Below are 288358 nucleotides of genomic sequence, written 5' to 3'. Positions count from 1 at the left end.
ACAATATTATCACTGAAAAAAAGGCCAGAGTTAGTAGAAGGTAACAGTTGGAGTCAGGATTAAATGGGTGTGATCTTTCACCTATTAAGAAAGGAAAAAAGTATGTGGGTAAAAATTATTTGGAAGCTTCACAATTTCTGAACCCCAAAAAAAGTATTCATTTTTTAAAATTATCTTCTTGAGAAGAATCATTGTTGAAAGAAACAAAATACTGAGGAAGAGTTTAAGGATGCTTTCCAGTAGATAACATATTTCTCAAAGGAGTACCTGCCAGGTCTGGCAGAACTGACAGTTCACACTTCCAGCAAAGTTCTGCTTACTGTTAGGGATCCACAGCATCTCTTAGCTGGCAGAAATAAGCCTGTGAGCAAGACCAGAAGCTTTGTGTTGTGCCAGACATTACCAAAGATACAGATCTAAAACCTCACAGTTTAATTTGAGCATAAGGAACAGAAGCAAGGGATGAACATGGTAAAGCACGTGGGTAGCCAGCCCCTTGCAGGGGAATGTCAGTCTTCTGTAGTTCCCAGAAGCGTCTGTAGACCAGAGGAGGAGTCCATGGGGATCAGAGGAGGAGCCTATCCCCACTCAGCCACAGCCAGAGGGTGCCCCTTTGCCCCACCACCCAAGAGCCCGTGGCGTTTGAGGTGGCTCTGCAAGAGCACATCTGAGAATTGACTTAGAAATACATAAAGACCCAGGCCTAAGGTGTCAGGATCCTGAGGGCAGAACCTTTTGGATTGCCCATGGACACTGAAGAGAAGATGATTCATATGTATGAGAGCAGAAACTTACAACAGCTGTTGTCATGGGACGTTTCCAGGATATCTCAAACTACGTCTGTTTATTGGCCATTCCAGTGAAAAGGGAGAGCTCAGGCCTGGGGAGAAGGTCTGCAGAGCTTGTAGCCATATGACTAACAGCTCTTCAAAAAACACCGCCTCATCCCTCCTTTCCTATTTGGAACAGGAACATTTGGAATGTTCCATGGCACCACGGTCCTCAGGATCCTGGTCCCCTTCCCAGCGCTGCCCCACCCTGCCCATGGCCTGTGACACCATGTGAGCCCCGAGCCAGCAGCGTGTGCCCCAGCAGCATCAGTGCCCCGCAGCTCACACTCCTGCCAGCAGGACCATGGCTCAGCCCAGCCCCATCCCCAGGGAGGACCCAGCACCCTGGGACAGGCTGTTCTTGGCTGGGACAGTGGGATGGGGCTGGTGCCTTGCTATACCCAGGAGCCTGGCCCCACTGCACCTCAGCACACCAAACAGCATCCAAAACCAGGATTAATGAGACAGCCCAGCCCCTCTCCAGGGCTGCTTAGCAGGAGTTTATCTTGAACCTGTGTCCTCTAATTTCTGCCTATGAATAGAGACATGACCTCTAGTCTAGTTGTGCTCTGCTGGTATCTTGCAGATAGGTGGGACAATATTTTGAAATTTTTTGCTGCATCAACATGGTTTTCAGTTGTTGATTTTCAGTTTACTTTCAACTGGGTAAAAATAGTGGTAAGGAATTAAAACTTCAAGAAGCACTTTTATAACCAGAGCCATAATCTGTCAGCATGACAACTTGGTTCATGGCTTGCTGCTCAGCTCGAAATGGTGCAGGAGTGAAAAGAGCTCTCTGCCAGGCTTCTTTAGCACAAAACCAGAAAAGGAGTTGATGAATAAAGGATCTCATTGAGAAACTGAAATGCATTTTAGCTGGTATCTGAGTGCCTGGAGTTGAAGTTCCGTTACCCAGAGGCAATTTTGTTGGTATCACATCTGAATTTTAGGGACTGAAATTTTAGGCACCCAGGAGATCTCGGTACTAATTAGTACCATTAAGGGATGGCAGAATCAAGCATCTATATGCATAGTAAACCATCTGCATCTCACCAGTGTGAAAAACTCCACAGATAGGATTTACTTTCCTTAGTCTTTCATATTATTTATACCTGCTCCCTTATTCATTGTAGAATTCCCCAAAAAAAGGTCTACAGTTTTTCTTGCAGAAAATTAGCAAGGACTGCTGCTGGCTTTTAAAATATGGGTAGCAGGTGTTATTGTGTTATAATCACATAACAACTTAGGCTGGAAGGGACCTCTGAGGGTCAGCCCCAAAGCAGGGCTGACTCCAAAGTCAGCCAAAAGCTAAGATGAAGAAGATGTAGCAGTCTCCATTTGTCATGAGAGTGGCCAGAACACAGCAGGTGGTGGGGACGCAGTCTAGCCATCCTCACATCTCTTGGGCTGCTGAGATCACAACTGCAGCAAAAAGAGAAGGAAAAAGGGAGACAATTAAACACCTGTTTCTCCTGGCCATATTCTGAAGGGATTTCTTGCTTCACCTGTGTGCTGTGTGGACTGCAGGAATTTCAGATGTGCTCTGAGAACATCTCCCAGACCAGTGCAACAGCCTCGGGCAGACGCTCCCAATTCCATCCCTCCAGTCCTAAATTAGATGGAGCACCAGGCGCAGACAGCACGGCTTAGCCCTGCCAACAAGAAATACGTGTGCACATGCCAAGAATAGGAGCTACAGATATCAATGGAAAGTCTGTGATGAAAACAAGAGTGCCTACAGAGTTTAAGCAAATCCAAGCTCTGTTAGCAGCTGCGCAGAGATTCACAGGATTATATTTTTGTACATTGGCACTTACACCTGACCTAAATTTCACCTGGAACCGTGTCCTTTTCTGGTGTCTGCATGCCACATTGTTTCTGGTTGTAAGAGCACAGCCCTGTGTTTATGCAGGTTTGTCTCTGCAGGTCATTAGCAACACTGCACTTTCCCTTCCAAATTCTATTTTCAAATTGTAATTTACAGAATAAGTTTTTGACCTAATATATATGGAATTACTTTTGTGAATGATGACAAAAAAGACTGCTTTTTCTTATAAGTATTTAATCGCTTGAGATTATGTTCTTCATTTTTCTTAATTATTTTATCATTAAAAAAAAAAAGGACAGTTTTTATTGGAAAACCACAAGTTAAAGTCTTTCAAATTGCTTCTGCAAAGGAATTGTGTACTGCTTTCTATACCTCTAGCACCTGATTTGTGTGCCCAGAACACATGCTTCATTAGCCCCTTTCACCAGCTAAGCATCTGCAGCTCCAAATGTAATGCAAATCACTTTTTAATGGTCACATTGACTAGATAGGAAATGCTTTTGTTGGAGCTATGACTTGTAGTTAATTAAGCCAATTAGCATGTGATATAAGCACTTCTGAGAAGACAAAGCTCAAGAATAGCTCTCGAAAAAAGGTGGAAGACTTTCATGCAGATAGAAAGGCTACAGAAGAGGAAGGGAATGAAGTAAGAGGAAATTTAAAAATAAATTCTAAATGTATTCACTACTTTATCTAGTTTACAGCAGTCTCAGCTGATCTTCTATGAGAAACATATTTGTGGGGCTGAGAATCTACTTACAATGTCCGTGTAAGGACATAAAAACGGACTTTTTACTCAGCAGAGATGATGGGCAATAACATTTCTGCTGAGATCTTGCTTATATAATGAAATTATCTGATTTACCAACTGCACTTTTGACTGCCTTCCAAAATAAGACTTTTCTGCTTAACACCAGCAAAGAGTCTCAGAGTCTGGTAGTGAGGGTAAGGACTGTCCTTCCTTCAGAGTAGCAACGAAGAAGCCTCCTGAGCCTTTAAAATGGAAATGTATCCCATTCCTTCTAGCACTGTTTCTCAAAGTAATGGTTAACAGTGAGATATTTTATAATTTACCCATCCTAGAAATATGCAGTCTATATATGAAGACTTAAAAATAAGTCACATTGGTCTTTCAGATAGTCTGCTAAATTGGGTCCATATATGACCTGAAACATGCAATGACCAAGAGGTGTAAGTTATAATACATTCTTTTCAGTGTGCATGATACCTGGGTTTCATTTGCTGGGAATTTTCAATGCTTTTGAGAAACCTGCTTTTGCTCAATGTAAAATCACAAATCTTTTGCAGTCTTTCCTAAAACAGTTTGAACCTTGTTATTGTTTTGCCAGTTGCTTTTTCTTTTATATCCTAGAATGAAACACGATTATCAAAGAAAAGTCTGATTCTGTCAGATAAAGTAGAAGTTCATTAGGCTGCTAAACTACTTAATTGCTATTAGTAGTTAATTTTTATGCCCTTCTAATTAAATTAATAAGAGGAAAAGTGTCAAATCAGTTGGTAGGATTTTGAACAAAGGAAATGAGCCTTTATGCCTACATTGCTTTCTTACACTTACATTGAAAATCTGCTAACTTCTGCTGCAAAATTTCAAACTAGAAAATTGATGGCTATCCAGTGTTCCTTCCGCCATGTAGTTTTGTTGCATCCTTCCTCTTATTTTCCCCTCTTTTTCTTCTTTCCACCCTGAATACTGTTTGGCTTAATTAATCATAAGCCTGCAATTGGCTTTATGAGACTGGACTTGACAGTCCCCAGCTGATGTAGAATTTCATACAAATACAAATGATTTATTGTGTGAGAGATATCTTTTGCAAGAGGGAAGCTTGGACAATTTTAGTTGTTCAGTCTTCATCTAAAAATGAAATAGACTCTGCTCTAGTTCTGTCATACACATAAAGCTGCCCTGCAAAGGCACTCCCTTATCAGCTATGTTCCATAGTTGCTCCACAGCTTCTTTTCTGTTTTTTCTTATGAAGATGTTGAATGGCCATCGTCATTTGATCCATAATTTTATAGTGCTCAGTAGCAATGGCTAAAAGGGTTTCTGTTCCTCACCCTTTGGATTTAGGAATGGAGTGTTTTGGTTTCTCTAAAAGTAAATAAAAAGGCTGGGTTTTTTTAGGAACATGTCCTAATCAAAGAGGTTATAGTGAAGATTCAACTCCTCTTAGAAACTCCTATATGATTTTTATAGAACATTTAATTTTCTTTCCTCACAGAATTATCCTTGATCTTATCATTCAGTTCTGCAAAAGAGCAAAATACTCTTGAGTTATATTGACTTGAAAAAAATGGAGGGGACTCACTGCACTACAGAGTTGTGACCAGAATGTGGTAAATCACTGTTGGTCTCTCAAACCTTGCCTATAGACACAGTTAAATTGTATTTAAATGTGCTAAATTCAGTAGCTCACAAGATTCTGTTCATCAGTGTAATTCATTGACATTCTAAGGTACTTTCTATTACCAGGCCATCAACTAGATAAAGTCTTTTCATTTTTAGAAAGTCTACAAAATACTAAACTGAACCTCTGTTCCTCACTGAAGGATCACACAGTGCAAATTAGTTTGGATATTTTATCCATGGTGCAATACTGCTTACAAATCAGGATGCTAAAAAATACTGTACTTGTAGTTGTTATGTTACCTATTGGCAGTGCTACTGTACAATAAAAGATGTTTGGGCATTCTAATGCACTACAGGAAATGACATTAGGAAAAATAATTACTTAATTTTAATATCAGTTTCAATTAGAAACAGACTTATGCAATTAAGGAGAAAGACAGTCTGGAAGAAAATATTTCAACCTGCTGAGTAGGAAATTAAAATCAGCACAATGTAAAAATCACCAGCAAAATAGTTCATCATATTCAAAGCTAGTAACTTTTTATAACACTCTTGCACATCCACGCTTGAATTTTTGTGCCAGCTGTTCCCATAGTGCTGCAGCTGCACATCCAGCTGAGACATGCCCTAGGAATTGTGTTGGGCAGCAGAAGGGAGTAGATGTGGACCATCCCTATGAAGTCACTGCTGCTGGTTTTCTCCCTGCACCTCTGCAATAGGATGAGCAAGAAGGGGCTCACAGAGGTGACAAAGGTCATCAGCCAGCCAGAAGGGGTTCAGAAATTACGTGAGTCATGACATGTATTTACTCTTGGAACTGGGTGCTCTGACAGTTCAGCACACCCAGCACCTGCTGGTTTTGCAAAAAATTGGATGACTCTTTTGCACAGCAGACCTTACGTAAACAACTGTGTGCTGTTAAATTGTTGGCTCTCCTTCCATATTGACTGGCTTTAGAGACTAAAGGTTGAATTAAACAAATGTTTTATTCCACTGTGGCTTACACCACTATGGTATCTTTACTTCCAGATGTCTGTGTTTTCTAAAGCTTCCTATTTGCCATTAATCTTTCTCTTACAGGCTTTCCAGAAGAGAAGGTTTGAGTCAATCTGAAATGTGGACATAACAGGATAACTGAAGCCATTTGACTGTTCATACCATGTAGTTTTAGCAAAGAATCTGTATTTTGTATGTAGCAACACTTAAGGACTGGGAAAGGATATATAATATTCCACTCAAGCCAACCCTGTATCTTATCTATACAGAGGCTGAGATGGACTGTTTTCCTGCTGATTGAGAAGTCTGAATGTGACAATTACTCAGATTAAGATTTAGGAATATGACAGAGGAAATTTTTAATGGCATTTTTCAGCACACTGGCAACAGCGCTCATCCCAGAAGATAAATGCTTCAGATCCAATTAAAGATTACTGCTTAATAAAGATTCCCTTTCCAAAGGAACGGGATACACTATTAGATGTGCTGACTGCAGAATCACAGAGTGGACCACAATAACACACAGCAATTTGGTTAAAAAAATCAAACAAAAGAATCACAGGAAGACTGCTTTTCATTTGGACATGCATTTGCAGTAAAAGTTTAAAGTCCCTCATAGAAGCCTTTTAGTGTATCACAGATTATATTTCATTCTAAACTGTCAAGTGATAAAAATGGTTTCACTATTCTGCAATCCTGTGCCTTCTGTCAAGAGTATTTTATAACTTTGTTCATTTCGGTTTCCATGAATCCTGAATTTGTGAGTCCTCTCTCACTTATGAGTCAGGAAGGACTGGCAGCTGTGAATGACATGTAATTACCAACTCTGCATTAGTGATTGAACTGCTAAAAGTCAATAGACAAATCAGAGCTTCTTTCTAAGTGCACAGTGACCTACATGTAAAGAATTTTGTACAGGGTAGGAATCTGAGACTCAGGAAGAGAAAAATTTGGAAGTGGTAAGTTGGAGGAAAATAATTATCAAAATCATTTATGCTCTTAGATGCAAACAGTGCAGAGAAACAAAGTGACCAGAAGGTAAGAAATTGTGTTGAAGCCACTGACCAAGATGCTGTTCTGCTCTTCAAGAACGGTAGCTGTAGATAATTCATCAGCAGATGAGATGTTCAGATATGTACATGCACACCCAAGTTTGGTAATGATATTATCTAGCTAATAAATCTTTGTAAGAGGTTTAGCTGTGACTAGAAAGATAAGAGTGATCAGGTCACAGATAGCTGTTCTCTTAGTCTTTACTGGTGTTCATCACTGAATACACCTCACACCAGGAAGTGTGATATCACCCTTCCTAGCTATTGTTAACTAATTGGTTTAGATTAGTTAACAATAATTTAAGATTTCTACCTTGAGGAACTTTCCACTTAGGTAATTTTTTAATTTAACTGAAAATGCACATTAAAACCTGTGGGACCTGGCCCAAAATGGTAGATATTAATTTTAAATGGTCATTTAAGCTCACGATTTTGAGTTAATTTAAAAAAAAACAAAAACAAAGCATGAGAATCTGAAATAACAGTCTTCACATGGTTGCAAGTGATTGTTAAAGGTTGAGTAAATTAGTGTGACTTTCTCATGTGCTGTGTCACCTCATCTAACTTAATGGGACAGTAAAGAAAAGCTATGGAGTAAGGGAATTTTAACTCAGAAGATGGAATTTTTATGTACCGACAAACCTAGATGCAGTCTACTTGTGTTTTGTTTTTTTTTTTTTTTCCCAGAAGAAAGGCTGGAAAAATAGTTTCACAAATTAAACTCATTTTTTGTTTTCTGCGAAGGTAGAAAGTTTTGGCTGTGGGCTGAGAAACTCTCTGCTTCCATTTCTGCTCCTGCAGAGTCATATGATAGACATTAGAATATTTTGAAGGCCAGACTTTGGAGTGTGAAATCATCTCTGGAGAAGATCACAAGGGAAAGTTTCTCTTTTTGTATAAATATATATATCCCAAACAAAGGAGTGTAAATGCCTTGCTAACATTCTACCACTGGTATACAGATGTTACAAATCATGTTTATATTCATGAATATTCATTGCCTAAACAGTAGCAGGCATGAGAAGGTCTGAATGGGAAGCTTAATAGGAACAGTGTTGCTTATTATTATTATTATTTATTATTTTTAAAGTGATTTAATTTTAAAAGTGTCTTAAAATTCTCTTTAAAAAAATCTTTAATAACTATGAACACTGTATTATGGGGTATTTTATTATTGGATATTACTGGGATTTTTTCCTGATCTAAGTGCAGACTATCAATCTAAAGCAACTGCAGTGTCTCAGATCAGTGTTTTTGCACTAACTTCTACAATGTTTCATGGAAAGCCCTGAAGGATCTTGACTCATATCCTGAAAGAAAGAGGCAATAACAATCTGTCTTGGTTTAAGACAATTTAAAGAGGGGAGCACTCTAAAACGAGTTTCCTCCCCTTAGTTCTAAGCAGTCCTCGTCCATCAATAAGGAACAGATACCAGCAGATAAAAGTGAAAAAAAAAAAACAAACCACACAACAAAACACTTGACTAAGAAGCAAAACTGAAAATGAAGTAAATAATATCTAGACAAAAAATTGCTAAACCTCAGGAACTCCCTGAGAACAAAGTGACACCCAAATTGTTGGGGTACTGCCCCCTCCCGAGACAGCGGCTCCCGCTGCTGGTGGCACGCAGGGAGACAAAGGGAAAATGGTGGCTGGCCTACCCACAAAATGGTGGCTGGCCTACCCACAAAATGGCAGCTGGCCTACCCACAAAATGGTGGCTGGCCTACCCACAAAATGGCGGCTGGCCTACCCACAAAATGGCAGCTGGCCTACCCACAAAATGGCGGCTGGCCTACCCACAAAATGGCGGCTGGCCTACCCACAAAATGGCGGCTGGCCTGCACACAAAATGGCGGCTGGCCTACACACAAAATGGTGGCCTCCATGGGTGCCTGCATGGCTTGAAAGGCAGAGGGAAAATGGCACCAGCTCTCTACCCCAGGATGGCAGCTGTCACAAGCAATTACCTCCTTTCCCCGTACCTCTCACATGCCCTGTGTGTGCCCAGCCTGTGGGCAGAAAAGTGTGCTGCAGAAACGCTCCTTTTTCCACTACAGACTCCTTACAGCTTCCTTAAAGGAAATGTTCCTGACCTCTTCCCTGCTGCAATCATTTTTCAGAAAACAAAACCAAGCCAAACAAACTCAGAGATCCACAAGCACACTTTGTGTGCAGCATGGAATAATCTTGGGGATGCAGTTCTGTCCTAGCTCTCTAGAGGTGTTGCATATATGATATCTCCTTTGGCGTCCTACAATAATCTTCAAGTGCCCTTGTTGTAATCTTTGAGGATTATTTTATACTGGATGAAACAGGCTGGAGTTAATGCACAGATGAAGGACTAACCTGCAATTAAGCTGTGGAATCACTCATGAACCTTAATCTCTTAGCCATGTGAGAGTTTCAAGATTTAGAAACAAATTTGTTTTTTCTCTCTTCTTTCCTATCCCATGATTTTTATCACTTAAAAAGGGAATAGGAACATGTAGAAGAATAAAGCTGCAAAATGGGAATGTAAAGGCGACATCAATTCTTTAAAATATTTCTTCCTGAACAGAATGTTATTAAATTATTTTTATTTTGTGGGGCTCTAGTAATGCCAAATGACTTTGTTGAGGCCTTGCATGATATAAAATGTGCCTGGAAGAGATGCAGCATGTCAGATGTTTTAATCTTGAATCTGTTGAGGTATCCTATGCAAATATCACAGTCCCAGCTACTGACTCTCACTAAGCAATGGGTGCTGTCATACCTTCTGGGAAAGGATATATATAACCTTACTAACTGGACAAGGAAAAAGACAGGTAGCCTGGAAAAGTCTTCTGTTCCAGAAAGAGAATGAAATGGTAGCACTGTTTATATTCACTAAGGCATTCCCATCTTTTAAATCATGTGTCATTTCAGATTTTGAAAAGAGTCTGAAAGTTGCAACAAAACATATCTGAGTGCAAGTCATGTATCTTGTCCTTGGTGTCATAATTTTGTACTGATACAATTTTCTTTCTGAGATAATATTGGGAAGTGAGAGTTGTATGGAAAATCTATGGGTTGCTGATAAGCTGTTGATAGCATTTTGCACAGAGAAAATACTTTGTAGCATGCTTCTATAGCTTATTGCATGCTAAATCTTGGAATTTATAATTTAGAAATCAATAATGAAGGTTTTTATCACAAAATCAATTACAAATATTATATTTTATTGAATATGCACAATTTTCATCTGGGTAAACAACAGATGTGGCCAAACACCTGGAGTTACACTGGACAGCACTTCAGCTGAAATGTTCCAACATTATTATAAATCTGTGAAAGAGGCACACCCTCTTTGATAGACACTGTTTTTTCTAGACTCAAGTGGTTTATTGTGCAGCTGGTCATCTGAAACCCTCCCAAAGTAGTCCAAGCTAATATTGCAGAAAAAGTATTCTATGTTTTCTCCACGAAATACTTACATTTGTTGCAGTGCTGTGCTCTTGTTAAACCTTGTATGACTAGAGCAGTGCACAGGAAGCAGAGGTCACCACGCATCAAGCTCCACCTGCCTCCAAACTTCAGCTGGGAAGTGGGCTGGGCACCAATTCACATAACATTGGCTCGAATTGATCTGAAACTCTGAAGGAGTACTAGTCAGCAAATGGCCCCATATGGTGGGAGGAACACTGTAAATGCTGCAGCAATATTTGACTTCTGGGAAAAGAATACAAACATTAAAGTGTTTGTAATTAATAACCATTTCAAGATGCTTCCCATGAATTGGAAACCTTTTTGCAAACTGTCCTGCTTAACTAATCATCCTATACTAGTCCCTGTAATTTGTCCAGTGCCTCTGAGAGAAATTGCAAAATGTCTGATCCGTGCCCTTTAAAAGACATTAATAATAAAGTGAAATCCAAATGTGTTCATTTTAGCTCTGAAGTAAAGCTCAAGCTCCATGCTGAGCACAATTACAAATAATGTATGAACTACCATGATGCTAACTACAGATGTCCAGCTGGTGAAAAAGAGGGTAAGCTGTGTTTGCGAGCACATATGCTTACAAAGTTTAAAAAGTATGATTTACCTTAATGTATTTTGCCTTCCTAACAGTGTACAACTTCTTGCTGATACCACAATGTACTCAGCTGCAATTGGGTATTTTTATGGATAGTCTGTAGAAGGAATATTCTCAGACTAAGGACCCCAATATCCATAGGACTTTAATATATCTACAAAACATAGGGTAAACTGATTTTGTTTAAAAGGGGGAACTCAATAGTTAAATGCAATAGCCATGAAAATGTTGCTAACACAAAGTTGTCTAAGTAAATGTTAAGTTTTCTGAAAATATTGGAGTGAAGCATTTTGTATGTAGTCTCTTATAATTCTTTGATTGAAGAGGCTCTTCCATTTGTTTTTTAAATTAGCATAAGATGAAAGAAGAATGAGTTTTAAGCCAAAGTCAAGGTGTTGCTTCATCTCATAAAGATGACAAAATTGCAAATGCAGCTGAAATTTTATCCATAGGTTATGTTGTGTTCTGAGACTGGTGCAGAAGCACAGCAGTCAGGCTGAAGAGGGAGAGACCAAGCATGCGTCAATGAGGAGCCTCGAGGGAGCAGTTGCAGAGAAACAGATTAAATTTGAGATGTGAAGCCACAGCTAATTTACAAAAGATATTTTAAAAATGGTTTGTGAGTGAAGTGTTTTATCAAAGACAGTGGCTGTTTTGTATCTATTTTATGTCTGAGAACAGAGGGGTGCAAAACCTAATGACTGATAACAGTTTTGTTCCACTCTCTCTGAACGTCTGTTTTCAGTGGTCTTTTTTTGGCCATTTCAGTAACCCCAAATTGTACCTCACTGGAACATTCCTTTAAATGAAGGTAAAGCTTTAAATGAAGGATTATCACAGTCTGTTAACCATCAGTTTAGACTTGTAGAAATAGCTAGTGGTATGTCTCCTAAAATAAAAGGGGGACATGTGTGTCTGTTTTTCCACTGAAATACCCTGACTGGATACCTACTGTATGCACATGGCATCTCCACTCAGTGTTCTTTCGGTGGTTGGTTGTACTATACACTCATTTGTGTACTACATCCTACACAGGATAGACAGGAGGAGACATAATTCCTAGATGGGAATTAAAGAAAGACTAGACTGGCTAAAGAAGAAGTGAATGGGATGGGGCTTAGGGATATGGCAAACATCCATTCTAGCCACAAGTGCTTTAGGGTCCTGGTATTATTATTTCTTCTCTGCCTCTTTGGGGTTTTATTAGGGTCAAGTGGAGCCAGAGGAAACCCCATACAGTGCAGGTACAATACAGCAACTTTGCCAATAAGCCAGAAGTCTTGCCTGAGGCCAAAGCAAGCAGGAATAGACATAGACATCTGCTTAACAATTTGAAAAAATTAGTAGTTCAGTACCTTTTCTTACTGAAGAAAACTGGGGCTCTTTTTTGACTGAAGAAAACTGGAGCCTGCATCTCTCTCCAAATAAGTTCTCACCAAGTTGTCTTCTAAAACTCTTTTGAGGATTGTAGCACTGAAGTGGACAATGTGGTCCAGCTGTTGTAAACAATAATTAAAAAACATAATGTTAATTAATCCAATGGGGAAAATACAGTAGAATGCCACAGGAATTAAATTACTCAATCTGATAAAATTAGTATTGTAAGATATTGTAAAATAGAATAATATTGTAAAATAGAACTAATTTCCAAAGGTATCTAAATTCAGTCTAGATAACTTAATGGAGAAATATGTCCATTCTGTTAAAGGTGTATACTAGTTCTACACTGACTGTAGCAAGATTTCTCTGTAAAGACAGAAAAAGATTAATTCACATTTAAAATGATCTTTCATCCTTATGACAGTTCTTGTAACTGCTTAAAGTTTCCTGTAGTTTCACCTTTTCTCCCCAAAGTAGACACTATTAATGCATTTTGCATTCATTTACTATACATTCCCTCTGGTCCATATATACATTATAATATTTGCAGGCAGAACATTCTATTTAACTAGTAATCTAAAGTCTTACAACTCGCCAAGAAAACTAAAGGGGTCTGAGTGGTGGAGATTAAAATAAAGAAGAAATTCCATCACTGTAAATTGTAAAACTTTACACCTTACAGCTGCCAGCTGTAATCCACAAGGAGACAGCGTTCTTAAGCTCCCAGGAACTTAGACTGGGCCATTTTTTAGCAAATACTTTTGTTGTTCCTTCAGAAAGGGAAGAAAAGGGAAGACAGAAGTCCCAAACCCCAGAAGAGCCCTTACATGTGGAGTACATAGCATTCATGAGGAGTTATTTTGTCTTTGAGTGTAGAAGGATTGTGGTTATTTGATAAGATCTGTTAAGATTACACTTTTCTTGTTATTGCAGTTGAAATATAACAGCTGAAATGTTACACAGGCTAAGTCATACTAAGCCTGAGAGGATTTTCACAATGTAACATTTACATAAGATAAGGACATGGTGGTTTCTAGTTCTTTTTAATTGAAATACCTTCATCTTACTATTACCACATGATTTCTATCTTAAACCAGCTTTTACCGTAAGATTAAATGTATTTTTTTTAAATCCATAACAAGGCTTATTTTAATAATCCATTTTCTTAATAAATTTAATAAATTAGTATCAGACAAAATTCATGATGCAGTAAAGATTCCTGAAGTTACAGCTAAATTGCAGAAGTAAAGCAATACATTCAGCACTGAGGGATGCTGGGCTGAGACCTTCAAAAAGGAAAACCACATCTTCTTCCAAGTAACAGAGGCCTAACAATTGCCTTTGTTTTCTTATAACAAAAGAAGGAGCAATGGAAAACTATTTTGGGCAGGTCCAGGGAAGCCTGAATTGAAGAAATGTGGCAAGGCAAGGGAAAGAAGGGGAAGACACAGGACAACTCTATGTATCTGTTTATCATACTTTGTCTGCCTGTATCTTTGTGATGAGAGAGAGAAAAAGGGAAGAAAGAGGCATAAGAAATACCAAAGAATCAGTCAAAGGCCAGATCTCAAGATGAAATAGTCACAAATGCAGAGCTCAGAGGGAATACTGGAAGACAAGAGAGAAAAACACCTTCTGAGCAAAACTGAGTGATAGTGTGTTCCTTGCTAGTGGCTATACCTTATAAAGTAATATATGGATACAGAATGAATTTGTTTTCCTGGTGCAAATATCCTAGAGAAGTCTCTGTAAGAACTAGATACCCAAGGCAAGCCAAATAACCTAGAGCAAACAAAATAACCCTTACAGTTCATTAGTTATTGGGGGAAAAATGTAATCTTGACAACACTAAAGTGCATTAGACAAGAAAGGGGCTTAGTAATCTCTGTGTTCATTAGTTTTAAATAGTGGTTATTTTTTCAAGTACTTCTTGATTGTACCTTTAAATTGCACCTTTCTTGTCAACTGATCTGGATTTTGTCTGAGGTTTGTTCCATGTCCATTTCTATGGAACACACTTTTTGATTAGTACCGTAAAACACTTCTGCAAAATGAAATAGAAAAGAAATACCTTGTGTTATGGAAGAGCTCCATGAAGTCCCTGGACTTAGTTTGCTTTAATTCAAATTCACATAGGTAGCTCTAGTGCTAGTCAAGTCTGTAGCAGAATTAGAGGTACTTCCTTTAATCATGCTTAAAAGATTATAATCTCTTCCTCTGTCATTTTCAGTGCAGCTGTCTCTTTATTACTTTTCTTCCAGCTAGAAAAGGGAGGAAAGTTTCATAGGGACATCTACTGCTATTCTGTGGTTATTTTGGTCTGAAGTAAGCCACAGGAAAATGAAAGTAGTAAACACAAGAGAAAATGGAGTCCTATGCTTCTCTTAAGCTGCATTTACTTGGTTTGACCCAGGAATAAGCACACGAAATCTAAGATCCAAAGGAAACTTGTCTATATAATTCTGAAATTTTCTTTTTGGTCCTGAAATCCTATGAATCTAAGTCCCTTCATGGGACTTTGGAGATAGATCATAAAAACGAAAAACCCTTTACACTGGGCGTGGAAGGAGCCTTTTCCCTCTTAGTAGTCCATATGGTGTGCCTATAAAAAAGGTGACTCCACCACCAGGAAGCCTGACTGTCCAAAGAGCCAGCATTTAGTAAAAACATTTTCCTTGTAGGCAGTGGATGAACCTGCAAAAAATGTCCTAATGCTGGAATACAATCCTTTCCAGAAGTCAGATTTTTACACAAATTTCCCATCAGTATCACTCTAAGAGAAGGCACACTGCATTGAGTGTGAGCCCTAAAAAGCATGAACCAAAGTATAATTTGAATCTCATGTCAAAACCAGGTACTCAGTGAGGAATTATCTCCTGGCAGTAGTAAAGAGAAATGTAAGAGAGACACAGATTTCAAAAGACTTCAGGATAGTTATGCTTTTCACATTTTAATCTTTTCTGACACAACAGAGCTACCTTCCCTGCCATCACTTTTCATCATTGAGTTCCTGTGGCAGGAAAACTGCATACAGAAGAGCTCTTATCCTCTAGTTGAAATCACAGATAAAGGGGTTTAAGTTGGAATATCTTAAACTATGAGTATTTTTCTACTTAAATATTGAGAAAAGCTTCAGAGAATGCATCACTTTGAAGCAATTTTGATAAGGAACTGTATATGTTTTGTAGAAAGCACTTTTAAGATTTTTAACAAATTTCTGAGGGTTTGGGAAAATATGCTATTTCTTCAAGTTTGCCAGGCTTACCAGTTAAGCAAGACCTGTTGAAAGTATTACTTTAATAAGTGATCACTTCTACTCAGCTCAGTGAAGTCATTATTTCTCCATTTATCTTTTCTCTGTCAAATGCAAAATCCTATCCAAGTTTAAAAGGTTTATTTATTTATAATTATTATTAATATTACTCTTGCATGTTTTGGCTATTATTTACAGTGGCTACATAGAGAACTTTTACACTATTGAGCTTTATAGTGTGCAAAACTTATGTCAGTTGAAATACTTACAGTATTTTGAGTGATGAAGAGCTAGAAGAGGTGTGGTCAAGGAAAAGAGACTGATACACTGCTTTATTCACCCAATACAATTTAAGGGATAATTTGCTCATGTAACAGGTTCTGTATATTTTTCAAATACATCCTTATTCAAAATATTTTCAATTTGTCAGTAACTATGCTTCTGTCTCCTTTGTTTGATCCCCTAAAACTGATGTTACATAGCTGCATTTCAGAAATGACCCTGTTAATAATTTTTCATCTTTTCATAGAAGGATGTAAAAATTGCTATAAAAACATTCTGAAGAAGTTCTGAGTGACATGCTGGAAAGCCAGGTGACTGGAAGGAATAGTTTCACAGTTGGCCCACTTTTATTATCTTTTCCAGTATGTGAATATCTCTTATTTTATTCAAATGAAGCATGTTGTCATGCTAATTGCTTTTAATTTTCCTTGCTAATGTACTGTTAATGTTTCTTCAATAGGTTTTCCGGGGTTATGCATTTTCTCTTTTTCTGCAGCTTGTGTCAGTCACCAGATAAACTTGCAGGTTACCACAATATCCTGGACATGAAAATAGCCTTAGTACATTACTTTTTTCCAATGCTGCTAACCTGGCATGGGTAGTTTAAAAGATATCTTTGAAAAAAATTTGTTCTTTCTTTGACTTCTTTTCCTTTTCTCAACACCATAGTAATCTGTCAGGTTTATAACTGTATTGTGCATGGATACCTCTCCTCCTTGCTGTTTCATCATGTATCATTTCCAAATGCTCTGGAAGTGCTCAGTAAAGCTGAACAACATCCCTTTTTTGAAGACTTATTTCATGCGAGTTCTAAAGCTGCACATATTTTCTATGATGCTTGAGTGCTTTATCACATCTCCCTCTCTTTTTCCTCTTTCAGTTCACCTGTGGCCCAAGACATCTCATTCAATACATTTTTGTTGGGGCTCATTACACTGACATTGGTATCTTTATGGAAGTTTTCCTTTGATGTTGACTGTGAGATGAGTAGATTTCCTAAGGAAATGTACATCAAAGAATTTGCTCACTCTTTCATGGATGTTCTTTGGAGAGAAATGAGGGAGAGACATCTTGAAAATTAGGTTTAAATCACTCCTGAAAATGCATAAGCTGCAAACTGCTCATCTCAGTAAAAGTTGTAGCCAATGGAAAAGGCCAGCTGGGAGAGAAAGCCAGGTTCAGCCCATGTGAGTGGGAAGATGGAAGGGGTTAGTCAGGCCCTTCCCCAGCCAAGAGCTTTAAGAGATTTTCGCACCCACTGTCATCACTCTTCCCTCTCCCCACTCCCTCCAGCTATCCTTGAGCTTGTTTTCCTTGAGCTCTTTTCAACCACTGCCACTTTTTTTTCTGGAGCAGCAGGAGCCAGCAAGCCTTATCTGCATTTGCCCCTTCTGGCCATGCTTGCTCTGCCTTGTCCCCCCATCGTACACCATCAGCTCCCTGAGCACTGACCCCTCCACTGCTCTCCTGTGCTTCCAGCTGCCTTTCTTCAGCCTCCCCTTCCTCCCATTCTGTTTGCCCTGCCCTGCATTTTCACCCAGCATCGTATTCTCATTGACACAAACTCTTCTTTATGTTTCCCCTGGCAAAATAAAGGACTCACTGAGTGAATAAAAATTATACCTGAATGCATGTCCATGAGAGACAGCGAGAGGATAAAAAGTAAAGAACAAGGAAAGCTACAACAAGGCCCGAGAGAAACAGTGATACCCACTGAATCCTTTTCAGACTTCACTAAGCTAGTGTGCAAGGGAAAAGGAGACATGGAAATAATTCAAAGTGGGAAACAATAGGAGAAGAACCTTAATATGAGAGGAAAAATTCAGCATTTCATTGTCACAGACTGGGTTATAATACTACATGGAGGACTGAATCAGGAATTTATGTTGAAGGAACATAAATTTAAAGGAGTATTATTAAGGGCCTATGAATATGGGAAAAGGGAACATGATAAGGTCATTATTCACCTGGAAGAATAATGCCTTTAATATTTTGCTATTAGACTCTGACCTAATATGTAGCACATTACAGAAAAAAAATTATTCATCTTATAATAATTCTAGATAAAGAAATTCAATAGTATTTTTTGCAGGGATTGTAAATATTATAGGTGAAATATAACTTTAAAAGGAAAGTAGAGAAATGGGCAGATGATTTAGATCCAGTTTTTGCTTTATACATAATCGTATTGATACTCAATTGCAAGTGACATGCCTGATTATTTTGTTACATTAAACAGTAAGTGCTTCATAAATCTAGGGAGTGAATCATGGTAAGGACACACTTCCAAAATCATAGACTGGGAGACTTGCTAAATACTTTTAAAAGTTGCTTTTTTGTGTATCTGCATTGAGTACTAAAAAATGGTTGTATCACACCTTGTAGCAAATAACTTCAGTGAGGAACTAGGAATACCTTTCTAGTAGGAACCAGAAATACCTTTCTAGTATACCTTTCACACATGGAAATTAAAGCTCTTCCATTTTAAATCTGCTTAAATTAAAGTGGGGAGTTCCATATAAAAAAGTTGGACAGTCTGACTGTTTGCGGAGAACATCTGTAATAGAGAGGTCCAAATCTTGTGCCATGTTGATAATTGTGTTCAGTTTGATTTGCAGAAAGTTGCCCTGGTAGTGGTAACAGCTCATCTTGGTTAAGTTATGCAACTGCTCCAGTCTGTTCAGCTCTTTTTTGGATCATACCTGAGTGGAGGCACTTAATCAGTCTCCTGACTTCCATGTGGACCTGGAGAGCCATTAGGAGATAAAGCTTTTGCTGAGGAAGGGCACCAAGCTGACACAGGCTGAGCTGTGGTTTTAAAAAAAAAGATATTTTGTTGCTTCGGGGTACTGACATATGATAAAAGCCCTATTGTAGTGGCAATAGTGTCAGAACAAAGAAAGAAATAATGGAAACCTCAGGTCATATGCTCATCTATCCTAACATCTGTAAAGGAATAACCTTCTCTGAAATCCAGGTGGTCCACAAAGAGAGACACATAAAATGCCTAAATCAAAATACAAACTTCAGATAATGGCTGAAAGAGGTCCCCAGAGGATCTCCCTTCCTCGAACCAACTCTGTACATGACAGCCTGTAAAAGGGAGGAAAGAAACACAGATAATTTTACAATACTAGTTGCGAGAGCTGAGCGTCGCCAGCGGATGAGACTGCTTCAGACCTACTGTTGTTTTAGGAGAATCCAACACTAAACGATGCTAGCAATGGCACAGATGAATCTTATAAAACACATTTAACTATTAAAGGTCTTGACACAAAGGTGAAGTAATTCCAGCTGTCCTGCTGGACCACATAAAAGTGATATATGATGTCTAACGAAGATATTCATACCAGGTGCAAGTGACAGATGCAACCAGCATGATGGCAGATCAAGAGTTCTTGTAAATCTCATCAGGAGAGGCCATTTATTAAGGGCTTCAGCATCTCCAGCTGTTTCACGTCAGCAGATCTGGCTGAATTTCTCTGTTAATAGACCTTACAAAGTTTCTGTGATTATCTTAGTCCTTTTTCTAAATTTTTGGTTGTGGATGATGAGCTACAGGAATGATAGTTGAAACGTTCCTTGACACACAGACCTTATTTCCACCCCCATTTTGGTTTCTAAGTGGCTGTATTCAGACATTTCCTGAGGCAAGCCTTTTCCAGCTGAGGAGCACAGATATTTTGAACAACAACAACACAGCATAGATATTTTGAGCAACAGCAGGAAAGTATACGTGGAACTGCTTTTTATGTCACTTTTCACATGCAGTAGTGATCCTGAGAGCAAGAAGCTGAACTTAAATAAACTGCATGAATCGTCCTTTTCTGAACATGTGGAGAGTAGACTGAGGCATTAATTCACATCTTCCCCAGTGAAGTTATAGTATATATATATGCAATCTGTGAAAGCCATGGGCTGCATTAGTTGCCCTGTGTGACTCTGCAGTGATTTTCTCATAGTCCTAGAGAATGAGTTCCCTCTGAACTGGGCCTGACCTAGATATCCACTCCAGTGTCATTGCAGACATCTTAAGATATTACAAATTAATTATAATCCTGGCCAAATTAAGTAAAGCAACTGAGCTAGTATAAATTGTACAGCTGGGGTGAAAAATTAGTTTCTCAAATGATATTCATGTTATTGTTATACCCATTATCTGATTATTACAGATGACACTATTTATATGTAATGAAACAAATGTGCTTTTTCTCAGTGTTCAGGCTTGTTCTGTGTTTTCAGTTAAAATGCTTAGTTTTGGGAGTAACTATGAAGTGACGAGGGCAGACCTGGGGTCAGCACAGGCTGGGGGATGAGCAGATGGAGAACAGCCCTGCCCAGAAGGACTTGGGAATGCTGGTGGATGAGAGGTTGGACATGACCCAGCAGTGTGCACTGGCAACACAGACATCAAACATATCCCGGGCTGCATCCAAAATGGTGCTGGCAGCAGGGCCAGGGAGAGGGTTCTGCTCTGCTCTGCTCTGCTCTGCTCTGCTCTGCTCTGGTGAGATCCCACCTGCAGGGCTGCATCCAGCTTGGGGGTCCCAGCACAGGAAGGACATGGAGCTGTTGAGTGGATCCAAAGGAATCTACCAAGATGGTTAGAGGGATGGAGGCTGACACAACGGGGATTGTTCAGGCCGGAGAAGAGAAGGCTTTGGGGCGGCCTAATTGCAGCCTCCTAGTACCAGAAGGGAGCCTACAGGAAATGTGGAGAGAGAATTTTTACATGAGCCTGTAGTGACAGGACAAGGGGAAATGGCTTCAAACTAAAAGACAGTAGCTTTAGAGTAGATGTTACGAAGAAATTCTTGAATGTGAGGGTGATGAGCAACTGGAACAGGTTGCTCAGAGAAGCTGTGGATATCCCATCCCTGGAAGTGCTCAAAGCCATGTGGAATGGAGAAGGACTGGCATGAGATGATCTTTAAGATCGCTTCCAACCTGAGCTGTTCTATGATTCTATGATTCTGTGGGTCTGTGATTCTATGACTCTACCCTGAACAGTGCAGACTGTCTGATGTGAGTGGCACATCTTGATCCTGCAGTGACTCTGGCATGCCAGCACCAGCCATGGCTAGATTATGCCAGCTGCAGACCACAAGATTTCATAAGGCACAGGCCTGACATAGTAACTCTATAAGACTACAGAAAACAATTTCAAGAGTCCAGTGAAAATGACACAGCAAAGAATCAGAAAATGGGGCATTGGAGGCAGAAAGGATAGACTCATTGGACTCCCTAAAAATCAGTTCTTTAGCTACACTGAAGTAGCTCCACTGACTGCTGAAAAATAAAGGTTGTAAAACTAAGTTGCATCTTGAAGGAACACAAATTGGTATTCTTATTTATTTGGAGTTTTTGAAAAAGAGTGAGCATGGTTTTTTATATACATAAGGCTGTAACATGATAAAAAAAATAAAGAAAATCAACGGAGGTGCAAAACTGATCCACTACCTAGTTAGTGTTATTCTAACCTCCTCTGAGATTCCTGGCTCCTGAGGAAGGATTTGTTTATAAGCTGGTGATACTTTGCTCTCAATGCTACTCTAGTATCTATTGATCTATTTAAATTAAAGTTAGCTTGCCTATCTCAACATTGTATTGCAGTCCTGTACATGATGCCAGTGTAGATGTATACACCTCAGATCTCCAACATTCAGGTCAGTTATGGTTTGTCAAGAAATTGTTAGAAGAGAATTCACAGGGAAAGAACTGTCTTAAAAATTTCTTCTTTCATTTCTGTTTTTTCTTGCACAAAGGGCAGTCTTGTATTTTCAGTCTTCATAGCCTCAGGCAATTCACACAGCACAGAATAATACTATTCTATTGAGAAATGAATTACAATGAGAGGTATTGGAGAGCTCTGTAACCTCAGAGAACACCAGAAAGTCAGTGTTTCACAGAGGTGTTGCAAAACTCCCCTTCAGCTAGGTATTACAAAGGCACAGTAATACCTCTGTGAGGAAACCTACCAATTACTCACTGAATACCTATCCAGGATGTTCAGGAAGGACACAGGCTCAGAATTATATCTACTGAAACCTTGAGAATGGATTTAAGCATGTCAAGATCCATTTCCTGCATGTTTTCTAGCCATATTAGTAGCTGTTCTGCTGATGCACTAGCTTAAAGTCTCTTTGCTCTTGGGACACTTTGCCCTCCTTCCTTTTTCAGTGACTTTAACATCTTTAGCTAGGGCAAAGGAGAGGATAGGTGTCTCACTGCACTGCTGCTAAGCAGTGGTTTTGTGAATCTACTGACTTGGCCCAATTAGGAACAGGATCATCAGGAAACCAAACGTGTGCTGAAAGCCTAACAGGAATTTGTAGACCTGTTAAGGAAACTACCCAGTCTGAGCATTCACAAGACTCTCTGGCAGTCTGGGGCCAAAGCTCCTCCACAGTTCCAGTGAGCCCACAGGTGTCCCACACACCCCACTCACAGTCAGACCAGGTCTCCTGAGCAGTTTAACCCCAGATTTTCCATAGCAAAGTCTGAGATGTCTCATTCTATAAAGCCATTTATTCAGAGTACAGTAACACAAAAGCAGCCTGGGCTGGTGCCTCTGAGGAGGAACCCCCAACAAAGGAACCCCTGGGCTTTTATACCTTCACAGTGTACCCAGGCAAAAGTCTTGCTCTTTTCCCTGAGTTCTCAGCTCCTGCTGTGTCTCCCAGTGTCCATCCACCTGGCTGGCACCGCCTTCTTTGTGCCATTTGGTAACCAAAGGGCTGGCACTTCATGGCCTCTTGGGCTTCCTCCCAGAGCTCAGCCTGCATGTTAATCTGCAGCTGGCAAATGGAGCTGCCTGCACCAGATGTGTTCCTCAACAGACCATGCCTTCAGGTTGACAACTAAGGTGCTGCCACCAAAATCAGCTCAAAATCAGCTTCAGCAAAATATCATTATGTGATCATCTGTGACTGCTGCAGACCCTGCGCAGCTTAGTGAGGAGCAGTTTCAGCCAGTTTCATTGTAGGAAGGCAGATAACTTTGTATAGCTCTCTTCTAGATGACTTGTAACATGTCACTGTTTCTGTACACTGAAATAGTGCCAGTACATCTTACCCTTGATAGATCTCTCTTGGATGCTTTTTAATTTCTTATAACTAGTCTCTAGGGCACATCATAAATTTGCAGAGAATTATTCTATCTCTTTTTCATTTGTCTTTTCTTCTTTGTCCCTGCCTCCCAAAGCCCTATGATTAGAATTTTGAACGCACTCTTTATACACCTTAGTTTGCACATTACAGTCTTTAGCTTGCATTTCTTACTTGCAACCTTCTGAAGTCACACCAATGACAACCAATTGTTGTATGATTCAAATATAATGAAATATAATAAATTAATAACATTTTTGTTTACTTGACAATATGGTTAGCATCATATAAAGGCTTAATCTGGAGATAAACTACTCTGATTAATTCATTGTCTCTACCCCTGATCCCCACCTTTAATTTTAGAGGGACTCCTACTGTAGAGTCTTCATGAAGAACTTCTTTGGAAAAGTGTACAAATGGAGGTGTCTTGCAGTGATGAGGCCTTATTCTCATTTTTGCTCAGTCATATACTTTCTTCCCCTCTCTCTCTGTGGGCACCTGAGGTGGATTTATGTTCTAAGCAATTATTTTTATGTATTGGATGAAAAATATCTGCCTGATAATCACCTGCAGATGAAACTGGAAAGTCCCTGTCCCCTTAGATTATTGTCTGTCATCACCTACAGCCATTCCCTCTGTCAGAACTGCTAGATTCATTCCCTTTCCCAGCTCTCTGAGAATGCCACTGGGAGAACCAGTGACACTTTTCTCAGCAGTCAGATTTGTCAGTATAGGAATACTTGGTAAAGTTTTTGTTTTATTGCAATTTTTTAGAAATATATTTTTAGAACTATCTCTGATTGAATCACCATAGTGCTCCTTATCTTCAAGGCTCATGTTTGTCTCTCACTGTCTGTGCTAGTGCCAAGTCAGAGTGGCTGCAGTGGATAACAGAAGGGATGTGTTGAAGCAGCAGCTCAACCTTTTCTTGGTCCATGATGCAGTCCTGTGCTCTGTCCTCAACTCTAACACTACTTGGGCCTGCAGGTGTCCATCCTCAAGCCCCAGAACAGACACTCATACCTGACTGCCTGCTTATTTCCTTCACAGACTTATAACCTAACTGGCATCTTCTGTGTCTCTCAGTGCACAGGAAGGTTGCTCACATGGAAAATGGTGCACAGGCTCTAGCGCCTCCTGTGAGAAGCTTGCAGCCCAGCTGAGGACAAAGTCCTGACAAGGGGCTCTCTGAAACAGACATGGAGAGCCCTTATTGAATGTACAAATACCCTGAAATGTCAGTTCACATCGCTGCTCCATGCCAAAGACTGAAGGATCTTTTTTCTCCACCCTCTGTTACAGGGCCCAGGAGCCAAATACCCTCACTGAACAGACTGTCTCTCACTCTCCAGATGTTCGCCCACTCCTGGGCAGTGACACAGGAAAATGTGTCATGTAGCAGGAAGTTTAGCAGTTCCTGCACATTCCTGAAGGCTTTTAATGAGGCTGAGGCTCATTAAAACACACCCAGCTCTCACACCATGGGAGCTGAAGTAAGGGCATAAAATACCAGATTAGTGTTACAGCAAGTGAGAGGATACACCAAGCCTGGTCTGGAAAACCGGGAAAATCATTCTGGCACTACAACATTTAAGATGTCTTGTGAAGCCCCTCTTGGCTACACAATCTGAAGAGAGAGAAGTGTGATGGAGGCCATAAGTAGGCAGCAATATCTCAATGAGACAGCCTGGCTGTCTGTCTCCTTCTTAAGCACAAAGCCTGAAATTTCTTTATTCTCCCTCTTCCATCAAACCACTGCCACCACCTTCAGCAGGTGACCAATAAAGTCTGCAAATCATTCACTGAGATCTGAGTCCATGCCCCTTCTTATCTGAACTGATCACTCTCCTTTTGTTGTTTAGTCAACATGTGCAGAGAGCAGCATGGAAATCAAAGGGTTCTTTCAGGTGCTGCTTCCTGGATGAAAATGTTCAGAATAGGGAAATCAGTTCACAGATCTTGTCCAGAGGATGGACTTCAAGTGAAGTGGTTAAGCAGACTAAATTCTATATTGACTAGGAGGTTCAAAGGGTCTACAAATGTAGATTTGTGTTTATAATCTGTTCCACACGGGACTGCCTCTTAGGCCTGCCTGCCCTGGACCTATCTCCATGACTCAGATAGAGGACCATGAATAAGGACAGAAAATACTGAGTTCTGCAATAAGGGAGAAATCAGAGAACTTTCACAGTGGCACATGATCTCTCTTTGTGATGAAAGGGCCAGGTTGACGTACTGTACATTTCACTGAGAATGATCAGGTGTTCCCAGCACAAGAGGTTAATGTTCAACTAAAATGGAAGATATTTGTACTTTACAACCACCTTTTTCTGTCCTTCCTACAGTGCCTGCAACACCTCCTCCATGTGCTGATGGAATACACCTCAACTGGCTGCTTGTCTCCCTAGATTGTCACCATCCTGCCCCTACAAGAGCAGCTGAATATAGCACCTTGCTGCAAGCCTGTCCAAACTGGGGGGGCCACACCACATTGATGGGGTGTGAAAGCATCTATTGCTTGAAAATCTCAGGTTGAAGCCCTAGATTTTATTAGGATTTAAAACTTAAATTTTAGAGGGTGTGCATCCTTCATTCCTAAATTTTTCTTCCTGCTCTGAAGCAGGACAAAAAGCCAATTACTAAGTCTTGTTTTCTTTCCAAACAAATCCTAGAGCTTTAAGCACACTTTTTATTTGTCATATTACTTTAAATAGGAAGATGAAAGGGGCTGTCTTTATGTTCCCTGTATATCTTTCTGCAATTTGCCTAGCCCAAGCAGGAGTGCTAGTGTTTACATCCTCTATATTTCACATAGTACTCCCTCTGTGGCCAGAGGGTCTATGTATTATTGTTATTTTTGGTTCAGCTTTCAGGACTTGCAAATTGCAAACAGCGCCTTTTTTTTTTTATAAGGAGACAGTAAAAAACTTTGCATTTGTCAATGTCTGTGTCTCTCAACTCAGTGCACTTTTGGAAAGCCATCTCCTCTGGTATTCAGACTGTATCATCCTCCACCACAAGACAATTTAAAATAAGATATTCCCAGTCCTGCCAGCTTTCTCTAAACAAAGCCTGTGAGCTGAGAATGAGCTCAGTATATGCATGACATGTATTGGCATGGACACAGCAATGGCAGGGGAGCAGTTAGGGTAATTTGGGATATCCTAGGAGACTTTGGAGAGAACTGTGGACCTCTCACTGGTATTCCTTCAGGGACCTTCATTTTCATTCATTTCAATAATGCACTTTCACCCTCAGACCATCAGCCTTCACAGACCCCAAATAAAGCACTGATACAGAATGCCTGGACAGCAGGGCTTCCTATTTCTGCAGCTGCCACAGAGAAATGGGATGAGAAGGCAAGAGCAAACATTTATTCTCCATGAGGTGGTGGTTTGAGATGCATCTTCCTCTGGAACAGACAATGCATGTCCTCTGGCAAAGGTACAGTAAGGGTTCTGATGAAGGAGAGAGCTGCTGTAGTTTTTATACACAAAGCTGGCCCTGAACCTGATAAGGAGAAATGTAGTATTCTTATATCTTTAGCATGGCTAAAATCTCTATTTATTGTTGATATGAGTCAGTAAATGTACTGAAATGTACGCCAGAACACACACCTTGGAAAAAAATGACACAGTTTTAAAAAGTGCCTAAATGAATAACAGAGTAACATGCAATTCTTATTTGGAAGTGTCCATATAATTTAAATGCCATGAAAATATCACTAATGGTTTGAATCTTGTAACATGTTTCAGAAACATTCACCCGCCTAATTCTCTTTAACATCAGAGCCTATAAGGCATACAAATATATTTGCAATAGTTTTCAAAGGTCTCAAATGCATATTAGCACTGAAAACTGGTTTGTGGTTTTGTTGTTGAGAACTTTTATTTACAGGCTGCTTGTCTTTACCAAAAGTTTGTCCACTGGTTGCTGGCTTTTTTTTTTAAATGTTCAAGCACTTTGAATAGTTTTGTTTGTCCTCAGTGTAACTAATCTCACAGATGGATTATTAGGCTTGTAGAATTTGTTTACATTTATAACTATTTTCCCTCATGGCTGAAACAGTTGGAGAGAGAAGTTTCTACTGAAACATTCCTTTTCTTTATAGAAAATGTACTTGCGTTTTGTTTGAAGGAGGCCATGTGCCCTGGCTAGGCTGCCATGAACTGGTGTATGGCTGCACATACAGTACACAGTATACTTTTCTTGGTAATTTTCTTCATCTCTCCCAGTCTCTTCTTCTTTTAATCTTACAAACTTTAATAAACTGAAAGAGAAATCCTATGAAGGCTGGAGCTTTCAAACCAAAAATGCAGCACTTGAAAGGAAATAGTATGATCTCATCCATCCCTAATTTTTAGTGCCTTTTCTATGCCTAGTAGACAACTTCACTTTTTAAAATTTGAGTCCTTGTCAGCCTTGAAAATACTATTTATTGACTTTGTCACTTCTATTTACTACAAGCTATTGCCTCTTCTATATGGTCATGCACAATGAGTTTCCAAACAAAATATTAAGTATTTTTTATGTTGATCAGGAGATCTAATTCCAAAGTCAAACTATTCTCCAACTGTGCATAAGTGAAGAAAAAGTTCTTCAATGTACTGTGGTACAGTTTTGTACTCCTGTATGTCTGACATAAGAATAATGTGCACTGGGCTTGATCCAACTGAGAATGGCTTTGTGTCTGTTGATCCTGGACATTTCCAGAGCCCCCCAGGATCTCTAGTCAAAAAGTCTATTTTTGATTCTAATGGGAGAAAAGTGCTTCCTTCTATGGCTGCAGACTGCCAAATTATGCATCCCATGCTGGCTTTTCCTGACTGGCACTGCAATAATAGCTGCAGTAAAGATTTTAGTCTTTACCTCTAAAGCCAGTTTGGCATGAAAGATTGATAAGCTGATGACTCAAAACTAAATGTAGTATTTCATAAGAGAACATAGGCAGAAAGAGCTGCTGATTGTTTCCCCCTTTTGCACAGTAAATGAACTAACTAGCCAAATCCATTGTTAGGTATCTGTTAAAGGGCTTTTGTTTTCCCATAAATAATCCCTGCATGTTTTGAAAATGAAATCAGCCATCACAAGCAGGCTTTTGAACATGCCATCAAGGCTGAATGCAGTCAGAATGCTCAAGAAATCATTTGTCATGATTCAATCAATGGGCCAGAGCAAAAATCTAAAGAAAGTCTCAAGTAGAATAAATCAGCATCAGGTTCCATGCATACAGTCACTTCAAAGCATGATTAATCCAGCAACAATTACATACTTATAGTATCCTGCATATTAAAGAAAAAAATACTGAAATGGGAAGAGTATTTTATTTATCAAAATAAGATGATAATAAAATCATAGCTGGAGCCAGAGATGTAGGCAATAACAGGAAATTGCTGGCCTGCCTGTGTTGATACCTTCCAGTACTGTAGATCCAAAGCTGGAATGTATCCCTGGTTCACTGAAGTACTTAAGCATGTGTTTCATTCCCAGTGAGTTCAAAAAGACTTAATCTTGTCCTTAAAGTAAGCATCTGCTTAAATATTTAAACTGAATGAGGACCTTTTTATTGGAAACATCCACTGACTTCCATAACTGCAGAATCAGACTCCTAAACAGGACTTGCAGAACTGTGGAGATGGGCTTTAGTCATTCACCTATTTCGCTCCAGGCATGTGTCCTGTGTAGAGGTCCATCAGGAGTAGGTATTTATCCAGTCTTGGGACAGCTAATGGATCTCTTCTCTGTAGTGATCATTGACAGCCTGAAGTTTTGCTGGGGGGCTTTAGGCTGGATGTTAGAAAAATGTTCTTCACTTGTTGGGCACTGGAACAGGCTTTCCAGGGCAGTTGCCTCAGCACCAAGCCTGACAGAATTCAAAAACTGTCTGGACAATACTCTCAGGGACATGGTGTGACTTTCAGGGATGTCCTATGCAGGGCCAGGAGTTGGACTCACGAATCCTTGTGGGTGCCTTCCAACTCAGCTTATTTTGTGAATATCCTTACTAGAAATCTCAGCTGATTAGGATGGTAGAGCCTGACTCAGCAAAATACGTGAACATGACTGCACAAACTGAATAATAAGATGATGTTGGGTGGTGTTGGTCTAGGAATACTCTGAATAAATACCACAGTTCCACTTGCTCCCAGTCCATTTTCCCAGAGGCCAGATCCAGCTGTGAGGACACAGTTGGTTGGAGCAGGGCCACAAGGCTCATGGGGTGGCAGAGCAAAGGGGGCTCTGGTGTTCTGCACAGGTTCAGAGCAGAGGCCCTGCTGCAGGGGCGGGCAAGGTGGAAGCAGCGGTGAAAGTGTCACGCTCAGCACACAAGGTTTGATGGGCCTTCATGTAAGCCCATTAAAGTCAATGAGAACGAAACACACACTTTGCTCTGCAGAGATGGGATTACTCATGCACCTAAAATTAAACATGTGGTTAAGTGCTCTGCTGAACCAGGGCCAGAGAGATGGAAAATGAGCACTGCCAGCGCTGATTCTCCCCCATCGTCTTTTCCACACAGCTGCCTCCTGACGCCTGCTGACTCTTTGGTAAATATGGACTGTAGCTGTAGTACTGTATTAATTACTAAAAGAAACTGGGCCATATCCAAAGCCCTGGCCTCCCTGAGGTCTTGGACAAAACTTCCATTAACACCAAGTTAAGATCATAAAAATGGGATTCTGTAGCATAAGAATGGAGTTGTTCCTAACACAGTGGATGGAGATGTGCTTTCCTATCACAGAACCAGATTAGTGGAAAAGTACAACTACCAGATAAGGCTAGAAGAAAGGTAAATTTTCTGTTGGGAAATGTACATTAGAGAGCTTCTTCTGCAGTTTTCTTTTGTGTGAACTTAATCAGTTGTCAAATCTTTTAGCATAAATAACTCTTACAGTACCAGAGAAAATTACATATGTCTGTGTACAGCAGATTTGTTATTGAGACATTTGCTTATTTACCAGGTGCATTAATTTGAGCCAACATACAAAAGAATTGTGGTTGCATCAAATTGTTTCTTTAGTTTTAAAACAAAAAATGCAAGCTAGAATGGAATCTCTCTGAATCAGGGAAAATGTCATATGTTTGTGTTTGACATAAATGATTATTCATTTGACAAGCATCTGGAATTTATGTTACATAAATTTGGTAAGTCACCATATTCTTACATTTCCTCACCACTTTCAGAATGACATTCCAAGAGTTACATTCAATCGTCTTTTAGAATAGGCTATACTTCCTCTATCCATGTATGCATCCTATGAGAAAACATATTATATTGATATATCAAATTAACTCAATATCAAAATTGAGGTAAAATATATCATACAAGAATATAAGTGATACTACAGATATCTACTATCTTAATAAATTATAATTTATTTTTGTATAAATTAGAAAGCTCTGGGTTCTCTTATAAACATTGATGATGAAGCTTTGATGTACATTTTAAGGAGGAAGTATTTTACAGAAAGAGTGGTCAGATACTGGAATCATCTACCCAGGGAGGTGGTGGAGTCACCCTCCCTCGAAGAGTTTAAAAAAAGGCTGGATGTGGCACTTGGTGCCATGATCTGGTTGAGGTGTTAGAACATGGGTTGGACTCGATGATCTTACAGGTCTCTTCCAGCCTAGAATTTCTGTGATTCTGTGATTCTGTGATCTTTGGAAATGTGGGCATTTCTGATTGAAATAAGCACTGAAAAGTAGACAGGATGCAGAATTTTAGAAAATTTTTTCTTCCCCTCTCACAGTGCAAAAAATTTTAAAATATTTTTAAAACTGCTTACCATGTGGTTTGTTCTGTTAAATTAAATCAATATCAGAGTAAAGACCCAGGAATTCCAAGAATTTTTGCACAGGTCATTTAACTTATCTGCTCCTCTGCTTGTTACTGTGTTATCAGTGTTTTACTGATAACTGCCTTTGAACCAATAAAGTAAAATAGAATTGGAATTGTAAAAAGCTTTATGATATTAGATAAAAACTGATAAGAATAAATTATTATGTCAAATATGTACTAAATATAACATGTAGTAGACACTACATCATAGTTAATAATAACCAATAATAATAATGCAATGCACAACAATCCTTTAAAAACCTGGTGTCTTTCATTACTGCCAGTAGATCTGGGTGTACAAGAGAAGATACTCCAGCTACTTGCTTTTTAATGGAAAAGGTGTGTTGCCAGGCTGGACACTTCTCAGTAAGGTTTTGTTAGATACAGACTAACTCCAGGAAATGTAGAACTGCTATGGCACATATTCCTGCTATGCTCCAGAAGACCATAAAGCATCTACAACTGTGCTTCAATATTTAACTTCTTCTTTCTTGGTTCTTGCCTAGATAATCATCTTGGAAAATGCAAGCCAAGACAGTTGGTCTGTGTTGCTTTTTGTCAGTCCTTAAATATTAAATGCATAGATGTTAGGTCTGAGGTGCTTTAGGTGTAAGGGGGCAAATACAAATGCCATATAAACAAAAAAGTAATTAATGTCCTTTCCCAAAATGAAAATAACTCAGCCTCCACAATGTCCGTATCTTGCAAGAACCACTTTTCTTTAGTCATTGTTCCATATTTACACTTATCCAGTTGAAATCTGAAGACTGAGAGAAGCAAATCCATGTTAAACTTCTTCCCTGTAGCAGGCAGCTGAAGAACGCAGTAGCTAAAACTCAAGGCTGCTGTCTGTCAGACTTCCCTGTTGAACAGGAGACCTGGGAGCTTGTATTTGCTTTTTTTGGCTGTAAAAAAAAATCACCTTAAGCTGAGCTCAAGTAAAATGCATTTTTAAAAAACCCACGTTTTTCCCCCCCAGCATTACTGCTTATAAGGGAATGAAGAGTGTTTAGGGAATGCAATCCAGGAAAGATGGCAGAGGATTTTTTGTGGCTGTGGCTAGATTACTATTAGAGTGGTTATAACTCTTACATGACCAGCTTGCTTTAAGAGATAGTGATATTTGGATGAATAAGCTAAAAGGCCTGGAAAGAGATAAAAGCGAACAATGCTGCACTGTGATGAGCAGCAATGGATGCCCAGGCATATCCTGGGGGAAGTACTGACCTGTTAGAGTTTAGTCCTGGCACTGGGGTGTCAGTTTTCTCTGCTTTCATCAGTCATCTTCTTCCTCACTTCCCCTAAGCATTTTACCAGGCATATTTTTATTATTTTTCCATATATTTTTATATGTGTATTTTTGGGGACATTCTGAGTGTTGCAGAAAAATCTACTGTACAGGACCCAGGATTAAGAAGCCTGCATGATTTACCCATCTGATAGCTCAGTCTATCAGTTTTTAGAGTGGCTTCGAGAAGATAAGGACCCTCTGTATAATGCAGCTGAAGAAGCCATTTAGCCTGCAAGGCAGACAGGACATGTCAATTAAGAATGACCTAGTTTCACTGGACTGGTGGAGATTATGGGTATTTTCTGAACTGTGCTGGAGAGCAACCACAAATCACATAGCTCTGCTTGGGAAAACTATCCATGAGAAGTGGGAATAATTTTGGCCTGAAAAATGAAGTTTTGTCAGTTTGGACAGCTATCTCACAGAGACAGGCTGTGCCTGTGGTACCCTCAGCTTACCAAGCAGGTGCTGAGCTGAGGGGTCACAAAGCTAGATTCAAGTAATGGAATTAAAGAGTGGCTGGTCATTTTATCTTCCTGGTAGAGGGAGAGCAATACAAGAGCAGGAAGTATGAGGTAAGAACCACAAACAAAGCCTGGAGGGATGATTTGTTATGGTTTAGGATCATATGAGAAGTCTTGAAAGAGCGTCAACAAAACCTGGGTGTGGTAAAAGTGTGTCCTAGCAGAAGGTCTTAAAGCAGGCAACAAAACAATAGCAGGAGTTCATGTGGTCTAGACCAATGGCCAAATACAGGAAACCACAAAGTGTGCTTGCTGGCAGAGAGGAAGCAGTGCCTGAGAGCGGAAAATCACTGTTACAGCCAAGCAATATCCAGGAGGGACCCAGACACTTCCTCATAGAACACCAGGAATTATGTGGGCGACCCTGGCTCCATGTTCTCAAGGATGGATCAGGATAGATGCCAGCAGTGAAAGCAGCATCCCTGTGGGAGTTTATACAAGGGGGGAAAAGCAGAGCAGCAGGAGGGATAGTTGAAGCTAGACAGAAATACCCATTCCACAGATACCTATCCACACAAAGTGGTCTGTAAGATCAATTGGGGTCTGAAAGCAGTTTGTCCTGCAAATGATGTTATGAAGGAGAGCAGCTGGCTAAGGGCCCTCTGTCAGTTAGGAAAACAGAAGTCTTTGGGATTATGTCAGAAAGTGATTGGTGTCTCTAGATGCTCACCCCTGGATCACCGTCACCCAGAAGAAAATCGAAGGGTCACACTGGCTGAGAGCTGCATGGTCCAGCTGCACAAGAGTGCAGGTGAGCCTCATGACCCAGCACCTGGGCAAAGAGTAACACTTACTGAGGTGTCAACAGGACTGAACAGAAAGAATCACTAGGTGGACTAGCACAAGATAAACTTGCAGCACATGTGAGTGTTGCATGCTTTCTTGGTAAAAACTAACATACTGCAAAATAGAGTAAAACACAAAACATTTAACTTTGATTTACAAGACTTAGGTAACTCTGCTGTTCTCAGTACATGTGGTTAACCTAATGGTATAATTTCTGGTTAACTTCTCTGATAGGGCTGAGTGGCCAGAAAGCTACAGCATGGGATCTGCCAGAACATCCCTACAGAAAAGCACTGCTTTTTTTGATTGCTGCTAGCAACTTCGTGTTGTCTGAAGCCATGCACAGCAGAAGCATTTGGTATTTTGCCAAAGCGAAAAGGAACGGGTGTTTTACCCAAACTGCTTGAAGGATTCAACTCCCTTTGTGTTTCATGCATACCTCTGCAGTATACCCCGAGCACCATGGAGGCAAAGCAAAGTCTGTGTGTGAGTCAGAGAGGAGACTGACACCGAGAAGTGATGGAAGTTGGCTGGATTTGCCTGAAAAAACAGGGTGGAAGCAGGGACTAGAATCCAGTCCTTTGCCAGTCTGCCATCCAGCAGTGATAAGGAAGGAGTGACCACCAAGAGGCAGCATTTTCTTAATAGTTTTTCTAAGCTTTTCTGCCCTACTATCCCCATGACACCATTCAGATATCTGAAATAAATAAATAAATAAATAAATAAATAAATAAATAAATGAGTGGTTGTGAAAATGGCCTTGAGAGCCTGTAAATGACAGTTAACAGGAGAGTGCCTTTCTGGAGAAGATTTGTAAAATGCCCTGACTCATGTGGAAGGTACCATTGATCGATATTTTACACTTTAGTGTCACACAGTGCAAATGTGTGATTAATGGAACAATTAAATTTCCTTGCTTCCAGCAGAGACCTGAACCTTCATTTTGGTGGGGTTTTTTTTCAGTACCATAATGTTTAGCTAGTTTAAAGGTGTTCTTTAATTTCTTTTTGAGCTCCTATCCAAATTTTAAAGAGATACAGTGAAAAACTGTGTCACATTGTCAGCAAAAACAATTAGATTATGATCCTTTCATCACTCATATTGAGCATGAAGTCCCTGATTCAGCAATGCATTTAAGTGTGCTTTGAATTTTAATTATGTGTGACAATCATTGTTATTCAGAAAGGTGTTTAGGTGTATGCTTGTATGTTTTGCTGAACTGAAGCTTGAGAGCAATAAGAAGGCATCTGGCACTTACCTAAGAGCAATCCAGGGTGAGTCATAGTAGTGAAACTGAAGCTGTGGCCACAGAGAGTTACTGCATAGAGCAGTCTTCTAACCCTGTACTGTAATAATCAAGAAAGAAAAAGATCTGCTTATCTCAGTCTTCAGATTCCTGAAGTGTCTTTTTTTCTGGTTGAAACTGCATCATTTTACCAGGGTCCTTTCATTTCTTGTCAATCAAGGATGACGAATATGGGAATGTTTGTTTTTTTCATCACACTTTCCACTGGACAAATAATTCCCTGCACACAGGGGTGGCTGTTGAACAAACTCCTGCTGTAAAACCAGTTGAAAGGCTCCCATTGATTCTGAGGAAAGCGGCTTCAGGCCCTGGGTGAGTCACTGCATGGGCAGCACTTCTTGTGTTGTCTCTGTAATACAGCAGCAGATCAAGGTCTCCCAGCCCGTGACTAACAAGTGCTGAGATTGGAGAATCACTTCCCCATCCTGAAGCCTTCTGACAGCAGGCTGCTGCCTCTTTCTAGCTGCTTCTTTCTTTCTAGCTGTCTCAGCCATCAGTGAGAGCTACCCTAGGACAGCAGACTGTCTCTAACAGCACCTGGCAGGGCTCTGGCAAGCACTGTACCTGGATGCAAGGCACCCCTGCTCCACTTGCCTCATCATGATACTACGGGGAGAATTTAACCCCCCTGTCAAGTCAGAGTAATAAATGAGACAACTCCCCAGCTGATTATCAGCTCTTTTACCTGCAGTGTCCCGGACCATTTAAATCTTACTATGACTGATTAAAAAACATAATGGAAAATTGATTTTTTTTCTGTGTTATAGGGGGAAAATCAATGCAGATTAAGAACAAGAGACACAGAGAAAGGGAAGAAATACAACTGCAAATTCCACTGGACTCAAACCCAAAACCTAGGGTATATATTCTAAACTGCAGGAACACACACTTTCTAAAGCCTCCTAAGTCTCTGCACTGGTAAAATAATCTCAAACAAACTTGAAAGCAGATTGAAAATAGATGGGGTATCTCTAAGTGAAAAGAGACAGTTATCCTCTCCACCTGCTAACAAACACAGTTCTTTTTTTGTTATGAAATGTCTCTAACTTAAAATACTGCCTGAAAGTAAACTCCTTCATCAATTCATGATGAATTCTTCAAAGGCATTTTGGAAGACACTCTAAACCACTGGCTTTATTATAGCTTTATTTAGGATTTGAGGAGAGAGAATACTGCAATCAGAAAGGAAGAAAGACAGACAGAGGAAATTATTACCTTTCAACCCCTGTGATTTAGAAAGAATAACATGCTTCTTTCTTGCTGTTATATTATATACTTACAGAGTAAAATTTGGCAATGTGGCATTGAACTGTAACTGCCTGCTGAAGTGATATCATCCTCTAGTGTATACCAGGAACTTCTGGACTTGGAAATTCTGTGCCCTTTCTAGAATGTATCTTCCCACTGCTTTTGGATTAATCACTGTATGCTCCCCTCTGTACTTTCCAGCAGAAGTGATTAATGGAAAGGGTGGGTAGCCATGCCCTCACTGCTGTGTAATCACTTCTCTTCATTTAGAATAAAGGTCAATTTTGACAGCAATACTATTTTTTTTAATTATTGTTTTCCTAAGTTCCTCAAACTCTTTTGACAAACCTAGGTAAGTTTTCCTCCTTTCTGAAGTTGCGCAGCCACACATATTTATTCCTCATGTAAAGGAGAAAAAAGTTTTTGCTGCAGTGCTCTGGGCATTTAAGACCTGCTAAAAGTACAGCACCAAGTACATACTTTTAACCCTGCTGGTGATGAGTGCATATCTGTCAAAGGATGTAGAGCTAAGATTGCTGTTCAGTTTTGGAGGCCTTCCCAAACATTTCACCATTCCACCTGATAAGGAAAATAGGCTGGGAAAAATGCTACACATTAATTGTGGCAAAGATTGTCCTGTCTCCATTTTGACAATGGGATTAAGAAAACATGATTTCTAATGGATACACTGAGAATTAGGGATGTTTGACATCTGTTTTTGTAATTCTGTTCTCCCTAAATGCTCTAAAAAGCATCCAAAGGCACCAGATTCTGTGATAGGAACACCAGAAGAAATACCTTGAGGAATACAACTGGGAAAATGGGCACTGCATTTAATGGGTACCAGCCTCCAGAATTGCCTGCAGCAGGACCCTGAGCTCAGCATTGCAACCCTGTTCTCTCTTTTTTCCATCACGTCCTCTGCTATGTGAGTGTTTTTGTCTATCCGCTGCCAAACTTTAAACATCAGAAAACTTTTAAACTCAAACTAAACCATTTGGCTTAAAAAGCTGCAATAAAAGTGAACATTGGAGAATATGAATCAGATAAATGTGTCCCTATGACAAGAGTTTGTTTTCTCTACTGAAAAATAATTTGTTATTCCATATGTTTTGCCACTGAAGGTTGGCTTTTAGAAAGCACGTTATAGAGACTATCAGAAGTTTTCTCTGAAGCCGAGTTCAAATATGTGCAAAAAGTGGACATTTCTCTTTTTTGGTGTGTGTATAAATAACGTTATAGCACTCTCCCCATAGACTGTATGGCAAAGATGGAAATACATTTACAGATAACCTATGTGAGCCACACCAGTTTTGGTGTCTTTGTACCAAAGGAATGATGATGTAAGTTAGCTAAGGATTTGCTCCTCCTTCACAAAATTGGCTCGTGGCTCAGTTCCTTTTGCTGGTAAAGCTCTTGGCTTACCAACAGCAGTTTGGAGTCGTGTTTGGTAGTCCTTTTGCCTGGCTGGTGCTGCTTGGTGGCCCTGGGGCAACGCTTATCTGGCAATATTCATGACTAACTTGTCGGAACCCTTTCAAGGTTGAATTCTTATTGAAGGAGGGTAGGAATTGCAAATAAGGAACATTTTTTCTTATTTGATTTCAGCCAGGGCCAGGGGAAAAAAGTACTTTGTGGGTTGTTTGTGGGTTATTTGTACACACAGAGGATTGTGTCACAGGATCCTTTCAGCCAACTACCATCTGCTGCTGCTAATGGAAACTGTCTAAAGTAGCCCAAATTAGGCAAGTCTCTGAGATCAAACTATAAGAAGAATGAAGAATTTGCAGTCAGTTTAATTTTCAAAATGGCATTCTAAAATGTGTGGGTTTCTTCCAAGTCCCTCGCTAAAATATGCTGCAATGTACAACAGTGCAGTGCCGAGGGTGAGTCCAGGGAAAGAGGGGTAACTCTGAGGTAATGGAAAAGACAGTTTCTTCAAAACAGTTGGAAAATTGTGCTGGTTTAGGGCGTCACCCCAGGACAAACATGCCCAGCGATTTGGATGGGTCTATATGTAGTGGGTGCTGGGAATAGGCTGTAGAGGCAGGAATCACCTGGGAGAATGTATTTCAGCAATGGACTTTAATAGCAACAAGACGACTGAGCAGACCTACCTTGCATGTTTGTGTGATTAATAGCTGTGGTGAAGGGTTAGTGAGTAACAGCCTGATGCCAAATGGATATCAATGGGATCAAACCATGCATTTGGCAGATATAGGAAGGAGCATTCATTGTTGCTCACAGAATAAAGGAGGGTGAGGCAGCAGTGCCCCGAACCCCCGGCACAGCTCTGGCATGCGGACAAGAATCCGGCTGTAACCCTGCACAATAAGGACCACGCATGTACACATGTGCACACAATTACATGGCATGAATGTAACAAGAGAAAATTGAATATAAAATATCACAGAAAGCCAATAATTCTGGTTTATATCCTTCTTTCTCCTTGATGCATAAGAGAACCTGGCTATTTTAAAATCTGGGTTCTATTTACATTGCCAAATTTAATGCGCTTTCTTCTTGTGCAAAATATGATAGGAAGGAATTTAAAATGTCAACATTCTCTAGACCTGTTTATCTCTTTCCATGCCGCACTCTGTATTAAGGAATAGACACTAGATGATTGAAACTGCAACAGTTCTGTTGAAGATGTGACAAGTTATACCAGCTACAAACATGATCCAAAATCTCTCACAATGTACCTGCCCTACAAAATAAGGACTTAATCACATGGTAGCCAGCATATGGGAAAATCCTGTTATTGATCATGGAGGCTGCATCTCTTACTCATTAGCAGATTGAGGAAATTAAATTAAAGACTTAACACAGGAAGTCGTGAGATGTATTCAGTAGGACATCGTTGTTTTCCAAAAATACCTAATGGAATTAGAAAGGAATAACATTCTTTTTACCAACTTTATCTAAAAATTATAACAAAAACAATCTGATGATAAATTGTCCTCAAGGTTGCTAGAGATTGATCAAAGTCCAAGTTTGCTATTACCAGTGTGGAAACACCGTGGTGTAGACAGGCCAGTTTGGTGATGGTAAATTTCATGGGAGATAGCACTAGGTATATTTTTCAAGGTGTACTTTCCCAAGCAAACAAAGTAAGCAAACATTACTAGAATAAAAAAATAAGAAGATATTAAACAAATTAGAAAGCTGCTACTTTGCAAAAGACAGGGAATTCTCTCCTCTCTGCCAATGTACATGGGAGGGAAAAGTACTGGAATAGAGTCTACAAAGAATTTTATTTCTGGTGTACACACTGGAGATTATAACCTTCATTTCATTGCATGCTATGGCACACATCATTGTAACTGGAATCCAGAATGTATATGCAATAGCCAGTAGTCAAGCCGTCAACCCATTGTTCACAGAAAGTATACAATTCCGTATTTATCTGTTTGTGTGACACAGCAGGGGAGAAATCTGGGTCACCTGCATTTCCTGAGTCACTGCATCACTTAAAAGCTGAAAATGCTCCACAGGATTGATTAAACTTCTGCTACAAATCTTGTGTATAAAAACCCTCACATTTCATATTTCGCATTTTACCATATTTGAAAATAAAAGAAGAAATTGCTTTATCTCCAAATTAACATAGAAATGTCCTTAAACCACTAAAAATGCAGTGTGTTTATTTCATTAAAAATTAAATTTAATGTGACTTTATTGCTAGCATGTGCTAATTATATTTTGAAGTATGGAGACAGAGGCCATCCGAGATTTTAATTCAGGATTTCATGTATACAGAGAAGGTTTCCTCAAATTGAGCAAGCAGATGAGAAGAAACATTAATTCCTGCTAATTTAGTTGCTGTTTCTGCTATATTGTTAATTAAGAACCTAGAACTACTTGAATTATCCTCTCTGGGCTTGTCTACATTGCAGTAAAAAATGTCATTTAGTTCCAATATTATTATGAAAAATCAAACTGACTCTGTTTAGAGGGGTTCAAAGGTTTACTCCCTATAATAATTTCCCCTTGTTTATTTAACTCTCGAGAATTGTGCTTGTGACGGTGTTAGATATGTTTTGGTAATGTTGACATATTCCCTCTGAAATAAGAGTAATCATGGTTTTCCTGGCTTTACTTCATGCTTATACAGCAGGAAGCCAGGATTGTACTGAGGTAAAGAAGTAAATTAGGTTATTCCATAGAAAATCTGCAGGGATTGAGGTGGAAAGTAGACTTGCATCTTTGGCTGCTTTTGCTCTGCTGTGGGATGAAGATCTGATCTTGCTGCCATAGAGATGTATCATTTTTTGTCCAATTTTCACAGCCAATATCCCAGGTTGTACATTTGAAGGACAAATAAAGTAGAAGTAGACAGATCTAGAGTAAAAACTGTCTTTCAACATCTGCATCACAAGGGAAGTGTCAATAGCCTGAAAAGTAGAGGACTTAGAGACAGCACAATGATTCGCTTCTTTCTATGGGAAGGAAGATGACAAGGAACAGATTTTCAGCTGCTGATGAAACTTTTCCATCTACTGAGCAATACAGCTGCCAAGAAATGATGAGAGGCAGGATATGATACACAACTCATATTCCCTATCCTCCACCTGCACAAAATCTAGGCTGCACACCACAGACCTCTTGGTTATGTTGCAGGCATCCATCTGTCAAGTAGAACTTTTCTCAGAATTAGTGTCCTAGGCCAAATTAATCCCTGAGATAATTCCATTGTGTTTTGTCTAAGGAAATATCAATTACTGTGAATGGAAGGATGATCTCATGATGAAAGCAAATGAATGACTTGGAATCATGGCTGGGACCTTGGATAGATTCCTCTTCTGCTGTAGAGTTCTCATATGATTTGGATAAACTGACACAAATGCCAGTTGCCTTGATTTCCACCTGTATAAAATGAGGCTAATTCTAATTTACTTCCAGAGCCATCTTTTAAGAATCTGTATTTCTTTGAGCTGTTTTGATAAAAGGAACTACAAAAAAGCCCAACCTAACAAAACCAAATGAAATCAAACCAAACAAATTCCAAGTACCAAAACTGGCATATTACTATTTTTATAAAGCATGAGAAAAACAGTAAGAGCATCATGTTCTGGGAGATGACAAATAGACATATCTGCATTTAGTAAGTTTATACTGTCAACTTACTGTGAACAAGAAGGATTAAAAACTCTTTTTGATCTCTCTCTGAGCTATCTCAAAGGACAGGGGAGATAAATATGGAAAGCAGATTAGGATTAGTCTAGAATGGAGTAATATTAAGAAAATAATCCTTGAAAATTCAAAAAAGACTAAAAATTACCTTTTTCTCTGCCACTGTGATATGCTCACCTATGAGTCATACAAATGCTCCAGCATGTTTTGTGCATACAAGAAACTTCCCTTGAAGAATCTTTTTTTCTCTGTAGAGAGAGTTTGCATAATTAGATTAGGTCAAGTTAAAAATGCATCGCTTTTCTCTCTCCCTTTCTCTCCCCCTCTCTCTCTCCAGCTCTGCAGCAATACTCTAGCTCCACTGACTGATCTAAAGTAGGAACTGGTGCTTCTCAGAAATGTACATCCTTAAGAAATGTGTTCAGTTAAAATCTCTTCCAAGTACTGATGAAAGTCCTGTGTGTGCTTGTTTTTCCTGCATCTATTTAACTTTTACTGTCATATCTACAATATTTCATACAGATTTCCATGAAATTTTACAGTTTTGGAGTTGCAACTTATTTTTACTTTGGCTGTCATTGCTGATATTATTATTACCATAACACTAGCAAAAAAACCCAAACCAAACCAAACCAAACAACAACAAAAAAAAAACAACCAAAAAGGAATTTCTTAGAGAAAGCAGAAACACTGGTGTCTTTGAAGATTATCATGATCTTGTTAGCATGAAAGGAAAACAACAGCTTGGATCCTAGTCCACAGAATCCAACAACATTACCTCTATGGATTAGTGACTAATTGTGAAAGCAGCACTTGGCTAAAGCATTCTCCTCTACTCCTTTTTCTGCATTTTTGATCAAATAAAATATTTTTTCCTTCCTTAGATAACACCAGTTTATTCTTGACTGCATGGGTGTTTCAAAATGGACCAAAGTTTACATTTCTGAGGTTCATTAAGCCACATCTTTGGGTGTCATTTGGATTGTTCAAGATTAGGCACAGTATGTTATGACATTTCTTTGATGGTATCAAAGTGTAAGAACTGGCAAAAAAAATCCACTTATTATCCAATTATTCCTATAGTAACATTTAATATCCAGTTGCCTCATTCTAATAAAAAACCCCAGCAGTTTTCAAGGGGTTAGCCTTTTTCTTCTCAGATGCTTTAAGGAAGTTGGCACAAATATTTTTTACAAGCTCCAGCAAATGAACCCAGTGTATAGAAATTGAGGTGTCTAATCTAATCTGTTGAGGGATCTCTACCACATGCATTACCCTGACATTTAAGGTCTCATACTCAGTGACCGGTTAACTAAATCTGTCACTGTGACAGACATGTATTTCTACATGCTGTGCCACAACTTAATCTTTCAGGCACCGTTTAGGTGGAATATCTTGTAGCACGGTGACTCAGAGTCCATATTGTCTTTAATGAAGAAATTTCCCAACTGGTATTAAAACAGATAACTTTGATTGTCATATTTGCAATAAAGCAGAACAAAGTGAATTTGTCTACTAGGCTCTACACAGTGTATCAGCTGTTAGACCAAGTAACTCTAGTTATCTTTATAATTACTGTTGTTATTATTATGTGTTATTACAACCCTACACCTCTTCCCTCTTCCCTGGCACCACAGCCTGTGACTTTCTGGAGGTGAAGACTGTTTTTAAAATGTTTGCTTAGTGACAGATCTGAACTTCTAAATTAGCTCTTCTGACACCTTGTGGTTCCTGCACATCACATTGTAAATCTGCTATGAGTCAGAATGTTGTCTGGTATCTCTCAATGATAAAGTAAAATATCATGTTGTTCATAACTACATGCACTTAATACTTTTAACTAACTCTAAGAACAGAAGGAATTCTTTTATCATTATTTGATTTCTACTCTCTTATTTTCTTTTGTGGTGTTGTTGTTTAACAGCATCAATAATTTTTATGTTCAATTTGTCTCCAGGTTTCTGTGCTGGCTCTTTCTGGCTGCTGCCCCTGGCGTGGCCCTGGCTTGTGGAGTCCCAGAGCTGACCAGGGGGGTGCTGCATGCACATGTTGCCATCTGTATGTTTCTACAAAACAGGTTATCTCCACTGGAGACAGCTCTTGCCATTGGGAGGAAGCCTGCCCTTTCTTTCTGCAAGAAACAAGAAATGTGTCTGCAAGATACAGACTTTGTAGATTCTTGTAGGGTAGATAAATCTCCTTGGACAGGCTGGTTCCAGTCACCCTGGAGCACTTGGGCTGTCCTGGGGAACAAGCACTCTACATGGTTACACATTTTATCCCACCCTTTCTTGACACTTGCTTTTATTAGACAGTGCCTGCCTTTGTTAAACTTTTTTCCCTGGAGGATTTATTTTGTTTCTAAAGCTTTTCTGCCAGACCCCATCCAGCCCAGTCTGTAGTCCTACCTCTTTGAAGGAAAAATACATATGCTTTTGATGGATAACAAGAGGCTTCTGCCACTATGACTCAGCAGCAATTATACTGCTTTTTATGCAGAACTTATTAGGATGTTCTACAGAAGGAGCTGTACAAACCAAGTGTGTGAATTCAGCAATTCCACTGCAGCAAGGAGGACGAAGTCGTGATGACTGGGATCTTGGCAGTAGCTCCAGAAGCATATTGAGAATCGGTGTCTGAAAGGAAGGATCACAGGTCTTCTGACAAAGAGTACCAACTCTTTAAAATCTAGGTTACTATATTCAGTGCTTCAGGCTGAAAAGTTTAATGCCAGATCAATGTGATGTGCTAATGGGTTCAATAAGGCCCCTCAAAGCTTTAATGTTCTGAAAAAAATGCACCCTCCCCCCATGTCTGCAATTACTGCCACTGATGGTGATAACACACTCCCTGAATCTAAGTAGAAGCAGCTGAGATGTTTGTGACACTTGGGGCAGACTTCCCAGGAGCACTTTGAGCATTGCTTGAAAAGAGGTCTTAATGCATTTCGTATATTTTGAGGTTGCAAAGAAGAGCATTAAATAATCACATAGGGGAGAAAGAAAACTTGTTAAAAGTTCCCCAATTTATTAGACACAGCTTGATGAACAGACTCCCATTCTTCTGGGACAGCATGATGTGCCACTTAATGGCAATCATGAGGAAACAGTTACATAAAAGGGTTGGCTAGCTGCGAAAGGAGGCAATGTTTAAAAAACTTTCTATAGAAAAGAAATAATCAGCTTGCTGGACCCAAATCCTTTCCATAACTTCATGCCTCTATATCCCATGAATTCTGGAAGATTGCTTCAGTGCATTATTTTCCAGAGCTGGCTTTCCTTTCCAGTCTGAAGTGTGCATCTCTGGCTATACCCACCCCTCTTCTCGAGGGCTGCAGTTGTGGGGATGTCCTGAGGGAGCAAGGGAACACCAGCTTGCAGCACTCCTTGCCTTGGGGTGTCTTTGTTTCCAACCCTCTCTGCCAAGTTTCAGTGATTTTGCTTAACTATAAGCTAAGCTAAGTGCTCCCTATGGATGTTCACACTGATAAACAGCACGCTGTGGGCAAGTGTGGAGCCCCCTGCTCTGGCATCCATCCCCAATAGAGGTAGAGCCCTTCTCTTTGCTACTACTCTGACCTATTCAGCACGGCTGAGTAAAAAGAAAAAAAGCGGGGGGAAAGGGAAACACAAGGAAAATAATGACGGGAAAAGGAAGAAGAGAAAAGGGAACAGAGAAAAAGGGAAAAGAAAGGGAAAAAAGTCAAAGAGAAAAGCGACTGGAACAGGAAAATGGAACAAGGAGCAAAGGGGAAGGGCAATAAGCCCTGGCTGTGCCCAGCGGGCACCGGGTCACGGCCCGGCCCAGGGCCCAGCCCGAGCCCCGGGCCGGAGCGGGAGCGGGCCCGGCTCCGCCGCCGGCGCGCGGGGCGGGGCGGGGCGCGGGGCGGGCGCGAGGGGCGGCGCGGGGCGGGCCCGCACGCAGGCGCGGTGGGAGCCCGGGGCGCCCCACGCGGGCGCTCCCAGAGCCTCGGCGGCGGCGCCCGGCTCGGTAGCGAGGGGGGTGCGGGCGGGGAGCGGAGCTGCGGCAGCGCCGGGGCGCCGTGGGAGGAAGGCGGGAGCCGGAGCCGCGCCCCGCTCCGCTCAGTCCCGTTCCGCTCAGTCCCGTTCCGCTGAGCCCAGCTGCGCTGTCGTCGCCGATCGCCCCGCTGCCATGGGGTAGGAGCGGCGGAGCGGGGTCGCCGTCAGGCTGTGGCCGCCGGCGGAGCGCGGAGCGGCGCCCCGTGGTGCCGGGGGGCGCGAGGGGCAGGCGCGGCGGGGCTGGAGCGGGAGGCCGGGCAGGGCAGGCGGCTGCCCCGGTGCGAGAGGCGGCGGCGGAGGCAGGCGGAGAGATGATCGCGGAGTTGTTGAGCAGCGCCCTGGGGCTCGCCCTGTACCTCAACACCCTGAGCGCCGACTTCTGCTACGATGACAGGTAGGGCGGGGAGCGGCGTGGCTGGGCGGGCGGGGGTTGCTCACCTGTCGGGAGCAGAGCTTCGGCCGCCCCGCTTATGGTGCCCGGGGCGGCGCCGGAGGGTCCCGGAGCTTTGATGGCTCTGACTCGGTCCTCGCCGGCCCCACGCAGCGGGAGGGGACCCGACGATGCAAGTTGGCATGTCCTGGGCTGGTTCCTCACGCTCGGTGTCAGCGGGGTGCCCGGCCGCCTCCCGTCCCGTTCCCCCGGCACCGAGTGCTCTGCCGGCACCGAGCGCCCGCGGGAAGTTGCCGTGCGCTGCCGGGCTGCGCTGGGCGGCCGCGGGGAGCGGAGCGCCGCCGGGCTGGCTGGGGCTGCCCACCTGCTCCTCTCCTGGCCGTACCTGCCCGCCGGAGCTGCGGAAAGGCGATGTTCTTAGTCGGGGGAAATTCCGATTTGTGCCTTTTCCGGTGACTTAATCCGATCGCATTTAAAACAGATGCATAATTATAATGTATTGTTAGGGAGAACAGCACGCCTGGCTAAACTTATTAACCGTCCTGGGGTGATTCATGCTCCATTGGAATTAAACCATCCAAAAAGTGAGCCGGGATTGACTTTGACAGCGTTTCATCAGCCTCTCTCCTCTGAGGCCGGAGACCGTGTGCCCCGGGGTCGGGTGGGTGGCTGGGGGGCCCGGCCCGGCCCGGCGCGGCTCTCCCGGCCTCGTCCCGTGCCGGCGGCGCGGCTGGAATCCTGCGGAGCCGGCGGCTGGCCACGCGTGCGGGGCTGCCCGTGCGGGAGCGAGCGAGGAGTGCCCTGGTGGGTGTGTGAGCGGAGGGTCTTAGGGCACGGCTCAGGTCCACGGTGCCAGCCAACTCCCTGAACGGCTATCCGGCAGGGTTGGTGCCTTGGAGCCTGTGGTGCGAGAGGAGGAAACGGGAGGAAGCACGGCGAGGTGGGATGAGGGATGTGCCTGATCAGGATGATGAGTTGAACTTCCCGGTGCGCTGATGGGATGCGAAAGGGTCAGATGCGTCTTTGATTAGGCATTTGCCTTGGAAAATAACCTGCCTGTCCTGCCGTAATTAGTTACTAAACTTGGAATTTTCCTCCCTTAAGCGGTATTACAGTGCACCTGCCGCGTTTAAGATGTCACCGCTTCCAGAATACTCCCCCGTTTTCATGGCTTGCTACTATTAAACCTATTATACTGGAAGCAAATGCCAAGTGTTAGTCCTGGTATAGGTCTCTGGCTGGGAACAGAGTTGGCTGCAGAATGTGGCAATTCAGGCTTCAGCCCTCCAGGTCATTTACATGTACTTGAAGCCGTGTGAGCAATTAAATGGTTTTAGGTTTCTGTGAGTCTTCCAATTTTCTAAGTGATTTTTCTTAAGCCTATTTGAAAGTTTTGACGCTTCATTCATAAACAATAAAAGAGAAAAGTCTGCTGTTTCCCTGAAATGTGAGGTCTGAGTTGGATCAATAGGAAGTAGTGAATATTTTGATACAACGACGCTATTTTAAACCTGCTTATTATAGTTAAAAACTGCAGGAGCTGTGGAATATTTACATAACCCTTCATAGCATATATTGCAATGTTTGGGCAAAACCTGGATTGTTTAAGCACAAGCCTAAAAGCCTGTCCTGCAGGCCAGTTCAAATGGACTAGGCATGGAAAGCAGTATGAAGTACTTGCTGGGGCTGTTGATGTGGAGGTCAGGGTTACTCTTGATCTTGCCTGAGTGTGCTTTAATACAGTTAGAAAAAAGTGGTATTTGAGTGTCATCTCTGAAAGTGTGGAAAAGATAATCACACACAGATTTTGCTAGTACTAATCTCACACTGTTTGAAAGGTATTCTAAAAGATTGCTGTGTTAATGTGTTTACCTCCTAACTAAATAAAGTACTTCTCATCATTGTAGCTAAGATTTAGGCATTGAATAGAGTGCTGTGAAAGCCAGTTAATGGCATATCTGTATATGAGGTCATCTAATTAGGATGTTTTTCAATTGCAGCACAGGAAGGGACAAGGCAGAAAGGGCTGTTTCGTGCTAGTAATTGTTGAACTAGAAAGGGTTATCTATTCAAAAAGGCAGGCTCAGACCCAGAGTATTCTTTTAAGTGTAATCACAGAATCTTGCTGCCCCGCAGGAGCTGGCTTGAAATGTAACAGTAGAAAAGGAGGTCGATGCTGGAGCTGCAGGACACATGCAGGAGATGGATCATGCTACTAACTTGAACTGAACCAAGATTGTGCATTTAAGCTAGGAACCAGCAATGTCTTGTTTCAGGAGGGCAGCATATTGCCATGGTTTTTATTCTACTTCCTTTGCTATTATATTGAAATTACATCAACTGTTCTCTTTTTAATATAGTGATCAAACTTACTACATAAAGAGTGTCTGTAATTGCTTTCTGTATTTTTTTATGTAGGTTGGGCAAGATTAAGTGGCATCATAAAACTTCTTATAGCAAAATCAATTTTCCAATGGTAAGATGTAATATTTTAGCAGCAGCACGGCACCAAACTAAAGACTCTATGGACAGTGATATAACAAACTTGCTTGTAGTCTGGGCTTTGACTCTGTACCAAAGGATTCAATATTTTGTTTCTCACCCTTTATCCGCTTAAAGTGAAATAGCATGAATTTTAAGCCTGAGGAAGTTGAGTGAGCAAATGTACATGTTCTTACCTTTTGTCATTAATCTGCTTAACTCGTTTCTTTCAGGCTATGCAGATATATTGCACATAGTCAGTGCAATCCCAATATTTTTGAGCAGTTGACTTATTGATTGCCTTGAATGAAAGTGTCACTTGTCAGTTTCTAAACACAAAGACCAGTTGTTGGATGTTTATGTGGGTTTTTTTTTTTGTTTTTTTTTTTTTTTTTTTTTTTTTTTTTTTTTTTTTTTTGTTTTTTTGTTCTGTAGATGTAGACCTAGAAAACACAAGCTTTTGCCACCCTTGTCCCTGCCACTGTGATTCTTACAGACAGCTATGATATTTCCTAGTTATGTGTGTGGATTATTACTTAGAGTTTCACCTCCCCAGCTCAAAACCTACTTGTTCAGCTAGAGCTAGAAGCAAATAGATATATTTTCCCCCTCTTTTTACTTATTTATTTTAAGCTGAATGTGGTATGTAGAAACCCAAAACAAGAGATGAATGAAGAAGAGGGGGGGAAATACTTGATGCTACTCTAGCTCACATTGCTTGTTAATAAAGGTTTATTTATTGTTAAGCAAAATCATCTTAAAACTGGTAACAGAGTAGAGAGGAATGCAATTTCCATTCCTGCAGATGTGTTGAAGATATTGCTTCTTGCACCAAGTTAAATTCAGTTTCTTGCCAGATTAAAGGCTGGGGGGGCTAATCTCTGCGCACACAGTTTGTGTTTCATGTCAGTGTCTCCCTCTTACAGGAGGGAGGCCCATTGCTACAATTAGGCTTGCACATAGGCATGACCATTTTTGCCTGGCATTTAAGCCCCACCAGCCCACCTGGCAGTTTGACCTGCAGGTGCCTTACACGGAGGCTGTCATCCTTCATGTGGCCTGTGCTGACTGAGACAGGTCACTGCCAGTGCATGGCTGGGGAGGGGAAGATTTAGTGCTCTGTGTATCCGAGGTCATGCATTGTTACAGTAAACGTGGCAGAAGCAGCTCATCTGTTGAGGTGGTCCTTTCTTCTAAATCTCAGAAGAAAGGCATATTTTAGGGGGAGTATGGTAGGAAGCTTTAACCTTGAGTGATGTATTGTCTCAGTGACATATTGTCAAAATCAGTGTTCTGGAAAATGAGCACAGATTTGTCTCTGTCTGTGTAGGGCTCTTCCATGAAATTTGGTAGCACAGACCAACTTTCTCTAGCTTACACTGCATTTTATTTAGCAGGCCTGAATGGGGCAGCCTTGCTGATCATAGAAAATATCCATCAGCCCTGTTTCAAAGTCACTGGGCTATATTCCAGACTGTGTTGCAAAAATCCTGTTAAATGTTTTCACCCTGTAGTGTCAGACTTGCATCATTTTAAAACAGGCTGAGCTCATACACATTTGACAGTACCTCTGTTGGGTCTGCCACATGAGATTTAATCTAGCAAGTGACCCAAATACGTGCACTAGAAGAACAAGTGTAAGTGCATGGGGAAAATTACTCGCCATCTGTCTCCTTGTTGTGTGTGTATATTTGATTATTAATTTACATTTGCGATTTTTATGGCCCTTTTTTGTTGTCTTCTCAATTTCTCAGCTCTGAGTGCACCTCTCCAGTAGCTTTTAGTAGCTCCAGTTTACAGGTAGCTGCAATCTTCTGAATTCCGGGAGTGAGGTGGGTGATGGGGAGACAGGGGCTTGTGTGCTTTCTCTGTAGTGTTTTCCCTTTGTCCCCTCTGTTCCATCTTCTGCATGCTAATTTCAAACCACCATAAAGATAATTTTTATATGAAACAGGAGCTTTAACATATTCATAGAGGAGTAAAGATAACTTGGAGAAGATGCTTGAGTAACTTAGGCTGTGTAGTAAAGGTTTGTAGTTGAGTTTGTGTTGTAGCTGAGTATTAAGCAAGTGAACTGATAACTGATTGTCTAATGGGATGAACCCGGCACAATAATATTCTATTAATACCAATTCTTTTTTAAATGTTGAGCATAACCTAAATATGTATTTGGCTTTTGATTTAAAAACGATTTCTGCATAAAAAATTGTGTTGAATGAAACACTTTGATCCAAATGTGAAATCTTAGTTTCATCCAAAATATCAGTGGGTGGTTTGTTTTGGTTTTTGTTTTTTTCCATTTGAGTTGCTGTAGTATAGAGATTACAGAAAGCAAAAAGGAAGTTGTGTCCCCACTGGCTTTATTTTAAGATTCTTGTTGCATATGTAACACTAACATAAAGCATGTCACTTCTGGTAGCTAGTTCAGAGATAAATTCATGCCTGTTAGCAGACGGAGAGTCTCCCTGAGTCGCTGACGGGATGCGCCTCATCTGCAGGAAGTTCTTCCAGCACACAATGGAGTTACAAATTCAAGTGTTCAGCTTTCTCCAACATCTCCCATATGTATTCCAGCTGCACTTCTGAATCCTTTAAGTTTGCCAGAGCGAAAGTCGCTGAAAGGCTCAGAAGTATCTCATCTCAATTTGTTAACCATCTGATTGCTGCAAGAGTGATGAATTAGAGCTCCTTTGCTTCCCTCATCTGGAAGTTTGCCCTTCCCTTGTTGTTTGCTGCTAGGTTCGTTTCTTTCTTTTATTCTTTTTTTCTGTGAAGTTGACTGAATCAGACTGTGCTGTTTGTTTATGTAGTTTCTTTCTTCAGCTGAAATATTTGATGCTGAAACCGATGCAAGACTGCTGGCAACCTGTGGTGAGAGTTGCTCCGAAAAAAAAAAAGCTGGAGAAACAGACTAAATCTGAAGGCAGAGATGCTTAGTGTTATTGTTACTTATGTAGAAGTGAATCTCTTCTTTCAGCCAGTGTTTTATGTTTGATTAAAAAAAATACATATTTCTGGATATTTTATAGTTTTTACTCAGATTTTGGGATAACTGTCTGCTTTTTGGAAAAGAAGCCTTTTGTAAATGCCCATTTCCTTCTCTGTTCTTTTGACCCTAATTTTTGTCTGAAATGATTGTTTGAAAGGTGGAAGCATTTTATTTGGACACCTGAACCTTATGCTAAAAGTTTTAAGATAAATTTTGAAATTTCTCCTGATTGTGGAAGCCTATTGTTTGCCTTATGCCTTGGCAACCTTTGACTCCTGGTTTTCTCCTTGGGGTGACTGATGGTGTAAACTCTCCTTATGATCCTTTTGAGTGGGAGCTTGTTCTGTGGGCAGGTTAAGTCAGGATGCCAGTAGGATTTCATTTCACATCTGCTAGATCAGGTGCTTATCCTGTCTCGGGATGGTCATCCAGAGTTAAGATGTGTTATTTTTTTGTACAGGCAGTCCCTCCCTAGTAGGAGGGTGTCAATTTTGCAATTTCTTTCCCAGATTGACTCTCTGCCGAGCTCCATGCTAAACCATTTTTACCAAAGGCTAGCCTGTTGGTGAATGAAACTTGAAGAGTCAGAGGAAAGTGTTTCTTTGGAATGGCATCCTAAATATTACTTAACATGTCAACACTGCTGCTGACTCTGTTACTTTAGGACAATTGAAATATTTCGTGAACCTGTGAATGGCTTATGACAGACATCTCCAAAGGCAGCAACACGCACTTGGCTCTGTCTTCAGAGGATGCTTCAGGCTAGCACAGGGTTGCTGCTGTTTGTGTATGGCAGCTGATTGTGAAACAAAGAAACAAGCTGGATCACTGGGGCAGCAGCCAAGGATCGAGTAATCTCTCAATTTCTGTTTTACTTCAAGGAAAAAGCAAATTGGTAAATCAAACTGTTTGAAGCCAATAAAATTTTGTCACCCAGCCTCTGTAACTGGGGAAGGTTCCTTGATGATGCTTCACTGACCATTCCTGGCCTCGTTAAGCTTGCCTTGTTAAGCTTCGAGAGGGAGAAAAAGTAAAAGTGGCTTCCTTGAATACTAATCCTTGTATTTCCTAGGACACTCTGAATTACTCTGTTAGCCTTCATTGTCCTAGTGGCTTTGTGAGGAAATTTTTCAAGAATAGTGGCAGGTTTCAGTTGGAGGTAAATAGTAGTTGTTTACTGTGTTCATGTCCCTTATTTCCTTTATCTCTTCATCTTTTAAATTGCTTTTTGTTTTATTGGAAATATTGTGCTTTCAGTATAAGATTTTTTGTCCTTTATATCTTATTCTGATTTTTGTCCAATAGTTTATTCAAGTGGCCCATATCAATGCTTAAAAAACTGTTTAGAGTCAATGTAATCTGTAAAAACACTTTGGGTATATATACTATCATTATATTAAATACAGCAGAATTCTGTTGTATGTTAAAATTTGAGACCCTGCCTTTTATGGCATCTTTCTTCCAACAGAGCTAGACAGGTTTGCTATTAGCTTGCCACAAAGGCTCCTTAATATATTCACGGGGGTCACTGTTGACTGCCTCAGATCATTTCCTTCTGTCCAGGATTTAAGCACATTGGCCTCAGCAGCATTCCCTGTCCCAGCTGGCCCAGCAAGCCAGAGACTGACAGATGATTGAATGGGGATTTTCTGTATGATTGTACAAACCATTGCTTCTAGATGACTGGACTGATCTGTGGAATCTTTTATTATTCACCAACTTGTCAGTAGACCCCAGAAGCCCTGCCCTGACCTCTGACCTGGGTTTCAAGGGAGGACACGTTTTTCTGAATTTAGCATCCTGTGTCCAGGATGGGTGTTTCTGAATTTCCTGTTACCCTAGGCTATTTTGCTAATGAGAGGATTGTATGATTTTTAGCTCCTACATGCTTCAGTTGGCTAGGCCAATTCTCATTCAGGGGAACAGCGCAGTAATTGGTAGCAGAACTATTGCTGTGAAGTCCCTGCCAGTGCCTGTGTGCTATTTTCATGCAGCTTGGTAATTTGCATACTTAAATCCTAAAAAAGACTTGAACTCTTGAAACAGGGTCACTATTCAGTGACCAAAATTGTCATGGAAACAAACCCACTCAACAGCAGCCAATGCCCTTCTTAGGTTTCTGTGCAGTCTTCTCACCTCTATGGCTTTTTACATATAGCAGTTAATAATTGGAAGCTGGGCCCAGGAACCAGACTCCAGTGTGCCACTTCCACATCATTGCTGTTGAATCACCTGCACTCAGTGCTTAAGTGGGAAATCACTCTGAACACTCTCAAATACCTAACTAAAAGATATTCCACAAGTGTTTATCTGCAGCCCTAACTTAGAGATAGCATTTCATTTCTGTACACAGTGTTTCCAATTGCTTGGCTGCCTGCTCAAAGTGTAACTTGAGTTAACTGCTTGTCTAAGATTTTTCTCTCCCTCTGATACAAGGGAATGTATCTCAAAGTGGTATGGCTCTCTGTGAATCAGGTATTTTTATTTAGGAGGTGGTGTGTTTGGCTAAGTGTGTGCGCTTCCAGTGTCATGATGTATCAGGAGCATCCAGCCTCCAATTTCTATGCAGGAATATTTCTCAGTTGATGCTTTTTAAAATAGCTTTTATGTCTCAGCAGCTATTGAAGTTGGAGATGGCTGTTTACTTTGATACTAAAAAAGCCAGCATGGAGTTCCAGTGTATGAGTAAAGTATTCAGAAATACTCTTCCACTGAAAATAGTTTCCTAAATTTGATGTTTGAAGCAGTTTTAAGGTGATGTAATTACTTAGTGGGGGGAAGAGGAAAAACCTCTGAGTCACTGGATGTTGTCCATTATAAAGATCTTTAAGAGTTAAGGAAAATAAAAACCTGTCTGTAGATAGGGGTCAGCCAAGCCCTTTATTGTGGAACATCACAGTTAAAACCAAGCCCTGAAATCCAGCCAACCAGCACAAAACTGTATGCATTTATTATGCTCAAAGAGCCCCTTGATATGTCTTCATCCAGATTCCAATAGGAGATGAAAGAGTTCAGGAGGAAACCAGCTTGTGTGTAGAAAAGATTGCTGTGTGCTGAAGTTACCTCTAGAAGGCAGGCAGAGGAGGTCTGTCCCAGTGTCATTTCAGTTGTAAATATTCAGTGTATGGCTGGTTTTGGAGCCATGGATGTTGTGGTAATTCCTGTGCCTGCATTTTACCCCAGAATGTTTCCCAGAGGTAGCATGCTTAAGGTTCAACCTGCTCTAAGTGAGGTTGTGAGTGGTTGAGTTGAAGTTCTTTATTAATACCTATACATGTAATAGGGTTTTAGTAGACACTTTGCATTGAAACGTGCTACTAATTAAATTATAACCAACATCTTGGAGGCAAACTGGGAAGAACTGGAATTCTTAATCTGGGATCCAGGATAATTAGATTTTTTTTAAATTTTTTTTTTTGTAAACTATTGATTTGTTTCAGTCTGTCACATGAAATCTTGAAGTGGGAATAATTTCAAAAGTCTGCCACTTCTATGACTTTGGTTTCTCCAAGTCTTTTGTGTGCATATATAATTTAATATTGTATTCAGTGGTGGGCCTTTGAAAAGACATGGGAAGTTCTTGCTGCCCAATGTGCAAAGGAGCACATTAAATAGTACACTTAAAAATCTTCCTTTTGAAGCAGACAATGCCTGTGCCTTTATAGTTTGTTTAGTAGTTTCTCCTCTGCAGATTGATCCTGTTGGTATTTTTAGTCTTTGTGATATTGTAGCACTTTGGAAACATTGGAATCTTCTTGGTTTCATTTCACAGCCTGTCAGCTTTCCTGGGTCAGAATCAGTTATGCTTGGCTGGCTCCTTTGTTGGAGGGGACTTGTACTGGGCTACTTTGAGAAGAGGATAAGATCCAGTTGGAAATTCAGATGAGATGCCTTTAGTCAATTCTGGCCATTAGAGTAACTTTCCTAAGTTTCCTGTCTCCAAATCACTGTGGATTTCTCTTACTGAAGTAGGAGCCCATATTGTGTCGGGTGTGACTCTGTGGGTGGAACGTGCAGCTGTTGTTCTGTAGGTTATGAACCTTCTGTGCTATACTCTTTTTTTCATTCTTCATATGCTTTTTAAAAATAGATGTTTTTCTTTTCAATAAAGAAAAATTGAAGGAACACTGTGACTTGTTTTATCCTTTCATTTCCAACAGTTATGTGACACTGAAGGTGCTGTCATACCTTCTCTTGTATTTGATACTGTATTTATTTGATATTACTACTTAGTAGTAGCAACAATGTTGATAGTTCTAATATTTTAATAAGAAAATGAAGAAATTAGACTCACATATGAGGCAGGATCTTAACAAGCCTTATTTTATGTGTTTTATATCAGCACTCTAGGCCTCACTAAAATGATAAGAATATTTATATCCTGGATTAAGCCTCTCTGTATTGGCCCTCTATCTGACCTTTTTGGTGCCAGTATTTAGTTGGTGAATCATCCTGGGCAACTCTGAAATAATTTCTGGTTTGGAAGTTTAGTTTGTGAGTCTCTAGCAAGGTTGCTCCCATTCTGCTATCCTCTCTTTGGCTTTCCAGGCCTCCTTCCAGCTCTCATGCCAAAAAGAAGCACGGTACACCTCCTGGGAAGATACTTCTTGGTATGGTATGCTTCTGTCTATGTATTTCCTTAGTGCAAAATCTTGAATTATAACAAGAATTTCTTTGTAATAAATTCCATGAATTTTCAGTGTATGTGTTTCATTTTCTTCAAACAGTTTCAATTGTACTTGAGGAAACTTTTAAAGGTCATTTTGTCTGTGGGGGCGGTTTTGTTTTGAGTTTTTTTCTTTAAGAAAGAAAAGAGTGTTGCTCTGGCAAAATTAACATTAGTCGCAGAAGAAAGGTTTCCCTTTTTTAACCAATTATTTATAATTAAACTTCTGATGTCTTACATTTTTACAATTAAATGAGAAGAAAACTTAGGTTTTTAAAATCACTTTGATCTGAATTAAGGTTCCAGTGCCAAAAAAATAATTTAAATGCTGCATGGCTGTATAAATAAAGCCTGCTGAAAGAAAATGTACTAAGCAAAATGAAAAAATTTAATCAAATGGCATTTTTGTGTCTAGCAGCTCTTATTTTGTAGCACAGTACTTTGTAGCTTCTTTGTAACACCAGTGTACTTGAATAAATTTTCTATTTTTGTGAAAAGATGTAGTTATATGTTCTATTCCATTTCACAGTACATTACTCATCTCTTGCATGTAAATCACTTGGCTTGTTAAAAATGTTAGTATTTCTCTTTAGTAAACATCACGCTTCTGAAGAGTCCTCAAAATATACTTTTATTCAGAAGATGAAAGACTTAACAATGGGGAAAGGCCACAAAGAAAATGGTTCCTCACGTTGTTGGACTCATGGTAAAAAAGACAACGCCAAGCTGGATCACCTGGAGTTGTGTCTGTGCTGCTGTTTGCTGCCAGGCACATTCCTGCTCTGCCTGGCTGTTGAAAGCAGCTCCTGCTGTGGAGGTGGTTGTGGTGATGTGGCTGATGGAGTATGGCTGGCAGGTGAAGCCTCAGAGGAGTGCCTGCTGCACCCAAGTGAGCCTGGGGCTGTGTGTCAGGATGGGCCCTGAGTGATGCTGCAAGTCACTAATCTCTCACTGCTTGGCTCCTTCCCTTCCCGTTCCTGCTCACTATCATGGCAAACCTGTGGCAGCTGAAGCCACATCTTTGACTGTCTGTTGTGCTGGATGGTTCAAGCCTTCATAAGGGGTCTGGCAATTTGAAATGATGGCTTGGGCTTTAAGAAAATAACTTGTTTTATATTATGATTTCCCTTTCACCAAGAACTATGAGGTGTCTAGATGCTGTTTAGCCAGAGCAGTTTTGGTTTCTCTGGAGTGTGCTTTGCTGTAGCAGTGTACTTGCTTTAATTAAAAGACAAGAGGAGTTGTGGAGAGTCTCCTCCTCTAGAGGTAATTAAAACCACCTGGACACAATCATGTGCAACCTGCTCCAGGTGAACCTGCTTTATTTGAATGGATTGTGGTGGGTCTTGGACTAGATGACCTCCAGAGGGCCCTCTAAAAGTTGCAATTCTGTGAAAGTCTCACTAAAGCAGTTTTGTTTAATGTTGAATGGGTACGTTTGTATGTGTTCTGAGTGGAACCTGGGATTACCCTGATGGAGTTGAGTAGCTGGAGTTTCGTGCCTGATTAATACAGGGTTAAAGCAAAAGGAAGGGTTGAATGTCCAGTGAGCAAGGAAGCTAGTTGGTCTTCTGGAATTTAGAGCCTGCATGTAGCACATGACAAAAGAAAATAGCTTATTAATGAAAAAGGTGATGTTTATATGTTAACATCAGTAAACCTGTAAGAATTTTCAGGAAACTCTTCTCCTCTAGGAGACAGTCAGCTCTTCCATTTTTTTTTCCTAAATGTTCTGTTTCAATCAATATGAGTAATCCTGTCTGAGAACATTGAGGGCCACCTCATTTAGGGTCTGGGCAAGTGTGTGGTGAGGTGAGGAAAGAACCCCACAAAGAAGAAAGACCTTAAGGAATATTGACTTTCACCTATTTGTGTGGCATATACCTAGTCTGCTAGCTTGCCATACTAATAATGAGCGATATTTGGTACTTTACTCTTGAAAAATGATGAAAATACAAAAGGTATCTGAATACTTCTTTAGTGTTTTGTCCATATATCGCTAAGATAAGTGTTAACCCTATTGTAATTCTGAGCTGTTGGCTTGATGTGTACAGAAATAAACTATTTTTGTAGGAAAAAAGGTTTGCTCATCTTTGCAGGTCTGGATCTTGGTGCTGCTTGACGACAGTGTTGGAGAAGGCTTCTCAAAGCAGGAAATTTGGAATAGTACAGATCTGCAGGTACCATGGTGTTAAGTACCACACGTGTCTTGAAAGGCTTGGATGCAGTAGCCTGGAGCAAGGTACCACCCTGTTAGGCACAGTTGGTGGTATTTCAGTCTATCAATTTGGTTCTGTGCTTGGCTTGTTCTGAACATCTTGCAGACTGAAATTTGTAGATTTTCTTGTTCTCTGTGTTGTAGCTTACTATAGGCAGGAGGTTTCAGTTTGTGTTGACGCTATGCTCGCTAAATGTTAATGTTTTGAAAAAGCACAGGAGTTTATTTTACAGCAAAAAGATTTAAACCTCAGTTTCTTACTACTGAATCCTAATCGTAGGGTATTCTCTGAATAAGTAAAATGACTCTAAAGCATAAAAATAAAGAACTAAGACACAGGTAAATGTAAGTATGGGGAAGATTACAAGATTAAAGAGAATAAAGAGTTATTTTATTAATTGTGCCTCAGTCTATCTGTAAGTATTTCTGTAAGGAAAAAATCTAAGTGATGCAGGTGAGAATTTTCAGTGATGAGAGTGATAAAATAATTTATCAAATTTTTTTCCTGCTTGTCTAGTGGAACTGAAACAATTCTGCTTCAAAATACAGATTGCACTGGATCTTAGTGTGGTCAAGGATTTAAGGACAGCTGTTCTTTGTGTGGCACAGTGGGAGTGATGGCTGAAGGTTTTTGCTTGAACGGGGCAGTGAGAGCACTTTATTTGGCATACTTCTTTCAAGATAAGAAATCATGGGGAAACATCTGCATGTAGAGTATGGAAATGTACAGTGTTGTGCTTTATATACTCCTATATGCTGTATTAGTGGAGAGTGTGTGTTTTCTCTTTGCGTTTTTCTTGGTCTGAAATCCTGTATAAAGTCTGTGCAGTAGCAGAGACTGATCCTGTTAAGAAAAGAGCAGATACTGTGATAATTCTAAGAATGAATCTGAAGTTGTACCAGTTAGTGCTTTGCCAAGACTAAGTGAGCACACTTGTAGAATAAGTGCTCAAGGAAGACCTCTTGTTGTGGTGTATTTTGTGTTGTAAAATGCAAAAGAACCCTTTTCATAGCAGGATGGTTGCATTTAATATGCATACTTAATTGTGCATCTTGCTATATATATATATACACACACAAAAAAAGAAGACATAATTTTTCATTCCATCTGTACTTGCATGCTGTCTTACGTCAGCACCAGAAGCACAGGTCATGGATAAAGTAAAGGGATGGGCCCTACAATCAGTGACTTTTGCAACAGAGTGATTAAATTATTATCCAGTTATGCCCTTGGGAGTTTCTGAGCTTATAAATATAGTAAGTAGTATGAAAAAGCTTTTTCTGATTACTTACCATACTTCTGAGTATAGTAAATAATCGGAAAAAGCAAGATGCTTGTTTTGTGTTTAAAGAGTTCTTATTTCTTTAGTCATTGTTCTGAATTGCATCAGCAACTGCTGCATTTTTACTTTCTGTAGTGAAGGATCTCTTCTGACTTTGCATTATTTGGGTTTCCTTTTTTTCTGTTCAGAAAAACAAAAAACCTTGGGTCAGCTAACGCTGTCCATGTTTTAAAATAAAACTAAATGAGGAAGCAAATGCAGAGATTGTAGTTCAGATGTTGCTTCAGAAATTTAAACTTTGATGTAATTGAATTCAATTTAGATGGGTTGAATATTGCTACTGTTCTAATTAAAGAAAGAAAACTACACCTTATTAGCTATTATTCATGTAGCTGCCAAAATTTATTCTTTTTTGAAGTACAAATGAACAAGTGAACTCTTCTGCTAAGCAAAGTCAGTGTTTGTGCATAGAAATGGTTAATTATGCATTGGAAAATAATTATTTAATTTAAATGAGTTAATTATGCTTTTCTGCAGGAAATAGTTAATTATGCATTATCTATTTCCTGTGGATTGGAGAGGATAACTAGCTTAGTAATAGTCAAAAAGAAGGAGAAATATAACTTAATAATCTGCTTTAGTGAAGATGTGTTTATTTTGTCCTAACTTAGTTAAAATCAAAAATAAAGCAAATAATTCTGTAGGTCTGACATGCTAGTAAGAGATAAAATGGCAGAGCAAGCCTTCTCTTTGCTGTTGGGACTTCAGTTTTACAAACACTTGGACATGTGTTCAGCTTTTCAGATGTAAATAGTCCCATTAGATGAAATCTGGGTCTAAATGGAATCAATGGTAAAACCTGTGGCAATTTAAATGGGGCTAGAATTTCATGAATGAGTTCAGTGAGACTACATGCATACATAAAGTTGAACACATGGCTGAGTGTTTGCAGGATAGAGGGCCTGCAAGGATATGAGAGTAAGACCCTTGCAACACAGTTTGAAGTCTGACCTGTCTTGCTGCTGAACAATGAAGAGCCACAGTGAGGAAGTAGGGAACTATTTTGTGCATAACCAAATGCAGTATATAAAACATCATAAATAACTACATTGCGTAAAATGCTTGGTTGGTCCTAAATAATGAAGCAGTGAAAATGTTTATGGGATGTGCTTGTAATATGTTTTTATTTTATATTTTTTTGGCACAAATGCATATAAGTATCATTATTATGCTTCATTATTGAGAAGAATTTAGTAGCAGGAGACTTGCTTTTGGAAGAAGGAAGGTAAAATAGAAATTACAGGGCAGCCCCCCCACATTGTCCTTTCAGTAGTCAGTCATGCAACATTTGATAATTGTGTCAACTGTTTTAATCATCATGTATATTAACTACTTAATTTTACATCACACTTGGTAAAGAAATGCTGTGGGTATTACCATAATTGTGATCATTCTCACCATCTGAGGCTCTCCCCTCCAGATGTTTCACCAGTTTGCAAATTTGATTTGGAGCTGCATGTGCAGCAAAGCAACTGCTATATACACTACCAGATCTGTCTCTTTGTGCAGAACATCTTTGCAGAGTCTAATTTTACATTTCTTGGTGAGAAATATTATTGAATGACTGCCCTCTTATAATCCTGTGGGATTTAGGTAAGTGCAATTTTCCAGGTTTTTGAGGGAGTCCTAATTTACATTTCATAACACTCACAAAGCAATTAGCATGAAGTCTTATGGCAGCTTGACAGTCCTTTGTGCCTATGGAAACGGTTACACAATAGTGCACGTGCAGATAATATTATCAGGTGCCCTCTGTGCATGCTTACTTCTTTTACCTGGGGCATACTAAAGAGCTGCTTCCTAATTCTCATTTAAGCTCAACCTGCTCTATTGTACAATGGACTTGCGTAAAGAGAGAAATGTTGAGGTCTTAACAAAATAATAGTTACCATTCATTGTTGTGAGTGACCTCATTTTGGCATGCTCAGGCTGTTTTTCTCTATGTGCATGGCATTGAATGCAGTGATGGGAGGAACATGACCTCCTAGGTGAGGTCAGACCCAGACTGCAAAGTTTCCTTCTGTCTTTTGCTCTCTCTCTCCTCACAGGTAGGTGTAGAACCTTGTCTCTTCCCCAGCTTGGAGATTAATAGTGTCTATGTGTTTGGAGAATGGAGAAGGACTATCCCAGCTGTGTTGTCCTGCTGATTGTGCAATCCAACTGATGTTGGGGAATAGAGAGGGGAGACTTGGTGTCGTGGGCAAGAAGGCAAAGCAGCGAGGCAGCAGAATGTATGGCGCTGGTACCAAACTCTTGGGCTGTTGTGTGCACGGAAGATGACTGTGGCAAATACTTCTGTACCTCTTACTCAGTCTTTGTTTTTGCCTTTTTTTTTTTTTTTAAATTTTATTTTATTTAAGGTTTAAAGCGTTTTTGTTTCAGTCTGATAAAATACCGATGCAATTTCATTCACTTCAGTTGCTTTATCCAACTGTGTAGGGAGCAATACCTTAGTGTGCTTTCAGAAGCTCTTGAGAAGAGATTTTCTGCCCCAAGGAGTTTTGGACTGAAAAGTATGAGAAGAGTAATGCATGGAAAAGGGCAGTGGTCCTGTGTCCTAGAGACCAAGTACTGTGCAAGAGTCATCTAAACATTATGGTGTCAAATAGGACAGGTCTGGCAAAAGGAAAAGGTAAGACAGAGGACAAGAAAAAAGGTGAAATAAGATACAGACCTTGTTGGCTCTGAGATGTGTGAGATGCAAAAGATCCAAACCCAGTACATAAGCTGTGAGAAGAATTGCTCTCAGAGTATGAATGCTGCTGCCTTTGCTGAGAGACATTATCCCTAGGCTTTGGCAATCTCAGCTGTTCCTGTTGTTGGAAGCCAGGCTGGGTCAAACTGCTTAAGCCTGTTTGCTTGATGGAAACAAGCTAAGATTGATCATGCCATCAGCATGGTCAGCAGGTCTGAAGGGATGACTGTTAGTAGGGTGAGGGTAAGCAATCAGTGTTGATAATCTGGTCAGAGGGTACCAGGGAAGCCAGAGAGGTCTCTGGGGATTTCACTCCTGCCTTTCATGTGTTTTCATCTTGCTCTTCAAACCTGTTCTCTCTGTCTCCCTGGGTGGTTTTCTCCTCTCGTTTGCTACAATAGAAAGTTATTAAGATATATACAGAAAACAGATATTGGAACCAAAGTAGGAGCAATGAGCAATGACTTGCTTGATAGATTTAGGCCCATTCAAGAAGACACAATATGGCCTAAAAAAGGTATAAATTGTTTGGGAAAGGAAAATGGATAAAACAATGTGACTGAAGACAGAGACTTAGCTGATGCTGTGCAAAAGCTTGATTGCTACAGAAGCTACAGTTTTGTGACAGCCTTTTTTGGCTATTCCTCACACTAATTCCTAGTTTGGGACAGATGGTGATGATGCAGAGCACTGCTGCTTTGAGCTGTCCTTTGCCAAGGCTGCTGTGTGGCTAATGAAGCGTGAGGCTTTAACCTCGTCTTGGCAGTAGTGGTTTGGATGGAAGTCCAAGCTGAGCTATCATCAGAGACAAGGCTATTTTTAGGGCTATGTGTATGAAGAAATAGTTGATATAAAGCTGTGGAAAACTCTCGAAAAGTGGCCCTGTGCCTTGTGCTTTGTATACTTCATACTGAAGAAGTTTTCAAATCCCTCTCAACTTGAGAAATGACTTTGAGTGTCAAATGTGGCCCTGCACAGCATGTGGCATTCATTTATTATCCTGTTATAAGATTAAATCTTATGAATTAAACAAGTTCTCCCTGTTTGCTGAGGTTATTGTTATAGTAGACACACATCTTTAAGTCCAGGTAGATAGGCTTTTCTCTCTCTTTTTGGACTTACTCTTCTTTCCTGCTGTGTCTTAGCTTCAAGGACAAAAGAAAACTTAATTTTTACATTAAAGAAGAAATTATTTTTAAAGACACATTATACTCCCAGGCTTCCAAGACTTGTGGTCTGAAACTAGAAATGTAGCCACAACTAATTTATTCCGAGACCAGTTTAGTGTGGAGTTTTACTGAAATGTTTGGTAAATGGTCTCAAGAGCAATAAGTGAAGCTTTATGAGTTTTCTTGTAGTTCCCTGTATACTGCCTGATGTTTAATGTTGGCATGATTTTGCTAGAAATGCATTATATAATTAGACCTATCAATTTACCATGAAAAATTGAACGGAGATAGTGTTCCCCATCCACATTAGCTTGTTTGTATATCTCCCTCTCTCATCTTAAACCAGGAAGAAAATACTGAGATTTTTGTGTTGTTGCCATTTTTTTTTTTAATATGCCATTTTCTTAGGTAAGAGGAATGCTTTAGAAGTGTTAATGGCTATGGCCTGTGTTCACCTTTAGCTGATTCAGCATTTCTTCTAATGCATCTGTGCTCTGTGCATGGTGAGATTGGCCTTGTACTTAGTGGCAGAACTGGTCTGCACGTGATATGGGACACCGGTGAGCCAGTAGCAATTGCAGAGAAGGTTTTCTTGTACCTTGGAAGTGCTGCTCCCACCAAAGCTCAAGGTAATGCTATGAAAACAATTCAAGTGGTAGTTAGATAACGGCAAAATTCAGAAGGCAATAACAAGACCTATTATATGTAAAAGTAAAATAAAAAAAAATAATTCTAGTGGGCATTCAGGAATGCTAGTTCATTTTATAATGATTGTATTGCTTGTTTTGGTTAACTGTCTTACATTCATGTGGCAATAATGTTCTATTTTAAAGGTGATTAAGTTGGAGTTTTGGAGACTCTGTAAATGTGAGGAACAACTGCAATCTCTGTCTGACCTAAGAAAGGAGTGAAAGCAGGAAATCATCCAGGGTGACATATGGACAGTGTGTACTCTTGAATTCTTCCAAGATTTAAATATACTCAGAGTCTGAGCTAAATGAGCATTGCTTTTGTGCTTCCGTGTTAATCTGAGTTATATTTCTGGCATGTGCTAGAGTTTTTGCTCTATCTTCAGGGCAGATGTAGCCAGAAAACTGAGAGAGACATCAGCACCAGACTTAGTCCAAAAATGGCTTATCTGCAGTATGGGTGGTTCAAAAGCATAAACTCTATAATTTCTAATTTATTATCATAACATGATTTCTGAAGCAGTCTGATCCTTCTAGAGTTGCATCCTTGAGAGACTATAGAAATTGAAGCTATCCCAGCCCTAAAACCTTGTTGTTCACGCCCCTATTCTGGAACAAAAGCCCCACCCAAAACCAACATACTCCATATCTGCCCCTACCCATTTTTTGTTTTATTTAGTAGGATTGCTTGTATAAGCCTAAAGATTGTTGACTGTCTTATTTTTTCAAGGACATAAAAAATCTCAGAGATTTTGCTCATGATTTATTTCTGATTAATTCATGCTATGGGTATTGATGAAATAATGAAAATCTGTATCTGGAGCATTGTTGTGGGGAAAGCAAATTGTGTGCAATGTTTCTCATCAACCATCATTAAAGGATTGACTATTACAATTAAAATTAATTGTGCTTAATAAAAGATTGCTGTGCTTTTTTGGTTTTTTTTTTGGTAATGTGTATAAATCACATGCTCGTAACTTTCCCTTCATGTTTCAGAAAGCTTTTGGAAAATTCGGTTTTCCACTTTCAGGGAGAAAAGGGATTCAGTATTTCCTGAAGGTAGTTATGTTTCTTAAATCACTGAATCAAAATGCAGTGGTTCATGTTAATAAATATTTACTTTGGTTTTCAGCTTGGAATCATCAGTGGTGCCACCAGCTAATCTGTGAATTTGCCTGAGGTGGTGATGTGAGCCTTCAGAGTGTTATATTTGAAGTTGCACTCATCCGTTGATTAACTGAATAAAATTTGCATCTTAAACAAAGACTAGCCTATAGCTTTCTCTAGGTAAATAATTCTGTGCATGCTTTTCAGTCATAGTTTGCAAACTTTTTCTCTTTTAATTGTTTTAACAGTATTTTCTTCTGTGTGTTGGTTTTTTGGTCTTTTTTTCCTTTTTTTTTTATCTGTAGGGATAGCTTGTTTTCAATATCAAACAAAACCCAAACACTACCAGAAAAAATGTTGGGAATAAAAGCAATTTCATAGCATCATAGACCATGAACTGTGAAAGTGATACAAGCTCAGCTAATCTTCTCACAAGTCAATATTAATTTTTTTTCTCTCTCCTAGTTTTTGTGATGCTGTGCTTGTTTTTTAATATATCTTTTTTATTGTTATTTGTTTTGTCTGTGTTCACTTATTCTTTCCTACCTCACTCTTGCATCACACCTTCTATGGGCCAAGGGCAAACCTGCTTGGAGCTTGTACTTGTCTTACAGGAAAACATCTTCAGTGATGGGTTGGATTCTTTAACTGTCATTACTCTCATCTCGAAACCTGATGCTTTTATTGATTCTTATAATTTATGAAATCTGCTGCCCTCACTTTTGTAAGTATTTGGTCAGAATGAGTGTCAGGGTTGGTGTTGGTGAATACAGGTAACGATGTCCCTTCTATATTACATGAAATTATTGAACACTATGAGATGATAAAATAGAAAAATAATAGGAAACCATTGTGTTTATGTAAAATGTGTTCTACTCATCAGTTTTGCTCATGAGCTGCGGTATACTCTAGGACGCCTTTGCCAGCCAGGCAGATCTATGACAGTCTTTCTGTTGTTGAGGTCAGGAGCCCTTTTACATCTGGAGCATCTGCAGTCCTGAGGATGTGCTGCTTTGCTGCAGAACTGGTGTGCCAGCCTTGCTGAAAGCCTTCGGCTTGTCCTGCCCTGCCTGCTTTGCTGGGATAATCCTGCAGCAGCTGTCGGAGTTCCCCTTTGATTCCTGTGGCTTCAGCAAAGCTGCAGGGACACTGGAAACCTGGCTCTGACCCCTGCTGAGCTGGTGGAGATAAGAGCAACATCATCCTCATTGAACCTGTGTACCATTGCCCTATTTCAGCTAAGGGAATGGTCAGAATCAAATCCCACATTTGATTTCCAAGGATGAGTGGCAGGCAGTCCTACCCCATAACCAGTGCCCCAGGGATGCCAGCTGCATGTGCCCTGTCCCCAGTACCCCTGTGGGTGGGATGTGGAGTAGTGATGTGGTGTCAGCAGTTCCCTGTGATGGCATCCCTGCTTGTGACAGCTAGAGGGAAAAGGTGGGTATTTGTAGATGAGGTTGTACTCAAATTTGATTGAGACCTGCTGTCTGTTGTTGGGATCCAATGCAGAAAGTGTTGTCAGTGGATATCTGGTGAGGAGCTGGGTGCTAGGCAGCAAGAGATCGAAAGTACAGAGCTGCTGAGTTGGTCCTGTTGTATTTGGTATTGTTTGTGAGGCACAGTGGAATGCACATCCCTTGTTTTAGATGATGCCTAACTGTCCCTGGAAACAACTCTCTTAAAAGTTTTACTCCTATTATTTTCAGCTTCAGCATGCATTTGTGAACTAACTGTACTCAGGAAGGGTGCTCTGCTGTGGATTCAGTTCTTGTCCTACAAAGCATCCCCGCTGAAATGTTTTGGAAATGGTTTAGGGTATAATCTGCAGTGTGAGGAGGCTGGCAGTGAGAAGGGTAGGTGATTAAATCATCCCATGAATACTGAGAGACATTTTGAACATATACTGCTCAGATTAACTGCCTCCACTTTGTGTACATCATTTTCTGTTAAATAATTTGTTTTCCCACAGGTAAAAAGTTAATCTTCTAATTTTAAATTAATCTAGGTTTAACTTCTATTAGTGCAATCTACTTTCTCTTTTCATTTTGACATTATGTTTCACTCTGCTAGGCAAATTCAGTAGTTTCACTGGAACCTGGTACCTGGGACCTTTTCAAGTGTTGTAGGCATTGCAGACTGCCTTTTCTACAGTTTCCACGTCACTTTGTTTAATAGCAACTTTTTTCAATATCTAGAAATAATAATGGGATTATACAAAGATTATGCCTTATTGTTTCAACCTACAAACACTCTGAGGAACTGGGATTAATAACCCTTGTACCTTCAGCCCCTCTGTGCAGTATGAATCCCTGTGTAACTGTTGAATGGTACATGTACAAGATTGAAATGTATTTTTGCGAAGTCTTGTGATGTCATGAGATTAAACATGTCTTCCTCCCTTTAGTTTTTTTTCTAGGTTGTGGCTTTGATATTAGGTGGCCGATGTTGGCTTGGCTTTGACCCTTCAGTGAGGTATCAGAAATGCCTGTCTGAAGATGTTTTCAGCTCCAAAGTCAGCTAGTCTTGAAGCATTTCTCTTTGTCCTGCTGCTGGCAGTATTGATCTGAAAAGCTGGAAGCAGCAGCCTGAGGTCCCCACTCACAGTGTGTCTGGGGACCTCAGGAGCCACACTTGCATCTGGCTGCCGAGAGCTAAAAGCCAGGCATGAGTGTAGGAACCTGCTTAGCAGTGCCTGAACTGCTGGTGCATCTTAGAAGAATTAGTACCTGAGTGCTTTTTGCACAAAGTGTTATGAATACCATCCTGTCAGCATTAAAAAACCCAGAGTGAAACAGAGCCCTTTGTGATTGATTGTTCCTATGTGTGCCTCATGGCTTTCAAATTAAAAAAAAAACCAACACCTAATGTGTCTGTTCTGTTTTTTCTTTCAAAGCAAGAAATAAGCATTTATGTGGTGGAAAGGGGAGACCGTCTTTTATCCCTTTCCTTTTTCATCTGAAAAAAGTGGCAGGAAAGAAAGGAATACAAATGCAATATTTGAATTAATTTTACCCTGATTTTGAAGAGGGCTTTTCTCACGTATTGACTGTAGTTTGTGCTTTGAAAAGCGATGTTTTAACTCCTAGTGTGCCATACAGTCCTTCTGTGAATGCTGGGAGGGGACTTAAATCCTCCTTTAGCCATTTTTTACTGAGTCTAGTGCAGCTTTACTTGCCTGTCCAGTGGATATCTCTGGGTCTTGCAGATTTACGGTCTTTTATCCAGGGCAATTTTCAGGAATTCCAGTTTGTGGCATTCTTGCTACCAGAAGAATTGCCCAAATATTGAAACTTCTAAATTCACATCTGTTCCTCCTGTTTGAGGAGATAATGTACAAGGGCGGAGAGTATTTTTAGCCTCTGTAAAGTTTCTCAACAGCCTTATTTTTTTGTTCCAGTCTATTTCATAGATTTTGAGGGTTCTTTGTTTGTTTTGTTTGGGTCTTTGTTAGTTTTTTGGATTTGTTTTGTATTTTTGTTCTGATGTGTGTATTGAGTTTTCTAGGTTTTTCAATTGTGCTGCATTTCAGTCTTCCTCAGATTTTTCTTCTTTACTGTGGAAGAACTAGCTGTTAATTCCCTGTTTTTTATGACAGTTTTGAAAATGAGCTTGGAAAAAATGACACAAAAGTGCTTTTGGTGAGGCAGCTTTACCTGTGTCTTTGCATTGACACAGCTGGACACTGCTGGCTATAATGCAGGCAGACCTACGAGCAGGTGCTTTAAGGCAAATGTTTATTTTTTTCCCCTCTTTTACAGGTATTTTATTGTTTTGATACTTACTCAGTTTTTCTTTGTAGTGGTTTTAATTTTGGATTGCTGAGCAGTATTACTGACAGTGCAAGGCCAGTACTGCTTAGTTATTGCAGTACTTCTGTTAATAGTTGATAATATATTTGCAAGAGCAGCCTTTTGCAGAACACTTCCATTTATTTATTTATTGAAGACAACAGGCTACTCACGCTGTCAGCTTTAAACCAGCATCAGTCCAATGCACAGATGGAGAACACCAATTTTTGTGCCTTTGCTTCAGGGTAGGATTTTCCCCAGCACAGATGTGTGTAAGCAGAAGTTGTAGATACATTTACTTAGTTTTTGCTTAGAATTTGATTGTATCAAATTCTGCTTCTGTTTAAAGACTTTTTCTTGACCTCTTTGGAGTTTCTGTCCTGAACATGTATGAAGAAGAACCAGGAGGTGAACTCCTGTTTTCAGAGTAATGTACTTTTAATCGAGTGGGGTTGTAAGCTTTTAAATTGTGTATGACCTGTTTGGCCTTACAAATCCCTTCTAGAGGAGATAGTCAGCAGATGTATTGTAACTAGAGTCTATTGGAAAGGTTGCAGTCTGGAGAGGAACGTGTACACTGTACTTTAAATCTCTTTCCATTAAAAGTTTCCTTTGTTGCCAAGGAAGTAAAGCAATGATCATGCTATGGGGCTGACAATTTTGCTAATGTTTCATATTTTCAGAACAAGGCTGTTCAGTTGTTTCCATTAAAAGTTTCCATTAAAAGTTTCCTTTGTTGCCAAGGAAGTAAAGCAATGATCATGTTATGGGGCTGACAATTTTGCTAATGTTTCATATTTTCAGAACAAGGCTGTTCAGTTGTTGAGGATGATGTAAAATTCAAGGACTCTTACTAATCTTTTTGATGGGACTAAAATATATTTTGACACCTCCTCCCTCCCTAAAAAAACCCTCCAAAACTTTTCTCAAGGTGACAGAGGAATGGACTCCCTTTTTAATGAATTTTGGTAATTATAGCATGTAATTAGGTGCTCTCTGCCCCTCTGGTGGTGTAAAAAGCTCCACAGACTCTCTGAGCTGGGCTCCCTTTACCGAGGATTAAGTGTGTTGGAGTTCTCCCTGCTGTGTTTCCTGCTGCTGCTTTTTACAGCTCCTTTGGTGTTGTAAGTCATTGCCGGGGAAGAGCTGTTACCCATGTCCCATTCACAACTGCCTTGTTCCTACTTCATCTCTTCAAAGTGAGGTGTTGTTTTCATCCCTTTCCTTTTTCCTTTGGTCCACGCACTTAGGAAATAAGATCCTGAGACTGTGGTTGCTCTCTCTGTTGCTGTTACCTTTGTGTGTTTAAGGGCATTGGACTTAAGAGTTCTACTACATGCACTGGGTATCTCTGCTCTTGGTAAAGTGATGTTAACTCAGGTACTGATGACTTTTCCTTCCTCTTCAAATTCAGGATATCAGTGAAAGACTCAGGAGTGACAAATCTGCAGTTGGGACCATGATGCTGCATCCTCATCCTCTTCCCTTAGCTGTTTCTGAGAAAGAGACAGGAAGTGATATTCTTCCTTACTTTTGATGTTGGCAAACATGGTGATATTCTTCCTTACTTTTTTATTGAATAAAGAGGAAACATAACTGGAAGTAATTTGAATTCTACTTTTTCCTGCTGTGCATGTTCTTGTGTGTGTGTGGGTAAGTGGTTTGCAGTGCTGATACTGATAGGATAGCTCTTGCTATGTAACCCTGAATTTCTGATTTGAAAAGTTGAGCCTGATGTCATAGTAGCAGTATAAGCAAGATTTATTTTGCCTAAATTCATCTTCTTAAAATATTTAGGTATATTTTAAATTTGTTATGGGGGTAAGAATATTGCTCAGAGGGAACAGAAGTGTGCAGCTTGTGCAGGCTCAATGATTTTCATTACCAGAGAGACTTCTTCCCTGCCTCCATTCATAATGGTTTAGTATTTCAATCAAATGTTTTCAAACATTTACTTCTCTTACATGCATGAAAGGATTCTCTCCTTTGAGTATGGTTGTTTACTAATAAACTTTAGAAATAATCATCTTGGTTGATAAGGAGTAGATACTGGTTTCTTGCTTTAGAGGACAAAGATATTGGAGATGACCAAATAGTGTTGCTAAAATATGCAGAATATATCACATTAACCTTTGTTTTAAAAATCTTTCTTTGCCAGTAATACTGGATGAGAACACTTACATAAAAAGAGGGATAAGGTAGAGAGAGACTAGCATTATTGTTGATCTACTGTGCAAACAAATATCAGTCTTTTTAAAGCAGGATTCTAGAAAAATATCATCACAAAATCAGTGGTATCATCTTTTATCCTCATTTCCTTCCCCTGTTCTTTATGTCTAACAAAAATTTTAAAAATCCAAGAAAATACTCTGCTGTTATATCTGAGCTGCTGTAAGTTAATCATAGATGGTTAACAGAATTAGGCTGATACACAACAAAAAAGATATTCCTTATTTCAGCTTTCTGATGCAAGAAGAAGGCAGACTGATTTTTAAAAACAGCTACAATTACAACAAAGGAAAGAAATCAAAATACTCTGTAGAAACAAGGAGAGTTCACGGAGTTGTCTTTTCCTAGGCGTGCAGGAAGACAGAGACATGATGCAAGTGAAGTGGTTAAATTAGGTCGTGGCACAAGCTTTAGTAGGGATTGCTAGGAAATAATTTGCTGAGTGGAGGAGAGCTTCCTTCCTTAATTGTTTCCACCTGGTAGCAGGCTATTGTCAGACCAGGGACCTCTCTGCCCCTTGGAGCAGCACTTGGAATGAGAAATACACTGTGCTCTGCGAGTAAGCAGTGTTTGGATAATAGCTAATTCTGCCTGGCTTCGTTTTACAAAGCTGTTTGGAAATGTGATAGAACAGCATTCTCCTTCAGAGATACATGCTTTCCCACTGTGGTCTTACTTGGGAGACTGTTTTTCTGTGTTTTTGTTTTTGTGTTGCTGCTACTGCAATCACCATGGTATGTTTTCAAAGTCCCATATAAAAATGTGAAGTGTTACATTACCTGTTAAAGCACTGTGACTTCTTTGTTCTGAAAAAATGTACCCAGAAGTTGTGTAGGAATGCAGTGCCTTACTAGAAGACAAATTAAATAGAGAGTCCTTTATTATGCCCTAGATTTAGCTGCTAGGAAGGAGAAGAAGCCTTGCCTAGCACTAAAAAAAGTAGAAGGAGCAGGCATGCATGTGAAGTGATATCACCACCGATCTTGAAAAAAATCATAATGACTTCTAATGCAAGCCCTCACTCTGTGGAAGTCAACTTATCACATCTAATGCAGCTTAGAAATTCAGTCCAGTTTTAGTACCTGAAGGCTAGAATGGGAAAGTCCCTCCTTTTGTAATCTGTGCCTCTTTAAAAGTGTGCTTGATTTCTGCCTTCAAAGTCTGGGAGACATAAAAGTGAAATGGAATAAGCTTTCATCAGAAATCAACTGAAATGTGGATTTCCAAGGTAAGTGTGTAGGATTTACTGCAGCCTGCCTGTGTACACCTGTTGTAATTTTAATCTTATTTAATTATTCTCAAACGATGGTACTGTATCCTAATTAATAGTTTGCTGTGTTTGTTGATGGACTTGGGAATCAAAAATTCAAAATGAGATTGCAGAGATTAAAAACGTCTCAGCAATGAGACTCAGGACTCTGTGGATCCATTAGGAAGTGCAGTCCCATTGGCTGCTGGCAGCCCACTGCTGGTGTTGCACAGGTGGCTTTGCTGGGACGGAACACGCGCATTCCGCACGCGCCCGGCATCCCTGGCATGGAGCAGGAGGCGGGCAAACGCCTACGGACTGCTGGGGACGCTTCATCTGCCAGAGCTACCCTGCATTCCAGAAGCTGCTTAGTACTAGCTGTGGAATATTAAGCAGGGTTGAATCTGCCTCAGTATGTTGGAATGAGATTGCATATTTCATTAAAGCCTAATTTGTTTTTCATGGGGAAGTACTAGAGGCTTCAGCAATTATCATACTTCTAAGATTGGGAGAAAGATGCTTGGATGAAATTTAGCAAACAAGGCTGTCAGTGCTCATTTAGTAACTCCTTTGTGAATCATTTTGAGCCGAATTTGCATGATTGTAGCAGACCCAGAAAACCTTTTGCTGCAATTATTCAGTGATACCACTATATAATCAGCTGGAGGTAGCGGGTATGCTTCTTACAAAGCTTTTTTTCACCATTTCTGGCCTTTTCAGTGCCTTTCTCAGCCTCCCTGGGGGCATTCTGAGACAACCTGGGCCCATTCTGGCACCGACTCAGAGAAGGTACATACATCAAGGATAGTGGGTTGGATGGAGGAGGGATGTTGGCCTTTTGCCAGAAGGATAAGATTCTGGTTTTTCAGATTTGACCCTGCATTTCTTGAAATCTGCAAGGTTTAGGGACGAAAACCTTGTGAATTGCTCACACCCCTTATACTGGAGCCTGGATTGAAAGTTCTTGATATATCCAGGGTTAACAGTCTAATGTAGGAATTGAATTGAACCCGTGTAACTTGCATGCTAAATTTTGAAATGCTTGCCAGATGAGGAAAAAAAAGAGGGTAGGGAAATTAGAGAGTAAGAAGTGCCAAATAAACTTCAAAGTTGTCTTGCTTTGCTCTTTATTTCAAGTAGTGGAGTTGGAAGCTGTGTCTTGAGTTACAATGAAAAAGGAGTTTGTGCCTCACAGTATCATTTTGAAAGTCAAGTATTTGTAAATGACAGAGTTCAAGACTGACAGGAAAAAAATAATTAAATCTGAAACAGCAGCATAGATATTTTTGAAGGTGATGGGGTAGGGTGGAAAGTGCGTGTGGAGCTCTGTGAGACAATGTAATTCTTGTTCCCATCCGTTGGAAGTGCTTAGCAGCTGCTTATTGCCTGTAACAGTTTGTTCTTAATTGACAAGGTTCTCATCTTGAGAGTTTTGAGTTGTATGCTTATATCTCCTCTGTCTTGGTGTTCTTTAAACAGTTTAATAAGCCTGGCATATCTTTTCCACCACAGCAGCAGAAATCGAATTGCATTAGAACAATCAGACATTGTGAAGTGAGATGTTAGGAAGTCTCTTTGCCTGAGATACAGCTGTTTCTTGAGCATATGTTATCACAACAGCTACAAGTCTCAGTAATGCTGCATGGGAAAGAAAGAATTGTCACTGAATTACTATTCAAAAGAGAAATAAAATCCAAGTTAACACCCATCTGAAATGCAGCATGGCTTGCACTTACTGCCTTTTGGGTGTGCTTTTTTAAAATTTATTCTGCAGCATAGATAGATGGCCTGAGGAAAAAACAATTAAAAAGGCACGGACCATTTTGAAGGATGATGTTACTGAACTGGCTGGTCTGTTCTGTGCAGATGCAGTTCCAGTATGCTGTTGCACATGCGTTCATGCATATAGGAAATTGACTTCAGAAGTTTAATGCTGTTCTTAGTCTGCAGTTGCTTTTGTAATCACTTGGTTTGATGCCTGGTATCAAAGCTGGGATTAACTCTGTCGGTGTGCCTATAGCGTTAACTAACATTCTCCTAGTGGCAATTTTTTAACAATTCAGAGACAATTTAATAATTTTTAAAGATATCATCATTGTTATATAAAATATGTGTTGGCTAAGCTAAAAGAAAAAGGAAACATAAATGTTTTGAATACATACATCTGAGCACTGTTTCATTTCAAGCTGTCATAACACTTTACCTACAGTACATTGGTTTACTGAATTTCAGTAGCCTGCTCTGATCCCTCCATGAACTGAATCCTGCTGGCAGCACAGGGATCTTCTCAAGTGTTGCCATGCCATGTGCATGCATTTCTGCATTGTGACACTGTTGCTTCCACTAATGTTTTTAAAACCATGCCTCCATGTCTAATATTCTTGGTTAGTAATTTAACCAATCTCCTATATAAATGTGATCTTTTTGTTTTCACTTCATTTCTGTGCAATTGCATGGCCTACTTAATTTTATGGTTAACGGACAATGTCTCTTCAAAGGATTTGGGAATCCTTCCACCAGTTAGATATCATCTGTTTCACCATTGTGCTTATATAATGGTGTATGATAATGTAAAACTGAGGCTCCTAAAGCAATTTGATTATTTGTTCAGATAAAAAGTCTTACCATAAGTCATTGTTGACAGCGAAATGGAAACAGGGTGGTTTTAGTAGCTAAGGTGAATGTACAATTGCTCCAGCATTCTCTGAGTGTGCTATGAAGTGGTTCCCTATAAGAGAATTCTTACAGGGTACCCTATGGCCATATGTTATTTGTGTTTTTGTTTTTTTTTTAAATGAAAACAGTTTTTTGGGAAGACAGTGGCCTTGTATCTCTTGCTAGGCAAAAGCACCATTTTCTCCTGCAGAGCAAAGATATAATGAGGGAATGGGTTTTGTGGTGGGGCCTCTGCTTTTCCTCTGTGGAAAGACAGTGTGAGGATATGCAGTGCAGAAGAAATGGAGATGGGCAAAATCGCTTAAGTGCTCGTGTTCTGTAGTGAAGGAAGCGTGTAGCATGAAGAGTGCACTTGAGCTTAATGATGCTCATGTTGTTGCAGAATAAGACAAAAAATGACCTTTTTAGCCTTGCAAGCATCTTTCTCTTGCACCTTTAAATGTCACAGTTGGTGGGAAAGGAAGGAAGCTGCACGTGGCTGCTTCATTACATAGCGGAGAATGTAATTATGACTTGTATTCTTGATTTATTGTTGAGCACTGATAATGAGTGACAGCATGAAGAATGCTCTTAGAAATACAGTCTGTCTCAAACTTTGTGGCAGGGCTTCAGCTTGTCTTTAGCATCTGTGTTACGTGTGTTGGGTGGATGCCCAGGTTGTCAGAAATGTTGGTGACTCTGCTCTCTGCATCTTCATCAGAGCATCAGGAATCTGAACAAGTGATTAGGAGGCCAGCCTGGCTTTATGGCTTCTCCTCCTGCCTTTTTTTTTTTTTTTTTTTTTTTTTTTGATTTTTTCTTAATTTTTTTTTTTTTTTTTTTTGGCCTGACTGATAGCATCCTTTATTACAGCTGCATTCTGCTGTCAGAAGTGAGCTTGGCTAGCAGGGAAGCTATCAGCCCAATTCCTACTTTCTGCCTCCTGGAGGTGAGGCGGGACAGAAGAAAATCAATTAAGAGATGAAAAAGCACATTTATTAAAATAAACTGATTCGATGAAACTCCCAAAAGGATGGTACTATTTGCAGGACATGATGAAGGTTTTGACATTTGCATAATTACATTAACATTTGTAAATCAAATGTATTTCTTGAGTCACAGTGAGAGAGGCTGGTTTTAAATATTCTATGAAATTTTGTTTAATATTTGATAGTGAAAGAATTTTTTTAGAGCGTGTAATTGAGTTGGATTCATGGATAAACAAGTTAAAAGTGATTTCCATCTGTGTTTCTTGTTCTACATAAATCCCCAATTTTCTATGCTCTCTTGGGTTCTCTTAGCACTTTAGCAGTAAAACCTTTATTTTACCTGACATTAGAACCGATTTCTCAGTGAAAGCAATTTCTACTATTAAAGCATCATTCATTTGTCAGTAAGAATATTCCTTAATTGAATATCCTGTCTGTAAATACTAATTTGTGCTTCCAGGTCACTTCCAGGTATGCTTTTAATCTCGTATGGAAGAGTGCTTAAAAGGCCAAACACAGAGGGAACATTTTTGGAGGGACTATGTTCCCAGCTTAGTTACCTGAAGATAATTTCTTCTGTATCACTTAGGACTTGGTGTCCTTCATACATGATAGCAGCATTTTCTTCCAGTTTTGTTTTGCAAGATTGTTAACTGATGTATTCGTGATTTGTGAAATAGGCATATATCTGTTGCATATTATGTTTTTATAGAGGTCTGTTATTTTGACAGTGTTGTCACCACCAGTAATGTAAGATTGATTTGAAATTTAATCTCCACTATACCAGTAAGTAGTGCATCCAATTTACACATGAACTAATCCATTTGTGTTCTGAACTCAGGGAAAATATAACCTTTTCCAAAAGAAGGCCTGATATCCAGCATGTTAATTATCTTTAAAATTTCTTTCAGAGCTGTATGAACACCACTTAATAATTATGAGATTTATTTAGAAACAAATGTGTTAACCTCCTGGATACTGGAAGCCTTGCATAGTTCTTGAGCAGAGATTTATATCACAGTCTTCATCAAGCTAGGCTTCCGTGGATTGTTCTGAGCTGCAAGCACAAGAATCAGCTCTGTAAATGGACAGTTTCACATTTGCTTCAAAGGTAGCTTGTAAATGAAATGGTAAGTTTTAGTTAAGGAAGGTACATCAAAGATTTATGTGCTTAATCTTGACATTGCTGAATTCTGATGTTTGGGGATAAGTCCTTGCAGCATTTTGCTTTGATAGCCAAGTCAAATCCTTGGCGGTGTATCACATTGCCGTTGTTCAGTGTGGAAGGACTGGAAACTGCTTTGCTAGGAATTGTTTGGTATGGTATTAGTGTCTCTGCCCTCCGCTGGAGATTATGCTTGCTAAGTACTATAATGTTCTTGGTAAGGAGAAATAACATGCTGTCAGGAAAAAACTAAAGAAAACTGTATAGCATACCATACACTAATTGTAGGGGGAAGCAAATTCTTGGCAAGAAATTTGGGAATGTTTCCATTTAAGACTGTAAAGGTCTGAATATTTATTTTTCTTTTCTTCCAAGAAGGAAGAGAAACACTGGCTTTTCAGAAATTGTTAGATGTTTTGTCCAATTTTGTAAAGTAATGATGCTATTGACTCTCAACTGGTGAATGTAAGCTCTCACCTCTCATGGATATGGTACTTAAGATACTGTGTACTCTACGTGTTAGTCATAGTTAGAAGTTCCTATCAAGGAAGCCAGCAAATGAGGAGATAAGGCTGTATTTAAAATGTACAAAAACAATTGTAGACTCATTTATCTGACTGCTCTGGTACGCACTGCATTAAAGTACATAATGAATAGCTACATCATGGTTCATGTAGGGTTTAACATTCTTAGGTTAGGCTTTTATCAGAGGCATTAAAAGAATGAATCTCTGTCGTATGTATAAATCATATGGATAAGCAGAATGTAAAGCAGAAGTGAAATATGCTGCACTCCTTGGTGGCTAATCTGCAAAGGATAACAGCATACTTCCCCTGTGTGGTTATATAGCTACCCCTTTGGTTTGCATATGTCCCATCATGAATCTGCAAACTTCAAATCATATTGGTTTATTTATAACATCTTATTTTTGTCTGAGTTTGAAGTTACTATATGAGAATAATGGAATAATGTAAAGTTTTCTCTGTTAAGGATGAGTGCATAAAAGTAATTAGGAAGAATGTAGTACAGTACTGTGTCTTTTGTTTTCTGTTCTCTGCTCTCCACCCTTTTAAAATTTTTTTTTCCTTCTGATTTCGTACTGGATAAGTAAGGATCTTACCAACTTGTTTGGTGTATACTTGAAACAAAGGAAGCTTCTCTGGTAGAGTTTGGGAATAAAAGAAAGCATATTATCAGTATTGATGGATGGTTACCTGGTTTTCCATGACACACTGAGAACAGTGAAAAGAAGTAGCTATGTTAAGTTATGTATTTTCATCTCCTTTGCTTCACACTAGGGAGATACCACCTTGAGTTTTGACTGGTGGCCTTTCACCTGAACATAATGTTTTGGTCATGAAGTTTAATCGAGATCTAGATCTTGGCCTTGATTTCTGTGTTGTTGCACTACTGTTCTAAATCACTCCTTAAATTTCTTGAAAGAATGAAGTTGCTGCAAGAAGAGAGTGTGCTATTTGTTAATGATATTCCTCGCTGTTGCTAGGTGGCCTCTACCAGTGTGTATGAGTGCAGAAATATAGCTTGTACTTGTCTGCAAAGTCTGCAAGAGATTCTCCAAATAGGCTCTCAGAAGCAGGTATCTTCTGCTGCCTGTTACATTGAATGTAACAGGAATTGAATGTAATAGGTAGCAGTCTTCAGGAAAGGCACCAAAATTCAGGCTGCTTGGGAGGGGACTGGGCTGTTGGTTCTGTGGTTTCCTTCACTTTGGAATTAGTTTCTTTTTACCTCTGACTGGTGTGAAAAAGTCCAAGCTAGGATTAGCTCTAAAGTGGGCTCTGAAGTCATTCTGTTTTTCCAGACTTTAGGAAGAGAAGGTTATGTTGACTTTACTCTCCTTAAACTCTGTTCTCATCCATAGTCAGTGTGTTCTCTGGGTTTCTGGCAAGGAGCACACCTTATGGAAGAGAATTTATTTAGCTGGTAACCTTTTCAGGAAACCCTGAAAAGGAGAGCTTTTGGCTATGTATAAATATAAATCCCTGTACATTATGCTACCTGGGGTAATGTCTGAAAATTACTAGGGGGGCAAAGTTTTTCTACTGACTGAATCTGGTTTTGATGATAATAGAAGGAGAATTACATTGAAGCAGAAATAATGTAGACCTTTAAACCTTCAATTGATATTAAAAATTAATCAAAAGTAGTGGTATTCTTTGTGTCCTTTTCTTCTGCCTCAGATTTTAAGATCTAAGCATTAGAGGCTGTGGGTTGTATAAAGACACAACTGTTGGCTTTTGTACCTTCATTTCATTCTGTTTCAGTGAAACAAACAAAATGAGAACTGATCCAATCGTAATACTCCCTCTGAACTATTGCAAACTTAGTTGAGAGACATCTCTGACTGTGCTGATATTTTGGTAATATGGAGGTGCTTACAATCTGATTAACATTTGCTGCATTTTTCTTCTCTCCTACTGGGAATAAAAGTCTGGGGCTAATAAAATGTTTTCTGACCTGGAATAGGAGAGTATAATATTTTATTTCTTCATAAACATATGAGTGCTGACATTTGCTGATTTTGTTTGAGAGGTATAGTAAACAATACAACTTGTGAGAAAATATGCATACTAAATTTTACTCATCTCCTCTCTTTTTTTTTTTTTTCATGAGAATGTCTTACTCCATGAAGGAGTAAGTTAAAACTAGCTATATATGTAGCTACCATGTAGCTAATAAAATAAAATGCTTGGTTTGGTTTAAAGAGCTTTCTATTCAAAATTTATACTTAAAACATTGAATTAAAAATAGGATAATTGTTTTTTTTTTTTTTTTGTGTATACATCTGGAAATTCTACTTTGCATCTTCTTAGCACAGTAAATAAAGAAGGAACTAGAGCATACCTGAGTAAAAGTTTGGTAAAAATGTGTCTAAAAAATTTATAAAGACTTTATCTTTTCCCCCTTTTATGATTTCCCAAATACTTTTTAATTCAGTGGTGCTTTCAGTTTTTTTTGAGCTAAGTGATTTCCTTTGAAGCTAGCAATGATAAAGGTCTGCCTACAACCATGGTTGAATTAGGAAGTGCTGAGAGTCAGGAGACTAGAGAGGAGAAATGCACAGCTGAAAGCATTTGAATTAGTAGATTTTTAGCTTTTCATAACAATGAAACAAAAAAAAAAAGTCATGACATGTTCTTCCTTGCTGGTTATGCAGCTCAGATTCCTTAACAGCAAAGGTTATCCTAGTGTAGCCAAGGTCTGCTCCTAAAGAAGCAGCTTTCTCAGCTGCAGGTGGGGATGGATGGATCAAGGCACAGAGGGAGATATAGATGCAACTCAAGGTAGGAAGATGTTTGCCAGTTACTCTGTTATCCCTCCCCTCCCTGGTATCTGTCTCTTTGAAGTGCTGGCTCCAGATTTTGTCCAGAGTCCCATTTGGCTTCCATTCAAATCTGATCAAAAAAAGATGAGGGAGACATTTACATCTTGGCTATACCAGACATTCTCTTATGGGTATTTGTTTTTGGTGGCTGGCACACCCTATTCAGGAAACTGTCTTTGAAATGCTATTTGCACTCAGCACGTGACATCTTTAGTACAGTATAACCCGAGACTTCTCTAGCAGCCCTCAAACTTCTTCAGGGAAGGTGGGAGCAAATTCCATGTCTTGAGAACCAAGAGGTCCTTCCCAGCCCTAAAGAAGGGATTAGTGTCATAGTCACTGTTTAAAACCAACACAATGAATAGCTAGCACAGCCTTATGACAGTCCTAGAAGAGAGAGGTTGGTGATCACTGAAAGGTGAGCCTGGTTTTGTTCTGATATGTAAGAGATGGCAGCTTGTGGCCAGCTCTGGTGATGTTGACTTTCTGTGGGTTAAGGAAGACAGAATGAGAAGAGCTCTGGGAGAGGAGCCCTTTATTCCCGGAGTTGTCTGCCATTTAAGGTTATGGAGAGCACATCTACACTGGAGATGACAGCTGAGCAGGAACTGTGACTTGTTGTTATATTGTTTTTATAGCTGGAGGAGGAAGAGAGGAGGGATGCTTGTTAGAGGTGCTTTCCTCTTAGGGAGGATGTTTTTCCTGTTTGAACCTGTGACTACAGCAGGAAGGAAATAAAGGCCATAGAAGATGAGACATGTTTCCCCAGTAGAAATTGCTAATACGCAACTGTCAGCTGGCCAGTCTCCTAAAATGCAGTGCTTCCACCCTAATGGCTCCTTGTTCCCAGTGATCAGTAGCTGGGCTGTCAGCTTCTGTTTTAAGTCATTGTAACTATCTCTGTTCCTCCTTCTGGGGTCGGTGCAAGATGCAGACATGGCAGTGTCCTGTGGTATTTATTTGAACAGTTGGGTTTTTGACAAGGGAAGGCAAGGTTTACTGAGAAGTTCAGAGGGATTATGTGAAATGTCATCTGCAGCCTGTGCCTGGAAGGTGGAGGGAGGGATTATAGGATTTGCTGTGGGTGATGTGAACCTGCACATCTGCCTGGTTTTGCTATGGTGAAGATCAAAGGCTATTTCTGTATACATTTTGGGGGCTTTGAAGTGGTGGCCTTGCTTGAGTAAGTAAGCATTGCCCATGTAAACATTATGAAGATCATTCATGTGACACAGGACTACATAAATGAAATATACATTTTTTTCCGTGATCACATTGTGGCTGGTCTACTGGTGCTCTACTCATCTAGAAGCCTTTGGTATTGGCCTGGCAGCCTATTCGGCTAAGAAAAACCAACCTTTCCCTGCTTTTTCATGATGTCACACAGTTCACCATTTTCAGCTTGCTATTGTAACAACAACAACAACAAAAAGGTTAATTCATGTACTTAATAATGTGTCTTTGAAAGCAAGTTTCTGAGCATTTTTGGTCAACATTTATGGCTCTGAACTTCTAATGTGATGTTTATTAGAAAATATTTTAATAGTCCTCCAGTTGTTCATTGCAGACATGTTTGGTTTGTTCTTTTTGAGGGCAGCTTTTAGCAGATGAGTGTTTTTTGAAAATCATCGCCCTATTTTGTGACTGAAATTACTTCATGTCCACCTTTCTGCTGTGTGTGAAATCAATGGTGCTGAGATGGAAGCCACTCTCTGGAAATGTACTATTTCTTGTAAAGTCCTCTGAAGTGATAAAGTGGTCTTAAACATTTGGTTGGGGTTGTTTTCCTCATCAGTATAGGAAGTAGAAGCAGCATTCTTTTTTTTTTTTTTTTCTTCAGCGTTCACAGTAGAGTATCAAAGAATTTGATGTATGCTTAAAAGCAAACATGCAGAAGAACAAAAAATATGAAACAAGGCTTTGATGTTTTTTTTTTTTCCCCTGGACTCTAATACTAACAGGCAGAAATAGGGCTCTGAGCATTATCTTGGGGGGCTTTACACCTGATAGGAAACCAGAGTGCGTTTTGGAGGACAGAATGACTTTGTTGTCTTTGGAATGGTTACTAAGCCGGGTAACAGCATGACTGTTTACAGGGAATAATGCCTCCAGGCTTTAGGCAAAGGAGTGTGAAGGATGTGAGAATAACTGGCCCTGGGAGACACCAGAGAAAGCTGGAGCCTGTCGGATAGGCTTCAGCATCCCCAGGCATCTGATCCACTGTGAAATTGAGCAAAAATAATCGTACTTTGTAACTCAGGTAGCAAGAATTTAGGATCCAGTGCTGCTGCTTATTTCTTTCCTGAAGTGGCCTGTTGACATTTATGTTGTTTCCTTTGTGTGCAGATGTGACTCTCTGGGTCTGTGGGAAAGTCTGGTAGTAAGATATGTATGTATGCTGTTCATTGTGTCTTTGGCTCTGACACCTTGCATGTTTCTTATTTAACCCTTCGAACTTTTGAAATGGAATTTTTTTATTGTGACTCATTTTCAGAAGTCGAGCTGTATGATTGCATTAGCCTTATTAATGTTTGTTGTAATGTGCCATGATTTTAGTAATGGGATTTGCAGCTCTGGAAAGATTTTAGTCCTGCAGTACTACTTGGAAATAAAAGTGCTGAAAATGGTTAGCAAAATTATTTATATGCTCAGTAAGCATCAGGCTGGAGTCAAGATTGCTATTCTGTTACTGAGCATCCTGCTTCTCCCAGTCTGCCCTTCCAGCTCTCTTCCCACCTTTTTATCTCTCCTCAGACTGCATGCTTAGTATGTTTGGACAATAGGTCCAAAAGGAAAGAGTCTGTTCCCTGCTGACCCCTGGAAAGCCTTCGAAGCTGGAAGTTACAATATTTTGCTGAAAAGTAAGAGATCATATTTCGAGGTTAAAAAAAAAAAAAAGGGAGGGGGCAGAGTTTGAGTCTGGCTAGGATCTGGGAAGAGAGTGCTGGTAGCTGTGCAGTGCAGTGTCCTTCCTCATGTTCTCAGCATCCTTATGCCTCTCATCTCTCTAATCTGTTAAAATCACTTATGCTAGGCAGCCACTGGAAGGAGGCTGATTCTCTGAAAGGAGTACTTCTTGCATGAACCAGAGGAGTGAGACACAGTATTTTATTTAGCCCCCAATTAACATTTATTAAAAGTGAGGAGGAATAGTTTATACTGACCTAGGGGAAATAACCTATTCTTAATTTTCAGTATGGTTCTGTGGTGAAGTTGATGTATGATAGGGCCTCTGTCTCATCCTTGAGCTCTTTTGAAGTCCCTTGCACAGAATGAAAAGAGGAAACAGCTTAGGTAAATATTTTGTAATAAAATTACTAACAAAGACCTCTTACTGAGAAAATGTTCGTGTCCGTTTAGGGTGTGCCTGAGGTGATTCCACTACCACCCTGTTTTTAGTATTATCTTGTGTGTTTGCCTGTGTGGGGTCTCCTGTTTCTTCTGTGCTAGCTCTCAATAAGTGATGTCTCATTGGTTTATGTATGCAGGGAATCATGCATAGGTAACACAATAGCTCCAGTAGGCATGACACTTTAGGTACATTGTTACAGACAGGTGACACTTATATGAGAATAATATCAATAATTAAAGTCTTTCTTGAAACACTGATTTGAAATTGGTTTGAACCCACACTCAATTAAGTCAACTGTGCTGAGAAAGAATGTTTAGTTACATGACTTTGAAGTAGCAGCTATACACACACTCTACAAAAGTATCTATGCTATTATTTCCTTAAAAGTAAACCGAAAATCTCCTCCTAACCTACATAGAGAGTAAGAGGCAGATGCTTCTGTAGCAGTGCAAGGCAAATAAAGGAGAGTATAAGGCTGGTTATGCTTTCACCATGCCGCATGAAAAAGAGTGTGGGAGTGGCCGCAAATTTGTATTTTTGAGATGGAAAAAGTCACCTTTCTGCATTTGAGTGTGTAGGGATGCTGAGTACATTTAAACAATGGGTTGCTAGTTAGTGATAGAGGGTCTGATTGTGACCTTGAGCTCTACTGGTGTGTTTTGAGGTGTGGCAGGGTTGAATTAGCACTTTTGTTAGTGAGGGAAACTTCTGGCTCAGTATTTGCTTTTTAATGCCAAAATCTAGCCCACAGGGGGAAAAACTTCTGTTCTCTAAATTGCCAGATGCTATTTTCTGGAAGAAGGTAATATACAGATGAAAGACAGTTGTTCTTGGAGTATCTGCTGTGAAAGGTTGTATGTCAAAAAAATGTTATGTATGCCTAGTGTAAAAAAGAAAAAAAAAAAAAAAAGAAGAGGCCAGTATGCTGTTACCTGAATGCTCTGCTAGAAAATATCAAACTGAAGCACTGTCAGAGCCCAAAAGGACTTTGAGTAAAATCATTAAAAAAATATATTTTCACATAAATTCACAATGTAAGGCACCAAAGAAATGTTACGACATCCTGTGCTCTCAATTATACTAGATTCTTTTATCTTTCAATCATTTATTCCTTTTGTAAAAGTGTTGAATTACTGGATAAAAATGTAGTCTAGGGCTATACAACACTTCTGCTCAAGTGCTTTGTTATTTTTTCAGTATTTGTTTTTAATGAAGACCTGCAGTCTGTGCATCTGTGGCTCCTAGACAGCTGAAGACAGATACATTTGCTTCCGTGCCTAATGCATAATTTCTGCAGTTGCGATCATTCCCATTCACTTCACTTTTTGTCTTTCTTTGTATAGTGTGAGAAAGAGGTGAGTTGGTTTCTTGAACATTTGTCTGTTAAAATCTATAGTCTCTGGGTTTTGCACAAGTTCTGCATCTTCACTAAAGAACATTGGAGTTTGGAGGAGGTGTCTTAAAAGAGCTTGAAGTGAGTCTAAGAGGTGAGTTGTTCTTATAAGAGCTCTTCCTGCCATTCTCTCATCCAGAGGAAGGTGAAATTTTGGTCTAGAGAAAAGGACCATCTTGTGCCATCAGAAAAGTTGAAAAAAAGACAAACTGTCTTTCCTCCACTTCTCTTGAAGTGCTCCTCAGTGTTCACTTCATCAGCTTTCTGAGGGGAGAGGGAGCAGGGGAATCAGACTGCCTAGTAAGTACAGCAAGTTTCTATTTAGTTGACATTTGAGTTGCTGCATCTGTAGCACAAGTAAATAACAATAATAAATGAAGTCAAACAATGCAATCAGAGGGCAAAATTTTACAGTCTGACTCTCTACAGGAGAATTAGTACATCAGATATCAAACCAGTCACACACATCATCAGGTTATTAAAAGGCCTGATATTTGCGGTTTGTTTATGGCCAAAACATAAATCCATAAAATCTGTTTTCCATAGAAAAGTGTAAGGCTGTAAAAGCAACCCTTCTACGTAATGTATGTAATGTTGTTGCTTCTGCATATTTTGATTTTTTAAATTTATTTTTAGTTCATACTGTTTTGAGATTTGTGATGATGCACAAGGCCATAATCCTATTGAATCCTGAAAAGGAAAAACATAGTATTTTATTCACTTACTACTTTTTTTTTTTTCTGTTAACGTACAGCAGTAGAGTGGGAAGCTTAGTGGCCAATATCAGTGCTCCTCTGAGGGCTGCTACCAGGTGGGCTCTAGCAAGTCACTTACATGATTGTCCTGCATGGGCCCTTGTCAGCTTTTGCTGCGGGAGGCAGAGCAGTGACTGTGTGATGGGGGCATCCTCTCCCACCCTGGACACTCTGGGAAGCTTCAGGATGTGCCCTGGCTGGGGCAGGGCATGTGGGTGAGGCTGGTCAGGAGACCTCTGGTCAGCATCCTCACTGGGGTGGTTCTTGGGAATAAGAGGAGAGTTTGAGGATCTAGAAAAGTGGATATACACCAACTATTGGAGCAAATCAAAGCCTTGTGTTATCAGCTGAACCATTTGCTATCTTATTTTCTCTTTCTTTTTTTTTTTAAACTGTTTTTTAAGATCAGTATGCCTTTCTTTAAAAAATAAAGAGAATCTCTTAGTGATGAGATCCAGCATTGCTGTATAAGTGGGCACTGCAGCACCCTCACTGCGCTGAGGGGCTTTTTGCTTGTTTTTTTGAGTAAACTACATTTCTCTGGTTGCTGACTAGCTTTCACTTTTAATTGTACATGGATAAAGGCACGTCAAAAACTGGAATACAAAAGAAAACTTAGGAAGGGAAAAGCTAAAGAACTACTGTTGAAAACATGATGTGTATGAAATAGTGAGGCTCCTGTAATGTTTTACAGTATAATAAAATGTGTAAAGGTTTTTATTACAATGTAGGTTTTTAGTGCTTTCCAGTGCAGGTTGTCAAAGATGCTCAGCTGATATTCCCTCTCATCTCTCTAGTCTGAAACAAGTTAAAATCACTTACAATATTAGGTGAGAATCAGAATATCTGTTTTAGCAGGGCTTTCAGCCAGAAGCAGCCTCTGAGCAGAATCAGTGCTTGATACTTCATGTTTCATGAAAAAAATATTGAATGAGAGAATACAGATATTTCAAAACGTGGAAATAGCATTTATGAATGTCATATAGTCCAACATCTTATCCTCCCAAATGTCCAAAATCATTTACATCTAAGGGATACAAATGTTGTTTTTGTACAGTGAACAGAACCAAAAAATGGCTAGAAACATTTGTTTCAGAAAGACATCGTAAATCCTTTTTGTCTGATTTACTGAATAAATTTTGCTGCAGCAGAACACTTCAATATTGCAAAGCTAATATTCTAAGCATTATGAGCAAAATCTAACTTCTAGTGTGAATAATCATGTTTGTTGTGATGTGTTGAGATTCCAGAAAATCCCTGATGCAGTGCACTGTCTCTATGAAATCCCAAGTTAGTCCAGTGGTACGTACACATGATTTCCACATAAGTAAACTGACTGCTTTATTATCTTGCCAGATTGTTGTGTTCTGTAAAGCTGGCAGAATTGCTATCTGACACCTGCTAAAAAGCATTCTTAAAGGATTTTTCCAGTTCTCCTTTTTATCTTATTTTTTCCTGGGCTGGTACCATAATTGATGATTTTAGGTCCTTGTTGATGGTGATAAATTTGTAATTTTCATATTGAATCCCATTATCCTAAGCTCAACCATTTGCAAAACACTTCTCTGCAACACCTAAGTACTAGTCTTGTGATCTCATGCAATACTATCCTGTTTCATTTAATTTCATCAGGATTGATTTTTGAGTAAGCAGATGGCTTAGTCTTCTCCAAGAGTCTATAAGGAAATGCCTTGCCATAAATACTTTGTGTTTCATGATATTTAAGTTAGCTGTGATTTAAGGGTTTGTAAGAGTGTATTCAGCTTTTTTTGTGCAGTTCATCAGTAGGGTTTCATTGCTGATCCTTGGACTCATAAATGGAGACCACAATTCTGTTGCCAGATGCCTTTCAGAGCAAAGCCTGTTTGGCCGCCAGGACGCTGGTTCCGTGCGTGCCGTTGCTTAGGCTGCTCAGGCAGGCTCTTCCAAAGCTTAATCCTCTGTCTGTTTGCAGGATCTGCATGTATCTAGTGCAGCTAATAGGAACTGAAGAAAAATAGCACAAAAAAGACATTCTCTTTTGTTTTTCCTACACAATAGATAAATCCAAATAGAATGATTCTAACATGCTATTTTAATTGTCCAAATAATTCTCTTTTATGAAAATCAAGAAATATTAAGTTTAAAGAGTATCTAATTCTTTTTGACCTCTAACTATCATGACATAATAGATAGCTATGTATATAATTATTTAGTATGAAAATTAGCTTTTTATTACTTATTTTTTCCCCAGTGTATATGTTCAGTGTTAATTTTTCTTTCATTATAAAACACTTTGAATTACATTTTTTTCCTAGGGTATTTTTTTTAAGCTTTTATCAGGCTACTTTAAATATTGTTGCAATATTTTGGATATTATTGTGTTGCATTCTTGAGACAGTTAAGGCCAACCAGGTAGTGTTCCGTATGAAGAAAAGTGCAGCCAGAAGGTAAAGGTAAACAGTGGCTCTCCTTTAGCCAGTGCCTGGGAGCTTGCATCTAAGGAATTGCATCCAGTATGGGGCTTCCCAGTGCAAGAGAAAAGTTTATGAAGAAGAGCAAGTCGAACAGAGGAATGTTGAGGTGGTTTGGGGGTCAAGGTGTAAGTGTAGGAGGGGAGGCTGAGGAAATTGGATTGGCTCAAGTTGAAGATGAGAGGACTAAGGGGGATCTGACTGCTGACTTCAGCTCTCTAAAGGAGAGCATTTAGAGGAGATAAATATAGGACACATTTAGTGGAAATGGCAGACAGCAGTCATGTGTTGTTGAAGGAAAACTCTGATTAGTTAAAAGGCAAATAAGTGTCCACAGTGTATGTAGCTAAGCACTGGAAGAGGTGTCTCAGGTTCCTTTGCTCTTGGAGCCCTTAAGCAGCCGAGACTGATCAAGGTAATGGCAAACTGATCAAACTGATCTTTGCAACCTGAGCAAAATGATCTTTCTCCAAATCAGCCCTGTCTGGTGCGATAGCTTCGACAAGATGGCCTCCAAAGGTCTCTCCCAACCTAGAGTATATGCTGATTCAGTGAATATTCCCATGAATGGTGGGTTCTTTTTAAGTTCTTGTTGCCTTATATACACTGAATAACTAAGAGAAATTATAGCAGCCCTCCCTTTAATGTCTACTTACCAAGGGAGGTATTTGTTGTTAAGAGACTAGACCTAATTAATTTTGCTTACCATTGTCCCTCCAGATTTGTTTGTGGAACTAAGAGAGATCACACTTTCATTTTACTGATGGATTGGAAAATAAGCTCTCCTGTTTTTGCAACTCCCTGGAGGTTAATCACTTTTGAATAAACTGGTAACTGAATGGAGCTATTTGTATGAGCCAAGATAAAAAGAAAAAATGTAGAGCCTTGCTGTATTCATAAAATATGCTATAGCTGTCAAAGCTGGTTTCTCTCTTTAAGGATCTACACGTGCTTAGACAAACATGTTATGTGGGTTTTTTTAATAGAAGCTCACCAGAAAGTTTTCACTCTTGCATTGTCATGCAGTCAGATTGTTCTTGGAAGTCTTAGTACATTTTTGCATGCATAAAAATTCATCTGTCTTGGTCATCTCTCTTTGCCAAACAGACCAGGTGCATTATATATGTGGAATAGAAGTGTAAGGAATATGTATATGAAAAGGACCTTTTAGGGGAAAGGGATCTTAAAAAGACAGGAATTTTGTTTTGAAAACTTATAGCAGCTGGTATAGTGTAGCCTTTAAACTTAGGCTGTTTGACTGGACTTTATTGTTACATTTTCCCTCTGTGCTGCTCGTTGCTCTTGAATTGACTATTTGCTGAGAAAGAGGGAAAGTTTTAAATTGGTGCTATGACCAAACTTGCGTGAGCAAAGTTGTGCCTCAGCAACACAGTAATTTTGTTTTTCAGTTGACTGGGAACTAAATGTAGGGAAAGAAACTTCATTGGACAGCACTGTTCATCAGTACTTCCCCTTCAATAGGGCTCAAATTAATTGTGATTTGGATTGTTTTCATGTGTCCCAGATCTTACCTTTTCAAAGCAACTATCTGGCTGGACTGTAGAATGTTAAGGATTTTTTTGAGTCTATGTGGAGTAGAGCAAGGGATAGGATTGGGGGAAAAATGCTCATGAATTATTTTAGTATCTTTTCCATTCCCCATTTTTTTCCTGTTTTGTGTCTTAGCTGTCAATCCTGTTAGTCTGTCTGACTGACCTAAACCAGGGGTTAGGTTCCTTTAACCTAAACCAGGGGTTGTGTTCCTTCGTTTCCATCTTCCAAGTTCTTCCTCCTTCTCCTGGGCCTCAATCACTGTCATTGTGTGACTATATGTGTAGTTTAAACTATACATTATAGCTCAAATATCCTTTCTCCATTACATGAAGTTTCTGTGGGTGGTTAAATTAGGAGATTGTGTGGTGGAGAAATAGTTCCATAGAAATGAGTATCCCTTGGTTTCTGTTTCTTCCTTATTCAGTTTGCACCATGTGTGTTTCAGGGATAGACACCTCCAGGGGGTGTGGAGGTGCTGGTGAAAACAACACTGCTTCCTCTGCTCATGGACTAAAAGATGTCTTTAAAAGCACTGGTGTGTACCTAGAAGTGTAATAATGATAGAATCCTGCTTTCTATCTTAACATGGGCTGAGAACACTGGGAAATACCATAAAACCTCATCTCATTTTTTTCATGTTCAGGCTATTGCCATATATACACACTTCAGCTATCCTGCTTCATTCAGAGGGAAAAAAGCCCAAACAAAAAAAAAAAAACCTCAAGCAAACAAACAAAGCAATCCCACCAAACCCTCTAGAAACTGCAGAGAGAAAGCCTCACACCAAACTTCTTTGTAGTGGCATTGTGAGTGTCCTGAGGGCTCAGTCTGGCGAGGAGAGTGTATAGCAAGAGGGGTTTGGCTATATATTGATGTGAGGTCACACCTGCCAGCCATGCATGTGTGTTTCTGCAGCATGTTTTGCCCTCTGGTCATGTTCAATGATTTGCTCAATGCTCGTGGTTGTAGATGCTCTTTACTATTAAAAGGTAAAGCTTAACTGGGATGAAACATGTTAAGGGGAAAACAGACCAGTGATTTCACCCAGCATTGCTTTAGCAAAATGGTACACAGTGTTCTTTTGTCTCAGACAAACTGTCCTTTCTGTTTCCTTAATGTAATTAGGAATGGAGTTCTGTTTTATCTGCTTCTGAAATATATTCATGGTATCATTTTTTTTTTCTTGTGCAGAAAAATAAAACTGCATTTCCAGGGCCAGATCAGACCACAAACTTAGAAACAATAAAGTTGGATTATAAAGAATATAACTGATATAGTGTGTTACAAATAGTATTGTTCTGATAGCTTCATGGCAAAATAGGAATCATCACAACCACAATTACATATTTCAGGTGCTCCAATTTATGGTTTTTGCAAATGAAACCAAGCAGATGCTATCCTGTAGCAAAAAAGGCATTAGACTGAAACAAGGTGTGTATTATTGTCCTTTGCAGGTGTCTCTAGGTTGTGCATAATGTTAGATTGATTGGTCTTCCTCCTGGCTTTAGGGCTCAGCGGTGGTGGCAGGCACAGCTTTGGTGCTGTGAGATTTGTCTCTAGCTCTGCTGTAAAGTTCCTGCAGTGGTGAGGGGGTGGGGATGATGTTGTAGCTGAAGGTCAACTGAGAAAGATGCAATCTACTGGAATTTTTAGCTTATTTGAAAAGCATTTTTATCCCATAATGGCTAAAATGATGGCACCAGATGCAGAGTAGTGGTTTTGAGATGATTTGTATTGATCATCTTTGCTGATGTCCTATTTTCCTACCTAATAAGTACTGCTGAGCTTTTTTGTCCTAAGCTAATGATAAGATAGAAGGGTTGTCAATACCTTTCATTATCATTATTTTGAATTTGCATATTAACACACACATCATAATTACCCTCTTCTTTACGACTGTTTGTACAAGGGGAGAGGAAACTAAAAAAAAGAAATCTTCATTTTTCATTTTGGTGTTTAAGTCTGGACAACAGGATGGATGCAGTAACATATAATCACTAGGAAGGGCTATAGATAGCAGTCTTAGTAACTTAGCATTTTCTTCCTTTGTTTTAACACGTGCCCTTTTCATCTCTTTGATCTCTTAAGCTGTGTACTGCATAACCTTGGATTAGCAGAAACAAGAAATGCTGTGCATCATCTGATGACATACGTCTTCTGGCTACATCAAAAGAAGGTTAGATAATATCTGTTGTAGAAAATCTGTGTAGTCTACAGGAGTGAAGGTTGGTAGCCAAGGATACTATGACTTCCTTTTGCAAAGAAGGATAAAACTGAAACAGTCTGCCATGCTGGCTTATCTTAAAATGCTTAGGGAAGCCTTGAACATACGTGAAATCATGTTAATTGTGTAAGAGTAGAGCTCATGAGTTCTCTTTTCCTACATGCTGACACTGGAAATACTAGTTAGAAGTTACTGAGGATTGGTACAACTTGTATCCCTTTCTACATTTTTGAGAAGTTGCTTTTAATTCACTTGCTTTTGATAGTGTGGTGTTCAAAATTCTTCTTGGCTGAAGGTGGTGAAGTGTTTTTTCTTCCATCTGAAATTGAAATAGTGGTAATATATTACTTTTCAATGTGTGTTGCTGTTGTGTAGCCCTGAAGGGTAAGTAAGTTTCATTGTATATCGTAACAGAAATGGATGGCAAATCTGGCTTCATTCCAGCCCCATCTGTAAAATGGAGGTAATGTTTTTGTGGTTTGGAGATGGTGCAAAACTGGCAAAAAAGTTAAAAGATGACATTAATTTTTAACCATGCATGGTGCTTCTCTCCTCCTTGTTAATAAAATTGATATTCGTTTCTATCAGGAAGAAAAATAACCAGTGTGAGAAGGAATCTTTAAATGAAATTACTTCTCTCTTGAAAGGTTAAAAACAATGCTGTTGTCTTGCAGAACAGAAATGTGTAGGCATTGTGCAGAAACATTTGAGATGCAATTAATTATTTTAAATACTATGTACAGGGGGAGACAAGCCAGTCTCATTTTATGTAGAAGTTCCAAGGTGCTTCAGGTTGGAGTTGTTTGAAGTACTGTGTGTAGAAATAGTAAAGGTAGAGGCTGGCTTTGATGCCAGGCTGCATCTTCTGTCCTCTATTTGCAGCTCTTTCCTCCTACTCCTGGCACAAGGAGAAGTGACACCTGCATTGAGTGACAGCCCAAGAATTGGTGCAGGGTGCTGAAGTGCCCTGCAGTGAAATGCTTCTCTTTTTGACAGTTTGCTTCAGTCACACGTTGGCCAATATTATTGAGTGCAACAAATCTATGGTGGTCTTCACATTTAATTGATGGCTTTTCAGAAATCTGTGCAAAGGCATGTATTTCAGCTGTACCATGTTGTGAGTGATACTTACAGAGCTGCTCAGTTGTCTCATTCACAGGGTGGGCTTGATGAACTACAGAGGAAATACCCATTTATTACTGGCCAACAGAATTAAGGATTTATATTTCCCATTATTATAACTGAAAGCAGCAGCTACATTCTTTCTCACATAAGAGAAAGTGTAATGATTGTAATGAGATGATGTTACAAATGTTAAACTTCTGTGCATAAAGTTATTTGACAGCTCATCTAGTCTGAATCAGCATTTTCTTTCCTTTAATCTCAGAGTGTACCAAAGGGATTCTGCTCCCCTCTGCCTACGTACCATTACTAAATATCTTGTCAGAGTCTTTGCATCTATTTGGAAGAAAAAAGGTGTGAGAAGAAATTTTCCTACAGGTAGGCCTTTAGACTAGAAAGAGATGAGAATAGCTTTTATATGAAAGAAGTATCCTTCAGGATATAGAGGAGGGGAAAAACTGACACAGGGAAATTCAATTGTTCAACCTAGATTTTTTGTAACTAATGTTTTCAGAGGTAGACAGGATAACAGTTCAGGAATCCAGTTTGAAAGTGCTTTTGCAAAGCTTCTTGTGGGAGAAGTGAGGACGGACTGCTATTTTTGCTCTGGCATTTTAGCAAGTACAAATCTTTAGCTTTGGCATTTCTTATCTTGAAAATCTATTCTTAGTTTAAACCCAAATAGCAAAACTCACATACATGCACTGAAGTATTGGCTGTATCTGATGCTGAATGAAAGCACCTACAGTAACAATGGATTTTAAATAAATAAAATATTTAGGATTTTTTTTTTTTTTACTTGGCATCAGAGCTCCAGTTACCTCAGAGCAATACCTTTTCATCACTATTCATTGTGGAGGAAAATGCTTCTGATTCATTGCTGAAGTGGAAGCTCTCAGTAGCCAAACTGCAACCCAGATATCTAGGGTGTGAGATCAGAATTTTTAATGAATTTTTTGTTTACTTCAGACAACTGAATGGTAAAGATGTGAGAATTGTTTAAAATTTACTCTTTCATAGAACTAATCTCAAACCGTGTTATGAAGTTCTTTTCCATGGAGTCTAGTATACCTGTTTGAAGGAGAAGCTAATCACATTGCTTGCAAATATAAATGATGTTCTTGATCTCCAAGCTGGATCACTGGGAAGAAGACATGAAAATACAGTGAAGACTGTCTACATTTAAAGTATATTTCCACTGGTACTAATTGAAATGGTGCAAATGGTTGAAGTGGTTAGTTGTTAGTTGTTTAGAGCCAGTTCTTCATCTCTTTTGGCTGGTCAAGGAGCCTACAGCTGCTCAATGTGTCTAAGTTTAGTACAGAATGGAGTGAAAAATTATGAAAATTATTTCATTAAAATGCATATAGCAAGAAAGGAATTCAAGGCAGCTAATAGTAATCGATCTCTAAAAAGATTTCTGTAAACAGAAAAGAAAAAGCACAGACTTAAAAATGGGTTTTTTGTGAGACCATCCAATCTCATGAAAAATGTCTCTGGTGCCTCCTAGTTCATCAGGTTTATACCTCTGCAGCATTTCACATGATACAAACAGAACAAAACTATTGGTGTGTAGTCATTTAACAGAAAAAAAATAGAGTGAATAAGCTCTTTAATGTACTCTTTTTTTTTCAGTTCATTCTCTAGCACTGAAAGCCTTTCCTCTTCCAAATGAGCATGGAATCACAATTTGATCATATCCTTTCCAAGATTCTACTGTTTAAACAGATGGGGAAAAAAAAGAAACAGCAAATACAGCTCATTGCAGCAGATGACTCCAGCCGGTGTGTTTAGAGGAAGTTTAGCTGCCAGAGAGCTTTTCTGTTCCTTAGTGATTCATTTTAGAACAGCCCTGCCTGAAGCACTCATGGTGCTTGCTGAGTTTCCTTCCTGGGACTTACTGGTTTCAAGTTTCTTTTCTGTGTACCCTTGTAACCCTGACATGGATTCTGTGACTGCAGGGACCATAAAAGATTGGTATTGTGCTGCTGCTCTGGAAGGCATGAAGGTGTTTGTGGATGAGACTGAATCAATCAAGCAGTTTCAGAGAGTGGTCAGAGTATTACAAATATCTACTTTCATAAAACTGAAGAAGTGGGATGTAAACTGTAGATATTTGTAGTATTCAGAGATTATATTTAAGTATGTGGTCACTTCAAGGCTAGGCAGAAATTCCTGGTTACCTTCATGTGTGATCTTTTTATCTTACTAGAGCTGACCCTTCACTGATCTTCAGCTGGTGTGGTTGATGTTTGTCATTGTGGAGAAGGTCTGCTCAGAGCTAGCTTAGGAGCTTTGCTTTAAAGTGTGATGTAGATGTTTTTGCCTTGGAGCTGTGGCCCTCTGGAGAGTAGCCCTTAGAGAATGACAATGTAAAGCCTGGGGGTCATGATTCTTTGCTCTTAAACATGATACTATATCAGGGTACAGAAATGTTCTTTAATGACTGAAATGAAAACAAGCATAGGGAACATTTCAGACTCCTAACAAACTGCATCTTAGTAAAACTCTTAATTCTCTGTAGTATACTTCATTTGGGAGGTGTGCAAAGTAATGCAAATAAAATCAAAAGACTGTTCTAAGTCATAATGATGAATAGATTAACGCTTACTGTGCGTTTTGCTGACAGCTGGGTAAGATGTCATTCAAATGTCAAGCACAATTTTCAATATCAGCAGTGTTACTGGAGGCTTTTTGAGAATTTTGCTGTCCTAAAAAGTCTAGCACATAATTTCTCAGTCTTTGGACATGAGGAACACTGGAAGACTAAAATGAAAACAGTGTGAGGTTTCTGAATAGCACTCTAATAAATGAAGTTCTAAAATAACTTTTGTTTTAAATTTGTAATTAAGAAAATGTGCTCAAATTCATCCTGTGATTTAGTTTTTCCATCCCCATGACAGTAAGTAAATAGCTGCTGTCAGATTTTCTTTTTGCTGTATAACTTGGTTAGATGGATCAATATGGATCTTCTGGCTACAGCAACTTCCATGCTTAAGTTATGGATTTTTTGTTTTGACAGTGACTTTTGGCCCAAAGCTGGTTTATGCTGTGGGGGTCTAATGTGGCATGAATTTGATTCAATACAAACTGGACAATGGGTTCTCCAAAAGATGAAAAAGCAGAGCTGAGTAAAACCTAAAGAGTCCAGAGCCAGCTGAGTCTTAAAAGCTGAGCTGTGCACTTAGCAGTTGAACTGAAATGACCTCCACAATTTGTGACTGGGTTTATTTGTTGGAAAAATTTGGCTAGAATCATGTCTGCTATGAGAGAGTGTGGTACATGGCTGGTCTGGAGGGATTCATCTGCCTCGTATGCCAGTATGTAACCACAAACCATATGTTCTTAGCTGTTGAGTACATCTCTTACGGCTTTTAGGAGTTGGGAAGGAGCCATTAGCCTCAAAAAATGGAGTCTGAGGTGGGGGAAATATCTCTGCAATGGTCTGTTTCATCACGGGCTTTTGCTTAGTAAGCATATATACCATGTTAAATAAGGATGTGGAGAAATACGTACCTATAAATCTCAGTGGCACTCTGCCAATCTGACCTGAGAAAGAGTTTTATCATGACTCAGTTGTGGAGATTTGATAAGATACTAAGAACTTGAGCAAAGAACATCAGTTTAATGTAACTAGAAACAATAAAACATCCGCTCTATAGTTGTGATAGATTGCTCATGCTTTGGAAGAAGGTGAAATCATCCCCCTCCTCATTAGTGTAAATTAATTAATCTTCCTGGCTTGTTAATAAGAGGAATAGTGAAACATTGAATGTTGTCACCTTCCTTTAATGTCTTGGGTAAAAATTCTGGTTTGCCCCTCATATTGCAGTGCATACCTGAAAATCCTCCTATGTTCCCATTACTAAACCCACTAATAAGTTCAGGACAGATAAGTTGAACTTTTCTTTCCTGTATGACTTAGGAGAAGCACGAAGGGCTCTGTATAGAAGAGATGCCTTTTAGAGGAAATGCTCTGAATTTCTCCTCCTGTGTTCCATGGTCTACATGGTGATCAGTGGAGAAGCTTGGCCTGCATAGAAGAAGTAAAAATAAATGTGACTATACCTATTTAAATATTTTTGAATGTGATATCTAGCTCAGAGGTAATGTTTGGATATACAATATTGTTCTGTTCTTAAATTGGCACCGATTTCTTTATTATGGTAATTTACTTCTGTACATGGTACAGAAGTACCATGTCTTGTGCTGCATTGTGCACAAGAATCTGAAAAAAGATGCTTGGATAACTGATAGAATATCTACATATTTTGAGATTTAAAAAAAGAATTTGCAGACAGAATTGTACCTCAAGGTCAGCTGTCAGACAAGCAAATGATGAAATTGAAGCATTGACCGGTGACAAGAGAAAAGTTTGTTTTCGTAGCACCATAGTCTGCCTTGTAGTGGATGAAATAGGTATTCCTGAATTACACAAGTGTTGCATCTTACTGTTCCTAGCCCAGACTTTTCTGGGCATATTATAATTTGGAAGATCTCAGCATGGACAGAAAGAAGAGGGATTAGAGGCCGTTTTTGTTGTTTTTTAACATTAGAGTGGAGAGGCTTACTGGCATATGTAATTTGATAAAATGAAATGGACAAGACCAGTTGGAATAGTTAGAGTTCTTGTAGACCATCAGGCTTTTCCTGTTACTGTATAAACCCAGAATATTTATCTTCTTTCTCTTTTTTTTCCCCCTTTATTAAATACTCACAGTATACACTATTAGTTATCCAGATCCAAGACTGAATAATCTTTGTGTTTGTGTGGGAATACCTATTCCTGCTTTCTGACTTCCAGCTTCTATGTAAAATGTAATGCCATTGTGATTATCAGGCCGTGTCAGTATGATCAAGGTTTGTAAATCACTCTGAGTGGAATGGCTGCAGAAGGCAAATATTGGAGTTATTTATTGCTGCCATCCAATATTTGAAGCACGCTAACACTACTGGTTCACGATATTCTGTAGATGAGCAATAAAATAAGTATTTGACCAAAACCTGATGGTGGAAAGCAGTAGCCCTTGAGAATACTAGTCAGTGGTATTCCCTTGGGCTGGAAGCTTTAAAAACAAACTGATGTGGAAATAGTTCTTAAAAGGAAAGGTTGAGACAGTAACTTGAAACACTTTATTATTAAAACAATAAAATACTTGGACTCCCCAAATTTCATTTAATGGATGCTTAATTTAAACATTTCAAGAACTAAAATCACATCTGAGAGTATTGTAGCTAGTATGTGTAACCAGGTACCCCCATAGCTGTTGTCTCACAAGCACTAAATTTGTAGCTTGTCTGGAAGCAGTCACTGTTTTTAAATTTGATTTCTAGCATTTGGGAGGCAATGAATGCAGCTTTACTAATCAGCTGCACTTGTTGGTAAAATATCATTTAGACATTTTGCAGTTAAAAGTGTCTAAATAAAATTCTTACAACAGGATAAGTATGGAAAGCATCAGTCTGTCAAAGCAGCAAGGCTGTCATTGCTACCGTGACAATCTGTTCCTGTTTTACAGATGCTGACCTCTATTTGGCTTTGTTTTCTGAAATTTGGGAATATACCTCTTTTTATTTATCTCAGAATACTAAAGGACATTGTTGTATGTCCCCTCTGGGGACATATAGTATTTAAAAGAATTGCACTCTCATTCCCATAAAATGTAAGTTATGTTTTTCAGCAAGATGATGGTGATTTGGTTACATATTGAGGTAATTTAGTACCCAAATAACTAACTTATGGTGTAAAAACTTCACAGGAATTTCTTCCTAGTTCAGTTCAACTTTTCATTTTTATATACTCAAGTAAGCAGATTAACAGCTAATCTTAAAGTTTAAAAAATGAAATGCTTGATCTCTGGTTTATAGAGGCCACAGAATTTGTTTAATCATCTTCTAAAATGTAGGTAAGCATGATGTGTCTCCTGATGGACTGAAAACTACTTTTCTTCCAGATGAAGCTAGTAGGCTTTGCTGTGACATTTTAAAGCAACTTCTTGCAGTGATATAGGTGCACTAGTTTTGGTTTTATAATGCAGAAAATAGAAGCAAATAATTTATTACTACAGTATGTAACATCTTAGAAATTTCTGGTTTGCTATCGTGTAATATATTCTAATCTTTACAGGTGAGCAGAGGTGTGATCTTGCTACAGTTCCTCTCCATTTTGCATGATTTGCACAAACATCTTTGCTAAGTAATTACTTGAAAATTTTGTGTGTAGTAATTCTTCCTGAAAATATTGGATGGAGTATTGGATTGTTTCACTTCGACACAAGAGCTGAATTACATGTGTTGAGCTTTTTTAAGTATAAGCAAGTTTTTTGACTACAACGTCTTACTAACAGTTTGTATGATTTGATGTAGCTTTTGGAGACTGCAAGAGCATTTGCCTGTAGGGTTTCAAATGAAATGAGCTTTCTACAGCTGTTGGCTTCCAAATGCCAAGAGTCGACAAATTAAACTGTTCCTTGTTGTTTTAAAGAAAGATCTTCAGGCATGCTTGTAACCCTCTACAAAACCCCTCTCCCATGATATTAGCCATATCTGAGAATGAAAGCAAGATATGTCAAATGAAAAATATGAAAATATGATCTTCTGTATATATTTCAATATATATTTAAGCTTGAAAATTGATGTTGAATGTACAAGTCTTGTTCCCATCAGCTGTCTGCATTAAATCATGTAGCAGCTTTAGCTTTATATTTAGGATGTGGAAAAATAGTTCTGTCAAAACAATATGAACATTTATTATGCAAATAGCCAAGACGCATGGTTTGAACTTTTGAGTCTTAAACTTGTCAGCTTCTGGTGTGCATTGTGGGAACAGGCTCTCCAAGAGGATGTTAGGATCCTGGAGTAAGAGGCTAGGAAATAATTCATTCTTCCTGCAGACTCCACTGGAGCAGGCATTCTCTGAGTTCTTACACGTGTGGTTCAAGTACAATCTTTCCAAACCTTAAAAAGCTTTTATGCTCTTTTTTCCCCCCTCCAAACTGTGTGTGTGCAAATTAGAACAGAATCATTAAAATGCGTGGGCACATGCATGAGTGCCGATGCATTCCCTGTTCCCTTGTGTGCTTTTGAGAAAGGCTATTGACAATTAAAACCGATGTTGTATTTGGACCAATTTTAATTTTATTGCTATGTCCAAATATACATATCTGCCTTACCTCCTCACTTTATTAATGCTAAATATATGTATTCAAAAGGAGACTTAAGCTGTCTAGTTTTCAATTCCTGCTTCTTTCTCTCTCTGTGGATTATTTCAATGCTCTTCATTTAGCAAATGAGGAAAACAGCATTATTTAGTGCAGCTCACCCACGTTAATGAAGTTGGCAACTAAAGAATTTACATGTTATAATGATGTGCTTGTGTACAGCAGGTTTTAAAAGAATACATAATGAACTGTAATAGAAAAAAGGTATGATGGGACAGGTAATATTTGCAGTGAGTGTCCAGTCTGTTAAGACTGCGGTTTCCCTCATGGGAAATGATACAGTTTCTTCAAGTATTTTAACTTTTCTGTTTTTTAATCTCAGAGAAAAAGTTTTCATTTCTTTGTTGTTTGTTTTTTCTGAAATACTAACCAGTTTTGTACTTTATTTCAACAGAAGGTCTCATGTAAGTCCAAAACACAGGTTAAATGCCTATTTACTTAATGGGTAAGATTAAATATCAGACAAAATGGCTTAAACTTAAACTTGCTTCAGGGAAAACAGTCTTGCTGGGTTCAGAGCTGATGTTCAAGTATTGTAAACAGTGGGAGCAAGTGAATTCCAGGGAAAGATTGCACCAGTGGAGGTCACTTACTCCAGGTTTAGGCTTGTTGCAGTAATGACCTGGAATGCTTCTCAGCTGCTGTTTGTTTTAAATCTGAACAATTATGTCTGTACAATAGGATGCAATGAAGAGCAGTATCATACTGTTTTGGAGGATCTCATCAGATCTTGGGTTCAAGCCCTAAAGATTTAAGTCATCATGTGCAGTTTGCAGAGAGCACTGAACAGACTTTGTGAGAGGTGGGTGTTGCCAGTCTGAGCCTTGCTGCCTGAAAGACTCTCATATACTCACATTGTTGCCTCCTCATGGCTTAAGCAAAGCAGAGAGAGGGAGTTTCAGTGTCCTGTCAGTATTTCTAGACTGAGAGGTATCCTCTTTTCTTTGTTTTGTTGGTTAAAAAAGGAAAACAGAAAGGTGCCATTAGGAATTGTTATACCTAGATGTATTCACCAGGTTACTTCACTGATTTGTAAATTCTTCAGATCAACCTTGTTAGAGATCACAAGGTTAAAAGAAATGTCAGAATTTGAAAAGGAGATAAGAGTAAGAGTTATGGCAATGATTCTGATGGTAGAGGAAATCAAAGTTTTGAAGCCTTATGTTGATGATGTAGAATTCCCTGCAAGTTGTCACAGCTTCTCTCATTTAGAGAAATAAATCCAATTTATGCTGATATTTAAATTTCAAAGCATATTGCATGTTACAGTGATGTCTTTTGATCTATATACAGAGTATCTGAGACTTTGAATGCAAGTGACACTCCTTGCTATAACTAAATTAATAAGGAGGAATCAACATAAAAGTAATTAGCATCTTCATGTCCTCAGCCTAAATTCAGAGGAACTGGCTTGCAGAAACAATAAGAATCAAAACTTCTTGTGTGCCAAGGAGCTGCAAATCAAAAGATATAATGCTGAACATACTGTTATAAATAGGGTTTTTCCTCTTTGAGGATCATGTAATTAAATACAAGCAGCTGCAAATACATTAATATTGTTAGGGAAATAGAATAAAATTTTTACTTGCCTACTTGCAAAAAAGTGAAAAAAAATCTCTTTACCCCTTCTCCCCCTGCAAAAATACCCCAAACAGACCTAAACCTAATTTTTTATCTTACCTTACCTTCCTGCAATCTGTTTTTCACGATGTCTTGGGAATCCTGGATATAATCTATAATCCAGCCATACAAACATTTCTCATCTCACAGCTTTATTATAGACCTAGTCTGCTTCCATGCATAAGAAACTTGCCAATTAATTTTTCTTCTTAAGGTTGCAGTCTGTCTTTCAGACTTCCTTGTGATCACATTCACCTAGTCTGAATTGAATCTAGGACAAAAAATTGGAACTATTTACTTCCTCCCTAGAGACCTCTCATTCAGTGAGGTTGATTTTGCTTAATCAAAATCAGGCCTTATGATTTTAAGGAAGTGCTGTGATTTCAAAACTGGATTCTTTGTTGTTCAGAAGAAAAATGTGAATGAAACACTGGCCTCTGTTCCGTCTGTCTCTGGGCTATAATATGCAAAATACAAGTTCAGTGAAAAGGGGGCAGGGTTTGAGCAGTCACAAGGTCAAATTTGTTAAATAAGTTTATTAAATTCTGTTTATGGACATTCTTTTTTAAACCACTTCAAGAAAGGAATGTGTTGAGAAAGCTGTACCAACCACAAGCAAAATCACTTGTCATTTAAAGAAGCTGAGGGGAGGATTTGCTTGCAGGTAAGGTGGAGGTAGAGCAGAGTCGTGTTGTCTCTGAGGGAAATCCCTCACCATTCAATGAGTTGTCCATCACAACTCTTAGCCCTGGACTCTGGAAAAACAAATTGTATATCTTCTCTTACGTTGCGGAGTGGAACTAATGTGGTAATTGTACTGTGGAAAGGCAAGACATTGCTGAACCTCTGGAAATAGCTCCTGCAGTATGATGATCTGAGATCCCAGGCACTAATTTTGTCAGATTGGCGTGAATGTATAATCATGCCTAATGAAGGGCAATTTAGGGCTGAGATAGACATTGCATTGCCTAATAGTTGCTATCTGTAGCTATCAGTATATAAATTATTTTGTTAATATATACAAAATAATTCAAACATAGAAAGCAATTTTACAATATCATGTTAATTGACCAGTTAATAAAATTACCCTCTAAAAGTCTAGCTGTAGCTTGAGGTCTAGGAAGCAGTGAAATGTTTAAACTTCTCAAACCATGTAAAATTGTATTTCTGGTGACATATGCAAAAATCCTTTTTTCATTTGAAGTGAATTTGCTGTTTCTTTTCCCCATGTGCGATGGATCTGATCGTGTATATTTATTGTAGTGATATCTATAGAAACAAATAGTAAATTCAGGAATGCCTTGTTCCCTTTAGCTGTGAACGAACTGTTTAATATTTAAGAAACTATTGGAGGGGCTTCAGTGTGTTGTAAGATGTGTTTGCAGTGTGTTGTGCTCTGGAATCTTGCATGTAAGGTTTGTGTGCACGTACCAGCAGCAGAGCTGTCTGATTTACTAGGGGTACTAGAAGAGTAAGGATAATTCATAATACAAACTAGAAAACATTCAGGGTAATGTTATGATCATCATGATCCCATTTCCATGATCCATGTCCCATATTTCTTGCATCATTGATACACTTTTTCTGTACCTTCTCTTTCCAAAATAGCAGATAACCTTGATGTCCAACAGACAGCCAGTGGCTTAACATTTGTTGTCCATGCAATCTGAACTGGTATCTTATGTTGTTGGCTTTTGCAGAAGTGTTTGGTACTTTTGTGGTGTGAAACGTGTTGTTTTATAGTCTGAGCAGTGGTCAGCAGATTCACTTCAACTTTAACCAGAGCCTGACTCTAACCAATAACCCCAGAGGATGAATCCTGGCACCTTTATGCCAGTTACGGTGACAGACATCAAGAACAGATCCAGGCAGCTCTGCAGCTTCAAAGTTAATAATGTTGTTTTCTTGTTCATCACTGCTGTTGCTGTAGACACATTTTTGTTCTTTGTGCTTGCTGAACAGAAGAAAGGTGAGAACTAACTACTTAGTTAAAATTAGAGGAAACATTTTCAAGAAAAGCTCTCAAAATGTGATTCACTTCGAGCTTGTTTGCCTCTCATAAGTTAGAGTGCTCTTCATTGACTGAATGTTGTGTGATATTTTTCCTGTGTAGACCTCTAGGGAAAATTTAAGTTAACTAAGAGAAAAATGTTAATACAAATTAAATACCTTTCTTTCTTACCTTGGTTGACATGCCTTCTTGCTATCCGCCAGTTGCAGATAACCATAGAGATGTATTGTTTCCAAAGTCTAATTGTTATTTTCTTTAGCATAGGAGTGCTTTTCAAGCTGTTCTCAAGAGCTGAGCCTTTGTGTTTGCTCCAGAGTAGTTTTATATAGCGATGACTTTAACTTTTAATTAAATGATAGCTTGTTCTTGCTTTTTCTTCCAGCAGTGGCACTTCAGCACTTGCAATTTTGACTGTTTTTTTGGCTGGACTTCACATGAATATTAGTTCTGTGTAGTCAATAGTCTTTTAGCTGTGTTAAGTTACCTACCATATTGCCAACTTTCACAGTATCACAGGACATGTTCTTGATGTTCTTGCTGTCTTCTGCCTGCTTGCTGGCTTTCCCTAGCTCAGGTGATAAACAATGTAATAATTTGCTTGGAAAATATGATCCAAACTCCAAAGTTTATAAAGAAATCCATATTGCAGGAATAAAGCAACTGTACTCTTATTACGTGTCTATCCTGTGATGGACAGACAAACTCCTGAAGACGTTTATCATTCTGTTTTGATGGTTGCCACGTCATAGTTGCTTGGTGATGTCATAAGCAAACAATGTTCTAGTATTTTTTCTGTCATAAAAGGTATTTTGAGGAGTGTGAGCTAAGGATCATTGATGCTAGCATGCTACAAAAATGTGTAGGGACTATTTTAACGTTGGAATGCTTCCTGCTTTTTCTACCTCATTGGATCCATAGAAATGGTGGTTCTAAGCATAAAAAGCAGCATATAGCTACATTTTGCGCTGCCATTGGTATTGTGTGCCACTTGCTTATGAGAACAATGAGAGGAACAATATTTGCTTAAGTTTACTGAAGCTATGCCATCATGTAGAGAAGGAAAAGTTGGAAATGACCAGTTCTGTCTGTGCACTAAGAGTTTGAGTGAACTAGGAGAGTGTTCTTCCTGGAACTACCCATGTAATGGTTGTGCATGTGAGCCTACTAAGAGAGACTGGGAAGGAAAGAGCTTCTCAGGAGTAGAAGAGCTTATTGGAATGCTCCTGTAGTTTTGAGTATTACAGCTCTGGAACCCAGTTTCCAGTTTTGAGGCATGGATCTCCATGAAAGCTAAAAATCTCACTTCTCCTTGTAATATACTCACTAAAATGTCCCCTGCTGGTGTCAGCATTTTCCACTGATCTGCCATTGCAATAGCCAGCACCAACCCTGCTCTACTTGTTTGAGGAAATGCTGATGTTTGAGCATGGATGAGTGTCATTCACTGTGTCTTTTACTTTTGGAAGCTGTTCTTAACCAGGCCAGAGCAGATGGCATTAGGATAACAACCTGGAAGAATCATGATGGTGAAGATTGTTTCTGTTTATTTTGTTAAACTGGGAGCCCAAACTGACACACCTGGAGAGACACAAGAAGTAGAGCAGGAAGGAAGGGAAATCTTTTATCTGGTCATGAGGATGATGAGCATCAGTCTCCCTGGTATACCATGGCATCTGAGATTTAAAGTCAAATTCTTGTATTTTCGATGATTCCTCCTCAGAACAAAACAAAAATTCTCTAGAGTCTTAACAAGAATTTTACCTTATGTATTTATTTTCTCTTTAAACCCAACTGATGTTTTTGAGCAACTGAAGTGCTTAAAGACAGTACTTGTGTTGGAACGGCTCAGTAGCTTAAAGTAGAAAGCCTTGTGGGATCACGAATGAAAAGGAAGGGAATAATGTATATCTCCTCCAGCTTTCAGTGAAAATGGTGAGATGCAGAATTTTCTGTCAAATGCCAATCTCTTATTAGGGGAATAAATATGAAATGCTGACATGTGATGGAGTACCTGCTTGTTCCCCTAATGATACAATGAGAAACAATTTTTAATATCCATAATCATATATGACTCTAACCTTGTCTCTGAAGTACAGGGGCTTTATTACTATTGTTTTATAATAATAGCTTGTCTTCTCTTTGAAATGTAAATTATTATTATTTTTTACCTTATGTGGTATATTTTTATTTTTACTTTAGGTTATGTGTGGTTTAGATTCTTGTAGGTTTGCCAGCTAGAGCTATTTGTGTAGTTTAAAAAGGGTGAGAAAAGGGAAGTTCTTTCTGCTCTCTCCAGTTTGACTTCTCTGTGGTTCCTGGAGTGATGCAGAAGAGAAAGTAAAGAAAAATTCTTGTTATTATAGTTTTTAACATTGAACAGCTGCTCTTGAAATTATTATTATTTATTTATTCTTATATGTATATTCTGGCATCACTCACAAGTGAGGTAGAGTTTATGGGATTAATCCCCTTTGCTCTGGGGACATTTGTCTGCATCAGAGAAATAGCACACACTGTGAGAGCATTGGCAACCTGTCTTCTGCAGAGACTCAGGGCTGGAACCAATGGGTAGTTGTAGATAGGGACTGAGCCATACTGGCAGAGCTTTCTCATGCTTGCACAGCACCTGCACACCTTTACTGTGTCTTGATGTGTCCCAGGCCCTTAGTCATAACAACAGTGCAGGAACCAAATTAACAGTCTGCTTCACATGAGGGAGGAAAGAATCGAGTCATTCTTTCAGGGTCCTGCAAAACTCCACTAGTGGCTTCCAGAGTTAAATTTCTAAGCAGCCAACGTGCAATTTGAGTGCCCTAATGAAGACACTGTAAGGAGAACTTAAAAAGCACAGTCCAATAAGTATTCTCACTAAGTTTATGAATGGCATCCATTTCCTCCTTACCTTAATAAGCGAACATGCTAATAAAATGGTTTTGTAGAGGACAGAAGAGATTCTTATTACAGTCTGTTGTGGCCTCTCTGAAAGACAGAATATCCTTGAAGTCATTTGAATGGTATTTTGCAAGCAGAGCTATGTTTCAGAAGAAATTACGCTGATAGTCAGCAAACTGGCAGGTGAGGAGTGAAGAAGTGCTACAATCAGTATTCTGGTTTTCAGCCTGCTTGTACAAAGCAGGCTTCTGTCCAGATTTGTGAAGACTTTTGGAAGAAAAGTCTCAAGCTTGTGGAGGGTTTTTTTATGTAATTGCAAAATACTAAGCCTGTTTTTCCTTTTTAGAGAATCTTGCTAAAGGCTGTCTTCACTCTGGTTTGCAGCTTCATTCATTCCCATTCTGTTTTTGCTCTTTTAAAGGTTTGGTTTCGCTGCAGTATAACTTTCAGCATCTGTAAGGATTCTCTATGGATTGGTGAACAATAGGGGGGAAGTGAAACCTTTGCCAGCACCATATGAGCTGAAGCCTACACTTTAAAATGTTCTGGGCCTCAATGCATCCATCTAATGTCAAGGTCCTGATTGATCAGTGCTGGGAATAGCGTAAAATTCCAGCTAGTTGTGATGTGCCAGGTAATATTGAACTGTCTCTCTTGGAAAGGGGGAAGGAAAAGGAGATGAATACATACATATTCTGCAATTCCTTAAGTCAGGATTCCTGTAGCTCTACAGGTGTGGAATAATTTTGGCCTCTTATTCCTTAGTACTCAGAGCTTTTCTGTGCTGAAGTCAGTGAGGAATGGCCTTATGGGATCAAGCTGTTGTTAGAGAAGTTGGGGTATGTTGCTACCTGTGCTTTTTCTGTATGAAACCCAAAATATTCAATTCTGGATTAGCAAAATTCTGAACTCTTGTCCAAGCTGTGCTTTTGCCAGCTGTAGAATAATATTGCAAATAAGATTTTGTATGCAACTTAAAAAGCAGAAAGATTGCATTTTGTTTTGTGTGATTAGATGAGGAATCCTTTAGTTAAAGGGCTGTCCTAAATGAATCCCTCTCAACAAATTGAATTACATTAAGGTTTTGAGTATGTTGTTTCAAAAGTTTTTCTTCAATAAATGCTTTTTAAGGAAAAGAAAATTGAATTTTGGGGTTATTACATACGTTAAATGGAAGTCCTGTGTAGTAAAAACTTCAGCTCAGCATAAAATAATGCATTTGCTTTAATTCCTCCAAAAACATAAAACTAATATGTCTGGAACTGCAGATCAGAATGTGAATGTAGTGTAATGTTTTTTAGTTGAAGTGTGAGTGAATTCACCAGCAAAATTAGAGCAAGTTTTTAGATTTCCAAAGTACACTTAACAATATATGGTCACTTCTTGTGTCAAGCATTAGAAAATAGGAAAAGCAATTATAAAGAAAATGAAGAAAATTTGTTTCCCTTTTTGTTGATAGGCCTATTTCACAGAATCACAGAATAGGTAGGGTTGGAAGGGACCTCTGGAGATCATTTAGTTTAACCCCCCTGCCAAGGCAGGGTCACCTAGAGCAGGTTAAACAGGAACCCATCCAGGTGGGTTGATTTGTATTTAGAGAGGGAGACTCCACAACCTGCCTGGGCAGTTCTGTTCAGTGCTATGCCACCCTCAGGGTAAAGAAGGTCTTCCTCAGGTTGAGATGACTTCCTGTGTTTTAGTTAATGGCCATTGTCCTGTTGCTGCCCACCACGGCAAAGAGTCCATCACCACCCTCTGGGCAGCCTTTGAAATAATGCAATGCACTGATGAGATCCTGTCTCAGTGTACTCCAGGCTATACACACCCAGCTCCCTCAGTCTCTCCTGACAGGAGAGATGCTACAGACCCCTCATCATCGTTGTGGCCTCTGCTGGACCCTTTCTAGCAGCTCCTTGAACTGCTAGAGACCAGAATTGTGGAGGCTGGAATTATTGATCCCAATTTTCCAGATATTCCAATACTCCAGATTAGGGCTGAGCAGAGGGGGAAGATCACCTCCCTTGACCTGCTGGCCACACTCTTCTGATGCACCCCAGGGTACCATGGGCCCTCCAGGACAGGTACCATGATAGGTACCATGGTACCAGGACAGGTACCAAGGGCGCTGTGGGCTCATGGTCAGCTTGTTGTCCACCAGGACACCCAGGTCCTTTTCTACAGAGCTGTTTCTAGTAGGTCAGCGCCAAGCTCCAAGTCTTTCAGTTTAAAGCTCCTCTCACCACTCTGTCCTTTTTAGGCAGGTGGATGCCATCCCTTCTTACTGGGCTACAATCATTAAAGTACAATTTCTGAAGTTAATTTTAAAATCTGTGGTCTTCCTTTTCAGCCCTAACCCAAACTGCTGTTTTTAAATGTGCTGATGAATTGCTTAAACCAGAGGGTATTCCGCTGTTACAACATTTGTTCTTTAATTTCTTTGATTGAAATATTTAATGCAACTTGCTGCTTGCTTATCTTAGATAATGCTATGGTTAATTACCACCTCCATTCTCTGTCTTTTCTTCACCTCAACTTTGCTTAAATCATTGGTTTTAAGATTCATGAAAATAAGTCTTCTAAAGCTTCAAAATAATTAGTCTTTTCACTTTAATAATAGTCTTTGAAAAGGGAGGTTAGATAGGCTTTCCCTGAGGTTTAAATTCTCCTCTATTCTTTAAAGCAGCATAGTGTGACACTGCACATAAGCAAGGATAAAAAAAATATTTTTTGCCCCGTTACATTCAAAACTGCTCTTGGAAAAGCTATTAAAAACAATTTGCATTTAAAAAAACAACTTTGTTTTTCAAGACAAAAAGGTAGTCCAAAATCTGAACTGTTAGTGACTTTTTAAAAAATTCCTATGACTGAAATGAGAACTGAATGCATGTTTATCACATTATATATATGGCATGTATTAGGCATATCTAGTACTACAAACATAATTTGGGTTTTTTTCTCCATGGAAGAAAATTTCCTGAAAGTCAGGCACCATGTTAGTTATCATTCCGAAGACTTAGCAGGAGGTGTTTCTTAAATTCGCAGCTCGAACCAATAGGATCTGTATTTATAGATTTACAGATCTATATCAAATATAGATCTGCATTTAAATGTTACCACCTCTGGAGCATTCACTGCAATTAAAATGTGTAATGTAGAAAATAAGCCAGGTAGTAAACAGTTAATATACAGGTGTTATTTTAGAAGTGGCCCCATTGCATTGCTCTATTTAGGAAGGTTATTCCCTTTCCAATTCATCTGTCTGTAAACAACACTCAAATGTGAAAGCAGTGATTTATTTTAACATGCTGAGCTGCTGTTCCTGACCTATATTATTCTGGAACATCTGTTGCCCTAAATTTTTAGGTTTTGAAGTAGTCTGAGGCCTGCAATATTTAGTCAGGTCATGTATTGACTTTCTCTGAATTATGTCTTCAATGTTAATTTTATTTGAGTGATTATGTCAGATTTCATTCTTAAAAACAAGCCTTTCTTTCATCTTCCCAAGGCTTAATTTCCCACCTCCCTCTGTGAATTTTGAGTTTTAGAACGATCTTAGTGTTTTGGTCAATTCCTCTTGGTTGTTGAGCTCTGCTCTGTTCATGTGTATCCTTCTACTGTCTATGGAACAGTGACCACCTGTTCACTCTAACTGTCGCTATATTTTTAGTGATCTCCTCATTTAGTCACTTAATTATTTTTAAAAACATAGTGATAATTACTGAAGTGTCCCAAAATGTGGAAGTATTTTGAAAAACACATTATTTTATTTCCTTTTAACCTAAAATAATGTTTTTCTATTTGTTTATAGATACATGGCTTACAGGGTTGTATACGTTCTTAAATAAAATAATTTCATGATGTCTTGCCTTTTATTCATTACATTTCATCAGAGTTCCTTAACTGATTAGGAGAAGACTGGAGTCCTTTGTGGAAGTGCTTTGTTTGTTTGTTTGTTTGTTTTTTTGAATTTGGGGTTTTTTTACCCCCTCCAGTTAACACATGGATGATAATTTTTATTCTACACTTTATAATAATCACTACAAAACCAAATACAACAGGACTCATAACATCTTTGGTATGTAATTTCATTTCCCATTCAGGGTTTTTTTGATGCTCTGCATTCCTGAGCCTTTCACTGCTCTTGCTCTCCTACTGCCTTAGCTCCCTTCTCCTCGCCTGTGTGCAAACCTGGTTTTTGCCCTCCACATCTCCCCAGCATACACTCATTTCCCATTGCCATTTCCTGCCTTTGCTGTGCATTATATTGAGGTTGGGCCCTTTGGGCTTAGAGAAGTTTGACTTGATGCCAGGGAAGCAATGAGAAGTGATGGTCTTGCTGGCTGATGACAGCTTGTTCCTGAGCAAAGCAGCTGCAGGTAAATTTAGTTCTCTGATGAGAGCAACACTTTTTTCCTTCCCCTTTTAAATTTTTTTTCCACAGGAAATTTTGAAAAAGGACAAGCATTTAATCAAAGTTTAAGGAAGATGTGAAGTTTATGAAATGTCCTAATTGTGACAGTTTAGCAAAACTTAACAATGGTGTGTTTACCTCAAGTCTTCAGGAAATTTGAAAAGGAAAAAGAAGTCTACCAGCAACAGAGCTTCAGTGTATATGTTATTCTTAGGTAGGATTCTGGACTCCCTTCAAAGCCATCAGAAAATAGGTAATCTGGGCATGACTTGTTTAAAGCTGTTGTTCAAAATAGTTGGATGAGTGCTGATTTCTCTAAGGTAGACATCTAAACTTTGAAGTATGTTATCGCACTGGAGAATCTCTTCAGGGTGAGCAGTTTTTACTTAGGAGCATCAATAAGCAGTAATTTTGCTTTTGAGAAACAACCTTCTGAATTTAAATTGCTACCTTAAAAAAAATCATTAAAGCATCAGTCCTTCTAATTAAATAAATCAGTGTCGTTGAATAGGTATGATTGATTCCTTACAGAAATATTTCTTTGTGTTTTCTATCCTCTGTATGATGGGAAATGTGAAATTTTTGAGGGAATACTTTCTTAATGATCAGCTAATTGGGCCCTTAAATATAACATGAACATTTTTGGCTGGAAGGGATGTGGACTTGTCCTCTGTTTATTTATATTTTTTTCAGGAAATTGTGACTGCAGATTAGTGATCATGTCACACTAACAACAGAGCCCTTTAATTTTGTTTTCCTCTTTAGGAAGGGTAAGGCAGTGAGAGGGAGGAGGAGACTTTAGAGCTTTTAGCATAGCTTATTGTCTACACAGATGAGAAGTTTTCGTGCCCTGTAGCTTCTGTATTGTCCCGTAGAGTTTTGGTGGCTTGACCTGCTCTTCAGTCTGTTTGACCCTTGTCTTTCTGCTCAAGCTTGTGCCTGTCTGATGCTAATTAGAGAGCTGTTTTCAGCCATGTTCTCCTGAAAGCAGGATGTTGTCTAAAGACCACATTGGTGGTCCCAAACAGAGTGATGCAACGCATTTTCCCAGTGAGCAGTTACCATAGGAGGTGCCTTCTGTAGTTATTAAGAAATGAGGTTAAGGTATCAAGTGCTCAAACACTGTAGCATTGGCTGGCTCTCTGACTAGCTGGGTAACACATTGGGCAAGGGGCATGCTGGTGTCCTGCCTGTCTGTGCTCACATTCTGGTTTAATTTTTTTAAATGTAGCTGTTGATTCAGAACACAGAGAGTGCCATATAAAAGACTATTATGTTGAAGATTCAAATAGTGCAAGATGTTTTGTATGCTGGGCTGCCTTTGCAGCCCTTGTAAAAGTAGCACAGAGGAACTAATAGGCATTTGGTGTCAGGGCTTCAGAAAATAACTTGACTGTTGTGAAGCAGCTGCCCGAATAAAACCAAAAACTATATATAAATTACCCCCGAATGATCTGTTTCTATTATTCCTTTATTGTGCAGGACTTGGTTAAAACTATGAATCTCGCTTGTAGAATTTTTGTTTTTTGAATAATTAGTACAATGTTGTTATATTGCACCAGTCAACTAGAATATACTGTAAATATATCATAAAGTATTTTGATAGAATACAGAGTTGCTTAAGTCCATTTCAGTAAGGATAGTATCAGCTTCACAGGTATATCCTTGGATAGCTAGGATGGCTTGGAAAGCATATAAACTAAAATTTCTGTTTATAATTTTCTGTCTTTTTCTTTGCATCATGATTTCACATTTTGAGAAAAGTTGATGATGGGATTCAGAAACTGCTGATGCTTTGGATTTTTTCTCTTTTGAGTAGTGTTACGTATGATATGATAAGTTTGCTTATGAGTCCATTATAAATTGAGAACCATTTTCAAAGTCCAAGCTATTTTGAATTAACAAAGGCACAAAAATTAATTTCTGTTCTATTTGTTTGTGTTTATCAAATTATATAATATTTTGAGTATATAATATTCCTACTCAAAACAAGCTGAAACAGTTTCAAATGCATATTTACAGGTGGATAAAGCTTGCTTAGTCAAGGAAGTAGACAGTCTGCAAAGACTTGAAAAATGTGACAAGTTTTGGTTTCAGAAATTTTCTTAGTGAGATCTAATTGCTTTTTGAGTAAAGTTTGTGAGCAAAAAAGACTGTGCACAATCCCTTTTTAATTAGAAGCTGTGGGCCTTATTAGTTAGAAGTGATTAGATAATGCTGAAAGACTCAGCTAAGATGGAAGACTTACTTTCCTGCTGACTATGTTTAAAAATTGCAAATACAATCATAGAGTGCAGTATGCTAAGGGTGATGATTATTCATAGTGTTGTAGAATAACTGGATTTGGAAGGGACCCACAAGGATCATTGAAGTCAAACTTGTGGCCCTACAGGAGACTCTCAAGAATCAGAGTGTGTACCCAACAACATTGTTCATATGCTTGAAATCTGTCAGGCTTGGTTCTGTGACCACTTCCCTGGGGAGCCTGTTCCAGTGTATGGCTACATTCTGGGTGAACAGCCTTTTCCTAATATGCAACCTAAGCATCTTCTGACACAGCTTCAGGCCATTCCCTTGGGTCCTGTCATTGGTCACCAGTGAGGAGAGATCAGTGTCTGCCCCTGTGCTTCCCCTTTTGAGGAATCTGTAGACCATGATGAGGTCTTCCCCCAGTTTCCTCTTCTTCAGGCTGAGCAGACCAAGTGAACTTAGCTGTTCCTCATAAGGCTTCCTCTCCAGACCCAGGCCCATCCCTATCTTGATAGCCCTTCTCTGGATGCTAATAGCTTTGTATCTTTTTTTTTGTTGTGACACCCAAAACTTGCCCAGCACTCAAGGTGAGGCTGCCCCAGTGCAGAGCAGAGTGGGACCCACTCCCTTGCCTATCTGGTGATGCTGTGCCTGATGTCCCCCAGGACAGGGTTGGCCCTCCTGGCTGCCAGGGCACTGCTGACTCATGTTCAACTTGCCATTGACCATAACCCCCAGGTCCCTTTCCACAGCTCTTCTTTGCAGCATCTCATTCTCCAGTCTGTCCATGCATCCAGGGTTGCACCATCTCAGGTGCAGAATCCTGCACTTCCCCTTGTTGAAGTCCATATGGTTGGTCATTAACCATCATAATTTGTCATGGTCTTTTCTGCAGGGCCTCCCTGCCTTCGTGGGAGTCAACAGCTCTTCCCAATTTAGTGTCTTCTGCAAACCTGGTATCTCTTCCAGTCCTATGTCCAAGTCCTTTAAGAAAATGTTGAGCACAGGGCCAAGGATGGAGCCCTGTGGAACTCCACTAGTGACAGGACACCACTTTGATGTCACCCCATTCACTGTGACCCTTTGTGCCTAACCCATGATCCAGCTGCTCACTCATCATATGATGTGTTTATCCAGCTGTGGGCTGGACGTTTTGTTCAGCAGGATCCTAACAGGGACAGTATTGAAAGCTTTACTGAAATCCAAAAAGATTACATTGACTTGCTTTCCTCCTGCAGCTGAATAGGTCACCTTGTTGAACAAGGAAGTAATTTTGACAAGTAGGGCTTGGCCCTCATGAAACTGTGCTGGCTGTGACAGATGACTGTGTTGTCCTTCATGTTTTTTTTTTGATACTTTCTGGGACAATCTTCTCCATGATTTTATCTGAACTATTTATTACTCTGTTTTGTGTGTGAACATCGTTATTGTGTTCAGTTTTTGTTGGTGTGCTTGAATATTTAGAGAAGTTCTATAATAGTGGATGGCTGTGAGTCATCTTGGTTGTTCATCGGACTGAAAAATTACTCTACAGAAGAAAAATTGCAGGAGTAAAAGCTTCTTAACACAAGTATCTGTGGTTTGTAATGTAGGAATGTGGATTTCATGTATGTGCGTTTTATTTCCTGTATCTTTGCTGTGAGTGATTACTGCTGAGCTTTCTGTGATTTTATCATAGCCCCAAATTGCTCTTTAGCAGGAAATCTTGTCCAGTCATTTTTAAAAAAGAGTGCTTTGGCTGATGTATTGTCATGCACCTTGTCTATTACTACAGTTATAAGATACCTTATTATTAAGTGAACAAGAGGAAGAATTGTAATAAAGAAAAATGTCATGACACTTAAGACCTCTTCAGGTGTTTTTAATCACAGGGCTGCTTTTCTCTTACTAAAGCAGCATCAAGATTTTTACCCCTTCACCACTCTCTGGTTTGCAGATGTCTTCATGAATGTTACTTCACTTCCAAACAGCTTCATTTTTACTTTATTAAAGAAAAAAGCATTTACAGTCTTCTCTGCTTAGAATCTGTGACTCTTTGAAATATTACCTGAACATTTTGATAAAACATAAGATAGTTCTTAATGTTGATCTCAAAAGGGATATGCTGATACCATTTGATGTAAGGGCTACTTTAAAAGTTTGCTTAAAACTTAAGTGGGAAATGTACTGGAATACTTCTTCTCTAAAAGTGAATAAAGTTATATAAAGACTAGTGTAAAAATCTGTTTTTATAGCTAAGTATAGATTGCCTAGGGGTTGTTTAAAAAAATCTTGGAACTTGAGTATTGATACCCTTTGTAATTCTACTTTATTTTGCTACAGTTATGGATGTTCTAATTTATCTCTGTTGCTACTCATACCAAACTGTTGGAGTCAATATCTTCAAAGTGTTAATTCCACCTACTTCACTTTCTTGTTTCTGCAGTGAAATCTGTTCTTTTTAATTTTCGTCTAAATTAGAGAGCTCTCTTCCCACACTAGTTTTGTGTAAGAGCATTGTTTCATTATTCCTATTGCATCCTGAATGTTTTATTTATTTATCTATTTTTCCAGTGGAGTGGAATTAAAAAAGGTCAGTAAATAATTGGGCATTTTCTAGCTCCTTTTTCTCACACTAAATCAGGTCTTAATGCTCAATTACTCTGCAGCTATTCAGACTATTACAGAGTAGGTATAAGTCACTATGCTCTAATTTGGCAGCATTTTAGACTTTCTCTGTTGGCTTTTCTACCAACACTACTGCTATTGGTGAACATGACTGTATGGTGCAAGGCAAAGAAGAGCTAAATTTGAGGTGTAACAGAACCTTTCTTTAATACCAAATTTCTAAATCTGAATCTTTTGCTGAAGTGCTGGTGCCTTCAAGTTGTCAGTTGTGATGCCTTCTGTATGACTATGTTTAAAATTATTAGTAAACCTTTTAAGTTAAGGAGAGTAAGTTCTGTAATGCTAATTAGCAGCAGCATTTGACTTTTACATTACAGGACTTAAAACACAGAAAGGCTATTTTGTGTATGAGGCAAGTTATTGTTTTTTAGTGCTATCTCGTACAAATTTTAACCTCCAAGTTGTCATTTCTTTAATGATTTTCCCAGCATTCTTCGACCATAAGCTTTTTTCTCCCTAATAAGAATGTATGAGTGGTCATACTGGATCAAATTGCTTATCCATCTTGTTATTATGCTCGTAGGAGTGAACAGCAGGTGAGTAAAGGTGTGAATGAGAGCAGAGGAAAACACAGTAATTCTTTCTTGGAACCTTAATACCAAGAATCTGTGTTTTGGATCTGCACTGAATACCTATACTATTAGTGAGTGTTAGAAAGAATAAAGCAAAAACCTCTCTTTGTAGTTCACTTCTTGCATACCACCAAAAGTTTACATGTAGCTGTTCCATTACATTTTTGTGGTATTTTTTTCCAATTTGAAAGTTCTCAGTCTTTTGACTGCTCCTTGTATGAAATACGTTTATCTTTTTTTCTATCTGTATGATTTCTTGTTTTCTTTCTAAGAGAAAAAACAAAGAGAGCATGGGCACTCCAAATAAAATAAATAAATATTTTGGTGCATGCACAAGTATATAGCATGACATTTTTTTTTTTAATATCCTTATATTCTACTTGAAGTTTGTAATTAATCAGCATTTAAAAAGTTTGTAATTAATCAGCATTTAAATTCAAGCTTATGAATATCTAATAACTCCTGAGATTTTTTTTTTAGTTTTTCATGGGCAATAGCTAGGTCCAAGTCCATTATTTTCTAAATAGGTATACTCCAGATATGTTCTGCTTGACTAAATGTACATCTATATAATATGCTAGGATTTGCTAATTTAATAATTTTCGTGTAATGAATTGCCTGCAAAATATTGTGAGGGCTTTCTGCAATGCTTCAGAGCTGGCAGTAATCTTTACTATTGGATTTAACCCAGCAAACTTTTTTTATTTTCACTGTTACTTCTTTTTGCTCTTATACCTGTTTTTCAATAATTTAATAAAATGAGAACAGCAGAGGTGCTTTTTTGATTTCTAAAGACATTCCAATCAGTGTTAAAAATATTTTGAGCTTGTCATAAAGTTTGTCTTTTTTTCTAGCTGTCTTGTTTTAATAGCATTTTCTTTTAATTACATCCTTACATGTCAGCATTTTGCTCATGAACTTTTTTATCAAAAGCAGTGTGTGGTTCTGGAAATTCCCTGACTTTTTGGAAGAAATCACCAAAATTGAATTTGTTACGGGGATACCAAGCCTTTAGTTTACTTATTAGTATTATGATACATGCATTTTTAATTTTAATCTTTCTTCTATTGCATTTAGGTATATTTGAGAGTATTATATCTGGTTCTCCTGTTGAAGTTTATCAGAATTTTAATCAACATAAATGGTTACTACCACTTTATGCAAATTAAAATAAGACTCACAATCTTGCACTAGCCATGGTAGTGGACAGATTTTTGAGACATAAACTGTAAACCTAGAAACGTATATGCAGTTTGTCTTTCATGAAGGTACACTGGCTTTATTTAAATATGTAGGAAGATTTACCTCCAGCTTGGTTTTGCTGGGCTGCTTTGGAACTTTGTGCAGTGCTGTTTCATCTTGACTAACCTACATAATTTCCTGCCATCAGCATTTTTTCCATCTCCTCTAGGTCGTTAATAAATACATGGAACAGTGTAAGTCTCAGTACAGCTCCCCAGGGCACGCTGCTGTTAACTTCTTTCTGTGCTGAGAGTCTGCCATTTATTAATTCTCCTTTGCTTCCTACCTGTTGGCTGGCTTTCAGGCTATGACAGGACTTTACTACTCACTCTGTGGTTACCAAGGATGTGTTTTGTTTGTTTTTTAAACAGCCTCTGATGTAGGACATGTAACCTACATTCAGGGCTGCTTCCTTGCCCACTGTTTTCTTAACTTTCCTTAAGAGTTCTAACTGTGGAGGGAGGCCATATTTCATTTATTAGGGCTGTACTTCTTTTCATCCCTGTAATGCTCATCAAAATGCTTTATCTCTCCATGTAAATTCAACCTCACAGTCCTCAACATCCAGATATTTTTCACTTTTAAGTGTGCTACAGCTTACCCTTCAATGAAAGAGGGTTTTAGCAGAAAACAGTAATTCAGGTGTGTGGTGATGAATGATGCAGCTAGATATTTTCCAGTGACATTGTAGTACTGGTGTCCTCTCATTCTGATGCCTACTAGCAAAGAAAGTGAAATTACATCTACATAGGTTTAGGCTTTTTTTCAGTTATCCTATTTCGTAAAGTATATACATTTTGTTACTGAAAATTGTACCCTGAAAGTAACTTACAGGATTTTAAACTTCCTGAATAAAGAAGCCTCCATCTTCCTATACGCTGTATTTAATCTAGCACATTACAAACTGTAAAATAGTTTATTTTATTAATTTGGTGTTATTGTGGTGTTCCTTTCATGTAGTATTTTTCTTATATCATCCATTTGGCTTTGAATTTATTGTCTCAGCTTTTCACTCCTTTCATCTGTTAACATAGTTGCTATTTTTTATTTTGAGTTCATTGCCCCATTTCTCACATCCTCCTGATTCTCTCAAATGTGAGAGCTAAGTAAGCTGTTTGCTTGTTTTAGCTGAGTTGCAGTTTATGGAAAGAAAAACTTTTCTCTTTAGTAGCAAGGGTAGACATAGTAAGTTTTATAGCTGCTGTGTAGGAAAGCAAAGCTGGGTTTATCTTGCTTTAAAAGAGTTTGGGGCAGAACTATGGTTCTTCAGAACCATCAAAATTCTGTCTTCAATCTGTTCTAATGTGATGTCAACTTCCAAATCGGTGGTTCATGAACAAGAGCTTTGCTACCACAGGATTTGTATGCATGTGTGAACTAAATGTTGCCATATGCAAACCCCTTACTAGTTTAATATTTAGAGATTTTGATTATTTTGGGGTAGACCATTGGTATTTTAAAGCATGGTGGATGTGTTGCATACTTGAATTTCTCATCTGATGTTACTGAGATGATAAAATTTTCGACTTTAGAGAAAACATCACGCGGATTAATGGATGATGGTAACTTCAATTGGAAGATCAGGTGCTGCTGTACATGGGTGTATCCTTGTGTTTCATTATTTAAATATATTGTGGCATTAGTTACATGTGTGTATATGTGTATATGTGGGGATATAAAGGCATGGAAGCATGGATCAATTAAAGCTTTTTTTTTTTTTTTTTTAAGTACTTTAAAAGCAGAAGAATAATGATTTTATACTAAATGTTATGATGGATTCCTCCCTGAAGAGTATGGGGAAAATAGTTTTGAGGGGTGGAAGGGGTTTAGTTCTATTTATAACCTGGTAATAAATTTTAATGTCAGAAGGCTGCTGGGAAGACTTTGTCCTTTAGCTTCATTTGCTTCATTCTTTGTAGAGTCTGTTCCTTTGGGAAATACTTAGGTAATACCATTTATTTAGAGTGTTTGAGGTAACGGAGTAATTCATAGCAGATTGCTTTGATTGATAATGCGTGCTGCTGCTTTTTGTCTTGATATGCTGTTTGCAGTGAGATGGTCAGAGATACATAACTGTTCTTTTACAGGTGAATTAATGTCTTAAATATGTTAAAGCTTGAAGTTGTTCCTTGTCACCCTCCTTTGCCTCCTCCCAGCTGAGGTACCACATTCCAGCTGAAAGCATCCAGCCTTCTCAATAACTGTGAGCAAAATAAAGAGGTCTGTTGTCACTTGTACTTGCTCTGGAGTTGTGAGGGGTTCCAGTTAAGAACAGACTTTGTTGTATGATATCGAATGTGATCACACCCAAAAGAAAGACCTCGTGTTGAAGAGATTCATTCAAATAGAGATAGATAAGTGCAAACCAAGTGCCTTACTTTTTCCTGGCATGTTATGCTCTTCAGCACTCAGAGGTGACAGACTGCCATCTTCATCCTGTGAGTGCAGTCAAGAATGGGGGCTGCCTCGGGGGCGAGCTGATGCTTGAGGGGTGGTTGTTCAGGTAGCTACGTGTGCATGGAAGATGGAGATGTTAAGTGTTGATGCTTTCAAATGCTCCTTCAGAAGACCCAGGGTGTAAAGCTAGAGAAGGGGTTGTGCAAGTTGTTTCTTCCCCATTGTGGTTGGAGCCCAGAAGCAGAGTTGAGAAACTGTGTGGGCGTGCAGACGCTGAGCATGAGAATGATCAGTCTGGGCTGCCAGGTCCTTCCTGGATATGCACACCCTCACTGCTTGAGATGTGGAAGTGATTTTAATTCTTGGTTTTTTGTCAGCAGAATTACAAACAAACCAGCTTCTCTCACCTTTTTCCTTTATTCAAGGCTTGATTGATGGTTGCTGGGTTTTTTCCTCCCTCAGCTTTTATAGTTTGGTAGTGGCTGGGAAAGGTGGCCATGCAGGTGTTTGTGATTGTCTGGACAGTCCTTGTTGAAGGAAGATAATTAGGTATATGTGGCTCCAAGCAAGTGGTGACATATGTGAATTGGAGAGGTGTGTGCTGGGGGTGGCACAGTGCTTCTTTCATTTGTTCAGCTGTTAAAAGCTTCCAGGATGGGCATGTTTTCTGTATAGTGCTTGTTTGCTGCTCACTTGCTGTTGCTGTAAAATTAGTTTCTTTTTGTTTCTGCTGAAAGCTCTCAAATAGTACATGCTCATTCACACCTGAATCATCCTGTTTTTCTGGCCAAAAAGTAATTCTATATTTTCATAATGAAAAAAAAAAAAGCATAATAGTCATCTTGGTCATTTGTTAGAGGATGACATCTTAGAGGTCAGGGCGGGCAAAGAGCTGGCTGCTATATTGATTTGGAATGCCACAGAGTATTTCTTGAAGGCTGGAAGTCATTGCTTTACAGACCTGTTATGTCTTATGTGCTCAGCATAAGCTTACTCTTTTGGCCCTTGCTGCGTGCTCTCCTGCTGTGGTCCAAGTGTTTCAGACACTGGCTGCACAGCCTTGCTACTGCCCCATGTCACACACAGCTGATTCACAGATCTGTGACCTTTCACTCATCTACTGGTGTATAGTCCAGAAATGAGGGAGGGACAGAGGGGTTCTGTTACGCTTTGGAAAATGTGCTAAAAGAAACAGACTTTCAGTACCAGCTTCATCAAGTAGGCATTCCCTTTCAAAGGGTCTAATTTGCCTTTGGCACAGCAGCCTCACAACTCTGCAAGGGCTGTGTTGGGAGCCCATGCATAAGTGTGTGTTTTTTGTGTGAATAGATGCCTTTTTCCCTGGATGCTGCTTCCGTGGAATGATGTGTTAGACTTTTACATGAGACTTCTAAGAACTGGGGACATTTGCTTTTGTGTGAAGTCATTTGGGTAAAAGTCCTTTTGAGCTAATCTAGGGAGACATTTAACAAAGATGTCTTTGCTGCTTATTCAGAAATTACTGAGCTGCCACTTCTTCCATGGTCTGAATAGAGAGGTAGGGAATAAACTTCATAGAAAGTTTAAGAAAACAAAGCAGGAATTTTCAGGAGTGTAACAGGCATAGTTCAAGCTGATTATTCAAAAAAAAATGATGTGAAATTAACAGTGCTAGTACCGATAGCTTTTGCTTACAATTGTGGATTGTTAAATTATGCTGTTATCTGTGTAAGCAGAGAGCAATACTCTGTATTGCTTTCTATACTTTCAATTTTATTAACTGGATAGCCTTTGCCTTCTCTCACCTGCTGCTTTTTCCAGACAGTCTTTGAATGTCATGAGAAATGCATGCCTCTTGTTTTTGTGCTCGAAAAGATTTTCATGTGCCATCTCACTTGGGATGCCATAAAAATGCTACTGGTTTGGTAATTGCAGACTTCAAGTTATTTCAAGTGCATGGTGAAACATGAACAATTCACATAGTAGTTAGGGAAAGGATCAAATAAGGTTTTTTTGTCCTAAAAATAAAAGTCATGTTTTGGTATTATAAGTAATGTACAATCCATTATTTAAAAATAAAGTGTGACTACATGAAATATATATGAATAAAGAATTCTGTACATACCGGACAGACCCTGGGTATATATGCTCAGTAGCAACCACTTCCAAACTTCTATCAAGTGTAGTAGATTTTAAAGAAATTCATGGCTAACATGACTGATATTTTATTATTGTATTGGTCATAGGCATAAGCACAGAGCAGCAACTCTTGCCCTATATATAGCGTTTTTAAAGCCTATACATTTCTTTATTTGCTACTAGAACACAAGAAGTCTTTGAAAGGAGTATTTGGTATGAAAAGTGATTGTTTGCAAATCCAGCTGATTCATTCATGCTGAACTTCCATTTTTCATAATGCTAGGCTATTCAGAGAAATCCAGATCTTTCTGAAACGAATTCATTGACAAAATCCCACTGACATCAGTGAAGTAAGATGCAGATATGCACTTCCATGTAATCTTAAGTCTTTTACGTGTCTTTTCAATTTGTCTGCCCTGAAATGTTCAGCGGAAATATTAGCACTTGATATTTTTCTTCCAGGGCTATTATGTTTGCTTACATAATCATTTTATTCCTCTCCATCCACAACAGAATAAAGAAAATTCCCAAATGGAATCCTCTACAGGGATGAGTACCTTCAGTGCAGAGCTTGAGTGGAAGCCCAAACATTGAGAAGCTATTTTTCTTTTCAACAGGAGAAAAGCATGTAATGTCTTAGCAGTATTACTTGTACTCTTCCTGTTATTGATATAATCCCTCTGCATTCCATCAAACTAATGTCTTCCAACAAAAATTCATGAAGGAAAAAGGAAGGACTATTTGTAATTATTTTCATTTGTCAAGCAAGTTAGTGCTTGTTCTGTCTTCACTTTGTGCATTTGAAATTGGGTTCTCCATCCTGCGTCATTGTAGCATTTGAGCTCCTCACGGTCTTTTTAGTGCTCTTCATTGGAGCACAGTAAATATTTTTTTTAATTGCTCTTTTACAGAGAAGTGATTATGGGTCAAGAAGTTTTTTAAGGTTACATCTTAAAGAGTTTCTCTGTGTATTTCAATGACTTCATTGGGCATTAAAATTCTGGCAATACGAGTTATGTTCACTACCAAGCCTAGAACTGCATCCCCTTTGCTTGATGTGAGCATGGCAAATGGTAATGATGGGTACTTGGCCTCTAAGGAGTGTTTCATTAGACCACAGAGGTAATGTGTTTGGCAAAGCCAGCTACAGAAGCTCCTGCAGGCTGGGAGGTTTATGTTGGTCTTTGGGACATGGAGACATAATTTCCTCCTCTTCTAGATGGCTCACTGACCTGAAGCTGCAGCAATCAGCTGATGTTAAGGGACAACATTATTACCCATCTCCCTAACAAAATGTACAGCACATATCATTTAAGGAGTGAACTGGCAACAAACTAAATAGTTTTACTGTTCGTGACAGAACCTTAATTAATAAAATCTGATTCCAAGTGAGCAATTCTGCCCCTAGGCAGAATCCTAATTAGATGTTTAAAGAATCATAGTTTTTTTTCCCCCCGTATGTTGTTATTGTAATTATTATTTTTTTGGACTTCGGTTTTCATTCTTGCATTCGAGAATCCTGAAGATCTGAAAACTTAAGAGAAAGGAAGCATTGCTATACTGTTGTGTGATAAAGTATTGCTTACATTTTTTTTTTGTTTGTAACTCAGGAGTTTTATTTATCCCCTGTGGTTACTTGCTGGTTTATTCTATGCCTGTTGTTGATATTTTTAAAAGGAAACTGAGAGTGAAGTAAAAATTGAATGAGGGATAGATAAACTGCTTCAATAAATGGGTCTGAAGATTTTTCACTTGGCGCTCTGGGGCAGATCTTGCAAAAAGCCTGGGACAAGTGCACTATACCATTGCTACTATCAGGATAGTAGCATTATTCAATCAACTTCAATTAAAAAAAAAAAGGTGCATGAAAAGGCAGGGACTTCATAGAGATTTTAAAATACGTTTTTATTTTAAAGTCAACATTGTAAAGTGAATTTATTTTTAGCATAGTAACAGAAAAACTCTCTGAGAGAACAACTACCTTTTGGGATTTTTATATATTCAGTTTTTCAAACATTTTGTTTTCATGTGGAATGACAGTGAAAAGTAGTGTAATGTAGTATTGGGGTGAGTATTTAGCTATAGTTTTCCAGGAGTGGTCTAATTGCCATTAGACTATGATAATCACTCTTTATTCTCCAGTTGCTTAGATTAGCAATCTATTAATCTTTCTAAAGGGAAATCTTACTCTGAAAATACAACGGGTTATATTCAGTGCTGATATTCACCATTTTTGGCCCTCTATTCTGGCTGTAGTTAATAGTGTTCTTTCTGCCAGACTATGATTTGTACCTAAATGTGAGAAGACCCCGGAGGCTCAGAGGTGCCAATAAAATGGGTGCTGTCAGATGTGGTGGACAGATTTAGGCTGTAGAAATCGGGTGCGTAAATAGCACGGCGGTAGTAGGAAGTGGTGTGCGTGGCTTGTCTGAGTGGTGATGGCAGGAGCCAGCCTGTGTTTAGGTGTCTTTTCAGGTAGGGGCCCCTAAACAAACATCTGACTGACTGCTATTGCCTTCTATGAATGTAAAACTCACTGGTGGTGAAAGTTGCTACTAAAGTCTTAAGAACAGAAATGATGTTCTGAAATGAAGTCATGACTCTTTAATGTTAGTATTGAAGCCAAGCATCTGGAACTAGAGATTTAAGTGAAATATGAATGCCAGGAACCCATTTCTTGTTCATGTTGCATCAAACTTTGGCACTGCTGTAGAAGTGCCGGACATTTGAACTGTGAAATGTATTTACTTCTGCAGAATATAGAAGGCTCTATTTGGGTTATCTGGAAGTAGTAGCAAAGAGAATTGAGCTGAATTCCTAATGATTTTGTGAGTGCATATTCAAAGTATGGTATTTTTATTTTTAATGTGAATTTGAAAATGTGAACTCTTTGGTGTAGCTTCAGATCAGCTTCAGTTAAGTGAAGCTCTTTATTATACAGCTATGAGAAGTTTAAATTTAGGTATGTTTCTGCACAGACTTCCAGTGCATTTACTGATTTCTTTGCTGGAGGCATGATGGAAAAGATCAGTAATACCTCTATATGCCTATGGAGAACAATTTTAATGTTTTCAGTCCTTTTTCTTTCCACATGTGTTACTAGAAATCTTTCATTTATTGTTTCAGTTGTAGGTACTCACCTCTGGTTCTGTGTGCAGTTTTGGGCACTGCAGTATAAGAAGGATATAAAGTTATTAGAGGGCATCTAAAAGCGGGTCACGGGAATGGTGAAGGATCTGGCAGCGAAGTTGTGTGAGGAGCAGCTGAGGTCACTTGGTTTATTCAGCCTGTGGAGGAGACCTTATTGTGGTGTACAGATTCCCTTCTCTGTGGTGACCATTACAGGACCCGAGGGAATTACACAAAGCTTTGTCAAGAGAGCTTTTGTCCTGATGTTGCGAAAAGTTTCTTTCCCCAAGGGCTTAGTCAAGCACTGAAGGGCACTCTCCAGAGAGGTGGGCACATCACCAAGCCTGGCAGAGTTCAGGAAACACTTGGACAGCGCTCTCAGGAACATGGTGTAGTATTTGGGGTTGTGTTGTGCAGGGCCAGGAGCTGGACTCTGTGATCCTAGTGAGTCTCTTCCAACTCAGAATATTGTATAATTTGAAGTAGTTACATTTGTATATCTATCCTTACTTAAGTTCACCTGGTAGTAGTCCATGCAAATTTTAATTGAATTGCCAGTTATAGTTAAACCATAATAATCAGAGACTGTTTAATATTGGAATAGAATAAATCCTGCTGTTAGAGGGTTAAAATGTTTTTTGTAAATAAGGCGTAATGGAGTGTTTAACCTCTCTGTTGGGAAGCATAGCCAGGTGGATGATGACCAACAAGAAGATGGGACACAGTGTATAAAAATGTTGGTCCTTTCTTGCAGAATCATTTTTTCTATTGAGGAATTGGCAGTGCTGCCCAAAAGGGATGTTTTTCTCCAACTGTACAGTTTAATGCAAGGTTGATAAATATTCTTCTTGATTTGATTCCTTGGATAGATAAAGGAATCTATTTCTATGTGAAATGAACAAACATGCTATAGCATCTACCTGTTGCATATAGCCTATATAACCATAACCAGATGGTTATGTAGGCTGTATACAACAGGTAGATGCTGTAGCATGTGTGTTCATTTCAGGTAGCCCTTGATACTTTAAAACCTGGACATTTTTACAGCACAGGTGCAGACTAATCAACATCATATTATTGTCAGAAACTGCTGGTGGGGAGGAAGGAGAAGGTACCATGGAGCTGTTAAGGAAACTTATTTTTCTACTGCAATGAATTTTTCAGGTAATGAAGATACATAGCTTCTTCTTGTTACTCAGCTAATAAGTGTTGACCTCTACAACATCATTCAAAGTTCACAGTAGCTAGAGCAGTCTCATTGTCCTCTATGACTTTTTGGGTTACAGCAGCCAAAAAGGCACTAATTCCTTGTCCTCTCATTTGGGAACTGTGATTTTGTGGGGGCTTCCTATTACCATGAAGTGACTGCTCTGAGTTGACTTAATTCAAAATTGATTGCAGAAACAAGTTGAGGCTGTCCATGCTTTTAGTTTGCTTGTCAGTGCCTATTAATGTATTTGTCAGGCTTTTTATAGACAGTATGTGAACTTTAAAACAATAAAATGCTTATATCCAGTATGGTGAATGGGATTTAACTGAACTGTTCTTATTACCTGGATGCCTGTAGTATTTATGTAGCATTTTACACTTTTGAAGTGCTATACTAACATTAAGTAGTTTTCAAAACACGCCTGTACTGTACTCTAGGTGAAAAACTTGGTGTGTAAATACACATCAGCAGAATTGAGAATGTCCCCACAAGGCTGTAAAAAATTACAAACAAAGATGTTATCAATTAGAAACCTGATTTATTTAGTTTAATGCAATTTGCTTACTCTAACTTTTGTTCATAAAGAACAGTAGATGACTGTGCCTGCTTTTAAGACTCTTGGCTCTCCTGGGTATGATGGGACAGTAGTATACAAGAAACAATCTCATGTTTCTTTGCGTTCTCCCCTCTAAATTATGCTGACTGGTTTCTGTGTAAGTATATTTATTGTGTTTGTGGTGCCTGGAGAGGGACGTTCTAAGGTGTGAAGTTTATACATACATTAAAAAACCATAAAACAACAATGTGATTGATGATAAATCTGTTGATGTAATTGGGGAAAATGAGAGGGTGTGTATTCACAACAGCCCACAGTCAGATGTAAATGTTTTCTGACTGCTTTTAGGAGCAGGATTTTTAGAACTTGCTATGAAGACATTTTTAGCCAGACTATTAAGAAGTGGCATAATCAAAAAGGCAGATTGTTTGAAATTTTGATCACTTGCTTAATAGAGTGTTTTAGTTCATAAGACTGATCGCTACATTTTAAATTAACACTTGGTCAGAGAGGGAAGAACCTCTAGCACTCAGTCCAACTATCAACAAAGAAAAAAAATATTTCCTGTAAATTGATTAATTTTAAGATATTGTGGCATTTAAAAGGAAGTGATTTAGGGGGAAAAAAAAGTCCCAAACATTTATTGTATGGAGTTTTTGTTTCTGACAAGGACCATCATATATTTGGACAATTTAATGAGTTAGTATTGAAATTTCATTTCCTTAGCATGGGGGAGTAATTGTATTATTTATTATGTAACATTTTTCCCCCCATGTGGTTTAGTAATCCTACATTCTTAAATGGAAATGGGAGAATATAGATGACAAGGGGAAAAAAAAGCTGGATGGGAGGAAAATGCCTTGTAATCTTATGTAGAGCTGAAGAAATGTTAAAAGATTTGGCCAGAGCTGAGTAAGTCAGAAGTCTTATAGCAAAAAAATACTTGATGCTCAGAAACCATAGTTCTTGAAATTATAGTGTGTAAAGCCAGTTTGCTATTATAGTATTGAATGTTTTTGTGCATGAAGGCATACTTACAAGAAAAAAATTTACTGAACATTTGATTCCTGCTGCTGCTGTAATTTTCTTCCTTTAGATTACCTTTGTTTGGCTAGATGAGTCTTACAAAAGGAAAATTAGTCAATAATGCATCAGTCATGTAGAAATAATTCTTCATAGGAATATTTGCCTTGGAACACCTGAATTTTTATTTATACTAACTGCTTTACCCCAGGAGCTAAAGAGCTTACAGATACCTAATCATTTGGACTTGTCTCCTGAACACTATTTTCTAGGGGCTGTTAATTTATTTTACCTTTTCCTAGAAGTCATGAAATTACAGAATCCTTTAGGTTGATAAAGATCTCTAACATCATGGAGTCCAAGACCACCACTAAATCATATCCCTAAATGCTATCTGCATGGAAATTGGATCTAGCAAACTGGTGAATATTTTAGTTGTTCGGATTAAAAAAGAAATAATCCCCAGCATGTTACTTTTCTGTAAAACAAGATCAGATTTACTCTTAGAAAGAAGTTGGAAGCTTAGGCAGTGTTAATGGCAAAACAAGGAGATGTAATTTTGCATCATAATATCCCTTTGGCAGTGAATTTTGAAGTTCAAAAAGTGGTTTCTGTCATCTGACCATAACCACACTTTCAAAAGGGCCAAGTGGCTGCTTAAAAATAAACCACATCAGCTTTATTGAGACTGTTGAAAAGTGGTGCTCTCTGTCTTTATGATTCTACCTATTATGTCAGTTTTACTACTACTGGCCCTGCAGAACAGGTACTGCCATGGGAGGCTGAGCTGGTTCATACATGACTTAGAGAATTGCTAATGAAGTTTCACCTGCCAAATTCTGCCTGCAAATTAGAAGCATAGAACAGTTTCACCTTGTTGATGTGGCTATTTAATATTCTGCTTTGCCTTTAAATTTCTAATGAATGTTTGTTCAACCAAAGCTTTACTCGTTTTTATGTTCAACTCAAACTGATTGTCCTGTACATTAATTTTCAGTGTTACTGTTTTGAGCACAGTAGATGTACTCCTATGCTTGTCTTGTTGTGATCTGTGATGTTTAACACTGCATTATATAAATGTCACTGCAGTTGTAATTAGTCCACCAAACTTTGAGTCCTAAATCAAAGGCCATATAGACTTCAAAGGGGAACAGTTTGATTTGCTGCTTGATTTTGTAGAGCTACCAGCTGGCAATAAGTAACTTCTTTTTGTGAGCACATTGATCTGGATTGGAAGGCTGTAAACATAGAACCAGTCAGTCATTTTCACAGTGGCTTTTTGAAGAGCAAGTACTCTTTCATTTCTGGTTAAATGACATAGAATTAAAGAATTGTGACAGATGAGGGAATGTGTCTATGTGCAGTTCTTCTGTTTTATGAATGGGAGCTATGATTCCAGGCATCAGTGTGGATTAGAACTTCCATTTTGTAGCAGAAAACATGCCATGCCTGAAGACTGGAAAAAGGGGAATGGAGGGAATTGTCATCGATGAGTAGCTGTGAGTTTGTAGGACATGGATTGCTTAAGGCAGTCGTTTTTTGCATAATTTCTGTCCCTCCTGTTCTCCAGCATGGGAAAACCTGAAGAATGAAAAGAACAGAGAACAGAGTTAGACTGCTTTTAATACTGGTGTTTTAGGACTGAAAGCCAATGACTTCTAGAGAGAAATAGGAGCAGACAGAACCTGGCTTCTCTGAAATCTAGTTCTAGCTAAAATCCTTGCAGTTGCTTCCCATATTGTCTTTCCTTCTCTCAGATTAATTATGAGTTTGATAAAGAGAGTGGATGAAGTTTGAGTGATTATTTTTGTTGTCAGGGATGTTATTTCACTGCTCAAGAAAGAGGGTGGAACAAAGCAGTGGCAAGATTTTGCCCTACTCCAGCCTCATGAGAACACTCTCTAGACCCATTGCATGTGTGCTGTTCTCTCAAGATAAGATGCTCCACTGGAAAGATTGTAACACAAATCTTCTCCCACTTTCCCTCCCTTTACTGAGCTGATAAAATGAGAACTAAAGTGGTGCTCGGTAGCTCTCCATTCAGAAGAGCTACAAGCACCTGGGTTTAGGAAATCAGTTGCAATGCAATAAGGATTTCACTTTTTTATGAGGATCATAATAAACTCTACAATTTTACAATATGAAGGTTTCCTCACTGAAAATCTGTACCTGTAAAAAAGGTTCAAATGTTATTGCTGGTTAGTGTGTTGTTTCTGAGTTGTTGCACCTTCTCTACTGGAGGATTTCTGGCTACATTCAAAAAAACAGTTATCCACTTAAGCAAGGGGTTTTTTATATTAGTGCTAAGGCACTGAAATGGCCTTGAAATATGTACCCAAAAATACTTTTATAATATTATATTTAGAGAGATATCTTTGTGTATTTGTAAGGGTTTCAGAAGTGATGGGGAGACATGTCAATATTTGAATGCTTTATTTATTTGAATAATTCTATTTATTTTTCTTATAAAATCACTCTCCTGAAGCCAAGGAGTAATTTGTGTATATCAACACCACAGACAAATTTGCTTTGTCTTCTTTCCAGTCACAGATACCTGGGCGTATGTATGGAGACCTGATCTGAATGGCAGAGATAAAAAGGGCTCTGCACTTACAGGTTGATTTTTATAGGAGTTTTTACATCACAACAATGAAGTTTTATTTCCTAGAATTGAAAAAGCCTCCAACAATCCATGCTGATAATTTTCTAGTAGCAAAAACCCCAGAAACCTACAACTAAAAAGCCTAATTATAATTAATTGAACAGGTTTTCTGTAAAAGCTGGTGGCAGTGATTTGCATAAATTCTTATTAAGGTGAATAATATATTTTCTTCAAGATCCATTAAACAAGTTTAATCAGTTGAGCTTGAAAAACATCACCATGAAACTTCCGTTTAAAAGCAATTACACAGCATCTATTTAAGTTCTGAAAAATTAGAAAAAACATTTCTAAGAGACATCAGTGTCCTTCACAGAGTAAGAGGCCATGTAATAATGCTGAGAGGAAAGGTGGATTGTTGTTCCTGGCTTTAAGTTAATTCCACAAAGGCAAAACATACCTGGTGGGAAGGAAGCCCAGTGGGGTGTCATATCAGAGTGAGGTATCTGCAAACTACTTTTTGTGGTTTTTTTAAAGAGAACATAATGCACTGCAGGTGTGCTACAAGAATCAGTACTTAACAACTCTGCCTTATGTGGTGAATACCCTACTGCAAGTTTGATTTTTTTTTTTCTTCCCTTTTGAACAGTTAAGCTGAGCTGGCTATTGAAACATTTACTTATCTATGCAACCTAAATGTTTATGTATGTTTCTATCCTGTTTTGGTTTTCAGCATTAAGTCAGATGCAGTCTTTCAGATCAAAAATGCTAACTGGTTAGGTGCAATGTCTTTAGCTTGTGTTTAATTAACAACTTTCTGAGTTAATCCATTTGATGTTAGAACTCTGTAGAATTCAGTTTGGAACAACCCATTATCTTTTTGTAGGAGTCTTTTGGATGCCAGGAAAGGTGGAGTTTCAGGAGCTCAGAGTGTCTGCTGTTCTTGGCAATACTTCCCTCTCTTTATTTAAGGCCATAAAGAAAGGAGCACTTAAAAAAAGTTACTCTAATAATTGTAATAATAATAATAATAATTTGGTTTTAATAATTGATATTTATTATTACTGAAAGTTGCACTGAATCCCTTCCTTGCATTTAGTGAGAAGTCATGCAGAAGTCAAATTGAAACTTCAGATGCAGGCACTGAACTATCTGACACTGTAATTGAGGAACTGCTGTTTATGTCACACTTGTATAATTTATTGCACACTGTTCAAAGTAGTAGTTGACCTGGCTGGAACTGGTACTGCTGGAATTGGTACCTGCCAACCTTTATTATGGTGCCTGTTCAAAGAAAAAAATCCTCACAATTTTGTCCTATTTTAGTACATTTTTCCTGCTGCTTTCTTTTGTTAGATGACTTTTCTTTACAGTCTGAAATATCGACATGGGGCATGTGTTTTAGACTGGATAAGGATGACTGCTGTTAGGAAGTACTAAAAACTTCATTCTCTTTATTTGGGTCAATGTGACACTTGTTGTCTTTGAGAGGTACTTTTTATGGTAGATAGCAGTATCACCATCAAGAAAACAGAGCAGTAAGTATAGCTTTTGTTATGTGTGATTACAGGTGTGAGGCATCTTTCTTCCTGCTCATCATTTGACGTGGCTTTTTTCTCTTGTGAGTTTCTCTTATTTGAGAGACCTCAGCTGTAAAGGGTAAAATAAGATATTCTGATGTTGTCTTGTACTATGAAAACTCCCTTAATTAAAAATTACCAAAATGTTTGAATGAAAAAGTAATTCATGATTACCTTGGGGGCTCTGGAGCCCAGAATGAGAAAATGATTGCATGTTTCTTCAGTTAGCAGGGTGCCCCTAAGACTACTATTATTTGTGAATGTTCAAATGTTAATTTGTTTTTGATTTTCCCACATCGTTGTGGTGGTCCTGATAATATGAGTTAGCTCTTGCAGCTTCTTTTCGTGACTCAGGAGAAGAAAGGGGAAAAAAGAGTTTATTTTATTTATTAAAAAACCCCAAAACCCAAACAACAAAAAAACAAACCCAAAAGACCCCAAAAAAGCACAGTATGGTGACCTGAATTACTTCCTTTGTTTTGTGATAATTATCACCATTATTTCTTGTTTTATTGTATTTGTGTATTTCTTTTGACTGTGTAAGGGCATTTAGGTTCTTTATTCTACTATTGTAATTAAACTATCCCCAAAACGTTGCCTGCAGAGGAATATACACATTAAAATAACTCCAGACAAACTCTCTTGTGATGTTTTTCCCTGTTGCTTCAACTTTCAATTATTTTGCATCATGTTTAAAGAGCTAGTGTCCCAAGGACAACTGGTATATGCTAAGATCCAGTTGATTCAGCTCCTTTAAATGTTATGGGAGGTCTATAAGTGATGGGTGGCCCAAAACCCAAAGTCACCATTCTATTCAAATAAACATACAAAGAAAGTATGTGCAAGACCTTTAACTCTTACAGGAGCTTGGCTTTGTGCCATGCTTCTGACTTAATGGAATAACTGATTTCAGGGTTGCCTGGGGCCATAACCACAAATAAGCATATGTATCTCTGAGGTCATTGAAACCAATTTTATTATTTTCAGACTTACTCGAAATAAGTCACCTGGCTTGATTTATACATAGAATTGCAGAATATCAGCCTACAGAAGGGCTGTTTAATTAAAAACTTTCACCTGTTTGGTTGCCCTGTAATATTAAATTAACAGCTGCTTGTGTCTCTAGAAGGACTGTTTTATCTTTCTTAAAAGTTGATGTTAAGCATTCACTGTTAGGTTGGGATTTAAGTTGAATGTCTTAATTGAAATAAGTGAAATAAGGCTCATATTCAACGCTGCTGCAGTTCCAAGTTAGATTGCTGCAGGGGTGGGACTTCCATCTTCCAGTGAGTTGGAAAACATGATGGTGAAACTTTTGGGTTTCCAATAGACTCCCAGTGCCTCTTATGAGCCAGAAGCTACTTCTGTTCCACAACAATTTCTGCATGCTTTTGTCCTAAAACACTGAGATGAAGAAGGAACTATAAGAGGCAGTGAAGTTGATTTGAATAAGGTGTTTATGGCTGATTATGTTCATCATCTAGGTAATTTTTTCCAAATTAGTTGGATAGCAATATCTTACTGTCTCAGTATTTCTTCAGATTTCCTTGAAAGAACGTGGCAGCCTACACTGAAACCTTCATAAGCCTTTGCTGCCACTTCGTCTTAGTGGATGGTACAAATGGGTTGCATAGCTGTAATTATTTATTGGCTATGTCATAATTAATTTCTCAGTTTCTTTCTGTGTACCACAGCATGTGAGGAACTTGGGAAATTTATGATGCATACACAGCACTGTATTATTCCAAACAACTAATTTCCTGTGGTAAGAAATAAATCACAAATTCCTGATTATTTTGCAGCAAGATCAATGCAGAGCCCCAGAAAGAGAAGCATGTCTGGTAGAGCAGAAACTGCTTATTCCTTATACTATTCTAGGTTGATTTTATTATACAGAAATAATACATGCTGGTGTTTTATATGGCCTGGCAAACTATAATTTTCTTCATGAAACTTTCAGTGGCTTACAGTGCTAGGGAAGACAGTATATAGGGCTCCTGAACTCTAAAGAGGTAATCTTCCCCTAGCTTTGTAGGAAATAGTATTTGCTTAGTTTATGTAAAGATTCAAATGGACCATTGCTCTTTCTAAAATGGTACATAAAGCAGCATGTGTTTTATATATCATCATATATCATATAGTATCATACAGCATTATATATCATATCATATCAATCATATCATATCATGTCTTCATGCCCTAGCAAAAAAGAATCCCACTTCAAGCTCAGACATGTGAATTTGAAGCTACTTCTCTCCAAGGTGAAATTCTGCATTTCTTGTCTTCTCACATATGGATAGAAGATACTTGAAGAGAATATATTTGCCTTGTCAACAAATGCAAGATGTTTTAGGCTTTTTTTCTTTTTGAAACCTGAAAGTGCCTGCTGACCTTTCCAAGGCAGCCTGTTCTTTGATTCATTTGGGTCAGCTTCATTGCACAGAGTTGCATGTTTTTCTCTTAATCTACCTGTGGTTTTCCCCCCATGTTTGGAATTTCTTTTTATTGTGATCTCAAGCATCTTCCTGCTTTGGCAAGAGGAGCAAAATTATTACTGTTCTTTGACAGTGCTGGGATTTTGAAAGATAACATACAATTTCTCTTGTGATAAAATGCTGCATGAATTTTACTCTCATGGACCATTTTTTTTTTAATGAAGACTACTGAAAGAAACAAACCACTTACTTTTTTAAAGTTTTCATAAACCTTTGTGTGTGATCAGCTTTCCTCTGTGGGTCTCTCTAGGCAGAACTTAGAGCTGTCCTTGTCTACAGGCCAGTGTTATGAAATACCATCATGTTTTGTGGCACATGGGTTTCTCTCATCCGCCAGGAAAAAATGCAGTCCTGTGTTGTGCTGCTGTCAGGGGTGGTTGTACTTAATTGTTAGAGTGGGCAGTTCAGCCTAGCAGTTAAATATTGTTTTGATCTTCCAGAAGATCTTTAGACCTTCATTTATGGAATGGCTGGTGACATAAAGCTGCTTGGAGGAAAAAAACAAACGTAAAGCACAGAAATCACTAGTGGAGAGGAGTGCAAGTGCTTGGCTAGCATAGAGCTAGAGAGACTTGAAAATCTGGGATTTTTCAGTTAAAAGTTTCCTGCTTTTGTAGTTCAGCTTGACTTAGCTCTAGTTTTATTGTCAAGAAAGGTTGATCAGTTGTGTGATTCAGGTAATGACTAAAGTTTACCTGAATTGCTGTCTGAGATCCTTCTTGCTAACTGCCTGCTTCCTGATAGCTGTTCTAAAACATAGAAAGGAATGGGGTTTGGTTGTTTTTTTCTTTATGCTTGTAAGTCTAAAAAGTGTAGAGAAAGGCTATAAAAGCTTATGCCAATTGCAGTTGATTGTAAAACCTACTGGTTTCAGTGACATAAAGTGCAGGTTATTCCAATACCAATGTGAACTAATATAGCAGAAATCCTGTGTGTTCTGATAACATATTTCAACTAATTTGTCATTTCCTGCTTTTTTACCTCAGTCTTTGACTGCATCCAGTAAAATCCTCCAGAGTATGCTTGATACAAACTTGCATATAATGGTAACTGTAAAGCACATTTTTATTCCAAAATAACTGTGATTAGTTATCTTGATGTCACTCCCAAACTGTTGCTTGCTATCTGGGTGCTCCAACCAAGTGATTCTGAGAAAATAAATTGATTTTAAACATTGCTATGGTTTCAATTTCTAGTGTTTCACAGTTGCTATGGCATGCCACAAAACTTGTTTTACTCCTGTGAATCCCTGCATCTCTATAAACTATTGAGGCACAAAGATGAAACAAGTCAGTAAAAGTAATTTCAGCCTTTTTCAGTAGGATTCACACTTTCCAAATGAGTGGGTGCCATCTGCTCTGTTAAAGCACATTTTTGAAGGGCATCCCACAGTGCCTTCTGTAAAGATGCTGAAGAGTAGAAAAAATATAGTTCATTCATAGAATCATTAAGGTTTAAAAAGATCTCCAAGATCATCAAGTTCAACTTTTGGTGAAATATCACCATGCCTACTAAACCTTTCCACAGAGTGCCACCATGTCTACTTATTTATTTAGTACTTCCAAGGATGGTGACTTCACCACTTTCCTGGGGAGCCTGTTTCAGGACTATGCTGAACAGTCTCTCTCTTCACTAGAAGTCATTACACATCTTCCCATGAACAAATATTGGTTTTAATTATCTGAGTTGTTTTACTTTTTTGTGAGAATTTGGTTCTCAAAGAAATTGGTCTTGACATAAGTCTCTAGCAAGTTCTTTTTTTTCCCTGCTAAAAATATAAAATTATAAAAATGTTTACGGGAATTTGTCTGACATGTCTGTGGCAAAGGCTGAAGATAAAATCTAACTCCATCACAAATGCTTTCTGGCCCTCTATATATTATGTAGGAATTTTCGTTAATAGGAAGGAAAAGTACTTTTTTTTTTTAAATTTGGAATCCTCTAAGAAGGTACTTGAAATATTTTGGTTGATTCACTGGTGAGTAAACTATCATCACAGAGAAATGCAAGCCTCAGCTATATGTTAACATTTCTTGCTGCTTTTTCCATCAGGTTAAACTTGCTTCGCTTTTTATGTTTCCTTGAGACTATTTCACTGAAATGGCAGTACATCTCATGGTTCATGATAGTGTAGCTGGACTTTGTAGCTGACACAGAATAAATTTTGGTAATCCTCAGGGAGGATTCCCTTGCCCTCATTATTATTTAATATCTGCCTTTGAAATGGGACTGTGACTACAATCATCGTTGCTTGTATATCAGGCAAGTTGATAAACTAGACAAGGAAGATAGTAGTGAAAGACAAGTGGTGTCTGGTTTCTTAGATCAGACTGATTTCAGCAAAAAAAGATTCTAAGCAGAAGTTGCTGTCTAAAAATGGTGCCTTTTATAGTGTGCTAATATATTTGTGGGCAATCTTTTATGTACATAATTGGGTAGCTTGTGAGGGCTGTTATACTTTAAAATGGACAATACTGCAAGAAAAAATACGCAAGAGTTCTAGTTTCTTGCCATACAAAATAGCCTTTTAAAGCTTCAGCATCAATATTTGCAAGATATCAAAACAGAATAACCTAAATGGAAAATGCTTATTCTGTACAGTATTATTGAAATAAACCCCAAACCCAAACAACTCATGCCACAAATTTGCTAACATGATACCCTTTGGGTAGGAAAGGTGATACAGGGTGTACAATTGATGTGTGTCAGAGCTTTAGTTTTATGCATTTATGTATCTTATAGTGGGGCTGGAGGGAGGGAAGAGGATGCTTCTTGGTGATGTGATAATTTTAAACGAGCACGTGTCTGATAGTTTTAGTGTGGCACAGTCCAGACTTGCAATTCTGTGGATAATTTAAGTCAGGGTGGGTCTGACTGTTCTCTGAATCACTTGATTCTTACAGTGAATAACATGAACATAGCAAGGGATAGCTGGGTTTTTTGTGATAGGGTTTTTTCCCCTCTCCACCAATATGGATATTTCTTCAATATGAGTTCTAAAGACAGCGTGAAGGTTAAATTGACCTCTGTGGATATGCATGCACCAAATTGTTTTCACTGATTAGATTTTGAATAATGTTTTTCAGTTAAACCAGTAAAACTAAGTTTAGATCAGCCCTTGTTAATGAAAGGTTGTTTTACTGCTAGAATAAAAGACTTGAAGAAGGAAACTTATGCACTAAAACCCTGTTGCATTTCTTTATCCTTCATCCCCTACAAAAAATAAGAAAAGGAGAATGTCTCTATGTTGTGTTGTGGTTCAGTGGTTTTTCCTCAACTTATTATTTCTTTATTTGTATGGGAACGTGTTCCTGGTTATGCTCTTCAATGCTTACCTAAAAATAAAAATCAAAATTAGAACCTAAGAATTTTTTCAGACTTTAAATTTAGAATGCGTAAGAGTCATGGGCTTAGGGACAATTCAGTGCAATCTCCTCAAACTTCCTGAAAATGCACTAACAAAAATAGATTAAATACAGAAAAAAATAGTTTTGCTGAAATTAAATTGCTTAACTTTGTGGAGAAAATTAACTCCACAGTGTGCCACATACTGAAAAAAACCCCAGAAAAGTGAATAGTCATGGGCTGTTCTGACTGATGAACTCTTTTTTATACTACTACAGTATGTGTGTCTCTATGTTCAGATAATGGCCTAAAATGTGTGCGTCTTGGAAGGGCTTTATGTATATTCAGAAGGTGACCTGTCAAAAAAATACTTTGATATCCATACTCTTTATTTGGATAAGAAAATCAACATTTTTACTCGAATTGCTAAAATCTCAAGCCTTTAAATATCTATCCTTTTACTGTCGTGAGTGGCAAAAATTATTTATGTTTAATTTTTTCAGTGGGAAGTGGGGAAGAGAAATAATGTGGTGCCATATTGTACTGCAGAACAGTAAATCCAATAAGGCCTGCTGGGCCCACTTTTATAATCTAAAATAGATTTGAAAAGGGCAGTAGGGGTTCCAGCTATGAATTCTAACCGTGCTTCAGAAGCTGACATTACATACATATATAAAATAAACAAATTGTGAATTATTGCTAGGCAGTTGTTTGGCACAGAAGAATGTTTTAAAGAACAACTTCAGATGTATATTTGAAAGAATATTTATGAGGTAAAAGCAAAGTATCTTGTATTTTCAGAAGAACACAATTAGAAATTTTGTGTTGTAGGGTGTAGTTGGGAGTGAAGCTAGCTTATAAAATAGCTGTGGGTGTAGCAGGAAGCATTTCCGATGTAGGAATGAAAGTATCTTTTCCCAGACCTATGGTACATGCTGTGGTGAAGAAACTCAGAGAGGGAGCAGAGGCAAAGACAGGAGCTGTTCTTCTCCTTATGTTTTTATCAGCTTCCTCTGAAGAGGACACAGATGGTGTCCAATTGTTCAGCATATGAAGGTATTAATTACTTCTTTAGTTTCCCTCCATTGTGTTTTTTTTTTAATCTCTGCATGAATAATCAAATAATACAATACCAGGCAGTTGGAATTAATTAGGGTTTCAAATTTCACACAGTCCATCTTTTAGTGTTTGTTATGTCAGCTAAATCTTAAACTGAGGGGAGTGAGGTGCATTTAGGGTTAATATTAAGGCCATATTCTTTTCCCATAGGAGGATATACATAGAAATGGAAAGTCTTATACAATGGAGAAGGAGATCAAAACCTTTACAGTTGGCTTTTAAAATATTTATAGGCCAAAAATTTTAAGGCCATCTCGACCTTCTTGTAACCAAAATGTTTTGAACTTCTAGTTACATTAAGATTTCAAAGCTCTCTTAGTCAATGAGAAAATCAATCGATGCAGCATGCTTCAATGTAGTTAAAGCAATTCCTAATAGCATTCAGTATTATATCTAAGCATTGCCACCACTTCCTACTTTTGAATAACATTCTGCGTCTTTAGTTGCAAAATTATGAAGTCTAGAAGTGTGCAGCTGAGGGGCTGCTGGATCATAGCCAGTCACTGGCAGACAAAGTCAAACCACAGCAGATAAAGTTATTGGTGGAAATAAACAAGGGACAAGTTATTGCTTATTTTAAAAGATCAGTTTTTTTTAAAAGACATAGTGCAGTACAGAAAAATCTTGAAAAGTTTGTGTGTCTTTATACTGTGATATAAGACTATAACCTTTGTGTTCTTACTGGTTTTCCTTGTGATTTTACTGTTTTGTTTTCTTTAGTATTTTTGTGTCTGTTTTTAGCAGTGACTGCAATAATCTAAGGGTATAGTTACAGTTGTCTCACTCATCCATCTTTCCACTCTGTTTATATCTAATGCAGGAAAGTCTCATCCAATGAAGTTTTACAAATTAAACACCATTTACAGACCTGTTACTTGTAGCTCCTGTTTGTTCTGGTACTAAACTGAAGTTGGCTGTACAATTACTTTCATAGTCCAAAATACAGAATTAATGTATTAACATATTTTAACATTATTAACATTTTAACATTAATAAATTAACATATTTTCCAGGAGTCCTGTACTAACTCTGTAGAGTGTTAATAGCTTTCACTAGTAATTATATAAGATAGAAAAATTATTTTAAAACTATATGCTGCCTTCAGTGTTTGAATTTTGAGTTGAGCTCTTTTTATACAATTAGAAAATTATTATTGGCAGAAATAAACTAGATACAAAGTTCTAGTAGGCTAATTTCCCTTTTGTGATGTTATGTTTTCCTTTAATTTGTTTAAAATATTACTTGATCCTAGGTGTTTCCAACAATCTGTATGTACAGACCCATGCTCCGAGCCAGCTAGCACCTCAGTGTCCTATATGTCACTTAGCTAGTTGTTGCTTTCTGAAAACATCTGAATTATTAGATTTTCCTTACAGATTCACCTAAGAACAATTTTTCTTAAGAGAAACCAAAAGCTGCAACTTGAAACTCAGAGGATGCACAGATTTCTCCTGCAGGTGTCCCTTGTTGCTATACACTATAAAGTTTTGTGGTTTGGGGTTTTATTTTTGGGTATTCTTTTTTTAGTGGGTAGTGTTATTTTGTTGTCATTTGTGGTGGGTCTTTTTTTCTTTTTTTTTTAAATTTTTTTGTGAGGTGGCATGGGTAAAACTTTACTACCTGCTGGATTTGAGGGTAAATTCCACTTTAACAACTGAGAAAGATGAACTTTAATATACAACATGTCAGACATAATTGTCACCAGAATTCTACCAGAATGGCAAATAGTTCCCTAGAGTCTGTAATTAAACATTTAGATGGATGTGTTTTCATGTACTTAAGGTTATTACTTTCTTAAGACGTCTCTGCTATTAAGTGATATTTTCTGACTTTTACTTTATCCTGTCAATACAGACAATGTATGTGTGTGTATATGTATATATAGTAGTCTGCAGGAAAGTATGACAAGCTCTATTTCCCTGCTTTCTGACCACCACCTGCCTCACAGCCTGTAAGTAGTCTGCAGGATTTACTTGGCTGCCGAATGTTTTGGGGATGTGAAGCTCTTTGTACTCAAGCAAGTAGGCTCTTGGCTGTGTTTTCAGTCTTGTTGTCTATATAAGTAACATATAGTCTTGAAAGCATCCTCAGGGTGTCTCATTAATATCCACTGTAAAAATACCCTAGGGTATTTTCCTATTGCTATTCAAGAAAAAAGCACTAAATTAATACTGTTTAAAAATGACTGAGGAAAAACAATGATGAACCTCCATGTTCAATGTTGCCAGTCCATCACTGACTATCTATTTTATGTGAGAGATGTCTGGTCAATGGCTTCCTGCATGCACAGTTGGGAATTTTCGTTTTCCTTTAAAATATGTTGTCTACTTCAAATGCTGATGGTAATTTTCAGCATATGGGGACCATTAGCAATATTGAAGCTGAATATAAGGCTTAACTCGTTAAATCACTTTAGAATGTCACATCTGTTTTTTTACCCTAGTGTTAACACCTGGATCAGTTTAACACCAGCACAGAAGTTTAGGACATATATAATTTTGAAAACATCTGGAACTTTTTGTGTGTGAATGCATGTATATGTGCACGTGTATGTATCTCTAGCATTTTTAGGTTTGATGAATAAAAGCTCAGTGAGTCGTGCTCAAGGTGTGTACTGACCTGTGGCAAATATGTGATTTATGGCAGGAGGCAGAAGCATTGTTTCAAGGATTAGAAATGATGATTTTGTCTTGACAATTTTTTTCTTTCTTCAGCTGTTTCTGAAGAACTGATAACTGAATCTAATTCTTACCTTCCCCCTGCCCCCAGCATGTCCATTTGTTGTGTACTGAGTGAGATAGCCTATTCTCCTGGGATGTGTGAAATGGGCAGGCATTGCAAATTGAAGAAAGCAAGTTCCCTGCCTGAGTGTGCAACCCTGTTAAGAGGCTGTTTGGAAGTAAAATGCCACTTGTGTTGGAATTTTGAGAAAAGACTTTCTGAGGTGACCTGCTGCCTTTTAGCGAGAGCAGAGTTTGCAGCTCTGGGGAAGAATGATGAGTTGCTTCTCTTATGCCCATTAGCGAAATTGGACTAATTTGTAGGACATAACCTCAAGGTAAACTGTAAGTGAAGCTGGAAGCAAGGCTAATACAGCATTTTGTAATTTCCTTTATCCCAGAGTCTCTTCCAGAGCCAGCACTTAATTTAATTTTCTATCTGCAGAGAGTGAGGGTGGCTGCTAGCACAGGAGGCTTTACTGGAGACAAGCTGGCACTGCTACCAGAGTGAGGAGGTGTTGGTTTCAGAATTTCTGCTGGAACTGGAGACCAAGCAGGGTAAATGGCTTGGTGATTCAGTAACTAGAGAAAAAACAGAGCCTTGCCACAGCCAGGAGCCAGAAGCAGCCCAAGCCCTGGGCATTGGGCACTTCCCTGGGGACAAGGACAGGCTGGGATACAGGTTCAGCTCAGTAAGACAGACCCATGTCAGGGTAGGGCCTGGGGAGCTGGAGACTGACCCTGCTGAGGTGTCCCTGGGGCAGAGGCTGATTCCCTTGGGAGACTCACATGGGGTCCTGGGCCCTGGGCAGCATCGGGGAAGTCTTTGGAGACGTGACATGAGGTCCTGGGAATGTGGACAGGGTGTGGGAACCTTGGGAAGGGGGTCAGGCTGTCAAGGCTCATTAATGCCCCTGGAACCATATGGAAACCATACAGAAACAAATTCTAACTTTATTTAAAACTTTGATCCGTAGAGAATACAGCATTTGATGTGACTAAACACTGAGTAAAGTGGAACTATCAACTTCTGTATTCTTCATGCAGACGGGCAGGTACTAGAATGCATTCACATTCTAGTAAGAATGTAATGTAATGCAAGAAACTAGGAGTATTCTAGAACTGCTTGCTGAAATCTGTACCCAAATACAGTTTGATCAATACTGTATCTTCAGGGCTTCCTTTTGATTTTTTTTGTTGTGTGCAGGACTTCTTTCATTGTATGTTTCTTTGTTTTAATTTTTAATATGGACATGTCTAAACGGGAAAGGGTCAAGGATGCATGAAATTTGTCACTAAAACTGTGAATAAGATTTGACTGAATTAATACCTTTGGAATGTACACTAGGTTTCTTTATGATAAAAACAGTTTACTTTTGGTGGGGATGAGTTCGATATGAGTGTCTGCTGCATGAAAACTATCACCTTAGAGAGAAGGCAAAATAAATACTAAAAGCTGCCATTTCCTGGGAACAACCTGGGAACTGTCTGGGCTCTTTGTGGAAGAATGCTTTGCCTCCGCGGAGGGTGGTTGTGCTGGCAATGTTGTTGCCACTTACTTTTTTATTGTTTCCCCAAGAAAAAACACTTTTGCAGTTCAGGGTTTGAACTCTAAATCCTGACATCTGATAGCCATTCTTAGCCTTTGGGAGCCTGTCGTCTAATATATTATGTTTTTCTCAAAGAAAGGACTCTGTCTTGCCTGACACCTGCTTTATTTTTGCCAAATTCCTAGTTTTCTGATAGTGGTTCTGAGAGTTATACTACAAATGGAAATCACAAACAGAGGAATTAGGTTTCAAGAAAGGATAAATAATGTGGAAACAACAATCTTGTTTTCCTCCAGTGTTCTTTTGTGACTCTCCTAAAATGAGAAAAATGTGTGTGGGGTTGGGAAAACAAATACAGGCAACCTGATACACTGCATAAGCAGAAATCAAAATGAAAATTTTAAAATATTCTAAAAAGCATCATCATATCTGTAGAGGATTTAAGCTGACCTCTCTGTGACCTCTGTGGGCTCAGAGACAAAAGGACATGCTGAGAGGAAGCGTGTCTGAAAGCATTACAGCAGGATGCTCTGGACAATGGAAATGCTGAGCTGTGTGGTATTTGGAGTATTTGCATGGAGGTTCTGTGGTGCAGTATATCAGTTTTGAGCATTTTTCATCCTAGAACAAGACAACATTCCTGAAATGAATACCACAAAAAAAAAAGCGGGGGGGGGGGGGGGGGGGTGGAATTTGCTTACAGGTTCTAAGGAAATGGAGAATGTGACGGGATTATTGGAATATGAATTAGTCATGCATTTTAAATGTGAGCTTGAGTTTCACACCTTTTTCTTTCCCTTCCTTGTCTGAATTGAAAAATTATTAATTATAGGAGGGTATTTATTGGTAAGGCAGATAGGGGTTTTGAAGAGAGAATGAGATAAAAATCATCTCTCTTGTTTGGTTTTTTGAATATAAGAGTCTTGAGTTGGCTGGATTCTTAATTACCCTAATAAAATAAATTTAAATGAGTTAAGCTTGATAGTAACAACAATGCATCTTTAAATAATTGCTTAAATACAAGTAACTAATTAAATTCTAGTCATCTCTTTGCACTAAGCAGGTCTCACACCTTCTCCCACTGCATAAATTTAAATGCAAATCTTTGGATTTGTACGAACACTATGGGAGACAGATTTTTACAGTAACGAATTAGACTTGGAGACTGCTAATGGCTGGCATGAGTTCTTGCCAGTGTGGTTGTAAGCATAAATGCTGAAAGCTGCAGCATTTTTTTTAAATCAAACTGACAGACTTGAGTTCATAAGCTAATACAATGTAAAAATGTTTTTCCCTCTATTGGAAATACAAGAAATTTAAAAAGAAAGTGTATTTTTGTATGTGAAATATTCTGCTGTCTTCAGCAAGGTGTTGCAGAAAATGTTGTAAGTCAAAATTTGCACAAGACAATTATACAAGGCCCGTCCAGATGCAGAAAATTGCTCACTCCTAACAACTTCTATATTTATTGTTCACCTATGTTAGCAAAATCCATTCAAAAATCTAAATTAAAATTTCAGTATAAAATGACAGTTGAGTTATTTTTTTTTATATACTGGAAGATCCATTGTCTCAACAATAACGTTTGCAAGATTTTTATATTTCTTTTACATTTTAATTATAACTCATCAAATCTTAACTGATTACTCCTGGGTTAGACTCAGAAGAATGTCACTGAAGGGTGTTTTAATTTAACAGAAACAGTGTAATGTCTGTTTCTAATGTTTTAAAAGCCAATTTATATGGAAATTTTGCTCTAGAAGGAAGTCAATACATACATAGTTTTTAACACCTCCTGTTAAAATTCAAAACTTGAATTGAAGCAGCACCAAAGCAATGTCATTTTTTTCATATAGCAGTGTGATTGCATTTTCACAGCCTTTTCATTTGTAGCCATTTTCTAGTGTTAAAATGAAGTTTTTATTTGTCTTTTGTAGTCGAGCTATCAAGACAAACCAGGACCTTTTACCCGAGACGCCGTGGATCCACATCTTCTACAATGACTTTTGGGGGACCCTGCTTACTCACAGTGGGAGCCACAAGTCCTACAGACCTCTCTGCACACTTTCCTTCCGCATTAACCATGCTGTTGGGGGAATGGACCCATGGGGCTACCACCTTGTAAATGTCCTCTTACATGCTGCAGTCACTGGCCTTTTCACAAACTTCTCCAGGATTCTCTTTGGCGATGGGTACTGGACCTTGATAGCGGGCCTGCTGTTTGCATCTCATCCCATCCACACGGAAGCCGTAGCAGGGATTGTAGGGAGGGCAGATATTGGAGCCTGCCTCTTCTTTCTGCTTTCCCTCATGTGTTACGTGAAGCACTGCTCTACCAGAGGTTCCTCACCAAGTACTTGGGGCTGGATCTTGGGAGCAGGGCTGTGTGCAGGATGCAGCATGCTGTGGAAGGAGCAAGGAGTGACTGTTCTGGCCATTTCAGCCGTGTACGACATCTTTGTATTTCATCGACTGAAAATGCATCAGATCATTTCTGCTTTATACAAGGTGAGTCTCCTTTGCAGTAAGCTATTTGTGAGGCACCATTCACTGTTAAACAGATGCTAAATGTCTTTTTGAGTGCACAGTAATTCTTAGTAGTTTAGTCAACTCCCAGAAATAAGCTCAGATGTTTAATGCTGAAAGAACATTTCAAGAGCTTTAGTGTGGTCTTTTTACATTTTGTTTAAACAATGTGTTATTAGCCATTGCTATTACTTGATGCTGAGGATGGGTGTTTTCAATTACTTTCCGTACTTCCAGCAGCTCCCTTATTCTGTTTGCTGTCAAGCACTGGATATCTGAGTCAAGCACTGGATATCTGATTGCCCTTTGCAAAGAATTCATTCGTGCTCTTATCCTCTTGTATCTTGCAAACTCAGCTTAGTTTGGTCAGGCGTGCAAGTTCGGCAGCTGATACCATCAGCTTTGCTCCCTGAGGCAAAGATAAAACTCTTATTGTTCTAGTTTAACAGAGATGCATAAGACTTGGTGCATGCCTTTGACATGTATTTTTTTCTTCACCTAGTATTATTGCCTTAATAAAATAAGTATTTCCAATTTTTTAACTTCTTCCCCAGAACAAACAAGTAAAATAAGCAAACAAAAAAACTCACCAAATCCCCTAGCTTCCCACTCAAAAAACTGTGTGTATTTTAGTGGTACCCAGAAACTCCAGTTGAAATCAAGAGTCCTTTACAGCATTTGCTGTACAAATGAGTAAGCTGAGTATACATAATTTTCTTTTCAGTAAAATTACCATCTTTCAGAAAAGTACTGTCTTAACAAAAGGACAACAGCGTTCCATTTGGACATGAGTTGTCAAATTTTTCAGTGAGATGTAGATTACAAAAATGTATTTTGTTTCATTGCTTTGCTTATCTCAAACACCTTGATTTGAAAATTTTGTTTTCTTTTCCAAATGAATTGAAAAGAAATTGTAGTTTGTGATAAAGCAGTGATAATTTCTGTTTGTACAGACTACATAGCTGTAATATAAAAGAAAAGTAGTAAAACACCTAGTCACTTGTAGTTTCCTCTTAAACTGCTCTAAGGTGTTAACTTAGTTATTGTGCTATTTTCTGAAAAAATGGAAAAGAATAATTTTGTATATATACACACACACACAAATTTGGAATTTTTTACTCATGTATAATGACATATGTAAGACCTCTGAATGTCAGTAGCCAAATACTGTATGGTACATTGTGCATCTAACATTGAGCAGAAACAAAGAGGAAACTGATTAAGTTGTTCCATTTATTTTTTCCTTAAAGTACATCTGCAGCAGCAGGCTTTATACTGAAAAGCACAAAGATGAGACTTTTTCAAATGCTTCAAGGAGTTCAGTTAATAACTCAAGTGTTACCCTGTCCTATGGAATTAAACAGTCATAAAAACATTCATTTGACAGAATATTCTGAACATCTATAAAGTTTTTATTGTTAGACACTCATTGCTCAAATCCAAAATCTTTGCAGATGTTTCTGATGGACTTCTAATTGAGAAAAGCTTGTTCTCACATTTTTCCTCCTTTTCCATACCAAGGCCAGAGTAAAATTGGTCCAGAAGAGACCTGAATGATGCAAGTGAAGCTTCCACATCCTAACTCTGAATGATGCAGGTGAAATCCAAGCTTCCACATCCTAACTTTTTGAACACAAGGTCTCTCTTCCTAGGAACCCTAAATTTGGACCCCTGGCTTTTGGGGTTTTTTTGCACCCAGTATCAGAGTTGCCTTGGACAGAAAGCTGTTGTCTTTAAGAATTTATTTTTTCATCTGTAATGCTAGAAATAGTAATTTTGAATTTTGTAGATTACAGCCTTTATGTAGATTTGTTTTTTCCTGGAGACAATTTTATGGGGAGAGACTACATTGAATGAAAATATGAATATTTCACTTATTACTAGGCTGCATGTTTCTTGCACACATGTTCAGGCTGAGTGCTCCTCAGCCTGAAAAAATTAGAAAGAATTGTGTCCATGTGCCTGTTCTGGAATTTGTTCTTCATGTTTCCCTAGTGTAATATTGGGAGAGGGCAACTTCAGGAGAAAGGGGAAAAAAAAGTCAGTCAAGGAAAAAGTTGTAGTCTTTTGCAGTGTGATGGAGGGCAAAAGTGTAGAATGGAGCCAAGAGAGAAAAGAAAATAATTTAAAAGTTGGTTAGCTCAAGCCTGTACTACCTAAGTGATCAGTAACTGAATGCTTTGTAATGGAGCAGTAGAAAAGTTCCTGTCCCTTTCAGTCTGCCTAACCTTTAGCTCAGCCCTGTCCAGCTGAGCTGATACAGCTGTTTCCTAGGCCGTGCTGCAAACTGAACTGAGAGGGAATGCATGTAAAAAAAACCAACCTTTAAGCACCACACCCCTCACCCCAAATATCCCAGATACTTCTTCTAGGAGTTACGTTAAAGCTGAATCAGTTCAGTTATATTCAGTCCTTGTCATTGCCCTACAAATAGCTGTACTGACTGGCAGTGAGAGGATAGATGCATCATGGGCACAGAACCAAGGCATGGAGAGAGACAGATTTGGAGGAGTGGCTGGTTAAGGACCTGGGATTGTGTGATGCCAGACTGTGGCTTTCAGCTTTGAACATTGTGACATTTTCTAGAATATACCACTGGGGAAACTGAGACACAATTATTTATGTTTAAGGAATAGTGAAACTACTGACCATCTTCACGATGCTCAGTAAAGTATGAACTGGTACAAGCAACTTGAAGAATGCTCCAGCAGATGGTAGGATATGGTGTATTGTGTGACCAGCCTATTTTTTTCCATTGTGTTCTCATCTTTGAGCCAAATATCCAATGGTAAAAAATGATGGCTACTACACAATCCAGTTATCATGTGCATTCTGATTTATCACACTGAGAACATGAAAACATCCCAGTGTGATTTGAGTAGACTGGCAGGCTTCTAAACAAGGTAGCTGCAAAGCTGGACCACTAGCTGAGCAGATTAATGCTAACCCTTATTTAGAAGCTATTCTTGAGGCATCTTAAAAATTTATATTGTAGACACTTATTAAACGATCCAGCTCTTTTCTCTATCATCTGTTTATTGGTTATTTCAGTAGTCTTTGGCTGCTGATTTTTTTTCTGCTGCCAGGTCTTGTATTTCTGTCTGCCTCTGATGCTCTCACTCGGGCTGGAAAAGTTGTCAGTCTGGACTGCATTTCATTTGGTTAGCTCTATTTTATTCTGATTGACAAGAACGTATTCACTGTCTTGGAGTCAGAAGATTTTGATGGAATTGTATTTATTGTAATCATAAATGAGTTGTCTGAAATTAGAGTAATTGAGAGTTGTTCTACTGGGGTGAAGCATTCATTGTGGAAGTAAGTTAAACTTCTGCTTCATTTTTCAGGATTCTAGACCTTGAGTAATTTCCAGTGTAAGTTGCACAGCAGGTATGCAGATTGATTGAGTTGTCAGGTGTGATCGGTATCAGAGATTGTACCTGTCAGCAGCTGGAGTTGTGCAAGTTAAACCAATATGGGAGAGAACTGTGATCAAGTTTGTTATTACAGAAAATGTGCAAATACAGAGGCTTAATTGTTTTGAACTTATAATATTCAGCTTGAGTGCAGAAGCATTAATCAACAGTCTTCTGTGCCATTAATAGTACAAAGCTAATACAAATCCTGTTGCGCTGCTCTTTTTTCATCTTGTGGGATTTTTAGGTTTTCTTTTGTTTGCTTGGTTGTTTTGTTGCTTTTTTTAAAGCGTGAGTGGATCCGAATAACATTAGCAGTTAAAAAGATGGGCAAATGCATTAAAAGCTCATTTTTAATATAATGGTAATGATAAAGTATTTATTGCTCTGTGGCTGATGTATGCAAACTGCTGTACAGAAATAACTAAACCAGATGTAACTTCTACTAATGTTGCACTGCTAAAATACAGTAACATTTTACCAGATCGACATATTGTTTGTACAGGGAATTTGTTATACCAAAATAAGGAAATGTATCTTTTCCCATCACATGTTTGATTAAAATCTCCCTCCAGGAGGTCTGTCTCACATGTGGAATTAGTTATTGGTGTCTGCAGCTGAACATGAACCACAAATTGGATTGAAGGATGCATTATCTAGCCTCCTATGCTATTATAACAGTATTGGTTTTGTAAAAGGCAATTTTATTGGAGGCCTATATTTTATTTAAGGTAATGATGTAAACCTGGGGCCTCCATGGATGACGTGGTCAACCACCAAACCATATTTTATAAAACTCTGCTTTCTTTTATGGTCTTGGAATGGTCTTAGTTGTGGGTGATATGCTGCTGGGCATTAGATAAAGCTACTGATTTTTGAGAGCACTCTAAACTTCAAGTAGGCCACTTTCTGCATTCTTTAGTCTTTGAAGTTGCTACTTTTAGAACTATTGTGCTTTGAAAAGCAATATCAAAACAAAATGCTGCTCTTGATTTAAATTTGCAGTTTTATTCTTTTCTTCTGAGGAGCTCTGAAGCCTTTGTAATGTAGTAGTCAGAGTTGCTTATTGCTCATCTCTTCTCCATTTGCAAGTTATGCTGTTTTGCAGTAATGTTTCATTGTTATTTAAAATCCGACTCAATGGTTTATTTTCCGCTCATTTTCCACCATCTAAGGAATTTATTATGCTGAACTTACCCAGAGGTCTTGATATTTTGGCACAACTGATTGGAAGCCTATTATTTTGTAAGTTATTTCTCTTTTGGGTGGGCATAGTCCAGTTTTGTCTCCATGTCTTTGAAGTATAGTATTTACAGTTTTTAGACTGTTAGGGCAGTAGCTACTCCCTTGCAGGACAGACTTCATCCTTGGACTGAGATATTTAGTAAATATGCTTTTCATAGAGACTGCTTTTATTCCAGTTAAAAATAATAAATAGCTTACAGCTTCAAAACATGACTTGACCTTTCATGGGGTTCATTTTACCTAACAAGAGTCACATATTCAAGTGCACTGAGCTGTCACATATTGCATTTGTGGGCTGGGTAACCCTTAGCATTTCAAGAACTGTGAAGAGATTGGGGACTCCATTGCCAGCTGGGGCCCTGTTTATCCCTAGCATCTCTCATTCTGCAGTAGTCAGCTGGGGGTTAATTTTCCTGTCAGCTTTAGGGCTGTACAAAATGTTGAAAACGGTGAGACGAATGTGCCTGTGCATACATTGCTCATATTTGGGGATGAGCCAGCCTGATGCTTTTCTCTTCACTCTGCTGGATGGCAACAGCATGAGGCCTGTGTGGTCTTGAACATCACTCCTCCCACCAGATATTTCCTAGAAAAAATAAGCTTTTTCCAGTTTACTTCTCCCTTGATAATTTCAAGTAGCTAATACTGCTGTTTCCTGTAGTTCCCACAGCTCCTTGCTGCTTTTCTATTTGATCCTGAAATAAGAAAAGCAAGATTGGTCTCCACTGTCTTTTCAGAGATATTGATCTCCTGCAGGTCCCTGTGATGTCAATGGAGTGGTACTGAATTGGACATCAATATGTATAAATAGCTGTTGTTTCCTGAAAATATTTTCATGGGGTGATTTAAACCACTGGAACGGATCACATATGACAGAAATACAGCATCTTAGGGCAAATTTATCAGAGTTGTATCTTGTGAAAAATGAAAAATCATAAGATGTCTTGCTGAAGTCACTGACACTGGCATAACACAGATTATATTTTAATATTAAATCTTTAATATCTTCATTGGAATCCCCATTACTTTTATCTGTCCACTTGAAATCTACAGTAATATTTAGGAGCCTGTATTTGAGAATGCTTCTCTAGAAGAATGAAAGAGGCAAAGTCTTCTTTAATAAATAAGTAAATAAAAATGAGAGATGGCTTTTATATTTACAGGAACTGTGGAGAACCTTCAATTTACCAGAGAGGTTAGTTTGCCAGAGAAAGTTTGTTACTATCTTCAGTGCTGCATGAGATTATATTGCATGGTATCATACAAAGTTACGCTGTGCTGCTCCATTCTTCCCTGTTGTGGTTTTTAACCTCAGCCCCACACAGCTGCTTGCTCACTCCCTCCCCTTAGGCTGGAGAAAGGGAAAACTCAGAGACTGAGATAAAGGTAGTTTGACAGGTAAACCAAAGCTGTGTGTGCAAACAAAGCAAGGAATTCATTCACTGGTTCCCATGGACAGGAAGGTGGTCAGCCACATCCAGGAGGGCAGGGCTCTATCAGGCACTGGCCTTGGGAAGACAGACACCATCGCTCAGAATATCTGCCCCTTCCTGCTTCTTCCCATAGCTTAAAGCACTTAGAGCATGATGCCTTATTTCTGACACATCCCAGTGGTCAGCTGTCCTGGCTGTGCCCCCTCACAGCTCCTCGCTGGTGGGGCAGTGTGAGGGGTAGAAAGAGCCTTGATGCTGTGTGAGCACTGCTCAGCAATAGCTAAAACATCCCTGTGACATCAACACTGTTTCCAGCACAAATACAGAATAAGGCCCATTCTAACTACTATGAAGAAAATTAACTCTATCCCAGACAAAACCAGCACATTCTCCCTGGCTTAAAAGGGATCTCATTAAGAGAGACAAGGTAAGAAAGTTTCCACAGGCTTTGCTTAGTTTTTGTTAGCACTTATTTTTCATTCTGAGGGTACATGCCAATTACTGACATCAACAGCATGACTTTTTCATGGTGGTTTTTAATTACAGGGTATTGGGGGGGGCTCACTACTTTCGACTCTACAAAATCTTTGCAAATAATACAAATTGGAAAATGTTACTCTCCTAACTTTTAATGTTTTCATGATATTTAGGAATCAATTGAAAGCACCAAGCTTATCATATTGTCTAACAACTGAGTTTGAGAATATCAGGCATTATTATACATGTAGGTTTTTCTTCATCTTAGTGACTAGTTAGCTCCTTAATTAAAGAAACTCTGTAAAGCTGTTTCCACAGAAGCTGAAAACATTCCTGTTTAAGACAGCAGTATTAAAGAACAGTTAAATTTCATGCTTTTTGTTATGGTTAGTCAGTGCTTAATACTTAAATGTATTTTATGCTCTGATAAGGGGACTTGGGTTTCTGCAAACTTTGAGGGATAAGAAATATATGTAGCTTTGGCCAATCTTCAGTTTTCCATTTGTTCACTAGCTAGAAAGCTGTGTTCCTTTCCCCTCTGGCTCTGCTTCTCCCATGGGTCAGTTGACCAGGTACTGGCCGCAGAATGGAAAAAACACCATACAGTGCTAAAGCTCAGTGGTGTTTTAATGAGTTAAACATTTCCTGGTGTAATTCCTTTGGTGCAGATTTGCCTCAGGAATTCTGCCTTTCTGCTTAAACCTGGTTTAGTGCCATCGTTAAAATGCATGCATTCATGGTTGTGTTCCTCAGGTATGGACTGTATTTGTTACATGCAACACAGAAAGTTTATACCCATACCTGTGTGTTCAATCATAAGTACTTTAGATTGGCCTCTTAATGTCATGTTTAGACACCTAAATGTCCTGGTTTGATGAAGTGTGGAATGCTTGTAGCTCCTGCTGAACTTTACCTAATGACCCCATTGCACTTGGTCAATCGCAGGTAAATAGCAAGCGAAACCTCTTACTCCCAGAAGTCAGGGCATACAGTCATAGTGTCAAAAGAGGAAAAACCTGGAAGTATATCCTCAATCAGAATCAGATAGATTAGGGAGTAGGTGCAGCTTCTGGATGCTCTGAGTTCTGACTTCCAGTTTGTTACAGCCCCCTGGGGAAAGATAAGGCTGCTGAGAGTGAGAAGGTCAGGCTGCTGACTCTTTGAGCATCTTAACTGTGGTCATCTAAGTTTCAGCACTGTAGTCCTCTGACTGCATTGCCCAACTTTATTCTATAGAGCTGCATTTTCTGTTGTCTTACTAGAATCCTGCCCAAGAGAAAGCCTTTCCTGGTACATCAACACGAGCTCTGCTTCCAAACCTGAGAGAACTTCTTTTGAAGGGACAGAACCATACACAAAGGGAGAACTTTTCTGATGTTAGGTTTAATTTTGAACTTTCTGGCTTATGCTCAGTTTTATTTAAATAGTAATGATTTAATGATTACATACATGCTTTTTCTTAGTGAGTGGCTCCAAACATTAACTTATGTAGACAGTTACAATATTAAAAAGAGGGGAAGCACAAGTGTATGAGATTTACAGTGGAAACAGCCAGTGATAGAAGACAGCAAACACTTTTTGGCATATTTACTGGAGGAAGTGAACAATATTTTGTACCTATTGCATGTATTTCTTCCCACCTGCAGTATAGATTAAGTATGGGGAGGGAAGGAACCCTTGCTTGCAATTTTGTAGCTGTCTTTATGGGTCAGTTACTGCAAGGTGAATTTCCAGCCTCACTAACCTAGAATGTCACTTAGAAAGGGAAGAATCTCTTGATACTATGTGTAGTCCTCATTGGGAGAAAGGGAAAACAAAATATGTTTTATTCTTGAGTTTCTAGGAAACTAATTGAAAGTGTGCATGTGGAAATTATGTTAAAAATTATCCAGAAGGTTTTGGGGGAAGGGAGAGAGAATTTTTGTACTTGGCATTTAAATGCCAGGTAGAACATATGTACCTTTTTATGATCAGAACTGTGAGACTTTCAAACACATACACAGATTTTTTTTTTAAGGCTGTAGGTTTGATTAGGTTGTACAAAGTCAGAGCTTCTGTGACATTTAATCACCAAAATCTTGTTTTTCTCATTGACAATAAAATATGGAAATAAATTCCCATAGCAACAAAGTCTTTAGAGTGTAGGGACGTACTGAATTAATAAAGGCAATGAGAGGGCAAGGGAAAAGAGAGGGTAGAATTGTACTGAGTCTCTAAATTCTGCCTCTCCCAGAAAACAGGACTTTGGGGCTTATGGATAAATTTTTTTGCATGTTTTAGTCTGCATGTTTTAAAAGTATCCTGGGCAGCTTGTATTGCTGTAGAGTACAATGGAGATTGCAGCAATAGCAATGTTCATTTAGTAGGGATTTTGGGATTATGGTTTTTTCTTAAAATATATGTTTATTATACCTCTATCTCTATACTTGGAAACTTTTCTCTTTAAAACTTTATTAAAAGTAGCAAAACATCACCACAAAATAGCTCTCACAAGTTTTAAAGCAGAAGAAATGCCTATTTTATAACTTTAATTCTTGCTTCTTTAGACTATTTAATATATAGCATTTTTGGCTGTTTGTAATTTGAAATCTGTGGAAAGTCAGCATTAGTGATCTTGAGGAGTGATTTTTCTTTGTTTCTTTGTTTAAGCAACTACATTTTTACCTCTTCTGATATGAGCGGTTAGCCAAGAACCTGACAGTTCGTGGGTAATTCTGGTTGAGAATATGGATTGAAAGATACCAGGTTCCATGAATGTGCAATCCTATTTATTTTTAAAGAAAATCCCAAGGATGATTTCTTCCAGAACAAAAATTACCCAACTATGTATCTTTATTCCAGTTCAAAACATCTTTCAGCTAGAAGGTACCTGCATAATATATATATTTTTACCTTGCTGTCTTTGCACGTCCTCTGATCTCTTACTGATTCATACACATACAATACCATACCAAACCAACCATCCCCACACCAAGCTAGAAAAGAAAAAAAATCTCCCCAAACAACAAAATTTAAAAATTCCCTCAAAACAAACAAAAAACCCCCAACCACATCCCCTCCATATGTCTTTGTTCTGGTAGTGACATTTTTGCTTGGAAGAGTACAATTAAATTTTTTAGTCAGCTTCTGTAAAAGCTTGCTAACTTCAGGGACCTTGGTACAGACTGCAAAAATGGATTTAAAGGCACGGTTAGTGAGTAGGGCCCTTGGCTGCATCATACTAGACTGATACTAGTGCACAAAATTTGAGGCTGGCCAGATGGTACATATCTATTAGTTTTATAATTTGACCTAAGTTTTTTTGAGCCCTCTCTTTGTCAGGACACCTTGTAGTCAAAATAAGTTAGCACTGTTGTCATCTCGGGCCTTTCAAAATAAGAAGTGTTAATAATCTAGAGGTAAACTTTGGAAAGTTTTAATTTGCTTTGTGTTTTGCAAATATGTAGAATAAATCTTATCACGAGTTCATCTCTAATAAAGAAGTTTGAAAAAAGGAAAGAAAAATTCCTTACTTGCTCAAAACTGTGCTTCTTACTTGATGTTAGGATACTTACAGATAAGACTATGTCCTGGCTGCAGTTGTGGCAGATTACTTGATATCTATAATCCTACTTCTTATTTGCAGTTACACTTTAGGTACTATATGTAACCCAGATTTTTTTGAAAAAGCAAAACAAAACAAGAAAAGAAGACCAAGCACAATTAATATCTATTTCTATTTTAATTATTGGTTTGATAGGTCTGTGTTGATGTATTTTGAATTTTTGTATTGATATAGTTTGAATTTTGTATAATGTGATTTCTAAATACAACTTGGATGGATTTAAAAAAGGTAAGTTTTTTTTTGAATTTTCAGACCAGAAAATTGTTTGCACTCCAGCACAGACCACGATACATCTGGAACTATCGTAGCTGTAGATCCTATTAAATAACCATTTCTGCCTTGGCACTGCCCTGCTCATGGTGTGGCGCGTTATCAGTGTGGTCTGTGCAGTGCAGTCTGTGGTCACACTGAAATGAAAAGGGTTGATGTGTCCTTGTGCTCTCAGGTTGGTCTCCAAGGCTCTGAAATACCCAGATGGCTCCTCTGTGCTCTGATAATTACCCCTGGCATCATTAGGTGAAATTCTGAAGGTATGGGTGTCAGTGTAGCTTCTTCACTGTTAATCTGCCTGACTCACATTTGTGACTGCAGATCTGCGTCCAGTAAGGAGGTGGTATCTCTGTGTAGGAGCTACCTGGCATAAATATCTCCTCCAGTTATAACCTGGTTTTCTGTGGAAATTAATTCAGTCTGAGACTAAAACCTTACTCTGAAGCAGCAGAGATTTATTAGTAGATATATTAATAAATACAGTGCTCTTTGACTTAGTCCTTGTTGCTCAGTGTTTTTAGCTTCACGTCTATACCAATCTTAATTAAAATGTTTGCTTTTCTCTCTGTGATATTTAGAATGAAAGAATTAAGTCTGAGTCTTTGGACTATTTGCTGAAATTATAAGGAAAAAAGGGAGAAAGTAAAGGTGGAAAAAAAGCTCATTGATTGGGAAGTTGAGTGTATGAAAATTTGGGAACCTGTACAGGTCAAATATGTGTATTAATCAGCAGAATTGCTCCTATCAATCAGATGATATAGCTCCTTTCCTTGGTCCTTATTGTATGCAGTGTTTGTACTTTTTCTTGTAAATTTTGGCAGAGTAATGAAAAGTGAAATTTTAGAAGATCTTTTTTGATATGTGACCTTCCATTCCATGGCATTGGTGGTTAGCAACCAACGTACTGCCTCCATGGGTTAATAAATTCATGTTTTAATACAGTAACTTGTTTTGCTTGTAGTGCAGCAGACAGCTTCAAACCCTCAGGGAGAGCTTTATAAATGTCAGGTGCACTCCTTTGCTGTTTCATTCTCTCAGCATGGTTACAGTATTTTGATTGTATGTTATATTACTGTGATACAAATAATTTAAAATGCTAGTATTTCTTCTGGAAAAAGGTATTTAAAAGAACCCTAAATGTATGTGTCTGAAAATGCAGGCTTAACCTTTTTGTGAGTCCCAAAGCCATACTGCTTCACATCAACAGACATCATCTGAGCCAGTCAACATGAAGAGATACAGCAAAATGGCTCCAAAATTTTCTGGTTAGAAATACTTGAAGTCTTTTTTAAGGAAGCTAATTTTTCCATGCATTAAAGGAAATAAGTAATTTTTCCTCATTTCCCTCCCCTGTTGATACTTTCAGTAGTTGTGAAAATTTAAGTCTGTCATGTTTTCTCTAGGTAGTTTTTTGGTAAGCTGATATATTCTGCCAGTAGCTGGCTGCTACAGCCAAATGTTAATTCCAGAAATGCAAACTCCTTGTGAAAGCCTCCTTAGGTGTAAGTGCCCTGGCAGCCAGGAGGGCCAACCCTGTCCTGGGGTCATCATGCACAGCATCACAGCTGGGAAAGGGAGGGGATTGTCCCACTCTGCTCTGCACTGGGGCAGCCTCACCTCGAGTGCTGGGGGCAGTTTTGGATTCCATGGTATAAGAAAGATTTTTAACTATTAGAGACCATCCAAAGGATGGCAACAGAGATGATGAAGAGCCTTGAGTGAAGCCATAGGAGGAGCAGCAGAGGTCACTTTGTCTGCTGAACCTGGAGGAGACTGACAACTTCCTCAAGAGAGGAAGAGGAGGGGCAGGCATTGATCTCTTCTCTGTGCTGCCCAGTGACAGGATCTGAGAGAATGGCCTGACATCAGGGGTGTTTAGGTTGGATATCAGGAGAAGGTTCTTCAGCCAGAGGGTGGCTGGGCACTGGAGCAGGCTCCCTGGGGAAATGGTGACAGCACCAACCCTGACAGAGTTCAAGAAGCATTTGAACAGGCACACGGTGTGACTCTTGGGGATGTTTCTGTGCAGGGCTAAGAGGTGATATTGATGCTCGTGGGTCTCTTCCCATGTGTGGGTCCCCACAGCATATTCTGTGGTTCTGTATGTTGTCCTTTTACTAGAACAGAGGATCTGAGAAGGGTAGGGTTTTTTTTTTTGCTTTTGACATACTATATTCAACCCCTGTGCCTCCTTGCTTCTTGCCCATCTGCTGCAATTTTTATGATGCCAAATGTTTCTTTAACAGGTGCTCTGTTGAGCTCAAATACACATTTGGAACTGGAAGGGGGACCTAATTTTAATGATGTGCAATTTCAAAGTGGCTTTAAGAAATCAGAGTGATTTGCTTCTGAGAAATTGCAATCTAAAACTAATGATCACAGATGTTCACTCAGGTATAACAAATAATTACCATACCTAAAGTCAGGATACAGCTTTGCCATTCCTATCTTCCACTTAATGCTTCAAAGTATTGCTAACTTATGCTGTTAGCTGTTACTTCAGAAGACTGCCCTTGGGATTGCATTAAAGTGGGTTTATAGTCCCGTGTTTTATGAAGATATATGCAATCATTTAGGAACTACTACCAAAAATTGATTAGAAATATGGATATGAAAAATTGTTTGAAGAAAGTGCTAGTTAATGCAAGGGATTTTTTTGAAAAAAGGACAACTGTGTAAAGAAAGTTTGGGTGGTAGTGTTCCAAAATAAAAGCCAGGTGTTAGCAGAGGAATAATTTGAAGATGCCAGTTGCAAAAGCATGTCCTGCCATATCGTCCTGAAGATAAGGGTCAGTGAATTCAACCTGAATATATATCTGTTTGCTATGCTATGAGAGAAACTGTCGTTGAAATAGATTTGTGAGCTGTGTCATTCTGCCATAATGCAAGAGTGAAGTTATTTTTGGTATATAACATTTTAATATTTAAAAGCCAAACCTTTTTTCTAAATTTTCTCCACATGAGATAATTATGGGTAAAAAAGGTTAGAAACCAGACAAAACCAGCATAAAATTGTGGGCTAGATGCCTTTTTTTTTTTTTTTTTTAATAAGAGAAATAAGAAAAAAAAATTCAAGTTTAGCATAATGATGACAGTTCACTGTTAATTTATAAAGAATTTAATAACATAAACATAATTCTTAAAGGGACTTTCTCTCATGTTCTCTAGCAAGGAATGAACCTCTTACACCAGGTTGTCAGAATATTCCTTCAAATTCAAATGCAAGCCTTTTATAATCTGTGATCAGAGCCAGATCGGAAGGGTTCATTATCAGGAGGGAAAAAAATAGATAAATTGTGGAAATGGAATGTGTTCCTAATTCATAGTCTGATATCCTAAAATCTTGTCTTTACCTTCATGCTTTGTTAGAAGGAACATGTCCTATGAAAATGTAAATCTTAAGGAAAGAGAAGTGTAAATACACATTATCTGTAGAAGCTTATTAGAAGAAACGTCAGTTCAGACTCTGTCATAAGCACACAACAGATCAGGCCAAGATGTGATCAAGACTTTTATTAAACTAGTTTCTGCAAAACAGCCCTTTGCTTTAGAAGAACAATACAGGCTAAACCTAAACATTATTAAATTATATGTGCCAAGACTGTAAATTTCCCATAGAAGCCTTTCTTTTAGGAAAGACAAAACCCAATTGCTCTCATGTTAGCTCTGTACTGTCCCAAGGACCCAACTCTTTATTCTTTAGAGTGGTCAATGATAACCTAAAGCAAAAAATGTTCAAAGTCTTGTCTAAATATATCATCTTTAGAATTCCAGCAAGGAAATTAAGTAGGAAAAAGTTGCTGAACCTGAAAGACCTGCCAATTGCCCACATATCTCTGAACAATGTGAAGAGTTACTTTGTCAGTAAGACTGAACAGTGTGTATGTTGCTCTCTAGGTCTAGTAGAGTGTCTTATTAGAAAGAAGAGTTTAAAAATGACCAATCTTTACACTGTGAACTATTATTTAGGGAAATGTTAACAACTGATTAGAATGCCTAGACAATTGAATGACAGCAGATTTTTTTGAGTTCAGGGGATAAGCTGAAGAACTTACAATGTATTTTAATATTTTATTGTTTATCTCTGGATATAACAAACTTCGCAGAAAGTTTTGCTGTTGTGTCTCTCTCCTGTCAAGTAAATCATCATAAAAACATGTGTGAAGCACCAGGAGATTCTCACTTCCTCCACCTGTCAATCCTAAAAGGGAAAATATCATCCCTCAAAATTAGTAAATGTTATGATATATTTTTACAGAAAGCTGAAGTCCCCTGCATTCTGTTTTATGAATTACATTTTGTGTGATACCACTTCAAAACCAAACCTGTCAGTCTGAAGGTAACATCATTAATGAAAGTCGATCAGCCACTATATCTGTAATGCAGTCTTGAGACCCCAGGACACTTCTCAATTAGCAAGCAAGAATAAAGCTTGTTGAGATCCACACCACTGAGACAGCTTAAGAAAAACTCAGTGGGAAAAGATAAGCTGACAGTTGTAGAGTCTAATCTGTAAGTGCACACATGACTGCAGGTAGCACATTTCAGGCATGAACCAGGAAAGTGCCATCCTGTCAGCCCAGCACTGTAAGGGGTACCAGGATGTCTGTCACAGTCACTGGGGGCTCCAGGAGTCAAGGGAATGGTTCAGCAGCAGAATTCCTTGTGTGGAGGGGCCAGGGGACAACACATTTAGGAGATTTCTTCTAACACATTTAGGATGCCAAGTACTGGAAGCAGGTAATTTGCTCTGAGTCAGAGAAACAGAAATATATGAAACCCATATCTGGTAATTACAGATGATTAGCATTTGGGTTAGCAGGTGATTAGCAATTGGGTTTCCTTCTCAGTATCTTCCATTTTTAATTCTTCTAGTTTGTATCTGGAAGGAATTTAATTTTAAAACTCTTCCTGATGAAACTTTGAACTTGGAAATTTTAGACATCTCAGTGTTAAATTCTCCCTACCTATTAACAAAATAATATTTTTAATATTTTCTTCCCAGTATCCTCCTAAACTGGCCTTGACAAATGGATGTTAGTTCCAAACTTACTTCTAGAATTTATAGCCTAGTTATAAATGTTGTTTAGGCCAAAATTTAGCACAGATCATAAAGTGACAGAAAATAGATTTGATATTCCTGAACTATAAATAAAATTTGTGAATTTTCTGTCTCACAGAAGATCTTTAGCAAGTTAACAATCTCTGGGTGGTGTTGTCTCAGGAATTAGTTTTAGTGTAAACTTATTTTAAAAGAATAAAGATTGCATTAATATGCTTGGAATTTCTGTCCACCTTTCTACTTACTTAAGTGTCCATCAGTCAAGGAGAAGCCAATTTGACAAGGGAACAGTGTTCTCAAAGGTGAAGCACTTAAAAGCTTCATTAAAATTGTAATAGGAATAGAGAAGAGACAAGCTTCCCTGAGAGAAAAATAATTCAGGAGCACCTATTTAGATACTGGAAATCCAAGCAGCAGCAACACATTCTGAGTTCTGTATCAGGCAGGAAGCCTCTTGCCACAGTATGTGCATTCAGGGCAAAGCAGGCTTCATTAATGCTAATGTTTGCAAACTAATTGTGTGTAGGTGTCTTACAAGTTTGTTTGTTTTGCACTCCTCCAGAAATACCTAAGCTTTATGCTGATGCACAGTCCTACTCCCCAAGGGCAAGAGTAGAGAGGTGTTCTGTTGAAACGTCTTAATTGAGAACAAATTTTTCTTTCAGTCCTCATCACTGATAATCAAAACCTTCCTCATTCAAAATTTTCAGAAACAAATAACTGAATAGGATTTGTCAGAAATTTGTCAGAAGGTATGTTTTCAGTCTGTTTTTTTTTTGTGTTTGTTTTATTGTTTTAGGTTTTGTTGGTTTTATTTTTTTTTAAGGCAATGCTCAAAACTGATTAGTCCTCTCTATATGGACCTGTGCTCACTATGACCCAAGTCACATTATATTCTCTTATAATTTTCCTTTCTCTTGCTTTTGCATGGGAATTCCAAAACAATAGTCAGTGTACAGTTTTGGGGAAAGTTTGAATCGTATGCATGTATATGAAATTTCATTTTATACATTACAAAGAGATAAACCTATCACTTAGCTGAAAGATTCTCCAGTTTATGACCCAAGTTTTAAATACTTACAGGAGCTATTAAAAATGTTCTTTAGGTTTTCTAATATTTATGAATCACTATATAAAGGAGTGTACTTAATCTTTTGTTTGACACAGAATCACTTAATCCTTTGGTTTTGCAAGTCTGCTTAAAAATGTTACCAAGATGAGAATTAGCAATTGTTTTTCCCCCTCTTTTTTCCTTTGTAATGTTTAAGACAGAATATTCTCTGTGGCTACTTGATCAAAGTTCTCAATCCTTTATAAGTTTTCTAAAACTACTTCAGAGCTTTCAAATAAAATGTGTTTCTTTTTGCTTTGAAAATAAAATAATTGGCAGTAGTTGCAGGAAATGCTTCTTGAAAATGGTAAGCAGGTTTTTAAATGCTTTCATATTTTAGAATAATGTATTTAATTTTGCTTTGTTTTCTTAATAGTTATATAAGCTTTTGTCAATTCTAAAAATATGATGAGGAAAGGGCAAAATAATGTGACTACTCTTCTTGTAGCTGGTTATAACAGAAATTTAATAGAAAAATGAATGTTTATCTCACAGGGCAGTGCTACAAAGTGTAGATTTTCCCCTGAGGAATCTGACAATATTTGCCTTTCCCCTTTCTCTGCTCTAGTATCTGTTAAAATACTTACCATGTGCCAACATGCATTAAACTGCTTTGGCAAGATGAGAAGAATTTTTAAGAATGTCAGGTTCTGTCAGCTTCTACCATTGACCCATTATTACCCTGGACAAATTCATTATTATGGCTAGATTATTTTTCTGTGGATTAGGAATGATAATAGTAGAATGTTTCCATGATTTCCACAAGTAGCTATCCTCTAAAAAGCTTAATTTCTATAAGCTGGTTTGCTATAAGTTTATTTATATGTTTTTGGAAGTAAATGGCATTTATGGTGTAGATTCCTCTTTCTTGAAATATGTGCTCTATTTGGTTTTAGGTTTCAACTTTTATAAAGTTGATAAGACACCAGCAATTTTAGCAAATGTCTCTTTTGTCCATGAGATTCCCTTATTGAGAAATTTTCCAAATAGGACTTAATCAGAATAAAAGATATATGGAATATTCAGTCTTACAATTTTGAAGACTAATTTGTGTCAAGAAAAGGCCTGGTATTGGAAAAATTTCAGAATATGATAATTTTGTCTAGTGGTAAAATTCAAACTTTTCAATTTGTATTTTTGCTCTCTAAATTAAACTCCATTATAAGAGTTGTTTAGTAAGTTTTCTCTTTTGCCTCTCTTTGAGATTGCATTAAGCCTTCATTCCTCCAAGGGGAATGCCAGTTAAACTAAGTGGTAGATCTTGCCCTTCTTTTATGCAGGTTAACTGTATCAGACTCCAGTCAGTTTTGTCAAATTGTATAATTAAGAATAACTCCAAAGAAAGACTGGAAATACAGTCTTTACAGAAAAGTGATTTGCATATATATATATATATATATATATATATATATATATATATATAAAATTTATAATTCTGTGCTATTCAGTGGTAAGTTACTTCATTCACATTTTATCTGCTGCACTGGCCACTGTAGTGTTATGAAAACCTGTTCGATCTCCATACTTCTGTCAAAGGTCTTGCAATTACTCATCAGCAGTTCAGTCTTTGCTGGAGCTGTGTTAGTTGGGCACAGTGGAGGTTTTCTCTTGAAGTGGTGGTTGTTTCCCACCTGCACAGGTCCTTGCTGCTCTGGGGCCTCAGTGGGCCACGTTTGCCTGTTATGCCAGATGTGCAATCCATTCCATTAGGAATTTGCACTGCCACATTTCACACATACTTAACAAATGATTTCTGTGAAATAGCATGGCTGCTGGCCACCTGGGACAAGGCAAAAATCCAAGGAGGTGCCCAAAGCAAAAGGTCAGATTCCACAAATTTGCCCAGTGCCTCCCCTGCTGCTTCGCTCCTTCTGCTCTGTGTATGAGTGCTGCACCTGATAAAGCACCACCCAGCATTTCCCAGCAGGGTCATGAATCCTGAAAGCCTATCAGGAAATGATTGACAACTTGATGGAAGTGCCTCGGCTCAGCCATGATGGCCAAACCAGGCAGAATTCCCATTAGACATATTTATCTAGGAATTAGTACAATTACTTTAATCCACTGGACAAGTTGTCTAATCTCATAGGTCAACAGAGAAGAAGGTGTCTTTAAGAGTGTCAGTGTTGGCAATGGAACTAACACATACTCATGGTTTTCAGGCGTTGTGGAAAATTTGTGTGAGGTCAGATGATACTTTCTAAATAATTTCTGAAATTTGTTAATCTTCTTTAGTTTTTCTTGCAAGACTGTTTAATGTGTACAAAGTGATTGTTATATGATGTAGAAAAAAACATGTCTACCTTTGCTTTAAGTTATTCATGAAAGTATTTCCTTGATAGTAAGGTCTTATAATAAAATTTTGGAAGACAGCAATATTTTGTACAAGCTCTTTCTAGTTGCCCCATGGCTGTACAAAGCAGGATTCAAAATGGACAAGGTAAAAAGAACAAAGCTAATTTCTAAAAAAAGCTATACATTCCCAGATATATATGTTACATTTTCCAGGCTCACATTCCTATTTTAGCTTTGTTTCCAGGGTAAAGTATTGTATGAATTGTCTATCATAGTATCTATGAACAGTGCTCTCTGGCCAAGGACCATGTGCACAACTCTGTCTAGGTAAAAAGGTGGGCTCAGCACTGTCCCACATGGCTGGTCAGTCTCTCAGCAGAGATGCTGCTTTGCAAAGTACAGCTCTTGTGGACATTCAGTAACTTTGTGTTTTCATATCAAGCATAGGCTAACTGTGCAAAATGTTCTCACCTCATGTTCTTCACCATGTGTTTTATTTTCTAGATGCGGTGGAGGAATGTGGGTTAACTTTGAGATCAGTTATGTTGGGTGAATGATTGGGACTGTTCTGATTTTTCAGTTGCTCACATCCTTGTAATATCTTCTTTTTTTATGGGCAGTACTGTTGAAAAGGCATGGTTATGACTGTGTAAACATCAATTAGACATATCCAGTAATACTTTTTTTTTCAGTCCCTTTACAATTCAAATATACAGAGCAGTGAAGGCTTAGGGGAAACTTTTGACTTCGGATAACATAAAGACGATTAGCCAACCAAAAATATCTCCAAGTAGCTTCCTTCATTCTTCATTTGTTTATCCACCCCAAAAGCTAAGCTTGGATTTCTCAAAGCTGTTTTAACCCTCTTTGGCCCATGCTGGAAACTTTCAGGCTTATGCCTAAGCAGGTAATGTTAATGAAACAATGAAGGTTTTTAATTTACAAAAGGAGATCTGTTTGTGTAAGATGATAATTTTTGTCAGTTGGAAATTATCATGATCAGCTAAAGAACAGTTGCTTTATTCAACCAGATAAATTTACTATTGCAATAGTAAAAAAGCCAAACAAAACCACCAAAAACCCCCAATGAAAAAAAAGTAGTCTTTTCAGATGTTGGTGAGATTGTATGCCTAGCAGAATGGGAGAGCTCTTAAGTAGTTATTCTAGTAGCTCATCCAGCCAAATTCCTGCCAATTCACTGTATCTGTGCTCTCTCTGCCTTCAGTATCTGAAATTGTTCTTCAGTCTAAAACAGTATGGTCTACCAAAAATGTCACTGTGCTGAACACCTCATCTTTAGTCCACTTAGCAGTCCATTTTTTCAGGGGGAGTTGTTTCACTATCACATACGTGCCTTGCAAAGCTCCTTCTGCCTCGTCATGCTTACTGCTGCCCTGTCCTGCTCTTCCTGTACTTCTTACCAATCTTCAGACAGAAGAGCTGTCCCAGCTGGGTGCTAAAGAAGGAGTTTGAGCTGGGACAGCTGGTGAGAAGGGTGAGGAGAGAAAGAGGCGTCTGAATTGCACTGACAGTCAAGGTGGGCATGAGGGGAAGAGCTGGGACTGACAGGGAGAGGGGAAAGAGCAGTTTGCTGGAGCAAGCTTTTAGATCCTGCGTTTGCTCAACTGGAGGAAACACAACAGGTCTCAGGAGCAAGTTCCTGTACTTTGTCCTAATCCCACCCATGTTCTGTTCAGTGACATTTCGTATTTTTCAGGATATCCTTCCTGAAAAGCTTTGCAATGCCCTTTGAGAAACCTGTTAAACTACTGCTAAATTTTTACTAGGTATGTGAAGAGAAATTAATTAAATATTATAAAAAAAAAGAACATAGGATTAAAATAGTTACTTTATTGCAGAATTATCTAGTACATACATTTAATCTTGGTACAATGATCCACAAACCTATACTTGATGCTTTTGCAACTTCTTGGTGGGTTTTTTGTTTTTTTTTCACCTCACTAACAGAGTTTTGGAATTGCTGATGTTTTTTTTTCCTGAGCATATTCATTTTGCATGCTCTCACAGTCTGCAATCCAAAATGTGTTATTGTGCAGAGGAAAACAAGCATATTTTGGTTATAGATTTATTATTTTCTAAGATTTTCAGTGGTTTAACAGATAATTTAGCAGATATATCCTGGCTAGTCTGGTAGTTCTAAAGACATTTGAAAAATACACCTTCAAGCCAGAAGGATTTTAAACTGGGTCTTTATGATTTAAAGTCTGGTCTCTTTGATTTTAGAGTATATAAAATCGTATTGCTGAGTCAAAGGAAACAATTTTTCCTCCCATCTGTTTTGGGATGGAGGGAGAATTGTCAGCCTGTCAAATTATTTTAATCTGAAGAATTTTGATTAAAATTTGGAAAGAGCTTGCACATTTTTAGTTGGTGTAAACACAGCCACAATGACATGTTCAGGACTGCAAATGTCTTTTCTTATGTGGAAACCTTTACTATGGCAGGGGCAAAATGAAGTTTCAGAGGATTTAAAGCATACCATTCTTCAAAATACGTTCCTCACTTGGTTTTAAAAATTTCTTTTCTCCAGAAATCAATACTCTATGTATTTATTAAAATAAGCTGAAATGGTCTTCCTTTTTTTTCTTTTTTTTTTTTTTTTTTAATCTCAACTCTTCCATTAATGTCTGGCACAAAACAGTTGAACAGAGGGGTTGCATAATGACACCTAATATGTTTATACTTGAAAGAGCAGTATTTAAGGTACTCAGTCATGTGGATCTGTCCAGATCAAGAACTCAATCACAGCATAAAGGGTTTTAGGGGTTACATTTTTAACATTCCTCACATAAATACATCAAAGCTCAAGTATTTCAAAAACAACCCAAATTCTTTATGCTTCAACACACTGATGGATCTGAAGAAAAACCAATATGCCAGTTCTCAATTTTTTTTCTTTTTTTGATTGAAGGACGGATATTTGCAGGAAAACAAAGAACTTGCACCACTGCACAAGGATAACTTAAGCATTAGCTGGATGGCACTGAAACATGCTCATGCAGAGGTGTCAAAGTGGCTTGTCTGGAACACAGTCTTTGTTAAATGAAATTTCAAGAATAAAGTGTCTCTTAGCTGCTGATTTTCCTTTTCTAACTATACTTATATATCCATAAGTCTTCATCTGAATGTGTTTTTTGTTAAAGCATGCTCTCAATTTCACAAGCCTTTTCCTATTCACTATGTATGTTGTCACAGAAAGACAACATAAGACAAACAATGCTGAAATTTTTTTCTAGCCATATTGCATTTTTTGATTTTTATTTCTTTTCAGAATTTGGAAGTCTGTATTTTAACATATAAAGGAAAACCTTTTCTGTATCACTTTTCTAGGCTATAGCTATGGGAGGGACAGCATGCTTAGCGTTAATAACATTTTAAAATATAAGTTCTACATGAATTGCAGTTGTGGGATAAAAGAAAATTTGTCTTCTATGAAGTTAGCAAATGATCTAGGAATAGTAGTTGCATCATCAGAAAAGGTTAGATACTACTCTTCTGTGAATCCATTGCTGTCTGGCTTCATAAGTAATTGGGAAATATTCAAGAGACAGACTGACCTAAAATGCAGCTTTCAGGTAGCTTCAGGGTAAAAATGAACAAATTAGGGCATTTAAAAAACAAAGCTCAAGCACTTTCTACTCATCTGTGCTCCTTTCTAGTAAAGAACTTGATTCCTGCAAAATCTTTAGACATCCTACGTTATTCTGTACACGTCCACAGTAACTTAAAGAATCTTAATGCACATTTCTGCTGTCTCATCACCCTCCCCCTCATAAACCTGCCCCTGTTGTCACTCTTGTGTTTGTAGAACTAATCTGCTGATGTCCTGAACCACTTGTAAACAAACAGGCATTTGGGCATTTGATGAAAGACTTTTATGGTTACATTTCTTTCACTTTTGTGGGGTTTTTTTTTTGTTGTTTTTTTTTTTTTTTTTTTGTTTTGTTTTTCTTTTTTTTGTTTTTTTTTTTTGTTTGTTTGTTTGTTTGTTTGGGGTTTTGTTTTTTTCTGTAAAGTTGGACTCTTAAATAGTCAAAATTGGTTATTAAGTTCTTGTCCTTTAAGAAACTGATTGAAAAGCAATAATTGAATCTGGTGGGGAAGTGGCAGGTCATAAACAAGCATACTCAGCATCTGTACACTGACACTGCTGTCCTGGGCTGGTGGAAACCCTTCCAGGACTATATCCTAGCTTAGATCCCAGGCACTGCAGTCCAGCTTTCTGGACATGCTTTTTAATCTCTGCTCTCTGTGGAGCTAAATTTCCTCCTACGTTGATTTTGCTTGTGACCTTAGAGAAAGTGAAGGGTTTTGTTGTTAGTTTCAAAATGCTGTATGCTGGTTGATCTTTTCTATTTGAAAAATCAAATCTCTCATAATAACAAGTTGGCCTTTTATTTAATGAGGTCTCTTTCTGTCAGGGTCAGTGGCATTTTTAGAACAAAGGGGAACCTCCCTATAGAAAGAATAGTTTATTGACAGTACAAAAGAAAGCACCTCTTTGCATCTTGAGAAAGAACTGCATGCAGTTCCAAACTGTGTGTCAGTTTTCTTAGCATTTTCTGTTTCAGATCTTAGGTCAGTAATGGCATCTCAGAGCTCTGAGCAATGTCCTGTCTGGATATTTCCATTAAGGAGAATGCATCAAGAATCTTTAAAACTTTTTTAGTGTTTGTATTTTTTTAAAATATAAATATTAAAATAAAGCAGAAACCCATGAAAGATACAGCAGATTTGCTGGGTGATGTATATTCAAATAATTGTGTTTGAAAGCAGCTTTAATCCTTGTCTACTGTCATCCGTGAAAGGGAAAAGCCTCTTATTTTTCCCTTGTTGGATTTTTGTGGTCTTCTGTAGGTCTCTAGAAAAGTCTTCAGTTGTCTCTGAGATGTAGTTCCTTCCTTTTCTCAAGCCTCCTGTTCCATCCTCGAGGCTCATTGCTTCCCCCAGCTTTCCCTGTTGAGCCCTGCACTGCAGCAGTGTTTCCCAGGTTGGTGCTCTCTGAGAACAAGCTCCCTCCTCCATCCTGTTGAACCAGTGCATAATTGCCTGGTAAGACAAGCAGCCAGTAAGACAAGGAGCCCAGAGCTCTTTTGACAAGCCACAGCCCTTTAACAAAACATACACGTACGATAGACTGTGAGCGGTGAGCTACACACTCGTAACATCTGTCCCAGTGAGAATCTCAGCTTTCACAGGAAAAACCCCAAACCAAACTGATATATGTAGTCATCATGGTTTTGGCCAGTGCTTAGGAATGTAAACCTCTTTAATCTGGGATTTCAGAAAGCAAGTAACAAAAATTAAAATGAAGTGGGTTTTCTAGCCTTCCACTTATTTCTGTGATAAGATTCAAAGGCTGACTGTGGGTTTGACTGGAGTGAGGTCAGCCCCAGCTGTTCATGCTCTAGTCCAAGGGAGGCCTGTTGCAGGCAGTAGGAGGTGTTCTTCATAATTTAACTCTTGATTTAAACTCCTCTTTGTTTATACTTGTAGTATGTGGAAAGTATGTAAACCTTGGCCAGGATGAAAAGGAGGAAGCAGGGACACAGTTGATTCTCCACTATCGCATTACCCAAGGCGAAAAGTTGTCTTAAGGTCTTGTTCATCTGTTGTGTGCAGCTAAACTGGATCCCTGCGTACCATCCTTACCTCCTTTTAGGTATACAATAACCAGTTTCTGAGCAGAGTGTTTGTAAAGCCTGTCCAACCATGCATCTTTCCTTCTTTGTCATCAGGATGTTTTATTCCTCTTGTGCTCTAGCACACCAGGGCTGCTGTACTGCATGGTGAGCTCTGAGTGATGAGAATATGCCCAAATAGATACTAAAATACTTATTCAGTGAGATGGCATAGCTCAGGTCTCCTCCAAAACAAAGGACTCAAATCAAGTGCATTTGTGGCAGTCTTTGGAAGAGAATGTTTGTATAGTCTGGAATCTGTCACAGATAATGCAGAGAGACTGAAACGTGGATATTCTGGGTTTTCTTCTTAAAAAGGAGGGTTTTCCATAGTTCTGGAAAATTACTGAGCAAAAGGAAGGAAAACACATTGTCTTCTTAATTCTTCTGTTGGTGGAATTAAGACAAGTAAGGTTTCTGAGGAACTTGGAGAGTAGCCTTGACAAAGTGGTGGTTTCTGTGAAGCCTCTTTACTTTAGAGGCATTTCACTTTCAAATGTTTGAAATGTTGATACTTTTAAGCTGGTAGGTGATTAAAAATGGATTTTCATCATTGTGATGTTTATATAATTTTCATAGTTTTCATCATTTTAGTATTAAAAACATTAATCTCAGAAATCACCTCATACAAACAACCCAACAATATTTAGTTCAAAGAACTACAAATTCTACTACAAGGTTATCTTTAGAGTTTAGTTTCTGTTTAGATATATGAATTGTGGAAGATGTAGTTTTTAATAACTGGAAAAACTTCAAGGTCCCTTCATAGAGACTCCTGAAAAAATTAGCAATTGTCATTCCTGTGCTGGAATGTATTTTGGTTAATGATTTTTATGTACTCTTGTAGGCAAGAAGAAATTTTAATCTAAAATTGTAGGTACATAATTTAAAATATTAGTCTTTTCAGTCAGATTTTTCATCACTAAAATGAATATTGCTAGCCAGGTAAATCCATAATTATGATTATCCCTAATCTTTTAAGGTTATTCTCATTTTTTTTTCTCTAAGCAATGTCAAGAAATGTATTTTGTTCATTGATTGGCAAAGTTGAGAAGAACATGAATGACTAACAACTTCTGAGTTTTTTGCTGCTGTAAGCAACCTGATCTAGTTGATGATGGTCCTCCTTATTGCAGGAGTGTTGAATTAGATTGTCTTTAAAGGTTCCTTCCAACCCAAACTATTCTGTGAGTTTGTCAATATTTACATGGGCTTCCTAGAATGCCGTGTTCAATCCTGTTAGATTTTACAGCACGCTGAGTATAAAATGGTGGGCAGCACCATTTTGAAAAGCACTGTTGCATTTCGGGGTAATGTTTGGCAGAAGCAGAGAGGGGAACAGAGAAAGGAGAGAGGGGGCAAAGAAAGATGAAAATATTTCATTGGCTGCTGCTACATAGGCTGGATAAATATGCAACAGAAGCATGCTGGATGACAATTTCCAGATCATACAGTAAAAGAGTTCACTGCTGTCTGTAGTGCTTAATTATTTGTATAATAGATATAATATAGATATAATAGATATAATAGATACTTATTTAGGGGCAGAACCTTCTTCAATTCCATAGAAAGCATAGTTAAAAATTCCTAATACTGTTAGGAATACAGTATCTGAATTTAGAGGCAGTATGGTAGGATTAGAGCAAAAGGAGACAGAAGGTGGCTAAGCAATCTGCTTAGTATCACTCAACATATCTGTGTCAGAAGCATCATCTTGATCTGTTATCAGGTGCATTTTGTCATGGTACTTTCAGCAAAACTTTGAAGAATTTTCACTTTCTGGAATGATTTGAGTGTAACTACCATCTATGAGGTAGAGATGAAGAAGGTTTCATAGGAAGACTTAAGGTGCTTTTGACAGGAGAGTGATGAGCTGACGAAGGTTCTGTGGGTTGGGCAGATGGTTTGAAGTGCTGACAAACACAGCAGTGAAGTTCATCCTGCTGTCTGAGGATTATCATGAAGCTGAAGATGTGCATACTTCCAAGGGACGAGGAAATATGTCACAGCTTTCTGAAGGATTCAGAAATTTGGGCCTTTAATGTCATGACATCTAGGTAACCTGTGTAGTGACCCTGAAAACAAGCAGCTGGTGTAGAATGAATTATTTAAGACTGTCAGGTGGGAGGGAATTTTGTGCCCATGTAATCCTTCTTTGTGCATGATAGCTCAAGGACTTCTTGTTTTAACGTACACTGTATATCTTCTGTTCAGTGGGACTTGTCTATTTTTCAAGACTTAGAAAAATGAAATATTACTTCTTGAGGTGTAGCAGTTATAACTGTTCTCAGATATTTCTGTTATAAGTCTCAGTTTGCTGAAGAAGCAGGGATGGGTGTGGGTTTTTTTACCATGCATGGAAGATTGCAGTTGTCCTAGTGATATTCTTGGAAGTCGCATTTTGATAGGCAGCCTCTTTGGTAGCAGTCATGGATTAACAAAGTTAACCACTTTCTTCAGCTTCCCCATTTTATATGCTGCTCCCTCCACTGGGCTGACACAATGTCACTTGCACAAGGAGCAGATCACTCTGGAAACTAGGAAAAAAGAAACAAGAAAGTTCCCAAGGCACAATTACTGTTTAAATTCTTCTATTGTCAAGAAGCCACAATCTAAATTTACTCATTAGAAAAATGTAGCCTGAGTCAGCTATGCCTACATTTTGATCTTAAGAATTCTGGCATACTGTGCTCCACTGTCTTCTTCCCACTTTCTTGCTGGCATCCCTCCTTAGCTAACTCAATAGTTCAATCTGAAAGCCAAAGTGCATGTTTTCTAGCATGCAAAGCTGTTATGTCCCCATCACATGCATAAAGGTTATGGCATATAGTTTATGGAAAATGTATTTATTTTTAAGTCATTTTTGGAGGTTGTATGTAGCTTTGATCTGGAGGTGGATTAAGGGGAGGCTTCAGGTTTGTGTGTAGCTGAATTTGAGTCATCAGCACCCTTAGTGCTCTCCTGCAGGGGAGAGTGCTGCACAGAGCAGGGAAGTGCAGGTAACTCAGGCCTCTCCTGAGCTTGCTGAGGTAGGGTACCTCTCTGCTCTTTCATTGTGTCTATGCCAAACAATGTCTTGCTTCAGGCCACAATTCTTTCTTGTTTGCTCTATGGAGTGGCTGACCTTAGGCAACTTAGTTTAGTTAATTAAACTTTACTAAATCTTTTTATACTGAATTGTGTCTGTCTGCTAATCCCTACAGATTCGTGTTTTACATTTGAAAGAACTTACTAAAAAATGAGCCAAAAACCTCAAGATCGGAACAACTTTGAGGATTTTTCTTTCGTGGTGGTTTTACTGTAGCAGCAATGTTCAGAGATGTGATTGTCTGCATAATGTAACACATCCTATTCCAAATCTTTCCTTTTTTGAATTCTTGAAGAAACCCACACTCATTAAATAGCTTTCTGTTATGATAACTTGCAGAGAGGACTGCTGTACTTTAGCCTTCCTACTGAGTGACTTCTCATTATAAATCATCTCTTTATGGCTCAAAAATACTGCACTTCCAAACTCCACTCATTAGTGAGACTGGAATGAATTTAATAATAGCTGGCTGTTTGCACCAGAGCCGTGCTAAGGAAAGACTGCTGCCTTTATGTCCTTGGTGCCCAAAACATGTTTGTAATGCCCTGGACCTGAACAAACCAGGAATTACCAAGGCTAGCTCTATGTCTTTGTGTGTGTAAATGTGGATGAGTACATGCAGGCAATGTGATTTCTGTTGGCACTTCTTTCTCTTCTTCTATTTTGTGTATAAAAAATGAGAAATCTGTTTAAAACAAAGGTTTTGACAATGGTACTGAATGTATTTAAGAAAAAATAATTTTCTTCCTCTCTTCTAAAAGAGGATGTAAGTTTTCATTTCCTTCAGAGAAGCTGGATTGTTTTACAGGTAGACTTATTTGATCACAGATCATTACCTCACAGAAATTATTAAAGATTTTTTTTTTAAGCTAAACAAGATAACTGTGCAGGCTTTCAACTAAGTTTAGTGTAATTGGTTAAGGGTTTCAGCACACCTCTTACAGTACCAGTAACTGACCTATTTTAAGTACTTCATCCCCTAACAGTTGAGAAGTATCTTTGTATTGGTTCACAGGAGGTTACTAGTAACTGCCTCATTTCTTCACATTAGCTTAATGGAGAGTAATGGTATTCCACATCATGAAGTAAGTTTTGTCATCCATATTCTGCTTCAGCATCTTTAATCTCTCTTTATTTGAATTATTGAAGATTTGGTTTTGTAATATGGAGGTCAGTAAATTATTTACCTTTTACTGTGTCTCTGATTCAGACTCTAGTTATACACTTTGTATTTTTAAAAGGCTATGCTTAAGTATACTTTTAAATACATCATAAAAGGATCTCTAGAATAAGGGGAGCAAGAAATTAACACCAATGTTTTTTATATTGTTTTCTCTTCATATTTCATGTAAAGGGAACCAAAGTAGAGGGCATCCTATTCAAGATGTTCTGGTGCTTTTATCAAAAATACTTTTGAGAAAATTTTCCATTGAAGTGTTAGTAGTTTTAATTATTGGCTAAATGTTGTTATATTTGGGCATTTTTACTCCTGTGATGTCTTTGCGACACTCTTTGCTATCATTGAGCAGTAATTACTTATGTAGTTAGCCAAGACTCTTTGCTGCAAAAAGTTTAATTTGTTTTCTCTATTCATTTTCAGATCGGTTTTCCTTGCCATTTCTGTTTAGTGTGTTCCATAGGGAATGAATACAAAAAGCTTCCCCAGTAATTAACATAGAAACCATGAATCTCTCTCTTCTTTAAATTAGTCTTTGACCATAACCAATTCTGTTAAAAAGCTTGCAATCTAATGAAAAAGGGGAACAAATTAAGTTCTTATTAAAATGGTAGTTTTCTCAGTCTTGCTCCTCAAGATTGCAGTACTTACTGGTCAGGTCTTACAAAGGTTGTTCATTGAAGTTCTTTTTTGAGGTGCTGTTTGTTTGCGTCTTTGGTTTGGGGTTTCTTTGGTGGTTGGGGTTGTTTTTTTCTTTTTTTATTCCAGTGTATTACTCTTGAAACTTTCAAGCACATATATCCAGAATTTAACCGCTAGTGCTTCATAACTACTTGGTTAGCTACATGGAGGCAAGACTGGTTCGGTGAGAAAGGAGGCATGTAGGTGTGCTTCAGACTGCTTGTTTTGACTAGGAGTTTGGGAGAAGCTGTTGTCAATACCCCTGGGAACAAAGCTTTTCATCAATGGTGGTGACCTACTATTTGTCACCATTCTTTGTGAATTACCTTGCATGTGCTGTTGGTGGTACTTTGAATCTTGAAGGTGTATGGCTCTCACTTTTGTTAAGGCTTTCCAAGACTGTTAGTCATTGCTGTGTTGCCTTTAGCTTCTCCAGTTCTTGGTGCTACCCAGTATTTAAACTGTGATCCTAGTGGAGCATAGAAAAACGAGTAGTTAAACAGATTGCATCCAGACTGCAGGAGATGTCCTTCAGGCTGCTATTTATAACAAGCACTGCATCTGAAATAAATGCCCAGTAAGTGGCTGATACTGTGAAGTTTATTCCTACTCCTAAAGGGTACTGTGTTCCAACGTAATACTTAACTACTTTGGAGTGTCTTTTGGCCATCCTATGGTGCCTTTTCATAAATAAATGTATTTTGTGAGTGTAGAAGGAAGGTGAGTTTTTTTAAAACAACATTTTAGTTACAACCTAGCCTCGGTTTGTCCCACAGATAGGTTCTGAGTCAGTTAACCATCTTTTCCTTATCTTGTTAAACTGCTAGATCTGAAAATAAAATAACTGCACAACAATCAACTTTAAATATTTTTAAATATTTAAATATTTTTAAGGAAAAAAGAGTCTACTTGATCTTAAATGAATCTTCCTTAGTAGTATGCCTTCTGAGTTAATAAGCAGCTCTGTGCTTTGCGTGGAACTTTCAATACTACTTGTGTTTCTCTTTGAAATGTTGTAGGTTTTAAAGCTTTACTAGAAGAATTACAATTAAGTGTTCAAAATTGTAATGTTTTTCTTTGTTAGGAGTATAGTTTCAAGACTACTTTGCTGCTGGCTCTTTTGACATATTTTAAAAGTGTGAGATGTAAAGCTGTGTTTTGTGTCAGGTACAAACAGGCGACGTATGTGAACCCCGACAATGGGAGAGCTGTGAATTCTAATAATAACTGAGGAAAATAAAGCATGGAAAAAGGCCTTTGAACCTATCTTTTGTTTGCAATTAACCCTAGTTGATTTAGGAGCATTGGAATTAAGGTGTTAAAGATGCTGCTTTTTGCTTGCATTTAATCCATAAAAAAGCTCTGCAATAATAACCTTTTGAAGTATAATTTTAGAATATTACTTGTATCCTTGAAACTATAGCTTTGGAATATATATAAAGGAAATATGTTTATCTCATGCCTTATTGAAGCAAAGAAAAACAGCTTGAGAAAGGAAGATGAACATCACCTCAAGGGTTTATGGTTTCAACCAAAGGGAAGCTGGACATCACTGTTATGAGATTTGTAGTCTCTACAATTAAAAGGTGGACACACATCTGGGGAGCTGGACCCCACCAGATGGGATTCATCTTTCTTCTTTTGGAAACTGGACCGTCACCATCTGGGGATACTCCTTTGATATACATCCTGAGAAATTAAAATCACAACAGTGTATAGAATTGTGATGTAATAATTTAGAATAAAAATTGCTGATGAGTAAAAAAAAATTTGAAATAGAAACTGCTGAAAAAAACTGATGTATACCCCTATAAATACCTGTAACCATCAATTATCAGTGAGCAGTCTGAGAGAAAACTTCCCCCATTGTACCCAGCACTGTATTGCTCATACGTTACCATATTAAATAATAATTTGATTGCTGCTTGAATATTGGCCTAGTCAAGCTTCTTATTCAGAGCAAAAGTACAAGTAAAACAAAATACCTTGATTTTTTTTCAGTAGGCAAACAGAAAAATGGGAAAACCTGCACATAAGATGCTGGTTGTTATCTGTGATCCACTCTAAAATCCTTTTATCCACTGTAGCAACTGACTGCTGTAAACTTGATGGGCTTCCAGCTGATAGCTGTTACACCTAGAGAGGTTGTTCTGTCAAACCTAAACTTTTTATTTATCCCATGTGCAGAAGTTGGTTATTGATGACCTTCTAGTTGGTGGTAAAGTTGCTTAGTCATTGCTAGAGGCTTAATCTGGAATTTAATGACATTTTGGTCATAAAATCCATTGGTCAGTATGTGTCTATTTACATTCTAACAGTGTGTGTTTTCCTCCCACTGCATATTAAACCACTTCATAGGCTTTAATTTTTCTTTATTGCCCTCTCATTAATATAGAAAACATGAAAATTACAATTTTTTTCTGTTAGGAGATATAAATTACATCATGAGCCTTAGCTGTTGCTACTCATTTTCATGTGTATTTGCTACTCAAGAGGATGGGCCAGCTTTTGTGTTTCCAGTGAGACTGGGGCAAGGCTTCCTTTCTCCCTGGGGCTCTGCAGGCCTCCTGATCCATTTGCTCAGGTGTCGTGCTGAATTGTGCTCCCCACCTCAGCTGTTCCACTCACCTATGAGATTGACCTGCTTCCTTGTAGTCTGTGTGGCAGTGGTAGAAGGAAACTGATTCCATTTTACACAGCTGGAATCTTCCTTTGGTTCCCTTTGAACTTAAACAAATTACTTTGTTGTGTTGCTCAATCCAGTTCCTTCTTTTATTTCTGAAAGATCTGTGTTGGAACCAGATCCTTTTAGGATTTATTAGTATTGAGAAGAGTGGATGGATTACTTCATGTGTCTTGGAGGATGTGCTTTCATTTGTAGCCTCAGTACAAGTACAGTGTTTACCTTTCTAGCAGTGGTTTAATAGAGTTGTTTGTGATCTGTGATGATCCCTTATGCTTCTATGAAGATGAGCCAATTACTTGCTCCACTTCTCTTACTTGTGTACCTTTAAGCAAACAGTGTTGCCCCTGCCATTTATACAAGTTTATTTTTCTTAACATTTTTCTGTTATTTCAAAATAATTTTGAACGTACTTGTGTGTTCAGTGAGCTCTCAGTGTTTTGTCTAGTCTGGAAAGTGCAGCACTCTTCCCTCGCTGTAAAACCTCTGAGTGAGACAGTACTTGTTAAAGGAAATGCAGGTGTGATGACCAGCTGCCTACCTGTGCAGTGGTAACAATGGTGCTGGACAGCATCCCTGAGCAATCTGGCAGTCCAGGAATGTCTCTTGGTCCCAATGGCTTTCTAATCTCCTGTGTAAAGTTCTTGCTGCTGCAGATAGATGGAATAACTCTGGGTAGACATCCATAGCATCACCATTGTTACACAGCATTTAGTTATGTGGACTTATAGAAAGCCTTTCCTCACACTGATCATGAAAACAGATTTATCAAACTGCTGTATATTCATACTGTAATTGGCCAAATATAAACTTTCTAACACGGGTTTTAGTATTACAAAGTAGGCATTCTTTATTGCAGTGCTGGGAATTTGGAAGCTCCTTCCATTAATCAACATTTCCTGATAGTTGGGTCAACAGAATTCTTATCATACACACTAATCATTAGCTATCCCCACTTACTTGATATATATCTGTAGTACATTATTTATGTAGTCACAGCCCTTATCAGAAGTCCTTTTATGATTCCTTGGGGTCTTCTTTAGTGGTCTTCAGTGCCCGGTGTCCTATTCAGGTGGCTTTCCCTTGAGCCTCACTTTTAAGTGTGATATCATTGTTTTGCTTTGTCAGCCTTGCAGAGTTGAGCTGGTGTCCTGCTTAGGTTTTGCATGACTTCTGTTTGCCTAAGTTACATCTTTTATCTACTTCTCCAAGCCTTTGTTGTTGTGTTCTCCTGTCTGTATCAAGTCCTTCTGCTCTTGTACTGTCTCCAGTCATTCATGCAGATTCTGATCTTAATGCAGTCTGTTTTTTCCCCTGTAATCCTTATAACTATTTTTCAATGGAGAGGTTAGAGTCTTGTGGATTTGGATTTTTGTTTAGGTACTTAAAAATTCATATTAAAGAATGAAGGATTTTAGAGTGAGACTTTGGCAATTTTAAATGCCAGTATTTATAACTCTAATTAATGTAAGGCAAGTCAGTAGTAATAATGACTGTTTAACTTCTGCTACAGGCCAATTACAATAAAACTATGTACAGATAATCTTTAGCTGTTTTGTGAATGCACTTCCTTGTTGGAGAAAAAATTGTGTGGGGTCTTAACACTAGAATTAAATGTCATTAAATATGCACAGTTGATCCCAATATTGGAAAAGCTGTTGACAGAGTTCCAGCTCTGAGGTAAAACACACCTTCAGGTCAGTTGTTGCATCACCAATGAATATGTGTAAACCTCTTTTAGTGGGTCATGCAAGCAGGAATTAACAGGGCAGGTGGTCAGGCAGCGTTAAAGGCCACTTCCATCAAAGTACTGTGACCCAGCAGGAGTTGTAGCAAATAGCTTCATTCCTGGTGGGGAGAGGTTTTTGAATTGTAGTTTGGCTCCAACTTGGCAGATCTGTTATCCAGGAACCTCTACCTATGGTGGGAAGAAGATGCTGTAATTCTAGTGATCTGGCAGCATTTTAGTACTTTTGGAAGTCCTAGTTTTCAAGCCAACATACATTTAAGGAACTCTAATTTGGAAAAGAAATTCCTGTGAGTAATTCCTGGTGACACATCTTCTTTCATCACTGTGTCTCCTGAGTTCTAAGAATAACATTTTCTGTGTGATGATTTTGATTTCTGGACTGTCTCAATCATGTGCCATATTTAATGCTGTTTGTGAAATGGACAATGTGAGGTTAAAAGAACAGTGTCTTTTGAAAATGCTTTGGATACCACTTAGGCGATGACTGAGTTTTGGCAGTGGCTGCCCAATTAGAAAATCTGCTGCAGTGCCTTATTTAAGGGCAATATAATGAAGCGAGGAATTAAGATTTAATGCAAGGGAAATGTGCAGTGTGGGTGGGTCATGCAGATGGATTTTGGCAGGGTGATGAATAAGGTTTCTACAGTGAGAAAGACTAAAATTGCAGTGGTGGTACTTGCCTGTTAGCAGGCAGGAGATATGTTAAATCTGATCTAAATCAGTGCTCATTTTTTTCCTCAGATGAAAATGGCTACTTATGAAAGGTTAGAGGATTTATGGGGGTGTCAAAACGTATGGCAGATGGGCTGGATTAGGACTCATGAGTATAGTAATCCAAATCCTTTCTGCCAAGCATTACAGAGGATCTCTTCTGCTCCTGGACTGCACTGAATGTACACAATCAGATCAGAGTAGCACAGGCTGTCAGGAGGCTCAGAAGAGTTACTAGTGAAAGTGCTTGTCTGAGCAGAGTTCATTTTGAAAGCATTTCCTTTGCAGGAAAAAGTCTACTGGGATATTATTTAATTTTAATAAATTGCTGGAATGATTTTCTTCCAAAGCTTTAAAGAAAGTAAAGCAAAAATATGTGCTAAACCTTTATCTGTGACTATATTAGCACAGAGGGATAAAAGCTATGCAAAAATCATGGATGTTGAGAGAGGAAAAAAAAGGGAATGAATTTGTCTTTCCCTTCTAGGCCAGTGCTGTCTGTGAAATTGGAAAACTGAAAACTAAAAAAAAGAAAAAGAAAGGAAAAAGGCATCATGCTTTTAATTGTTGTGACAGATGTTTAAGTGTTAGGGACAGATTTTTCTTGCCTCTAGACTAAGCCTCCTCTGAAATTTGAAAATTCACAATGGTGTGTCAGTGTTATACAGGTTATTGCCAACTGTACTTAACTTGTAGGTAATTTTAAAAGGTTGTAAAGCTACTGACTATTGAAAAGATCCATGTGTGAAATCTGGGGAAGAATGCAAACCGTTTTTGTCTGAGGCAGCAACAGGAAATTTGCACTTCACTCCTGATGTCAGTTAACTGAGTTTGAGAATCTACCAGAGCTCAGTCTCCACTTGGCTAGTGCCTTACAGCAAGATGAATAATGATGATTATGTTGGGGTGCTAAACCTACACAGATATCTCTGAGCTCTATGAGTGAGTGCTTAGATATTTCATGTGAAAATCATGTAAAATGATTAAAAATTAGTAAAAAAAAGTTTTGCTACAGCATGACACACAATCCTGTATGTGGATAATCTGTGTTCTTTGTAAAACCTACAAGTGTGAGGATCCAGATATTACAGATCTTAAGTGTAAAGCTTAAAAGAGAGGCTGCAAATAGTTACTCCAGCGGTGAAGATTGATTAGCTCTGAGCCGACAGATTGTTAACATTTTTGGGATAGAAGCAAGAGGCAAACTTCTAGTTGTTAGTATTTGGTTAACATAGGAGGAAGACCTGAAAATTTTCAGTAGATTTCACTATAATCCATGAGGAATAGCATATTTGCACTCACGTGGTTTTGTCAGAGAACTTTGTAATGTGAACTTTCTTGGCATTTAATTGAAAAGTTCAATGGTTAGGACTTCAGAAAAGTGAGATTTCCTTCCAGTTGTTAATTAAGTATTAACAAAATAACAAAGCGGCCTAATCAGTCTATGGAAGCTCACTTTTCATCTGTTAATCAAGTTTCACTTCCTTAATATTTGCGATATCTTAGTCTTTCAAGTGGTACATAGCCTTGCAGAAAAGACTATTTCTAAGTCAAAGAACAAAAAATACTATCTTTCACTTTCCAGCTTCTTTCTGTTTTAGCAGCCTCCTCATAAGAGATTCATAAGAAGGATGTATGAGAGAGCAAATAGGTCATGCTTAACATTTGAGAGTTGTTTTATGTGTATGTTTGAAGGAAATGAGTTTGAAAATTACTGAGCCACAAGGGTGGACAGAAAAAAATGTCATGTAGAAAACTATGATGAGAATGAAAGGACAAGTTAAACCTGGGATGTGAGATTTTACTGTGAGGACATACATGCAAATCCATGAAATCTGAATAATATTTTTATTCCAAATGTAAACTTAGTTGAGAGTTTCAGTGATAACAGTGATAACAGCTTTATATTACACAGCTTTGTAACATTATAAACATTTAAATAGTTTTGGCAGGCATGGATGAAACCGTGTGTGAAGTGAGTTGTAAGGTATTACCCAGCTGAAAAATAAAAGTAAGTTGTTCTAATAGGCTTTCCAGGGAATGTAGTTATGATGATGTGTAGATGAGGGTTTTGGCTGATATATTACCAAAACATTGTGGATTATCCAGAATGTAAAAAAGCTAGTAAATCAAACTGGTATTAATATGGCAAATTAAATCTGGATCCAGGCTTTACTTTGTGTATAAAAAGTGCCAGCATTTTTTACATGCTCACAATCCAAGTGCATGAATGTTCCCATTATAAATTTGTTTGTTCCCTACTAATGCCTCCAATAAATTCCGTAATGTAGCATAACTGAATTAATGAATCTAACTGATGTTTAATATTTTAAACTTCACAAGGAGGAACTCTGTAGAAATGCAAAATGCATAAATTTCTTCCTGATACATTATAAGATAAACTATAAATTATCATTACTGGAATGTGTCTTCTTAGGAAAATATCAGTAAACTGTAGAAAACTATTAGTAATTGACCTAAAATGAAGCAACGCAATCATCTGTAATTTATGATATCAAGGGTTGATCCCACCCACAAAGAAGAAAAATTGTTTTGTAGAAATAAGATAAAGCATTCTACTGTTAGGTTCTGCTTCTGAATAACTAAGTAAACATTGAATAATCATCCCACAAATGTGTAGTGTGAGATGGAAAATCAAACCTAATTAAATGAAAAATTATTCACAAATAATTCTTTCTAATAATGGGGAAAAGATAATCAAAGCACTTAATCTGTATCTGTAACTATTTGGCAAATAGGTTTTTTTTCTTTCCTTACAAAAGGCATCTAAGAAATTGAAATATAAAAACCCCATATATTTTAGCTTTTACATCGAGAGACATTAATGTAAACCAGCTTTCATTTAGGGTGCCCATGTAATCGAGAGCAGAGCTTACCCAAGAAGCAGCTTCTGCTGGAAAATGTTCTGCTGTTCCATAAATAAGTGCAGATCCTTCAAGCTGCTAGCATGATGACATTGGTAGGTGGAGTGAGCTGTGTGCTTCCCATAATTTTATTTAGATACATATAAAGATGTGAAAAGTTTTGGACTGTTTATTATGGTGTGCTTGAGGAAAAAAAAACCAGTGTGTTTTTTGGCTCTGAGATCACAGAATCGTTAGGGTTGGAAAGGACCTCTGGAGATTGTCCAGCTCAAATCCCCCTGCCAAGGCAGGATCACCTAGAGCAGGCTGTCCAGGAACAAATCCAGGTGGGTTTTGAATATCTCCAGAGAACAAGAATCCACAACATCCCTGGGCAGCCTGTTCCAGTGCTCTGCCACTCTCAATGTAAAGAAGCCCTTCCTCATATGAAGGTGAAACTTTTTGTGTTTTATAGAAAATGAAGTGGGACTTCGGAGTAGGTAGAGCTGAAGGCTCCAAGTTAATAGGTAGGAGCTAGCAGACCTAAATATGGAATCTGAGCCTGTTTTCCTCTCTCGCTTTCTTGGAAATTTTAATTGGTTCTCTAGTGAAATGCCTCGGGGAGAGACTCTGATTGAAGAAAATAGATCTGGAACATTCTTCAGACTTTAAATCTAGCTAAGGCAAACTCGTGTTTTGGTCACAGCCAGAAGATTATGTAGGAACTAATGTAAGATTCTATAAACTCCTCTAAAATAAGAGTTTCAAAAGCATTATACAACTAAATATTGAGCAATGACTGACAGCCCTAAAATATCTGAAGGCTTGACTGTGATGCATTCTTGATAGAGGTTAAATGAAAGACTAATTTTCTTTTGTCTGTAGTCAACAATGTACCCCAACATGGCACGATCCAAATGTCAGAGATGGAGATCTATTGTGTTTGTTTCCATTACTGAAAAAGAGTTCTATCAGATATTTTCTTGATTCTTTGTTGTGTATAATTTACACAAATAGATACCTAGTGTTGATTTATGCTTTTTCTTTTTCTTTCAGAGAAAGAATTTGACCCTTTTCTTCAGCATTGGCTTATTGACCTCCTGGGGAACTGCACTGCTGGGTGTTCGCTTGTACTGGATGGGCAACAGGCCCCCAAGTTTTTCTAACTCTGACAATCCAGCAGCTGACTCAGACAGTTTTCTCACACGTACCCTGACCTTCTTTTACTTGCCAACCAAGAACCTCTGGCTGTTGCTGTGCCCAGATACCCTCAGCTTTGACTGGTCCATGGATGCTGTGCCTCTTCTAAAAGCAGTCAGCGACTGGAGGAATCTACACACTGTGGCCTTCTATGCAGGACTCCTCCTCCTTGCCTACTTTAGCTTGAAGGGCTCCAGCAATGAGAGAGAATTCAATGGGAAAACTGTAATGAATGGCAAGCAAAATGCTAATGGGCATAGCTGTCACCCAGAGATGGAGTACAAGACACTGGAGGTGAAGTCAAGCTTTGCATCAAAAGAAGAGAATGGCCTAAAAAAGCATGAAATTCAGAAACTGCAGCTTCCTTCAACTGAGAACATTGTCATTCTGTCTCTCTCTTTGTTAATAGTGCCCTTCGTTCCTGCCACAAACCTGTTTTTCTATGTTGGCTTTGTAATAGCAGAGCGTGTGCTGTATGTTCCTAGTATGGGCTTCTGCCTGCTGGTTACAGTAGGTGTCAGGGCCCTTTATGTCAAAGCCCAAAAGCGCTTTCTGAAGAACTTGGTTTTTTGTTCCACTGCTGCATTAATTGTTTTCTATGGACTCAAGACTGTTGTCAGGAATGGGGACTGGCAGAATGAGGAGATGCTGTATAGGTCAGGGATAAAAGTAAACCCTGCTAAAGGTAATTTTTGCTCTTTATGGTGAATGTTTTACTTATTCCTGTCTGTCTTTGCCTTTGAATTGTCTGATTTTACTAGCAACATCTAAAGAGAATATTTTAGGAAATGTCATTTCAAGTTGCAGTGGTATGTACATTAGTAAAAGATGGGGAAAAGCAGGAATGTGTTTTGATTAGGTGTTACAGGTTTGGCATTGACATGGAGAAAAGGAGACCCTAAGGTAACGGGATACTTTCTTTTTCAGTGGTATTAGTTCTGTGTTTTGAAATTAAAGATGCACTATTAGTATTATAGAGCCCACCCTGGTGTTTTTCCATTTGGAATTTGGTATATAGCAAGCTAATGAGCATTTTTTGTGAGTTTACCAAATGTTCTGTTTTCTCTGATTAGAAAATATAAGAAGTAGTAAAGGACAGTATCAGGGAAGTGCTGTTCCTTTATTTTATCTGATGCAAATAATGTCAATACTACATAATAAAAATGAGGAAATGAAGTCAGGTATAATTCAGCCTAGGAAATTACTGTAGTTCCCCTTGCCTACGAGTACTGTAAAGAGTTATTGTCAAATACTTATGCCTTCCTGCTCATGTGTAAATATCAGCTATTTGTAACATTGCCCAGCCACGTCTCAAAGGTTATATCTATGCTGTAATGAGATGTGACCACAGCTAGTGTAAACATACCCAAACAGGCAGTAAGCCTGCCAGTTTAGGTATCAACAACAATGTTTAGCTGCAGCTCTGTGGTTTCAAGCATGTATGGCAGATCCAGCTTGGATCCTGAACTCCATGCTGCCTGGCTGTGCTGCTCTTGGCACAAATGCAAGTTTATATGAGAATGGTCAGAATATCACCTGTGAGTGCAATGTAGATATTGACTAAGCCTTCCTTATTCACAGTTCATTAGAAGTGAGAAGGGATTAGTTGATTGCTTTGCCTGTCTGTGAAAGAAAAATTTGACAGTGCTTGAGTACTTGAGTTTTTTCAGTGAAACCCCTTATGTGATGTGAAGTCATCTGCTGATAGAGTTGTGCATTTTGATTAGACAGCTGTATCATGCCATAGTCTAAAAGTTGTGATGGTAAGAGGCAAATGCAGGTGGTTACTGTGAGCTGATAGAGAGTGAAAAAGTAGATTTGGCAGATAAAATGCCCAGCAAAGCAGCATTTTAGTAGATTGTCAGTCTGATTTTGTAACTCTTCTTCATATACTTTCTCACCCTAGGAAAATTACTTGACTTGTTGCTGCAGTAAGTGAGTTTTTTAAATTGTGAACAAGCACATCCCATTTGTTTTGCTTTTTTTTCAAAACTACCACAGGAGAGCAAGAAATGAAGTAACTGAACAGTGGGCCAGCACACCAGAGTGATTATATAAAGCTCTGAGAGGTGCAAGTTTAGTGACAGTAAAAACTTGTATTAAAACACTGGAATTCCTTGGAAAGAAAAGTGTGTATGCACTTGGTTAGTTAATGCATGTTCAATTTTTGTCCTTGGTGGAGATGCCCAGACATTATTAGTTCTCTGCATGCAATGAGGCAGATTTTGTGATCAAAAAAAACCCCAACATGCTTCTTTTTGCCCAGTAGTAGGATTGGCTGCAGCATTGTCTGGAAATTCGACTACTGGGTATTATGCTCCCAGGAGACAAGATGAGCTGTTTTCATCTACACATCTCAGTATGCACAGGCTCGTGTGTACATGATCGTCTGGTTTCTTGCCATATAAGCTGACATTAAGTGTCTTGTAAGATGTGTAAAAGCAAAGACAGTATGTCAAGCAGTGATATAGACATGACTGAGCTGACTTAAATAAATCTGCTTAAAATATCCTGTTAAACTTCTGCTGAATATTTACTAGCCCACATACATTGCAACAAGGCTGGGTATACGACGCCCCTAGCTAATGTGACCTGTCACCCAACTCTATTCATTATTGTAAATATTTCTAAAATTATCCTTGGCTTTGACTATGCTAATTTCATTTTCTATTTCTCATATAGTCAGGCAAGCCTGACTGGACTAGACTGGCTGCCAATCCTGCCAAAGCAATAGGAGATCAACAATTCAAACTACTCTTCACTAATTAAATGAGGTTGACATAGGAAAAACAATTTATTTTTTGTTTGCCTCTTTTTTCTAATTTTATGGATTCTAGTGATAAATAGGCTATTCAGAGAGTGGGACAATGGGCTGCTCAGTAAAACAGCAGAGTGGAGAAGTGTTTTTCCTTATTTTTAGGCTACTAAGAAGAAGCTGTCACTCGTCATTTCTCTGCTTTCCTCAGCTGGTAGCAAGTTTCTCCTCAATAGTATTTTCTTACTTCTGAAAATTGTGGAGTAGAAGGATAATTTTCCCTGATAGTTCTGCTTTTTCTCTCATCTCCTGCAAAGAGCTTCTTCTGAACAAGAGCTGCTTCTGTCGTAATCTAAAAAGCAATGAGACATCCCTCGAAAAACTCACAGTGTGGAAACTGATAAAGAAATAGGAATCTGTGAAGACCAGCTTTACTAAAGCAAAAAGATGAGTGTTTTGTTCCAGATCCATCTGTATTCTGGTCTAGCAGGCTGAATGCCACTGATGGCTGACTGCTGTGCAACACTGAGCCGATGTGCTGTAGTCGTAAGGGCATTTGTTGAGGCAAGCTTTTAGCATGGGTGCATTTGTGTGCTAATGTGGCTGAACTGCTTTGGAAATGGAGCTGTCTCGTGTGGTGGTGGTTTATTACCAGGTTCTCTGTGCTGTGATATGTGTAAGATTACAATCTTATCTGCTGCTGTGGGACTTGGAGGCAAACATATTCAGCAGCTTCTCCATCTTCAATCCTCAGGGAAGAAATGGGTGATAATCACCTCACTGGTACTTTCCTCTGGTCCCTTCAGGGTACCTTGCAGGCAGTGCAGGCAGAGTTGTGTTCTGCCGCAGGTGAGAAAGCCTCTACTCCTGCAGGCAGCCACAGCCTTTCTGCAGTTTACATTTCTCCAGGCTGTTTTTGTCAATCACTGACAATGTGGGAAAAATACTCAAAAGCATGAGCGTGGATTATCTCTTAAAAAAACCTGAAAATGCACCGTAGGAGAGTCAAGTGAGAAGAAGGTGGTGAAGCTGTCTCCAAATTACCCTGTGTGTGCCAGCTTTGCTGGCTGCCTCACTGCGTGGCAGGCAGCTGCCATCCCTTGGCTGAGGGAGTCCTTGTGAGGACTTGGGATGCCTTAGCTGCATCTTTACTGGTCTTATTCTGCTGTTCTGGTTATGACTAGTATTTCAAATAACTTTAAAGTGATCCAAGCAGTACCTTGTTACAGTTTGTCAGCACTTGAGGGAGAAATATGCAGGACTGACTAATTTAGTTTATGGATTCTGAAGTGGGTGTGTGCATGTTTTGACCGTAGGGAGGGAAAGACACAAGTGTTTCTCTGTTCTGCCTTCAACTTAATGAGCAGCCCAAGTGATATGAAGTAATTCTCATTATCTGAAAGTTCTTTTATAGCAAAGGAAGCCTCCCAAAGTGTAAAAACAAATAAAAAATTTAAAAGTGGGTGGTAGCTGTCACATCTTTTTCAGTGAGACTGAGGGTCATTCTGTGGTGATGATTACCTTGTGTTTAATATAAAATTGCAATGGCACACAAAATAATTGTGCTTATTACGTCTCATTAACTCTAGTTTTCCCTGTGGTACCAAAAATAAGCTTCAAAAAGGATAATCTTCCTCTGGGCCTTGCAGTCCACGTCTGAACATGGAAGATCATTATGATATATTTCCTATACCTGGGACAGACACTGATTAAAGAAGTAGAAAATAGAGAGGCTTAAACTGCTAGACTGCCACAGAGGTATTAGTTGCTTGGTCATATTTACTGATGAAATTTTAGTCTCCTGGTGCCATTACATTTGCAAGTAGAGTTTAAGGATCCTTCCAGGAAATAGTTGACCTGCTATAAAGAGCAGATGCTTAACTAAAAATTCACCTCAGTTCAGTGAGGAAAAATAGTTACTATATTTTGTACTAAGCTAGGTAGAGAAACTGTATTTCCCACACAAACAAAAAAGATGCAATAAAACATTATTTTCCATTATTATTATTGTTTTTTAATCACTACTGGTGACTGGAAACCAAAGGAAATGAAATATTTTAAGGTACAGCATTCTTCAGATACGCTCATTATTAAAAGCTTACGTTGTGCTGACAACTCTAATACCTAATACTCTCCTCTAATACCTTTAGAGCTTTCAATAGCTATTGCTGTGACACACAGCTTGCTGTTCACTACACATTCTTTGTACCTCCTAAGTATAGCAGTGTGTGTCCTAATAAATATTACATTGCGCATTTAAAAATAGTTTGAGCATTTGGAATTTGCCTTTCAGTGTTTTGGTGCGTATATTCAAATTTTTAACATGTAGCTTGTCAGTAAAACTCCAACCAGTTTTTAGCCCAACAGCCCAAAATATTGCTCTGTACAGTAGTTATTTCTTTTTCCTTAGCCTCATTTAATGCCAATAATAAAATAAGCAGTGTGATTGCACTGAATAGAAAATGTAGATTTGGGGAGAGAAAGTGATTTCAGTGCACAGATTGCCATATAAAACATCAGACTTTAAACATATAAGACCTGCTGATAAGTACACTTAAAAGTTTTGTGTATTATCACTGTTAACAAATACCAGTGATATGAGCATACCATCTGGAGTTAGGTATTCATGAATTAGTTTTGCTAATTAAATCTTCTTTAGTCTTTGAAGTAACCACTTTAATCTCAATTTTGCTCTCTGGAATGGAGCTCATATTACCTATTACCATAAGACTAGAATTGTTTTTTGATGGTTCATGGTTGTTTTAAAACCTCTCTGTATTTATAGCAGTATAATATCTCTCCTAGGCTGATATATATCAGAATGTATAGTCATTATGGTGATTCTTGATATTCTTTTTAGTTAATGTTTTTAGAAATTGTCAGAGAAACATAATAACAAATAATCATCCATTTTCCCAATATCTTTGCCAGAACTTTCTGATACTTAAGTCTTTTTTGACTAAATGTTGCATGGATACTTTCCTTTACTTCTATAATAATTTTCAGCTTTAATGACTTTTTAAAGAAGAAATTACTTTAAGGTATATAATTTTTCAATAGTGTAAAATGTTCCCAGCCACCAGTGAGAACCTTTGTAACAGCTACTGTATGGCATATATAATGATCCTATTTAGGTAACAAAATCATAGGTTAGAATTGCACATTAAAAATATCATTTATGATATATAATGTTATATGGCTATATAAGTCTGTTATACAGGAATTATGCAGGATATACTGTGATAAGTCTGGGGTCTCTGTTCATAACAAAAACATCAGAATTTGAAGGATAAATGTCCTACAGGATTTTTCCAAGTTCTTAAAATAAAATGGAAATACGTTTTTATCTGCAACTCTTAAAAGCTTGTTTTGGTTTAGGAATACTGCTCCCCAAATCAGTGTCCCCACCCAGGCTCTCCCAAATGCTTTCTCTATCTTGCAGGTGATAGGAGAGTAACCTTAGGGTCTGGCTATGCCTGCCAGGGTAGCTGGGACTACAGGCACCACCTTGCCTGGCTCCTGTAAAAATAACTCTGTTCTGGTCAGAACTAAGACACAGCTTTAAAAGAGTTGGCTCAAATCAACCACATAGAATTGTTTGAAAGTTAAATAAAAAGCCTACTCCCTGGAAACAGTTTGGGGCTCTCTAAATGGATGGTTGGGCTGCTCTGGATGATGAAATAGTGTAGAAGGAATGGGCATTTGTAAGTTGTTTGGGAAGCAGCCATAGTTACTTAGGGCATTTGAGCATGCCACAGGCAGCCCTCCCCCAGCAAAACAGTCTGGTTATGCCAAATATGGTGGAGAGCTGAAGGAGGGTGGTTTACAGTTCGATTCAAACTCTGAATTTACTCTGCAGCGACAGTGTTCTCTCTTCCAGTTCTTTAGTAGTGCTGTAATTTCCTCTGAAACCCAAGTCAGGGTGGGATGTGCTTCTCCTTCAGCGGGATATGAGAAAGCCTGATAGTCTTCCTTTATATATATATGTGTAGAGGTCTGGAAACAAGGATTTGTTGTTTTCCACTTGGAGTGTCGTGCAACAGCATCTCTAATCTGTGAATCTTAAAGTGTAGAGGGATAGGAAAAAAAGTATTACTAACTAATAGCTAGGCTTTTTTAAAGAAACAAACATGAGACATTGAGACATGGGCCAATCCGACTGTTACGTCTTCCCCTGTTGTCACTGTAGGACACGAAAGAACACAAGCACACACTGCTGTTCTCAAGGTAAGGAAAAAGGGAAGTTTATTTTCTGACTCCAACATTTATAGTTTTCCAAAAGTGACAGTGGATTGGAGGGTGGCAGTGACACCTATCCAATGACACTGGTCAAACTAACAGTCTATCAACTCTCTCCTCCTCCATAAAAGAATGCAAAACAATGAGTTATTTACAGAAAATGTGTGAGAAAGTTCACTACAAGAATGTCAACATCAGAAGGCTTAAAAAATCTTTAAAAACTAGGGTGACACCCTGTCTTCCCCAAGATACTCTGCAAAATCTCATCTGGGCTAAAATCTACAGTGTGGTGGGAAAAAAACCAAACAGGTTCAGTCAAGGAGGAATCAGCTTTGGCATGATGAATTTTTGTAGCATATCAAGCAATATGGCATAATTTTTTTTTTGTCAGAAAATGATAGATTTTATTTTCCAGTTTGATTAAAAGAGAGACCTTTGGTCCATAATTGTGCATTCTGCAGAATTAGCCTGAGGATTTTTTCAGAGAAGGAGTTACTTCTAATTAGAGGAAAATGAGATTATCTGGATTGGTTCTCAAGCAGAGCATGTTTATTTAAGTGCATTAGATAATAATCCAATTGTTTCATTATTTTATATTCTTTTCAAAATTTGACAACTTGGAGAAATTCCTCCTTATTTAAAATTTTTGCAGTGAGTTACATGTCATCATTTTCCTACCTGTCATGGATTTTGTATCAGTACATATTTAAGTCCACTTACATTTGTTTAATATGGACAGTGCAGTAATCTACATATATGTCTTTTTATACCACGTGTGGTAGGGTAAAGTCCTAGTGTAGATAGATAAATACAAGTATTTTAAGATTTCAAATACCCCTCCTTTGCAATGGGAGGTTTTGTTACTTAAGCCTGAACTATCGTTATTGCCAATCCTCATGCATCCAAAAAGTATATGATGGCTGATGCCATTACAGTGTGCACAAGAGGCTTGCACATGGTTTTGTTTTAAATTGCAGAGATCATGAAATAGAATGACTGAATTCTCAATGCCATTTTCTTCTCTATCCTTAAATGCTCTAGCTCACGTAACTTTTCTTTGAGATCTTAAAATACAGAAGGTATTTTGAATGTGGACCAGTAAAGATGCTAGTCGATAGTTGTAGTGTCTTTAATTAGTTTCACTGATAAATGAAAGAGGTAATTTTATGACCTACCTTCCTTCTTGCCACCAATATTTCCATACCAATGGGCATATGTATTGGCTGGCAAAGCCTCACAGGCTCTTCTCTTGCTTTTCTAAGTGATTTAAAGCAAAACAAACAAAACCAGACAACTTGAAGTGTTACGAAAAGCCTGCTACCTGGATATGAAGTAATTTGCATTTCCCAAGTCTGACATATGTAATTTGAGCACATGTGAAGATTCTCTTGGTTTGACAAACCCAAATTTCTGATTTTCTGCTGATTTTCTTTTTGCCATGGCTCCTGGGATGTTCCCAGGACACTGTGCTCACTGTTTGCCTTTTCTGGAAGGAAGCCAACAATGGTCCATCTACTCATAGCTTGAAGGACCAGGGCTGACATTTCAGTGCATCCTGCCATTGCTGCAAGAGGCTGGAGTGCAGTTGATCACTTGGGACATAAGTGATAATTTTGAATGTATCATAGATAATTTTTTTAAAGCCTACTGTTAAGGAGGTTACATAATTTGACAAATTTAGTACATGATCCCCTCTTTGCCTGAGTCACTCTGAAGCTTTGAAGAGCTCCTCAGGGTTCATCCTGAGATGACTGGGCTGCACAGACGTGTCCTCTTGTTCCACTTGTATTTTTCTGCTCCTTTCATTTTCTTGCATGATTTATATCCATTGCCTCAATTAAATACAGTTCCTCATATAATGAGAGTTTTAGATCAACACTGTTCACAGCTCTGTTCCTGAACATTGTGAAGTTAAATGGAATGGGAGCTTTGTGGCAGTAATGTCTTAAGATGTTCACACACTTGCAATGCACACTTAGCTAACAAAGCTGTGCAAAGGCAAGATTGGGCTCTGCTGTGAACAGAACCGTGATTAGATCAGATGTCATCCTTTTCTCATTGTTCTCCCTAACTTGGATCAGTTTAGTTGTCTGCTTTGTACCCTACTCTTCACAAAAATCATTTTAGCATGAGGGAGGCCGTGACAAACTTGATTGGCTGTAGGGTGGTAGGTAATGGTGAAGCCAAAGAACAGTAGCAGCTGCTTGGTCTCATCTCTTAGGTTCACTGAGCTGTCAGAATCATTCTATCCTTTGAAGAGGAAGAGTTAATTTCTGTAACATGGAGGATGAAGAGGGTGTATCAGCAGTAGAACAGGCCATGAGTCCACATTCATTTGCATCGGGGTTTCACAACTGAGAAACAAGACCGAAGCTCTGCCTGCCAAGTGTGGGTTGGTTAGTGCCCATGCTGACATGTTGCTGGATAGCTTTCAAAGCAGTGCATAGTTTTCAATTCTGTTTTTCTTTCACCTGCTGTCATTACAAAACCCTTACAATTGATCAACAGATGAACTGTTGAGCAAATGCTATAAATAACAACCCTAATAAATAGAACAATATGTAAAAGTTAAGAGGTGATAGAGCTCTAACACAGTCTGTCTCAACATTGCCACATACCCATCGATGTAAAAAAAATCAATGTGTAAAGTAGATTAAATACATAAATTATGGTTATGTAGAAACCATTAGCCCTTTAGGAAACAAGAAATTGGGCAGTTTTTGTGGTTAAGTTAGCAAGAGGAAGTAACTTGATCAAAATGTTCTATGAATGAGTGAAGTTTTTAGAGGAATATTATTGAAAATTATATGCATGCATTTATTACATATTTTGAAAAAAATCATTATTCCTTTGGAATAACAGGAAAAATATAAATCCCTTATACAAACTGTAGTACAGAAGTTAAAGCAAAAACTGTCCCACTGAAAGTAGCAACGTGTAGCATTTAGCTGAATTTTTCCATTCTCAAACCACGTAATAAACATGATCTAGTTGATCTTCTTGCTGTCTTTGCGAGTGGTAGTGGCTCTGTTTTGTTTTCGATGTTGAAATCTTTTCATTACATTTTTATGAGTCTGCAGTTGAACTTTCAGAGGTTTTCTTGGGGAAGCCTGTCATTTCTCTGTTGGTGAAACTGTTTTCCTCTTGAAGAACAAAGTGAAGGCTTTTCTTTTGGGACCAACATCACTTCATCCTTAAACACTACTGAAGAAAATAATTGAGATTCTAATTGTCATTCACTTCTTTTTCATAAACAAGTCAGAAGAAATGTAGAAGGATTTTAAACAGAGGGAATGCAAACTTGAACTGTTGTTTCTAATTTCACAAGCTAAAGAATCATAAATAATACACAAATATCTCTAAAGCTGAATAGAGGTTTTCTTGGCTTGATGTGCTTTTTTCTGTGAGCTGAAGGTTCTAGTTTAGAACTGCTGACAAGCTGATTACAAATTACTGAGCGGTTCCCTAAATACTTCAGTTTTTGTTCAAGTAGTTTATTTTACTCAAATAATAATCTGGTTCATGCTCCTTAATGCATTCAACAATTTGTGGAATAACTTGCGTGAGTAAGTTTGATGGGATAAGGTGAGAACAGTATTACCAAACCGCAGCAATTTCATGTGAATAGTGAATGTCATGTATTAATTTTTTTAAGTCTTGCATTTTTTTCCATTACCTTTCAAGTATGTTTTCATAATATACAAGGAAAGGCAGAATTTTCCTTTTCTTTGCTATGATATTTTAAAATGTTTACCAGGATGTATTTGAGTGATTTATTAGGCAATTGTAGTTGGATTTTTTCCTCTTCATGTTTCAGCAGAAGTTTTTGAATAACAGATATATTAATAGAATGGCAGTTTACAAATAGTTCAATAGTTTACAGTATTACCTAATTTTTCATGGATTATATAGGGGTGCCAGGTGGGAGTCAGAATTTAATACTTTGGGCTATATTTGTTAATGATTTGCGATATTAATTTTTTTTTAATTTAAAGCAAACTTCTGAATCAGGAAATCAACATACATGCTTTCAACCCATCTGACTGCTCTTCTAGGACACTTTGTTGCTTCATTATCTTCACTGAATAACAGCGTGATCTTTAGCTCAGTAGAAAGGGAATGTTTTATTTAAATGAAGACGTTTGTAGACGTTAATTTCCATTTCTCACTTGTTTTCATAGCTCTGTTGAAAGCTGAAAGTTTACTAGTTTTCTTTAGAAAATGTGCTTCTTAAATCCAGGCAGATTAGATTAGACAACGTTGTCCTTGTTTTGCTGTTGGTCTTGCACTTTTACAGCATGAAAGTGCTTGGAGAAAGTTTAATATACCAGCTGGGTATTTTTCAGTCTTGTTAAATCTTAATTGTCACTTTCACAGAGATAGTTGAGAAGTTAAGCATGTTAAACATGAAAATAACATTTTTTTATATTCATTTTCATTTTGAAAGCAATTGAATGCCTGAGAACTTGAGCTACTCTCACTGTAAGGTGGTGTAAATGCAATCTTTAAAGTTTAATAGAGGTCTAGTTTGATATGGCCAAAATTATAACAACTTAACAACTATTTATTTTCCTACTTAGTGCTGCGTAATTTCTTCTGCTCTTAAAAAAACAAAAACAAAAAAACCAACCCCAAACAACAAACAGAAGAACAAAATCCCTTTGAAAAGTTTCTTTTTCCTGCAAAGACATGTAAATAAGAGAGGAGTTCTCAAGCATTAGGAGATTATTCAGATTATACTTGACTAATGATAAAAGTGATTAAATGGATTTAATTTTTAATATTGAGTATGATCTATGGAAAATTAAGCAATTAAGTAAAATTTGAATGGACTGACTTGTTTTGTAGAAAGTTAGATTTGTTCCAATGCTAGGATGGAATATTATTTCTTAAAGACCTGGGTCTGTTTCGGTCTCATTTTCTATGGACAGGGAATTAAGCAGCAGGCAAAAGGGAAATATTGCAAGCTCTTTCATTCACAGCTTCCTTTTTCTCTTATGCTCAATAGGGTCTTGAATATGGCAAAATGTAAATTTTGAATTAAAGATTAAAATGTGGCATATATATGTATGCCTTAGTATTTTCTGAATGTTAAATGTTGCCTTTTGCAACTTAGCTAATATAGATATTATGTGAAAAATATTTATAAAGAATAATTGGAATAAACATCCATTCTAAATTCCAGGATTACTGACCTAGTTTCTTTTTCTTTTAAGAATATTTATTTTTCTTTTCTTACTATGTACAAACGGAAAATAGTTGAGTGCTAGAATTTAGTTGGAATAATAGGGTGGGCTTTTAACAGGAATGTAGATTCATTTAGATATAACCTTGCTTCTGTTTCTGAATGTGCCTAGAGTTGAAATAGTGCTGTTACAGTTTTGAATAAAAAGTTTTAAGATATGGAAGCTAGTAATTAAAGTCCTTTTTTCCCTTGAAGGTTAGTTGCATTACTTAAGACAAAGCAGGAGTGAAGTTCCTTGAGTAGCTCATGTAGCCTCTGCTCCATGTATGTACACCATCCTCTTTCACTCTTGCTCATATACCAACACCCAAGAGGACGTGGTTGCTGCAGATATTAGCTGTTCATAATTTCTAGGCTGTATGAGTATCTTCTCTACACGTGTTCAATGCAGCTTCATCACCAGCCAGAGCTAGATCATTCTTCTAACTACTTCTGTATTTAAATAGAAGTGAATTTGTTCTATCAAATTCATCTGGTTTGGATAAATGAAAAGACCTTGGTTTTCTTGTTTCCATTAATGATAAATGTCAGATTATCATGTTTTATGTTTGCTGTTTTCTGCTATTGCCACTTCTTCTAGTGCATCACATAAGGTTAGTTATTCACAGTTTTGCAAGTTTAGACAAAAGTCTAAATTGAATAAATTTAAAATTAAATAGTGTAGATTAATTATTGATTTATATTAAAAATTTGATACAGATTATTTTGCAAAATGTACATTATAATATTGTTAAAAATTATGTTGTCTTAAAAACATTGTCTTAAAAATTAACTCAGATAACTGTTAGAACCCATTGCGTGAAATGAATTGTAGAGGAGAAACTATTAAACTAACAGTGTTAACAGTGTCTTTCCAGTCTGACAGATGAAGAGATGAACTGAATCATCTTTTTGTGCATACTTGTATTTACTGAGCTTCAGAATGGTTGGGAGTCAATAACTATGTGGCAGGAGATTGTTATCAATAAATCAAATTGTCATTTGATGTAATGCTCTGTTATGGGAGATTAGAGTGAAAACAAAAGTCCCTATAGATTATATGGAACATGCAGTTATGGGAAACTGGATGCTCCTTTACTGCAGAAGCAAAATAAGGTTATACCTTCACAAATTAATTTAAAAAATAATATATAAGTCTGTGGTTTTCTTCCAAGGGTTAATGCCTATAGACTGGCTAGTCACTTTCATTGGTACTTGCAGACTGTTTTCTCTGTGTAAAAAGGGAAGAGTAGCTGTAAAAAAATGGGGAAATTTCAGAATTCTGCTAGCCAAGCGTAAAAGTTGAGTGAACCTGAGAGTAGTTTTAGCAGCTATATTTCAAAATTATGGAACATTTTGTGACTTTTGTTGATTTATTGATAAATAAATATTGATAAATTATTTCTCATTAAATACTAGGCTAAAAAGAATTGACTCACAGAAGTGATAGCTCATTTTCTTATGGAAATATTGCACATATTTTCTTTCTTTGATTTACAGACTATGATGTGCTCAGTTGAATTACATGATTTTTATGAATTCTAAATAGATTTATTAATTTTTTTTTCTAGCAATGACTAGTTTATTTTGCTCAGAGGAAATTCTGTATTTGCTGGTGTTTCCATCCCTGTGGTAGGATGATTCTGCAACAAACCACAGCAGCTTGGAAGTGATGCAATTTCTAAGGAAAAAATGCCTGTGTCAATTATCAACCTACATAGCAGTGTTACATTAACATTACCTTGAAATTTTGCATTAGTCAGAAGTGATGCAAATTCTTGAAAAAAGAAAAGGGCTCAACTGATGTATCAGAGTTTGTTGCTACTGAAGCTGATGTTTAAGTGCATCTGGAGGGGAGAATATTCTGATATATTGTGTTTGGTGGAAAGGACACACGTCATCTTTCCATTGGTTTCTTTCATTTTAAAAGGGGTGAAAGTAAAACTTTTTTTATGAAACAGCTTTGCATTTATAAGCATAATGTGGTTTTTTTTCATGTTCACACACACTATAATTGTAGTGCCAGTTAAATTAGCTTCCTAAATTCTGAGTAGCAGAGGTCGTGTTTTCATAAAATGTTAGTTCCATTTCCTTTTTAAAGTAGCTTTTGTGCCACTCAACAAAACTGCAAAGGGAACACATGTGGAGCTTTAAATATTTTTTTTTTTACCTAAAGTCCTTTATAGATGGGCTATAAAAGCACATTGTGTAACATAATAAATTGTATGGAAAGGGACCAAATGCTTTTCTAGTAGAAAAAAATGGATTTTAGTGATCTGTGTAGTATGTTTATATCCATATGGCATATTTTTAATCCTATTTACTTACCTAACTGTTCTTTCAATTCCTGTGTCATATGTCCAATTTTAATACTTAAGTGAGGACTGTGTCTACTCTGGAAAACTTTTTTGCTGTTTCGAGTCAGCAGGTTTAAAAAAAAAAGTTAAAACTAGAAAGATGCCTCACTTCCACATTTGATCCTGAATATTTGTATTTATTTATAGGTGGTATGAAATAAAGTGGTCCTTTCCCTTGCTTACAGTAATTTCTAGAGACATATTTTTGTAAAAAACTTCCTTTTGCCAACTGAAAGCTGTATGCATTCAGAGTGCATGTAAATCACCTCTGTGAAATGTGAGTCTCACAGTAAGATGCAGAGAACCAGAGGGCTGGGGAAAAAAAATAACCAACCTCACCTCCTGTTCCATAAAAATAGTTCCTTTGTGGGGTTTGTCTCCCTAAGAAACTTCCTGATACTTGCATACTCTGTCATGTGTAATTGGATTGTAGCTCTTTATGAATACTGTTTTCTCCTCTTGACAGCATGGGGTAACCTTGGAAATGTTCTCAAGAGCCAGAGCAAGATTTCTGAAGCTGAAAGCGCCTATAGAAATGCCTTGTACTACCGCAGCAACATGGCTGATATGCTTTATAATTTGTAAGTATGCGTGGCTTTCCTGGGGTTGAATTGTCTTTGAAAACTGTTGTGAAGAGACCTACTGATTTACTTGCTGGAAATTGAGATGATGGTTTTTGTTGCTTTCTAATAGTAATTTCATTAATTGTGCTCCTTAAACTGTGGGGTGGGCAGGATTTTTTCTCGGTCAACATTGTCGTGTATTCATGTAATGAGTATGGGCAAGGTAAACTTACAAATCTGTTTGCTCTAAAAGAAGAAAAAAAACCCCTACACTTAAAAAGTACCAATAGATGAGTTGTGAGCTGTAGCCCTCCATCTGTTTGAGACTCAATTAAATAGTGAGGTGTTATTTAGACTTCTTTTTTAAGTCTGAATAACACTTGGTGAGCAGAGTGGGTGTAAGCATTTCTAAGCATAGACAAATACCCTTCCATTAGCTCCAGAGGTCTGAAATGTTAAAACAGCAAATTACTTTTCTCCTGTGACTGACTTCAGAGCAGCATAGGTTACATAAAGTTTAATTACTTGAACCCTGTTGCAGGTGAGTAAGAGGATAAATAACATGAGCATCAAAATAATTACTCATCAGGGGAAAAGATTTCCCTTCTCATTAATGTACCAAATCACGAAGATGGAAGCGAGCGCCATGCCAAGCTTCGCGCTGAGGTGGGATGGTGCCGTGTGTTCCATGGGGAGGAACTGATTCCTGGCTCTCCCACCTGGGCATCTTGCTCAGCACTTCTTGTCCTTCCTGCCCCTCCTGCCATGACCCAGCCAGCACAAGGCCTGGAGCAGAGCTCTGCTGCACCACAGGCTGGTCACCTCCACCAGCCATATGCTCTTGTTTCGTGATGTGTGTGGAGGACAGAATCCAGTGACTGCCATTCCACAGGTGGCTGTTGGAAGATAATATCCTGCATGCAACAGAAAAATGTGTCTGTAGGATACACAAAATGTGCAAAAGCTGCGTTCAAATAGTAAGCCTCTTCAGATAAATCAATCAATTAAAAATTAATGTTCTCCCTGTAAGTACAGTTTAAAATGAGTGCTTATAATATGCGAAAATGAAATTTATCATAATAGTATTTTTGACTAATTTTTCCTTGCTTAAAAAGGAAGAAGTTGACCATTTCATTAATTTGTCTTGCAGATCAGCAAATGAATTGATGAAACTCAAAATAATTTAATGATAGAATTTATTTTCCAGAATGAAATCCGTATTTTATAATATGTGTGTTTTTACTAATCATTTAGTTACACAAATACATGTACGTGCAGCATTTCCCTCTCTGTTAGGCAATGAGGAGTATGAAAAACATATTTTTAAGACAAAACTTCTGCACATATTTAAAAAATAACTTCTGAACACAGCGGAAGATTGTAGGAAAGAAAGTTACAAGATTGATACATGCATATTTCCTATATGCTATTTGTTTTGAAGGTGAAAATTATAACCATTAAATTTTTTGTATGCCTGTACAGTACTTTTGTCTCTTACTGTGTTGTAGAGAGAAGCTGAAGTTAATACCAGGGTAAGAAGAGGAAAGGGGGCTGGATGATAAAGACAGGGACATAAAAGAAATCAGACTTCAGTCTTTTCACTATTCTCAGAATAAGCTGCTAGTCTTCCAGTTTTCCATTGATCCACAAAATATATGTCTATAAACTTTCATCTCTGTTTTTGAACAGAGGAGTTTTTGAAATTCTACTGAATTTTTGTGGAAGGATTTTAACAAAAATGCTGGTTGGAATATATAGGGCATAACAAGTGAAGTTTAATTCTTAGCCTTTCTACTACTCCATTGAATACAATAGAATCCCTTATTCTTACAACAAGCTTTACAAAACCTTCAATTATTTAACAGTAGTTTAAAAAGCTTGCATCATGTTTTTCTTTTTGTAGGCCTTGTCAGTGTTGGATGCTTAAATATCCAGCCTGAAAAATAGATGGTAAATGAAGTATCCTTTAATAGTACACAAATGAATCAATTCTTTTAAGCACAAACTCTCAAGAGCCCCTTTGCAAGTTAAACCCATCCTTGGCATGTAGTTCTGTGGGAGCCTTTTACAAAAATCCTTTCCATTAGCATTTCTCTAATGGAAATGTGTCTTATATGTGCTTACAAGAGGCCAGTCAGTTTTGCTGTTTCTGGTTTTCAGTATGTGCCTTTGAAACGAAAATAATCACTCCATAGAACTTCAGGAAAAAGGTATCTTTATAGTTATTTAGAAGCACTGTATGTGTTTCACATGTTCATTATTGTTTCTAAGCACCTGTGCCTTGGTATTTGATGCAAATTATTGGCATGTGCAGCTCATTGTTCACTCATAGCAGTAACAAATCCAAGTGCTCTCTGCTGAAGAAAAAATTATTAAGGTTTAACTCACAATTTTAATGGATAACAATCAAAGAGAGAAGCTGCATAAGCAGAAGCTCTTGATCTCTTTACTTCTTTTTCAATAAATTGAAATGTGAGATTTGTTTAGAAGTTGACTACTAATACATTAACATCCAAAGAATTTAACAGACTAGATGAATGACTGAATTCAGTGCTGTATTTTTGGTTTTTGGCTTATACCTTATGGCTCTGAGTTACAGCTGCTTTTGCCATTTAAAGAAATTTAAAATGCATTAATACATAACTACATAATTTACATTTGAAGGTTTGCCTGATTATGAACATCTTATATTTGTGTTCTCAGTGCTATGTAGTTCTGGTGATTTCAACTAAATTTCATAGGGTATTAAATCAGCATAAAATGACCTTTCTTTGTTTTTTGTTTTACTGAGAAAACCATATATTTTAATACTGTGAAGTACCAAGGACAGAGCTGTAGAGAAATTATAGCTTATTCTTTCAAACAAGGCAATGTTCAATAGATTAAAAACAAACTATTTTAGTTTGCTTTGGTTTTTCAGTCTTTGTTACTTTATGATTGTTAGCTAAAGCTTGTGGGGTTTTTTGTATTGTTTCAAATTGCTTACAGTTAGTGTCTAAAGTAAAATTCTTTATCAATTAAAAGACAATTTTGTATTTATTATTTCACTTGGTTTTAGGTCTGGCTCTGTTTTGAGTATTCTTTTGTCATCCATGTTACCTTGAGTTTCTCATGTGATTATAAGGATGTTCTCAATCTGACATAGATATTGGATATTCCTTTAAAATTATACTGATTACTTGGAATGTTGTAATTTTGGAGTATACAGTGCCCTATAAAAGAATAATTTCTAGCAATCAGCTATCCTCTTGCTTCTCTCCTGAAGTATCTCATTTTGCCTGTACTGATATAGGACTGTGTGTATAAGTTCATTATTCAAATAATTTATTTTCTTTTAATTAGAAATAATAATTTCCATAAACTTTACATTGGAAAACTTAGGGTATTGTATCAATAAATGTTGAATTTTTTAATGTCTCATTTAGAAATTTCAGCCGCTATTGCAGACTACCTATCCTAGAAATTCTAGGATTGCAGTGTTTTACAGGAAAAGTTTAACTCTGTATCCTTTGGTAAAAATCAATATAAGCAAAATTCTTTCTTGTCTGTTGTTGTTAGGCCTTATATGTTGGAAAATGTGTTCCCTTAATTTTAAGAGTACTGGCATAAAAAGCTCCTTATCAGAGGCAAAAAACTCTAAAAGCAGGCTGACATACAAACCTGTGCTGAACTGTGGTTGAACCTTTCCAAGACAAAGTTCCTGCAGCACCCACCTAGTAGGAAACAGGTCAAGGTTATGGTTCCTCTTCCTTGATAGACCAGAAGTTTTTATCATTCAGGATGTTGAGTTAAAAGGCAAAGAGGATGTGTCATCTGGTATCTGAGTACTTGATTATTGTTTTTCTCAGCTATGAATGCAAACTGGTTGCAAACCTGTTTGGAATTAATCTCTGCTTTGCCAGCTAGTTCTTCCTCTGTCAAAGACAGCAGCTAAAATTTGCATCTTGCTGTAACCAAAGATGTCTTGATAAAATCTTGCTGTGTTGTCAGACTGGCTCTTGAGGTAGCACCCAAAGGTCACCTAGGTGACTGGTGGTTTCCTGTGTGCAATGTGGGGCCTATGTGGAGCACAGATAGTTTTCAAAGTTATATTGAGAGGTGAAAGGCATTCAGTGACCTAGCTATTCAATTGCATGTCTCAATATTTGAAATTGTGGGCATTTACAATCCTTACATAAACTTCCACCATTTCATAAAATTAGGAAAATAATGGTTTGTGTCTGCCATTCAGTTTCAAAAAGACCCCTCTTGTAGGAAGTTCTGTCCAGCTCTCAGTCTATATTGACTGCTGGGGCACATGAAAGGGAATGGGCATCTGGTTTGAGGACTGCAGACACAGCACAGCACTGCCCATTGTCCAGAGGAGTGAGAAAGGCAGGAGCCGAGCTATTCCTCATCCTCATGGTGGCCCTCCCTCTGTCAAGGTAATAGGGGTTGTGCAAGTTGATGTTGTCCTGAAAGGGTAGTATTCCCAACTAAACTGTAGCAGTATCAGAAAAAAAAAGGGGACTATTTGCTGACCAATTTGCATTGCAATTGGGAAGCTCTTTCCCAGATTTGGGAGAACATAACAGTTTTACTGTGCTGTCTGAAAGATTAGAGGTTGTTTTGGGGGTGATTGTTTAGTTTTTTTTGGGGGGGGGCTTTTTTACTAGGGGAGTGATAGATTACTTGGTGAGTTCTGCAAAGGAAGTGATTATTCTCTGTATGTTTGGGCTCTTATTGATTAAAAATTATTTTTTGTGGTAGCATCCATACCTACCTTTCTACCCACTAGTCTTACAAATGACAGTGAGAGTTGCCTTAGGCAAAGCAGATCCACTCTTGCTGTGTGACTGGAGACACATCTGTGTAGGGAATAACAGAAGATTTTCTTTCATTCCTTACTTTGTTTGCCAGTGCAGCATTTAGGTAGATATAGTCTTTTGTAGATAATCCCACCTGAAATCAATGGGATGAATGTAGTTTGAGGCACAGAACTGCAGTCATGGCAAAGTAATAGCTAGCACAGGCCCTGTATTAGTTGTTATAAACCAGTAAACAAAATTGATTAAACTGTTTCAATGTTGTACCTGGGCTGAAAATGTTATAAATATTTCACTAACACATGTTTACTTTTATAGTTGCAGTTTCTGTGGATTGTACTTGGCCAATTTATGCCAGTTTTAGTCACTGAGGAGTTTGCTTTGTAAGCAGACCAGCTGACTAGAGTAGGACTACCAACAGGAAGAAATTCTTATGAAACTTGTAAAAGAACATAGGCCATCTACTGCTTATTTATATTCTGTGACTGCCTTCTGGTCTCTGAAAACATTTTTGGGCCATTAATATTTAGTGACTTTTGGTCAAAGCCAAAGCAAAGTAGGAAGACAGGAAGATTTTTCACTGTTGGTGAAGCAAGATAGGTAAAAGTTGGCAGCTAAAGAATTCAGGAAGGTTGCAAACAACTCATTTGGTGGGAGGTGTTTTCCTGCATGAACTAAATGAGCAATTCTGTGTACAGAAATGATGTGCATAATTTCCAGATAGTCAGAATGTGCTCCTCATTTTTTTTCTTTTATTTTTCCTCCTATTTAAAAAACAGGATTCTGAGCCACTTCCTAAGTCACTTGGAGAAGTTTGCTACTCCTGTAAGCAGTCAGCACATATCCTCCATTTTATAAATGATTAACACTCCATGTAAAAATATCTGGAAGTAATGCAAGCAAAAAATAATCCTTTTGTAAAGTTCCAGAATCTTGCTATTTATTATACTTAGAACTTGTTTCCTAATTAATTCTAAATTAATTCATGAGCAGTTTAAAACTGCCCACTGTGTGTCCTACTTTTTAAGTAGCTTTTTCTTTTCCAAATAATTTTATTTTTATGTATTTCACAGAATCAAAGAGTGTGTAATGTTGGAAGGGATCACAGTGGGTCGTCTGGTCCAACCTCCCTGCTCAAGCAGGGTCATCCCAGAGCACGTGGCACAGGATTGTGTCCATACAATTTCTAAATATCTCCAGTGAGGGAGACTCCACAACCTCTGTGAACAATCTGTTCCCGTGTGTGGTCACCTGCACAGTGAAGATCACCTTCCTCATGTTCACTTATTCTTTCACAGAAGTTGTCTTACTGAACTATAGAAGCCACATTTTTCCAGTTCTGTCAGTGAACTGTCTTTGCACAGAAGTTGCATATTTCATTTAACATCTTCATTTGTCTGCCTTACAACTGGGAAGGTGAGCTGAAGAGAATAAAAAGTTTTGGAAGTATCAACTTAACACAGCTGTTCCTGCATTTTGGGTTGTTTTTTTTTGTGGGGGCATTTTGGTGGTTAGGTTTTTTTATTCAGTTAATTTGGCATTTTTAGTAACTGTAGAAAGTTAAAGGGACCAGAAAGGCTTTAAGGTCTTCATCCAAGTTTATCACTGGAACTTACTCTTTTGAATCTAGCATGCTTACTTCAAGGATGTCCTTTCTTTTGTTCATCCTTGAGTAAGGAAAAAGGAAGTCTTTCTGTCTTTGTAACCACAAAAGTTAGGTACATAACGTGTCTCAGTTGCTCTGCTCCACCTCTGGCTTATGTCCAATGCTTCTCACTGTATTGATGTCTTTGTTGTCTTTCTGCTCCTTCTCCCCTTTGCCAAAAATCTCTGAGGAGGAGTTATCATTTGACATTCAAGCAAAGAAGCAAAAGGCATGTCAGGAACAGATCTGCTCCTGGCTGTAGCGGATGCTTGCTTATACAACCAAGTGCCCTGGCCATGGGGAGGGTGAGATACTGGAATCTGCTGTGCCTGCAAGGTGTGAACTGCAGCTCAGGGATGTTCTTCCACTGCATCTACAGAAGACAGCTTTTTCCTGAGTTAGTTTAACCTCAAACTAGAACTGGACACCCATAAATCTAATAATGATTGTACTGCCAGAAGGTACATGAAAACTAGTGATCAGTCAGGACCAATTTCACATGAAGAGGCAGTTTCATGCCTTGGTACGATTAAATTCTTCTCTTTCTTCTCCCAAACTCCTAAGAAATACAAATAAAACACTAATTTTTAGTAATTAGGTGGAATTCAGCACTCAGTTCTTCATCTGAGCTGCTTGGGTTATATATATGAGAGAGAGAAGGAGAGGGAGACATGTGCTGACAGACTGACAGTTAATGGACCAGCTTTTAAAAGAAAAACACCTTTTGGAAGAGAAGCTTAAGAAAAAAACGCACCTCAAAGTTTCAAGTCATAAATCAAAAGTGTCAATATCATAGCATATAGTGAATGCAAAAGATTAATTTGTAATAATTGCAAATAAAAGTTCTTTTAATCACAAAACCACAAGTGTTGTACACTTACCAAAGTAATTTGTTTTGGTGAAGTTGACCAATTGCTGTGTTACTTCTCTCAATATGTTACATTATTTATTCCAGAATTAAAATAAGAATGGAATTTCTTAGGTAAATTGTTTCAGAATTGTATGTGAGAATGTTTTTGCTTTTTAAAAAATTAAGAAGCAGCTAAAATGTCAGACAATGCATCTCATTTTTTTCTGTTAATTCTTCTGCTATCAGTAGCAAACAGGATGAAAATAACATAATCAATCTTCCTTGAAGTAAGTGTGTAAAAATGTTTACAGTAAACAAAACCAGCTTCTAGAAAATTCGGAGAATGTTTTTTCTGTCCTGATGACTATACCTCTTGCCATTTGCAAGATACTTGGCAGTAGTTACAAACATTGGTACCATTCAAAAAAATATCCTGAATGTATTCCTTCATTTCTTACTTTACTGCAAGTACCTACTACATGTAACTTCTGTTAATAATAAAAATTATTTGCTACCTAATCTGGAGTTAATTGGGAAACAGTTTCAAAGTGAGGTCATGTGATACTGATAGGACAGTATAGAAGAAAAGGAAGTATAGAAGAAAAAGAGAATATATTTCTCAATTCTGTTAAATCCTAACCCAGTGACAAGAAGGAAACAACACAGATGGTGGCTACTTAAGCTCCCTTCTCTTTTCATCCCTTGAAGTTCACTGGTTTAATTAAAAAAGTTTTCCTGAGCTGTTAAAGGGAAATAAAATCTCTGATTTGAGACTGGAGATAAAATAATTCCAAGTTCTTTGCAGTTCAAAGAGCTATCAGCAGATAAAAGCATAGAGGAAGAAAAGAAAATTGCTGTAGGTCAGGGAAACTACAAATAAATATGGTGCCACTTCCACCTTAGAGGAAGAGCTGTGTTAAGCTGTGTTTTCCTGGATATTTTGAGTTATATGACAAGAGATGTTTACTCCTGGATACTGAGGTCTGAGTCTCCATTCTGAAATGACTGATTTTTAAGGACTTTTTAAATAATTCTGGTTTTAATATATTTGTATATGGTCTTTTTCATTCTTCTGAAACTTTGGAAAACTGTAATGCTTTGGGCCTTCATTTAAGTATACAGTGTACATTCCTGTCATTGATGTCCAGACAACTTCTCAGAAATGTGTGGGTAGCTGGTATAAATCATAATTCACAAGGATGTTTATCTTAAAAGCTAAATTAAAGCCTATCTGTTATGAAACTGGAAATATTCTGTATAATTTTTAATACTTCTTCAGTTAGTAAGTTTGTTCAGAGTATAAAGAAGACAGGAAAAAACAGAACTGTTGCACTTGCTGAGCTGTATAGTGAATAATCTAGTGAAATTGCTCAACAAGGGGAGTCCTTAACATAGCAATGAAGGGCTGGGTGCTTAGCTTTGTCATGCATTTGGAAAAGAATTGCTTATTTCAGGTCAAGACAAGATGCCTGACTAATCATTAATGACTTACAAACACCTTCACCATATTCTACCCACTTGAAAAAGTCTTTCAGGCTAACATTTTCTCGACTGAGTAAATGAATCTCCTGGCTTCCAAGAAAGCCAAAACTATTCTGCTTAACATCTGCTTTGTTAAAGCCATATGGATGCATCTGGTGTCTATGAATTCATCTTTATATATGGAATAACTCTCACATGGAACTGTTAGTGAGTGCTTGTATCTCAGTAAGCATATTTTTCTTTGTTACCCAAGTTTTGTTTTCAGTATTTGTTTTCAAGTTACTCTTTGTAGTAACCTCACACCTCACTCTCTCTTTTCTTTTTCTTTTTTTTTTTTTCTCCTTTTTTTTCCCCTTATACAGAGGATTACTACTTCAGGAAAACAGCAGGTTTTCAGAGGCATTGCATTACTATAAACTGGCAATTGGTAGCAGACCCACACTAGCTTGTAAGTATTTTGACTCTACAAGCTTGTATAATATTGACTATAGCTTTCATAGAAAATTTTCCTCCTCTTTAATAACGCTTTCTTTTTTTTTCAGAAGCTTTTAAGTCAGAAAGCCAAAGGTGAAATTGTGCCCTTGATAGCAAGTGTTTATTAGTAAACAACTATATTTAATGTGGTACAAGTAAGAAGCAGATGATATATTAACACTCAGCAGCACTACTAGAACTTAAAATGCTTCTGATCTGGGGTGTTGAGTCAGAGATTCTACTGCCCAAGTTTTCAGGCTCCTGTTTTCTGTTTCTTACAGCCAGTCCCTGATATTAATATGAGTGAATAATATAAATATTTTTTTCTTTCTTGCCTGGGAAAAATGGCAAATAATCATTCAAGTGTTGCCAGTAACAGGTTCCAAATTAAACTGGTGCTATTTGAGATGGCTGAGAATTTTGTACCTTCAGTATTAATTGTCTCTGTATGTATATATGTTTTTATGTATATTTTTGGTAGCACTTCAAACAGTGGTGCTATATGCTTTATACAGTCCTAAAAAGAGGAACTAAATGGAACACTCTGCCTAACCAGTGATTCCTTCCCTCCTTACTTTATAGGCATCTCCTTCTTTCCTTGTCTCTGAGCTTCTACTTTTTATATATTCACATATGTTCCATGTTCACATTCACACCAGTGAGTCATCTGTGTTATTCAAAGACCAAATTAGAAAACCATGGGATCTCTACCAGATACTATTTAGAATTGAAACAGTAGATAAAGCATAATAGAACTCCATTCAAATAAAGCATTTTTCCCTCTTCACAGCTGCATATCTAAATACTGGTATCATCCTGATGAACCAAGGGAAGACAGAGGAAGCCAGGAGGACTTTTGTGAAGTGTTCAGAGATCCCTGATGAAAATCTGAAAGATCCTCATGCTCACAAAAGCTCTGTTACCAGCTGTCTTTATAACTTAGGAAAACTTTTTCATGAACAAGGACACTATGAGGTAAGACTCCAGATTTGTATATAATATATTCATAAAACTTTGATATACAAATAATACATACTGCTTCCACCCAGACTTTCAAAATATATCACATACATGTACTGGTTGAATTTCACCAGATCAAGATTAGCATTGTCTACAGAGAATATTTGTTCTCTACAGCCACTGGTGTAATGCTGTTAATTAGCAGTGTGATGTTCTCACATCAGAGTCAACATTAGCAGCGGTCACATCTGATATGTGTTAGTTCATTGGTTTTGGCTTTGTACCCGTAGCTGGTATGCAAGGATAAAGCCTGATTAAACCTGATTAAAGGCCAGTTGACCTAAAGTGTAGAGGCATTATAATTCAAAACACAGTAAGTCCATCTTTAGCTGGAAAAGTGCAATTATGCTTGCATTTAAGTCTCTAAAAATAAGACCCAGTTGAAATAATTTAGCAGTGATTAAAAACATCCCACTGTGTGTTATTTTCAGATAACTTGACCTCAGTGCTAAAGTGGGTTGGATATTTTTAATGTAACAATAAACTGCACCCAAGCCATCCCATCTCATTTACACATGCAACTGTGACTGTTGTGATTCCTCTCCATTTTCCCTGATGAACTTAACTGAAACTAGACATTCACTTGAGGTTTGACCTTTAGCAGTATTTGAAAGAAGTTAATTCTCTCTTGGCATTGTCAGGCATACTTCAGAACAGGAGTTGTGAGTGGTTTTGATCCATGTAAAGTGTTCTTGACCATGACAGTTATGTCAGCTGTTTAAGATCAGGCATGCAGAAGCTGGACAGATTCCCTGTCATCTGTCTGCTGCATCCAGCTCTGTCAGATGGAGTTACTAATTGGTTAAAATACAGACAGCTAATGCATCTATACAGAGAAGAGACCAGCAGCATGTTGTCTACACAGCTTATAGAGCGTAGAGTTGAAGTTCAATACCTGCAAGATACAAGAGCTTTCAGGAATATAAAACTTGATATTTCTTCTTGGCTGCTTTCTTGCAGCCTTTGTAAGCTGTGACTGTTTGATGCAGAGCAAACAGACTGACCAGCCAGCATCCAAAGTGGGGAATGAATGGTAATTCAAGGAACAGCATATTTGAAAAGGGATTCCAGTTTTGGGTTTCTTGACTTCATAGTGCATGTCATCCGTTCTGTGGAGCAGGCTTCAGTTGTAAGGGCTATGCTTTGTTATTATTTGGCAGTAGACAATGATTTCTTTATTTTTAGGTCACTTAGCGTAGTTAATCGTCAGAATGTCCTTTGTCTGCAGATCAATAATACCCCATATTCTTCCACAGCCTATTAAATTTTATGTTTATAAACTCATCAGTCACTAAGAGGTATAAAAAAAAGTACTTCTTAGTTTTGCCTGTAAAAAAATTGCAATATTAGAACTAGCTTGATCTCTTGTCTATAAGTCTCACTGAATTTGGTAAAATGCAGGTAAAAAAAGGAGAAATTTTGTACTTTCTGGGGCATTTTTGATGCTGATGTGTTTTCCCTGCATCTTTCATTTGGGGAACGAAAATAGTTTGGTTTTACTTTATATACGAAAGGATGCTTTTTAAGTTGGTGTTTTCCCACTGTGTGTTTCTTTTCAGGAGGCCCTTACAGTTTACAAAGAAGCAATACAGAAAATGCCGAGGCAGTTTGCACCACAGAGCCTATATAACATGATGGGTAAGTGATTGTTAGGGCTTCAGAATGATATTTGAGGAGTTAGGGTGAAACAAAAGACCTTATCCTGGTAAAAGGTGCTCAAATTAATGAGCTAATAAAACCCAAAAATAATTACCTTCAGTGCAAGCCAAACTAGGTTCAGAGCGTAAATGCCAGCAACTGCAGTGCTGGATAAGGTACAGTAAATGATGAGACTGTTAGACACTGGATGCCCTTAGGAGTGTCATTGTAGCAGTTCTACATTTAGAATGCCTGGCTTAGTATTTTTCTTGGTCTCCAGAATCTCTCATACACTACTTTGGAGGCCTCATGTGCCCACCTGTGTATGGGTCTTAGATATTGAAATGACTTGTAAGCCAACAAGGTTTTCAAACAGACCCACAGAAATAGTTGTAGTTTTCTTTTAGGTTGTGCCAAAAAGTTATTTCCAGCTGATATACTATAGTTTAGATGCCTACATCAATGAGAGAATTCTTCTATATTTCTTCTTATTTTTCTTACAGGATCAATTATTTTGTCCTTCAAAATTTTAGAAGTCCTTTGAGTACTGCAAAAAACTGTCAATTTATCTGTGAGGTGTTTCTTGTTTAACCTCAGTTTCTCATATTCTTCATTGCATTTTTATGTGGGATACATTAAACAGATAAAAGAAAGAAGATAATATGAATTATTACTTCTAGTACTCAGATCTGAAAACAAGAGGGCTGGTTCTTATTGTTCCCAAGATGCTTGTAAGTGGAATTCTCTCTCAAAGCTCATGTGTTTCTGCTAAGCACCCTCAGTGTTTGGCCCAGTACTCTCTTGTTTGGGATAGAAAACAATGTAAGAATCTTTACTTTGAAGTAGTTGAAAGTGGAGCAATTAAAAATATCTGTGGAAACAATTAGGATCAACAGGAAGCATATGTTTGGTGTGGTTCCCCCCATCAATGCCTTGTATACAAGGGAATGTATTGCTTGAGACCAATTGCTTTTACACAGTTGTTGACTACTTATTCAGGAAAGGCATCTTTGATTAATACCTTACAATTACTGAGGCACAGATAAAAGTAAAATTGTAGTTGTAACTGATGCTGTATGTTTAAAAAATGTAAATGCTAGATTAAGTAGTTCTCTTGCCACAGTGACAAAGTATCTAATGTCAGTCTAAACACTTTCTTAGCAGTTCATACAGTTCAATGGAGAGTTACTTCTCCCTGAACACTAAGCTTTACCAGATTGGTGCCAATGGCTAAAATCCATAAATTACACTAATTGATTATTACATATACTTTTGTTCTTTGTCAGTCTTAGTGAAATTGTTTTATCAGTTTTATTTATCAGCATTTGCTGATCAATTTGGTGGTGATATCAACAGTCACCTCTGTGTGAGTCAAACCTCTGCTTACTATTGGTGTCCTATAGTGACTGCTGAAATACTGCAGTGCTTCAGCAAATTCTCTGAAGTTTGACTGCCCTCTTTAGTGTTGATATGTTTTTCATGATTCTGATAAAAGTGTTCCTCAGAATACAAAATTGGAACACATAAATCAGTGCTGTTTCTAGCATGTAATGCTTGTCCTATTGCAAAGCAGGCTTGTGCTGCCCTTTTTCTTTTCCAGTGAATAGAAGCTACCTTTAAAACCACTATGACCTATAAGTTTCCCCAGATTTTTCCTTTTTTTTGGTTGTTTTTTTAGGTTCAGGAGGCTTTTCTCAATTTCCTTTGTAAGCACAGTCTGTGATGTCCAAGTTCACTCTGTTCCTCGGTTTTGCATTTTTTAACTCACAAAACCACAAAGACTAGCTCAGTCCTTTGCCCAGGCTGGCTCCTGCTAAACTTCCTCCCTTCTCTCCCAAGCCCATACTCTGGCTTCTGCTTCCTTTAGGCTGCTGCCAGCACTTCATGGATGTCCTGGTGGGATAACAAGACATGGTCAACTGTGTGTACCTTAGCTCCTTGTGGAGCTCTGAGAATTCCAACTTAGCATTAACGTAGCTCATATTTGTATTTTGGTTGCTGTTGTGATGGCAGCTTTTGCAGGGAAGACAGAACTTGCTTCACAGTGGTTGCTGAAGTGTTGCTTGTAGGTTATGCTGCAAAGGCAATTCAAGTGTGTAGCAAAGGCTGCACAAAGTTGGGTAGTGACTTGAATAGAATGCAATGCAGCTGTATTAACAGGACTCACGTGTTCAGACCTGTCCTGGATGTGTCTACATAAGCCTACATGGATGCATTTAGCCTCTCCTGCCTGAGATGACAAGACAGAGCTAGGTAGCTATGATTCTTTATAGTGTGGAAGGAAAACTGTACCTCTGGGGAGTAATGAAGCACCTTCTGATTTAGACATCTACTTAAGATTATACACATAATCCCTGCAGCCATACTTCTCCTTTAAAAAGAGCTGAGATGACTGAGTTAGACTTAGTAGCTTGATTTGGGTGAGATAAATCCTAAATACCTTTTCAGTCATCTCTTTGCTTTGTGTGTGACAGGAGAACAAGGCAACTGCATCCATTATCAGGAGTGCATCCGCTTTGCAGCTCATATGGTGTCACTGAGTATCAGAGGGCTGCCTGGAGTGTTTATTTCTGTTTACATGTTCAAGACAAAATTATAAACACATTCCCTATAACACTTTCTTTGATAAACAACATTACATAAACTTGTCTGCCCACTTCTTGCCTTTAAAAGGGAGACTAGAGAAACTGAAATAGGCCAGTCCTGTTTTATGCGCTTGCAACTGCATAAACCTGACTGAGCTGTCCCCACTCCTTGTGTGCTCATTGCTGGGGAGGAAAAGGGAGAAACTGGGGAGCACTCCCCATCTGCTTGGGAAGTAGCAGAAGGAAGTTTTCTTCCCCATCTCCTTAAATGTGGAAAAACTCTTCACAGCATATCATGAAATCCAAAAATAGTCACGGTTTGATGATTACCTGCTATGGTTGTTACTGTGATGACTGTATTCCCAGTCTCTGGCAATCTCTTTGCTTGGTTGAGTTCCACACATATTGCTGCATATTGGCATGTCATGTAAGGAAACAGTGCTTCCTCTGATTTTTAATAAGTACTCATTTGTGCAATTGAATATTTTTTGGAATTTTTTTTTTCCTGTATGATGTACATGACCTACTTGAAAGAGAATAAACAGGAGATGAACTGTCCAAACTGAATCAGGTTAGAACTCCAGCACTCTGACTGCAGTAGCATTAACACTCCAGCAGTGCTAAGCCTTTACACCAGCTGCTTTCCCTGTTTGTGTTACACTTCTTTTCCTGTGCTTGCTTCTATTGGCCTTTTGCTCTGACAGGCCCAGTGACTCATTCCTCTGGTGTGTCAGTCTTCTTGACAGACTCTCATCCTTTAAAACACTCTGTAACTTGCCTCTTAATGGGAAAAAGAAGTATTGGGGCTCAAGAAGCAGGCATCCATTTGACTTTGCTTTTTTTTCATGGTACAAAAGACAGGACTGTAATACCAGCATCAGATGTTCTAAGTTTGTGCATATGAAAAAGTTGCAGGGAAGATTTTGGTCTCCTGTTGCTGTGATTTATTTTGCCAGGTGTGCAGCAACTCAGCTAAGGAAACCATATGTTTCTCTGGCTTCGTACCAAAAAACAAAACCTTTTCTTTTTTTTTCCTTAGGAGAACCCAAAACAACTAAAAATTGAAACTTTAAAACTAGAATCAAAATAATTATTCAACTAGCTGTATAAGGTTGGCTTGGTATTTATTTTCTGTATACCATATTGCTTTGATGTAAATTAAAAAGTACATGCTCAGGTTACACAGATTAATTTGCTTGGCATGGCAACTTGCACTACAAAGGCCAGAGTCCAGCTCAGCTGTATTAAATAGGTAATATATTTTGTTTAAAGTTTCAATTAAAGCCCGAGGTCAAAGTCCCTGTGGGATCTTGAACACTTTAATGCCAATATTAGGATTGCTTAAGGATCAGCCTCTGCTCTAGATGTCTCTTGCGTTTCTTGAAATCTGATATTGTACAGTTGATTGTATTACATTGCTTTTAAAACCACACTAGCCCACCTGCTACAGTAATTCATACTCCTGACAGTTAAGTGGTGTGAAGTAGACCATGGAGGCTTTATTTTAATACCAAACAGTAACAAGAAAGATGGTGGGGTGGCATTGTTCAGGTTTAGATTGGCAAGATACTGTCATAAAGACAAATATCTTGGTGGTACTTCATCTGCCCTTGCTAACTGACATCTCAGTGTCTATTTTGAAATGCACTTCAGGTAAAGCCTTAAAAATTTTTTTTTGAGAAATGCAAGTCACAAAAAAGATAACATTGCAGGAGTGAACACAGTTAATGATGCCCCAAGTTTAAATTTCTTCTTGTGAATCTGCTGGATTGCACATGGACAGAAAACAAATCATACACAAATGTACAGTCCAGAAAAGGGGAGCCAGATTTTACATCTGGTGCAGAGTACAAAGGCTTAGCATGCAGAGAGACTTTCTGTGTTGATGATTATAACATAGCTATCACTTTACTTGATTATGCTTTTGGGTGGATGTGGCTGTTTCTACAAACCTGTTAATATTGTTAAGGCTCCTGTCCCATTTGCCCCTTGCTCCCATTAGATGCTTTCTTATTGAATTATTTTTAAATAGCATTTAGAACTCCAGGAAACCCTTTGGTATAGTTTTACTGTGTAACACTTAATTTATAAGACCCAAAGATGATTAAGCTGTGAAATACGTACCCCACATCATAACTTATGCAGAGTATGGTACCTGCACTTATCTAAGCATTAGTAATCAGTGTGCTTCTTATGCCTCTCATGAAGTTTTACTAGTAATTTCTTACGAAGTGTACATTACAAGTTGGTTTTTTTTTTCTTTTAAAACTAGCTTGGATGGAAAAAGGATTTTTTTTCTTCCATATGTACATTTTATTACATATTCCATGGAAAGAAGAATGGTGTCCTCTCCAATGGTGATGGGAATAAAATGCTGGGCTTCCTTCTCTCCCCCTTCCCACCCTCATTCTGATACTTTAGCCCTTCCCCCTCTGAGACTTTGCAGACTGTGGTAGTTTATATCTGGTGTCCAAAGCTAAGTAGCTAAGTGCTGCATCCAGCTGGCAGCCAGGCCCTGGTGATGTTCCACAGGGCTCAGTATTAGGGCCAGTCCTGTTTAATATCTTTACTGATGATCCGGATGAGGGGATTGAGTGCACCCTCAGTAGGTTCACAGATGACACGAAGTTGGGCTGGGGGTATGGATCTGCTGCAGAGCAGTAAGGCTTTGCACAGGGACCTGAACAGGCTGGATTGGTAATAGCTCAAGGCCAATTGTAGGAGATTTAGTAAGGTGAATTGCTGGGTCCTGTACTTTGGTCACAACAACTACAGGCAGGGGGGAAGAGCCCCAAGGAAAGGGACCTAGGAGTGTTGGTCACCAATAGCTGTACAAGAGCCAGTGTGTGCCCAGGCATACTGGCTTGCATCAGAAATAGTGTGGCCAGCCAGACCAGGGAGGTTATTGACTCTCTGTTCTCTGCACTGGTGAGGCCACACCTGAATCCTCTGTCTAGTTCTGGGCCCATCACTAGAAGGAAGGTATTGAGGTGCTGGAGAATGTCCAGAGAAGGGCAGTGGAGCTGATGAACGGTCTGGAGCACAAGTCCTACAATAAATGGCTGAGGGAGCTGGGCATATTTAGCCTGGAGAAGAGTCAGGAGAGACTTTATTGCTCTCTTCGGCTGCCTGTTGTAGCCAGCTGGGGGTGTGTCTCTTCTGCCAGGCAACCAGCAGTACAAGAGGAAACAAGAGTGAGCTGTACCAGGGGAGGCTGGACATCAGGAAGAATTTATTCACTGAAAAGGTTGTCAAGAATTGGAATGGGCTACCCAGGGAAGTGGTGGAGTCACCATCCTTGGAAGTGTTCAGGAAGTGACTGGATGTGATACTTGGTGCAATGTATGATGAATGTTGATGAATGTTCAGTCGAAGATTGGACTTTGATGATTGATGTCTTTCTCAACCTAAATGATTCTGTGATTCTATGATTCTGAGTATGAATCTTAAATCTGATTGCAGTGTCTCCTGGTTTTTTGACTTTGCTTTGAGGGAATCAAGCTGGGTAGGAAGGTTACAGCAGTGGATTGCTGGAGATGGTAATTAATTCAATGTTCGAGAGCATGTTTGTTTTTTTTTTCCCCAGGTTCCAAGATTTTCTTAGTTTTAGCTCTTTGAACTATTGATATATATTTTAATGTGAAATGTTTGAGTTTTCTCAGGTAGGAATCTGAAAAAGGTGATTCTAAGGATGAAGTGCTATTTTATTTTAAACGGGCAGGGCTTAATATGAAAATAAGTGTAAACATAACATTTGCAGACCAAAAATATAATCCAATACGGAAAATGCACTACAGGCATCCCAGTTAGGCATGATTCTAATGGAAAGTGCTTCTATGAATAAAGTTTTAAAGAAACCTATAAGTGGCATGAAATGAAATTACCTATCTTGTGTGAGCTTCATGCCTCTATTTTTGTCTTCTTTCACTGGAAGCCTTTGTACAAAAGGAAACAACTGTGCAATGTCGATGTTATTTTGATGTCCTTAATTTCTATCTGTTTTCTACTATAGGTATTTTCCTTCAAAAGTAGCTTAGTGGTCTAATTAAATCAGATAAGGCTTTGCTTCAGCTAATTAAGGCCTGTAAGAATTTGTTCAGGCAAAGTAAATGTGGATTGACTCCCATCCATCATAAAACCTTGATAAAATACAATACATTCCTTGAAATCTTAAAGGAGGTTATTCTGTAAAAGGAAAAAAGAATTGAGCCACAATATGCTTGGTCTATGCCAAACTTGATGCTCATTGTGTTCACATGGTTCAGCTGTTTCAGGGAAGATGTGCATGCGCTGCATATTTATAACCAAAACTGTTAATCTGTTGCAGTAGATCTTATACATCAGTATAGTATAACATCAAACTGTGCTTCCAGATTCATTATGTTATTTTATGCACTGGTACCAGAGGGAAGAAAGAGGGAAGTCATATATCTAGAGAGGTGCATTTTTATGGTAAGCACATCTGCAGCCTTAATTTGCACAAGAAAGCTGCACGGTTACATTATCAAAGGCACAAACTCCTTGTGGTATTGTAACACACAGGGATGCAGACCTCCCCATAATTGTCCAATTCTTTTATATTCCCAATTAAAAGAAATAATAGAAAAATTAAATTTAAATCCTGATGGAATGTATATGTTAGAGATTTTTATTTTCAAAGGGCATCTCCATCTTCCTTTGTGTTTTGATACATAGTGTCTTGTCCATGTCAAATTTTATGTTTCCTATATTACACTTTTACTACCCCAAAATTGGAGGGGCTGACAGCTAGCATAAATAAGGATGATGCAAGGCAGATTTACCATACATTGTCTCCTTTATGGAGATAATTTTTCAGATGTCTTTTCAGCAGTCTCTTCTGGGGTTCTTAAAGGAGGAGCACTAGAGGGACATATCTTAATCTGAAAGAATGGTTGCCTTAAACCTGTGGAAGTACAGTGCTTTTACATCCACAGTTCTGTTGAACTTTCTGAGTAGTAAATCTGGCATGCTCCCTACCAGGATATGGCCTTGGCATGACTAATTGCATCTGAAACAGAAAAATCATGAAATCAATAGATGAGATGTTTAGCTAGAACCATGTAACATACATTCATATAAATGCTACCTCATTTTGCTTTTTAACAATATGTGTATGTGTTGGAAAATCTTATGTCCTTTTTTAAAATTTATTTTTCTAACAAACAAATTCCATTTAATTGTGAAGTAAAATATAAGTCTTTAGGGGAAATGGCTGCTAGCAAGCTAATCTTTTATTAGCATTATTATTTAATATAAACATTTAATTTTTATTACAATTGTTACGGGGTTTAAGTTATTTTAAATTTTATGTTAATTATTGTTAAGGCTATGTTAATCAAATATATTTAATTACAATTAATATCCTGGCATGATTTTAGTGGTGAGTTTTTTGCTAGTTTATTATTTTTGTGGGATTTAATTTTATTTTGGAATATTATTTTTACATTCCAAAGATTCTGAGGAAATATGGGAAAATACTATTGGTGAATGGTAGTTTTGCAAGTAATCTATCTTTGTGGCAAATAAAATCAACTTGAGTATAGGCATTTAATTTTGGTGGTGAAAATCTAGCTAAAAGGTATCCCATTTCTGATTTCTTTGAAAGTATTAATAGAAATGTCCATGAACTTAGTATGCACTTCTTTAAATGATGTTTCAGTTGCATATTAATGTTTTTCTTGCACTACATTAGTAAATGAGAATTACAGTTTAATAATCTATGCGCTTTCTAGTAGAATAAGACAAGAAATGGGTTCATAAAACTCAGAAAATATTAACTGAACTAACCCCTGTGAAGCTGGAAACAGTTTTGAAATACTGATTGGTCTCATTTTACTCCAGTCATCTATTGAATTTATTGCCACCACTCATTGTGCAGGCAATGCTGCATGTGTGTTGTACAGATTAGGGACTGGAAATAACTGACCATTTATAGCTTAAGGTTTTCCCTGCCATGAATTTCTTTCTCTGTCATTGTTACCTCTGTTGAACTTTACAGATCTGACAAAGTTTATTAATAATGTGTCTGTGTGTGATCTTTCAGACTTCTAGCATGAGATTTGAAAGATTTTACAAAATAAGTAATTGTTAAAGTAAACATAGAAATCTTCTTGCACGTTTGCGTATTTTCTGCCAATGGACACTTGTTATCTTTCTAATGCCTAAATCATTTGTGTTGCAAGTTTATAAGAATGCATGATTGTAAATGGCAAATATTATTTTTCTTATTTTAATCTCAGACAGGCAAATGCATCCTGAATTACAGCAATCAATCCATACATGTTTTCTCTAACATTTTGATGGAAAATTATCTCAAGGTGGCATAGGTATTACTAAATTGCATCAGCCTAATGCATAAATTCACTTCATTGAATTAATTGTTCAGTTACCTGTTGCTTGATTCTATTTTGGTAGAAAATAGAATGATCTATAAGATCATTCCAGACCATAGAATTCTATTCTATGGTAGACCGTAGAATTCTATTCTAATCTATTCTAGTGGTAGGAGCTGATATCAATTTTCAACTTTTTCTTTTCTTCATTTACAAGATGGCATTTATAACAGACCCCCTAACAGTGCTTCCTGCTGTAGCAGTCTATGTTCTAGTTACTTATAATATAGGAATTCTTGATACAGGTTCCTCAGAAAAAAATGTTCAGCTATAGAGAATTACCTGCAAAGAGTCACAGAATCACACAATCAGCTGAGTTAGAAGACACCCACAAGAATCGTTAAGTCTAAGTCCTGGCCCTGCACAGCACTATCCCCAAAAGTCACACCATGTGCCTGAGAGTATTGTTCAGACTCTTCTGGAACTCTGTCAGGGTTGGTGCTGTGACCACTTCCCTGGGAGCCTGCTCCAGTGCCCAGCCACGCCCTTGGTGAAGAACCTTTTCCTGATATCCAACCTAAACCACCCCTGACACAGCTTCAGGCCATTCCCTCAGGTCCTGTCACTGGGTACCACAGAAAAGAGATCAGTGCCTGCCCCTCCTTTTGTCCTCCAAATGAAGTCATGACTGCCATGAGGTCTCCCCTCAGTCTCCTCCTGGCTGAACAGTCCAGATGACCTCAGCTGCTCCTCATACAGCTTCCCCTCAAGGCCCTTCACCATCCTGATTGTCTTCTGTTGGGCACTCTCTATTAGCTAAAGACCTTTTTATATCATGGCACCCAAAACTGCCCCCAGCACTCAAGGTGAGGCTGCCCCAGTGCAGAGCAGAGTGGGACAATCCCCTCCCTTTCCCAGTTGATGGTGCTGTGCCCGATGTCCCCAGGACAGAGTTGGCCCTCCTGGCTGCCAGGGCACTGCTGACTCAAGTTCAACTTGTCATCAGCCAGGACCCTTTATGCAGCACTGTATTCCAGCCTTTCATTCCCCGGTCTGTCCGCACGTCCAGGGCTGCCTCATCCCAGGTGAAGACTCTGGCACTTGCCTTTTGTCAGCTTCGTATGGTTGGTGATCTCTCATGTCTCTGGTTTGTTGAGGTCTCTCTGCAGAACCTCCCTGCCTTCAGGGATGTCAACAGCTCCTCCCAGTTTTCATCTGTGAGGTTCAGGGAAATACAGTTTCTTTCTTTTCAGTTCTTAACAGTTTCTTTCTTTGATGTTTATATTGAAGATTGACATATTGTAGCTTTGTTTATAGGTTCCCCCCCCAAAATATCCTCAAAGTTTTAGGAGTTTAGTTTGTGAACTCATTGAGCTCTTAAAACCTATTAAAATTGAATTTTCAAGTACTCTAAGGTTTTAAATCTCTTCTTATATCAGAATCCATCATGAAAGATAGATAAGAACCTTGGATCCATTTGATATTTGGCAGTGCATTCAGCCTTTATTACCCACAGATAATAGCTCCATCACTTATGTCTGCTTACATTACTCTTAAAGCATCTTGTTGTTAATTACTTGAAACTCTGCCAAGCTGTAACAGGTTGGGGTGAATTTTCCACTTAAGGAAAAGGACAATATGGATTCCTCATTTCCTGTATGCTAATGAAGCAGGGGGCTCTGGGAGAAATAGTATGCAATCAAGTAATTAAACATTCTACATTAAAGCATGCAGCTTGGAAGAGGAGTTGAGGGGAGCATAAAGCTTGACTTCTGGCTTCTTCCATCCTTTCTACACTTAATGGCCTTGTTTTGTGCAGATAAAGTATATTGTTGGGTCACTTACTTGTGACTGCTGACATAGTGAAAAGATTACATGATGTTACTGTCACTGAATGTGATGTTCATGTTGTTTTGGGATTTCTTACCTGTTTGGACTTTTTTTTTAATTTAGCCTGGAATTTTTTGCAGGGAAATGTTCTGTCTTTTTGGCCCTAAACAGCAGCAGAATTACCAAAGTGCTTCTGGATATCTGATATCCAGACAAGTGCATGAGTATGAAATGCTATGTAGAACTTTGATTTAGAACAAGTAGACTTTTTTCCCAGAGATGCAAGCCTCTAAATACAGCAGGCTTGTTTGAAAAAAGTCTGTTTGTTAACAATCATGTTGGTTTCTCTTAACCTTGGCTTAGCATGACTTCTGTCTCTACATCATGCTTATTTTATCTGTGATCTGAAGTTTGATCATTTTGCATGCACCATGCCCTAACTCCTGAAACTCAAAACTGACTTGCCATATTTTGCCTGGTGTCCTTCTCCTCTGGTGACAAAGACATAAAAAAAAAAATCTGACTTGGCCTTAGCCAATTTTCTTTTATGAAGAAAATCTTCTACAGCCTCTGTAAATATTGAAGATAAAGCGATAAAAGTAGCTCCCATGCTATGAGTTATTTTTTCTCTTTGACAATCTTTATGTCCAAGTTTTGAGGGTGTGGTAGTTGACTTCAATTCTTGATTAAAGAACTTTGGTTCCTCTGTCTCCCTGGTACCTTCACAGTTATTAATTTCCATGAAATGCAGAGCTGGAGGCTGTAACTCACCTGGAGGCAGCCTTAGCTGATCTTTACTTGGGTCAGGTGTAGTCTTTTGATCCTCCAGGAGTAGCATTTGATAACCTGTGTCTTCCTAAGTTTTGGAAGATACTTATTCATTTATTAGAAATGGACCAGCTGCTGGGATGATGAAATCCTGAATCTTCAAGTGGCATTTTCAGGTTGTCATTGATCCAGGAAAGGGCACATTTATATCCAGAGTCCTCGTGAAAGAGCTGTGTAAGTGCAGAGTTAATCTGAAAGCTGTTATTCTTCACCACTATATACTTGTTTCATATTGATTGTTTCCAGCCTTTGAGAAATTTGTTTGCTTCTTCAAGAAGCAAACATTGAAGCAAAGATTGAAGAAAGAGACTTTCTTGCTGCGTATGCTAAACTATTTCACAGAAACTTCATGACTACAGTTATCTAACGCTAATATACAATATATAATATATATATAAATATATAGCATCCCATTCATATATTGCTCTTTAACATTCCCCGCCTCAGCCTCTCATTGTAAAGGATTTCACCTTGAAAAATGTCTAGTTTGTCATTTTGTATGTGACTTCGTAAGATTAGCAATTTTAAACTAATAGATGCTATGTTTTAATTTAAAGAAGTTGTGGTAGATGACCAAATATAGCTGCATTCAGAGATTAGTTTTTTTAACGACTTGCCCCTCCCATCAATATACTTTCAGGACTATTGTCTTCTACTACCCTAGTTTTTGGTTCTTGAGTTATTATGATTAAATGCAAACATTTCCATGTTCTCCCTGCTATTCCATGCTTTGCAATGTAGACCAATGGAAAAGAAGTAGCTTTTCTAAAGTAGATGAGGTAAGATTTCTGTTACTTTGAGACTTTTGACTAAATCTTAGCAAGTGGTGCTCTCTCTGGCAATTCTTTTCCAACAATAGTTTTCATCTCAGCTATGCTATTTCAGCCCTAATAAGGCCTTAACTTAATCTCCTCGCTCAAATTTCTCCAAGGTTTTTTGTGTGTGGGTGTGGTTGCAAGTGTTCAAATCACTTTGCCTTTTTCTAGATCTCTGCACAATTAAAACATAGAAAATTATGTGATAAACAAATGATGGAAATCTTGAGAAATTTGTGGCATTCTCACTAGCATTTGCTCGACCCTGCAGGAGAAGCCTATATGAGAATGAGCCGGCTGCCTGAAGCAGAACACTGGTACGTGGAGTCACTGCGATCCAAGAGCGACCACATCCCAGCCCACCTCACCTATGGAAAACTGCTGGCCCTGACGGTGAGTTTATCAGCACCTCCTTTCGGTAGGTTAGGTAAAGGAATGGGAGAGCTTTGTCCTGAAAATTGCTTGTTGCCTGTTTGTCACACTGTTTCAGTTATTCCTTTTAATTAAGGACTTTGACAGCATTTTTTTTTGGTTTTTTTTGTGAGACATTGCCTCGATTCTTGAGGTAGTACCAACTCTGTGCTGGAAAAAAACTGGTTGTAGTGGCACAGGAACTTTGTAAAGCACAGTATGGAGTTCTCTTGATAAAGCCTTTGTAAGTTCTTTGGATGGCAAGTAATGGAATTATTCTGTGAGATATTCAGTGTTTGACTCAGAGCTGTTGGAGCAGCCTATGGCTGGGTGTCACCTATACTTTGTGAATAACATCTTGTGCTTTGAATTTGCACTTCTTTAGGAGTATCTCTTTGAGCATGTGAAAGGAACTACTCAACTATGAAGAGCTAGTTATAAAAAATCAGAAGAGTTGGACTTCTTTATTTCTGTAAAATTTACTTAACTTTTGGCTGCCGGTGTCCTTGTGGCTCCAGCTAAACTAACCCCCTTTGATAGTTATAGCAAAGTGCCAGTCCGTCTTTGATGTTCACACATTTTGAAAATGAAATGGATTTCTATTTTATTAATTCAAATAGTTCTGTTTTTAAACTGTCTTTCATTTGTTTTTCATTTCTCATTCCCATTTTTCTTTCATTTTTATCTGTTCTATGTTTGGTTTCCTTGTTTACCTTCGTGGGTTCATATTTGCTTCCTGTGCTCTACTGATACATCTCTTCATGGTTATTGAGTCCCTGTGCCTCAGTCTGAATATTCCTCCATTCCTCCATTGAAAGTTCCTCAACTGTTCACCTGGTGATAAACTTTTTTCTATGGTCTTGATTGTGCTGTCCAGTCTTCAAGCAAAAAATGTCTTATTGTGGAACACAAGATGATTAATTTCAGGAGATCCATTACTGCTTTAAAAGTATCTGAATTTGGAAAAGGGGAAAGAATTACAACATAAGTTTTCTGTATGAGTAACAGGTGACAACATGGTTTGAAAGACTTAAAAATCGGTCTGTGTTACTATGTAATATTGAATGCAGAGTTTTAAAAGGTGCATGAAAGGGAAGGTTTTAACGTGAAATGGAAGTTGGGGTGGTAGTGTTATATCCCCATTGCCTGTCAGTTCCATGTCCTGGAAAGGCTTTTTTTTTGAGCAATTTCCAGTTAAAATTGCTGGGATATTGACAAATATGTGCACCCATTGTTTGCCGCCTTCTAGAATAGAACTTCAAATAGGTTGTACAGGAAGATTTCCTTATTTATCTTGCTTTTCTAGCAAATATCTTTGTATATTGGACCTAAGAATAATAGCAGAAAGTCAGTGTTATTGGCTTCTTCTTAGGAGATCTTTGACACAAAAGTGCTAATTTATTGGAATTGCTGTGGGGAGGTGTTGTGGTTTAGGAATAGTATTTCCCAATTTAGTGTTCCCACTGTAACACTCCAAACCACATGCTGCTCTCTCACTACTCCCTCTGCCTCCTGCTGCCACAGCGTGGAGAGGAGAATTGGAGGCACAAAAGGTAAAGATCATGAGCTGAAACAAGAACAATTTACTGCAAACAGTAATAAAATAATAAAATGAATAGTAAGAGCAACAATATTAATAACAAAGTGTATGAAGGAGGCAAACAATTCACATGGGAATGCTCACAACTCAGAAACCCCTGGCAAAACCCGACCGTGCCACCATGGTCCTCGATCCAGAAGTGACCCCTTTCCCCCTTTCCTGGATGGGGAGGTGTTTATTAGAATAACCTCTGGGTCCTGGCCATGCCCCCTTTTGGCTACTGCAAAAATTAACCCTGTCCTGGCGAGGAGAGGAAGTAAAAAGTTTTCTTAATAAAATCCAAATTTCTTTTTGTTTTGTTGGTTTTTTTGTTATGTACACACACCCGCCTACCCCAGTAGTTCTCTGGTTGATTTTTTTGACTGCTGCGTGTGTGAAATATGAGGTCTGTTAGGGAAACTCTTGCAGTGATTCTGGGAAACAAGGTCTCACAGTTTTCTTCAAAATAACTAAATCCCCAAATCCCAGAAGTGTACAAACATTGTGAGCCACTACTTTACTTTTTCTTAATTCTGTCCCCTCATTGTGAAACTGCAGGTATAGGATTAAAATTTAATGTTAGTATCCCAACTTTTAGAAGGAAGCAATGAAAAATCTGCATGAGTCCTAATAGTAGAATTGAACTGTTTGCATTTCTCTGGGGATATAAATGAAGATATGTGTGGTGTGGATTGTGCCTTGAGCATCTGAGCTGTGGAAGAACATGCCTCAGCAAGGAGAAGAACTGTATACAGCTTTGAACCCTGAATACTGCACTATGACAGGAAATAAAATACCTTTCCTTTCTATACACACACTTGCTTTCCTATACTTGCTCTGTGCCATAATCGTAGTCCATTCTTCTCACATTTGTTTGTTATTATTTCTTGACACTTTTGTCTTTATTACTGTTGCTTCTCATATTCATGGCAATATGTACAGATAGGTTTGATGTCCCTTCTATTGACAGCAGTGTAAGCTGAAAAGTTGGTGCTGGTGTCCTGTTGACTTTCAGGATTTATAAACATATAGCAAGGAACACTATGATAACAAAGTATTTACAGATGGCACAATATTTTTCTGGTGGTTACTTCATTAATGCAAAATAAAGTTCCCTTATCTTTGATTTACTGAAAATTTGCATTAATTCCAATTAGTTCTTTGAGCTACAGTTCTGAAAAAATATTCAACACAAAAATGGATTAAGAGATTTGGCAGTAAAATATGTGGTTTTTCTCTCCATTTTGATCACTTAATCAGTTTTGCAGGTTACTGTCTGCTCAGTAATTCACAAAATGAATTGTGTCCAGTTTCTGGCATACTGAACTGTCCTAGGATTAGTTCCCATCGCAAATACATAATTGCTGTAACTGACATGCTTCCTGGAATTCTTCACAAACTTCCTTAGGATTCAGATTAGAGCTGCTCCCTTTAGTATAATTATTTCAGCCCAATCCCAACATGAGCTACCACTGTGATTTATTCTTCTATTTTCCTGCCTGGGTTAATGATAATTTTCTCACAGCCTGTAAATTTAGGAAAGAGAAAAGCCTACTTCAGTTAGTTTTTGGATGTTAGAGATGTGTTAGAGGCTTCTTTGCTGTCTTCTGTTGGAATCAAACTTTTGAACTTTTTACAAACCCGTTTCTGAATATAGGTACTGTGACAAAACTGTTAATAACACTTCTCTGTGTCTCTTTTCTAGGAGAGAAATGTGAGATTGCTGATGTAGTGAAAGGTGGATGTAGGTGCTAATATAGATAGGAGATTTCTCTGTCAGTGAAATTAGGGGTGTAAGGGAGGAGAGGAGGTAATTTCCAGACAAGTTCCTAAATTCCAGCCTAAGGCAATTCTAATATAAAACCCCCTAGTAAAGTCAGACCTGTAAAGTTCACAAATTCAGATATGTTTTATTTCCTTACTTTGATTCCAATGAAGTGGCTTAATTTTAACCTCAGCTTTTCTGCCTTCTCAAGTCTGTTGCCAGTATTAATCTTACTGAAAGCAGCATCATACAGAATCAAAGAATCATTTAGGCTGGAAAAGATACAAGTAATGCCCAAATGGACTTGGGCATGCTGCTGTATATGCAGGAAAAACAGACCAGCTTAAGAGCTCCAGAGGAATAGCTAATGAATTTACAGTCTTGGTACCTAATATCATGTTACAAGAATTTCCTAGCTCCTAGATTAGTTCATGTTATATGTTTATATCTAAGTTACAGCTCACTAAGCTACAATTTTCTCGAAAATATGCTAGGACAGCATAATATAGTGGTTGAAAATCATGATTAGTAGGTCAGTTACTAGAATAATTGGAAAATAGCCAGTTGTCTGGGGCTTAGGTTTGTCCTCCTTTTATATTTTTGAAACGACATGTAGGTGTTTAGAACTGTAGTGCTTTAGCATTATGTGCTTTTCATGCCTGTAACTTGTTAAGATGCTTAAATAGTGAGGCATTTATTTTTCAATGTGACATGTTAGTTAACATAGCCAATCTTCTAGTAGCTTTGTACCACAGCATCTGAGCCTCATCCCTTGCTTAGGTATTTTATTTCTATATTACAAAGAAAAGCATAATTTTTTGAAAGACTTTAAAATTGCAAGGCTCTCAGCTTTAGGATAAAAATGAGTCTGTCAAAAATGACAGTGCTAGGTGATGCCTTGAGCATGTGTTGTAATTTGTTTTCCATTATATGAGCAGACCTTCTAGAAGAGAAGGCATTGGCTGTCTTGCTAAAAAAATAATTTGCAAGTAAGGCTTTTAATTTTTTTTTCTTCTTCTCACTTTAGTAGTCCTAAAGAGAAGACTAAGAAACCCTCCCTCATAATGTCTGGCCTCTGCCATCAGTCAGTGGTTGATTATTACAGTAGCATGCTAGTCTGAGAAGCTTTATTTCAATTACAAATAAATGTTTTCAAGTTTTGTTCTGTCTGTTTTGAGTGAAGTTGAGCCCACAAATGACCCTGCATAGTTTGCAGTAGTGGCACTAATTGCTAAAATTCTTAGGGTCAGCATCATCTTGTAACATTTAGTGTGTCACCTCTAGGAATTACAGGCTTTGCTATATTTCTCTGGAAGAAATTGCACAGTGTTTTTTTGCATTTTTTCATGGCTCCACACAGTGCTGTTAATCTCCTATTTTTTACTGGATTGGAAAATCACCCAAAATTCTGTGAGAAAAATTTACTTTGCCTTTTAAAATTTTGCTGACAGAACTCCAAGTATTAAATTCAGTAATAATAATCCTAGAAGATTCTCTGTAATATAAAATATTTTATTTTAAAATATTTTCTTCAAATGAGGATTAGGAAAAGGCAGTCAGAGACATGATAGAGACAGGCAGTGTTTTGGATTAAAAGTAACATGATTGTGACATTCAAGTATCAATGTTGAAGTTTAGTACTTTTCTTAAGTTTTGAGAAAATTGCTCCTCAGTAAGTGACTGTGTTTTTTCTGTAGTTGATTGTTGCTTATGCTTCTGACAAACAGAAGTCCAGTGAGATATCCTGACATTTTTGGTTAGGTGTGAAATTACTCAGAGTATTGCAATCAAACATCCTACTGTATTCAGTAATTGGTGTAGTGCATGACTGTCATCTCAAAATAAATATAAATACATGAAAACATGAAAATACATGGAAGATAGGAAAAACAGAAAAGCATGGGACTTTAGGGGAAAAGGAGAACGGTGTAGATGAATAGATTAATTCAATATTTACATTTCCTGTAATTACTCGCTGCTGGTGTTTCAGCACAGAAAGGAAATTTGCATTTCTGTTGGAAAAATGTCATATTGTCATCTTTAATGTCACTGGTTCATTGCTACTTTCTTTCTGTCTCTCTAGATTTACACGAATGGGAAGAATGCAGGAATGAGGGAGAACAGTCATGATGTCAAAAGAATCATGACTGTCTTTAAGAAATAGCAAATTGAAATGCTCTGTTAAATCTAGTCATGATCTTCCAGAACAGTTTCTTCTGTCAGTAATCAACTCATTTAAAGCAAACAAAAATATTTTCAGTAATACTTAGGGGGCCAATAAATGCCTACACATAGAGAAATCTTTAGTTAGTGAAAAGGCATTTTCTGAACAGGTCAATTTAATTAGATCAGGAAAACTCTTTGGTATTTCATTTTGGGAAACCATATCCCTTGACTGTTAGTACTGCTTCTAGGAAGACTTTTTTTTAAAATGAAAATTGGATATTTCAGGTAAAGTCACAGCATGACAATATAAAAATGACACTGAATCCATGAGAATGCCTTGCCTGAGAAATCAAGTTAAGCCAACCAACAGCCATTACTGTTTTTCTGTCTTTTATTAGTTTGTCTTTGGAGCCTGGCATAGACACTATGAGCTTTCTTGATGCTTGAAATCTCTTGGGGGTTAAAATTGATATGTGCACAGTTTGTATTTAGTTCTGAGTTTGCAAAATGTGAGTTGTTTTCATTTTTGTTTCCAGCTTACAAGCAATTCACTTGTAGTGACTAGAAGGAAGGGGTTTTCCTCTTCAGCGGGGAAAATCAGGTTTACTGACTTCAGAAATGCAGGCCCTTTTTAAAAAGGTTTGGTTATCTGGTGTATCTGGAGCTTTAACACATCCAGTCTGAATGACAGGATTTCCGAACTACAGAAATTTCAATAGCTGACATCTATTGAGCTTGTATTTCTTCGGAGGCTGGCTGTGTGCCAGAAGTATTGCATCCATAGATATACTTTCCAGTCCCCTTAGGACATGTGTTAGGCTGCATGCCAGCTGTAATAAAATTAATTGTAAAACAGAATATTTTCATTTAAATATACCATATCTGTCTAGTTCATAAATGACAGGTATTTAGGCATGTAACCCCTCAGTAACCTCCTTCAGGGATCTCATCTTTGGTATCGTGTTTCTAACTTCCTGTAGACAGGAAAGAGGGAGCCCTAAACTTCTCACTTTACTCAACATAAATTTAAAGCTTGTTACAGAGAACATCACTGACACAGAATGAACAGCTTTCATGAAAGAATCACAGCCTGCTTTGGGTTTGGAAGCAACCTTAAAAATCATCTAGTTCTAATGCACCGAAAGAGAGGTCTTTTTTATTTTATTACATGGTTGAATAAAACTGCTGTAGTTACGCTGTGCATAGTAATTTTGTTAGGAATTGTGAAAAAATAGGCCAGATTTAGCTTAGAGAAATTCACAGGACTCAGTGAAGACAGCATGTGAAAATACTGAATTTATATTCTATTCACTGGCCAGTGAAATGTGAGTAGATATTAATACATTTCTTTATCAGAAAATATAAAATGTGGTTTAAGACTGAACAGATAACCTGGAAATTTACTTCACATTTAATTACATATTTTTAATACAAAATGGTCAAAGCTTAATGACTGAAGTGAGTATTTCAATAGGGGTCTAGACAGTAAATAAATCACAAGGTATAGAATGAAATCTGTTCATTAAAAGTTTACTTAAGACTTTACACAATATTTCTTGGTTCCAACAGTGATGTAATGAAGTAAATTCCTTCTAGACTTAAAGTTACCCCAAAAGAAACACTAAAAATAGATACACTATTTAAAAATACCACCAAACAAAAAAACTCACCACAACAGAACAACCAAATAAAAAATCCTCCAAGGGGAAAAAAATTTATGCCTACATTTCTTTTCTGTATTGGTTTGAATACTTTAATAGAACAAGAATGATTTTGGTGATAGGAGACACATAAACCAAGAAAATGGATGTCAAATAGCTTTAATATATTATTGATTTTGATATATAATACTTGAAAAAATACCATCTTAGTAGTGTGTCTCAGTCATGTCCCAAGTCAATGAAGTTTTGAGCTGTGCTTTTATTTCTAGATCTGTGTGTCTGTTCGTATGCAGTCGTGTCACATTCCAAAATGCTTAAGGTCCGGTAAATTCCCACCAAAGTCAATGGGCACTGCTTCAATCTCAACCCTCTGGTTATCATGCCTTTAATTGTCACTGCAGATGTATACTCAAGAACACAGTTTGTTACTCTCAATTAACCTTGGCTCACAGAAGAATCACACTGACTTCGGTAGTATCTCAGTGAAGCTAGGAGATGGATTTTTAGTCAAAAAAATTCTGCATGTGTTTGAAGGAGGGCTAATGTTATATATTAAGATGGAATTTAACCTCATAAGGTGCAAATAGAAGATGAAACTACAAAAAGCAACGAGGTTATATACTGGGTTGTGCATGCAGTATGCAATGTATGGGATTGTGCATGTGAGGGCCCTGGTCCAGTGAAAAGACTGGGGAGGAGAACGTTAGTCATGACCAAGTTATGTGTCACACTAGACAACAACAAGAAAGTTGCTCCACATTTATTATAAAATTTAATAAATGGTGAATTATTTTGAATTGGTAGATAAAGATTTATAGTGTAATTTCCTCCAGAGTGGTCCAGTTCATGCTCCCATACACTGAGATGGCTTCTCTGCCATGTTTGATTGTTACTATTTTATTTTAATAAAGATGAGATGAAAAGGCAGGATTTGTCTCCTGACTGCACAGGAAGGATAGAAACTGAGATAAATTTTAGACCTTTGATGTTAATAATCCAAGTCCTGTATATTTCAGTTGGTCTAGCATTTCACATACAAATTATGGTACAAGATATTTGTGTTGTAATTCAGAGTGAAGAGAGAAGAGTTAGAAATAACAGCAAAATGAAGGAAAAAAAAAAGGATCCCTTTAGCTACTAAATGCTAAATATTAAAGTTGTTTTTGAACTACTGATATTTAGACCTGGGGTGGCGAGCTTGCCTGTGTCCATGACATCATTATAAGGTGCAATGCTATAGTTCCTGTTTCATTAGTCCAGCTAAGTAAAAACATTTGAAGAATGTATTACTCATTTAATCAGTATCACACCATTTGAGTTTTGCCTCCCAACTTTTGTGAGGCTAAAGGAACTGGTTATGAAAGAGGATATGCACGTCTGCAGTAACTTAAAGAAACATGGAAAGGAAGTTACCGGTTCAGTTCAAACTCCTTTACTATCACTGAATAGTCTGTGACTTTAAAGTGTTCTAGAGAGGAAGAAAAAAAGCATGTAACATAATACTTGTTTTTCTCTATCAATGTGCACATTTTAATCAAACTTCCATTAATAAATCTTTTCATAATTCAATCTGTTTTATTAAAAATGTGAATGCTAGCCAAAAAGAACCCAAACAAAACAGATGTGGAGAGTGACAGTCAACTGCATTTGTAGCATAAATTAAGTTTTTATGCAATCACTTTATTACCAGTTAAAGTTGGTAAAACTATATTGAAGAATGAAGTCTGTGTCCTACTGGTGAAACCCTCCTAAGTTTTGAAGAATGATGAATATTTATGTCATATAAAGTTGGTTTAAATTGCAGAGACCACCTAATTTGTTGAACCACCTTACTGGTTGCCACTGTGTCATCATAGTTTCCACAGGAGGGTTATTCAGAGCTGCTCAGCTGTATTAGTCTTTCCCAGTTTTACTACCGTTACAGGGTCCCTGGGCCTCCAGCAGCCTGAAGTACAACAGCTGCCTCAACATGAATTTGGCAGAGTTAACAGGAAAAGTGAGGGAAAAAAATTGGGGTGGATATCGAAATGCTAGTTTTGTCCTCAGCTTTTTAATATTTTAGGAATAAATACAGTCTTCTACTAATGAATGAACTGCCCTTAGCTGGCTTTCTTTCACTTGTTTTGGTAATCATAACAAAAATTTAAATTTCATTTGTAGGAAAGCTGTATGTCTGACCATATTAGCAAGCACAGATATATTGTTTTGGTCTCTAGGGAAGAAGCAACCAACAAAATAAAAAATCTCTTGCAGTCCACTGCAAAGAACTGGTCTTAAAAATCAAGTTCCTGAAGTCATATTTAAACAATTAACAGTTTGTCTTCCAAAACTGCAAGCACCCAGCCATTCTGATTTAGAGTCTGTGTTATCTGTGGAGAGTGAGGTATTTCTGAAAGCCAGGACAAACTTATGTGTCAGGTTATAAGAGCCCTGTATTACTTACCTGCAATTTTAATTTTTTTTTTCATTTTTAATTTCTTGATATTGCTGGAAGATGGTAAGCAGGGGCAATTCATCTATATTTGGGCGTGAGACAGGGGAGAGGGGGACTGGTGTTTTCTTTATTAATGGAAAACTCCAGGAAGCTTGTCCTCATTATATGCTTTAGGTCCTGATGCAGTAAGGCAAATATCAACCAGTGTTCCAAATCAATTATTAAAGTGTCTTCATCATGTTCAAGTTCTTTTCTTCAGCAAGGAGGTTGGCATTGATTGTTTTATGATTCTTTCTTGTTAGTCTCTGCAATGTTAGTCTCTGAAAAGCCATAAATATGCCAGTACCTCTGTGCAGAGGATCTCCATTAGGGCTTGGGCTGGGACCAGCCACTCATTTCTCCAGAGCAGACCAGTAGCTGTCATAGAGCACCTGTTCATTAGCTCCTGACCTGGACTCAGTGTAAACTGGTGACCAGGAGGAGAAAGGTATTTGCTATCCCATTATTAATCCTCAGGGCTGTCAAGTATTTTCATTAAAATTTATTAATAACTTCTTTACCCTTCAAATAAGTCTGCTATCATGCTGTTGTAAACTTACGATTTTTTGCTTTGTAAAATTGCCAGAGCATGTAATTATGCATATATGACTGCAAACCCTGCTGCTAGAAACTGGGAGGTTACCAGTGGCTCTCAATTCCTGCATTTGTATGGGTCAATACAGGTAACAGTGAGCATGCACACCAAATGCCTTCCTGTCCCAAATCAGTCGTTTTCAGCTGTTTAAACAATTATTTGGATTTTCTTTAAAAGTTATCATTTTATCCCCTTACACCATCTGTTTTAACACTGAAAACATACAGGGGGAAAGGAGCAGTGACAGGATTACTGTCAAGCAAACTGCACAGTGTCTGCATTCTGGTGGGTAGTTAAGATGTATATTGGATAATTGAAACAAGTTGATAAATACTAAGTTTTAATTGTGAAATAGCCTGATTCTGTCGAGTGGTTGTATTTTATATATTTTGTCACAAAAAGTAATGTGTATGAAATCTATGCTGAGGTATTGACATTTTAGCAGTAGACTGCATTAAAGAGGACATTTTAGCTGGTGTGATGCAAGGTTCCTCACAATGCCAGTCTGCAAGAAAACACTTTCATTCATTTTTAAAAATAATTTTTGTCAAATGTGTATAAATGAAAGTGATGGTCAGCATGAGCAAATAGAGCTTTTGTTGATTGTTTTTAATCAGATAACTTTACGTATTGATGGATATAATTAAAGCTTTTTCTCCCCTTTATCTGTGAAATGACCATTTGAGCCTGTAAATAGCACAGTTCTTTTGATGTTATGTATGCTGACACCTGTCATCACTGTGTATTGTAGGTCTCCTGACTAGCCTGAACTTGAGTGCAGTATGCCATTTGGAAAGTGCCAAAAAGTGTAGAGCAGTCATGTATTTTTGGTGATTATAGTAAATAAAAATTAATCATGTTTGACAAATGTTTGTGGCCTTCTAATGCTGTAGGTAGAAGCTACAATTTTGTGACTGTATTCAATGAACTGTGCTTTGATATTCTAGAAATAGACACAAAGTGCAACCGGCTAAAACTAATTAATGCTGGTCTGTTAAAAAAGGCAATTATGCAAAATCTGTAGATGGTCTTTCTCTCAGTATTAATGACACATATGCTTAGCGCCTCTCATTTTGAAGCCTCAAAGCTAGACTTAGATAAGCCATTGTAACTTTTGCCAGACCAGAAATTGCCAGCCTTAGACTTAAATGTGAAAAATTGAGTGTTCGATTATCACCCCACCCTGCCAGTTGCTTAAATTGATGATTTTTTTCATCATTTTTTGTTCTTAACTATAGTTACATGCTATTTTAAAAAACTGTAATATATATATATATAAAAAAATAAATGTCACTACTGCACTAGTAAAAGAGGAAAAATCAGTCTGGGTTATGTGTCATACGATTTTTTGCTTTGGGATTTTTCTTTATGGCTTTGTTGTTTTGTTGCTCGTGGTTTGGGTATTTTTATAAAGCAGGATGGGCCACTGCAGTATAAGATAGTGTACTCTGACATGTAATTGCACCATTTGGTTGATAGGAACCTAGTGCCATATGGATTTGGCTTTAAGGAATATGGGTGTACCAAAGAAAGGTCACTAAATAATAAGGCTGAATTCTTACCCCGATGACCATTCATTCTGTGAAACTAGAGTCCTGTAAATGGTAAGCCTGCTCGTATCTCTGCCAGGATGCTCTCTTGAAATGTGACCTCTGTGTTGGTTTTGGTGGAACCTGGTCTTCATATGGTTTTTGGTGTGCTGTACAACTTCCTTCACTCTATTTTATTGTCTCTAAGACCCCTGAGGGAAATACTGAGAATCTAAAGCAGCTGTAATCATGAACAGACCTCATTATTATTCCTATGTTAACTTGTGGGGTAGTGCAGGATGTGTGCCATATCTGTTTCCAGACCACAAAACTTGAGAAGGCCTATATGGTTGTATCTGTGAAATCGCACTCAAGGCAACTTGAGAGGTGCAGACCACAATGCCTTTCTTGCACAGGGGTTAAGCTTAACTGTTCTTTATTCTGCAGGCTGCCTATTTTATAGCACAAACCACAGCAGCTAATTTTGTGGGGATAGGGATAAACAGGTCACAGGTGTCTTACTGAATATGTGAAAGTGATTTATGTTTGAGTATCAGACTAGACTAATCCAATATCACTGTTTTTCAAAGAATAATGGCCACTAATGGATCTGCTCTGGCTCTTCTATACCATAATGGGAGTATAGTGAATTGGTAATTCTAGTGATAAGGAAATCTCTGTCTCATAAGACGTCTATTCTTTTTACCAGTTTATTCTTTTTATCAGTTCTGTTAGGCTTAGTTTGGTTGGTTTTGGGTTTTTTTTTTCCCTGACCAATTGTCGTACCTTTAACGATTGTCTTTAAAATTTTCTGTTTCTATTACAGCTGTTTTATGGTTTTCAGAATTGATTTCTGATAAAATCCGACTTCCCATATTAAAATCAGAAATACATTTTTTTTAACTTTCAACATTAAACCCTAAAATACTTTCTATTTATTTACTTTCCTTTGTGGTAACTTTACCTTTGGCTGTGTATATAGTGTTATTTAAGATACAAGGCAAAGAAATGGAGCTGCATCAGGGGAACTTTAGAATGGATATTAGGCAAAGGTTTTTCACTGCAAAGGTCACTGGGAAGTGGTTACAACACCCATCCTGTCAGAGCTCAAGAAGTATCTGGAAAACACTTGGTCACGTGGTTTTAGGTAGTCCTGTGAGGAGCAGGGAGTGGGGGTGAATGATATTTATGGGTCCTTTCCAACATGACAACTTCTAGGATTCTTTAATTTCATAGAACCATAACATGCCTTCCCTCCCCCACCCCGCACTGACTTTTTTTTTAAGAGCATGACTAACGTTCTGTCCGAGTTTCTCTCTGATTTTAGCTTGGGTAAGTGTAATGCTTGTCCAGAAAAGTAGCATGGAACTGATATGCACTCCAAAGCCCTTTACAATACTTTTTGCAATATGTTTCTACCAGTTCCTTACTTCTTGGACATTGATGAGGTTGGATACATTTCTTCCTCAGTCTGGAGATCTGCACCATAAAGTAGCTGACCACAGAACTTACTGTAGCACTTAAGCATTTGTATTTTATTGGTTTAAAGCCTAGTGATAATAGTAGTTGTTCTTCAGCAGTGCCTGAAATTTTGAAATTTTTACAGGACAGGATTGTCCAGGGTGACCCACTGTTAAAATAATTTCACACGTGTTTTTTTTTTTTTAGGGACGCAAGAGTGAGGCAGAGAAGTACTTCATGAAGGCTATTCAGCTGGATCCCACCAAAGGAAACTGCTACATGCATTATGGTATGTTTCAGATAGATAGGATTTCAACATGTATTCCAGGCTTGCTGTTAATCTCTCCAAGTGATTAAAAATTTGAGAAATTCTTCTGGCAAAATATCTTCTTTAAAAGGAAAGAAACTAATCTACCATATATTACTTCATTGCCATTTTTCCATCACTGTAGAGGGGGAGGTGAAGATTTTCATATTTTGCCTAGCTTTCCTACTATGAGAGGAATTTCAGTATTGCTGCCTCTCTGGGAAAGAACAAAGGTGACTATTGCCATATGTCAAAGTTTCATGGCCTGGAATATTATTGTTAACAGTTTTGGCCTGACTTCACTGATTGTTGGTGGGTGGGCAATCAGAAATTTTACTTTAGTGTGTGTGAGTTCCGTATGTTGAAGTGTCTTACAGGCCTTACATCTACCTCCTTCCCACCACCTTCTTGGCTTGAAATGGCTAAGTATTACAAAAGGTTTTGACAAGTTGGCTGTATCTTTCCTTTCACACCATGCATGTTGCATAAAGCACACAGTTAATTTGAGGTATCTTTGTAACTTTGGGTTGTTTTTGCTAGATGCACAAAAAAACACTTCCAGATGTGTTTAGTCTCAGGGAACCAAAATTATTTATCTTTATAGACTAATTCTTAATATATTTTAAAGCTGATAATGGATAAATCTTAAAATGCGGGCTATGTTGTGCCAGTTGGAACACAGAAAGCACTTTGTAAGTTTTGTCTTAGTTTAGGAAGAAGAAGGTAGGGAAGTACAAAGCACACTATATATATACATATCTTTGTATATTATTTTCATTTCTCTTCTGTTCTTACTGGTAAAATAAATAAAAATGAGTGGGTAAGAGGGAAAATAAATCTCACATAGTAACCATGTTTTTACTCTGTGATATCTTTGAATTGCTCATATGTTGTATCATTGGTCCTATGCAGTATGAAATTCTGTATGTTAGATTCCTAGAATCAACCTTTGGACTTAGAACATGTCATTGTATTTAAATTAATGTAGCTCAGTGCTGCATTATTTTGCATTATGAAACATTGCAGTTCAAAGACTTGTCTTCTCTTTATGCCTGTACAAGTAAAGATGATAGGGATATTTGTGCTTGTAAACCTCATTATTTCAATTGGATGTGAGTATCGTGTATATCTCAAGTCAATGAGTAAAAGTTACAGCTGATGGTTTCTTGAAATCCCACTCAAACCCCTTCCAGCTTTTGTTACTAAGAAAGCTGTCCTCAATTATTAAGAAATCTTTGCATACAAATTCAGTGGCTGGTCTCAACAGTCCATCTCAGCAAATGATGTTAGGATTTAGTGTATTTTATTATTTGTCTAGAACTTTTTTTCTTTTTCACTCATTACTCATCAACTTGCTTGTTCTTTCCTGCAATATTCCCTCTGTCCCATTTTCAAGTATCCTATAAACTAAAAGCATGGTTATTCAAATAATCATTCATGTCTGAGATATTGACTTCTTCATTACCAGATTACAATATTAACGTGGTGTGTTATTTCCTAATTAAGATTATTCCCTAAAAACATGGGAAAACTTTTCCTTTATGGTGTACCAGGTTCAAAAAGTGGATTCTGTCATTGTGCAGAGCTGATAATCAACATAAGCGAGGTTCTACTCAACAGATTAGGAGAGAAGGGTAAAATTCAGTCAGTGTTTGGAATAACAGCATAGTGAAATGGTTGCTGAAAGGCAACAGACACAAGAAGATTCTCTTTAACAGCCACTAGGTCTTGGAGCATTATACCCAGAGAGCTCTTCTGAATGCGTGCAAAATCTTTTCACAATATAACTTCTGATCACCTCACTGGTTCACTGATGTTATTCTACTTTTATATCAAAGTAGCTATGAGGAAGGTATGGTCTACTTCTGCTTGGCTCTTGTGTCTGTGTAGTACAGCTGGTCTCAAATCCTTGTCGCTTTGGGCACAGAACTTTATAAAATGCAAACTAAATTACCCTTGCTTTTTCTTTATTGTCTTCCTTGCTTTATTTCTCTTCTCTTTTCCACCTATTTCTGTAATAATGAGGGCTATGTACTGTGTGTTACCAGGGGCATTCCAAATAATCCATTGGAATCTCAGTGAACACTTCAGGCTTTGCCTCTCCATCTCATTAATTTGTTCCAGCACCTTGTCACAGGTAGTCTTCATCCTGAGGAAATACATCCATATTTTGCATGTAAATCTTAGAGATTGCTTTTTTTCCTCAGCATGAAGATGTTGAGATGAGAGAATAAAGTAGTTGGCATCGGTCCTAAAAAAACACATACTTCACAAAGCAGCCAAATGAAAAGAGTGGTCAGCTGGGACATGACGGGGTGTTGATGGAGTAGCAGGAATAAATGGACTGAATATTTTCTTCCAAGTGCACATGGATTGCATGCATTTATAATTTTTGCTTCAAGGTTGTGCAGATGTTCTTTTTGACTTCTAACCTTCTGGACTTTTCTTGGAGCTATGAGAAAAACTGTCAATATGCTGTATCTTTTAAGAGGCTTACCTTTGTATTATAATGTGCTTTAATTCAAGCCGTAAGCCAAAGCTATTTTTAGGTGTGACTTGGTGCAGGAGGCAGCTTACTTAATCACATGAAAATTTGGAGGGAGTGGAACAGTTTCATGGTTTCTCCTTGAAAGATACCACCACAGCATGTTTCTCTGCTCAAGCTGGCATTACAATTAGTTTTCTATAGGTACTTGGCTGACTTTGGGATTAAGGGGATTTAAGTTTTAGGCAGTGTTTCCCAGACTCATTATGTTTGAAGATGTCTGAAGGGAAAAATAGTGCAAAAGCTGAAGATATATAAATCCCTGTAGACTGCTGTCAGGATGCCACTTCATTGGACATAAGGGGAAGCGGCTTTTTTTCTAGTCCCCTCTCAGATGGAAATGCAGGTTTCTGCTCACCTGACCACCTTTCTTTTGCCCTTCTTGCTTTCTGCCTCTCATATGTCGGTTATCTGAACATCTGAACTTGGTGCAAAACCATTACATCTTAAAAATACATGAGGGTTGATGAGTGATTTGCTACAAGCTGCTGAGGTGCACAGTAAGCTACACCTCACAGATGGAAGAGAGAAAATTCTCATGAATCAGGAAGAAGAAAAGGTGAATGAAGAAGCGCCAATACTTTCTTTTTCGCAATATACACATTTTTGAACTAGAAAACTAGAGGAATTTTTTTGGATACTGAGTTTGTATGCTTCTGTAAGATTTGAGATTTTAATTGGATATTTTTAATACACGTTTTCTAAAGATTGCCTAGAATGAACATTTGTGACTAAAAGAGGTCAAACTTAATATTTATTTGTTTTTAAATTTCCATTTCTTTTTGTGGGCAAGTTTTCTTCAAACTGACATACCCACATTTACTCAAGATATTGGTAGTCATGCATCCCCCTCTACTTTGAACATTTAACTCAAGCAGGCCATTTTGAATCCTGCAAGGTCTTGGTAATGTTGGTTATCAACAGATTTATGACATAATTGAAGTGGTCTCCATGGACTATTGATTCTTCCTGAGCTACTTGCCTCGATGAAATGAAAGGGGTGAATCTAAGTGTCTTTCTGAGAAACCTCAAAGAGGTACCTATGAACTAAACAAGTTAAAAGGAACTGTCTTCTAAATATTTTAAGAACATAATGTCATCTAAAGAATCAGTACATCAAATTTGTCAACATATGTGCCCAACATAGGGATGTTTGGTCAGGTCAGACAAGTGCCCTTAAGGCTCAGAGACTGTAATTTTGGATATAGGATTTGGATGTATGACAAAGGAGATAAAGGTCTCTATTTCTGTCTGCATTGAGCCTATCTCAGGAGAAGCTGAAGAAAGATTATGTATAAAATCTGTCAGTGCACAGAGATGAGGTGCATTTCAAACAGTGACATACTTATGTGCTCATCTTTTCTAAAAGAAAAATAAAAAATAATACTTCAGTAAGTAGGATGCAGTGTAATTGAGGAGTTTGAAATTGTTGAAGCTTTCTATACTAGCTTTTCCTTAAATGAAAAACACCATAAATCCACAGTGATATTTATTATATAAAGAGTTTATCTCCAAGAGTATTATTTTATTTATAATTTGCTGTTTAAAAACAATAATCATAAAAACCCCACCAAGCAAAAAAAAACCAAAACAAGCAAAAAACCCCCACAAAAAAAAAAAAAAAAACCAACAACCACCCAAAAACCCCCAAACCAACAAACCAAAAACCACTAAAGTGCAGTTCATTTTTCTTGTCGGCTAAAAATAGGTTTTGCCTATATGCCTCTTAACTTGCATATAGTGGCCTTTCTCCAAAATTATGAAAATGGAGTGGGGAATAAAGCAAAGAGATAAAGAAGGAGTAAAATTTCAAGATAAATGTTTGTAGAGGTCCCTTCTCCCTTATATTTGTAATGGCTTTGTTGGAATAGAAAAGTCTGGAACCCAACAGGATGATCAAATTAACTCTGTTTTATTAATAGGTGTTGACACCTCCTTTTAAAATAGTTTCCTTTGAATTATACATTGTTTCTAATAAGCCTAAATTGTTTAAAGATTCCTTTTTCATTATAAAAATGGATTATTCTCATTATAATAATTATGCATTCACCTAATTTGGCAGTTCACATTGATCATTTGCCTTTTTAAGTGCATTCCCAGTTAGAGGTGTAAAACAAAAAGAGACTTTCAGATTACTTAAAACTGAAGTGTATTAGCTATGCCCTCATTGAACTAAGAACAGATTAACATATTCCCAAATACACTTTTGTTTTTATATTGTCTTTCACTTTTGAATTTTTGATTATTTAGGAGGTGTTTTTATAGGTTTTCTGACATAATCTGTTTCTTTTTAAGCATGTTTAACTTCTTAACTGCCTTTTTTATTGTTTTTCAATTTCATCATCATCTTTCTAATCACTGTTTCTGCAAAGGGCTCTTAGCCCTTTTTAATGCCTAAATTTTCACCTAAATTTATGAGCACTTTGCATTTGTCTTACTTCCAAAGATGGCTGCTTTACCACTCCTATGTCACAGCCTGAAAATGGGTTGGAATTGCTGTGGTTTAAGGATCAAAGTATATTTCACTGAAATATGATAGCAGCAAGTTTTCAAGCACCATTTTTTTTCAGTCTGGCTTACATGTATTAGTGAGTGGGAGAATTTTTATACATTTACAGGTATGACTTTTTTTTTTCTTTGATGTTTCTGCTTAGATTGAGGTTTAGTAAGGTGAAGACCCGGGTCTTGGACTTCAGTCACCACCACCCCTTGCAGCGCTGCAGGCTGGGGACAGAGTGGCTGGAAAGCTGGGCAGAGGAAAAGGCCTGGGGGTGGTGGTTGTCAGCAGCTGAACATGAGCCAGCTGTGCCCAGGTGGCCGAGAAGGCCAGTGGCATCCTGGCCTGGATCAGCAATAGTGTGGCCAGCAGGAGCAGGGCAGGGATTGTGTCCCTGTACTTGGCACTGGTGAGGCCACACCTTGAGTCCTGTGTCTGGTTCTGGGCCCTTCACTGCAAGAAGGACGTTGAGGTGCTGGAGAATGCCCAGAGAAGGGCAACAAGGCTGGGGAAGGGTCTGGAGCACAAGTCCTGTGAGGAGTGGCTGAGGGAGCTGGGGTTGTTTAGCCTGGAGAAAAGGAGGCTCAGGGGAGCCCCTATCACTCTCTCCACCCATCTGGAAGGAGGCTGGATCCAGATGGGAGTTGGTATCATCTCCCAGGCAACCAATGACAGGATTAAAGGAAGAGGCCTCAAGCTGAGCCAGAGGAAGTTCAGGTTGGATATGAGGAAGAATTTCTTCACTGAAAAGATAGTTAAGCATTAGAACAGGCAGCCCAGGGAGTTGGTGGAGTCACCATCACTGTTGATGTTCAAGAAAGGACTGGTCATGGCACTTAGTACCAATGAGCATGGTGGTGGTCAGTCAGAGGTTGGACTCAATGATCATTAAGGTCTTTTCCAGCCTAAATTATTCTTTGTGCTGTATTTATGTTTCCATGTAGTTGCATTGTTCTCAGTGCTTGAGTTTTGTGCTTTTTGTCTTCATTGAGTGAAGAACAGCCTAGGAAAAATTTATATGTTTTCCCCATATATTTAAGGAAAAGCTCCTATGAAGAAAGCAGTGAACTAATGAAAAATAGATTATCAATGTTGTATTTATAAGAAAGAGGAACATCAACCATGACCTGCTCATGAAATCTTACTAATTTCTTTAGAAGAGTTTTATGTGGATGGTAGAAATGTCACACTAGTCCTCAGGTAGGTCAGTGTTCACTTTTGTCAATGAAATTAATAAAACTTCACAAACCATAAATCCAGGTGAATGGATTATCCTGTTTCTGGCTAACAGGTTAGCTAAATGCAATATATACCAAATGATAAATAAAAGTGCATGGATCTGCTTTGGGAACCCCAGATGCTACATGATGATTTTGTATTGAGAAATTAAATCCCTTAATGAGGCAGGGTCAAAGTGAACCAGATATAGTATGTCCATCACCAAGTCACTTCCCAATATGCACTTGTGAACCTTTCTGCCAATGACAGAGGCTTTGCCATTTTAGATCTTTGGGAAATCCCATCATTGGTATACAGTGACTTTGTAGCGAAACTATAAACTGGTTTATGCTAGTAAAATAATACATATTCATTGAACATATGTGCTCTTTGGAGAAAGGGGGTCTCTGTCTTTATCATACCATGTGCCATCAAACCAGGGTCCTGACTTTGGACTGTGGCTTATATCTGCTCCTGCAATATCAATGAACGTCATTCCAAGCAGACAGGATTCCTACACCTGTAGCAGGAAAATGTAACTGTCTTGCAGAAAGACTTCATTAAGCTGTTGACCTTTTTGCTCCCAGAACTCTCTCTACAAACTTTAGGAAAATCTGTAGCTACTACTAACCAACAGTATTTCTTACTTCCAAACTGAGGACAAAAACTGAGCTGTTCAGGACAATCAACCAAATTTAGGTCCTTTCTTCACTCTAGGCTACTGTTATCACACAACATTAGAAGAAGATTATTACAGACCACTATAATAACTATTTTTTCCAAACACCCTTTAGAACCAATCACTCAAGTGGAATGCAGCGGAGTATTTCTAAACAAGCTAGGTCACTGACCTGAAATGCTATGGAATTTCCATGCTTCTGGCTCTTCCCTTGGGTTTAGCCTTAAATCTAATCATTCTGACATCTCTTATACATGGTTATATTCTGCTTCATCAGCACAATACACTAGACTGCTCAAAAGATGTGATATAGATGGTACGGACCTGAGACAGGGTTAGAAATGTGTCTGTATGCTTCTTCCATATTGCCAAAATGTAGCATTTCTGTAGGGACAGAAAAATGAATATGAAAATGCTGGAGGCTTTGTGGCTGGAGGTTTTGTGGCACAAACAATGCTGGGGGCTTCTTTGCTAATGGTCATATGTTTTGACCTATGAGTATTGTCTCATGGGGATATTTGTAGAGATAGCATGAAGCTGCTATGAAAGTGCATCTGGATAGTTCTTTTTCAGCCAAATTTTACATTTCCAAACCTTATACATCATCAGGTGTCTGGGAAATGATACAGTGTTCAGGATCTTCCTCAGTATTTGTAAATCATGAGATCCTCTGTAGTATATATTTTCATCATTAATCTTTTGGTTTAGTGAGAGCTTCCAATGATCCAGATGAGGTCACAGGTTCAGTTATCAAGTCCCAAAGGTTTGCTAGTTAATTTTTTCTCTCTTGTCTGTGATCATGCTCTGAATGACATCCAGTGGTATATTTAGCACAATTGCAACAGATAGCTTTTTCAGACAAAGAAAGGACCAATAAAAAAAGTATTTTCCAAGCCAGTGCAGATAATGACATTGCAGCACCCGCTGACTTGCTTAGTGTTTCATTATATTTTATTTGCATGGAAGAATTTTCTCTATGGGAACTAATTAAAGGGAGAAAGTCTCCAGAAGTCCTTCAGCAAGAAATCAAGAGTACACCTTTCGATTAAGATGGAATGGGATACAAGGAGCAACAAAAATTGAAATGCTGCTACCATTTACATGATTGTGATATAAGTTGCCTTTGTTTCTCCTATCACATCTTTCACATTCAGCAAAAAATTGTCTAAACAGGCCTGGAAAAGCAGGATATTTAATCAAACATACCCTTGCTTTGGGAGCTGCTCCTTCACAGCCAGTGAATCTGTTTTTGAACTCCTAAAGGAAGCAGTTATATTAGGTCGTGTCTGTTGACTTTGTGTGGGAGCGTGGATTGTAGGAGAATAAGGGATAGTGCTAAAGGCAATCTCACCCCTGAAGAGTTGCAACCGTACTAATTGCCAAGGATTAGGAACAGACCTGCCCTTAATAGGCCATAGGTATATCCAATGAGGCTGAGTGTTTTATATGAAAACATGGGCTGGCTAGTTGAGACAGTGTTGGAGTCAGCTGATGGTGCTGTGGCAAGGAGGGAGAATTCAGCTGGCCATGAAGAGCTACCCTTGAGAGTTCACAAAGAAGGTACGAAAGTTTTACAGTAAGACAACAATGACAGCTTTGCATCTTGAGACATTGATTCGTCACCTGAAATACTTTGGAAATCAACTTGGAGATAACATCCCTCCTCATTTCTTGTACTGAATGCAATTTAAATTTTCCATTTTGAAATCTCTGGTTGCATCAGCTCTTTAGCTCTGCTTTGCTGCAGCTGAGCTGAAGTTGATAGTAACTGCAGTGATGGTTCTGCCACTGAAAATATAATTCTGCTCTCAAGACATCGTCTGCATCAGACAAGACGCAATGCATTGAGTCAGCCAAAATCCACTCTTTCTGCTGATTTCTGTTGGAACTTGAAATGCTTTGGAAGCACCAGCAGATATTCAGCTTCCAATCCTCAATGTTGATTGTGCTGAAAGAGCTTCTAGTGAAGTTTACTACAAACAAATTTTACAGTTGAATCTTGGTAGAGCTACTTTTCATGTTGTAGAAGTAAAAAACTCTTTTGAAGAGGATAAGAAGCAGAAGACTTGGTGAGAAACGTGTATTAAAAGAAGCAAATTCCAGTTAGGATGGCATTGGAAGTTTTTTCGTTATTATTTAAAAGGTAGTTTACTCAGTTTTGCTTGGATTACTAAAGCTGTCATCCCACAAGCCTGTCATGGCAACCTGAGTCAATGCAGAAACAGCAGCATTCTGAGAACATTCAAGATAGTGCTTTTCAAAAGCAACACCGGCAGGATGTTTTAGAAATTTACTTTTGTATGTTTGCCAGTGAGTAAAAGAGGGAACATTTCAACTAAAAGATTGGTGCAAATGGCACTTTTATCTAGTAAATTAAGCAAATTGCACTTTTATCTACTAAAATCAAGAATTGTGGTGCCTGCAAGGAATAGTTAAGCCCATTCTAGGGGAACACACTAATGTCTTTGTGCTCTGAACATAGAAGATTTTTACACAGAGGAAGGTCCCAACCAATTAATACCTTTATTGTTACAATAAAGCAGCAGAGCTACCAGTTCAGATGTATAGCTTTTAAATTGTTGATGGTGCATATCTTAACAAGTTCTTTACAGATGTTCAGGATTGTTTTAGAGACACAATTATTCAGGATAGAGAGCTATAGGGGCTTTCATTTATGTGGATGGATACTTTTAAAAAATTGATAAAAGATGAAAATAAACTATTCAGTTGCTGGGAACTGGAAATATTTTGTTCTTGTTTGAATTACGTACATACTTATATCTCACTTTTCAGTAGATTGCATATATTGCCCCAAAAGCTTTTGGTCAAATAAAGACTCAGAACCACTGTTGATGGTTTGCAATGAAAAGTAAATTTGGTCAAGGCTGCAGGTACAGATTTCAGCAGCTTTAATGCTAGTTCTGATTCTTAGATAGTGTAGGAAAAAATTACTAAGAGGGTTGTGAAATACTGAATCAATTCTTTGCTATCAAAGGTCTTTAACAACTCTTGACTACACATTTGCTCTTATACCTGTGCTGTCTAGCAAGAAATGTGGAAAAATTTATTCTAAATTATGGCATTCCAGGCAAAGAATAGTATTTCTGAAACTCACTTTTTTTCTGGACTATGGATTTCCCACTTCCAGTTTAGAAGATGAGTAATGAAAAATATTCTTTCCTCTAGATAGGAAAGTGTGGTATTTGGAGCTGTTTTCTCAAAAGCTGTTGTGATTCCAAAAAACAGTCAGGCTACCATAATTTATGTTGTTGGCAAGAGCTGGAATCGTGACACCTGCAATAAGTAAGCTCTCTATGTGTTGTTGGGCAGTATCTCATAAATCATGAGGTTTGCCAGCTGCTTGTCAGAGAATAAAATCCTATATATAAATTTAGACCCACACAAGTGGCTCCTGGACGCAGGGGCTTGCAGGTCATACCTTCTGATCCACCTTCAACACCTTGCCAATATTACACCCTGCTGGTGCTCTTCTCTTGGGAAAACCTTCTTATGGCTTTGAGAGGAAAGGTCCAGAAGTCTGTTTTATAATGAAGAAAGCACAGCAGTAAACTGCCAATCCAGCTCATTCTTGTATATAAGATTAAAAGAAATGACAGCCAATGTTTTCAAAACATTCTTGAATTTAGTCTATAAGATCAAAAGGAATGGCAGCTAATGTTTTCAAAACAGTATTTTTCTATTTAGGTGTTTTAAATTAAATTGAGATGTGTGAGTAAAATTAGTCTGCCTTTCGGGAGAACTTGGCAAATCAATTTTCAGCTGAAAGTTTCCACCTTGTACTGGTTCTGGCTGTGATAGTGTTAACTTCATAGCAGCCTTGATAACGCACATCAATGTTTTGGCTGCTGCTGAATAGTATTTGAGCAGTGTCAAAGCTTTCTCTTTTTGGGAGGGAACATAGCTTGGACAGCTGACCTGAGCTGGCCAAAGAGATAGATATAACAGTCCATATAACATCATGTTCAGCAATAAAAACTGGGGTAGAGAAACAAGAAGGGTTTTGGCTTCTGAGGTGGCTTTGTTTGGAAACTGGCTGAGCATCGCTCTTCCTATGAGAAATGTCCTTCACTTTGCTGTTTGTTCTGTTAGTATGTTTTTGGTTTTTTTTCTTCCCCATGTTAAACTGCCTTTATCTTGATGCAGAGATTTTCCTGGTTTTGCTCTTCTGTTTTCTCCCCTCACCCTGTGTGAGTGCTTGGATACTGGCAGGGGGCAACTTACCATGCATCTGTAATCTCAGGTATTGACTTTTTCACTAGACTGAAAAAGTTGCAGCATCTTTTATTTGTAGCCCATGCAATTTAGGAAATCTTTTATCAGCGGCCTTCCTCAGGATGCTCTCTAATAGGTTCATAACCTTCTTACGTTATGGTGCCCAAAACTGCACAAAATATTCAAAGTGAGATCAAACCACTGCAGAGTAGAGTGGGAAAATCACCTCCTTCAACTGGCTCACAATGCCATGGTACTATGACTCATGTTTAACTTGCCATCTGCCAGGACCCCTGGGTCCCTTTCCATGTTGCTGTTTTCCAGCATCTCATTCCACAGTCTGTTTGTACATCCAGGATGCAGAATCTAGCACTTGCCCTCACAGGAGCTGACAGTTCCTCTGAGTTTCAAATCATTGGCAAACTTACTTAGTATGCCTTTAAGACCTGCATCCAAGTCATTTATGAAGAGAACTGGCCCTAAACTGGAATTCTGTAAGGGTTTGCATATAGAGGATAACACAGTTGGTTTCATATATGCATCATCTGCTACTTACCCACTCAGCATGAGTTATTGCCACCTCCAGTACAGGGCAGAGATTTGTATGGTAATGTACAGTCCTAGAACTTTCTTTTTTGAAGAACTGAAAGTTTTACTTATATCTTCATTCTCCTCCCTGAATGTATCAGTAGCATATCCACCTACCAGTGTTTCACTCTGCTAATCCAGGGCTTTCATAACCTTACTGTTAACATTTTATGGCTGGTGTGCTTTAACATGGACTTAAAGATTAGGAATACTGTTTTGCTTCATTTGTTGGGGAGAATTGGAATACTAGTTGGTCAAACTTATTTCAAAGATTACTCTTTAAAGAAAATAGGAATTCAGCCCAAATAGATATGAACTATTTTATTTGGTAGATTCACTTGGAGAATTTTCAGATTCAAATATGAGTTTCTCCTCCTGCATATAAGGCATACTCTGATGTGGTACCTAAAAGAAAAGTAAAAATATTTTTTTTAAAATGTAAGCTATTAGCTTATGTCAGTTGTGTTTCCCTGTAGAAGAGACTTCCATTAAGAGACTTCCGTTAACAATTCAACCACTGATTTAAAATTCTGAAGACAAATTAATTTCTTCGAAATTGTTCTCAAACTATGTTTTCTTCTTCTGTTTTCTTCTCTCTTTTAATTTATTTACTTACTTATTTTCATGTGTGGGGAAGGCTTTTTTTATGAATCATCTGTTTCTGGGCACAATAAGCACAAAGCATTGTACTGCATCAAAGTGTGGTACACGTTAGAGTGTGGATGTAACTAAAACAAGCAAACCTTATCCTGTGAATGCAGGAAGGTACCATAATGTTTTTACAAGTTTTGCAGATCTGAATAATTAAGATACAGGAGACTGAGTAAATAATCTGCCAAATCTCCCAAGCTGAAATGTATCCACAGAGAAAACAAAAAGCTAAGAAAGCTGTCTTTCATCACTTTTTGTATTGAAATTATTCCTTCTGTGAATGTCTTTGTTGTACCAAAGCATGACTGGGTTCACAATGCTTGTACAGACCTTGCTAGCTCTGGTTAAGGGAATTTTTCACATAAGCACACAGCAAGTATGTGAGCAGCAGGGAATGAATGAGGAAAAGGGGAAAGAAAAAAGAGAAAATCCCTTACCATGGCAGGATATCATTTGCTCAGGTTTTTATTGATTTATTGGTTTATTTATTTATCGTATTTATTTTATTTTATTGTTCCTGATGAGGCTTGTGGTTAGTAGTGGCATGTGAGGTTTTGGTTGAGAGACCTTCCTTGACAAAGTAAGACAAAAAGAGAAGGATGGGATGCTGAAATGTATAATGACTAGGCTTTAGGAGGGTTTTTCCAAATATAAAGTTGTGTATGCACAGGGACTAGATGGTTGAATTCCTTAAAAATTTTTTTGCAAAAATTGACACATTATACAGATTAGGTGTGAAAAAGCATTAAAACGAGCAAAAATAAGGCTGAGCACCTTCCAATTTCTTTTTTTTCACTTTCTTCAAAGGAAAATTCATTTTTATAGAGTTCTACTGTATGTTACATGTTTTGTTTTGAAACTGCTGTACTTCAGTTAAAGCTTGGTGGCTAATGCTAAATTATTAATTCTTTTCAGTTTATACTTGGTTTAATGGTAATGATAATTTCATTTGTAAAATGTGAGTAATTTGATTTTAGCCATCTTCTATATTTGTTTAACGTGAGAGGTAAGTGTCATATAGGAAACTTTTAAAAAGCTACCTGTTGGGATTCTTTTAGTGTTAGTGAAATACATTATAAAATACCAGTCCATTAAGGTATACATATATATGTAATGGTTTTAAAGCAAATACAATGTAGAATTCTAAAGCTGAAAAAATTATCATGTATGTATACAGAATTTATCATTTTGTGTGATTTTGGAATATGCTTCTAAAACAAATTTTGGGATATTCTTCAGGAATGTGTTTAATTTGTGGATACTATTTTATTTCAATTTGTTTTGAGGAAGAAAAGAAGAAGAAAAGGTAATTGTGTAGGCAGGAAGACATATTCTCAAATGGCGTTTGGGAGTATTGTTTCTTGATGTCTGAATTTTACTCTATCATTCTCAATTTTCTTGAATATATATTCCAAAAATATTGTTATTGCTTTTCAAGTTTATTGCAATTTTTCTACATTGCCTGTAGTTTAAAGAGATTGAAATACAGAACAGATCAGCAAATAACCAAACATTGAATCTGAGATATTGGTTTGTTGCTTGGTTTATTAGTTTGGCATTTGGGTTTGTTTGTTTGGGGTTTTTTTGTGCATCCTTTTCCAGACTATTCTGTCTGAGGTGTATTACATCAGTTATTTCCTGTGGGCTGATGTTCACACATTCCATTGCAGGTCAGTTCCTCCTAGAAGAATCCCGCCTGATAGAAGCAGCTGAAATGGCAAAAAAAGCAGCTGAACTTGATAATACGGAATTTGATGTTGTTTTCAATGCAGCCCATATGCTCAGGTTAGTGCTTGTACATCTGCCTCACTTGATTTTCTTCTTTTTTTGGAGGAGGTAAGTCTTTATAGGCTTTGCTTATGCAGGATTCTTTTTAAAGCTCAGCAACTCTTTTGAATAATTCAATATTATTGCTAATAAGATAGAAAGAAGTGGAATTAAATTGTTGCAGCACTTAGCATTTTGCATTTCTTAAATTCTGTTTATTTTATCATAATTTCCTACCTTCAAAACTTCTGTTTTCACAAGCAGGTAATGTATTTTGCTTGCATATGAGAACAAGTCTTTCTTTGGTGAAGAACCTTCTGTAACATTTCACCTGACTTTTAAAATTTTAGTGTGCATATCAACTGAAAAGAGGAAGAGGAGACCATATTTCTCATCTGGATGTAAATAGAGAATATTGAAAATTTCTGATAATATCAGAACATTATGATAATTTGAAATCTAAATATTCCCAGGCTGATAATTACTTTGAGATGCATAGGAGCACTTAGTGATATTCTCAGAATCTGTGATTTAAAATGTAGACTTATATTTAATTATCTTCTGTCTGAATAGAACAAAGCTTTGGACTTTTATTTTAGCTTTTAAAGCTGTCAGGCCTGGTTATTCCATAACATTAAGCTTCTGTCTGTGGGTTTAACATTATCATTAAACTCACATTACTGTAATAGGTATCCTCCATGCTTATTTCTAGGATAACTATCTAATTATTGTCTATTGTCCACTTAACAGCTATAAGGATACTTGATTTCATTTAGATGGTATCTAAGCATAGAAAATGCATGAAAAAGGAAATTTAAAAAATATACTTCATTAGCACAAAGCAGTTCTTTAGATAATTTCTCTTCTGAAGATATCTTACTAGGCTTCTTTATTTTTTAGCATTTTAAATAAGAAATGAAAGAAAAAATACTATAAAAGAGAAGGTAGAATCAAAAGTTAATTTGAAAAAATAGATTAGAAAGGAAACCAAGACAGATGGCTCATTGGTAAACAACAGCTTGACATGGCAGAGGTGTATGAGGTATTTTAAGGATCCTTCCCTTCCCCAGGATTATTTTGTGAATGATACCTCTCAAGACAGAATTCAGTAATTTGAAACATTCAGATTATTGTTACTACTTCACAGACAGACGAATAGCAAGTTAGGCATGACAGCTGAATTTAGAAAGGTATAGAGGGGTCAGATTCTTCATTTTACTGTGTGTGTTTTAGAAGATGGTTTCATGGCATCACTGCGTGTATTATAAAATGTGGTGGTGTAAATCAATACTATTCTGGACATAGCTTTAATAAATCTGCTTTCTCTGTGGGCACTGAGTAGCATTTGAGGTCTTTGAAGCACATATATTGACATCTGGTTATGGGCATTTTTTCACTTTCAAAGTAATAGCTATGCTGCTGTGCTGTACATCAGCCACAGTCACTCTACTTGGTCTGGTTGGGAGTGTACTGTTTTTGGGAGGCCTTGACAAGCAATGATCTCGGTGATTCTAGGCTGCATTCTCAATTTTTACTGTTAAGTGCAAAGCCAAAACCTTCAAAACCAAAGAAAATGCACTAAACTGAAACACTTTAAAAAAAAAAAGCCTGCTTTAGTTTAGCTAGAATCCCTTGTGTGCCTTTGGGATACCCAGTTGATCTAATTTTTCACTTAATACTCAGTTCTCTTTGTGGAAGATCATAATGTCTTCCTAATACTCTCTGAGAGTCTAAAGTGGTCTGTAGGATTTAGAAAGAGTCAGGGTGGCAAAGCTGAATTCAGTGCTGACAAGTATTTGCTCAAAACCCCATGTGTTAGCATCTGACTGATTTTTCCTAAAGGTTATGATTTTGTTATCCGTCCTTGTTCACTGCTTTACTTAGCAATTAATTCAAATATATTGCTTCTGTGATACTTGTTGGACAAGGGCAATGCATATTCATTCATTGTAACAGAGCAGCTACAAATCCACCTGGAGTCTGGCTCTTCAGAAGCAGATGATTTTTAGGAGCTTTAGAACAATGCAGGGCTGAGGTGATTCCAAGAGGAGAACAGATACCAAGACACAAAGGAGGACAGAAAGAGGGGAGTACTCCAACTGGCACAGAGTGACACTGCTAGACATGGAATGCTAAAGACAGTCATAAATGGAAGGCTGACATAATTTCAAGTAGGTGACCAACTGCTCTTTAGGTACCCTAGAGAGCTATAAAAACTGACTGGTAAGTGAGTAAGGATTTTGAATGAACTGCACAGCTGTGAGATAGAAAATACATTATAGAAGTTCACAGAGCATGAAAATGAAATTACTCTTGTGAGAGACATGGGATAAATTTTAAAGACGTGTTGTGGAATAAGAGACAGAAATTGATATTAATGGGGATGATGCAAGGTTTCCAAAATGACTCTAAGATAATAACAGAAGCTTAGATTTTTATATGGATTCTGATATTTTCTTTTGCAGATGAAATATTTTGTGCAGTGATATATTTTTGAATTAGGAAGGAATCATCTTTCCCTCCTCTCCTACTGCTGTTTCCACCATTAGCCTGAGTCACAAGACTGAGAAATATGAAGACATTTGTTAGCTTACAGCTGTTTTGGATAGAAAATAAACATACTATTCTTTAAAAATAAAATTAATTTTTCTAATCTAGTGCTTAAATATTTTCCTTTTTTTTTTAATCTCCCTACTTGCTGAGAAAAAAAAATTAAATGTAACCTAAATAAAAATGAACAACCTCTGAAAATGTAGAACTGGAGTGCTGCAAGTTAAATTTCTTTTTCTTAAATTTGTAACAGCATTGTTAACTGGATCCAAATGCAGTAGCTGTATTTATAGATAGCCTGTTCTCAGTTTAGCAGTCACAAGAAGAATGTCTGCTCTTCCAATCAGATATTCCAACGTTGCTGATTTCCTCTCTTTGTGACTGAATCTGAAGTAAAAAAAAAATTACTTAGTTCTGTGTGCATTATTGAGAGACCTCCCCTTTCCTAATTACATTATGGTTATTAATTTTTTTTCCTAAATGACTTCTGTAGCAACCCATTAATGCAATGCAAGATGATTCAAGTCATCTGTGAGAGGGCTGAGATGTGCGATGAATGCAATTAATTTCATTGCAACAGTCTGGTAACTTTTAACTTGTGTAATACTTGTCTGTAAAATTCATTTTCTCAGCAAATTTGTTTTCCAGACAGCTTTCTTCAAGGGTCATGCAGCCATTTGGGTGGCTCTTGAAGCAGTATCTGGTCATGTGTTTTCTGTTTGTAGCATTTGCAGTGCTGCTGCTTAGAGGAGTTTGCAGTGTCCCAGCCGAGCAGCGAGGCGTGTGCGTGGCGCTGTGTTAGCCAGGGCCACGGTTCACTGTGCTCTCCTAGCCCAGGGCAGCTGCCAGGAGCAAGGCAGCTCATGGGCAGCAAGGCACCATGTGGGCGAGGGTATCGTCATTTCTGGAATGAAGCGTGGCAGTGTGGCGGCACCCCCATAATAATTAGAAACGGGAAAAGAATTTCACCTTGCCTCCACATGAAAACAGATTTAGGAAAAATACCTCTTTGCTTAAAAACGCATTTTGTAGGAAAAATTCATTTTTCCAGGCTTTTGTGACAGGGAAAATATCTTCTCCTGGGAAAATCTCATGTGACATGAAGTTACAGGATGTTTTTTGGCTGTTGAAAACAGAAGTCTAAATTACAGCAGTACTACATTACATGGTCTTTATTTTTCAGTGATATTCAGAGTATTTCAGCAGCCCAGAATACACTGACCAAACATGGAGTGTACTTGCTGATACAGTGTCATAGGCACACCTTAACCCTATGTTATTGTCTGAACAGATTATATTAATCTTATATTTACTATCTATGTGCTTAAATATATATGTATGGCAAAGCATATAGGCTATATAGATTTTTAAAACAAAAAAGAACAACTGTGGATGAGTAGTTCATTGCAACAGAGCAGCTGATTATAAAACCTGATAATCTTGTTCTTACACAAAAAGGTCCGTTATGAAAGCCATTCAGCATTTTAAAATATGAATTGCTGAAGAAAATTTCTTTGTAGATGTGCTGACATCTATGATTTTACTGTAAAAATCAACAGTCTGAAGCCTTGCACCAAGCAGCAGGCATGGTAAAACTAACCTTTCTCTCTCACATGTATCTAAATCACTCAGCATTGGTGGTGTTTTTCTCTTACTACAGTATTTTTTCCAGTGAACAGTGTAAAAATCAAAATGAATGTTCACTGATTATAGCTGGGTGTCAGGACAGTCTAGGAGTGATGTGTCATCAAGCACATTCTTAGGTGTCACTGTTAGTCAGCTGGAGCTATATATGGGGAATTTTTTGGTCTGGAAGCTCAGGTTAAAAGATATGAGAGAATAAAAAGTGGAAACATTTTTTCCCTTAAAACCAGACTGCATGCTAGTTGTTAGTGGGGAAAATCAGATATGTTTTCAAGGGCAGTTCTCATGAAAAGATTTAGGATAGAAGTTAAAATATAGTTCATAACTATGAGAAAGACTCTCTTCTGAACCTCTCTTTGCTCCCTTTTCTTCCTCTCTGATTTTTTATCAACATTTTATCTAATATTTTACTCTGTGAGTTATTTTACTTTTAATAGTGTCCTTCCATTATTTGACATTGATCCAGAGCTCTTTACTGCTCAGTGGCATAGGGTTACTGCAATTTCCTACCTCTGTGCCTTTAATTTTTCTCAAGGGAAAACTGTTTCAGGGCTTAACATAATTAATTTCTAGCTTAGATTTGCAGTGGAAATAGGAACCAGAATTCTGCACCATATTAGCTAAAGGAACAGTTGCTGAATGCCTCAGACATGGACCTAGCAATTTTTCTGACCAGGTTACTGTGTTGTGCTTTCATTTCTATAAACTGTTTTTAACAGAGAACTATATATTCAAACTGATTCCACTTGGCAATTAATGATCCCTGTTCCAAGATGTACATGTGGCAGGAGAGCAAGCCCTGTATTTCCACTGGCCTAAAGGGGGGACAGGATTTTAATGTGTTAACACACTCACATGCCAGCAACTCTTTTTGGAGGTGAAGTGTAGCATTTGTATTTGCCTCCTGGGAAAGGCACCTTGTTTATTGTATGTTATTTCACCACTTCAGAAGTGATTTGTGTCCTGACAGTTTTAAAAAAAAATCTCTGTAACATGTTTCATTTTACAGTGCTTTGCTGTAAATCCTGAAATTCCTAAGTATGAGATTATTTTTTTTTTGCAATCATTTCAAGTGCTACTGATGCCCAGCAGGAGTGATTCAGAAGCAGGTTGAATGAATATTTTTAGACATTCAATCATTTCTAACCATTGCAACCACTGAGTCAAGGATACATGTGCAAAGTAATTTAAAACAGTTAACAGGTATAAACCAGGTTCTTTTTAGCAAATTGTTAGTCATGAAATGGTTTTAGCTTGCACAGGAATTACATGAGAAACTTCAAAGTGATTATCCTTTCTCCCTTTCTCCTCCCAAGACCAATAGCTGTAAAAAGATGTTTGGGATTAATTCCCTATCCATATATTATGTGGCTAATGTTTAAAATCTGGGTGGATAGAAACAAAATTCGAACACAATCTGATTGCAAATCATGTAAAGGCTCATGTAATGAACAAAGCAAAACAAGTTCTCCGTTGATTGATACTTTTTGAACTAGTAACTTCTTGCAAAAGCAGGAAAAGAAGGAAAAAAAAATAATCAAACAGCCCACTCTACAGTCTTATCCTTGTTTTCAAATGTTTCAATTTGTATCACAGAAATGTAGCTGTAATCACATAACAAACACAAATATGCTGAAGATCTCCTGTCCTAAATCTCCTGTGAAAAGACTTAACACTATGATTCATAGGAAAATAGCAAATAACTTTAGCAGATGATAAGTAGCCTACCTGGGAGTACTGCTTGGCTGTTCTTACAGATTTGCCATCTTTCCCTTGACATGCATGTGATCAACTGTTATTCATTGTATTAGTAGCCAAAATGGATAGTCAAGGGGAAATTAAGAAGGTGGAGATAAAAGGAGAAGAGGGGAATTTGAGAGAAGTGATAAAAAGGGCCTGTTGAGACACAAACATGTTTGGATTTCTTTGGCAACCTACTGCATTTTTGTTTGAAGGCCTTGAACTAAAAACTCAGGGGAAGAAAAGAAGCTAAACTATGAGGAGCATGTAGATGCTGACCGTAGTAATAAGGAGAAGAAAAAATGTTGAGCTAATACTGCTTCAGGTACCCAGAAACTCATTCTCTTGGAATGTGAGATTTACATTAAATGCCTGCTCAGGATTATGTGAGTAAATGTTGAAATCAGAACTCTTTTCTGAATTAATTCCCTCAATCATGGAAACCTAGTTTTTAGAAAACTTCATGTTCCCTAACTTTTCTCCATTTTTTTACTGGAATTATAATGGTTTTGGAAGGGCACAAAGTGAGAAACTACATGTGTTATAATATACAGTTTCAGAATTTAAGTATGTCTGATAACAAAAAATGAGCCACATTTTCTTCTGGTGAAGACTGGTATGTCTCTGTTTTTGCCTGAGATGAGTGTTCAGCCTTCTGTATTTCTTTCCATTATGTACTAATATCATTGCAGAACTAAAAAGAAAATGAAGTAATCAAAGAGGATTTGTGCTAATGGACATTCTGAACTATAAGAAAACTTCTAGATTTACATATTTTGTGCATTTGTTAGGATAATATCCTTAAACAGCAGGGAGGAGTTGCAGTGTTTAGTTTTTAGCTGTGCTTCTTTAGGTATGGTTTCATTTTAACACAAGAAAAATGAGGTGTAACTGTGTTGTTCTTTTCCATCCTGATAGACAAGCCAGTCTTAATGAAGAGGCTGAGAAGTATTATGAAATGGCAGCAGGATTAAGACCTAATGTAAGTACCTTCTTAATGATATCCAGTACAGAAGTTGGTGAACATGCTACAGTACTGAACCCTTCGTGTTGAGGAGAACTTCTTGCTGGAGCGTTTGATCTCTCAGCCTGTGTTACATATGCTCTTTTAGTAGTTAATTGTTGGGTATTCAGATGAAACTGTTCCTTTGTCAAACCAATCACTGCACTTTCAAGTTGCCTCGATGGAGTGGTCTAGCCATAAGTCTTGGCCAACATACTTGGAAAAGACTTCTGGATTTAGATTTATTTATCTGTGTTTAAATGTGATGAGTTTGGAAAGCTTTTCCAATTCCATCTCTTCACTAGTAAAAGAGAATGAAAGGCTATCCTGTGAGCCACAGTTTAAGGAATTTTTAATAATACGTTTATGCATTTTCTTCTGTCATGAACTTCTGGCAAACGTAAAGATGTTTATCTCTGATGTAGTTGTATATTGGCAAAGAAATACTTATTGTTTGAGCAGATATATATAGGAGAAGTGACATGCCTTTTAAGAAAGGAAGCTCATTTCCAATTTTCATTGCATGAGGAATTAAAGAAATAAAATACTTCTTACTTACCTTTTTTTTTTACTAAATATTACATTTCTTTTCAATTACCTTCCCATTTTGAGGAAAAAATCATGAATATGAATGGGGCAGAATTTATTTTAGATACATAACACTTTGTCTATGCAATAAATCAAATCTAGGAAAATTTCTGTCACAGAAGTCCACAGTGCCAAATTCCAGGATACAAGTCAGCAAATGCAGTTAAAAAAAAAGAAAAACCCAAGTTTGAAAAAAAAAATACTTAAAAGGGTTTTCAGAGCTAAGAATCAAAAGCAACAACAAAATATAAAAAAAAAACATAATAACTTATTGTATGAAATTACAGATTTCCATACTGTCTCTTAAGAACTCTCAAAAAACTACTTATTTCATTACTTCATACTTTGTGAAATAACAATAAAGACTCTGTGATTCATAACACTTGCATAATGCAAGACTCTTTTGCCTTTTTTCTGAGAGAATACCTTAATATTGAAAGTATTCCTTCAGCTGTCTGCAGATTGGTACAATTTTTCTTTTCTGTGCTTCATTGTATGCTCAAAATGCTTCTCAGAAACTAAGAAATAAGTTTATTGTGTATAACCCTATATAAATATGGTTATATATTTGAGGTTTCTCAGAGAGCTTTGGAGTGACTGACAGCAAGCTCATAGCAACAGTGCTCTAAAGGTTAGGTATTTCTGATTGTTGATGACAAGCTTTACATGTTATGACCAAAGAATCATTGTTGAAGAATAAGATTATCAAAACACTTTATTGTAGAAAATTTCTTCTAACTTTGATTAGTGTAAGTAAAACTCTAATAGGTACTGGTGTTCAGCTTTCTTCCAAAGATGATTATACTTTAATGTTCTAGGTGATAGTTTAATGTTCTAGCTAAGCATGGTGTGCATATGGTTTATAACTTTTTAAGAATATTTTATTGGTGCAGAGTGGGAAACTTGTATCCATTTTCACAGCCATTATCAACTTTCTGATGACTTTACAGGGATATGTCTCAAAAATGTGCACAAAACCACAAGTAGTCATACATATTTTGCTTGTTGTTATTAACTCTCAGATTTGCCATACTAGTTTCAGACTGGGAGGAAACGAAGCCACTTGAGGAGGCTTACTTGGGAGTAAGCAGTTTAATGTGTACATGGTAAGACAGAAGCTCCCAATCTTTCCAAAGGAAAATGGAATGAAAATAATTGAAGGACTGTGTACTTCATGGCTGCATCTGTGCCAATAAATTAAATGTGCCTAGAACTATTCTCTAGTGCTGATTGAACCAGCTGCTTTGAGTGCATCCAGGTATTGTCCTAGAGACTGCAGAGATCCAGGCCAGAGCTGTGTGGAAACCATACTCACAGCATGAAAATGCCCACAGTTGATTTTGGTATTTTGTATGTGGCCTGTGTATCCTCTCCCTGTCATATGAATATTAAGGATCAGCAAATTATCTGAGTCAAGATGATAACGAAAAATCCTTAAACAGAATCAGTGCTTGGAAGGATCTTTGTTTTGTTTTGGGTTTTGTTGGTTTTTTTTTTTTTTGTTTTTTTTTGGTTTTTTTTTTTTTTGTTTTTTTTTTTTTTTGTTGTTTTTTTTTTTTTAATCCATCACTAATGGTCTAGAAACATTTCTTGACAGAAAATTCAAACTGCTAGATGTATTAATGTGATGTAATATGCAGATTTCTACCATACCATGTATGTAAACACATACCTATATGTATACTTTTATGCATCTGTTTAGCTGCTAGTAGGTCTGTCCCCAAATAGCCTCTCAGTGAGAATACTGTGACACCATTGAAGTCTCATTCTGTGCAGTGAATCAGCCTTGTTACTAGTAACAATTAAGTGCTCAAAGAGTCTGATTAAGAAGAGTCTTTCTGGCCTTTGTTCTGGTGCTTTAAACAGTACTGTTTGGTGTGAGTGAATTATGGAACAGCATCCCAAGTAAACTGGGACTCTGCTTTTTTTCAGTATGACTTTTTTCCTTTGGTTCCCCAGCCACTTGACCAGATCCCAAGTTGAAGATCCATTTCTTTGTTATCAACTTCTTTCTTTCACTGTACCAAGACAATTAAATTATCACTTATTCTTTAGAATAACTTTAGACCAATGCCTAGCTCCTGAGAGATTTTCATCTAGCACAGCCTGAAACAAAACTCAGATTTCCACTCTCTAACATCTGTTCCTTTGCAAATATAACATATTGTATAATAACTCTAATATTGCTACTATAGGATACAGTCCTTAAGAGCAGTAAGAGATTTTAATAATACTGTAAACAAATCTTTTACTGATGGTTAGTGAATTTTTTATGCTCGTTTAGGTATTGGAACACAGTTTTGTTCTCAGCATTCTATCTTCCTTTTGCATCTCTTTCTTTGATTTCTCAACCATTCTTGTTGCTTTTGGAATGAAGCAATACTCTGTGCACAGCAATTCCTCATCTGCTACCTAATCTATAAGCCCTTTGGATCCAGAAACTGCTCTGCTGAGCTCTTCTGCACCCATGTCCAGTTTAAATGGCCATCTGATTTACTACTTTCAGAGATACTTAATTGGCTATTTTAGTGCTTTTTCCAGACAGCAGTCTCCACTCTTGCATTTGTCTCCTAGACAAGCCCTTTTATTTCAGTGTCTCAAAACGGGAGACCAGCAGTGAGCACCAATATGCCTGCATGTCTGTGTTACATTCTCATTCAACTAATCCATTTTTAGAAAAGTTGTGACTAAGGCAGCTAAAAACATTGCCAGAAACACAGTATTCACTTACAGAAAATGTAACTTCTCTGAAACTTGCAGGCTATTGTTTTTAACAAACCAAGCATAAAAAGATTTTATTTTTGCAATACTGGGGATGATTCATTCATCACTGAACTAATTCTGAGAGGTCTGAGAATACAGTTTATTTTTTTCATTACAAGCCTTATTGCAATGACTGAAGTATTTGCAAGAAAAATATACTCAGTAAAGGAACAATTGCATACAACAAAGGTGTGTTAAAATGTATATTCACATCTTGAATGCCATCCTTGCTTTTGGATACACATTCTCTCTGCAGATGGTAAAACAATTAAAACACTTTGATACAATAGCTGCACCAGCTGAAAAAGAGCTTGGATGCAAATTAAAAACAAGTCTGGCTGTATTAGTGTTTAAGATATAGACCTAGCTGTTATCTTAATAATGTTCACAATTGGCTTTATTTGCAGTAGGTGGGTATTTATCGTCCATGAAAGTAATTTCCAGACAAATTTCAGAAGAGCAGTATTTTCTGTAGAACACACTGCTGCTTTCAAGATTGGATCAATTTGTCTTTACTAAAGAAGCAAGCATTCTCAAGGTTATGTCTCTTTTAGCTTTCAGAGAGGCAACTTCCCCTGGACAGCCAAGAGTTAGGGAGGAATCCAGGAAGCAGTTCAGAAAACAAACCTACTTTTATTTGCAATCAGTTATTTCTTACAGGACTGTCTTTTCTTCCTTCAACTATGTAGGTAACCTACAGAGATTAGCCTCCCTAGCCCCTTGATCTTTATGAATGCTTTCCAAAAATACGTTACTGCATTGTGTGTTGTACCATGATCAAAACAAAATAATTTTAGAGCTTTCTCAGTGAGAAACACATATGTTTGTTCTAGCAGTGTTGCCTTGAGTGTACATTAATCACGTTAGTCTAATTTTAGTAAATTCAGTTGCATGAAGAAATAAAACCATAAATTTCTTGGACATTTATACAGTAATTATTCTGAGAGTGAGAATTGCTGAAGAAAAGCTGTATTCAGAGATGATTTTTGTGTGCCCTACATATTGTAATCTTCACAAACCAGGAAATTGTTTTAACAAGTTGTTAGGCTCTAAAATCGGAGCTTTAAGCTTGCTTTGTTGTGGAAAAATCAGGCCTCCAGAAACTGTCTTTAAATTGCCATTCTTTACAAGCATGTGAGATACCAAATTAAGCTTCAGCCTTTGTTCAACTTTTAAGATATCATTTGTGTAATAGAGCTGTGTTTCTAATTTTTTAAGTCTGAGACTGAAGCCAGCCATTAAAAAGCTGCTCTAGAACCCCCACATATGGCCAATGGCTTTTGAGACGAAAGGGCACTTTGAAGTGTGACCTCAAGAGTATTAAATGAAAGAGAGCTCACCAGAGCCTTAAGACTTTGAGCCACCACCTTGAGCTGATTGGCTTAGGAGCATTCCTCAAGGAGGTGTCATGACCTGTAAGTCAGTACCATCCCAACCACATATTAGTGCTTCTTGCAGTCTGGAGCTCGTGACAGCTTTAAGCCCCGTGTCATCAGCACATTGTCAGCTGCAGCTGTTTCCACTCTACCACTTCAAAAGGGCTTGATTAAATGTCTTACTGTAACAACATACATAAAGACACACACAGAGAGTGAGGGGGAAAGGAGAAATGTACCTATAAGCAAAATAAATACAATTTCCACTAGATGGTTTAATCATGATGTGGGGGACTAAACCATTTTTTGACTTGAAGGGATTATGTAATCAGTTAACACAATATCACATTAAAAAGCAGTTTCTACAAGTGCTTCTTTAATTTTTTTCCCCAATGCTGGAGTACAGATTTCATGCCAAAGGCTTCAGGCTTGTAATAAGCTCTACCTCAAGCTGTCTAACTGGTGAAAGAAGAATGCTAGTGATTTCCACATAATTGACTGTAATTTCATAGGCACCTTAGAGATAACATGCTTTCACTGCCTTCTTAAGGAAAGTGCTCATAATTCATGGGGTTTATTCATGGCAGGACTTCTAAAAGAAAATACTTCCACTAGTACATGCATCTTTAAAAAAATAAAGTAAATATAGCATTTTTGTCTTGAAACATATGTAATCAAGATCTACTTTATTATATTTTTTTTTCCTTCAATGTTTCTGTGCCAAATTTTCCTATTTGATTTTCTCATGAACAGTCAGGAATTGCCTCTCGTAGCTTTACCGGATTTGGAGTAACTGTGAGGGGAAAAAGCTTAAATGCATTTTGCCACTTTGTTAAGGACATGTCCTGTTGTTGCCAGGGAGAATTTTCATAAACTTTTTTAAGAGCTTCTGCTATGTTAAATCTACTGATGATGCCAGTAATGGATGGTTTAGCAGTGATTCTTGCATTGTCTGCTTCTGATCCTCAGCTGACAGAAAAACTGGCTACCCTGTATCCAATGTCACAGCCACACTGCTCCAGGGATACAGCAGATCCCTCACCAGCAATGTATCTGTTGCTCCTGCAGCTGTTTTGAGCAGGTCTGCCTAGTCCCTGTTATTCAAATGTAACTAGGGTCCCTTGCCATCCATACTCCTGGTTTCTGGACCATAGTACAGATAAAGCTGACATAATTCCCTAGAGAAACAATATATGTATGGTTTTAACACCATGTATTACTGTCAGTAAAACATGAAAATTTACAGCTGCAAATCCTTGTTTTAAAATGTTGTTCTGCCTGTTTACTTATTCATTCAAAATAATGAACACATGGTAATATTTTAGCTTTATCTACTGGTGTTATAGGATGACCACAGAGCTGTATTTTTAAGTACAGCTGATCCATCTGTTTAGTTGTCTGCCTGTACTGAAAGTGGAGCAGAAGGAGCTTCTGTTGACTGCCCATGTGCCCTCTGAGCTCTCAGCCTCTCCTGCCCTTTGTCAGGGCTGCACATCTTCCTACTAGCAGCACCAGTTGCTGCTAAGCCTGGCATTGTTTAAGGCTTCCTCTCAAGTGTGCCAAACTTTCTGCTTCAGTAATGTGAGTGGCTGTGGATTCCTTCCAGCCCAGCAGTGCTCTTGGCTTCCTGAAAATGCCTCCTTTCTTTGCTCCTGTTGAAGGTGTGAGGAAAAAGAAAACTTCCCAGGATCCAGTTCTTCCTCTCTTCCTGCTAAAGACTGAACCAATTGTTACAGGGTGTGTAGGACTTCCAGGCACTAAAGCAGGTACTATGGTTTCCTAATAAGAGGAAAAGGCATGAGTGATGAGAACTGTATTTCCAGATGACATGTTTTTTTTTTTTTTTTCGTTTGAATTCAGACAGATTCAGCTTAGGCATGGATTAGCTTCACTGGGAGAGGAGATAGTGGAACATCCTTATTGAAAAGAGGACATCACTCTCTGATCTCAAAAGGTTAAGAGAGCCCTTTCTTGGTTACTGTAAATTGCTTGGACTGTCCCTATTGAAACACCATGAAAAAATGACTCTGAGATTTGATATCAGAATATCTGTGACATTTTTCAGTGTGTGTAGTGCAAGGGTGACCTAGCTTAAAGGTTGTGCAGAACAGAAAAATTCAAGAAAATTAACTGAATGCAAGATTCCCTTCATTTCAAGTATGAAGACTCTTCAGTATTTGCACAGAAATGGCAATATTTCCCCAAGTAAAGAGTTTATCCACACACAAAGTCTCTCTGCTCCTCTTGAGCTTTGTAAAATCTTACTAGTCTGCAACTCAATTTTCTTGTGTTTTTGTTTTACTTCACCCCTTTCATATCCTTCTTGTCTGAAACTAAGTCCAGGGCAGATACATTATTTACATCCAGCTATTTGGGAAAAACAATGTTTATTCTTTTGAACAAAACTATTTCTTTCTGTATTTGCAATTACACTTGTTCACAGCCCTCCAAAATATTTTTATTACACATTTGGGGTGGTTGTTGTGCACAATTGTCAGCTTCAAGATAGGCTTATATGTTGCTCTGAATCTTAAAGTATTCCTGCTTCAGCAGAGATTAGTGTCTCCCACCTTAAAAAAAATAAAACAGAAGAAGGAAAAAGCCTCATGTAGTGTTTTCCATCCCTGTGACCTCCATCAAGGGACAAAGAAAAGAATACAGGCTACTGGAATGGGGATATTTACCTGTACCTGAAATACAATATCAGAATGAGTTATATAATTTGAAAACTGATTTACTCAGCTGAAAACACTGAATTTCCTTTGGGAAATACATGAGAATATTTATTGCCTTACCACAGAAAATTGTACGTGTGTTTTCTCCTGCATTGTAGCAGCTCTGTAAAAGCAAAGATTGAATGTGCTTTTGGGCAATTATAGAATACTTAAATCTAGTTCTCAATATTGTGATCCATCTTTGTGTAAGATGTAGAGGAACAAGCAGGAAATCCTGTCATTACAGCTCTCATTTTCACTTTTGTGAGAGCTAGGTTATGGGGAGTTGATTTGTGCTCTCCTGATTATACAAGCAGTTAAACACACAAATGTCTAAGATCAATTGGTTTGCTCAGTGTAATTTGCGAGCTTTGAAATTGAATTAAAATGTGTTTAAGTTGCTGTTTATTTCCCATCTAGAATAATTTGTTGTACATTGATATTCTAATCAATACAGAGCTATTTTGTCTATGCAAGTTCTAAATGACTGAAATGAAAATATATTCATTCAAGTTTCTTTTGCTTATACCGATATTGCATTGCAATGCCACTACTGACTTGTTTAGAATTGCTTCTGTTTCTCCTGCATATGTGAGATAAATTGAACTCTCTATGTTCTGACTTCATGTGGAAGCATGCAAGCACCTATGAGCTGGCCTTAGCTTAAAGTTTTCCAAGCAGTAAGCTGCAGGAACACTTGGCAAAGTAAGCCAGAAGTTCATTGTTATGGTAATTCAGAGTGTTTTAAATTTCATACTTAGCTATAAAAATGTTTACAAAATTCCCATAAATATTAGTCCTTCTACTAAGTCTAATTATTGACGTAATGTATTTTCCAAGTCTTTCGACTTCATGAACAGGGAAATGTATAGACATGCTTTTACTAAAGGGGAAACAAATGCTGGAAATAGGCATCTATATACTAACTCCCCCTTTCTTATTTATTTAACCTCTAGAACTCCAATAAATAGTCAATTACTCTTACCAAGAATGGTTGAAACGCTAATTTTGTGCTAAGCATGTAGTCTGGGAGAAGGAAACACTCTGATAATTCATATGCTATTTACTTAGCACACAGGTCATACCAGGTTTTTAGTATGTCTGATGGCAATCCCTTGTGTGCTTGCTAATAAAGTCTTTTCTTCGCACAAAAATAAAAGTTAAAAAAAAACCCAGTACCCCAGGGCTCTTTGGTTAATGCAACCACTTTCCATTGTAGGCTCTGTTGCCCACAGGTTCAAAATGTTATGTGACTAAATCTCCAAAAAAAAAACCCACCATGTTTTCACAAAAATCATGCATGTTTATTGTTGGTGTAGTATGTTTCTCAAGAAGTTAATCAGGGAAGTATTAATTTATACATTCTGGTTTCTCTCTGGGCACCTACCCATGTTCTTCCAGTACCATTAGGTGATGTAACCCTTGGATAGTTCATAAATTCTCCAAAGTGAAGGCATTCTTATACCAAATAATACTTGAGTTATTTCATTGTCAAGACTTTGATTCAGAAATTTTGTAGGACTGTACCTCAGTTAACTTGAAATGAAAATCTTGCATTATTTTTAATATGTATTTTCATTATGCCAGTCTTTATCTCATGTAGTCTTTATCTCATGTATAGATATGTTCAGTCCACCATCAAAAATGCTTAAAGAAAAAAAAGATGTAAAGTCTGCTAGGCCTGTCCCTTCGAGTGCAGATTTGTTTCATCTATCATTTTAGTGTTTTTCTTCCACATCTTAGTAGGCAGATATTCTTTTTTTCCTGTGCTTACACTTCAAGAATGAAAAGAACTGCACAATGTTTGTGTTTGTACTCAGCTGTGATGTTAATTTACTGAATAATTTGAAAATTAGGTTTTTGAAACTAATTAATAAGAAACTAAATAGTCTGGATTTGTACTATTGAGTTCAATAAAACAAATCATTATGCTTTGAGATGATGAGGGGTAGTAGTTTTTGAAGATGCTGAAATTGTGGAATTGAATAATTGGTGTTTCATGGGTAGATTTATGCACTTAATTTTGATTTACACTCTGATAGTAATATGGCAGGGAATACTGAGCTGCCTACATCAGCTCCTGGAGAGAGCGAGATTGCCTTTGCCTGGAAAATTTGCCCTTGGTGTCAATCAGAAATAAAGTGCCATGAAATAGAGAGCTCACACCAGCAGATTAGCATTTCAGAAATTAAACCATCTGTTTGAGCTCAATTAAAAGGGAATCCAGCCAGGCTTTTCCTAATAGAATGTTCTAGTGCTGATTCTAGAAACAATGCAAGGGATTTATCACGCAATTAGAACTCATAAGAATGTGAGTTTAATGCCCATTAAATAAACCAACAACTATACATTCTCAATAGGATGTTTTGCAATAAATAATTTCTTAATTTTCTTCCTAATCTGTATTTTTGATGTATTTCTCAATCACGGAATGTTTTTTAGTTGTGTATTGACACATCCTACTAGATTTTTTTTCCCCTACAAGTTCTGGAGAAAGTTTCTTTCTCACAAGATAGTTTTGCTGCAAGAGGTCTTCTCCCCCACCCTCCCACACCTTTGGGTTGAATGTAATTTTGTGTAAAGAGGAGAAATGCCCTGCAGTGAGGCTGGTTTTGGTCTGAGATCTGCCTGAGAAGAACTGTACTTTTGCAGACTGCTAGGAAGGGGATGGGTGGCAGGTGTCTGTATGAAGTAATTTGGTTTGTATTTGGTTTTGAAAGTAACTTCAGTATCAGTTTGAACACATTTTTGCTTCAGAAAGTTAGTCCAGAGATCAGATGCCTGCAAATGAGAAGGTTCAGCGGGGAGGAGATGGAAAGTTGCTTGTTTCCCCCAAGGAACAGTCCCTTTTTGAAACTGTCTGAACCCCACTTTTTATTGGCTACCTCTTCATTTTGCATCCACATGATTCTATTTACCACAGTTAGTTTTACTGGAGAGCAAAAGTGCAATCCATTGTACCTACCCTATTGAAATGTCTCCCCTACATTGAACAGCTTTATTACTAGGCTGAGGAAGTTTTACTAATTCTTCAGGTGTTCCAGTAAGGATTGTCTTCCTTAACAATAAATAACTTAATTCTGGCATTCTGGTTTGTAACAGTGCCAGTTGCCTCAACATCTGGCTGCCTCAAGCTCTTTGCAAACAATTACAGCATGAAAGAAAATATAAACTTCTTCCAATAAAGCAGCAACAGTAAATAAAATCCACGATAAAGCCCCTGTATTAAATTCCATAGGAAGATTTGCAGTATGTCTCTTAGATTCTATGGAGGTGAATGATTAATATATTTATAGTGGAGTTATTTGGTGGAATTTTATTGCAACTAAGTTTTCTACTTCATTTTTTCACATTCTGACTGCATTTAAACGCACTTAAAATTATCAGACATGTTCTGTCCTTTTTGAAAAATCCATGATACTTCCTTAATTCTGCTTGGAAAATTCTAATCTGATAGCTACATTGCTAGAGATTTTTTGCTGACTAGTTCACAAGTCGAATGTTTTACCCATAATAGAGGAAGAAAGTGCTCTCTGAGCAGAGATTATGGAAATTGCACGGCAGACAAACTTTTTGGTTTGGGTGGAAAAATTAGCTTGAACAGAAAGTTCACTGGTAGAACCCTAAATTAATTTCTGTGGGATCCTGTGGTGTTCAATAGAATGAGTGATAGCTGTTGTAAAATTGAGGCAAAATCATCTGAGTCATCAACTACAAAATTGCTTAGCAATTCTACTGGCTCTGGATTATACCTTGCCCCAGCCATAGAGGGTTTTATCTGGTCCAGTTTGGAGCAAGCATCTGGTTTCACTGAATAATTTCTAACACTGAATTTCAGAGGCAGGAATTGGTGCTAGTCTTGCAACTATTAATTGTCCTCTTGTGCCTTTGAATTAATTAATTTACTGCTTTTACAAAAAGAAAATATTACTTAAATTGTTGCTTCATGTGTCCATTTCTTAAAATTTTAGTTTGACAAATACAGAAAACTTCTGTTTGATAAACAGCATATGCTGCATCATGTGCAGTCTTTCAGAGTAGAATGTAACTTACCACTGATCATGTCCTGCTATTATTGATATTAATTACTGTAAACACGTGTCATTATTCAGATGTGGTAAACAAGGCTACCCTAGCTGCAAGTAATTTTGGTTTTTTAGAAGCCACAACCTTCTAAAAGCCTAGTGAGCAATTAGTGGTCTTACTATTAATGATCAAAAGACCAAATTTTAGAAACTGCAGCCCTGAAATCTTTAAGATGTAAGGATAAAAATTAAATCTGTGCACTTTCTGTGGAAGTTAATAATTTTTATATGTACTATGCTTTTAATTGCTTAATACTGTACAGGGGACATCTGCAAGTTACTGGCTGCCAAAAGGTAAGGCATGAATTTTTATGAATTACACAGAACACTGTAATTCAGCATTTTACAAAAAACCTCTAGTACGTGCCTCTTTTCTCAGCTGCTCTCATAATTCTGTGTGTAAAAATCAAACTCAAGACAAGTTTGGGCATAAGCTTATTGCATTAGGTAAAAAGCATGGAAGTGATAGGAGCCAGATGAAAAAGGACAAAGAGAAGAAAAAGATGCAATGCCTCAAAAAGTCCTAGCATTTGCTTTTCTGTAATACTCTAAGACCACACTTTGTCTGTGAACTGTCTTAATAACAATTGTGCATGATGAAAGCCTTAAAAAAATTACCAAGATTATTGTTCTTTGTGCTCAGAGCAGGTATGTCAAGTTGCATAATGGTTTATACAATGTGCCTAAAAGCAATGCCTTTTGACTGTAAGTACATAAATAGTTTGGGAAAACATACAGTTATACCAACATTAGTCTAGTTCTCAAGCATTTAATTCAGTTGTCAGCCAAAGGTGCAAAGGCTTGTTTGAAATTTAATGTTAAACTGAACATTTGCGTTGAAATATTGGAAACCTCATTACATTGAGATTCCCCTAACTAGAACCTAGTTAAATTTTCAAGGCTAGAAATTAACATTACTTCTTTCTGAAACTGCAGTTGTTGTCTATTCTGCTCGAAAATAGAACTTTATTGTAATATGTCTGTCACAAGCATCTTGGAAAAGCTTACAACCTTCTCTGTGTATCTGGGCAAAAATAAGTGGATAATGCATTCATTTTCAGCAGTCATTTTTATTTTCTAATGGCACTTTATTTGATTGGAAAAACGAACATGTTTTAATGCTAATAGTGTGAGAATAATTGTGATTAAAAATTCTGATGATCTGTGTATTAGACTTATCTCTGAAGATTAGCCAGTTTTGATTGTGTTTGTGTGGACAGCTATTCTAATCAGACCTGCATGTGAGCTGCTGGGGTGAAGTACATTATATTTTTTTAAACTTTTTACATTTCTTTTAATTTAAAAGTGGGCTTTGTCTTTAGGCAACAACACAAAGCCCTTTCTTTTCTGTTTTCCAAGGTTTAGAAAGAAAGTGCAGGTAAAAATACATTTACTCACAAATTGATTTTCATTTTAATAAACTTACTTTGTTTTAATAGGACAGAATTCTGTTAGTGAAAGATTTTGAGCAATTTCTGTTTGTCATTATGATAGTACAGATGACATTTCTGTTCATTGGGCTTTTCATTTGCCTGAAGCACAGACTTCCTACTTAGTATGCAGCATATTTATGCTGTACAAGGTAAATAAGTTGTTAAGTGTTTTATAAGATAATCATAACTATATATTAAAATCATCAAATTGAAGACAGTTGGATTCCTATAAACAAAATTGAAGTGATTTGGGGTTTTTGTTTTAAATGGAATCCTAAAGTGCGAGGAAAACTGAATAAGATTATCCTGTCCTATACTGATGACAACATTTAAGCTGGAAAGCAAAGAAGTTTAATTAGAAACACTTTGAGGTCTGGAAAATGTTACCTTTTTTTTTTTAATACAACCATAATATGAAATGCTCATAACGTATGTTCCTCTTTAGCTTTTATTGTGGTAATACAAGTATGTTATCTAAAAATGCCCATCACAGTTTCCATATAAACTGAGTGATTACTAGGAGGCTTCTTAAGCATAAACCAAAGCCATTGATGCATGACCATTGGGAAAAAACATCTAGATACACAGAAATTACAAGTGTAAGTACATTTATGTGGGATGTTTTCAGCTGTTGTTAGGATCCTGACAGCCTCTAACAGTTGTAACACATGCTTTTGTTAACTTGCTGATCTGTAAACTGGCCTGCCCTGAACTTACATAAAGGCCAATGGTAGCTAGTTTTTCAGCATCAAGATGTAGCATGTATCCATATATGGTTGTTTGGTTTTGGATAACTATATTTATAATATGCTGAGCAGTCTTGGAGGTTGAGATGAACAAGATGTTGAAGGGAAAAAACCTCCACTGGCTGGAGAACATTGATAGTAAAATTTCCCCTACTGAGAAACAAAGTAGACTGCTTGATGCTTCCTTCCTATGCCAAGTCTAGAACTCTTCCCTGACTCACAGCCGTGGGTTTCCTTAATGATACTGATGTCTCAATCCAGCAACAAACTAATTTCATGATATGCTTGTGGATGAAGACTCCCACATCTGTCACCAATAAATAGGAAAAAACCGGGTGAGAAACCCTTCCTTCTCTTTTTAATTTCTGGCTTTAAATTTACGTATCATGTAGTTTGCAATTGGAGATAGGAAAGTCTCCAGTGTTTCAAAATGCACAAGGTTAGATGCATATAATTTCCATGCATATCCTCCTTTCACCAGGTGGGTTAAAGTGTCATCTGCTTTAGGTGTCCAGATGGGAGTATCCAAGTCTAAAAGAAAAAAAAAAAAAAAAAAAATGCATGACCTAATATTTTTGTAGTATCATCAGCTGTTAAGGTGACCAGGTATTAAATCAATCTGGTTTTCTACCTTATTAGCATAATATATTATCCTCACCTGAGACTATATATAGATAGTGTTCAACAGAAACTATTTAATTCCTATTTACTTTTTTAAATGTCTTTATTTATTTATTCTTTATTTGGAGGTCCTTTTTTTTCTGCAGGGTGTGTATCTTCCCTGGAAATCAATAATTTGTTAATTTGGTGAACAATGAATGAGGTCTCTGTTTAATGACTTGTTAGTAAATAATAGGTATGGTGATTCTCTATTTGGTGTTAAAAACATACTACTCTTAAAAATGATGACTGAATACAAGGATCAGATCCACTCCCCTCCAGATCCTTGGTCTATTGTTCTTTGAATGTATATAGCTATTTATGTTGCTCATTCTTAAGGTAATTAAATAGGGACACAGATTCCCTTTGCAGCACATATGTCTAGGTCCATTTCTGACTAATACAACAGTGGTTATATTAGCAGAAACTGTGCTCTGTGTTCAAATTAATACTGGCAGGGTGAATGTTTTCTTCTCCATTTCCCCTCTTAACTGTTTAAACTGAAAGCTGTTGTTGACACAAAAGCATACTTACTAAAATTGTTCATAAGCAGATTTGAAATTTAAGTGATGTACTTAACTTTTGTAGAGGAAAAGTTGCAGGGCATTTTTCCATTTTAAGAGCTTGCAAAGATGCTGGTTTTTTTATTTGTTTTCCAGCAGAACTGAATGTTTTGCTTTCTGGTTTGAGGACACCAGAAATCCCTTTTAACTTTGAATTTTAGCTATTTTAGCTTTTTCATTCTGTCTGATCCATACTACTTTGCAATACATCCTGTCATCTTGATCCAGAATGTTTTTTGCACCAAATTATCAGTACCTAGACAATTGACTTTTGTCTTAGCCAGCTTATGGGAGATCAGCGTCTTAGTTGTGGTTCATGTACTGTTTGTGACAAAATTCCAGACACAGCACATGCAAAATGCTGTTCTTTAGAGGCCTTGTAGTGTAGAGAACCAGGTAGAAACATGAGTCTCTCTCCATAACTGCTGCTTGGTTTATCTGAGAACACCAGATCATTCTGATAAAAATGTCTGTTTCCATGAGCCACTGAAGATTTTGTGTGTTGTCAACGGATAATAAGATGCAGTTGGCAGCAGTTGTCTCTCAGCATGTTCCTCCCCTGCTTTTTCCTTCCACCAGTAGTAAAAGTTCAAGAGAAAATTCTTGCTATCACTGCAGAAGGATAAAAAAGGGCATGACAGCAGATTACTTAGTGGCCACTGATCAGATGCAGCAGTCCAGCATGATTTTCTCTCATGCCTAGTGAGCCATTCTAGACCTAATCTGCTGTTTGACTACTCAGTCATTGTACCACCTATGTGTCTTCAGTTATCAAAGAGAAATATCTGAATTTTTCACCTCTTTTAAACTCAAAGTGCTGGCACAAAATATTCATTTGTGATTGATGTTTTGTGTCCTTCTTTAACTCAAAAGAAATTCTTAAAAGTGTCCTTGATTGCAATTTTTAAAAACAATACACAGCCTCTGTGTTTCTGGTAGGTTGGCCACATTTATTACAGTATTTATTCAACAGTCCTGGGGTTGTTTTGGAGCATCTACAGTATCAGACACAGCAGTAATTCCTTAAGAGCAAGATGGACTTTGGCAACATCTTTTCAGTGACTCTTTAAAGTGGGTATTTGAGAAGTATCTTGCACTTATGATTCTACTGGGGTAAAAATTGCCATAATTTCCTTAGAAGTACCCCAGCATCAACAAAATGCTCTTTCATCTCAGAATCTACTGCCCTGATTTCTGTAGTGTTGAGCAGAGAAGGTCATCTGTAAGCAGAGCTTTGAGGAAAACAATTTCTGATTTCCCTGCTTTTGTTTGGCCTGTTCTTTTTTCATACTCCTCTGCCATGCAAAACATACATTTGTGCTAGAGTAAGTGTTTGTGTATTAGTTTCTCTCTCTGTAACTTGATCATGTAGGAGTAAAATTGTCTTTTTGTGTTTGGGACTGTACTGCTATGGCATTTGCTGTATGTGTAGCCAAGATGATGAACAAGAAGGCAGTTCATCTTCTACGTCATTAAGATTTATTCTGTTTGGGGGTCCAGTACTGTTTGGTTACAGTAGTGTAATCCTGAAATACTACTCCAAATTATTTTGAGTCATTTGAAGATTCTATAGTTCTCTAATTTTAGAGAGGACTTTTTGATAAGTCCTTTTTGATAAGTCCCAGTGCTCTCCTTTAATTTTGGTACCTAAGGGAAAATCTGAAAAAATTGTCATCAGTGTAAACCAAAACCACCTCAGGCAACTAAATGCTTGCCTTGTGTTATTTCATTATTCATTAACTAATCTGTTATTCCTTTTCCCTCCTCCCCATGAGCACCTTCCCCCACCGCCCTCAAAACCCACTAAGGAAACAAGCACACCACGGTAAAATGCTAATAATGGGAATAATTCCAAATTGACCATAAAAGGCAGCATTTATAACCTCAATAGAAATGCCAGTCAGCTATTTTTGATGTAAAGCATCTGTCTCCAGAAGGAAATGAAGGCAGGCCTGTTTCTCCTTTCAAGTCTCTGAAGTAGTAGGTGGTGTCATTTGTTATACAGTGCTACAAGTCCCGTGTTATTGCAGTGGTAGCTGCTGCCTTTGTTAACGTACTGAAAAGTTTTATCAGCTGTCTTTAATAAAAGACAATCTATGTGAAGCAAAACTACAGCAAATGTCTCTTGCTCTCTTATCCTCTGACCATCCTTTTTAAATGCCAGAGAGAATGCCACTGATGAACAATCTTGCAAATGTGCAAAATTCTTGTGACTGTTAGAATAAACCATAAATGTTGGGGCAGCTGTTATCCTAGAAAGTTAGGGAGCAGTCTTTCCAAAATCCTGTGAACTTCCTTATTTGAAATGTAAAGAAGTTAGAATGTTTCAGTTCATACCTGAAATGATTTATCAGTTCACATTTTCCGTGGATACCTTTGTGTAGAACATTAATGGCCTAGAATCCTAGAATTTGTTTGGCCTGCAGGAAATCAAAAATGATGTGTAGAAGTAGGAAAATTTCAATTAAAAGGTATGCAGTTTGTTCATTTTATTTGGTTTTGTTGCTTGCTCTTGTGAAATTATGTATCAAATTAAAGACATGATGGTAGGAGAATTTCTTAGCTAGGCATATGGTCTTACATATATGATGTTCTTGATTAGTCCCATACACACACCATATTTTCAGGAGGGTATAGAGGAAATGGGGAGGAATTCTGGAAGCCATATGAGTTATTTCCTGCACAGTAAGTTTTGTGAATGCTGTAGAATTAGCCCTGAGCACATTTAAACATGTGTCTCATTTCTATGAGTTTTTCTAGGTTTAAGATATTTTTAGTCCTTATCCGTTGTAAGCTTTGTCTCAGTGCAAACACGCACATAGTTATAATTCAAGTGAGATGACAGCTCTGTGTCAATAACTTCAGGAAAGATTTTTCATTCATGAACTATCATTAAAGAAAGAAATAGGATGACTAGAGGGAATGGACATTCCTACTCATGATTTGAGAAAATTCTCTCAAACAAGCTGAAGTCTAATAATGAATTAGATGTGGGGGGTATTTAGACAGTCATCAATGTACATGGGAGTTGATTTCCAAGCATTCTTCACTTTAATAACATCAGTTAGCACCCTGAACATCTGCAATTAAGGAGTATATTATTTAATAACAAAACAGTCTGCAAGACTGGCATTTCAAAGATGGTGCTATGAAAATATGGCTGCCAATATGAGTTACTTGTAGCATAGATTACGTTTCAGGGGCCTACTTTCCCTTCTTTTGAAGAGTATTGAACTGATAAAACTATATAAAACCCAGCTGGGATTTTTGTTTGTTTGATTCACAGTAGAATGACTTACAGAAGGTGGAAAAAATCTGTCAGGGTAAGGCAAGAAAAAGTAAATCTAAAAATTACATTTTCAGATTCCGCTTCATTAGCATTGTGATGTTTACAATAAGGAGAGCTGAACTAATTTTGTTTTGCTTAATTTTGAAACTCTGTAAGCCATTTGTTCTGAAAATTTGATGCATCACAGTTCTTTATGAGACTTTGTGATGTGTGTATTACTATGTTAAAAGAAGCAAGAAGAAAGCTGAGAAAATATTAATATATAGTATGAGAATATACAGCATTGGAATTATCTGAACAACATTTCCACCACAAAATATAGGTTTTGGACATAAGAATTATAGGGATTTTGTTGGAGCTTGCTTAAAAAGGATAAGAGTAATGAGTTTTACTTTGTAGTGGAGAGCCTTGGAACAAAGGTAAGTCTTCCTCGTCGTAATGATTTCCTATTGCCACATCAGTCTGGGAGACCAACTGTAGTACATATTTTATTGACCTTCTACCTAATGTATTTTCATACAATCATCAAATGGTTTGGGTTGGAAGGGACCTTGAAAATCATCAATTCCAACCTTCCTGCCATGAGCAGGGACATCTAGACCAGGCTGCTCAGAACCCCATCAAACCTGGCCTTGAACACTTCCACAGCTTCTCTGGGCAACCTGTTCCAGTGTCTAACCACTTTCCTGAAGTTATTGTCACTGGAGAGCTCCTAAAGCACACCAACACACCCTCACAGTCATCTGAAATTGATATGCCATTCACATTTTGAATATTATTTTGAGCAGAACGCTGATGAGTGTTGGCTTGAAACACTTATCCTCTGATGCAAAACTATGTGACTGTGAATGTGAGTTTTCCTAAAGCTCATTGAAACTTAGGCTGACCTGAGAGTGAGAACCATAGTGAACTTTGTGTGGTATTTTTTTTCCCATTTTTCTTTAAAATGCAAAGCACTGGTTTGACAAATGCCTTTACTGTGCTCTCACTAGGATGTGAATACCTTGGTGCTTGCTAAAATATAGGTTAGACTCTTCAGCTTCATAAATCTGCTTTTCTGCCCTTGTAATATTTGTTAATTCCAGTGACTGGCATGCTTTTACCATGAAGAACCTGTTATTTCATAATGGAATAACCTTGAGATGAAAAAAATAAAAACAAGCTAAGCATTTTGTCTTAGCTAAACATGAAAAAAATTCTAGTAACATAAGATTTTAAATTGATTTGTTACAAAATTTTAACATTTTTGTTATTAAAATAGCATTTTTCCACTGCTGTTAATTTTATTCAATCATTCCTTAAGAAATAATTGCCACAACCTGAATCTAAATGGATATCTTAGAACCCCCGGACATCCTTAGAATCTGAGAGCAGGCTGTATTTCTTACCAGTTACAATTAAGACAAAGAGAAGAAAGGGATAAGTTCCAATTATTATTGTGTTAATTATTCCCAATGATTATAAACTCTTTATTGGCAAGGGGTTTGATTAAAATTAAATTCTTGTTGCTAATTCACTCTTGGATTACTTTAATTTTCTCTTGGAATCTGTGTTATGCCAACATTACCACATTTAAAGCTTTTTGAGTTCTGTGTTTTCTCATTAAAGAGAGAAGGCTTATGTCTGTAGGCACTAGAGCTTGACCTGTTTAAAGCACAAACTACACAGCAGCTGTTCAGAAACTTTTTCTTGTTATCTGTATTTGCTTAAATTACTAAATTGCTTCCATGAAAAATCAGCAAACATAAGGGAGTAATTTAAGTGGAAGAAGATTGTCTAAAAAGAAAAATTGAAAATATTTGTAATATTCCTCCTTCTTTTTTTTTATCGGTACCAGTATCCAGCTGCCCTAATGAATCTTGGAGCCATTCTCCATCTGAATGGCAAACTGAAAGAGGCTGAAGAAAACTACCTCCTTGCTCTTCAACTTAAACCTGATGATGTCATCACCCAGTCCAATCTTCGCAAATTGTGGAATATCATGGAGAAACAAGGTTTGAAAACATCCAAAACATGATGATGAAAACTCTGAACTTCTTTACCTTAGAGTGATTAAACCCAAGAACTTGAACTTCCACAGAGTTGTCAGGTCAGAGAACTTGCTGGACTTGACTGCAAGGATCTGAGGTCCTAATTGCTGCTAGGAGAGGCTATTCTGATAGAGAAATAGAAAAAGGCAAACTTTGAGGGATTCATGAAGAACTTGTTACGCAGCAAATGTATTTGGAACAATGGCACGTGAGAGAAGTTGTTTCAGTATATTTGATAAATAATTGCAAATCCCATATTGCTTACTTTTGGGTGGGTACTTGAAATGTATGCTGTCCTAGAAATATGAAGGGAAAATCACACAGTATACACTAAACCATATGGGAGTTAAAGTGGTAATAGTAGGTCAAAGTATTTTGCTGGTACTGTAACTCATTAAAATGTGTACTAAATCCAGTGTGTTTGCAGTTTGTCTTAATGCTGCTGTATCTCACTTTTGAACCACTTGCTAGCCAATTTCACAGCTTACATGGCCCCTTTTTTTCAAACCTGTCACATGATTAGATGACAGCATTGCAAGTTGTTTACTGAGAGTATGCCTGTTACTTCAGCTTGTTAGCTACTAGTGCATTTTTCTTGAGATACACAGTCAAATTTCTGTGAGGTAGACAGAATGACCAAGAAGCTGTCTGCATTCTACATCTGATGTAGTATGCAGGCTAGTAAAAAAAGGACCAGAGGTGTGATTTAGTAATACAAGCAAGAGGGATGTTGGCCCTGATACCAAATCAGTGTGGTCAGACTGTCATCTTAGAAAAAAATAATTGGTATTATAGAATAATGTGTTTGACTCTCTTTACTTTGCTATGAGATAAATCCAACTTTAAATTGGACTGTGCATATTATGTTTTTGCAATTACTACTTAAAATGGGATTTGAAAATATTAGTGGGTAAGTAAAATGAGACTTCATGAGCACCTCAGAGAAAAAGGAATGTTATGCATTGATGAGGATAGCAAATAACTGAAGGGAGTTGATTCGATCATGCTTCAAATAGTGTAGATTGAGAGGAATCAGTAATGGTGATTGCCAGTTACTTTTCGTATTTGTTAGTGTTTTAAACAAACCCATTCAGATTCTAACCGAATATTAGCATTCTGTTTGTATTCTGACACATGCTAGCAGCAGAGCTGTCAAATATCTAAATATGCTTTTGGTGAGGTTCAATTTATTTCTGTTTCAGAATGATTTAGCCTCATTACTGTTTTAGTCTTCAATCTTAAATGTCAAAATAATTTATTTTAAATCGAAGTATTTGAAGCTTTAGTAATTCTTTTTTCCAGGCCATTTGTTAACTGTTTTCTTTCTTTGGAATAAGTATTATTGTTTGTAAGAAAATTTACTATTTCATTTAATGGCCCTTTGGTATCTGCTTCAGTATTCCTTTCATAAAGATAGATAAAATGTTAAAGTGGTAGAGCACCTTGAACTGAAGCTTCTTCAGGATCTTCTGCTAAAAACTCTTTATTACTGAAAAGGGGTTTGGGGTTTTTAGTTTATGTATTCCTTTTTACCTGTTGAGCACCGTTCCAACAAAAATGTAGAGAAGAACACCTTGCTGTATTTATTTATTTATTACTTGACTGCAGCAATGTTACCTGTCATTAACATAACAGTCTCTAATGTTGCTATTTCCTTTATTTGGTTTTACTTGCATTTGTTTTGTGATTATTGTATGTACCGAATGGGAAAGGGAACACTTCAGTTATACTCTACCTTCTTGGTCATTCTAGCCTTACACTTGGATTTTAAATCTGTATTGAAATAGATTGGGGAATAGCTGTTTCAAAGACAGTATAGTAGAAAAACTATAGTTATGTGTATTTCCTTTTCTTTGCTCTTGCTCACTAAAATACCATAAGTTGCTAAGTTTACAACTGGCCCACCAGAAAGGCCAGAGGGGCAAGATTGTTTGGTGTTGTGGAGTGTGTCAAGTTTTTCTCAAATAATGTTCTTGCTGGAAAAGCGAAACTGAAAGATCAAAAGTTGAATTTCTACTTGATCGTTGAAACCAGTGTTAGAATACAATGGTAGCTTGAACTTATTCTCCTGCTTTACTGACTTTCTGGGAAAAGGTATAGAAATAGATAGTAACTGTAACTGAGCTTGGTATAGAACTGTGGTATCCTGCAGCTTTATTTGCTCAACAGCCATCAAACTTTGATGGCTTCTTGGTCTTAATCATTCACCAGGTTATTTATCTCCTTTAACTTGTACTTTTTCTTGTTCGTTAATTTTTATTCATTGCACAAAAAGGGGGAAGAGGGGAGCACTCCTGTGATATGCTGTCATGCTTGCATTGATAACTGGTTTTGATTGTTTCTTTAAAAAAAAAAAAAAAAACAACAAAAGAAAAGAAAAAGAAAAAAGGACTACCATAAATTTACCAAGAATGTCCCTGAATACATTTTTTTAATATAGGTCTGGGCTTGATAACTTTCTTCTTTTGGGATAAATTTAAAACATGTTTAAAATATGTCTCTCTGCTCAGGGATTTGTGGTGGATTATTGCAGACAGTGCTAAAAAAAGAAAAAGAGAAAAAAGAGCACAAGACAAGTTTACTAAATTAAAATTTTATTTTTTGAAAAACTGTTATTTGTATAAATTATCAGATTTGTAGGCTTTCCTTTTTGTAGAAATAATTGTTTATGTGCCAGATAAAAGAATTTCAATTTTGTTTTCAATAATAAAGCATTGATAACTAATATCCTGTGTATTCCTTTGTGTTACTATAACAGCACTCTGAGTTTTTAAATTGTTCTAATTTAGTTAGTAATCTATTATTTTGTGTGTGGGAGAACTGGATAGTGTAAAATACAACATGTCACATTTGGCTTTCTTCTAAACTCTATTGGAATTAGACTTCAGAGATATTTTCAAAAAGGTTCCCTGAAAGCATTTTTTAATATTTATACTCACTAAATCTGGCCAAATGGATATGATAACTATCATATTTGATTATTGTGTCTAAACTCTGTAGGAATAAAAGCTGATTAATATATTTACAAAATACTTTTATACTACCATCCAAACATGATGTCAGTAAAAATGGTGTTAAAATGTAATTGGTTACAAAAGCTGAAGAAAAGATTCTGCCTACATGCAAGATCTTTTGCTTGTATGAGGTCACCTTTTCCTCATGCTGCGAAGTCATATGGTGAGTTCAAATCTTCTGCCCTCCTGTGCAGAGCTGGTATGAATTGACATGGTTCTTTTGCCTTTTGGCTGTCTTTTAATCTTCTATGGACAGAGCCTTCTTAGCTCAGTGCAGCACTAATATTCTTATATCTGCCTAGTTCTGTTGCATTCGGCTCCTGAGCATTGATAGACTTGCTCTATGATTGAAAACCATGCGTGGGCATAAACAGAGCAGTCTTTTGGTCACTGAGTTGCAAATCCACCTGTCATGACATATTTTTATTGAAGGTCACACCTCACCTTCAGACATTCCTTGCCTGAGGAGATGTTTATAAGCAGCAGGTGATGAAGGCAGAGTGTGCAAAGAATCATCTGAACTGTGTCACTTGTTTCTTGTGGAAGCAGAGTCTAAGCATGGGCTTGAGCTCCTGCTCTGGCCCCTTAGCCATGAACCCTTTTGCATGAGACCCTGTTCTGTCTGCCTCGTGCTCTGCTTCCAATGTTTCTGTTCTTCCAAGAATCACACTTTCAGGCAACAGATACTTGCTATGTCTCCATTTCTGTTGAAGGCACATGACAGCTGTCTGGTGATTTTTTTAGTCCTGCTTTCACAGACTCATCTGAATTTGCACTCGGTAGCTGGTACGGATGGCTGTATCAGTTCTGGGATTTCAGCTAGGATGAAGGTAAGGCACTGAATTATTCTGTGTAAGCATACCAGCTCATTTGGGTCTGGCTTGGCACTCTGTTGTAGGCATTCCCATAGCAGTTCTGCCTGACAGAGGTGAATGCTGGTAGCATGGGAGAGACACTCCTTCAGTTCACATCTGATAATAGGCACCAGCAGCTGAATTACGATCAGATAGGCTCCCTTAGGTAGGCTGATCCTGCAATTTGAAAAGTCCCTGCCTTGTTTCACACAGATACTGAACATTTAACCTCCCTGAGATTCAGCAGTGTGACATTGAAAGAATGTGCTTAGAGGAATAGAATACATCTGATGTTGTGAGGGGATATTATGAGGGAGGCTGGGAGCAGAGCCTCCCAGCATTTTGGGGGAAATTAGTAAACCTTTAGAGGGACGAGCAAAGAATGAACCCTGAGATCAAATTATTCTAGGATAAACTATGGAAAAGTGTATGCATCAGTAATTTTTTTTTTAAATGCCACAAAACAAAGCCCTAAAGCTATATAGATGTGTAAAAAGTTGTAAGTTCTTCTGCTAAAATAATGAATTCAAACCAAACATTGCCAACAGGAAAGGCTGGCATTGGAACATAGTATTATAAAGTTCAGGACATAAAAATATATTCCCCATTGTGCAGGTTTTGGCTGAGATAGAGTTAATTCTCTTCACAGTAGCTAGAATAGTGCTGTGTTTCTGATTTGAGCTATAAAATGTCACAGAGATGTCACAGGGATGTTTTAGCTATTGCTGAGCAGTGCTCACACAGCATCAAGGCCTTTTGTGCCCCTCACACTGCCCCACCAGCCAGGGGGCTGGGGATGCACAAGGAGCTGGGAGGGGACACAGCCAGGACAGCTGACCATGGGGATATTCCAGACCCTATGGTTTCCTGCTCAGCAGTGAAACTGGGGTGGAGTTTGGCAGGGGGCAGCTGTTGCTTGGGAACCGTCTGGGTATCAGTTGTCTGGTGGTGAGCAATTGTTTTTCACTTGTATCGCATGTGTTTCTTGGGCTTTATTTTCCTCATGTTTTTGTAATATTCCGTTGATGTTGTTATTATTATTATTATTATTATTATTATTATTATTATTATTATTATTATTATTATTACTACTACTACTACTGCTACTACTACTACTACTGTTCATTTTCTTCCAGGTATTACATTTATTTAAATTTTGATTATTAAATCTTTCCTAAATCAGTATATGCTCTTTCTTACATTTATTGTTCCAATTCTCTCCTCCATCCCACCAGGAAAGAGTGAATGAGCTCTGAGGTGCTTAATTTCCAGCAGCGGTTAAACCATGACACCTAAGAACAGCTGAATGTGTGACTCGAGTTATGCCCCTTTATTGGAAGTCATTTGAAGTTGTACTTTTATTCACATTTCAAGTCAATGTTTCTCCCTTCTCTTAAAGAAATTCTTTATCTTATTTACCCCATTGTTGTGGACTCTCTTTAGTTGTACCACAGTTCTAGAGCTGGACAGCTTTGAAGGTTATGTATGAGGAAGCATTTCAGAACGGCATAAACACCACAGTGCACCTTCTAGAAAGGTTTAAGATGAAATAGATTAAATCATTCACTCTTGCTGTACACTCAAATTAATTTTTTATATAATTTCAGTGACAAAGCCTAGCTTTACTTACTAAAGTTATTGCGCTTAAAAGTGTTTATGTGTAAGGCTGGAGATTAAATTGTTTGTACATACAAATCTCTATCTGTTTATGTGCATTTAACCACAGATCTATGTTTTAAAAACATCTGAGATTTCCTTTTGAAGAAACAAGTGCAGAAGCCATGTTGTGAGAAGATATGGGGTTTTCTTCATTTGATAGAGCTGTGTGTGAGCCTGTCTTTTCTTGCATCACTGGTCCTGTAGCTGATGACATTCTATTTCTATATGAATATTTTTGGGTTTTTTCTCTTGCAGAGTTTCAATAGTTTAAGTTACAGATTCTGTTTAGAGCTAGGTAGAAATGGAGCTTTGATGGCTAAACTTGAGGTCAGTTTTGATTTCAGTAATTATTTAACTGAGGTGAACAGATTTTTCAACCCAGTAATACAGTGGTTTACAGCAACAGGCAATCCTGGAAAACGGTTGTATGAGAGTCTTTGTTGATTCTTCTCTAGGTTTTTTTCCTCCTGTCAGCAAAACATTTTTTATCCTCTTCTGGGAAATATTTTATTTTGTCCTTTAATTTTCTTGAAAACAGATGTTCCTGCATGCCCAGTATTTTTCTTTATTACAATGAGAAATTAGCTTTTCATGGAATGGATTTCTTTATTATTTGGTCATGTTTGTTGCAACCACAACCATAAGTTTCTCTCCAGTACATGAGTGTATAATTCAGTGTATTGTTCGTTATATTAAATCAATTCCCTCTTCTGGTTTATACTGATATGCAAAGCAAATCATTGCCAAAGTGACTCATTTCTGCACACCCACAGTTTCTGGAATACAGCATTGCTTTTCGTATTGTGATAGAGAACATTTTGATATGACAACATGAAGATGTAAGATGGTAGAGTAGGACTCTTCTTTTTTTCAGTCACCATTATCTCATAGTTTTTAGTCCTTTTCCTTAATGAAATAATTTAACAATGATTTTTTAAAAAAATTAAACATACTATTAATAGCAATAGAGCTCAATGAATGGCACTTAGGCCTTCAAATTCGTGGATAGAGTGTAGTAGCTCTGTCATTAAAATCTATTGTTTTAATTACTATTCTTCCCTCCAAAATGCCATTTCTCTATGAAGTTTTAGTGGCAATTATCTTTTAGCTATATAACTGGAAATTTCTGTTTCTTGATTTTTTAAAAAATGGAATATGTCTCCTGATAGTTCTCATTAATTGAAAGAGTCTTTAGATATTCCTGCATAGAAAATTTTCCCCCTTCTCCTCTGTTAGTTTTATGAATTATTTAGAGACCAGAAAAGGAGCAACTTTCCCTGAAGCAAAAGACAGAGAAGACCTTTGCTTGAGCTTCTACACCAGTTTTATGCCTTTTAGCCAAAGCCCAAAAGAAATAAAATTTGTTTTGATTCGGTTTGGTTTGGTTACTTACAATTGGCTCCAGCATTCTAAGAATATTTTGATATCCAGTTGATGGGTTTGCACTTCATTGTGCTAAAGACACTCTTTGCATTCATGTGAACAAGTGTGTGTCCCACTGGCACCATCATAGCCTGATATTTTTCTGTCAGGTCTGCAGACATTTACCCAATTCATTCTGAATCAGTTATTTACTCTAATGTTTATTCTGATTGATATGAAACCTTCCTCTCTGACATAGGAAGAAAAAAAAAGCCATGTGAAATGAGATGGGTACTGTTTAGGATTTTTGTGAACTCTCAATAGTGATACATAAATGTAAATTAGAGGGGACCATTAAAAAAGTAGATTTTTGTTTAACTCAATGAAGACCATGATTTTGAAAAGATAAGGAATCCCCTGCAAATAGGATTACTAAGACTTGTGAACAGATTTGTTACTCAAATACATTTATACTGATCAGTGTAATAATATTTACTGGAGTGCTGTTGTGCTTTGCTGTTTGCTTGATTTTTTCATCATAATTTAAAACTTACAATTTGTAACTTAAGGTATAAGATTTTCAAAGTTATTGAAAAATTACTTATTAAGGTGTCATCAAATCAATATTTCTCATCTTCTGAGGGAAGCTTCGGAATAAGAATAAGGAAGGGGAAATCTTGTGGTTGTATTTAGTTACTTTTTTTAGCTTTGTTCCCATATAAATAAATAATTAGTTCTACAAAACCCTCAGAGTTCCACAGAAAACTGATGCACGCACCTGGGCCCAGGTAACCCCAAATGAAGATAAAGAAACATATCTCACTTCTCCCTGGAAGAGGCACAAAATTATGAAGCAGGATCTTCACTCTCCAATCTTCACTCTCCAATCATGCCAGCTACAGCTTGTAGCTGTGCATGACATTACATGTACCATAATTTTGCTAATCCTGCCATCAGGTGAGCCCATCTGAGTCTCAAGATCAAGTCTGTTTCTGAAAGAAATGCATGAACTAAATGGTGGTCATCCCTGGAACACCTAGAATATAATACACTAAGTCTTAAAAATGGCTACTGGCAAGAGTTACATCAGAAATTTTTCTTTTGCACTGTTGCAGCCTTCTGGCCCACAAAGCAGTGAGATGTGATGCATGTGGGTGTTCTTGGGTTCCCAGATTGCCTTAGCAATCGTTTGTTGCATATTTGTGAAGAGTTGCTCTCTAAGCAAGGTATGCTTAGGAAGATTACACAGGGACTGCAAATGACGTACATAATTTCTACTGTAAATAACCTCTAGAAGTCAGCAAGTGTCCACTGACCATAGGGAGAGGCTGGGCTGGGAGAAACAGGCTGGACC

The 288358-nt window shown here is 37.8% G+C and overlaps 1 protein-coding gene across 1 annotated transcript; it reads left to right on the top strand.

The window, feature by feature from the left end:
• The first annotated feature begins 45611 nt into the window (after positions 1-45611).
• Positions 45612-280860, top strand: TMTC2 (transmembrane O-mannosyltransferase targeting cadherins 2). Its single transcript, XM_058805380.1, has 12 exons — positions 45612-45694; positions 145989-146559; positions 185200-186028; positions 200385-200499; positions 209626-209711; positions 210528-210712; positions 212317-212395; positions 225078-225199; positions 238654-238735; positions 252835-252949; positions 259784-259847; positions 279923-280860. The coding sequence occupies exons 1-12, from the start codon at positions 45612-45614 to the stop codon at positions 280100-280102; spliced, it is 2511 nt and encodes an 836-aa protein (XP_058661363.1). The 3' UTR covers positions 280103-280860.
• Positions 280861-288358: the final 7498 nt, after the last annotated feature.

The sequence above is a fragment of the Ammospiza caudacuta genome, chromosome 5 (assembly GCF_027887145.1).
Source record: "Ammospiza caudacuta isolate bAmmCau1 chromosome 5, bAmmCau1.pri, whole genome shotgun sequence".
NCBI lineage: Eukaryota > Metazoa > Chordata > Aves > Passeriformes > Passerellidae > Ammospiza > Ammospiza caudacuta.
Note: the sequence above shows the minus strand (reverse complement) of the source record. Positions and strands in the feature narration are given on the sequence as shown.

Excerpts from the sequence above, each read along its gene's own strand:
- TMTC2 (XM_058805380.1), top strand. The coding sequence starts at position 45,612 with ATGATCGCGGAGTTGTTGAGCAGCGCCCTGGGGCTCGCCCTGTACCTC. Across the intron at positions 212,396-225,077 it reads GAGCCTATATAACATGATGG|GAGAAGCCTATATGAGAATG; the intron begins GTAAGTGATTGT and ends TCGACCCTGCAG. Across the intron at positions 252,950-259,783 it reads AATGCAGCCCATATGCTCAG|ACAAGCCAGTCTTAATGAAG; the intron begins GTTAGTGCTTGT and ends CCATCCTGATAG.